This window comes from Liolophura sinensis, chromosome 8, assembly GCF_032854445.1.
Source record: "Liolophura sinensis isolate JHLJ2023 chromosome 8, CUHK_Ljap_v2, whole genome shotgun sequence".
Lineage (NCBI taxonomy): Eukaryota > Metazoa > Mollusca > Polyplacophora > Chitonida > Chitonidae > Liolophura > Liolophura sinensis.
The window spans coordinates 15,055,477-15,301,097 of NC_088302.1; the positions used below are offsets into that span (position 1 = coordinate 15,055,477).

Below are 245,621 nucleotides of genomic sequence, written 5' to 3' on the forward strand. Positions count from 1 at the left end.
GTCAGTACTCACTTCAGGCAAAGTACTGAAGCCTTTGATTATCAGCAGGCTGCTGTAAGACCTCCCTACGTTGGAATGGGGGAGGAGAGCAACATGAGCTAGACTTGAACTCACAGCGACCGAATTTGTGAGAGGGTCATTGCGCCGCGCTGGGACGCTAAAAGACTCGACCACGCAGACCCCCTGCCCCCTTCTACCTTTGTTCTTCTGTAGTGTTGTAGAGAGAAGCAAAGTAAGTGTTCCTTCATGCACTTGTGTAAATGTACATGTGCGGCACCAGCTCTATAGCGAAACATGGCCAAACTTCATTGACTATTATTGTCAGGTTTGCTTGATACGATGCCTCAAGGAAAATGACGAGAAATATTACGGCAGTGAGACTAGCTCATTAAAAGGATACACCATCATGATTATCGAACCAAGAGGAATACCTAAAATACGACCTACAGCAAAGAAACAAAGACAACTCGTTCAATACAACTGAAGTCTATGATCATATCGATGTATGTTTTTATATACACTAAAAAGCCTAATTTTTTTTATTTTTTCGTCTGATGAGAAGAATAATGACAATACTGGTGGGTGATATACCGTGAGGTATCATAATGGGTGTGTCAAAGTGCCCTTTCATAGCATGGGATAGAGTTTATTGAAGCAATAATAGGGATAAAGTGACAGATGACACATTTAACAACGAATGTGTATATTGGTACAATGCTATACTTGCACTCTTCGATTTTGTCTCGGTGAAAAAGACTGTGCCCGATTTCACATAACTTTTTAAGTGTTTTTGCTCAAGCAAAAATTTAAGCATAGTATTGGTTTATGAAGTGTTTGACTTGGATTTTGTCGAGAAACACTGTGTGTTGGACTTATGCAAAAATGTTGTGGACTTCAACCTACACATAAGCAGGGTTCTGGAACAGACGAAATGGGATAGACAAAACAATTGGGTTGAAATCCTACCTTTAACCCCTGATAATGTTGAGAAAATGGACTGTCCGGAAGAACTGATCAAACTGATTCAAATGGGGCTCTAGAAGGTAAATGGCGATTCTCAACCTCACAAACTTTTCCCTTTCTCAACGCCCCGTTTCAAGATTTGTTCTTATCGAGGCGTTGCTATATTGTAAATTACACTTGGGACTAAAGAAGAAATCTGTAGCTCTGTCGAGTGTGTCTGTATGCTTTCCGCACGTTTCATTCCACCACCCCAACGCTAAAGCCCTCCCACGGTCAACCCACTTTTTCCCGAGCTGTGCAACAGGTAGTTTCAGTTTAGCCCACATGTATTCCAGATCAGCTGAGCGACTACTCAGTTTGACAAGTGAAAGTAAGACTATTGTTTGACGCTGTGTATGAGCACGGATTTCAGCCTGAGGCACCTATAATACCTGCACGCCTTTGCCAGAATGGCTGGAGACAAACTAGCCAGGATTCTTCAGGTAGCTGACAGGGGTTATGTGGTAATATTTGGAACGTCATTGTCCGGTAAGGCACTAAACGCATCACATCCACGCCAGTCCGTCAGTCGTGGGCCGTGTGTTAGCGCCGGCCGTCATGTCCTGTCTTTCACTCTGTAACCTTAGCATGGAGGATAAAACTTTGGACGATTACAGACCGACGGAAACAGACGGACCTTACCCGGTTAAAGAAGAAATCTTCACATCGCCTCTGTCTTGTACAGACACGGCCGTTTGGGACGCGTCGTTTAATGAAACAGATTTTACAGATGATTCCATCAATGTCAGCTGGGATGAAGAGAAGAAAAGAAACATGGTAAGTGAGTGAAGTAAACTAAATTTACAAAATTCCAAATCAAAGGATTCCAAATTCCAAATCAAACTAACCAAGACAGCGATACTGAGTTTCCGTTCACATCCGGTTTTGATTATTGTGATTAAAATACGATTGATATCTAACTGAAACGCAGAAATTAGGTATATTGTTTTTGTGAAAACCGTTGGATATGACGAACTAATTTTCATCCGTTACATTAAATGATTCCAGATCGTTGAAATACACACCATAAAGTTTCAAAATTAAGTTTGATGATTAAAAGTTCCTTAATTGTTAATTGTTATCAGAAAAAAATTTCGAAATGTCAAGTAATAAATAAAACTTTGGAAACTAAAGTAAAACACTTTTCAGTTTACTTAATGCTTAATTTAAGCATATGTTTGTTTCTACAGGTACGTTTCGTTGCAATTTCATCTGTTTAGTCTAATCAACATTGTTATTTTATATTCAAAAGTTGGTTAAATCGAAAACAGGTTGTATTTCGGGGGAAATATAAAACGGAGCTCCGTCCGTCAGATGAGTTATCTAAGATCTGGCCCACATTCAGTCATACGATTTGTGAACTGAACCACCTTGGCCTTCATTCATGCTGATACTGAAAACAACTGCTTTCGTTGCCCCATGAGATGTGTTTCCCTAATTTGTAACCATAGCGTTTTCGACACGTGGTACCGAACCATTCCCAAATGCATGTCCGGCAAGTATTCTGCTACAAAAGGTTGATCAAGCCAAAGTCAAGATTGCGTAAGCGATGCAACCTGTGCAACTATAGCCAGAGTTAAGACGTATAGACGAAGCTAGCGTATACACGAGCTTCAGGGGGTTAGTTTTTCAGCTTGGGTTGGGTAGGGCTGAGTTAAGCTTGCCCCAGCTATTCTCCTCGCCAGCGCATGCAAAGCTCCGCAACATGCTCTCTGCACATCACTACCAGTGCTAGACTAGACTGACCTTTCAACCCCGTGTGACACGCTGAGTTTTGTTTAGGTTTAGCCGCACCACGAATGGTCTTTATGTCCTTACGCGTGTCCACAATCAACACTCATCAATTCTAAAAGTCTTCGTTGAGCAATGTGCATACTTTGGATTAAAAGAAAGGTATAAACAGAAAGAAATATCAAAACAGATCTTTTGGCTGACATCTCCTTCTGTCTCCTTTCCGTGACTTCTGTGACAAATGTGTTGTTCAAGATTGCTATACAAAAGCGTGATAGTGGTCAAAAAGGTGTAAAGTGAACAAGGAAACGTGCACATGCGCTTTGAGGAGTATGCTCGTGAGACCATTTCGCCTTGGTGTGCATGCATGGTACGTTGTCTTGTTGATGCAAGCGGTATATATTCCCGGCCACAGTTATAAGAAAAAGATAGACCAGTGCTGTAGGAAAAGACAGCCAGTTGCTGTATGATTGTTGGGAAGTTTTGTTCAAATCATTTTCCTGAAGACGTGAGTTGTGGCCTTTTAGTTCGGTGTTTCAATTTGTTGACATAAAATTTCAGTAGAAATGACCTCGTAATATGTCAATACAGCCGATATGTCTTTCAAACTTAATGATTTATTTATTTTGTCCAATCCATTTCTTCAGCGGGCAACAGTTTTGCGTTCCTTTGTTCTGTACGGAGACAGGGAAAGAAATGTTAATTCGTGTCACCATGCAGGAATTATGAATGTGTGTACATGTATTTTAATTCAGAAATCGCGCTCATATTTTCTTCTGATTTTTCTGAATTCCCCCGCGAAATACATGTAGTAAACACTGTTGATTATTACCATTCTAGAACATATAACTTAATACTTTGCAGCTCCAATGAGCCTCGCTGGCCCATTGGTGTAATGGCTTCTTAGCCCATGGCTAATTAGGTCGTGTGCTCGAATCCAGCTTGCGCCAGAGGTTTGTCAAATACTAGACGAGGCGCTGCGATACCCACGAGTCACGCCCATTAACATGGATGCCGTATTATATGCAAATAGGTCCAAACACCAATCAAGGAAATAAATTATTTTAAACGCAGCTTCTAAAGACAATTGGCCATTTGATATTCAAGCTGTAGTAGGTGGTCTTTCATAATGGAGCTTTTTCGAAAACAAAAACCAGATTGGCTAATAAAATCAGGCTAAAAATAACTCAAATTTTGCATTTCAGTAAATATCAGACTGGAGTACCAGCACTATTTTTTAGTGTTGAAACTATTGAAAAAAATTAGAAAGTTGAAACATTATAATATAAAACACAAATTTGTTACCCATTTTGAACAGTAAGACGTTCACAAAACAAGGCTGATATATGCTGACAGGTAATAATTTTGGTGTTTCTAAAATTTCGACTGCGTTTGATTATGGTCGATTATTTGCCCCAAATCCTCTATAAAGATTCTTTAATCGGGTGAACTCATGTCTAAATCGGACAAAAACTGTAGCGTGAACTTTCGGTAACACTAAATGGACGTTAAGCGGAGGCCAGGGTTCAATCCCGGGTTGGGTCATGTTTTACAATTTACAATATTGGTCATTTATTATGATACATTTAGCTTCCAGTTTTGATTTTCAACACGTTTTTTTGTGGTAGGAACTTTCCAACCCTTTTATAACTAAACAGATTGTAAGCCACAAACTCATAAAAATAAAATTTTGTATTAGCATGTTGTAGAAGTACATAAGTGTAGTGTAATAGAAACTAAATAAATATCAGGCAGTGACAACTGATCACACCACAGCATCAATATTTGATGAGCCAACAGAACGAATCCATCAAAAGAGCTATCCTGTGAAGTCTAGTTTGAAAGTAATTGATCCATTTATCACACTGACATTTTGGTTTAGACAAAGGAGCTCCGACCATAAATCAAGTTGCTAACTTACGAATACTGGTGGGGATCAGACAACAAATGCTTTTTTCTATTTGTAGAGAGAAAACGTACAAAAGACTTTGTTCAACCAATGCGTTTATATGTACGCAATGATAAAAATAAAACGTTTTCAAATCAGAACGCACCGCGCAGCGACAGCGTAGCGGCTAGCCAACACATGGCTCATAGCGTGAACAGTCCTTACGTCGTAAGATTTCCAAATGGGAAATCGTTCAAACCTTACTGTAACCCTGGTCTAAGCTGTATAGTGGATTGTTCATGCCTGTTTTGACGATCTGATTTTGTGGGCAAACTATTAACGTATAGTATTCGTGATTTAAAGAACAGTAGTCAAACCGGCGTGGATCAGGAATACATCGGGATGTGCACTACATCGCAGTGCATGCCACACAGAATATCGTGCAGGATACCGCTCTGCACATCGCACAGAATGTGGTACAGCACATCCCATAGGATATGGTACTGTACATCGCACAGAATATCCCATAGGATATGGTACTGCACATCGCACAGAATATCCCATAGGATATGGTACTGTACATCGCACAGGATATCGCACTGCACATCGCACAGGATGTAACACAGCATATCGCACAGGATATCGCACTGCACATCGCACAGGATATAACACAGCATATCGCACAGGATGTCGCACGGAATATCGCACTGCACATCGCACAGGATATCGCACAGCACATCGCACAGAATATCGCACAGGATATCGCACTGCACATCGCACAGGATATAACACAGCATGTCGCACAGGATGTCGCACTGCATATCGTACAGCACATCGTACAACACAGCACATCGCACAGGATATCGCACTGAATATCGCACAGGATATGGCACTGCACATCCTACAGAATATCGCACTGCACATCGCACAAGATTTTGCACTGCATATCACACAGAATATCGTACGGAATATCGCTCTGTCCGTCCTACAGAATATCACACTGCACATCACACAGAATATCGCAAGGATTATCGCACGGATCGCATCAGGCATGATATCTGATTTGTCATGCATGGATATCTTGTCTGACCGTTCCCAGTAGGGATAATAGCCCTAGAATACCTAGTATGCGGTACAACCCTGTTGCGTTGATTCATTCAAGATGCGTGTTCTATCAGAAGTGAACTTAATTCGTGTGTAAGAATTATGTCTTCGAAGAACACGCACCGTCTCTTGATTTCAAATTGTTTTCGCCACAATATGGGTGAAAAATTTCCGATGTGGCGTTAAGCCATAATCATTCATTCACTCAAAGAAAACGTTTTTATGATCTTTAGACTGTAGTATTCAGAAGCGAGAATTATGTTGAAAAAACACCCCAGTTCAGTTCCACATATTCGGGCAACAATTAGCATGTATTAAATCAAGAAAGTGAGGTCCGTGAGGTCTCGGGGTCGAAGTCAGCTTTGGTTGGTTCTGCTGCGGTTTTCATTTACAAGACTTGTCAACTATAGCTGCATGATGAAGGGTCCCGCCCATAAACCTGACCAACTTGGTATTAGAGAATTTTCCTTGACAGAAACCTATTCCTAAGAAACGTCATAAGCTACAGACATCGGGTTCAATCCCAGATCGTGCCTTACCGGCGACTTGTAAAATTACTACTTGATGGTAGTTCAATATAACGGGGAAAGTTGTCGACTACAGATCTAGTGGTATTCAGTGACTGAATGGGACACCGTGTATTTCAACTGGCACAGTACTGTAATATGCGGCAAATGATGAAAGGGTAATGCTGAAATGACGATAAACCCCAAGCAAATTACAATAAACTTTGTGCCAGCTCATACTGGCTTTTTCTCCGGCCGTACGTGTGAAAATCTGTCAGCAACCTGCGGATGGTCGTGGGTTTCCACCGGCTCTGTCTGGTTTCCTGCCACCATTAAACGGGCGCCATCGTACAAGTGAAATGTTCTTGAGTACGACGTAAAACACCAATCAAATAAATAAATAAATCAAACTTTCTCACAGTGATATGTGCTGCTTATATCTCAACTCCCTCGGTATAGCTCGCGTGCGATTTGTGTTCAGAGGTTTGTCAGTGGGTGACTGCTTACATGTAAAGAAGTATTGAATGAATGAAAGAATGGATGATTATACTCTCTCTACGACAAACCCTGTAACCTTTAGGTTGGTAGACTGTAAGGCCTCTGCCCAAGGAGAGTATAATAACAAAAGCTGAACGCCGCATTGGCAGTACTGCAGCCGTGGCGATCATTTATATGATCGATAGAGGGATTAGAGCAATAATCAAAACTCGCAATTTGTTGAATAAAATTATAAAATTTCAGCTGATTGCATTTTAAGGCTTTATTAGTTTAGATACGAGAAGAACTGGTGATTAATTGGTAAATTATTGTAAGCAAACTGAACATTTGGTTGTTTAGTACGTCAGTAGTCTATACGTAAACGATCACTGTGATGAAGTTATTAAATATGTCCATTCTGTTACTTACCTGAATATTATATTTTGCACAGTTCAGATATATTTACCTTTAGTTATTCTCCAACTTGTATTCTGTTATGTCTCTTTTTAAAAGCAGATGGCAAACAATACGAAGAAAGATTGTAGTAGAAATACAAGCTTCGGTTGGTCAGAGCACGTGCTGGGTGTAGATTTCCAAACAGTCTGACAGCTCATCGGGAGTTCTGCTCTACACACAGTATAGTCACAAATGCCTGCCCAGTCCTGTAACCGCAAACCAACCCATGTTCGTGGACTCTCATTGGGGACATGATCTCTATTGTCCCTCCCACCCCCAACCGTTTATGAATCCGCAAATCCCAAACACAGAGGAGTGTTCATCCAATCCTGTTTATATCGTGCTGTGTTTCCACAATCCGCTTGCGCAAACCTCTCATATCTTGATGTTAATTTTGTCCTACCCAACCACGTGGGCACGGCATACCTTTATTTCAGTACAAGTGAGCAATGCTGGACTTGTTTTAGCATGACGGTGATTATGTATATTTGGCATGTCTATATAAGGCAGCTATACCCTTAGATCTTGCATACCAGTCCCTTGTGGTGGTCCTGGACAAAACGGCCATGCAACTTCCTTCTCAAATCATGGTATATGACGTTACGTCGAACTCCACCGAACCTTGCTGGGTAAACCTACTTTTCTCACTTGGCATGTAAGTTGAACCTGCGAATAGCGAAAAGACGTGTACGCGTAGAATGAGCTTTTAGTCAATGTCATAACGTCCTTGATACAGGCTGGCTATCGATATTAAGAGGAATTATTTTTTCATATAGACCTCTTGCAAAACCTTTAAAAGTGGACACGTCTACAAAAAACTTATCCAATTCCTGAGAATGTCAAAAACATATTATAGTATACAAACGCACGGGCCATACCACCTGTAAGCCAGTTAAAAATATTAAAATATTTCTTGTTTTAATCATGGTAAGTTATAATATTGTCACTGACCTGAAATGTTTATATCTAGAGCGTGAACTGGTAACACAAATTCAGAATTGCTACAACGTTTCCAACGTACGTCTACGTGACAAGTTTGTAACAAAATGTAGTCGGTTGTAATATTTTTTTTTACATTATCTGTCTATCCTTCTGATTATTGTCGTTAGATACTGTCTGATGTCATCGCTGTTACATTATAGTACATGTATTTAGTTATTTCATTCATGATTAGCGCCGCACCCCAAAATATTTCATTTTGTCTAATTTGACCGCAGTCAGGTTTGTTGGCAAAGGAAACCTGAAAGCTATGCGGAAATTGACAAGGCCGTATTTCCGTAGACCATTTGGCATATATATATATATATATATATATATATATATATATATATATATATATATATATATATATATATATGGGTTTTTCGTTTGCATTTTGACATTGTCGTCGCTGCTCTAACTTTACTGAAATTAGAAGTTTCATTGGTAAAAATATTTATGTGTCGTAGGTATTACTTCTGGGTGTATGTAATCCTGTATTTCTTTTTCGTATCCAGTAGTTATTATGGATATATCTGGATTATTTCAAGACATTATTTAAACTGAACCTTCTGATGTTCATTTTAATTTTGTTTTGTCTATTTGTTAAAAACTCCCCTTCATTGATTGATATGGCTGAAATGCCAGTTTACCCCAATAAGGTTCTCGAGGGTGTGACTCACATTTCGCTCTATTAAACCAGTCAGTCATTATGTTCGATGACTGACAGCTTCGGCGAACCGTCACGAAACATGTGGCATGAGAGGAAGGCAGTGAAAGTTATGATAATTAAGAAGTCTTCCCTCTGTGAAAAAGCCAAATTCTGTGACATCTTAACACTTGAATATAATGTTTGCTAATCCGGGTTTTGTTTTTTATGTTTAACCTTTACGAATGCCGGATTTTCAACTACACTATTACTTTCCTGGTAGCATTAAAATAAGCCTACAGCAAACACGGCATTCTTTCCGATCATTTCATCAGTAAATCATGTCTTTGGATATATTGCATAGCCTGTTTGTTTTTTTCCCCTGTTGACGTACTGAATTAAGATTCTTATGTAAAGGGGGGGGGGGGGGAATCCAGTTTTTGTATAAGACAGTGGTCGACAGTTAACTAATTGTTGGCGGCGTTAATTGTCTTCACAGGTCTATGACGAAGACCAGAGGGATGAAGCTTTGCAGCCGGTTGACTCTGCCGCCGGATCAGCATCCTCTTGCACCGTGGACAGTTATGAATCCGGCTTCTGTTCCAGAAACAATCCGGATTTACGCTGCTCTGAGTCCTCCAGTTGTTGGTCAAACTCTCGCTCCGAGGGGGATCTGTCACCCTCTCCACTCCCGCGACCCCCCAATGACGGGTTTTGAACCTTACGGCTCTGATATTTACCGTCACCCGCAGGGAACTGGAAGAGAAAAGACATCCAAGGGATTGTCTGAAACACAGTGAGGTGAGTCGTCTACTCTACAGTGATCATCGCCTTCCTAGAATGGGGTCGGTCAAAACTCTGTACGCGTTCTGTTATGTAATAGTCACTGTTTCTATGTGCTGAATTGAAACTGGGCTGTTCGTCAGTATGTTACCCCCGGTTCCTTGCGGTGCCACAGGTGACCTCCACATAGTTGGTCGAGAGACAATCGCAAGGTATATAACAAGGGAGTCAACAACTGAAGACAGTCGCACGCCTTGGCGATCTTTGCCGACCTTTGCCTTGACGATCATGCCTCAGGGAGACAAAATCTGTAGTAACATGTGTTGTTTACAACCTATATAAACACGATTGCAGCTCCCAGCTAAATTGGCCGTGCGAGTGGGAAATATGGAGTAAGAACAATCAAATAATTGAAATGAAAACAGAACGTCTTTATTTTGCTGTAGCCAAACATGAACCAATCCCAAGGTCGTTCACAGAAAACAAAAAACGTCCAGATGACGTACGTGTTCTTGAGGTTTAGCAGAGGCTGTGCGTTTTTCAGTTCAGATTAAGTTTGTGGTTCTGTCTGAACAGCTTCACACAGCTGTGTTGGTGTCACAGTTACGGATGTAGTGTCAAATCTGGAACTTCATTGTAACACTGAGATCATCGCGGGCTCATTTGACTATAAAAGCTTTGTTCATCAGGTTATCAGGCTTTGAACTTGGCGCTTTTTTCGATGACGAACATCTTTTGGGACAATGACATTTCATCAGTGACATGCGAGAAATGGTCAAATTTATGCCTTATGCTTTGTGATTCCTTTAACCCGGGGCTAGGGGCTGTATATTCACCGTGTTGAATTAGATCACCCCGTTGGATGTACAGTTGCCATCAAAACGCAGCTGAGATACATATTTGTTATCGACAACTGATATTCTAGCATGGTACACGATTTGAATACTGCTTTCACTCAGTCTCCTAGAATATGCCTTGCGTATTTCCAACATCATTTGTGTGATTCCGTCCTATTTTTGTAGTTTGTATACTTTCTTAGTTCTTCGGTGGTTTGGGTCATTTGTGTCATTTTCGACTCATTGATTAAATGACGTTTCATTTTTTTATTCCAGTCTTTCTGCCAGTCTGTCTGTGCTTCTGTTAGCTTTTATTTTGAAATATCTGCTTCGAAAAATGTCCGATTTTGATAACACTATGCAGATTAATTTTGTGGACCCTTCAGATCAAGTTGAAACGCCGATTGGGTTCATACACAAGTTTTATGTATTTAGCACAAGATTTTGGTTCTCTGAGTTTGCTTGTAATTGCTACGTTTAAGAACTAAAAAAACAAGTGTACTATCTCAGCTTACAATTGATTTGTGTTTGTAGTGTTTGTCAGTTAAGAACAGTAACTTAAAATGTTGCCAAATGCTTATGAGTGTCATTGTTTTGGCGGAAATCTCGCGAATAATCGGTTCTAATGCATTGTCTTTTGTTACTCAGATCACAGCCCACTTCCGTGCGAACCTGGTCAGTTGGTTATCTACGGTCAACGGCTACTTCCAGTTCGCACAAGACACTCTTTTCCTAGCTGTCAACATTGTAGACCGCTGTCTACAGAGAATGGATGTTACGCGAGGATCGTTCCAGCTCCTAGGCGCGACGGCCTTTCTCATCGCCGGAAAACATGTAAGTTTTGACGCAGATACAAAACAGTCTGGAAAAGAAATGCCACTTTATTTTAATGGCTATTGCATGTCCCTTAACACTTTGAACAACTATTGACTGTCGTTTAATTTCTTTTACCCTCAGAATTAGGGAACATCCCAAATCGGTTCACGGTTGGTATACGAATGTTTCGACGATTGTCACTGTCCGATATTGGAGTTAGACAGTAGTAAAGTGTGTCAGCACTGGGACTGACCAGGCTTATGGAGACACCGTAGAGAAATTAAAATAATGTTTAATGCGACGTTATAAATACCAATAATAAAAATATAATAAAAGACTTACAGGATGGAGAGGTGTATTTATTTATTTGATTGGTGTTTACGATGTACTCAAGAATATTTGACTTAGGCCCTATACGACGGCGGAGAGCATTATGGCGGAAGGAAAACGGGATGAACCCGGGGGAAACCCACGACTATCTAGTAGTAAATTACACACCCTCTATCACCCTGGCTTAAGTAGAATTAGGTAAAAAATTGCAGTGATGTTAATTGTAATTTATTACAAGTCACTGGTCTAGAATAACTCAAAATTCTGTGTTGTCAGCATGTTTTGCACACAGTAACATTCGAACAATGCAGAGGTTACAGTTACATTTACATTGACTAGCCAGGGGTAGTCAGTGTATTGGGTGTCATTGGGATGATAATACAGTAGTATTAAGTATGGCCGCGGTTTCAGCATGTGAGACAATAGTGACATGGCGGTCAAGCTCCCAAGCAACACCAACGTCATAATTATTAGTTTGCCTTTACCGTTTCAGGAGGAGGTAACTCCGCCAGAGATCAATGACCTGCTTTGGCTGTGTGCGGAAGCCTACTCTCGGAATCAGATGGTTAAAATGGAGGAGCTCATTCTGGATGCCATACATTTTGAAATGTTTGTTCCTACTGGATCTTTTTTCCTAGAGTACTTTGCTTGTTGTGAAATGATGGACAGTGACACCAGAAATTTAGACGAATTTAGGTGAGTTCTTGATTAAGTTTTAAATCAATGTTTTTCTATTTTTCAGCACACGCGGTACAACGTACACTAGCCTTTTCTAAAATTATCAAGACTGAAGTCCAAAAGCCTTAGACAAACGAGGTCGCATGTTTGAATCTATGTACCGCTGGCTAATCTAAGAACTTATATGTCAGAGGGATTCTCTCCGCTTTCCACTACCCATAAAACAATCCGGTGTCTTTGCATGGATTGTTGTATGTTAAATGTAATGACACCGCCGCATTTGGAGTAATTCTAGAACAGTGACGTCTAATAAATTGCAAGTAATATCACTGGACTTTCGTTACCTAATTTTGCTTAAGCCAAGCCATGCTGCTAGGGGCGTGTAAATTGTAGCTTAGCTACAAAGTAGTTTAAGCATTTACATGAACAGTGAGAATAATACCCTTACTGAGGTAAATCGACATCCAGCTGTTTCTCACTGGAACGCACTCACTTCAGCGACCCCGTGAAGAATATAGGGGTGTATTTACTGGAGTACATATCTTTAGAAGGATCTGTACATGGGAAGGTCTGCAACAACGTGCGGATGGTCGTGGTTTACCCTTCGGTTCTGCCCGGTTACTTCCCACCATAATGCCGGTCGCCATCGTAGAGGGGAAATATTCTTAAGTACGGCAATCAAGGAAATAGATAAAAATATTTTAGAAAGATACTTTTTTTACACTGATAACTTTATTGAAAAAAAAAGGTTTCTTGTGTTCAAAACATGGCATTTTTAGGTTTGTGGTTGTTTTTGTACCTGTATTTTTTGCCAAACTTTTAATTCCACTGCTTAAATTCTTCCAGGAATGCACGACGCCATGCTCGTTACTTTATGGAGTTGTCCCTTCAGGATTATAAACTGTCTCAGTATCTGCCCTCTATGCTGGCCCTTTGTGCCTGGAAGTGGGCTGTGCAAGACTGCATGGCCGAATACAGGCTCTACTCCCCCTCCTGGGAAGTGGACTTCAATCCAGCAGCCTATAAAAACTGCTTTGAAGACTTTCTTGTGTTCGTGTCCAAGTTGAAGGGGACTGTCTCGGAAGCGAATGTTTTGACTGGTTGCTACGATCATGACGACGATTCAGACGTTGAGTGTTTGAATTCATATTGAAGATGGCGGAGAATGTCGTCATGGTAACAAGGAATATAGGGAGTGTGTTTCTTAGCAAAGGCGCGGTGCAACGGGAGACAAGAGGAGAGATCAGTATATTGTGCTTGAACTGTTCTTCGTGTATCACATCAGAACCTTGCTGATGGAAACAGAGGAAATAATTTTGTTTGGATAATATTTCAATGGCGAACTCAATGTGTGATTTGGTGCAAGAGACCTTATGAGAGTCTCTACATTCCTGGCAAGGAAAGGAAAGCGTTTTGTTAGAGAGATATCTCTGTTTTGAGTGAGATATGGTTGAAAACTTTGGTGGATTAAAAATTCACAAGACCAAAAATGAGTTTGCTCGTGGTGGGAACCGTGGTTTGAACAATTTAAGAGTTGAAAAGACGTTTTGATGACGGAGTGCGAAAAGTTTCAAGAAGGCGAATAAGAAGAAAAACGAAAACCTTTTGGCTGCAATTTCCATGGCAAAAGTCTGGGTAGTTGTATTGTTTTGAGCCATGGTAACCTGCAGCTACCTCGTGTTATAGGTTTTTTTTCATTTGAACAGTGGCATTTTGATTAGATGCTGTGAACATTGGGGTAATCCTTTTGTGAGCTCGTCTCAGAGGATTACACAAACTTATTGCGTGGCGTAGACGTGATGACGTCACAGTAGTGCTGTACATGCTGTACATATTGTTAATATAAATGTTAAAAGGGTTATAAAAATGAATAGATTTATGCAATGTGTTTTGGACAAAGTGAAACAATTTTGGTGCTAAGAGAAGATTGATATTATTTTTGTTACTTGATTATTGCTTCATTGTGTACGTCAAGGTATGGGTAATGGTTGCCGAACAACAGTTTCGGGGTGAAACCCTGTTTAATGTTGTTTTTTCTTCTGTTATAACAACTGTCATTTTCGTTGAAAATCCAATCTATGTCGTCTGGACTTATTTTAAATTGTTATTTGTATTTTTTTTGGTGCTTGTAACATGCAGTACCTCAATGCACCTTATAATTGGTACATTTTCTCTTACTAAACTCATAAGCAAATATAGCTTATTATATTTTTCTGCTTCAGATTACCAGTTTTTCGGTTGATGAAAGGTTCTATGAAATCGTGCAATAAAAAACATCTAGAAACTGTGTCTATAAACAGGTTTTATTTATTATGTTATACATATGACTTGTTCATTCGTTTTCTCTTTGCATACGGCTCCCTTGCAATTTCTTCCGTTGATATTGGTTTGTTTTTAAAATAAAAAGAAATGCCCAAAGATTACGTCAGGCGAAAATGAAACAGCTTGCAATGTCTTATACTTACAAAATTTGCAGTATTGAAGACGTGTTTGCATACACACTACAGGTGTAATTTCAATCTCTTTTCCGTGATAAGACATGGTGATCCCTCGAACAGGACTTTTCGCGAGAACCCTCCGATCATGCAACTTCCGGTTAAGTCAGTTTAAACAGCGATGTCACCAACTCGAATGGTTAAAGGTCGCTGCGGCTGTCAGGCCCAAGACCTTGAGGTCGCGTGTTCGAATTAATCTCTCGCTGTGCCTTCAAGTCAGGAGGTTTTTCAGGTAACAGGTGAAGGACGCTGGTTTACTTCGGCCACTTTCGATTCCAACGCCCGTAAATGTGACATCTGTGACAGTGAAAAATTCTTGAGCACGGTGTCAAACATCAATCATCGAATCCAGTGAATCTGGCCGCGTATCGTCACAAGCTGGCGACAACGGTGATAATTAAAAAAAAAAAAACCTCTACTTCTGACGTTCAGGGGAGGTAATTTGCGTATACATGCATCTTTGGCATATTAGTGCAAGAGTACTTTCCCTCTGTACGGTGTACACGTAACAGTCTTAGTACACATGACAACGGAGACGCCGTTGATTCCTCACAAATAAGCTATATTACTGCGTTACAGATGAGTTGCTGAATGCGAAAATACAATGCTTCATTGCTGGTGAGGAGTGCTGAATGCCTGGCGCTGGCAGACCGACAGAAAATCAACAAGCGATTTGAGGGCAACGATCCAGGCAGCAGATTCAGACCCAGTTCACGCCGGTTCGCTGGTGTTAGGAAATTTGTCTGGTAAATAATAATACTGTATTAATGTGTTACAGGTTAGCAAATGTTGAACACAGTGACATCAACTCTCAAGAATCAAATGTGTACCGCTTTGTACATATGTGTGTGTGTGTGTAGCCCGCGATGTAAACAAGATGTGTGTAACAGGTACACAGTTTGGTAAACATTAAATGCGTGGGTACATAAGGACGGTGTATGCCATGTACATATTAATGTTCCTGTGCAAATTTGCTACAATTAATGTGTGTCTGTGGTACACATCTTGTGTACAGAATAGTACACTAATAGGCCGATTGGGTAATTCAGTGTACTCTAGTGTACGGGATTCTGCAGGTAGGCAACCTATGACTGCGGTAAAAATGACAAGAGACCGGGTTTCACTGGTTATATGTGACCACTTCCCAATTATCGGACTGTAGTTCTGGTTTTATTTATCTGTTTGATTGGCGTTTTACGCCCTACTTAAGAATATTTCACTTATACGACGGCGGCAAGCACTGTGGTGGGAGGAGTTCGGGGAAAATCCACGACCATCCGCCGGTTGCTGGCAGACCAGCTCTGGTTTTACATTCTATGGTGTAAGTCTTGTATATTGTATTCCTGCATAAACCAGGAATCCACTGGTGGACTAAGCATCCACGAGATCTGTATTATTTTAATGTGATCGTATTCTTAAATGTGATGACAACACAGCATTTTGAGTAATTCTAGACCAGTGACACATAATGAATTGTATTTAATATCAGCGGTTTTGTTTTACCTCAATCTGCCTAAGCCTTTGTGCTATATTTGCAACTTTTAAAACATTTACATCACCAGTTAAAATAAAACCCTACCTGAAGTAAACTGACAAAAGGTTGTATTTCACCAGCTACTTGTGCAGATTTGCCAGCTATCACACAGACGTCGCTTCTCTGGTTTAATAAATTTCCTATCCTTTATAGTCTTTTCCACACTAGGTTTATATATCTAAAAAATTGCCAGAATCCTAATTGATTTGTCGTTAATTCGTTTTGAAGAGGAAATAATAAACATTACCTGTTTGGAATGTGGCAGGTGATATACGAGAACAAATTTAGTAACAAAGCCATAGTATTTCTCGGAAAGTGTTCATCACCTCTTAGTGTTTGATGTCCTGTAACACTCAAGAATTGATCTATTAATTTTAACAGAAAGCCTGTTGTCTGAGTGATGCTAGAATGTATTTCTGTTATTGCAGCAGAGTGTTCTGTTAAATATTAAACGCATATTATATTTATTCAACATAAGGATTCTATTAGACTAACAGGATATTCTGTTGAATACGACAGAATATCGTGTTATGATAGCAATATATTCTAGCCTCACTCAGACAACAGACGTTCTGTTAAAATTAACAGATTAATTTTTTGAGTGTACTACACGTAGTTTGAAGTTTTCACTGGTTTAACCAGAAAAAAATGGCAGCGGTCCCAATAGTATAGAAAGCTAGAGAGATTTCCATTGTTGTAGTTCCCAAGAAGCTGTATACACTTCATACACCCAACACTACCAGAACCGTCAAACCCAGAAACTATACGCCTCCACAAAGTATAAGAAACTACACCATCAAGCAATCCTCACAGAGCCATGCACAAACTATCAATCAAAATGTACAAACCATACTTTCAAGCGACAAACTCACTCATACAAGGCATAAGGATGTATACAATTTTGTAGGCTTGGGTTTTAAGTCGTTGGCCTACTTAGCAATTTTGCTATTACTGAATGACGAGGAGTCAGCAGACTTGTTAGGCAAGCGTGCAAACATATATATATTATACACTGTGTCTTCTTGTGACACGGAGAGTCTTTACCGCCTCTGGAAGGTATCATGACGAAGACATCAGACCTTTCACCCTACAGTTACATTATACTAACATTGGGCCAGTCAGTTCTGTTTCCGGGCTCTATGCTCTCGGTGCTTATCGTCAAGCCAGGCAGCAACAAGAGCCATTTTTGGTACTTTACGATGATTTTCCCGACTTCGAAGTGATCACGAGGCATAAGAAACATATACTCGCCCGTGCAGAACCACAAACTGTCCTCCCACCACAACGCTGGCCGCCGTTGTATAAGTGAAATATTCTTGAGTATGGCCTAAAACAAGAATGAAATAAATAAATACAACCACAAACTGTACACTCCCCCCCGCCACTCCGCGTGCCTTAATTCATGCGCTTCGGGAAACTGCAGCATTTAATCATTTACTTACATTAGCAAAGAGTCGTGTGTTAGTAAATTTTTAATCGTGAGTTTACTAGATATCGTTCAATATTCATTCCTGTCATAAACATATAAATGTGACTAGATCCTCGTTGAGTCTAAAGCGTAGGCGTGGACTTTGAATAGTTTTAGCTGTTATCCTCGGCTGAATACACAACGTAACTTATTCTAGTTAAGAGCCTTGTAAAAAAATAAAATTTTAAAGGTATAGACAATAAACGTTAGACTGGCACTATTCAAGTTTGAAGTAGTCATGTCTTAAAACGACAGACGCGATGTACTAAGGTATGGTACAGCGGCTGGCTGTACCACATATTTGCCATGCGCGGTCCCCTCAGGCGAACACATGTGGTACGTGTGTATAAGGGTGGTACATGCGCATAAGTTTGATACAGGGCTACAAGTTTGGTGCAAGCGAACAAGTTGGGTATAGACGCACAAGACTGGTACGTTTGATCACAACTGAAACAGTCTCACACGTTTGGTACAGTTCCACAAGTTTGATGCAGTCGCACGTATGTGGCACTTGCCTACAAGAATGGTACAGGCGTAAAAGTTTGGTACAGGTGCAAAAGTTTGGTACACGTGTACGAGTTAAGTATGGAAAGCAAAAGGGTGTCACAGATGCACAACGGTACAACGGCACGAGTGTGTGCTGGTGCAAAATTGTGACACAGATGCACAAGCGCATGCTAATACAAGCACGTAACGCAGAAATTGTCCTATTTATTGCCAATGCTAACGTAACCATGTTTTTGATGTCTCCCTGCACGCGACGTCTTTGTAAGCATGGGTGTGGATGACCTAGACTCAACCAATAAGATTTACAAACAAAGGGATTGCTTTTCGGAGATTTGCCTAGAATTTGGGTGAGAATGGTGGGGGGAGGGGGTTATTGAAAATCACACCGGATGTAACCTTTGTTGACGAAAATCTTCCACAGTTTGCAGCTTTAACAAAGAATGCGTTTTGGGGCAGTGTTTTCCGTATAACAGTCGCATTTGTCACCATAACATGCACAGATGTTCACTACCGTGTTCCCAGGCGCCCGCAGCGGCGAAATGTTGAGACACTCCCACTGCTGATCTTATTAAACTAAGGCCGCCAGGTTAAAACTGCCCCTCGTGGTGCCTGGTGGGGACGAGGTCCAGAGCACCTGAGCCCACGGCTCAGCCATTCGGATCACGTAATCATCATAAACCAATCCCAGCGGAAAAAAATCTAGTTTATGGTGATAAACGCTTTTATCCCCAATTTTTTTTAACAACACAATTTGTCAACAATGTCACGAGAGTTTTTCACTCGGATTAAAAATTCGTGCGCCACACGTGACAAAGTTTGTCAGTCACAAACCAATGACCCGTGGTTTACTCCTGGCACTCCGCTTCCTTACAGCCGTCATACCAGTGAAAACTTCACTACCATTGCAATAAGCACAAATCAAATAAATCAATATTGCATCTTTCTGTGGCATTCCTGTTGACGTTTCATTTCATGCAGGCATAATGGCAAAAAATCAACCATGCTTGGATGGCAATATGGGCTGTACATGAAGGATACATACATACGCCTGTATGCATCTTGTGCAAGCATGTAGCCTATATCTGTGGTACAGGAGCATACTGACGAAAACAATTGTAAACTATACTTGTTAAATTACGATACCTTTATTTTCGACCTGTGGGCATATATATACAGTACTTCGTGCTGAGTGACACGATAATGTTTATCTTAACACATAGACTTTTTTCTGGAGAAATGGATTCTATTTAGTTTGGCCAATAACGTTCCATTTAAAATGGGGAAATTTCAGTATGCATGCAGGTGCATGCCTAAATGTCAAAACGTTTCTTTAACTCGTCCGTAATCCTCGCAGGACAAACCATATAAAAGAAATCTCCTTTGGAGATGACCCATGCTGCATGACATGAATTCTAAGACAGTACCCGATGGTGTAATTTTATGTCAGGACGTTTGTCAAGTACCTGGCGCTGCGCGGTGGTTTCGTTCAGAGACGGCCACGGTTCCCTCTTCCCACAAATCTGACATCTAGACGCCGCGTATATGTGTCTGACTTGGCATATGAGGAACACTACAAAGCATGGAACTTGGACATTCTTTATCGTGCGGTTTTGTTCCTAAAGGTCCAATAACCGGATAATTATGCGCAACTGCTGCTCAGTGATATGTGACAGTTCCACGTTGGTGCCACGCAAACAGTCAATGACCGAACGGCACACTACAGAGACGTGAAATGGCGGTAGTATGCGATAGCCTAACGGTATCGTGCAACACCTGCACAGTGTACGTATACCGTGGCGCAGTTGTCATGTACAGTGCTGTATGTGCCTAAAGGTTTAAAGTTGTGTGGTACTGTGCGGGAAACCGTATCTGCTCAGTATGCCATACCGTAATCGTACCTTACGATGAAAGGTTTACTGTGTATATTAGTATAAAGCATGTCATTCGGGCTGCACAAGATTTGTTGTATAGCACCTTATTCATTTTCCGCTTTTCCAAGACCTGAATACTGAATGAATCAATGGTTATGGCTTAATGTCACATTGCTTTGAATACAGCGACCACGTGTTCACGATATGAGCCCGAACTATGCTGCGCGAATCTCGCCTTTCAATTGCTTAACTAATTACTGCATTTATGACACCGTTTTATTAATACCGAATTAGAGCTAATTGTTTAATTCTCCTGAACTTAACATGAAAGACTATTGATATTATTGTGACGATGACGTGGCTGTCCCGTGGGTTGTGACCATTGATTGTATAATGAACATATGTCCAGTGACCTTTACACCACTCTGAACACAATTCACTAATTGGTCAATGGATGTGACTATGAATTATGTCATATTCCCCTTAAACAATAATCCATTTTCCTCAGCCGCAATGGATCCATAATTCCAATGTCTGTTATTCCTGTATATAGACCTCTGTATAATTACTGTATTTTCACAATTTCATTCTTTAGGCTACTAATTATACACCATGATGCGTCGCCGTAATTTCCCCCCACTACTTTGATCCTAAAGCAGCTACTGGGAGAGGGCATTGGCCGAGTTGTTAAAGACGTCTGCCTTTCAATCGCTAGGGCACACGATGTGCTGGTTCAAACCCGAGCTGTCAGTGCTTTTATTTCAGTTTTTGTGCGTGCTATCCATTTTGAAATGACATTAAATCATTACAATGCAATTCGAAGCTGTATAAAGTTTTGATTTAATAATAACTGACTATTTGTTCTTCATTCAGACTTCCATACCTTTGTAAATTCAAAAGAATTTTAACATTAGCTGGAATCAAATTCATAACGTCAGTATCAGGGGCTCTACTTTACACTTCAAGAGTCGAGATTTTATACGAGTTATTATTGCTTATGCTATCTTATAGCCCGGGGGAATAATTATGGTCGAGATTACCCTTGAGTTATCTTTATAAAATTGAATCAGAATTTTCTTTCATCTAATTGGCTGTCTATCTCTCCAAACTAAACCTAGTTTTAGCCACACCTTAAGGGGTAAGCGTGCTGGCCGCTAAGACGGACGCAAAAATTCCGGCCTTTAACAAGATAAACGGTTTGAAATTTGCTGGCAAGCCAGGGGCGAACTCTGAAGCAGCCACGCTTTAACGCAATTTGACACGAGATAATGAGATCGCCTCGTCTAAGTGAGTGGTACGTCAGAAACCATCAGCGAGAACCGGCCCTCCGCGGCTGAGGAAAAACGGAACGGACTATGCGTAACAATCTTTTTCTGATTTCCTCAATCACACGCTCGATAAAGTGTCCAAGAGGTTTTGTGGTCGTTAACTGAATAATTAGGTCCGAAAAAAATCACAAATTAGCCATAAATTACTCTAAAGGTGATTCTCACGTACCCATAATAAGCATGCTGCCACGTTTGTATTTACGTCTTCGCCTTAATACGCACATCATGACGTTAATGCCCGCTTTTCTGTATCGACATGGGGAAATTTTGTTCTAAAGCTACAGAATTGTATTTTCCCGATCCTCATTCTACGACTGGTTGATATTCCTTGAGCTGATACTAACATTCGGGCGAAGTAAATGTACCTTTTAAACGGCTTTCACGCCTAGGTATTTGTCGTATGCTGACTGGCGGAATTCAATAAAATTGAAACGTCTTTCCTGAAAAAAAAAAACAAATTTGTTTCTCTTTCTATTGCATGGTAAATTCGATTGAACAGGTCGCACCGTGTAAGCGTGCAGTATATAATTTAAATATTTCGGTAGACAATATCTGCACATGGCATATGCTTCAAATCATATATACCAAAACGGAAAGAGAAATTGCACCTAGCAGTTCCACGGTAGGCTTATAACCTTACACGACAATTCGCGCTTGAACGCCTGCTATACATGGACATGACATGGCGTACAGTATATGTGTGCCACATTTTTTCTCGAAAATACATTCACATCTGTATACTTTGAGAACTCAGATCAGAAACAAAAAGAGTAGGGCCTATGTTAGAGCCCTTGATATAGGGGTATAACCAGAACCAGAAAATATGAAAAGATATGTCTCTCTTTAGATGACTCATCAATTGTTCCCAAATTATGCCTCAGTTTTGAATATAAATCGTAAACTCGACTTAATCCATTATATCTCTCTCTTCCCCCTTCTCCCACTCGCCGGAACTACGCCCTATAATATCGTTTCATACATTCTCGCTTTAAATATAATAATTCCGTTGTTAAAGTGCCCCGATATACAGCTGTAAGTCATCTAAGCAAATCAAAGTTAAATCACGTAATATATTCGTTTAAAGTTTTGAAATTTTAAACATGCAACATTTTCCTGATAAAAGTTCACTTATCAGCGACAGAGCTTCTCGAGTTATATAGTTAGAAATTAATGAAATTACTGTGTTCAAGCTGGCCAGAAAGATACGATTGTAGGTACTTATGACAGAGCTGACGTTCATAAAATGCTGGTATTGTTTTGGTCAATGGATACGTTTCGTGCGGAAAAAACATTAGGTTACGTTGCTAATTACAGACACTCTGTAAACGGCGCTCATTTCCTGATTTTAACCTTTTTCTCTTTATGCCCCATCATGTTAATATATGCTTTTTTTTTATAGATCAGGCGAGACAGCAATTTTGATCAAAATCGGCAACAACCGTCTCTAAAAAACAGTCAAAAAATGAACCCACCCTTTCTTCGAACAGATGTTTGAATCGGTATTTATGTCTAGCGTCCCGCCTAATAATAAAAATCAACACAAATCAAAATTTCGACATTTTAGGGTCGATTTCAAAAACAAGATTTTGAAAAAACAATCGTTGATTATAGTTATACGTTGAAGTGAATGTATCGCATGATAGGGTTAGCATAACAGCTATTGTTTTGGCCTTTATTAGTCAAATGCGCGCTTCGCGTGTTGCATTTTAACAATCATGCAAGGATGTCACGTGTTGTGTTTGAAGTGAACATATAACATGTAGAAAGAAACCAGAGCTGTGAGACGAAACATATGTCGCTAAATATTTACCAGGGTATTTAACAGGGATGTGTACTCATATAGCATACCCACTCCATGGGTGTTTAACGTTGCGAATATATATAGGGTTTATATAGTATATGGTAACATGTATTTGTGTTACATAATCCCCATGTACGTGCAGGATCCACGTTTTCTTTGCGACTAGTAGCTCTGTTATCGTTGTGTTCGTTTATCTTTTGGTCGGTCGCTTAAATTTTTGACAACCTGCCATTTAACACTGGCTATCTACTTAACCAGGGCAATACGTGCGACATATAAACTTTTTACGGAATGTCGCAGCTGTTGAGAATTTGCTCTGTTTGGTTTACATAATGCCTGATATATAATATGCTGACCAGTTCAAGGCATTGCTGAGCAACGCTCTCTACTTTGGCGCACTGCCCTTTGTGTGTGGTCTGAGTCCATCGAGCGAGAAATCTAGATCCATATAAAGAAACACAGCCCTCTACACATATAGACAAGATTTTCGTTAATGTAAAAAAAACGAATGAATAAAAATAAGTTATTTTAAAAATAAACATTACTACAAATTATGGAATTGTTTGAACTGTCAGGTTCTTCATACTTGACGAAGGTCAGTGGTTTCCTTGCGCAGCCTCTGTATACATGTACACGTTATCCCCAATCCGTAAAATAGTTCATCGTACAAATGAAACAATAAATAAGTAAATAAATAGAAAAGCATAATCACGTTTGGGGACATAGACTTATATCGCCATGTCTTTGTATACATATGTAGATTCACACAGATTCATTTAAAATGCAAATTGAGATAAACGAATAGGAACATCAAACAAGTTTGTCTATTATTACACAGACTTCAGATTCAAAGTCTTTCATCTGTTTAAGTTGAGGTGCCCACTCTCCCTTCTCTTGAATGGACTGGTCGGTTCAAATTAGCTTATTATATAGAAAAACAATATTTCAGTTCAGCACTTGCCACAACAGCTGGTATAAGTAAGCCTTTTTTCTCCGAACGTTCATCCAACTTCTTCGTATTTCTCCTGTATCTCTGGTCATCTTCGCCTTTGACATAATGCTCAAATTTGTTGAACATGAGCAGTTCGTGTTTTGTTCTTGTTTCATGTTTTCCACAAGATTAATCCACGTTCCTAATTCTAAAATCACGGGTTAAATTTCAAGTATCTTTTTTGCAATCACAACGTCTTTGTCAAGGTAATTAGTTTTTATTAATTGGATCAATCGCTACATTGAATTGTTAATATCCGGTGCATGGGGGCTTGTCAAACTGGTCTGAATGTATAGGCGACTTCCGATCGCGTGCGTGCTATGCTATCTCTGAACAAGTGGCTACACACACTCTCATAGACTCGGGACTGCGTGTTAAACGTCGACAGCTGTTCAGGAGAATGAGTTGTCTTTGTTAACCAAATTGTGAGCTGAACGCTCACTGATTCAAACCCTATATAATATCATCCGGTTGGAGGTTTTAATTTCATTAGCTTTTCTCATCAGACTTCCAGCATGTTAATATAGTATTAAGGACCGCTCACTGAGGCCAGCCGTAGTGGCCAATAACAATCCGAGCCAGGTGGGCTATTCTCTTACCTGGTAATCAGGGTACAGGTGAACATTGCCTGTGGTCATTTATAATTGGCCAATTTGGATTATTTCACGCAATTAGATCATTGGTCAGATGTGTGTATTGAACATCGCACCTGTACGTTTAAAATTAGGCATACATTAGTGCACACATTATTCGTAATACGCTGTTGTGGTAAATCATATATTAAAGAAATACCCAATACCCACTGGAGGGTTGAATAAGAATTGTTTTCTTCTTAATTAGCCATTTGGATCGCAAGGTCTTGTATTTTATTGTTTATCGTTGTCCAGCTGGGAAATTGCAACACAGTAAAAAAAAATTTAAAAGAAATCGGATATCTTTTAAAGACAAGCAAGCTATTGAAATTTCGAGATTTAAAGTGAACACGCCCTCACTAATGTGTGAATTAAGAGAGTAATCTCGTCCATTAAACACTAATGTTGTATAGTCATTGATTGTTTACACACTTGCGATGATACAGATATATTTATGTGATGGGCCTATTATTACGGAATAACCTCAAAATGCAAACGCAAAAGCCAAAATATGACTTTTCCGTTTGTATTTGGAATTTATTACTTAAAAATAAACCCATCAAGGTTTTTGGGTTGTATGTTAATTAAGTCAACTAGGCCTATATAACATTTTTGTTTAACCATTTAGGAAAAGCAGTAAATTTATAATCGTTTAATACGTCCTTGAGTTCCATAAAATCAGCCTCAGCAACAGTGAGCAGTAGAATAATGGCATACGTTTGTCTTCATAGTCCTTGGTGATATCTTGTGTATATTAAATTTATCTAAACGACCAAAATCAGTTTGGTTATCAGATAGGATATATGATTAACACCAGAAATGAGTCCCTTTCATGTCAGATTAAAGTTAAATCATAGAGTGTACTAAGGTAATTCGGAAATAAGAAGTTTTTTTTGTAAAGGATCTATAGCTATAATTTTCCCCGGGATGTTTTTATGACGTCGTAACGAGCTCCACGCCTATTTACGGAGTAAACTCATTCGCTGTTGGGGGTGGAAATTGGCTCAAATTGAGGGTTTGATAAAGATCTTGCTAATGACCACATTTGAGAGGTGTGTAATCGTTTGAGTCAGAGCGTCTGTCAGGTCGAAAAAAAAGGCCGCCCGGGTTAGTCTGCGCGGACACAGCAAGAGATCTTAGCACTTCTACTTACTCCCTACATAATATACTACTGACCAAAGGAGCAAACGTTTTGATTTGTCCAATATTATCACTTCTCGATAATTGGCCATCTCCCTGGGAAGCCATTATTATTTTTTCTGTGTGTGTGTGTGTGTGAAGATCGTGGCGAAATGATAGATTGTTCATCTGATTTGTGCAATTAGGAAATCTCCCCCTGTTTAGTGCATCAACACGCCAAAGGCTAATACGGTTGGAAAGGCTTTTGTAAGGCTTTCAGGGAAAGTCCATGCCGAGTATGGTCAGCTGGTCACACTGCGGGGATCGAGGGAGAACGTCATTGGCTGGAGCGATGCACACTTTATTAGCTATTAATTTACTTTACGCCCGCCTCTCTCTTTACACCAGCCATTTGACGCCGCATCATCGTTCTCGCTTCGACAACCGGCATTTCCGAAGGCTTCAAACACTACTCCGTTTTCTTCAATAGCTGTTTACGGCTCGGTGAGCGAAACAGGGCGCACGATTCGGCGATTGTGTGTGTTAGGCGAAGGACAGAGAGAGAGAGAGAGAGCAGGGAGAGATAACGTGGGTTTGCGATACTCCATTACCTGGGCAATCTCACAGTTTACCTGTCACTTTGATCATCCCACTGTACTGCGACACGAAAGCCCGATTGCCCACTGACTGACCCTTGTGTATGGGGCTGTCTCTCCATCACGTCACATACAAGGAGAGTGGGAGATATATCTCTATATGTATTCCAAAGTGAGCGGCTCACCCAGATATAACGTAATTTAGCTGTGGATAAAAGTTGTAATACTCCGTTACGAGTTTTCGGGAAACCTCTCTCTAGTCTTTGAGAAGATGGATTTCGCCCCTTGAACACCTCGTTACGTCACTGGAATAAAATCCTAAAACAGGAAGGACTTCTAGGCAGATTATAATCGCTCATCTGGCCAAAACAAATTGGTCTCACAATACCCTGGTCACAGCTATTCTGTGTTGCTCTTGAACAAGAATGAGCCAGTGTTTACGGTTTTGGGATAAGTGCTGTTCAGGAGTAGTATAATATAGTGGATATTAGCAAAGGCACGCCACAGGTTTTATTAAATGTCATCTGTAAACTGACAAAGTTTATGATTTCAAAGAAAACACCTGCATTTTTTTCGGTGGAGTTGACATCACTTTTTCACCGGTACAACGTTTTCCTTAGTGACCCGGGCATCCACTGCTTACCTTCTTCTTTTGATAATGAGCAATCCAATGGCTCTGCCCTACCTGCGTCTCAGCTCGACCGCTACCCGCCCGGCTTCACCCCCAGGACAGCTTAGTCATACCATTGACGCTATCTTGGGGATTCGGCGGGACTCTGAACTTTCCAGCCCGGAGCTTTCCCCGGACAGCGGGACATCTCCGGACGGTATGTCTTCAGACTCCGACATCGATATCAAAGGCTTGTCGCAAAGCGAAGAAGACAACCATAAATTCACAGGTAAGACTAAAAAACACACAATGTATTCTCATAAATGTATTCTCAGTTATCTAAATCTATGTATTTGTCTTCATTTTAATAAATGTAGTCCATGTTTTACCGAGTTACAAACTTATTAATCATTTGTAATAACGGCTGTTTAAATTTACAAAATTATAGGTATTTAACTTTCCTTTAAAGGGGTATGTCTTAATTTCCGCTGTGATACGTGATAACAAATTCCAGTCTTGTGGAGAAAGAAATAGAAGAACAAAAACTGTATTTAGTAAATCCGTTAACATTCTGTTTAATATTATTCGAGATATGGCTAAAAATCATCCCCGTCACTCCTTTGATCATGTCACGCTTCATAAAGAAAACATACTGGCATTCAGCGCTTCCGTTTAGCCTGTGTGTTTATGTTACTTATTGATACGTATGCCGCGTAAAACATACACAGTACCTAAAGGCCGATATTGGCCCGGCTTGTCTTCATAAGTTTAATTTATAATCACACTGTTCATAAATAGCAAGAAATCGTTAAACTTCTTCAGTATCAAAACAAAAGACCTGAATAATACTGCGGTCTACTTTAAAGAGAAAGAAAGAATAAAACGGTGCAGAAAACTGATCATTGATGATGAAGGTTTATTGACCGACAGTGCTTTTTAAGACAACGCCATGTATTTGGAGAAGTTGGATGTAGTAGTACTTGTTTAAACGTGGGGGTGTTATCTTTCCTGTAGGAACCATGAAGGTGCGATTAAAAACTAACATCTGTAGGCAATCTGTTCTAGTGTGGTGATATACTCAGGATGCGATATTATTACCTTGTTATCGCATAATCCGTGCTGCTGACACTCGTATGGCAATCTGTTATCGCAGAAATCTGGTGGAAAAGGCCTTCCGTATAATTGCCAGCGAGCCGCAATTGATGAAAACCTATAGGGGTTAATCGTCTGTGACAGATTAGGACAAAGTGCGTCAAAAACCCTCCATAAAAAAGTCTCCAAATGAATAACAGTGGTAATTCGATTAGAGAAAAGGGCTGTCGACCTGACAGAGAATAGAGGAAACTGGTCGCCGTAGCTTCCACCATTTAGAAGCTTTGTGTCAAGTTTCCCACCTCACCCTGTGCTCGTGTTCCGGGCCACGGGTTAACTCTACCTTCGTAGACAACCCCCGAGACCTGGCCCGGAAATTAAAAGATTGGTTCGAATCGAGAGTTGATCTTTGCACGCAGGCAAGCAATCAGATTTTGCCCGGGGTTTTAACACGTCGTCAAGACACGCGATTGGTAAAGATCAAGTAATGCTGCGTATGCCTTGATAATACATTCCAAGTCCCATTTTGTTGTCTGGCAAATCTCTGGAAGGATTCGAATCGCATAGACAGACAAAAAAACTGAAATACAACGTTTTACTAAATTAATTTTTCGTTTATCGGATTTTGTCAAACCACTTGTTTCGCCTGAAAGATAAATAGCACATTAGACGCTTTTAATTTCGCCATCGAATAGACACGTGAGTCGACTGACTCCGCGATTTCATACTTCATCTCATGTGCATCGTGTGCAAGGTAAGGAATCAGTGTTATATGCTAAAGACCTGCTTTTGCCCGAAGCAGTAGTTAAGGTTCTGAGCAAGGAAAGAGGAGGAAAAAACATATGGAAATGAATATTTTCAAAAACTAATTCATGGAAAGCAATGATTAAATGCAGGTTTATATAATATATGGAACATGTGTAAGGTTTACAAAATATACTTTGAATGATGACCAAGATGGGTTTGTAGACAGGTTTGTGTATAAAATTTCCACAATAAACTTCGAATGGCCTTAGGCAATTTATAGATAAGTGTAAAGTTTCAATGTAAACTTGTGTTTTTTTTGTAATGTGTGTGTTCATGAAATGTGTTATTGATAAGGAACTTAAGCCTGGAATTTGACTCAGGCATAACCCTATAACTATTATATATGTAAAATTATTTCAGAACTTTGTACATTTATGTTTTTTAACTTTTTATCTTTTTTGAGTTTAGCATAATGGACAGTTCAGTAGCTCTGAAATGATAAAAATATATCACAGCATATATCATGAAGTTAAATGAAAACAGTGTAAATATAGTCTGAGATGATATTTCGTCACACTTAAACTGGCGTAATACGGTCACTTTCGCACAGTACATAAAGTTTTGTCAGACGTAAATGGTAAAGCTACGTGTGATGTCATTCTACATACTTACCTCAGTAAAAATACCGTATTATAACAGTTTTTTTAATTACGGTTCTTGGATCTAGGCTTTCCCCTGTCAGTATATAGGTTACATTTGTTCTGGACAGTTTTGCACCATGAAACGAACTAACGAACTTCTTGTCTACAGGAAGTACGTGTACATGCACTTGTATATACATGCTACTCTAGTATGGCATTTCTGTGTTATATATACATGTACATCATTTGGTGCACCTTGGACGTCTATGCGTGTCAGACAACTATATATCTGCATGACCTCTGTATATATCCTCAGTTATATGCCACATATGTTGAGATATACTCCATACCCGCTGCAAGACAAGCCTTTGTATGTATGCACTTGACTGTTTTGGAAAAGAGAGTTAAAATGATCTCTGTTCACCTATAGAGTATTTGCAAAACTTAACAGAGCGTTCCACAAAGGTATCTCAATTTTCGTCTACAGTACTGTTTACTGTGTCCTCAAAGCAGGTATTCCACTATATGCACATGCACGGAGTAATCGATTGTTACAAGAATTGAACCCGGTACTTCCTGTGTGCATGTCATTCTTTAAAAGTGGTTGCTTTTCTAAATAATATCTGAATTAGAGCACCCCCTGCCCTAAATTTGCTTTTACATACATGGAAACTCAAACTTTTCTTAGGTATATAAGTAATGATTATTACATATGCTGTGGTTATTAGCTATAATCATGAGCTAAACGTTTCTCTATAAATCTGACTATCATCTATATTTGTAATTTAAGTATGGCGTAAATATTTAATAGGTTTGCCGAAAGATTTCTTGCCCTCTACGGTATAACACTATGTGTATATGAAAGAAATATATGAGGAAAATAATTCATTGATGTTTTTTTTTTAACAAACGCTATAATGTGAAATAATACAGGGGTTCAAATCCCAGTGATTGATGCTTGCCGTGAAGACTATACTGCATAATTGGAACAAATCAAGAGCAGCAACGACAGCGTGCTACTATGTTCAGCAGTGGCTTTGTCTATACACTGCTATAATTGACAAGTATATACAAGCACGTGCGTGCTGTTCGCGATGTCGTACCGGCCCTATATCCGATTATAAAATAATGCATTTCTGAACTAAATTAACTCACTATGCGCATATCTTTTAACAAAAGTCTAATGTATATTCTTCACAGCTAAATTTAAAATCAAATTAAAAAAAAACTAAAAATCTGTGATTTCGCTATTGAGGTGTTTAGGTAGCTTCTGCTTGTGGTGAAATGCATACAGCCTGAATGGTAAATATTAAAAGGTATATAAGTTTTGATCGGACAGTCGCATACATTGGAATGTATAACAAATAACATGAATTAATAACAAAATATTCACATCAAAGATTTTGTTTGCGTATATAAAAACACGATGTCTGAAAAACAAACCATTTATAAAGCTACACATCAAAAAGATTGCAAGCTTCGTTTTTCATGTCATCTTTTATTATATATGCTTATTTAAAAACAGAGAAAAGATCCGTTGTTGTTTGGTATGAGAAATGCTTATAAGAAACCAAAGATATTCATTTATATATTGCTATGAAAATAGCGTTCTATAACTTAATTGAATTCGTTTTATCTAACAATATAAAAGACGTATATTATTTCTGAAGAAAGAACTTTGGTAAAGAAGTAATAATGCTTTGTCTATAATTATGAACTGTTTGGATATGTCGTCCTAGAGAATATGAGTACATGGATTTGAATGCCTTTTAACACTGTGGTGTTTTGAATTTGTCGTTGTAAACATACATAAAAGAAATAGGAGGGCGCATATTTCATGTAAAAAAAGGACGTTTCATAACTCTGTCATATATACAAGGTATAATATGTGGGTAAACTAGTGTATACCTACAGCCGACACTCAGACCACGGAATTAAGCTGCAAAGGCAAAGCATTTTAAGGTATATATGGGAAACAGCGACAGACATAAAAAATATTTACCAAAAACAAGCTGACTATTTACGAGAAATTATCTAGAAGTTGTGAGATTTTTAATTTTTAGCACTAACTAGCCTCTGTCTATTTACAAAATTTCGCGCAGTTATTTTAGAACTTAATGCTTTTGTATTTACAGACAGCATGAGACACCAGTCCCCAGAGAAAGATATGAAAGGCGATTCTATGCACGCTACATACGAGGACGAGCCTTTGGAGGATGAATCAAACTCTGCCAAGAAGAAGCATCGGCGGAACAGGACTACTTTCACCACCTTCCAATTGCACGAGCTGGAGCGCGCCTTTGAGAAATCTCACTACCCCGATGTGTACAGCCGCGAGGAACTAGCTATGAAGGTCAATCTCCCCGAAGTCCGAGTACAGGTCAGTCAAGATCTATCTTTTAAGTGATTTCGCAGTCAGACTAAAAGCACCACGGCTGACTTCCACTGTGTCCTTGTGTTATATATAGATTCCGAGATCGAACCCAGCTTCAGACAATTTGGTAATTTCAACGTAAATATAATGTACCTAGAAAATTTCTGAGCCACTTCCCGCTCTAATATGGGGATAGAAGGACGATGAGCAAAAAATCTTTATGTCATCCCAATTTATTATTCTAAACGTATATTTTTTCCTATTGTAAGAATAAGTTTCAAGTGATTAAAAGTTGATACTGGAATTTGACTACAAATCTTTTCAGCCGCTAAAGCTCTTTTTTCGTTGAATCTATGTATACAGTTATTATGAGCACGACGCTAAAATGACCATTTTGTGCCATTAAAGATGCAAGCTTCATAAAACAGTGCAAATTATTTGTCTACAACCCATAGTTCTCTCAGAATGTTTCAGAATATTGGTTACATATGTGGTTGAAAAGGTTGAAGAATTGGGATATGTGTTTTACACCATTCATCAGGCGGCTATAGACTTGGTTTTGACAAGTCATCGACAATCATCAGGTGTGGAATGTTAATAGACAAAGTGTTAAAAGCCCTGGCATCTTAATTTGACCCTGTGCAATCATTATCACCTGAAGCCGTTACTATGTCTATCAGTTGTACAATGGTGTTTATACGTGAATGTCGCAACCCATGTCAACTCCATCTGCCTCATGTGGTACGGCTGCCATAATGGCAAATTTTGGCACGCTCTAATTTTCACAAGTTTCCCCTGTAAATTGCTTGTGCTTTATAGTTAATTAACCATATAGTACAATGTATTCATCTTAACCATATCAGAAATTAGCTTACGATCAGATATGGAACTCTTTACAGAAGGACACAAAACGCACGCGTTAAAATATGTGGTACATTACTTAAAGATTACTCTCAAATTACCTGGTAACTTCTAGACAACATGCGGTGTTACTCGCAAATCTAGATGTTTATAGCTTCATGATGTTTCCGTGCTGACTGTGTTAATGCACACTCATTTTAGACATACACCGGTAGGTAAAGTGTAGTGTTTATTACTAATTTCAATCGAAAGAAAATACATGTTGAATCAGAATTGTGGCACTCTCTGTATATTTTGTATTAGATACAAAATTTATTGCGTATGAAGATTATATCCGACCGCGATCATGTTAGTGAAGCGACTGTATGAAATATGCTGTGGAAAGTGATCTGTATGAACTCATGTACGAAATCTTCGTACACGAGAGATTGAAATGGTGTATCCTAAAGTATTACTTCAAGTGATTATATACACATGAAGAAGAATCGCTGCAAAATTTACTGTGTGATCTTATGTACGAAATCTTTATACAGAGATCTTCAAATGTTGTATCCAAAAATTATGGCATAAAATTTATATTTAAAAAATTTAATGTATGAACTTACGTACAAAATTTTCGTACAGAAAAATTCAAATGTGGTGTCCAAAATTATGGCTTCAAAGAACCAACTTGTGCGCAGTTCTTTATAACGTGAAACAGTAGACTATGGAGTTAAATCCGGGATTCTCCTTAACACCATATTCCTTTGAAGTAGCATTAGAAAGTTCCAGCCCTACAGCCGTTTTTGCTGCGCTCTGACAGCACTAGTCCGGATTGTCTCTAACCTCGTTTTCTTTGAAGAACACTTTAATCAGGCTGATATCTCAATAGCTGTCATCAGGACATATTGCATTGTCTGCGACAGAGGCTGTGATTAGCTCAGTCTGTCCTGTCCAGCTTGTCAGTTATCACCTCTGACCCCCGGAACAGAAAATGGGGATCAGAAGCAACATCTGTTAGTTTAACGGTATTCATCGCTTCTTGTCATATAGCCGGTGTGCCTCATGGCCTTGTCTCCACGGAGAACCGAACCCCGGAGTTGGCGTGAGGCGGATGATTGAGATCGATAAATTGGTTACTGGTCTAACAAGAAAAAATAAAGAAAATGTTTTAAGCACAGTAATATTCAGCTTTTTAAAAATATAACTAAGGACGTACAGCATAGAGAGTAAAACAAGAGCAGCGACGACAGTGTGATAGCTGAAAAATGGTTACATGCACGTAACCGTTGAAATATACAGCCTCCAGGCTATTTACCTCAGTTAGGTTTTTATTCTAACTGTTCATCTAAATTCTTAAGTTGAATTAGGTAACTTAAGAGAGATGTTAATTATAATAATGCACGAGGACCAGGCCGCGGGGATGCTTGGTCCACCCGCAAGAATCCTGGTTTATGCAGGAACACAATACAGCTTAAGATGTATGTGGCATAGAGTAAAACCAGAACAGCGACGACAATGACCGGTAAAATACCGCCCCTTTTCTATTTACGTTAGATAGAGTTTTATTCTAATGAGTCAGTTTGCACAAGACAGTAGTCTAGCAGTTATCGAAATATATCTTGTACGTGGACGATACTATTGATGCTTAAGAAGAAATTTTCTCAGAAACCGTGTTATCGTCATGTTGTTTGACACTCCAGTTTGAATAAATGGCAGTTTACCTGTGTCCAGTGTGGCGTTGATGTTTGCATGATCGTGTCAATGAGAAAGTTCTACCACGGAGTCCACCACGTGACACAGAGAAGGGTTATTAACACCTAATGATAAGGCCATTACAGTCCCTCAGCTGTCCATTCGACCCCAGGGAAAGCCGCTCCGTTCTCACTCCCCTTAAACACATTACGGTCTGGGTAGTGAGTTGTTTAATTGGTTTACTTTGGGCAAAGAGCTCGCGGCCTCAAGTTCATTACCAACAAAATTGATAGGATGAGTCTCTGACTTAATTCACTGTCAAAACTACCTCACTCTGCCCCCGGGGCAGGGAACAGGGCGTGAGCACTCGGGAGCGGGGATACTGTATGGGTACAATAATCTTTTCCATGCAATGATCGTATCTGATTTGCAGAAACAAATCCATTTCCACTATATAAACAGTTCAGTTTGTAGAATGTAAAACACGTCTTGTTGCTCCAAAAAAATAATGCACACTTTAGCTGAAATCAGCAAAATGTTACATGCACTGTCATTTACGGTTATAGTCAAAGTGTTCTCCTGTTATCATGATTGAGACAAAAGCATATCTGACTATCTCTCTATTTTGTTCGTTTCTTGGTTAATCAAAAACCAGAAATTCGGTGAAATATTTTAATGCAATAACCACTTTCAACTTTACGATAATTTTAGATGCTCGATGTATATCTGGGCGCTGTAACAGGCAGTCCTATTTATCAATTGTCAGCGATTAATGACGTTCCAGGTAAATATAATTACAAGAACAAGAACAATTTCTGAAACAATGTAATAAGGGTTAAGTCATACACATAGAAGAGTCAGCAGTTTTCAAATAATGCTTGAAATATTCAAGCTAGATTATAAGTACATAAATCAAAATTGCAGCGCAGCTGCGCTTTGATTATTACAGTTCATATGTCCAGTGTAACGGTTTTATTGACCATGCTGCAAAGATCTCCTGTAAGGAGTTACTTTCACGAGCAATGAATGGGCGCTTTTAAAAAGTCAGTGATCATTTTGTTCCTTAATTAATTATTGCCAGTCAAGTCTGAGTGAAAAATCTAGGCAACGAAACATGCATTCGTACACCAGCCGTCAACTAGCATGGATGTCCCAGGTCAGTAATGGCGAGGCCATTTAAAAAAATGATTAAGAATTTAAAAAGTGTATAAAGTATAAAAGAAATGAAGACTGATTCTTGCAAAGAGAATCAATCAACAGTTTTCGATGATGATGGAAAGGCACAAGAATCGTTTAGACCATTGAATCGCGCGATCCCGCATTTGATCGGTACAAATAGGTTAGAAAATAAAGGACTTCTTTCACTATTCATTTCTCCTGTTCTATAGAAAAAAAACACCTTTTGTACATTGTTAGTTATAAGTCATAATGGTTTTTAAACAGCTAGACATAGTTCATACTATCCAAAATAAAAAAAAAACCCTGAAGAAAACCCTTTCAAGGTGATGATGTACGTATAATGCTATACATTCCAAACACATACGTCTAGACTGGGAAGTTCAGCGTAAATGAAGTAAAAAAAAAAACAAAAAGCAATTGAATAACAAAACTATACTATAGAATGCCCAGTTTTTTTCTAAACATGATTCAACATACTAAAATGACGAATGCGTTGCTCGCTAACGGGTGGATTTTAATCATCTTCTCAAAGGCTAAAGTGCAAATGGGGGATTTAGCCACATGCAAGCTAATGGATCCTCGACTTTGCTCGGACATGGTTGATGAAATTTACATCTGCGGGCGATGCCTGAATTCTGTCCAACTGCCTGTTTACTTTACCTGCATGCGGTTGACGTTATGAGATACGAAAGACGACCGGACACCGGACAATCTCATTACGGAAGATCCGGGTCGGAAAAACTGTCTCCCTGTCGCGAAGAACAGTTGCACAAGTTAACGAAGTTACGACGAATTAAGGTTCGTGAAAGCGACCAAATGGCCGGCAAACAAGGGATGTTGTAAAGCGTGTAATCCGTATTACAACAAATTAATAAAACAATTTTCCCACCGGTTTATTGCATTAAGCGCACAGGCGAGCAATGAAAGCGGTAGCTAATACGGCCGTTGCTCGCTAACAAATGAGATTGCCGTAATGGAGTCCCCCACGGGGCTCAACATCGCCCCTCGTTACTCCGATCCTACCAACAGCCATCGGTGAGGTGAAAAGGGAAACGCTTTGAAGTTTATCGAACATGAGAGGAGGTAAAAACCGGAAAATGGCTTTATCATTTTTAGTCTGAGAGCTGTAATGCCATGCTAGGATAGGGAATTTTCATGACACGTTGCCTTTTGGAAGTCTGCAAGAACTGACTGTCTTTGAAATAAAATTTGGAGAAACTTGAACCGCAGTGTGTCGTTAAACAAATGGAAATATGAAGATGTACATATGCACAAAAAGCGAATTGTGAACTACTGAATCACTGGCCATTTATTCCCACGATCAAATTTAAATAATGTTTTCACAGATTTTGCTAACCATAAATTTTCTGGTTCTTTCCAACAGGTATGGTTCCAGAACCGACGGGCAAAATGGCGTCGACAGGAGAAGTTAGAAAGCAGCAGTATCAAAGTGAATGAGACGTATCCAATGGCGTCACTGTCTAGTCGGAAGATGTCCAGCCTTGGCAACACGCTCCCATTGGATCCGTGGATGTCCCCGCCCCTTATCGGCTCCACCAATAACATCCCAACGCTGTCTCCAGTTCTCTCACTGCAAACGTCATCTGGGCCTTTCCCAACACTTCTGACGTCACTTCCCTTTACTTCTAGTTCATCAACCCCATTTTCGCCGCTTAGCCCAGCGTTGACGTCTCTTGGTAGTGTTTTTGGAGTTGTGTCTTCGGGGAAAAGGAACATTTCTGATCCGAAAAGTACCAGCATTGTTTCATTGAGAATGAAAGCACGAGAACACATGGAAACGATAGATCGGCAGTTTCCTTGATTCGGGATCAAGGAAAAAAAACAATATACAAAACAAAATATACGGACACATGCATTCGAGATGCATTGCTTTCTGGCATTATTTATGAAATGTGTCTAGTGTTCAGAAAGTTGAACTGTAAACAAAAAGCCTGAGCTTTTTCGATTTAATTCATCAGTCGGTAGTATATACTGAAAGGCGATACATTTTAACACCGTGCACAGTTTTCTCCTCCTTAGCCTGTCATTGTATACCAAGCTGTGATGTTAACCCTCGTACCCAGTCAATCCTTACATTTTGTACCGGGCTAACAAGATCCTCAACCGCATTCGTTGTTTTTTGTTTATTTATTTTTTCAAAAAATGTCGGTTCATCCATATATTGTCATAAGTATTATTTTGAGTTGTGTAAATACAAAGTAACGCTGTGCCAACATGACTTTTTGTGGTATGTAATTTTGCTGGAATTAAACATCTTGGGTTTCTTCGGCATCATTTATTTTCCTCAGTGTGAAATTGCAGAAGATTACTTATCGATGATGACAGCTTGCGATTCTTCATTCAACACAATGCGAAGCATCACTTCTCCCGTTACTGTTTCCTGACTTGTTCTCTACAGCGAGCTAATAATCCATATTAGACATAATGTCCCATTTGTAAAAGTTAGTGAGAAACTAAAGCTCCCACAGGTTTGACACGTTTCACAACGGATGAAGAATAATGAAATATTTTGAACGTCAAAATTAGAATGTTTCGACATATGACTGCACTCGGTCTTATATATTGAAAACTTACGAAAAAACTACATAAAACCTTATTTGTATACTGTCAGCTTTTGTCCGTCCTACAACCGAACATAAACTAAACGTTTTATTTTTATGCCCCTGTTTTTCCACACGTGCGAGACCATCATGTACTATCAACTTGTTCAAAATATAAAAGAGCATAACGAGTATCACGCTAGCAGCGACAATTGTGCGATAGGAGGCAAACGACAGATGGTAAAACGGCAAACGGTAGTACATAAGTTAATAACCAAATGTTTGAGCGCCAAAAGACGCGAAAAAGCTGAATAAAGACATGTTAATAGAGCAAGTCTCTTCATTTAGTTTTAAAATGTTGCAAATCGGTAAAAAATATCGACCTGGATGATAGTCTGTCAAAAAGATCCTGGGATCTTATTAAAACTTGTTTCTTCCGCAACAATAAACGAATAGATAATGAGCAAAACAGAGACTTTGAGCGGGATGTCCGGAAAGGTGCTCTGTGAAATATTTGACTAGTTAAACATATACAATTGAAAGAACGATTTACACATGTATGTTAAAACACAATGTCAAAATATTTGCGTTTGCTGTCGAGTACCGGAAGATTAAAGCGTTTGCATTATTGTGTACACTCTTATCTGTGACAATCAATCGATGACTTATAACACAAATACCTAACGAATTTCTTTTGTACATGTTCAATACTTTCTGCGAAACAGATTTGATAAGGATTCCAGACCACACAGCCTTATTCTAAATCGCTTCGAACTAAACATATATATATATATATATATATATATATATATATATATATATATATATATATATATATATATATATATATATATATATATATATATATATGTATGTATATAATAACGTTTAGAATGAGATAGCTACAGCGGCACTTCGTTTAAATATAGTAAAAAAAGGGAAGGTTCCAAAATGGAGCGCTGTGGTACACCTGAAGGCACTTTTGTCCAATCTGAGCCTGCTCCGTTCACAACAACTCGCAGAATTAAGTAATAAAAAAACAATCAGAAATTTAGTAGATGTCACTCAAAGTGCGATGTTGTCAGAAAAAAGTATAGCATGAAAACAATGCAAAGGGTCTACTCCACCAGTAGCTTACTGATTTATAGCTGGTGTATAATGCAACACTACAGCATACAGAGCCCTAAGTGACCATCTAAATGGGCAAACGACTACCAACTTTCCAGTTCCCTGGTAGCCTTGTGACGAGATATCTTTTGTGCAGAACAGATCTCCCAGCAATGTATACTGACAAGGACAAGGGACGTTTGCTAAAGAGGAGTTTTCCGTCAAGCTAAATATAAGGGGCCAGAAGACGTTGGGTCATCTATTATTGGAGGGATGCATGCCCACTGTGACAGAACTAATGGGCAGTCCGCGTGAATGAAGCAAATTAGGAGCTCTATATTTCAGTTAGCACAGATTGATCGCTAGATATATTATTACAGCGAACAATTACTTTGTGCTGCCGTTCTGGTACCGTAATCACCACAATTACCCAGTTAGATTGAACGTATTTACTCAACAATCTGAGAGGCACAAAAGACGGACGGGCAACGAGCGAGAACGTGGGGTGTGAGCTAATCATAGGTTTCTACACACAAACCTAATCCCAGTGGTGGAGGAATCAACGCCTCACACCTACTAGCTGGCGCTATAGGCCCAGATTTCCGCCCCACCCCCTGCGGACGCGGCGAAGGCTTAATCAAAACTGCATGCCACAAGCCAGTAAAGCTGCATCGCGAACACATAAAAGTATGAAGAATACAGTTGTGAGCAATGACTTAAAATCTCTTTCATCGATGTTAAGCTGTTGTGGGTGTATATTTTTTAATATGGCTAGACCTTAGCGCTGTGCATCAGGATTATTTTACTTACGTGAATCTGACACGTGTGGGATACATGCGCATTGACTGTGGTGTATTCAACGGAAAACACACAACCGAATCACTGACTAATATAGAGTCAAATCTCACTTGCAAGTGAGATATGCTACTAGAATTCATTTTAGTGAAATTACTACAAAATTTTTTTTCTTGTATCGTTTATGGTAAGTCACATTAGATTCCGTGATTTAATGACAATCCACTAATACGAATGCATAGTGAAGATACTGGAGATTATTTATTTATTTATTTATTTATACGACATACTCAAGAATATTTCATTTATACGACGGCGGCCAGCAATATGGTTGAGGGAAACCAGGCAAAGCCCGGGGGAAACCCACGACCATCAGCAGGTTGATGAAAGACCTTCCCACGTACTGTATAGGATTGGCTTGAACTCAGAGCAACAGCATTGATTGGAGGCTTCGGGGCATGTGGCGTTAAAATGTTCAATGTTAAAACTTTGTAAGGGAATCAAAATCAATCTTTAATGTGAATCGTTAGTACATTACATTACTTTATTCACCAAGTTTCTGTTCATCATTTTCTATACAGCCGCAGTTTGATGGAACAGTCATATTCCTCTGGTGATAATATGAAGAGTAAATCTGTTTTAAAGATTATATATTCAGCTGGCAAAAGTGTTATTAAACCTGTCAGATTTTCAGGGATAAACGCACTAGATGGCCTGTCAAACTGAATGGGCTCCATATCATCTGCGAACAGACATTATTCCATTTCACAACCGGACGGTTAACCTTTGCCCCCTTCTATTTAAGCGAAATCTCATCCGTACTGGGTGACTCGAGTGCGGTCGTGTTTCGGTATATAGAAGCAGTTCGTTCGGAAAATTAGCTAATAAGTTATATTCAGGCCATAATGTTTCTTTTTCGGCTGGGATTAAAAATTACAGGGGAAATATGACACTAGATTATTATGGTTGAGTGAGGACCACGCAGCACCTGGATGCATGAAATAGAGGATCTGGGAAATATCAGCAGCCGAGGCCAACACACTGTCGTTGAATTCCCGCTGAGAACTTATTCTTTGGGGCAATCGCGTTCAAATCTTACCCAGGGCGAAATAAACGACGATGAAAGAAGTGGGACTGTATAAACTTACCGCGTAGATTGAAAGGAAAATTAAACCCTGTGACACAGCTTGGAAACAGCTGAGCCGTGAAGAGAGCAAGGCTGTCGGGATTCCATACAAAACCAACAAGGCGCCCTGAACAAAAGTGGCTTTTCTGGCCGTCAAAATCGGGATCGTCAAGCACCCTCATAGAAGTGTTAGCTGAAAGTAGCCATGTTTGTAGCGGGGTCTGTTTTGACGGTCCTCAAGTGTTTTGACCTCAAACCACCTGAGGAATATGTTGTTATTCGGTAAACCGCTTTGTGCGTTAATTGAGAAGGCGGGCGATACTAACGTATTTCTTTAATACACGCATAGACCGGCTGGCGCCAAAACCATCTATTAAATATTATATTTTCCTTTCGCCTTCTTGCCCTTAAATTTATTCGCTTCAGTGTTCCTAATGTTTCGTTTATTCCAATTGTGCCAGTAATAATACAGTCCATTACACATCGTTGTCCTGAGAGAAACCTACAAGAAAGGGAACAAAGTGGCATATAGAATGTCTTGGGAAATAATACTAGCTATCACTTCTAATAAATATGTATTGATAGGAAACTTGGATTAATATCCATCAAAAGGCTTGTGGTTATATTAGTTTGACAAGAATAGATGTATTTTTGTCCAAATATTAAAAGGATCATTTTTTTTATTCGTCGCGAAACGGATGCATCTGGGCTTTAATGAAGCAGACTAGAAATATCTTATTTGACCTCAACTTATGTGCGTACAACAGTCAAATTCATATATGAGGAATTGCAGTCTATATCAATGTATTTTTAATGATGCATCCGGATCTTTCAGCACGTGGGAATAAAAATACGATTTACCTCATTGCTGCTTAACACCGCCCTCTTGGACTGTTCATTTATACAAGGCGGAGGGATTAATGCTTGGGCGGGGCAAACAAAAGAGCCCAAACTACACAACCGGTCCTCATCAGAGACCTGACAAACCCACCTTACATAAATTTACAGCCGATGCAGCAAGAGCTGGATTCGAACCTGTGAGTTCACTGGCCTAAGTCTGATCGGATATAGCCAGATCAAGGGTCCAAGGGATAGTGTTACGTAGAGCCAGAACTCATGTACATGAGATATCCGTGATTTACAACGATGTAACATTCACTGACAAGTTAGACGGGACTCGTAGCTGGTGTTCTCGGAGTTCGGGCGACACAGCACCATAAAGTACATATGTCTGCTTGGGGAACGACCAGCGGCAATCAAGAAAAGACTGAAATAAGCTGTTTAAGACAAGCAAATTCACGTGGATATGTTTCAACGAGTATGCGCCGCCCATACGGGTTTAAATCCGGCCTAGGGCAAGGAATTCACACTATCGCTCCTCTGGTTTTACTCTCTATGCTGTACGTTTTTAATTATAATCATTTGGTTTTGAGAAATTTCGAGAATGATTTTGTGATGTTAGTAATAATAAGTTAATGGCAGTTATAATCCTGGGCGTGTCCCAATGACCGTCATTCGACAAGCCACAAAAAAAGTAACAAAACCTAACAAAACCTGTGTATATATACAGTACCGCGCCACATAGCAAATCCATAGCAGAGAGATTTTATGGCAATTTAATGCTGGTTTATACAATTCTTTGCATTGACAAAGACGCTGTGTTAAGAAAGAGATGGGATCAGCCACGGCTGTTGTTGCACAGTGAGTATTCTCCTTTCAGAGTCGTCAAGTGTCAGTTGTTGACATGAAGAGAAATCTTCACATCTGCTCCGGAGATCACCCCTAGTGATTAATAGGCTTGTGTTGCAGAAAATGGCGCACGTGGAAAGGCTTGGGCGACATAAGCCTTAGCCTATCGACACGGAGGCTGTATTTATACTAATCAATTATGATCGTTGGTAATTTCTTTAAATCAATCACATTTATGAGTCTCGCACACCTACAGTCCTTAACCATTCTCCTAAATCCGTTTTCGTTCCTTTTTATGCAGTTGGTCTATAATCCGGATTCCGAATTTTACACAACTGTCAATTCCTCTCGACATTTCGTTTTTGTCTCTCGTTATGGTTTTTCTGACACTTCTTAAAACGTCGCTCAAGATGGCGTGTGAGCAATTTGTTCCATTACCCGTTTAGACACACTCGACTTTCCAACAGCGTTCGTTTGGCTTTTCAATTCCAATAATGTGTTTATTTTTGTTTTCCAATCTTTTGCTCCTCTTCACATAACAGTGGTTCAATGGGAGGAATTATCACTATATTAAGCGGCTTCTACTGCTCGCTCCTTCCCAGCGGCGAGATAGTTACATGGCTACAGCCTGCCTCCCCACCCAGGAAAATAAATTTCCTTCAGGGGGAAGAACATTTCACTCAACATAACCACAATGACGAAATCCGATTTATAAGTTAATAGAATCAAGTGGGATGTGTTCTCGAGCACCTCGTGGTGACAAGCATTCCAAAACAACCAAGAAGCGGTCTCCACCCATTACTGTATAGTTCTCGGATTAAAACACGGGACATCCTTCTTTTAGATATAGATATATAATATACCAAAGAACAATTGGCATAAATCTATTTCTTTGCACCGAACCAGGCCCTACGGACAATAACGTCATTTCAATAAATATGTTTGAGCGGTTTTGTCAAAAATCAAAGCTTTTAGCAAATGAATTGTATAAAAATCACCACGGACACGACAAAAGTTTTTTTTTTCTTTTTTTTCGCGAAACTTTATGTGCAAGTACTTAGATACAAGCTATTACTACAAAAACTAGTGTGTCAACTTGGAATATGGTTTGTTCTTGCAAACGTTTTCACTTTAAAATTCTTAAATTTGTAATTCTCTTTTGCGTGAGAATGGACAGTGCCCAGAATTTCTTGAGCTGTGCTTCATTTAAATATGTCTAATGTTCAGATTAACTCAGGGTGAGAAAGAATCGCCGTGTTGGATCTATAAACAATTGCAATCAAAATGCAACTATACATACAAATTTTGGAGATACATATTTCTCATTATTGACAGCATATAAAGTAGCATGGTACACATTATTACGATATGGATTAAATTTATACGCGACTTGGAACATTTCTTGCGTCTTTCCAGCACCTAATTGCTGACTGCATCTCCTTATGTGACTGTGTTGGACAGAGAATTTGTAAAAGAATCCTTGCAACTAGATAGGAAATCGTCCCACTTCGGTGCAGCAGTGAGCAGAAAAACAAATAAAACTTACTTGAATATGAAATACAATTACTGAAAAACATGTATGTGAAAAATTGGAATGATGGGGTTTATACTTTTTGTTTTATCAAAGGGCAAATTAAGGGACAAAAGCAGATTTTAAGGCGTTTTTCTGCGGGAATTCCCTTCATAATAAAGTACGTACGTGGGAAGATCTTGCAGCAACCTGCGGATGGTCGTGGGTTTTCCCCGGGCTCGCCTGGTTTCCTCCCACCTTAATGCTGGCCGCCGTCGTATAAGTGAAATATTCTTGAGTACGGCGTAAACACCAATCAAATAAATAAATAAATAAATTCATAATAAAATATGATCACGTGAACCAAAATTATTTCCATATACTGACCACCCTGGTTTCCTTTTTTTGCGAATGTACTATAGGGTGGATAGGCCTTTATGCATGGTTGACGGTAAGTATACCGACGTAAGACCCAACGCGTACATTATTTGGATTACACAATGTAAATTATCTGTACTGTGTCGAGCACTCTAAGTTTTACCTGCATGAATACCGCATATTCGGTTTCTCGAGGTAAACAGCTAATTGCTGCAAGATCTTCACACGTGCGATCAGAAAGGAAGCCATTATGAGCTGGATTTGAACTCACAGTGGCATGTACCTGCATATATGTCTACAAATAGATTATACATTGCGTTTCGTAATCCTGTATATACATGGCGAAAAGTTATGTTCAATTTCCTGCACTCATAAACTTTGTGACCTCAAGGTCATAAGATCAGGAATGGAACCCCGATCGGGTGATACTAAAGACTAAAACTACTCAAAATGGACTTTAAACACTGAGTCTAATGCAAAGAAACATGACTGGTTGGCCCGGTCTCAGTATAATGTGAGTGTGGGTGGGGTGTCATGTCTTCAGCATGATACCTCAGTGGCGGCACCACTTGCATGAATGGACTTGCCTTGCCACAAGACACAGTATATATGTGTACACACACCAAATAACTCCTCGTCGTCATAAGACGTGAAAACCCAAGCATACACACGCATGCGCATACATACATACACACACACATACATATATTGCTGCGGAAATAAGTGAAATAATCTTGAGCATATACAGAAAAAATATCTGGATGGTGAACACAGATATATGGATAGCTAAATTTCCAATATAAACGGCCACTTCTTGGCTGATGGAAAATGGTTTATTTTCAGTTATGTACAGAAAATGATGTATTTGCTGCTGATTTAGTTGTAAAAATCAATAATTTTGTCATTGTCACGTTCATAATTCTTCGTAGATTTTAAAAAATTTCGTCCCTGACTCTATCGTCTGGACCGCCGACCACGAAACAAACCGTAGAATCTCCGTCGCAGGGGTTTTCTGGGTTTAGACTGCACCTTGTCTGGAATAAAAAAGATGTCAAACATTAAACAACACCGTTCAAGAGTTCTAGCAAAAAAAAAAAAAAAACTCCCACAGATTCACACCAAACATCACATTTACCAGAAGAAAAATGGAATAGTTTCAATTCTGGAATTCTGTCTTTGGATAATGAGACAAATCGTCTTGCCTATTTTTGCGTATTTATGACAACCACCCATGAGTATACCTGAACGCCTTCTTATAAGTGGGCAATTCTTGAGCACGGTGTTAGACATCAATCAGTCAATCAATTTATTTGTCGTATATAGCAACGAATTGGATGATGCAAAAGGTTTCAATATTCAATCACAATTTTTCATGCAAAAGTGAATTGGTGTGATAAATTACAAGCGTTAATTCAGAGGCCTACATAACACCCCTAACGGCAAATGTGAAACGTTCAGAATCTCAGGCCATATCCGTACAACCGTTCTCATTCCGGCTGTAACCTGGAGAACCGAAACATTTAACATTTTCTCAACCTAATGACTGCTTCCTCTCTCTTCGTACGTAGGAAGGTCTCACAGAAACTTGCAGATGGCCGTGGGTTTCCCGCGGGCTCTGCCCGGTTTCCCACCATAATGCTGGCCGCCGTTGTATAAGTGAAATATTCTTATGTATGGAGTAACAGAGCAATTAAATAAATAAATTAACCGTTTGGTTGATTAAATGACTGGAGTTTAACGTCGTACTCAGATTACTTAATTTAAGCTGTGTTTCCACGCGGACACGTCGTTGAGCAAGCGTGCGATTTCTTGTCCGTTATTGTTTTCGCGAATGGGAATTACAGAAATTCGCTGGAGTGTTTCATCGCGTTCATGTAAGATGTCTCATTTTACACGCATCAGACAAGGATTTATTGGTGCGATGAACTGAGGGAGAAGAACAATCATATATAGGTAAACGCAGGTGTGGAAAAACTTTTCCGAATGCGTGGCGCAAACACAAGGACTAACGCAAACGAAATCACGTGTCCACGGAAACACAGCTTTAACTTTTTAAACCATGTATATTTATTTATTTTATTGAATTGGTATTTTACGCCGTACTCAAGAGTATTTCACTTATACGATGGTGAAAGGAAACCTTAAACCATGGATATGATTGTATATATATAGTGATACTCTATACACATGCATATTAAGATAGAAAACTTACCAGTTACCAAATTTGGTCGGTCGGCTGTGTCATTCTCATCGTCCACGCCACAGTTTTCCCTGAAATACTTAGTCAAGGCCACGACTTCTGGGTCGTTCTCGTCCTAAAATGAAAGTTAATTTATATGTTTGATTGATGTTTTTACATGCCACAATCTTTTTCTCATACAGACTACGAAGATGCATGGTTAGGCTATAATAATTCTGGAAAAGCGAAACAATCTTGTACCTCGCTATAAAGCACCGAACATACCCACTGATGTACGCCTACAACTAATTAACATAGTTTGATATATTTACAGAACTTGGCACGCACCTATTCAACACTGTACATTGGAAAACGACTTTGTAAATAAGGCACAGTTTGATGAAGAGTATTTTGTGTAAAGTAGCCCTTAATTTAGTACATTTATCTTTCTACAAAATACGTTGTAAGGGTAGCTAAGGGCTTACTTAAAGGAGAAGAAAATCTAAAAGCATGACACTTTAGGCTGAAAAGAGCACATTTTTTTTTCTATCTGGTGGTGCCTGCTGCATAATTTTGCCATTTCCCTCGCCATGCACGTAAAGCCTGAAAACGGCAAAGCTGGCATAAATCCCTGAGTCCATCGCGTCCTCCATCTTTAACACCTTGTAATTTGTGAGGGGGTGTGTTGCCTCTCAGCCAGTGAGAATCATTAAAACTGCCGGCTTGTTCGTGTAAACTCGGAACCTACGTCCAACGTTCCGGTTTCTCGATCGTCAAGCGGAAAACGAACTGTACTGTTCGCTACCTCCCAGGAAGAAAAATTCTACGGGAAATGTATGAACTGCACTTCGGTGGTTTCCGACGGCAATTCTCCTCCTAACACAGAAGACTTCAGGACTAGTTCTTAAGCAAAATGCTCACAGCGGATTTTGGCGCTGACTTTATTTATAATTTATCAACTTGAGGTATATATTAGAATTTTTTTAAGGCATGCACCTGCGAGGAAAAGCATACTCTTTTCAATGGTATTTGATAGATATTTAAATTTTCTTCTCCTTTAACTAAGTATGCAGCATTAAACCGGACCCATATCATGTAAGGTTTGGAAGAATGTATCGCACTTACCACACCCACCCTTTGCCCGTATTTCTCCAGCAGTATTTCTATAGCTGAAATGAAAAACAGTAAAATTTCTTTAGATCGAAAGGAAACGAACATTTGTCGTGTGTATAATAATATGAAAATCTAATTTTGCAATTTAATAACTATATATATAGATATGTACATCAGGTGGTAACATATGAACATTCGTAACTAAAACAGCACTGTCACGTGGTTGATTATTATGAATGTTCGTGATGAAAACCAGACACTAACTCTTAGGTCACGTGGTGAATTATTTTGAATGTTCGTGAGGAAAACCGGGCACCAACAATCTGATCATGTGGTTAATGATTTATGAGGAAAATGAGGTTAATTGTCATGAACATTCGTGAGAAAAGACTCTATATACACTTACATGTTTCTCCAGACCTTTCCGCCTCTTCCTCCAACTCATCAAGTTTCTGCTGAACCGTCTTATCAAATATGTCCAAGAAACCTGTGGGCGTGAACAGTATCTTTTACATGTCATGTCTGTATTTTTTTTCTTTCTTTTCATGTCATGTCTTTTTTCCGCCTGCGCAAGAGATGACCATAGTGGTTTATATCATGGATTTAAAATTTAAGCTATTATTTGCATCGTTGGCTCCATACTTGTGCAAGGGTTTCTAGTGTAGTACAAGAATCTGGAAAAAAAATCTTCACCCGTTCGCAGAAGAAGTCAGAATACAGATTTTAAATCGATTAAATTTCCATGTTTTTAGACTGACCTTGAATTTCGTTCTTCGGTAACAACTTCCAGCCCAGTTCGTGTAATACTTCCATTGCGGGTCTGGTCAGCAATTTCTGTAAAAAACAGTTCATCAAAGTGTGTGATTTCCTCATGCCAAAATTAATACAGTAAAAGAGGAGCTATGTTATATTTCTCTCCCAACCCATAACAGCCAAAATAGGCTAACTGAAGATCTCAATTGCAATTGCTTCAGAACTGTGGAATGCATAATCCTTGACATATTTTGTCTCAGACAGCCCTGTCTATCGTTTAGTATCTACCCGTATATTATAGCACTCTTCCATCACCCTCCCTCTAGCCCTACAGACAAGGCCTCGCGTGTTCGAATCCAGCCCTCGCCGCATGGCTCGGCAGAGGCTTTCAGTCAGGAGGTTTGTCAGATACCTGGCGAAGGGCTGACTTTGTTTTCTCACAGTTATGTTCGGTCTCCTCTGTTCATAAAGCTGACTTACGTAGTATAAGTGAAATATTTTTCAGTTCGGTCTTACACCAATCAATACATCAATCAATACATACATAAATAAATAAATAAATAAATAAATAAATAAATAAATAAATAAATAAATAAATAAATAAATAAATAAATAAACCTTGATGTATATGTAGAGCTGTTCATAATGATGACTTCGTCAGTTAAGTTTAAAAATTCACCACAAACTCACTGTCAAAGAATCTGGGAGGCCCTGGCCTCCTCTGTCGATCCCTAGCTCTGTCTTCCATCTTGTCCATGGCGGACCATATGAACAGCCATTTTGAATACTCTGTCAAAAAGTTGAGATTTTGTTTAAATTATTTGACTCTCTGCTTGAACGTAAGGTCGCGTATAGACTGACGGGCAATGCAATAGAAGACTTAGGGCAGAGACAGCTATGCACGAAGGTGGGATAATTGAACAACATTTTCTTCGAAACAGTAGGCCTACATTGTTAGCTTATCCAGATCAAAGCTTTATGATTACAAAACATATATTCACAGAAATGTGCCACAAGAAATAAACTACGCAAGGTCTTACATATATGCATATATTACATAAGTACACATTTCTATAATGTATGAAGAAGACAAGTATATACTTGTTTCTACTCGCACAATATCAACGGGTATGCCTTTTTGTTTTAATAAACGCAAAGCATGATGAAGTATACCCGCCCTTGTAATAAGCGTTACATGTTCTACTCACAGCCTGGATTTCTTACCGTCAATCATCGTCATTCCCTCTGCAATTCTGTCCGCCATTGTTTACTGACAAAGATTGTTGTATATAAACCTATATATACAAGTGATCTGTAATATAAAGTTTAAATGGTTTACGTTACTGCGCATGTTGCACATCACGAGTATACGCATGAATTTACTTAATGTCAAAATTTTTAATCGTCGGGGGTGGGGGGGGGGGGGGGGCTCTTGATTAAATTAGTTGTGTGTTTGTAGCTTGTCATGCCAGGTATACCAAGTGAAAGACGTCGGGGTTTCCTGCAAGGTTTACACCTAATTTCCGTCACCTTCAGATAGATCAGCTAGTGAATAATGCTAATAATGCTTCCACATATTCAAATTAGCACCATTGCTGTGGTAGCCATGCATGTGGCACAACACAATTTCATTTTTTTTCACGATTAATAACAACGCAGGAAAATTAATAATGTGGTGGCAAAAGTTTGCATAAGATAGGTGCATATATACACTGTGATATAGAATTAGATCAACCAAATGCATGGCTATCTTCTATCAGATGTTGCAGATTAATATATATAATACAGATACAATGTATAAAACCTTATATAACTTACCAAATCAACTTTCCTGGCACAAGATAACTTACACCTCTGAGCACGCAAACCTTCTCTGTGCATGAACAATGGTATGACGTCATCCTTTGTTGACGTCATACTGTATGACATTACTTCCATCGTGTATTTCCAAAATCATGACGTCATAATTATTCTACGACGAGTACTGATGAACATATGTTGATGAGTAAATACTTCGACTGTTCTTGCTAAGGCATCAGCGAATGAGTATAATCATAATGAATATACTGGCATAGGTGCAGTGTGCAGTACTGGAACATCAGATACACAACTAAACGGACGTCACCTCTACATGTTACATGCCGGTTTGCCTACTGCTGTACCACTGCATGAGGGCTATAGGCCTAGTTCTATATATATATATATATATATATATATATATATATATATATATATATATATATATATATATATATATATATATATATATATATATATATATATATATATATTCAAAATGTGTTTTTCACAGTACACAATAATGTGCATGTACATGTATGCTTCATTTTGGAGACAGCTTTGTTTACCTAATTTGTGATGCTTAATTCTTTTAGAAAAACTGAAGTAGTGTCGACAAATAAGAATGCAGGAAACAAATTAGTCAAAAGAATCATAATCATTACAAATATCAGTAATCCCGTAGAGCGCTTTCATAATGGTCTGTAAACCCTACTCTAGAATTTGTACGCGTGATTCAGAGACAGGATTGTTCAAAAAGATCAGTACGATATATACATGTAGGGACTACATGCAGTAGACTAGGCTTAATTTTACCTCATAGTATCCGACTACCAGGCTTTCATTTCATGGGATAAATTAATGAAATCCGCGAAAACTCACCCACCCCTTCTCTTGTAAAAATCTGAATTCGGTATGGTGACATCTCCGCAAGTGCAATGTACAATATACCTGTCGTCTTCGCATGTGAATAGCGTTTTCTTCAATTACTAATGAAGTACTGGCAATTGATATGCAATTGCAAACGTCTTGGTCAATTTAAAAATATATACAAACATACGAGAATGAAAACATTACATTCTGGCCAAAAAACATGTTGAGATACGTACCGCAAAACTGTAAAACTTGTTCTTCTTGTCCGACAAACGTGCAGTGAAAACAGGCTGCCTTCGATGAACAATAAACTGACATCATCCATTGTTGACGTCACCATAAACGCCTTTATGATGTCATCAACTCTGGCTGATTTCCTCCTCTCTGACGTCAGATGGCGCTAATGGCTTCCGTCGAAGCCACTAGCACATGGTGTACTTTACTTAGCTATCGTCATTGTTTCAGACACAGCGACTTATGTAACTGTTTCTGTTCTATTTGTGCATAACGTTGTGACACCACGATGTTGTATGTGACATTGTGACGTCCAATCCCCCGCTACGAAAGTGTTACTATATATAAATAACCAATCGTAGGGCAAATAGCTTTGTAATGTACCTGACGTCCCATTCAAGGTACGCAAGGTACGTCAGAGAACCTGGGGCTGATTCCACAAAACGTTTCTGACTGAAGTCTAAATTTGAAGTACGTTGTTAAAGCTTATTTTGGTGTTTTGGAAATTGAAATTCTGTCCACCTCATTAATGTCATCTTGAAATAAATGTTTCCAAATTTCAACTTTCATTATAAAAAACTATGTATCGTAAAGAGTTTATAGATTTTTACTTAAATCTGAAACGGCTTAGTGGAATCGGCCCCAGACTAGTAATCCACTCAGCTCCGTCGTCACAATGTATTTGTTCATGAAGCAACGCATACTGTCTTTGAATCCAAGGCAAAAATTTAGCGTTGCTATCTGTATGTAGCAACGTATCCCCACATGGGTTCTAGGCGATTAGACTTTCATGACAAGTACCACGCATTGGTCATATTTATTTATATTTTTATTTCATTGGATTGTTTTTTAACGCCTGTATGCTTAAGAATCTTAAAGGCGGTCAATTCTAAACGTGGAGAAAAGCGGAGTTCCCGATATATACACATTACTGACTAACACGCTATGATACATAGAAATATGCACACTATATTCGTGAAAAAAGGACTTTTCACCTAACGCCAGAAGGCGAAAATGGCCACAGAATCGTTGTCGACCAGTTATTGACACCAAGGCTCCAGGACCAAGGAGAGCGCGGGATACAACAAATCCCCTGTCCAAGACAGGGTTGAGCCCATATATCACGGGTCCTAGCGACTGAAAGACAAGCGCGCATCCCGCTCCCACATATTGTGGTCTGTCCGCATGATGTTTATTTGCATGATGCCTGTCCAACTGTAGATTTTTTTATTTTTATTTTATTTTACGGGATAAGTTGAGTAGAACATGTGGGTGTAGTAAACCAGACAGCTGGGAGCAAATCACCGAAATTCGCCAGGTACCATGTCTAACAAAAGTTTAAACTTCGGTGACAAACTATTCCAACAACTAAGTGGCTTCTTGCTGTGTAAAACACACCATTTTCTGCTATTACGCTGCAGTGCTTGTGAACGACTAGTTGGCGTAACGGGCGCTGTTTTATGAAAGCAGTGACATACTATAGAGGACAACACTGTTTGGACCGACATGTTGGAGGCGGACACTGTTACTCATCATGGGCACTTACTGTTTCAGACGTATCAATTAGATCAAGGTCTATATTCACAATCAGCCAATCAGTGGCCTCTCTGTAGGCCTTAAACAGACTTCTCACTGTTCACCTGCGGTGCAAAACAACACTTCAGGGTGAAACGTCTGCATATTTCATAAGTTTACGCAATCTTCGTTAAATATGGTACACCAGCAACAATGAATATGTTAAAACAAAACAAAACCCACCTTGTGCCTGTACATCTTTTATTGCATTTGTAGGATTAATAAACCCTCGTATTTCACATTTCCTTGCACGATTATTTAAGTGTGGATTACATCATATAAATATTTTCTTTTGTTTCTTACAAAAAAGCAAAAAGTATTGAGCCATCTTTTTACCAATTTCCAAAAATTAAACCATTATCAATACATATTGTGTATGTACAAAAAGTATGTCACAGCTTCATTACCATGGTAACCAGACCACCACCAAACATTACACACAGAGGCGATAAACTTCACAGCACATGAGCCTATTGTCTTATTATCATTAGAAACAACTTCAAAATATAATTTCATGTCAAACATCACATGAAGGCAAAGGAGACTTGGGATCAGTTTCTAGTCTGTCAGCTGGTAGATACAGACTTAACAAGGCCTATAAAATTTCAAGAAAAATCACCCACTAATTCATGTTCATAGCCGATGATCATCATAGCCTGACAGGCGATAAAATTTAATGGGCATGGTTTTCTACATACATCACTTGAACTATCTTACAAACTGACTCAATATAAAGGCATTTTACGCCAATTCGCACAAATAGCGTATTTATATGGAGATGTATGCTATTTTAGATGCTTCTCCACAACAATAATATGCTTTATAGAGCTTTAACACTTATAGCCTATAGATTTACAACAACCACTGCTTTCAAATCTAGCATATATCAGGTAAGAATGATGTATTCTGTCCAAATTCATATTTTTAGGTATGCCTTTGGATACCTTATACTGTGAACTCAAAGAAGTTACATCTCCTTTACAATCGGCTAGCTACAGCATAAAATAAAAATGGGAAATTTCAAGATGAGCCCGCTAATGGGAAATCTTTTACAAACGCTGTATCATATGCATCTTGCTCGATGATTGTTATCGTCGGCTTTACACCAGGCGCATGTTGTGATTGATACCCAAATTAGTACAACTGACCTGAAAGCAATGTAACTCAGAAATGCCAGGTTTACCTGTTTTCTGTTTCGTTTTCACAAAAGTTTGTACATTACTTTTCATTTAATTATACTCTTATATACCGTCACATTATCATGTTATATCCCTGACAATGAAGTTCATAAGAAAACAGATTCATATAGATTTATGAAAAAAAATGGCCAAGAATGATAAATCCTCATCAGCTTAACATAGTAATTTCTTCTACGATGTAACACATGATGTGAAGTCACAAATACCATATTTCTGAAATACTGTTGGCCACATTCTGGCAGCTTGCAATAGTACTTTCGTTACCTTGGGTTTTCAGACTAAATGACAGCATCATGCCTGTCAAACAATACTTAGCTTGGACATGCCCAACTCTCATAATTATTTTATGCCACCTTAACTCGGACTATAAAATAACCACCACAAGAAAAATCACACCTCTCATTCAACAAGGCCTTTTATGACAGTAAAAAGCCAAGAACAAAAGTAGAAGACATATCAAAACAATCTTCCATATTTTTTTTTTTTCCCATCCATGTTCTGAATTATAGCCCAAATTTATATTGGGTATTATTTGCCTCTATCAAGGGGAATCAGTTGCATTATTGCAGTAACAAGGAATACTTTCACCTGTAAAGTTTAACATTTTTCAGGTGATACATTTTGATTGATTCTGACCGATTCATCCACCTTATGATTTAAGAGTTTTTCATGAAGTTTGATCAATTCCTTATGAGAAAAACTTAAGCAGTGGCATCAAAAGTATTACTTTAAGGCCTTTGTGTGCTTCTGAAAGAGAATGTTCACATACCAAACTTTAGATGAAATACAGTATCATGTTTTAACAGAGACAAACAGCCCAGCACCAGCCAATCTTTATTCTACTGCCTTGTTTTCACTATCTTTGCTGATGTAGTTTGTGTTAATGATAAAAGACAAAATGTTTTCACTGCATGTAGATTTTCATCACAATTCACTTTTCCCAGCATTTGCATAAACATTTACTCTTGACAGTTCAGCTCCAAAGCCTCCTTCCTTGCTCGCAACTGTGGAACAAAGAACACTGATATCAGCGAATGACTGCATATGTGATACAGGGGTTGTTAAATCAACAGTTAACAAAAAATGACTTCGTGTACGATTTAGTGCCAAGAAGGGTAACAAAGATCACAGAACAGATTATTTAGACTAGAGGCAATATAGCACAATTTAATACGTATCAATTAAGATAAATATTAGTAAACATATTTAAAGTAATGACAGTAGGCCAACAACAGTTTTATTATTAACATAGTTTTAAATAAATATGTAGGTAAGGAGAATACATAACAACATGTGTGTAAATTACAGAAAGACTAAGTAACATAAATGGAAAATACCCCCCCAAAAATGAACATATTAGCACTGACAGACCAAAAAATTTTAAATAATAACTTAGACATGGTAGTAGGTCTACTAAACAGCTCGCTTGTAGGAGGCCCATGAATGCCAAATTTCAGCTCATTACCTAAAGTACTTAATACTTTATCCTAATATCTATTCTGATACATGTAAGAGTGAAGTTCATGCATTCAGTAATTTACTATATTTAACACACATGCAGGGAAAAAACAATGGAACATCCTCATGGTTTAAATGTATGTAAACCTCAACTCAATACATGCAGTACTTTCTGGGGTATATACCCCTTACACTTACCTTAACACCGATTATAATACACAACACAATAAGTCGGGAATTTTGTAATTTATCGTATAAAATTAATTTGCATCATCCCCCTGATGTTACTGAGCTGTACATGTGTGCAAACCCTCAGCTGAATAACTGAGTATCTTTAAAAATATCACTTCTCACATTTACCTGAACGCTGCTTTCACTATTATTGGGTGCCGATGATCAGAGTATAACATTAGCTACACCTGTACTTTGTACAGATGAGCTAAAAATGAAGAATTACAACATACTTACCATGTAACACATAAGACATATTTAATCAAATATCAAGGCTGCATGTGCAACTTACTCATGTTTTTCTCCTGGTCCACTGTGAATTCATCAGGTTTAAGAGGTTTTTCTCTATTTCCCTGTGGATCCAAAAATAAATTGTAAAACAGTGATAAGTAAATAATAACAGTATCTCAAAAAAGAGTAAGCAATGAGTAACAAACACGACTGCTAAAAACAGGTTACAATGTCTAGTTCAATTTTTAAGGTCTTATATACTACCTATACTTATACCCGACATAATATGAAATCAGAAAGGGGATTAGTTAAATATATAGCCCCTAAACACAGTTCACAAACTGAACAATGGTTTAATTAAAATATGCCTGTCCTCATACATGCATTTCTACATTACATGAAAACAGTATGTGAAAATTCTGTGAAAATACAACATCAATAAATGGAAGACAATTTGGATAGAAATCACTTGTTATAACGTTTTAAAATATTGTTGCAAAATTTAACATAAAGCTATTGACATGATACATGCAGGATAACTCTCCTATGCATTTTCTTTTCTATATACCCTAACTCCTCAACCTTTTTGCACATAAAAGAATAACTTTCTGTGCAATTTATGCATATTTTTAATTTGATTTTGGAGACAAAATCACATTGGTCGGACTGCCCAGTTTCAGGGCTTCACAAAAAGTGTGATTTTATGGGTCATTATAGAATAATGGCTTCAGAATATGTTTGAATAAACACCTTGCAAACATGCAAAATGGTTGAAGAATTCCAGTAAAGGGCATCCTTCAAGGGGAGCTCATTCTCGTTGAGCCTTCACACCCAGGTTACCTCTCTTGAAAAGTGTTAAAAACAGACATGTAAAAAGGAATTAATCAGGCAATTTCTATCACTTACAAAAGCCTCTCCATCCCAAACAGTACCACCAATAACTTCTAGCTTGAAGTTAAGAAAGAACAAATAAGATGTTCCTCCTGGCCTCTCTACACTACAGGAGTACTGATTCAGATCACTGGATCGACTCATTCCAAAAGACCATTTCTGAAATAAAAATCATTTGTGAGGTGAATTAATGTGAAAATACCTGTTACATTCAAGACTAAAGTCTTGCTCTGATAAATGTCCCTTTTAAGCTGAAAATATATGAAATTGTATATTTGTGTTTGTGCCTTAAAATGTTTATTTATTTATTTTTTTTTTACTTTTGTAATTTTAAGGTATGCATGTTTAAAAGTTTGTAACTGTATGGAATGCCAATATTCAAGTTGTACAGAAGTTCTGTTGCATTCCTGTTGTATGGGCTTCATTATTAAGTAACTGTTGTTCAGGCCCAACATGCCTTACCTCCTTTGTGCCTCCTTGTGATGCATATGTAAACTTACAAGTGACCCCATCCTGAAAACAAAACCAGACAAGGACATCAGCATTAATATTTTAGTAGGAAGACAGTATTACTTATACATAATACCATGAATACACGAGGCTGCACAAAGGCTGCTATCACAAAAGCAACCATAATGGGTTTACAGAAATGAAAAGCATAATCAATACTGCCGTTTAAACAGCCAAGCAGTGCGGTAGTAATTGTGCAAATGTAACAGAAACCTAGCCCAAATATGTTATGTTTGGGCTATCTAAAGGCAGACTAAGAGTACCTCTGTCTGGGTATGATAAAAAGCTGATCTTAATAATAATACAGATTCTAGCAAGTATATTCCTTACAGGACATGTGCCGCTCTCTAAGCTTGCTTTACATCAATGCCATCACCAGACAAATTTGACCTTTGAAGCCTGCGTGATGGACTTTGTTTAGTCTTAACCTCATAACTGTTGTCCTTGCATAAACCTATGACTTGCACTCATCAATAAAACTGTTTCAGGTATGGGTAAGATTCATGTTGTGCATAATTGAGATACATCAAATGTAAGTGTATAAAGTATAGTCAGAAACAAAGGTTTTAGGGGTTTTTTTGACATCGCTTCCTGTCTCATCACTGTCATCACATGCGCTGTAACAAATAAGGAGAACAACATGTTTTCTCTCTTTGCCAAATTCCAGTTACTTATTTTAATTATTTCTTCCATCAATACTGGTTCAACATATATAAAACAAGCACACATTCAGAGAATTTATAACCCCGGCTTGTTATGCAGTGTTTACAAGTGTAATGCGTCGGGTCAAGTTACATGTAGTTTTCAAACTTGATCTGAAAGGCCATAAATGAATTTGCACTCAAAATTTTATTTCTAGCAGGAAAGGAATGACAAATTAGAATCAAAAAATTGATAAATATGCAAAACTTATGCGTGGATCCAGATGGCTTTCAAACGTATGGGGAATTGTAAATAATATCGGTGGATAACATGATGTTAGTTCACTGCAGAATCTGTGAAGCCACAAGTTCCAATAAATTAGACAACATTCACAGTAGTTGCTCTATGCAAATCAAGGTCTGACATGTAGACTGCTCAGTGTTATAAAGACTAGGTTGCCGTAACGTGATAGAGTGACTTCAATTCATTGAGGACTGATTCTTCTTCCCACACTGAACATCTGAGAAGTGGTTCAGCGACTTCGTAGTCTCGAGCAACACTTAGGCAATTAGGTGATGTGTCACTACTGTCACTAACCTTAGTAACTGCAACAACAACAAACAGACCCAACGAAAAAAAACTCACCCAAGATTCTTGGTATTCATGCTTTTCACCTCCCGGTTTCACATCGAATTCACTGACTTTTATTTCATCTTCGCGTATTTTGCTACCGGCTGACACCAGAACTGTTAAACAACACAACAACAGGACGATCATCCCTAAAAGCTCTACCACCGCAAAGTTTGCCATCTTCTTACCATGTGCACCAACAGCGGCACTAGCTTACGCGTGGACCAATCAAATTGCTCGAAATCCAACTGCACATCATAAAGCAGATTTAGCACACTAAATAGAAATTGACATTTTACGGAAAAGGTTATTACGTTTAACATAAAGTTTACGATTTAAGTCCTTCCTTAGAAATGAAAATCTCGAAAAAACAACGGAATATAACAGAATGTCAAAACACTAAAAAAAATTTACATATAGTTTAATATTAGCTTTAATATCATCATTGAGAGAAAAGATGATAAGGCCAGTCAGCAACTTCTAGCTCTTATTTTGTCTTTAATCTGACCTCCATTAAACACAATTGATCAAAATATGCTACATGATATTTTAAAAACTAAAACCATAATAACTGTGAACTCCTGCCAAGCACTTAAGTGTGCACAGGCTCTACTGGATGGGGTGGGCCGGTGTGAGTATAAGGTGCTTTATAAAAAAAACGTCACATTTTTATTACCGGTAGGCCTACCTGTACTGTACGTAACATAATTTGCATTAACATTTATTGTTCGCTCTACAATATTAATGAAATGTCACCATAATTAAATGTTTCAATTTAGATCTAATTGTTTGTTTATTTGAAAATTTAAACTTATTTTCTTTATCATTGCGATTTTGATGCCCATATACGGTAATTTAAGTAACACAATAACGACGAATTCACCCCAATGAACAGTCCTTCAGAAAAGTAAAGAAGTTTTTCGCTTTGACCAATGTACGTGAATATTCTGAATTATGCTGTGCCCAGCGATTAAGGATATCTCAGTACCTCTATTAAGCCGCTCAAGAGCATGACTTAATGACGTTCTAAAGAGAACTATGTAAAACATGTCTCGAGTGCCCGATTTCCTACTCTTTGAGTGGTAAATTTAAACAAATGAACTGAAGTGAACGCGAAATCATATGATTTGATTTTTTGTATCATTGGCAGAGATTTTATTTGAAAAATGAACGCTGGGAGGAGTTTGATTACACTCAAATAACGTCTGGCAGGAGTTTGTGGTCAAAGGTCAATTATCATTCAACATGGCAGCACCCATGCGGTTTGACGGTCGGGTTGTGCTGGTAACAGGCGCGGGTGGAGGTAAGTCAAATATCTACAAAGTATTTGTGGCTAGGCTAGTTGGTAGATAAACAGAGCCGCTACACACTTGAATACCTGATGACGGCGATTTTGTGCAACAGAAAAGCTCAGTCCAAAAGTTACTGCCAAAACTTACTCCAAATTTGAGTTTTCATGTTTTTTGACAAGTACGGTAGTACTATAATAATGTGATGTTTTTTCTTCTTTTGTTGTTTTTTTCATAGTTACTTACAAACTATCTCTGCCATACCAAGAAAAGTATTGGTAAAGATTTAGGCAGTTGTAAAGACAAGGTTAATGCTTTTGTTAGTCCGTGAGCCCCACCCCAGATGCTCATTCTGAAAATCTGGTCCCTCAATTTTACTCAACCAGGTGACACCAACATCATAGAATCTCCCAGTCATGTGGAATGAAATATTGGATGATAATTGGTTACATGGAGTAATGAATGATTGGGGTGACAGACGTCATGTGGAGTGAATGATTGAAATGACAGTCATGTGAAATGAATGATTGGAGTGATGATCATGTGCAGTGAATGATTAGGGTGACAGTCATGTGGAATGGATCATTGGAGTGTCAGTCTTGAGGAATGAATGATTGGGATGACACGTCCATGGAATGAATGATTGGGATGACATTCCTGTGGAATGAATGATTTGGGTGGCAATCATGTGTAATGAATGATTAGGGTGACAGTCATGTGGAATTGGTCATTGGAGTGTCAGTCATGAGGAATGAATGATTGGGCTGGCATTTCCATGGAATGAATGATTGGGATGACATTCAGGTAGAATGAATGAATGGAGTGACAGTTTTGTGGAATGACTGATTGGGTGACATCCACGTGGAATGATTGATTAAGGTGACAGTCATACGGAATCAGTGATTGGAGTGACTGTCATGAAGGATGGATGAATGGGATGACATTCTTGTGGAATGAATAGTTGGAGTGACAGTCATGAAGGATGAATGATTGGAGAAACAGTCATGTGAAATGAATGATTGGAGTGACAGTCATGAAGGATGAAAGAATGGGATGACATTCTTGTGGAATGAATGGTTGGAGTGACAGTCATGAAGGATGAATGATTGGATAAACAGTCATGTGGAATGAAGGATTGGAGTGACAGTCATGAAGGATGAAAGATTGGAGAAACAGCCATGTGGAATGAAGGATTGGAGTGACAGTCATGAAGGATGAATGATTGGATAAACAGTCATGTGGAATGAAGGATTGAAGTGACAGTTATGAAGGATGAATGATTGGGATGACATTCTTGTGGAATGAATGGTTGGAGTGACAGTCATGAAGGATGAATGATTGGAGAAACAGTCATGTGGAATGAAGGATTGAAGTGACAGTCATGAAGGATGGATGAATGGGATGACATTCTTGTGGAATGAATGGTTGGAGTGACAGTCATGAAGGATGAATGATTGGAGAAACAGTCATGTGGAATGAAGGATTGGAGTGACAGTTATGAAGGATGAATGATTGGGATGACATTCTTGTGGAATGAATGATTGGAGTGACAGTCATGAAGGATGAATGATTGGAGAAACAGTCATGTGGAATGAAGGATTGGAGTGACAGTTATGAAGGATGAATGATTGGGATGACATTCTTGTGGAATGAAGGATTGGAGTGACAGTCATGAAGGATGAATGATTGGAGAAACAGTCATGTGGAATGAAGGATTGGAGTGACAGTTATGAAGGATGAATGATTGGATAAACAGTCATGTGGAATGAAGGATTGGAGTGACAGTTATGAAGGATGAGTGATTGGATAAACAGTCATGTGGAATGAAGGATTGGAGTGACAGTCATGAAGGATGAATGATTGGAGAAACAGTCATGTGGAATGAAGGATTGAAGTGACAGTCATGAAGGATGAATGATTGGGATGACGTGAATGATTTATGATGCATAGATACAAAATATAGGATAAAACGTGCTGTAATAGTTCGGCTCTGTGTACAAATTTTGCATCAGGTACAGCATGTGTATTTAGGCCACACTGGTCTATTTCTTGACCTGTGAGTGCGTGTGGTATCAACCTTTGACATGCATATATATGTACATTTATGTCAGATCATACAGCCACATAGATGTGGAGTTAGTACATAGCCTAGATATGCTTCTACTCAGGAATTCCCTATTTTATCCTCTCAATTTGGTTAATAACGTGTTGAAGGTCAGCCCCTATCGTTTGCTGCTAAGCAAACCTGGTTGTAGTTTCAGTATATCTAGGTATGGACAGTTGTTCGATATCCTTACCCCTAGAATAGGTAAGTAAGCCAGGCGCTGGTGACCTTTGAACTCTCAGGTGGTAAACCTGAACAAAATGTGTATGTTAAAGTTGACTTTTATCTACTACATACAAGTGTAATTATTTTAGTGAGAATTTGTTTGTTGTAGGTAGTCCAATGAAATAATGTGAAATAAAGTTACTTGTACCATACATGAAACTCACTTCAAGGATATATGAAACTCACTTCAAGGTACTATAAAATGAAGAGTATCGGTTTAAGAAATACGAAAAAAGGTATGCCAAGAAATGAGAAAACATAATAATAATCCCTCAATTTTATCCACATTTTGTATGAATCATGTCAGAAAAATTCTGAAATCGATGAACATACTGGGAACGGGGGATCAGCTTAGTGTTCTCAATTCAGACCCCTCTCTTGACAGCTATCACCATTGACAGCACCACAACAGGCTATTTAATTTCTGCCCTGACCACTGGAACCTTACAAAAACTGTAGTTTATAGCCATTTTTATGCCCCAAGAAAACTGTTAAACTTTTTTGTACTTTTATGCCATATGGCCACATTATATACTATGTATTGAGAAATAAAAACAAAGCATATGATGTATCCAGTAAATTTTTGAGAGTACATTTACTTGATTTCCCCCCAACCATAATGCTGGCCGTCGTCATATAAATGAAATAGTTGTGAGTGCGGCCTAACATACCAATCAAATAAATCAGTAAAGAAATATTATTTAAGTCTACTTACTTGTAATATCATGGAGCATCAACTTCTTCTTGCATAGGGCTTGGCAGGGAATATGCCTTACAGTTTGCAGAGAGGGGAGCGGCTGTGATTGGTGAGTCAAAGGATAATTCCCATTCCTCATGCAGAGAATTAAATATCAAATATGAAACGTAAAGTAATATAATAACGTCTACCTGTAATGAATAAGTTTCTTTTAACAGAAATGTCAATAATATTGTATTCTCTTTTGGCTGAAACTTGCATATTAACCAGCATGTCTTTAGTATAGTCTGTAAAGGATCTATTTTTTTTTTCAAATACATACATTTGGCACTTCAGAATTAATTGTCATTGTCTGATGATCTGTGATCACAGTTAATGACCTTGGAGGTGGCATGTCAGGTGGAGGTGAAAGTTCAAGGCCAGCTGATTTGGTTGTCAAGGAGATTAGATCAAAAGGGGGCAAAGCAGTGGCCAATTACAGTAAGTAAATAGTACTAGACACATTTTTCCATGACATAAATTTATATGCACTAAAATGTTGACAAATACAAATTTTGCCATATTAAAAAAACATTTTATATGTTCAAATTCTCATCTCTAAAAATAAATCTATAATGCTTACATCTGTATTGTGTGTACAGTCATGTCACCAGTTCCGATGCGCTGCCAGTTCTGATGCGTTTTTGCGCACTTCCGGTATTTACGAAAACAGGAACGCGCTTTATTCGAAAGAAACCCAGGGTTCATCAACTACATATGTGTAAGTATTTAGACATAAGGGAAGAAATAGTCTGACCTTACACTTGGCAAAGCTGAACCATATTGTTGCTTGCGCAAGGGTTCACTATATTTTCAAATAATCTTTAAACACCAAATTTCTTAAAGATAGCTTTTTATGTCATTCTCCATCGTGGACGCTTCTCAGAGTCCACTGCTCCTAGAAGAGTCTTGATCCGTCGACCTTGCAAAATTAATCTTAGTAGCTAAAAGTTGATAACTTTCCATAAATTGGTGTCGGGTATCAGGGTGTCCAGTTCCGATGCGTCTTTACACCGCTATGTTGTCAATAAAAATGAGGGGGAAGCCCGCTCACAGTGATTACGTCATAGTACGTGCGACCTGTGATAGGTGGCTATAAATAGCGCTTACTGTAAATTATCTGAACATGCAAGATATTCAAAAACCAATTGTCATCGTTGATTAAATCCCATGGCATGGTCTTGTAATTAAATTATATTTTAAATAAAAAAATATTTGAAATACTGCTGGTTACATGGTTTGTTTCCTGTTTTATCCTCCAGGATTGACGTGCTCTTTATGCTGATATAGTGATGTCAAAACAAAACTATAGTGTTGTGGCCCTCACTAATTCTGTGATCAAGGGTTATCACAGTTTCCAGATAAAGCCTCCAATGACAGCTCTTCCCATAGCCCTTATTGTGGATCGGGAGTATGGAAAGATCCACGACAAGATGGCGTGTTTGGTGTAGATTCCCCCAATCACGGACATTCCCCAAATCTTCCACGATATGCGGACAGACGACGAAAGAAAGTTGTTTTTGTCAGATATTGAAGACCTACCTATTGGACATGTCCCACGGATTATTGCTGCAGCTTTTAGAGAAATATTAGACCATTCTCTAGGAACAATCACTGCAGTTCCGACTGGGTCCCCATCGCCTAGTTACCCCTCTTGGCCAGAACCTAATGAGACCGGGGGTGGGGTTGTCATTCCAGCTGATTATTTTGTTAAATGTAAACGCAATTCATTAGAAACAGTGCGGGTTATTGTTGAAAGGGAGTTGGTAGAAAATGCCGGAGGCACAGAACATGACTCTGAAATGAAAAAATTATTCAAGGTCATTATACATTAATCAAGCGTGTGTTACCTGTCATAAAATAAATAAATGAACAAACAATATTTTAAAATACTTTGTTATACACCTGAAAGAAAACTCTTTTGCGTAAAAAAATATTTTAAAAGTTGGCCCAACTGTTGTGTTCTCTTTATTCTACAATCATATTATACTGTGGGAAATATATATACCCTGACAATAGCGCGCGTTATTCAGCGACGAAAACAATGTGATTCATATTTTCCTATGTCATATATTCATCTTATATACAGCTTCACATTTGGACACTAATACAATCCGGCAAACAAATGCAATTTATAAAGGAGCAACATATCTTATTTACTGCATTTTTACTGCCACTTTGTTTTATACCCACCAAGCCTTAGCACCAGAGTTTGTATATATTTAAACTATAATTTCCCCTCCCTGCTGTTGAAAAATTTAGCTGTCCCTTTTTTATGGGGGAAAATATACCACTTCGTTTTATTTCATGCACCTGTAAATGCCGTCTACTAAATCTGTTTATTAAATGACATTTTGCAGGAATATATTTGCGCTGTGAGGCCATATAATATTATACTTGCAATCTACCAGGAGAAACCAATGACAATCCACATTCACTGTGTTTCACACGTTTGACGTGTGACGCATTGACATTGAAAATCATTTTCATGAAAAGAAGTCTCTTTGAGAAACTCATTTCACACAGTTGCAAAACCATATGTAGTATTGCCAGTAGAACAGTAGGCCTTACCGTGATGATGTCGTCTACCAGTACTACTAAGAGTTTGTGCTTAGAATATTTATGGTAAACATGGTCTAATCACTGACCCACTTTATTTATAGCGCCGGAACTAGCATCGCCGCGTCGAAACTGGATTCGCTGTGAATGTGCAGTTTATGCATATTTTACAAACATCTTACACCATTTAGTATATACTGATTTTGGTATATTTGTCCTGTATAAATTTCACGTTGACTGAGGTATAAAAACCATTCTGTAACCACCCTGGCTGCGTTAAAATGATTAAAGGCCAGTGAACGCACCGGAACTGGCTGTGTGGCAGTACTATTTTTCTGCTTTGCATTGCCTATTATTTTATATAATATTGCTCACAGATGATATGTCAACATATTTCTGCAATTGTATAATTGCTGAGAAATTTGTCTTTCAGTTGCTAGGACTGACAAAGGTGATCTGTTCACCGCTGACACTAGAGATTCCCCCACCCATAAACCTGACTGCCATTAAATAAATGGAAAATTCATGAGTATAGTGTTTAACACCATTCAGTCATTCAATCAAGCAATCAATCAATGAAAACATCTATCACCAGTACTTATTGTGTTTTGGTTTTATACTCCCTGCCTTTGTTTTATACAATAGGCAGTCAACAGCCTCTTATAGGGTCACTTTAATGGTTGAAGTTTGTTGGGGAGAACTTACCTTCCCTCAATCTCATCGCCATTTTTATAAGTGAAAATATTCCTGAGTATCTGTAAAAAATACATCTTTATTTTCTGCACTATTTTCAGATTCAGTAGAAGATGGTGAAAAGTTGGTTCAGACAGCGCTGGACAACTTTGGGAAAATTGGTATGTAATAGGACAGGTTTAAATAAAAAGATAGTTGTAGATATTAAAGTGTATTTTAAAAGAGACTCAGTCCACTCTAATTACAGTTACATAAACTTTAATTGTTTATCTGGCAGACATTGAGGCCCACACACACAGGCAATGGTGTTGAGGAATTCTGATTATGGAATCTCTTTTCTCAAATATCTTCTAATACAAAATCATCAAGAGTTATTTTGCAAGAAATGCATAAAAGAACTACGATGATTCCTTGAGTTTTAATCATGTGAAATACTATAAGATGAAAAAATTGAAGTTAGACACAAAAAAAAAATCTTAATTTTTAAAAGTATTCTTAGTTGATTTTTGAAAGTTTCTGACAGAAAATTGGTTAGGAAAGACCCTAATAAATGTATGATTAGTGAAGAACATGAAATCAATTTTTTTTTTATTGTTTTTCAGATATTGTGGTTAACAATGCTGGTATCCTTAGGGACAGATCTTTTGCCAGAATCAGTGATTTGGATTGGGGTGAGTCGTCACATACATCATTCAGCAGATTAATGGTCTGAAGACCTGGGATCAAACCTGCGTGGTGTCATACCAAAGACTTAAAAAATGGTACTTGCTGCTGCCTCTCTTGTCACTCAGTGCTGAGAGGTTAGAGCAAGGAAACATGACTGGTTGGCCCAGTGTGAGTACAATGTGACTGGGTGGGGTGTCCTGTCTGGTGTCTTTGGCATGATACTTCTGTAGTGGCAGCACTGTCTAGCCCTGCCACAAGAAGACAGAATGTACACACACCTATGACTCCTCCTTGTCATATACATACATAATTCACTGGGCACACTGAAGACTACCAGACTCTGTCGTTCATCACCAGGATCGTGTGATACCACGTCTCTTACAGACTTCAGAAGTGTGATTGGTGCCGCTTGGGACTTAACATTTTTGGACTTCATTGTCAGAAAGGAAGCACAAGAAACCTGCATTGCTTGGTGCTAAACAAAGAATAAAGTATTGGGGCCTCCGTAGCTCAGTTGTTTTAGCGCGCTAGCGCAGCGTAATGACCCAGGTGTCTCTCACCAATGCGGTCGCTGTGAGTTCAAGTTAAATTCCTCTCCGGCCATACGTGGAAAGATCTGCCAGCAACCTGCACTTGTTCGTGGGTTTCCCTCGGTCTCTGCCCAGTTTCCACCCACCATAATACTGGCCGCCGTCGTATAAGTGAAATATTCTTGAGTTTATTTATTCTTGAATAAATAAATAAATAAGAATAAAGTTACATTCATGGGCCGTAACAGCATACGTTTGAATAGTGTATATGTTTTGGGGCCCTGACAAAATACATTTGTATTGTACCACACAGGGTGAACTGAGTTGGAGGGGAGAGGGGAGTGATCTGTTCTAGACCTTAATAAGTTTGTTCCATGCTTGCTGCTCTGCTGTGTTAGCAGAAGGAGTAGTCCAGACTGAGCAGCCCAGTTTCAGCTTAGGTGTCATGTTAGGTGTCTTCATTGTGGTATAACAGTGTGGTAGTACATATATTTCAGCTCTGAGACTGGCTTGCTATAATGAAACACCAGTGTGATGCATTCCACATAAAGTTGACGGTGATATTTTGAGCTCTTGATAGTGATGAACTTTGAGGATATGTGATTTAAAGATGTGAAAGGAATTAGATTCCATTTAGAAACATGGTAACACAAGATGGTAGTGGATAAATTCTGACAATCTTTTTATTTGTCAGAATTTGTGAATATTTACATGATTCTAAATCATCTTTAGAAAGACTTCGGGTCGGTATTTTTTATTTTGAGCTCTTTGAGCAAAAATGATTGAAGGACATTTTGTAGATTATGACCTTGCAAGCTAGCAAACCAATTAACTTGTGAACTTGTTTAATTTTTCAAGCACTAACTTGCGCACAGAGTAATGTATGAAATCAACATAGCTTTTTTTAATGTCTGTGTATAGTTGTTAAATGTAGAAGCTTAATTTGTCATTCATTTTTAAATTATTCTTTTTCGATAATAATGACCTAAGGTTGTGCCCCAAAAAACTGCATTTTTAGAGGTGAACAGATGTCACATAGTATTATTTTTGGTGCTGAAACTTACTATTTTTCAGTGGCATGTCATCATACCACCCAAATAAATCTCAAAACACGTTTCTAAGATCAGTCAAGCCCTCAGAATCAAGCAAAATGTGCAAAGTTATCTTGGGTGAAATTTTAATTCATTTATTGTAGTTTTTTGTATTAAACAACATTAACTAATGAGTTTAGTAATGAACACCCAATTATCATAAATACATAATGGTTTTGTCGTTTTCAGACTTGATCCATCGTGTACATATGAGGGGATCATTTCTGGTTACCAGGGCGGCATGGCCTCATATGAAGAAACAGGGATACGGCAGGTTAGTCTGTCAAAGTTCAAATCTATCTGATGCTTATATATGATTAATATAGGTGGACAAATCGTTAGCATACGCCTCAAAGCCAGGTTCATCAGTTCATCAGACAGAAAAAAATGCCATGCATGGCAATGAGCACCGAGAGATTAGAACAATGCAACAGGACTGGTTGGCCTGGCGTCAGTATAATGTGAATGGGTGTTGTGTCACGTCTAGTGTCTTCAACATGATGCTTCAGTGGCGGCAGCATGGACCAGCCCTGCTACAAGAAGACACAGTATATTTGCACACACCTAATGACTAATGACACCTTGTTGCCATATGACTGAAAAAGTGTGATGTAAAACCTCAATCATACATACAACACATACAAATCCTTCTGCATTGAAAGCCAGAGGAATAGTTTTCTACAGGCTACCGGTGAGTGAGCCACTAGCTTACCAGTCATCTGCCTGTGGTTTGCTCGTAAAATGGTTATGGAGAACCGCTAGTTCTTTAGTCAACCTAACCACTAACTGCAACTGCGGCTGCAACAGCACTGAAGGGTAGTGATCTACTGAAAGTTGTGAGCTACATGTAGTACTAAACTAAATTATAGATATAAGGTGTCAGACATTTATTTATTTATTTATTTGATTGATGTTTTACACAGTACTCAAGAATATTTCACTGACGGGATGGTGGCCAGCATTATGGTAGGAGGAAACCAGGCAGAGCCATGGTGTAACCCACGACCATCCACAGATTGCTGGCAGACATTCCCACGTACGCCCGGAGGGGAATGTGTGGGACAGATTTTTATAAAGTTATAAATTATGGTTGAAAGTGAGGTTGTGTTGTATTATTTATTCATTTGATTGTTTTACACTGCACTGAAAAATACCATGTTATATTAAGTATCACTTATCCTTTGTTTGTAGAATCATTATGACCTCGTCTGCAAGTGGTCTCTATGGCAACTTTGGACAAGCAAATTACAGTGCAGGTGATAATTTTCTCACCTGTTTACAACATTTGTGCATGATTTTCAGCATTGTAACATTAATTAACACTACTCAAAACTTACTAATGTCATCCAATCGTTTGAAGTTTTAAATGACTACCCTACAGCTATTTCTGTTATTAAAATTTCTTATCTTATCTTAGAACTCTGTTTGAAGTTCATGGTTAACTGTTATTTTTGTCGTAAGGATTTTGATTGTTTTTGTAATTTGTTTATCTTATGAATGGTATGTTTGTTTGTAGCTAAACTAGGCCTGGTTGGTCTAAGCAACACCCTTGCGAAAGAAGGGGTTAAATATGACATCAAGTGTAACGCCATCGCTCCTATGGCTGGGTCACGTATGACCCAAACAATTCTACCAGAAGGTAAGGTCAACTTAAACATTCCCATGACTGGTGATTTTTATTCTACTTTTCATTTGGCCTTTGGGACGCCTTGTAAAGGGGACATTTTGACATCTTGCAATGGGGATATCCTGACATCTTGCATTGGGGACATCTGGCAATGGGGGCATCTTGCAATGGGGACATCTTGACATCTTGCTATGGGGATATATTGACATCTTGCAATGAGGGCATCTTGCAATAGGGACATCTTGACATCTTGCTATGGGGACATATTGACATCTTGCAATGGGGACATCTTAACATCTTGCAATGAGGACATTTTTACCTTTTCTAATGGGTACATCTTGACATCTTGTAATGGGGACATCCTGGCATGTTGCACTGGGGACATCTTGACACACATCTTGATTTTCTCGTCAGGGTGAATGTGTCTTCGTCTTCATGTGTGGTGAAATTCTAAAAAATAATTACCAGTTAGGTATACATGCACTTTATCTCACAATTGACAGATCTGATCATTTTTGAAGGACATTGCTTTATTTGTTTCATTTTTTACCGGATTTTACAGGTTTGACACTGATCAGTATGAAATTCTTATTGGGAGATAAATCAATGCCATAATCCACTAGTCTTCTTTTATAGTGGTACCTGGATAAAAAATTGAGGCCATAATCCACTAGTCTTCTTTTATAGTGGTACCTGGATAACAAATTGAGGCCATAATCCACTAGTCTTCTTTTATAGTGGTACCTGGATAACAAATTGATGCCATGATCCACTAGTCTTCTTTTATAGTGGTACCTGGATAAAAAATTGAGGCCATAATCCACTAGTCTTCTTTTATAGTGGTACCTGGATAAAAAATTGAGGCCATAATCCACTAGTCTTCTTTTATAGTGGTACCTGGATAACAAATTGAGGCCATAATCTACTAGTCTTCTTTTATAGTGGTACCTGGATAAAAAATTGAGGCCATAATCCACTAGTCTTCTTTTACAGTGGTACCTGGATAAAAAATTGAGGCCATAATCCACTAGTCTTCTTTTATAGTGGTACCTTGATAACAAATTGATGCCATAATCCACTAGTCTTCTTTTATAGTGGTACCTGGATAAAAAATTGAGGCCATAATCCACTAGTCTTCTTTTATAGTGGTACCTGGATAACAAATTGAGGCCATAATCCACTAGTCTTCTTTTATAGTGGTACCTGGATAACAAATTGATGCCATGATCCACTAGTCTTCTTTTATAGTGCTACCTGGATAAAAAATTGATGCCATAATCCGCTAGTCTTCTTTTATAGTGGTACCTGGATAACAAATTGAGGCCATAATCCACTAGTCTTCTTTTACAGTGGTACCTGGATAACAAATTGAGGCCATAATCCACTAGTCTTCTTTTATAGTGGTACCTGGATAACAAATTGATGCCATAATCCACTAGTCTTCTTTTATAGTGGTACCTGGATAACAAATTGATGCCATAATCTGCTACTCTTCTTTTATAGTACTACATGGTTAACAAATTGATGCCATAATCTACAAGTCTTCTTTTATAGTGGTACCTGGATAACAAATTGATGCCATGATCCACTAGTCTTCTTTTATAGTGGTACCTGGATAACAAATTGATGCCATGATCCACTAGTCTTCTTTTATAGTGGTACCCGGATAACAAATTGATGCCATAATCCACTAGTCTTCTTTTATAGTGGTACCTGGATAAAAAATTGAGGCCATAATCCACTAGTCTTCTTTTATAGTGGTACCTGGATAACAAATTGATGCCATAATCCACTAGTCTTCTTTTATAGTGGTACCCGGATAACAAATTGATGCCATAATCCACTAGTCTTCTTTTATAGTGGTACCTGGATAAAAAATTGAGGCCATAATCTACAAGTCTTCTTTTATAGTGGTACCAGGATAACAAATTGATGCTATAATCCACTAGTCTTCTTTTATAGTGGTACCTGGATAACAAATTGATGCTATAATCCACTAGTCTTCTTTTATAGTGGTACCTGAATAACAAATTGATGCCATAATCCACTAGTCTTCTTTTATAGTGGTACCTGGATAACAAATTGATGCCATGATCCACTAGTCTTCTTTTATAGTGGTACCTGGATAACAAATTGATGCCATGATCCACTAGTCTTCTTTTATAGTGGTACCTGGATAACAAATTGATGCTATAATCCACTAGTCTTCTTTTATAGTGGTACCCGGATAACAAATTGATGCCATAATCCACTAGTCTTCTTTTATAGTGGTACCTGGATAAAAAATTGATGCTATAATCCACTAGTCTTCTTTTATAGTGGTACCTGGATAACAAATTGATGCCATAATCCACTAGTCTTCTTTTATAGTGGTACCTGGATAACAAATTGAGGCCATAATCTACTAGTCTTCTTTTATAGTGCTACCTGGATAACAAATTGATGCCATAATCCACTAGTCTTCTTTTATAGTGCTACCTGGATAACAAATTGAGGCCATAATCCACTAGTCTTCTTTTATAGTGCTGCCTGGATAACAAATTGATGCTATAATCTACAAGTCTTCTTTTATAGTGGTACCTGAATAACAAATTGATGCCATAATCTGCTACTCTTCTTTTATAGTACTACATGGTTAACAAATTGAGGCCATAATCCACTAGTCTTCTTTTATAGTGGTACCTGGATAACAAATTGAGGCCATAATCTACAAGTCTTCTTTTATAGTGGTACCTGGATAACAAATTGAGGCCATAATCTACTAGTCTTCTTTTATAGTACTACCTGGATAACAAATTGATGCTATAATCGACAAGTCTTCTTTTATAGTGGTACCTGGATAACAAATTGATGCCATAATCCACTAGTCTTCTTTTATAGTGGTACCCGAATAACAAAATGATGACATAATCTACAAGTCTTCTTTTATAGTGGTACCTGGATAACAAATTGATGCCATAATCCACTAGTCTTCTTTTATAGTGGTACCTGGATAACAAATTGATGCCATAATCCACTAGTCTTCTTTTATAGTATCTTTTTCTATACCTGGATAACAACAGCGTGATCAACATTGTGATTATGTACACCATGCATTCATGTAGAGATTGAATTAAACAAATGTCAAGTTTTTAACTTTCCTGAGTATATTATTAAATGTGGTGAATAAGTGAAATTAAAGTCCTACTTAATACCCATTTTTAAATGTGATCATAATGTGTAGTTATCTCTTGAAGGCGCCCTACAACGTTTGGATCCCAAACATGTGGCCCCTGTTGTGTTGTACCTGTGTCATGAAGACTGCCCTGAAACCGGAGGCGTGTTTGAAACTGGCGCTGGATGGGTGTCGAAATGTGAGTGTGACATAGCAAAGCTTGATTGCTGGCTACCATTCTTTGACTGAACAGTACGTTGATTTACAACAAATTTTCTCCATGTACATGTAATACTGGATCCATTCAAAGGGTTCTGTTAAAAAGCTTATCAGGTGCAGTAACTCAGCATGGACTGTCCAGAGTTGCCTCCCCTAGTATGCATATGACGTGAACCTATCTTCTACATATTGACTCATCTGCTTTACATAAAAGTGACAATCAGTGTTTTTCAGGCATACAGTATGTGGATTTCTGTGATATTCAGGTAATATCTATATGTAACAGATATATTATTAGCTGTGAGGTGCAGATTTTTAAGTTGTTCTGTCTGTCTGTTTATCTGCTGGTCAATCGCATTGTTCACATCCTATCTTCTATCATGACTTCAAGTCTAGCTCATGTTGGTCTGCTCTTTGGTTGTACGTGGGAAGGGCTGCCAGCAACCTGCAGATAGTTATGAGTTTAGCCAGGATTCCTCCCCTGGCTGATGTGATATAAGGGAAAAGTTCTTGTGTATGGCGTAAAACACCAATCAAATCAATAAATAAACAAAGAAATGAAAAAAATGGAAAATATTCACAAGACACATACAAATTTTATGAAATTATAACACTCGGAAATTAAGTAGTTCAAATTACAGGGATATTCATTGCATACAAGTTTAGGTTCCAGTTAGATCTCATGCCAGATGTCAAAAAACATATCTGAGTTGTACAACACAGGTAACAGTAAGTTATCAGATATCTCTACTCGTCTTTTTAAACTGTATATAGACCCCTGTTTGGAGTTAAACATCAATCAAAGTTGTAATGTACATGTATGTATGTGTGTGTTTTCAGTGAGATGGCAGAGAACAAAGGGAACTGTGGTGAGACAGGATGATGCTATCATGACACCAGAACAAGGTAAAACCAACAGTCAAATTTTTTTCATCTAGTAGTTTAAACTAATTTTTAAATGCTTATGTTTACATCAGTTTTTAATGCCTAACTTCAGCTTGTATGACTGCTATATATTGATACTTTTCAATCCTGGCACTAGACAGGGAATTGGAGGATTGCTCTGCTCTCATTGTTTGTAGGGATTTGGTGATAGTATGTTGTGGAGAGTGCTTGTATGACTGCTATATGTTGATACTTTTCAATCCTGGCACTAGACAGGGAATTAGAGGATTGTTCTGCTATCATTGTTTGTAGGGATTTGATGATAGTATGTTGTCAAGGATGTGTGTATGACTGCATTATATTGATACTTTTTTTCGAATATAAACAGCGTGACTTCATACCTAGAATGTGTAGAAAATGAAGTGGGCTTTTTGATGTATATGTTTGATCTATGTTTCAGTGCGTGATAGCTGGTCAGAAATCACAGACTTCAGCGATGCTACTTATCCAAATTCTGGTGGAGGTAAAGAAGCTCACTGTGGCAGAGTATAAATAATAAAGCTTTGGTGATCAAATTGTAACTCTCTGTTACATTTGTTGAGATGTCTGTATAAACAGAGTCTTGAGTTGTCAGGCAGCTAACAACTCCAGAGCAAGGATTAAAGCCCCAAGGATTAAAGCCCCATTCTATTCGTGATAAACATAATATTTTTTCTAATCTGTTCACTTTCATTTGTACGTACACTTCTGAATGCTCTGGATAAAATCCCCACTCTGCCAAGATTTGCTTGATTGATTTCATGCACATATGATTGCTGTTTTCATTTCCAGTGCTATTAAACCATACACATTTATTGAAACGTTGTATTTTAATTCATATTTAAGTTGATCTGAGCACATGCCTCAGGTCTACATGTAATAGATATCAAGAAATTACTGTTATGTTTTTATTAGAAATTAGTATAAGTGTGCTAGTGTTTGAATTTCAGAATCAACAACTCAAGCTCTCGCAGCTGTGGAGGAAGCATTCCAAAACCAGTCATCTGTGCCAGCTCCCCCTGGTGGTGGTGGTGGTGGAAACAGTATAGTGAGTGTGCCCTCCTTTTAAAATCTCAAAATAGTGTCGCACCTACCCTGGTCATTATTACTGGGGAGTCTCTAATAACTCCACAACCCTCAACTCAGCTTTATAATAGACATAACAGTTTAAGGTACTCTATTAACCTATTGGCAAGGGTTCTAGTAAGGTGCTTAATGGAGACAGTAACTAAGGAATCAACAGACTCATAAACAACAGACAGTAGGAATTCAACTGAAGAGTTCTCCGTTTTATTACAACAAAATACAATAAACGGAAATGATTTAAATTCGACAAATTTAGTCCAAGGATTCAAATTGGTCTCATTAGGCCCTTATACCTCCCTGGCCAAAGTAAGGATCACCCATCATCTCGGAATAACAAGGTTGCTGTGGCTGAAGGGTAGGGCGCTCATCAACAGCAAAGAAACTGATTACACCAGGGTGAAATATATCACCATATTTGGTGGAATGTCCCATCCATGTTAAAATACAATTACCTCTCCGTTAAAGTCTCAGCTGTCTTTTCATCCTATTGTTGACTGATAGCATTTTGTACAGGAGCCCAGAGACTGTTTTACCGATATAGGGTAACTAGGTCACCTTTCAAAGGCTTCCAAAGATATGACGTAACCATCCTAATTATAGCTGCTGTAGTAGGGATTTCCACTTGGGTCAGTCCATCAACCACTAACCACCCAATTCGGTGGGGGTGACCAACACACAGGTTTAAATACGGGGAAGTCTGTATCCTTTGTTTGATTCAAGAATTATTCCACCAGCTGGATGCACTCGGGACTATAGTGTGATGAGTACTTTAAAACGTCCTTTCCAGGTGTTAAAACTGGATTTGGACCTAGAAACCCTCGTAATCACAGCTCTATGTTAGCCGTGAAATGTAGAAGGAGGAATCACCGGATTTGGCGGTGATGTAATGGGAGTGCCATTTCTGCAAACAAAATTAGCCATGTGCACAGCATATGTCTGCGTATCGATGTGACACCGATAACTACAGTAGTTTTAAGTAATGACTTACGGTAGGTTGATCAGCAGCACACAGCTGTTGTTGCGCCATGATTGGGAAATACTAATGATAATTTTGCTATGTTCGGAGAGAGAATTTTGAATAACCAACATATTTTATTTCGCGGACTCACTATTTATAGTACCCATCCGTGACCTGTGACCCCATAATTCAACCAATCACAACAACAGTATCAGTCACACACATTCTGCATGACGTCATTCCCTATGAAAACATGTACGCGCGTGAGGATTGACCCTGATGCTGATCTTCATCCGAACCAAGTTCTTTCACCGTAGTGAACGAAAATGGAAGAAATCTTGTGAAATAAACTCGCCTGATTGGTATCACATGACACCAACACTGACCCTTTCAGTCATATCAGTCAAAATCAGATATAGAAGGAGTAAGCCACGAACCTGAAGTGAAACTATAAATTGAGACTCTTCATCCTTCGTGTAAGAACAACAACAGCTAGTAGTTAAATAAGAAAGTTCCAGTCCAAGAATTTCAGGTAATCGAAATATATTTCAAGAACCATGAAAACAAAACATGTAACCATACCATGTCATTACAATAGATCCAAGCAAATGGGTGGTCTGAGTACAAACTGATGTGTTGGAAGACTGAAATGTATGTCATTTTTTGTTTTAATTTCATTTTTGTTTTACTCTTAGGTTACAATTATGTAGAAGGCTGGACAGAGTTTTCCATCAAAACCAAACACACTTTACAATATATTGTATATAGAGTGTTGAATGAATGGTCACATTCCAATACATAAGGATTTTGGTGACAAGAGTGACTGCGCGGGAAAGGTTTTTTTTTATATTTTTTTAATCGTCTGGCCTTATTTCATAATAGTGTAGTTACCATTAGTTGCATGTAAAGGAGTGGAACATTGTTATATGTCAGCTGAAGAACACCAGTATATAGTAGGCTGAAGATGGCTGTCAACAATTTTGATTGTTTTTGTCCTGTTAGCTGTGCATTGTGTGTATGACATTGTGATAAAAAAAAAGATAAAAAAAAAGACAAAAAACACTGTGCTAAGTTTATATTTGTAGAAGATCACATGACTGTGTCTTCTCTTGTCTGAAGTGTAATGAGAAGGAATGGACTGTTTTAGGAGAGAGCCATTGGTTACACTGCCCGCCCAACTGTCTTTACATACACAACTGATGATGCCATCCTGTACAACTTAGCAGGTAAGTAATGGGTTAAAGTGTGGCTGGTCTGCAGAGGTGTTACAGTAGATTTGTTAACATTGTCAGGGATCGTTCTGTCTTTGATGGTTAAAGCTCTGACTGACTGCGACGTTCCTGCAGGCCCATGAACAATAAGATTACGTATTCGTATCCAGCTCTGACAGCAAGTTTTAAGTAAGGAGGTTTGTGAGGTTCCTGTGAAAGATTGGTGGTTTAATTCAGACACTTTGATTTCCTCCAACTGTAAAAACCTGACCATCCTCAGGTAAATGAAAAAGTTTTACGCTGTACTCAGGAATATTTCACTTATACAATGGCAGCCAGCATTATGGTGGGAGGAAACCAGACAGAGCCTGGGGGAAACCCGCGCCCATCTGCAGGTTGCTGACAGACCTTCCCACATACGGCCGGGATTTAGTCTGTAAGCTAGAGAGGAACACCCCAGAGTGCAAGTTAAATTTATTCATTTATTTGATTGCCATACTCATGAATATTTCACCGACCACCAGTATAACATTATACCAACTTTGTCTTACAAACTCCTTGCAGTGCAAATTTCAGACACACTGCCAGACTTGTTGGCCATACATCCAAGCTCTGTCATACTTTCTTACTTTCAACATAACCATATCCACCCTTCTTGTTTGTTTCAGTTGGCATGTCCACCTCTGACCCAGATCACCTCAAGTTTCTGTTTGAGGGATCAGAAGATTTCCGGGTGATCCCGTCATTCTCTGTGATTCCTGCCGCGTCCTGTATACCTAACATTCTCTCTGGGGATATCCCAGGGCTTTCGATAGATCCCACAAAGGTATGAATAATTACCTGTAGCGTTTAAGCGACACCAAAATAAAAAAATGCAAAAATAAAATAAAAACAAATTTGAACAGTTTTTTGACATACCCTTGACCTGTATTCTGTCTGATATTTTTTTATGATTGTACTGTTTTTATCTAGTAAATAGTTTGCATTTTCCCCAAATCAGATAATTTTCAAGTTTTATTTTTATTCTTACACACTCTTACATCAATGAAAAAAGACTTATTCTGCCCATGGAACAACAGTTGATAATGGTGTGGCCTAACTTACAAGTACATGTATTTTCTGAAATGACAAAATTCCTGAGAATCTCCTTTGGACATTACAATCCATGTTAAGGTAAATGCTGACGGTGGTATCTCAAAAAGTGCTTTAATTGCTGAAGTTTTACTTTCATAGTCTCCTACAGATGAGCTCTTTGTTATTTTTGCTACCTAATTATTCTTTTTTTTCTTTCGGGTTGGCGATAAATTTCACATTGCATTATGAAGTAATATCTATAATGACATTGATGAGAATGTTGAACAATCATAGATCTGGGTTTGGGATTCCTTTAACTGTGTATATCTGTAATATTGAACACCAATGCACGTTCATGTATGCTTAGATTTTATTGTATATTTGTGACGTGTGGAAGTAATCTGTATAGTGTTGTCTATGTCAAGCGCTTTGAAGTCTCTTCAAAAATTTTCCAACCATGAGTACTAAATGAATAGATGTAACGTTAATGATATACCGTATGTATTTATCTTTGAACTCAAATTTGTCTGTGTATGAACATTGAAAACGGCGTTTGTTACCAACTCGCTGGGTACTTCATTGGTGGCAGCTCTTGTTACAAAAGGACACGCTATATGTACATATTCATCTCCGCCATATGACTGAAAAATTGATGTACAACTGAAAAAAGTCTGACGTAAAACTCAAAGAATGCATATACAGATAAACTATGATCTGACTTTTGTCACTTCTCAGGTCCTGCATGGAGAACAGTACATGGAAATCTACAAACCCATTTCACCCAGTGGTAAACTTATCTGCAAATTTACAGTGGCAGACATTTTGGATAAAGGCTCAGGAGCTGTCATTGTCCTAAATGGTACGCCGATTTTACATTGAATAAACAGATTCCTCTGTTATCTCTTTAGTAGGGGTTTACACATCAACAGTGTTATTGGGTGTTTTATGGGTGAGCCAACATCAAAAAATCCAAAAGTGGAACAAGAAATTAAAACATGAAATTCAAATAATTTTTCTTTGATCTTAATGTTTAGTAAGATTATTTGGTTATTCAAATTAGGCTTTCTGGTCATGTAAATATGTCTTTGACAGGAAGAATTTCTGGGACAGTCTACACAAACAGTTGTCAGTTTTATTTTTATTTCTATACCCTCCCTCAACATTGAAAAAAGATTAATTCTGCCTGTAAAAAAATAAACTCATAAACTGGTTAATGTGTTTCCCTGTGGAAACAAGTGTGGAAACAAATGTGGTTCCTTGTGAGACTGTAGACAGTGAAAGTGGCTGTGAGCATATTGAAAAAAAATTTATTTATTTGACTGTCATACTCAAGATTATTTAACCTGTTTACTTAGAGTTCAGCTTATGAGACTGAAATCCCAGAACTAAATGCTGAGTTTATCAAATTGACAGTATGTATTAGTCATTAAACTTTAGGAATGACAACAATCTTCCATAATTGCACAGATATTTTGATTTAAATCTCACAAATTGAGTATTGACTGTATAAAACAGATGTTTTACGCATTCAAATCAATATACATCTATCAAATGTAAAATACAGACAGAAATGTGATTGGTTTGTGTTACAGTTGACCTTGAGAGTGAGGAAGGAGAAAGGGTGGCGATGAATCAGTTTGCACTCTTCGTGGTTGGGGCAGGTAGATTTGGGGGTCACAGGAACACAGACAAGGCTTACGCCCCTGTGGACCCTCCGTCCCGCCCTCCAGACGCCACAGTGAGGGACAAGACAAGCATTGATCAAGCTGCTCTCTACAGGCTGACGGGCGATAGAAACCCACTTCACATTGACCCCAGTTTTGCTATTATGGGTGGTAAGACAGTATAGTGAGCCGTTTTATTTTTGAATCCAAATTTTTTGATATGTTAAACTAATTAAAGATATCTTGATTTCATTATTTAATGATATCATAAAATGGATTTATGATATGATCTATTCATTTCATGATATCAGAAATACTAACATTTCTTCATGTCTTGAATTCAATAATTGATATCATTAAATTATAAATGATATCTTGAATTCAATTGTTGATATCTTGAATTCTGTTGTTAATATCTTGAATTCATTTCACGATATCATGAAAGATGGTGAATCCATCCCAGACTTCTCTTTGTAGACTGCACATGCAACCTAACCAAAAACAGCGGACGTACATGCATACATAGCCCTAAAAAACTTTTTTGATAGTATTTTTTTTGCCTCCTGTCTTGAGAGTTAATTTTTACAGATTTTTCTGCACTTCCCAGTTTAACATTCTTATGCTTCAAAACTGTCTGCACCATGTTGCCAAAATATAGCATAAACTTAAGGTTTTATAGCAAAAAGATTTAGGAATCTTTTTTACTAGGAATTATAAAACGTTTATGTCCTTCTGTCCATCATATTTAATGATATCTTGCAATGAATTTGTGATATCATGAATTGAAATTGTGATATGTTGACTTGAATGTGTGATATCTGGAAATGAGAGAAGGTTTTGGAAATCATTGAAGACATCAAGAAACAGAGTACATCTACATTTGTTAATATCTTTAACTCTGTTCTTGATTTCTTTAATTCTTTTTCTAATATCTCTAAAGTATTTCATTATATCTTAAAAATGCACCAATATATCACTTAGTGATTTCAAAATATCAGAAATAATTCAAAGATATCAAGAATGAATTTATGATATCTTAAATCATTGTAAGATATCTTACATTTTTTTTACTGATATCATGAAATGATTTCAGAATAGCATAATTTTAAAATTATTTTAACATTTAAAATGTTTGGAATAAAAAGTGAAACGTCTTGCCATGAAACAGTGCGACAATATTGTCTAGAGAATCAATTCATTATTCTTCCTAATACATGGAGTAATAATTTAGATTGAAACGGCCATAACAAACCAGGATAAATTCATTTTTTCAAACTTTGCTTCATAAGTATAAAGATACTATGAGACACTGCCTAGATCAAACAAATGTTAAAATTTGTGAAACCAAACCAAATTAGAGTCAGGTCCCAAAAAGGCAGAAAATTTATTGACCGGTGTGTGCCAGAACAATTTACAAGGAAACAATGACTGTTGGTGACAGGTTTTTGGGAATATTCTTTTTTCCTGTGAACACTTTATCAAACTGTTGGCAGGATTTGACAAGCCAATTCTCCATGGGATGTGTACTTACGGATTTGCCACCAGAGCTGTACTCAAGCAGTTTGCCAATAACGATGTAACCTTAATCAAAGCCATAAAGGTACTGTGTATGTGTAGAAAACATGATGGATGATCTCTGAACAATTGCTCTCTGAATTAAGCAGTTGATGGTGACTTTAATTTAAACAAAATGTGGCTCTTTTATCTATAAGTATTTTTCATTGTGCTTGGGCATGCTGGGTGTGGTGTCATGTCCGGTGTCATTGAAATGGTGCCTTAATGAGGCAGCACTGTAAACACATGTAGTTAATAGTTCCATAGTCACATAGGAATGTGGGAACAGAAGTTAAGATGGAGATATCAGCTAAACATTGAAATTAATATTCAGTGATTGTATTTTACACTGAATGGTACATCAATCTGCATATCAGAAGATTTACTTTTTGTTCAAATTTCACTCATGTACATGCAAAATAAATATGGAACACTCCAGTATAAAATACCACAGCAGAGAGAGTGAAACCACAGCAGTGATGACAATGTGATGCATGTAGATGGCAAATTTTCATACATAAGCAGGAAAGTAGTCTGCTCTGAGTTTACCTCAATTTAGAGTTTTATTCTAATTGTTAACAATGCAAGTATTTAAAAACACTGCAAAGATGTTTGTAATTGAACACTGTACTCATTAATAAGAGTGTGAGATTAATTAGCTTTAGTTGTCATAAAATAATTAATAATTTGAAATAATCTGTTTGGTGAGATGCTGTTTAAGTTAAATGACGTGCAAAGTTTCAATAATTGTAAGTGTCAAAATTGTATTTTTCAGGCCAGAATGTCCAAAACTGTGTTACCGGGGCAAACTCTGCAAACTGACATGTGGAAAGAGGGCAGTAGAATTCATTTCCTGACCAAGGTTGGGTATTTGTTCTTTCATAACACATCATTGTTTTTTTTTTTTTTTTTTTGCTTTAAAATCTTTTTTAAAGTTTTAAAAACTGGATTTTATGTATGACAGGATATGTTTTACAAAGCTGTTGCAACAGCATGTCAAGTGTAGTTTCCATGGTGACATATCTTGTCACTATATGCTGTCATAAATGTTGCAACTGCTATGTAAAACAGCCCCCTGGTGACATGATGAAATTAGCACCTTGTTGGCTATAGTGTCCAGATACTTTGTGTCAGAATTCATTTTCCACTGATGCTTGGTGATGAAGCTTATGTTCAAATCAATCTGCTGCTGGCTTTTCTGTGACTCAACGACAGAAAGTTTGTTGTTTACTTAGCAAGGTTCATGATTCATAGAACTGGACTCTCAGTAAAATACAACTGTTCTAGGAATATAAAAGGCAGGAATATTAATCTCTATATTTAGTTAGTATTTTACACCGTACCAATACTCAGGAATCTTTCACTTAGATGATGCCAATCAGCAGAGCTGTTCCCTCATTCCCACTATGTAAATCGATGACCTCATTTCCAAATATTCCTGACCAACTATTGGAAATATGCATAAAATGGAAGTGGTATTTCATTTCTCATTTTTTGGGCACATCTTAGTTCACTTCCCTTAAAATCTTACTCTTCGTCTATAGTACCATTTCATGTATCTTTTAACGTAATAGTTTTTTTATGATGTTATTTGTTACCTGGCTTTGTATTTGTATCATTATATATCTAGGTTGTGGAGAATGGCAATGTGTGTTTATCAGGAGCATATGTGGACCTGACCAGAGCACCTGCCACTGTAACAACGACAACACAACCTACACAGGTACATGTATATATTTCCCCATTCTGTAAGACAACCCAGAAGCTAGAGGCCAATTGATCTCCTTAGTCAGTAACAGACGGAGTGGCTGAAATGTCCTGCTAATGGAATGGTGTAGGAAAATGCTCGGTTTTTAATCGCTTTCAGAGATGATGTTCATTGGAGTTATATAATTTTCAGCTTTCTAGATAGCGTGAGCATTTCTGTAGACCTTACGTGATGGTTTTTTTTTTTTTTTTCAAGCAGGGCTTAGCGGAGTTCTGGCAGAGTTGAAAACATGGCCTATTTCCCTATGCTTTAACATGGGGTGGCTAATTTGTTTTTGCTCTCAATATTGGGGAAAGTCTAACGTCACGTACATCTTTTAGCAGGAATATTTCATTTGTATGACGGCAGCCAGCATTATGGTGAGAGGAAAGCCAGGGGAGCCCGGGGGGAAAGACATGACCATCCGCAGGTTCTATACTGTGAATATGGATGGCACGATGCTTCAACACCATACTGTTGTTTACTTTGCGTGTTAGTTCAGGTAGCCAGGATTATGGTGAGAGGAAAGCCGGGGAGAGCCCGGGGGCCAACCCACGACCATCCGCAGGTTCTGTACTGTGAATATGGATGGCACGATGCTACAACACCATACTGTTGTTCACTTTGCGTGTTAGTTCAGGTAGCCAGGATTATGGTGAGAGGAAAGCCGGGGAGAGCCCGGGGGCCAACCCACGACCATCCGCAGGTTCTGTACTGTGAATATGGATGGCACGATGCTACAACACCATACTGTTGTTCACTTTGCGTGTTAGTTCAGGTAGCCAGGATTATGGTGAGAGGAAAGCCGGGGGAGCCCCGGGGGCCAACCCACGACCATCCACAGGTTCTGTACTGTGAATATGGATGGCACGATTCTACACCATTCCTTTGTTCACTTTGCGTGTTAGTTCAGGTAGCCAGGATTATGGTGAGAGGAAAGCCGGGGGAGCCCCGGGGGAAACACACGACCATCCGCAGGTTCCATACTGTGAATATGGATGGCATGATTCTACAACACCATACTGTTGTTCACTTTGCGTGTTAGTTCAGGTAGCCAGGATTATGGTGAGAGGAAAGCCGGGGAGAGCCCGGGGGCTGAGGTGCTCAGAATGTCAGCACAGTGACACAGGAGCCTCTCACCAATAAGGTCACTGCGAGTTCAAGTCCACCTCATGCGGGCCTCCTCTCTGGTCGTACTTGGGAGGATCTGTCAGCAACCTGTGAATGGTTCTAGCTAGAGCCTGTTTCCTCCCACCATAGTGTGGACCATCATCATATAAGTCAAATATGTTTGAGTATGGCATAAAACATGAATCAAATAAATAATAAATGAATGGACGTGTTCAACTTCTTTAAGGTTACCGGTATACAGCTTTTGAAGCCCTGAAAAGTGGCCATCATAACAAATGTCTTGTCTCCAATTAACATTGAAAAGGAGTATATTTCGCACTTTCATATGTGAAAAGGTTTAGGAATTAAGGCAGAGGTATACCTCTATCGAATAAATAACTTCACATAATGAAATGGCCTCTTCAGCCGGTACAGGTGCTTTTGACTTGAGCCTTATTCACAGTTGAAGAAGACAAGAGAACTCCAAAGTTTGATGATCAAGATAAAGCATCATCATCAAATATATTGATATCGAGGCAAAAATATCAAGGTCATCATACTTTTCTGATCAAGTACTTGCACCAAATACCATTCTGCTTAAAGGAATGCCTACCTTAGGTAGGCATCACTAAATAGATCACTTAAAACTATACATAAATATACTTTCATTTATTTTTATAGATTTTTGTGAAAAGAGTTTAAGGCGCTCAATTATTTGAATTCTGAGGTGGGGTTTATGGACTATACTATCAGAGGTTAGGAACTCTGACATCACAGGAAGTTTTTCCAACTCACAACACTGAATGTTGCGATAACTCTTTTTACCCATCAGTGAAAGATTACTGAAATAATGTTTCCAAACATTCCTCCCTTCTGGTGAACATCAGGAAATAAGGTGATTTGACATCAGAGTTCCTAGATATTGTCAGTATGGCTCATTCAGCCCACCATAGTTTTCAAATATTTAAATGCCTTTCAACACTCTTAGAAAAATCTGAAAAAATAAGTCAGAGTATTTTTATGCATAGTTTTCCGTTGCCTGTACTAAAGATGAGCATTACTTCATATTTTAGCTTTCTTTTACTTTAAGCTGACTCTAACATGCATTATTTGGATGTGTATCTCTTTGAAGAGCGTTTCCCTTGCCAGTGATGCAGTCTTTGCGGAGTTTTCCCGCCGTATAAAAGCCAGTCCAGCACTTGTGAAAAAGATCAACGCAGTTTACCTGTGGAATGTGACTAAAGATGGAAAGACCTGTGCACAGTGGAGTGAGTATACTGTGTACTGTTAGCAGATCTGGTTCAGGAAGCGCCTGAATAAAGCAATGTTTTTGCAACTGTTCAGAAACATTTCTCACTTCAATTTGCAACACCTGAAAATTAGCAGACATTGACAGTTGGGAACAGTACTGCTGTTACCAGTTACTGGAGCCATGGCTGTTGCCAGGTTCACAGCTGTATTCACCTGTGCCCAGTTACAAACCAACTATATGCTGCATGGAAACATTGAATTAAGGTCTATCTGATAAGCAGCTGAAAACTATACATACTAATGCTTTCCTGTGTTTCTTTTAGAATTTCGTAGGATACCGGTAGTTAAATGCAACAAATTTTCTAAATTTATGGTTTGCTTTAAGAACCGGTGTTTTCGTGAACCTGTGCCTGGGTATTCTGACAAGAAGATTTCCCAAGTCTTAAACAGAGTTTTTATATTGGAATAGCTCTTGTGACTTAAGGGTGAACTCTTCTTACTAAAATAAAAGTAAAAAATAAAATTTGCTTGTAGGTGAATACAAAGACAAAAAGATTGATGTTACACTGGCACTTAACTTACTCTCAGAGAAATTCAAATACAAAAGATTATGAAAATATTTCTCAGCATAGTCTTCAGTTGCCCATAAGATGAACCTTGGCACATTTTTTAGTTTTCTTGCTTACCGGGTAGTTACAAACCATAGAGGAGTACTGGTAATCAAAGATTTTTTCCTCAGAGATGTTCGTGAAAAATATTAGATGAAAAATACTCATATACTACCCTAATTGACCTCAAATTTTGCCAAGAAAAGTGCATTTTTAGAGGCAAATAAACGTCACAAAATATTATTTATGGTGCTGAAACTTAGTTTTCCAGTAGAATGTCATCCCATGTTCCAAGCAGTCCTCAAAACACCTTCTTAAAATAAAAAAAACTCTCAGAATTAGGAAATATGGGCAAGTTTGTTATGGACGAAATTTGTGGGCATTTAGGGTATGTATACAGTGTACAACAGTGATGTAATGGAGTGCAGTGTTTGCTGCAGGCAGTTGGTTTCTGATCAACTGACAGCTGGAGATATTGTTTTGCTCCACTTTTAAACCTTACTATCGTCATATAAGTGGAAAAGTATGGTGTTAAACAAATAAATACATCAACAAAAGAATGTTGTGGTTTTTAGCTGTAGACCTGAAGACAGGAAGCGGGTCTGTGTACAGAGGAGAGCCAAAACAGGGGAAAGCTGGGTGTACCCTGACGCTGGCAGATAGTGACCTGGTCGCCATGGTATCAGGAAAGCTTAATCCGCAGCAGGTAAACAAACTATTTTCCATTTGAATAACTTAACACTTTCCAAAACTGCCAGGCATTATACATACAGCTCAAGCTGGCTTTCTTTTGGTTGGCACATGGTATGGTCTTGCAGCAACCTGCGGATGGCCATGGGTTTTCCTTTGGCTCTGCCTGGCTCCTCCCACCACAGCACTGGCCGTCGTCATATAATAAATAACTTTCACAGTAATCTACAAGCTGAACTTGCCCACAAAATAGCTACACTGTCGCAGAAGCGAGGTTTAGCCATTATCATTCGACAGCCAGTTTCTAAATTGTGAATTTCTCAATTCTCAGTACTTGCATGAAATACTTTCTGAATTGTGAAAGGGTAAGACCTACAGTGGAGGGTTCCAGGGCTCTGTTCAGCTGGGTCATGCCCGATGCCCTAACATGTACAATCTTGGTACTGTCTGCTTTACTAAGGATTAATACTTGGTTTCAGTAGGTGTCGTTTGGTATTTCTGACACTATACTCCAGTAAAGAATCACTTTGAAGTACTATAATACCCTTAACCAATGACGTTAGGTGCTGATATACATGTTTCTGTATGAGGCTTTTAGTTGGCGTTTTTTTTTTTCATGTATCCACAAAAGTGCAGTGGTTAACACCTGGCACCCCAGTTTCCTCCACCCATGTACTGGACTGCCATGATATACTCTAATTCCTCTGCCTTTTTGCATGAGAGCGACTTTCAGTGCAATTTACGCCATTTTCTGATTTGATATGAAATAACTGTTTGAGTTGCACCAATTTCAGAGCTTCAGCAAAAACTTTAACATTTTATCAGTCTTCTCAGAATAATGCTCTCAGACTATGCTCTAAAATAACATCTTGAAGCAGTGAAAAAGTTGAAGAAGTAAACTAAGCAAAGTATTTCTTGAATATGGAATTGAAAATACAAATAATAGCAATGTCAATAATAGGTCAATGAAAAATGTTTATCCACCATCGCATACCAGCTGAGCAAACCTACCGTCTTGTTAATTTACTGGTTTTCATTTCTTTTTCAGGCTTTCATGCAGGGAAAGTTGAAAGTGTCGGGCAACATTATGCTTAGTCAGAAGTTGAGCCAGCTTTTCCAAGACCAAGCCAAGTTGTGAAATGCTCATAAAGTACATGTACCTTGGAGTAAGATGCATGTACCTTTGCTTACAAAATAAGAATGTTTGTTTTTGACATTTTTACATACATAAAATGTATGGTTTTGTAAATCTTCTGAATTTGATGTGGCTTTACATTTTTTTTTCCATCATAATGGACAATGCAGTTGCCAGAATTGTTCAATTCTATTGCATCCAGAGTAGCTGGTACATGCACATGGCTCCTAATATTTTTCACGCTTCATTGGCATAACCAGCTATTGTGTGTTACTGGGTAAAACATTAGTGCTATTTTATGTTCTTCATTATCCAAAACTCAATTTGTTATCACCAGTTCAGATGCATAAATAGTGTTTAATTTGCTTTTCCAATTTGGAATCAAACCTAATTGCATTTGAACTGTTTAAATACCATTAATTCCCACACAGAACTACTGATTAATGTTGTGCATTTAACAATCAGTATTAATTTGTTATATTGTGATCGGTGAGCTGTGCTCAAGAAATGCTGAATGGCCTGTTTCATAATGGGATTATCATTTTATGAAAATCAATCATAATAGTGAAATGATCTTCAAGGTCATATTGTAAATTTACTCACAGTATACATGCATATGTTGCACTTGTGTCCAAGATAATTTTCTGAAACGAATATTTGTCAGCATGTTTGTCAGGTAGTATTCTAGAAAATGTTCCCATATTGAACATGTTTGTCAGGTAGTATTCTAGAAAATGTTCCCATATTATACCCCAGATGCATGTGTGCCATTTTTTAATTAGGTAGAATCACTGATTAAAGATAATCTTTGATTTCACAGCAAGTTCATTTCAGATGGGCTTACGAATGACCTTTTATCCCAGGAAAAACTGGCCATTGTTTACTGCAATATTCCTCAAATCTGTAAAAATTCTTCTGATGGATAAACTTATCAAAGTACTGAGCAGACTTCAGAAGCAATCTGTATTGTTACATATACACAAAATGTACCTTGATGTCATGTACATAATCCTGTAAGAAAAATCTAATGAATACAACAAACAAAAACTAGTTTAAAAGTTTTTTGGTTTTTTATTTTTAAAAAAGATACTGGACCTAAATTTGTAAAACAAATTAATGTTGAGATGTTGTCAGTTTTTCTTGGGTTTTGGAGTATCGTACTTGGACTTGCTTCTGAACCAGAGAAGGAATGGAATTCCGAGAGAAGGGAGTGTCATGACTGCAAACACACCCCAGTCCAACTGAAAACAGAAACGATCATTTAGTCCTCGCAATTTACAGTTATCAGTTCAATACACGTGCACAAAGTTACAGTTGACTTCTCTGACCCAGTGTAAAGGCCGCAGGTGAATTCTGAATTACTAATGCCTCTCACCCACCAACGCTCTGCCAAACTAAATACACGCATGATTAATTGCTACAGATATGTATATGACGTATCAACACTTACTACATGCGGTGAAAATTTCCTGTCAAAATCGCCAAGGTTTACAATTCCGCCCTCTCCTGGAGCACTGGTGTAACCAATCTGAAAATACAATCATTACATGTACTTTTTTAAAAACATACAAATGTGAAAAGAAATTTCTAACTTATGGCTGGCAACATGTGTCCCATGGGCTCTGAAATATGAACATTCCTGTGACTTCATGGAAGACTATGTCCCAATGGACTCCATGTCAGCATATCTAAAAATTTGTTTTGTTTATCTGACTGATGTTTTACACAGTACTCAAGAATATTTCACTTGTACGACAGTGGCCAGCATTATGGTCAGTGGAAACCAGACAGAGCCCGGGGGGAAACCCATGACCATCTGCAAGTTGCTCCCAGACCTTCCCTTGTACAGCGAGAAAGAAAGCCTGTATGAGCCAGACTTGAACTCAGTGACCGCATCGATGAGAAGCTCCTAGTTCATCATTGCTTTTTGAAAAGAATACAAATGTGAAGAGAAATTTATAAGAGGTGTCCAATGGAATACAGCTTTGAAATATCAAATTATATGATAATTGTTCTATTCATAGAAGAGTTCTCTTCCAAGGACTCAGTTTCAGTATGTGGAAAAATTTTCCCCTCACTCGAAGTTGCTTAACACTTGGGGTCCTTTTTTTTTTTTTTTTTTTTGGGCTTGAGTCATAAAAAGTCATAATGGGTAACTTGTAAAAGTCCTTTCCACCAGTTACAAAACAGTTCAAAGCCATATGCTCTCCTTTAATATGTCACAATTATAATGTGTGCTCACAAAATACATATGTACACCAACACTGCAGTTTCACAGAAGAAAACGGTGTGTTATACTGTGATTTGGACCTTCTGTGTAGCTCACCATGAGTCTCCCATTCTCCACATGTGAAACACTCGTACGTATCTTACTGCATAGGTACCAATATATTCACCCAGATCAGAGAAGGCTGATACTACTAGAACTAGCACTAATTCTACAAAGCCATTTCTGACTTCTAAATCAAAATTAAGACCGCATTATAGTTTTTACTTTTATTCAGCGGAACTTGAAATTTTGACATTTGTCTTAAAGGAGGTCGACATTTAAATTTCTTAAGTCCAAAAATAAGTTCTAAAATTGTATGTCAACTTCCCACTGAAGTTAGTAATAGCTCTGTGGAATTTGCCCACGTGTAAGGACGCTCAACATATATGTCGTTCTAACTGGATGGTACAGGATTGTTGTAGCGAAAACTGTACACAACTGGACAAGTTTTGCTTTCCCAGATCCAGTCATCCAGATATATAGATAATTGCTTTATGACTATTTCATCTGTGCCCCTTCTGTAAACCAAGACTGGATAGTAATTATGACTATCAGCTTCAAGAACGCCTACTACATCTGGTCAAACTTATTAAAAGTTTCAAGACTCACCACTCTTTCTGAGCTATCTTCTGAGGGGAGGTAACTGATCTCGGCAGATGTGAAGTTGAAGTATCCAGACTTCAATGGGCGAAGGATGACGGCATGAGTGGTGTTAGTACCTCTGTACACACAGGTTAAGGGAAACTACATCACAATGTAAACACCTCTTCAAGAAGAAGTTTACAACATTGTATATCATCTTCTCTAAGGCACAAGGAAGAATGAGTGTACATGGACGTAGTTTAAGTTAACACAGTATAAATATATTTTGTGCATTTAGTCTTGATAAATTTGACAAATGAACCTACAGGACGCTGTACAATGTGAAAAATGCCAATTTGTTCGCTAGTCTTAACTGGGTACATGTGTATAACTTTGTTTGCACACAAGTGATTTAGATACACATGTACATGGACTCCAGTTCTGACTCCAAAGCATTAAGCCAAAAAAGAAATAATGGGTCCAACAATTTTATTAGTCTGACCAGTGCCAACCTGACCATGATACATTTAGGTGTACACAAATACACCTAATGTGCAGATGACAGGTGCTTCTTTCAGAGGCATTTAGGAATTGGGATGGTATAGATTGACAGAGGCATTACTTATGGATAACAATTCCTAACAAAACGAGCCCTACAGATATCCAGCATCAACCTCCAAGAAGAAATAAATCACCTCAAAACAGCCTTCACCACCCTAAACCGATACCCCCCACAATTAGTGGAGAGATCGATCTGCAAAACCCTGAATCCGACTAACAAGACCAGAAAAACGAGACCCAACCACCCCAATATATATATAACCATTCCGTATATAGGCACCCCGAGCTACCAGATAAGAAGACTCCTGCGTGACAAACTGAACATTACCTCCGCCTCTAACCTTAAAACCCTACTCAAATCCAATGGAAAAAAACAACCAACCGATAGGGAAGAACCCAAAGGATCTGTGTACTGCATTAATTGTGATTGTCAACAGCAATACATTGGAGAAACCGGTAGACCACTCAATATCAGAATTGCAGAGCACAAGGCCTCAGTAGAAAAATTAGATGGGAAATCAGCCCTCAGTGACCACATCAGAGCCCATCCAGAACACCAACTCCAGTGGAACACAGTTCATACCCTACAAAACAACCAGTCAGACTATAAAAGAAGGAAACTGCTGGAAGCCATCATGATCCGATGACACAATCCACAGCTTAACCGAGACAGCGGGTACCACCTACCGAGCGCCTACAATGACCTCATCAGATTAGACAGTGACCGCCTTAAACCCTGAAGCCATTACCCTGAAGTTACTATCTATGCTACATTGTTGCCTGTTGTTGACACCACTCACTCTCTTACTGTATATATGTTGTCTTGTATCTCTGTATGTTCATATGGTTTGATAACGATGTAAGATCCTACATCGAAACGTCACCAACACAAGAAATCCAGGAATTGTTATCCATAAGTAATGCCTCTGTCAATCTACAAGATGATAGGTGTTTAAGAATATTACATAACATAGACAACTCATGGTGTACAACATTCTCAGACAGGTTTAAATGCACAGAAAGGATACGGAGCAATGCGGTCCCACTGGACTTCCAAAAAACCTTTAACTCTCTCAAAATCATCTTTAGGGAAGCTATCATCCTTCAGCTTGACAGCCAGCGCAGCACTTGAAAGAAAATAACATGACAAAATGTTGATTCACATCCAATTTAACAAATGCAAGATACCAGGACATTTTGGTACTTTTTAGTTTAAAAGGGTGCATAATTTAAAGGCATGCCCATATTACAAAATATTATCAAAAACGCCCAAATAACTACTGCCTGATAAATTCAACTTTTATGTTTGAAAAATTTCCTTACATTCATTTGTAATGACTGTACGCATTTTTATAAGTAATTATGATGGTAAAATATGGTACATATTAAGGCTTTTATTTCTGGTTTCTTAATATCTAAAAATATATTGGCCCAAATTAGCCTACTAAAAGGATGCCAAAATTAGGAAGTGTATTTGGCCCTAAGCTACACATCCCTAGGTCTCTTAACGAAGGTGTAACTTTGCATCAAAGATAACTACTATGGTGACATATCTCTACAGTGTGCATTGTCATGAGAGTTAATTTGATATAAGCTGAACCCTTTTCGTAAAACAGACGTGTACTCGACATCTCAAAAGTCATGAAATTTGTGATACTAGTAAATAGCACGTCAACACTGTTGTGTCACTCCAAACTGACGAGCAAACATCAATGAAACTAAACTGTGTAATGGAAACACAGGCATTCAGAGGGTGTGATTATTGTTGCTCTTTAACTATATCTGAATATAAATATATCCAAAGTTATTTAGTACTGAACAGTGAACTGATCACGGTGATGCCTGAAGCATGTTACTAGATATCATGACCATTAAACCGAACAAAACTTCGTTATACTTCAGACACTTATTCTACTCTGTATGGTTACGTTAACCGCCCCCCCCCTAAACACCCCAAATAACATGTGCTTCTAATACTTACGTTCCCCCAACATTGTAAATTTTGTATTCTATTGTTAAATCTTTTCCCTCAACCAGATATTGGTTAAGGATATTCTTGGAGACCAGAAGTCGGGCATTAGTTTCTTCCTCAGCTCTGTAGCCAATAAGGCACATCAAGGTCATGCATAGTGTCAATGCAACAGTATTCATCTGCAAAGACAAAAACCATGAAAACGATTGAATTTATACTGTATTAAAATTTTCTTCACAATAAAATACAAATAATAATAAGAAATACAACTAACTTACCCTATGAATGCTCACATTAAATTCCCAAAATATAGATACTTTACTCGCTTTTTCAGTGAATAAAATGAAAAACATAAATATTGAGGTTCTGCCGTGGACTTTTTGAGGGCACAATTATTCTTCTTAAACATGCTCTGTTCTATTTTTCAATCCAGACAAGGATGACATCCCAGCACAAAAGGTGAGGGTTTAGGGGCCGCCTAGATTCCAGAAGCTCTGGGATGTTAGATGGCTGGAGATGCCCTGAAATCGTTTTACGGGGCATGTGTGTACTCTAGATCTTAAATTGGTTTGATGTAACTTTTGAGATAGAAAGAAAAAAAAAAAACCCTTTTTCTTTTTTCATGAAAAGTGTTATGGCCTTTGGAGTACCGGCCATACTGCTTCTGATGCCACTGTATATGTACATTCATGTTGAATGTAGAAATATTGCAATCAAGAGCAAGTTTAGCAACTACAAGAAATTGATCACACCACTGTGCTCCAGTTTGTTCTATTGGGTCCAAAAATTCCACCATATAACCTCAATTATAACTGCATTTTATTCGCTGTAGAAAGAAAAATCATGAAAACCATATCTGGAATCACCATAAATTAGTATTTTTGATGACACATATTACATATATATTTAAAGTTAGTGTGTTCTTCTTCTTGTAAACCTAGCAGTGGGCTGTACATGGCAAGGCGGAGCTAACGGCAACCTGCGGATGGTTGTGGAGGTCCTTCCACCATAATGCTGGCTGCTGTGCTGAACTTAATGTTTTTTTTTTTTTTTTAACTTTTGCTTAAGATATTAAAACTTCAGTAAGATGTGCCAGTCTATTCTGCTTAGATGCAAACTTACATGTAATCTATATTCATTGGACATATGAATTGCTGGGAATGTGTCTAATGGGAGCACTGTACAATTTCTTGTGAGAAAAAGTGACATGGACCTAAAAAGTTGTCTCCTGGCTTAGTCCCTCAAGGTAGCCTGCTCAGTGGCATTTCCAAAAACCAGGGGAAGTTCTGCTTGGTGTAAGACAGCACAGCGATTCAAATCAATTGAGTCAATTCACTGAAGAACCAGCCTTTTACAATGAACATCTGAGAAGGGGCTAAAGGACTACCTTAAGTCCCCAGCCTTTTCCCATATGAAAGGGTAACTTTAAAGTGCAATTTATCCAGGTTTTTAATTTGATTTTAAAGATAAAACTATATTAGCTGGATTGGCCAAATGTCACAAAAAGTATAATTTTATCAGTCTACACAGAATAATGCCCTCAGAATTTGCTTGAATGAATACCTTACAAACATGCCACAGGTTTGAAGAATTACATTAACAAAAGGATCGATCCAACTGTTTATCAAGTATCATAAGATACATGTGTAAGTCACGTATATTATTTTGTTTAAATCATAATTAACGACAGACTTTAAATTAATGTCTCTAATCTGTTCCACACGGAGCAGTTTTTGGCTTCAAAAACACACCCACAGAAACACCAGTGTCACAAAGATCATTTCACGTCCAAATTTCGTGAACAACTAAAGCCACGTCAACGCTTAAATGTTTAATGGAACATCACTCCAAATCACTTAAAATTAAAAATTTTGAGGCATTCAATTATTTCGTGCAAAGGGTGCGTTTCTGATTCACACAACATTTACACAGAGAAGACCTAAACACCTCAAATTACTCAAACAAGACCAATGTATCACTCACCGTGCCTGCCACGATACAACCTAACCCGGAAAAGAACGACTGCGTGGATTCTGGGATGCCAGGTGGTTTAGTAAGGGACCGTCTCCAGGGGGCGTCCATTGTTAACCGAAAGGACTTACCATATGTTACCAGATAACATGAGAATTTCTTTTCTCTAACCAGAAGGTGGAGAGATCAATAGCTTGTGCGGCAAATACAAAGGTCACAATAGAAAAATTTTCTTTTTGTGTTAAAATGGATCCATTCAATGCCCTGTTTAATTCTTTCTGTGAGCGACTTTGTTTAGTTTACATGATCATGATTAAATCTTTCATGCAGCTTTGATGTATATAGGCTTAACATTATTTGTCTCTCATCAGCATGATGTAATTGGCCCAGGTCTTAGTTTTCCACATTCTGAAGAAGCCTAGGAGAAACCACATATTCTGAATGTCATCAGCAGAACAGATCTGAAGATTAGAATGAGTGCTTGGGGTGTTGTACTTAACAATTTTTCAGTTATAGGACGACAAAGGAGTCCTTAGTGTGCATGTACGTGTAATGTACCTCCATGTTACAGGACAGATTTCCACCGCTCTTTTATCTTGTGCTGCTTCACTGAGACAACTTACCGAAGGCAAGTAAACCACCCCATCCGAGCCATTATTGTGATACGGGTCAACCAGTCATTGCACTATCCTCTTAATGCTGAACGCCAAGCGAGGAAGCTACTTCCACTTTTAACATCTTTAACCCAGGATTGACGCTAGATCTAATATCCTCCTCTATCAACAGCCATCCATGGGTGAAGAAGCCTAAGGGAAACCACAATTATACTGAATGTCATCAGTTACTTATGGCTTGAGAATATGGTTGGAGAAGCCCAGGGAAGACCACATATCAGGGTTTATGTTTCATTAAAACGGTAGCTGTCAGGTTGTCAAGGGAAACCACACAATTATGTCAAAGTCGACTATTTCACTAACATGCGCTATAGCTGTCAGGTTTATGGCCTGACACAATGGGAATTAAACAAAGAAGAAGCCACATGTTGAGTGTCTGAATTATTTCACTGGCTTATGGCTGTAGGAAATGACTGGAGAAACCCAGCAGGAAACCACAAACTGAATGTCTGAGTTACATGTATGTCATTCATGAAAAAGCTATCAGGTTTCCTATTGCAGGAAATGCCTGGAGGAGTAAGAAATAAATAAATGAGGCTTTCTTTAACTTATACTAAGAGAGGATATGCCCAAAGGATACCACAAATAATTCATAAATTTCTCCACAGCCAAGCGTACACAATAAACCTTCATACACATATACCACCTGTCTTCCATGTCAGTTGTTGAAAAATACATCTTGGTAAACGCAAACATGCAATATCAAACATCATTTGATATGCAAGAAATATTTAATATCATATCAGCATTTTGCAATACATGTCCCTGACCGCTATGAGCCACTGAAGTAGGTAAAGGCTATGTCACAGTCGAAATAAAGTGTAGGGGTGCTAAATTTTAACTCGATCTGCAACATGCTATGGTGGTGCCATGTGCCAAGTTCCACATCAATATGATGAACTGTTTAAAAAAGAACGGTAAAAAAAAAGTTTGAAATGTCCAAAACGGGCATAATTTTGACATAAATTGCACGTTGAGAGCTGAAATCTGAACTTGTTATGGTGAAGTGATGCACCACCGTTTCAATTCAACGGTCAAATTTTTCCAAAATAATTTCCGAACACTAGTATCACAGATGGAGAGCAATCTACTATATATGTAAATGTAGTTCCACTGCCCTCCCCAGAGACCGGGAGGAACTAATAATATAGTGTGAAAACTGTAATGCCCAATTACTTAGATTAGATAAAAGACTACTGACATATAAATAACTGGAATTGATTCCAAAAGTAATGAAATCATTAAATCTACATTATTTAAAGTCTTGTTTAAATTAGCCATTTGATTTTGATGCTTATAAATACACACCTGAGATCTGATTAAATAGCATATTCACCAAATTCTTCTTTCTACAGTTATACAGACATTGTATCTTTGGAAATTAACGCAAAAACCCTCAAAATTTTAGAACAATTATACAGACCATAATAAAGCTGAACATAAGCAATGTGTTCTATACATTTGCACATTAAAACTTCACAGTCATGCCAACTGAATAATTTACAAACACATACAATTAGGCAAATATATGCAAACAGAATAATTTTTACATACTATGTATACATGTACATTGTCAATGGTATGAAAACAACATAATCATTTTGCATATTGAGAGTCACATTAACTCTATATGTAGACTTTTTAAACTGGCTCCAAAAGTGATAACCTAGTGGACACAAATAGACAGATGTAATATATTAACACCCTGATTATTGTAGGCCCTATATCTGATAAAAAATTCCTCCATGACAATGGAACTCATTTTTCCGTATTCCAAGAGTTCTACTGGTCACAGAAATGTGTTTTGAGGTCTGTTTGGAAGGTAGAATGATATGCTACTATACAGAAAATATACGCACCAACAATACTTTATTACCTTTATATGCCTTCAAAAATACACTTATTTGAGTAAATTTTTAGGACAATACAGTTTCCAGTTATTAAACTGATGAATACTCAAGAATTTTTCACTCACATGGTGGTTAGTTTTATGGGTGGAGAAAACCTAAGTGGCTGGAGTACCCTGCTGACCTCTGGTAAGTTCAAAAGTATCACCACAACTGACGCAGACAGATACATCACGATGTATAGTAACACCCTGATTGAAACAACCGGATTCATCATATCCTGTATGCTGCATTTCTCATATATATACTGCTTTATGAAAAGATGTTTTGGTAAGAAGATTTCTAATCCACTGATTATTTACACTGAGTAAAAATACTTAATCAAAAATGAATATACTGGTACGTGTAAATCATCTAAAATTTCAGTCATATTTAAGTTTCACAGGCTGCCTGTTACTGAGAGCTCTATTAATCTTTAAAAAAGTTTGAGCTTTGTTTGGAAGGTAGGGTGACATCTACTGGAAAAAAGCTTTCAGCTCCAAAAGTAGTATTTTATGACATACACATGTACTTGTCTCTAAGAATGCAGTTTTTTGGTGAAATGTCAAGAGTGTCAGAAAAATCATTATTTAGGCCGAGATCTGATGGACAGATGGGGGTAATTACATATCCATTTTCATTAGTATGATAAAAAATAATCGCACTGGCAAAAGTATCAGAGGTTAGCAGTCATGTGAATCCAGGACCCGATCAGTTGATGAGCTATGGCCTGCTCGGGAGGGACAAACAGACCCTGTGGATGCTGATTGGTCAATAACTGGACAACCTCAGCTCGGCTGAACCAACGGGCATCCTCCAATTCATCCTTATCAACCTGTTTGAATCAGAGAGAAGAAAAAAGAATAGTTGCTTGTTTTTGGCAGCTTCGATTGAAAGCGATGTTTACAGATAGGGAAAAACAAAATATTTATTTGATTGATGTTTTACGCTGTGCTCAAGAATATTCAAAGCAAAATAAAGTCTCAGGAAAACAACTCATCCCATTGGACATTCAATACGCTTTCTGTGAATGGTACTATGTCCTTACATGCATTATGATTGATTGATTGACTGACATGTTCAATTTGTTTCATTGGTGTGGAAGAAATCCGAGTACTCCATACTGCAACATTATACACACAGGCCTTACCTTGACCTCTGGTGTGACACCCCACCCTGTAACACCACTGATAGGCCTTACCTTGACCTCTGGTGTGACATCCCACCCTGTAACACCAATGACAGGCCTTGCCTTGACCTCCAGTGTGACACCCCACCCTGTAACACCAATGACAGGCCTTACCTTGACCTCTGGTGTGACACCCCACCCTGTAACACCACTGACAGGCCTTACCTTGACCTCTGATGTGACACCTCACCCTGTAACACCACTGACAGGCCTTACCTTGACCTCTGATGAGACACCCAACCCTGTAACACCTCACTGACAACCCTTACCTTGACCTCTGATGAGACACCCCACCCGTAACACCACTGGCAGCCCTTGCTTTGACCTCGGATGTCACACCCCAACCCGTAACATCACACTGTCACACATTACCTTGTCCTCTGATGTCATACCCCACCCTGTAACACCCCTTACCTCTGCCACCCTTACCTTGACTTCCGATGTGACAGCCTGTGCTATACAGCCCAGCATAAGGACTGCAGGGAAGGGCCAGGGCTGACTAGAGTGGTAATCTACCCGTCCCACCTTCACCCCACTCTCCTCCTCCACCTCACGCCTGCATGTGTCCTCTAAACTCTCACCTGTAACCAAAACGCTTATTGAGATCTACAGGTAGCTCCCATTCTAGACATTCTTTCTTCTCATCCTTCTATAAATGAACATGTGTCATACATTTGCCAGTAGACTTGATTCTAGTGCCCGTGAAACAACAATTAAACACTGGAAAATAAATAAATACATCATTGCCAGTGGTTTCACATTCATATTCTATTGGAAGGGAAAATGTTTTTTTTTATTTATTAAATACTTATTCAAGAGGAGAGTTAAATTGTTATATGGATCAGTCAGCAAGGGCTTTTAGTACACCATGCTTGATGTTTGCTTTAACCGTGACTGGCTTACCAAATCACCTTTCCATATAAATTACGCATATAAAAGCAAATTTATTCCCACCTCCCACTTTAATTCTCCTACCTGGTTCCATATATCCTGCAAGGCAGGAGTACATTTTCGGAGGATGACGCGACCCTCTACCCAACAAGCAACTCTGTCCATCAGGGGAGACAACTAGCATTATCATAGAGGGATCCACACGTGGGTAACATGTATTATGGACACCTGCAAAAACACAAACCATGATGGACGTAATGTTATAAAAAACTGATGCAATTTATTGGTCAAGTAAGTTCAAATACATGAAAAACAATCATAAAAAAAACAATTACCAAAAATAAAACACACATGTATCATAAATGCCCCTTCAATTTATTCATGAACATAAATCACCATGAAAATACATATCTTGACTAATAAATTTATTATCATGTACACCAGATACAATCTGCTAGTAGTCTTAGTTTCATGTACCTTTCCTGCTGCGACAGTCAACATTATCACAGGTTCTTTTGTAGCCAGCCTCGTCTAAATGTGTCGTGCTGCCACAGGTTGGGCAAAATTTGTAGCGATCGTGCCACGCCAGGAGAGACCGCGCTTCACTGAAGATTCCTGCTTCAGATGGCTCAAGCTGCATGGCTCCTGGCATAGGAACAGACAACACATTAACACCTTCCACTTTCCCAGTTATCAAATCCTCCACACCCGATACGTCCATAGCAAAACATGTCGGCAAATCATCTTCAGGATGCTGTGAAACTCCAATGTCTACTGTCGGTGGACTTCTTTCCTGGCCCAAAAGGATTACTGCCGGATTCGATGGCAAATGGAATCTAATGTCCTCAAAAGTAAACCTGGCCAATCTGTAGCGTCCCCTCCTTCTTGATGACTTTGGAACCTCTATCACTAACGGTTTTAGGTCAGTGAACAAGATATATCTGGTGGATGTTTTCTGCATTGTGTCCTCAAGCCACGCCTTGTTTTTTCGCTTCTCCGCTGCTCTGTTGAGCAGATTTAGGGAGAAGTAGTTACGGCAGTTCTGATCCAGCCTCTGCTCTTTGGTCTGTGAGCGCAGAATGTCGGCTGCACCCTTGTGGTTCCAGAATGTCGCGATGTCCAGGGCAGTCTGACCTGAGGGGTTCAGAGCCTCCTTGTCACACCTGCATATTACAGTACTTCATTTACAAAGTTGAGCCATTATGCTCAGATTTTAACCAGCTGAACAAGAATAAATACATGTATACATGTCCCTCTGATGTACTTATCTACATTTGAGAAACAATGATTTTGTCTATTTTCTGAGGGCAGCTAGATGTTTAATGTTACCTTTAAGTGAGAATATTTCACTCATAAGACACTTGGGCACATAGGTGGAGAAAACCCTGATTTCCTGGAGTAAACAACCAGTCATTAGCAGGTAACTGGCAAATCTTCCGACATGTGATGCACAGATTTTCACAATGAGAGAAAACATGAAATATTCCAGTGTGTATTTCATTCTTTGTTCATACATTATTTTGTCAACAGAACAAATCGACAGATCACGTCAGTGATGAAAAGAATTTCAGATTTGGTGACAAGGCTACCAAAGAGCTTGCCTATACAGATATGTGCATGCAAAACTTGAGTTGATTCTAATTATACACAATACACTAGTTCAGGAATTCAGTAATTTATGGTACTTTATATGCACACACTGAACAAACAACAGAATATTCCCCTCATGCTACTGTACTCTACATGTGTGCAGACTCTGAGCTCAATACCTGCTGTACTTTTTACAGGTGAGCTAAAAAAGAAAACACAGTTAATGAAACACATCTATTACCCTTGTTCAAGTAAAGCTGAAATAACTGACATGTGTCCATTTCGTGCTGCAAGCATCAACCCCGTCCAGCCTCTGTCATTCTTAGCATTAATATCAACCATACCTGAAAAATATGTATTATTTAGCACATCAGAAAGAACTATTAACTTTCACATACATTTGGCACAATTTTAGCAGCACATGAGGGATCCCTCCAAATAAACTATATACTAATTCCATGAGTACAGTACATGTAGCCTAAGACAATAAAACATAACTCTACATTTTACTAAACATGCTAAAGCATTTAAAACATTTCTTAGCTGACTATCTCTATACTCTGGAGCATTATACATTAATTTGGCACAATCGGATAGAATTGATCAATCAATCAGGTCAAGGACTGCCAATTTTTTAATAGTTGACAGTGAATAGTTGGAAGTTAATTGCTAGTACCATCAGATTTACTGTGAATGTTATTTCAAAAAAACAAAAGCTGACCTTGTTTCCAGATATCAGTGTATTTACATGTAGTGGACAAACCTTTGATCAGGGTCCTGACTGTGTCTACGGTTCCGCTCGAAGCCGCATCAAAGTATCTTTCTAAAGTCTCACCCTCTGCATCACTTGCACCATCCCCAAAGTTCATCTTGACTGTTAGTAGTACCCTGTCAGAAATTAAATTTGACATTTAAATATCTCCAATACATTACATACCGTACCTGGTATTCTGGTGAGAGCCGTTCACATCGTCATGGTGATTGCAACATGACTTCAGATGAAGATTACGTAGTCAGTGTTCAGCCTGTAAGATCCATAAATGTTATGACAAGGCCTTTATGAATTTGCTTCATTCGGCTTATATAAAAAAAATCCGGCACATCATTACGGTACATGCTTTAGATAGGCCTAGATATACTAATACAGTACCGGTACAGTAAGCGAAAATTAACCTGGGAAAACTAATTTTTCTGAACTGACAATAGGCCTTTTACAAATTAAGCATGAGTGCTTGGTATGTATGACTGAACTAAATATCCTTTGCACATCCTTAGAACAATGGGTTTAGGCTGTACTTCAGCACATGTACCGGTAGGCCTACATTACGGCAAATGTTGCGGGCACTGTTATCACTATAAGCCTACTAGTCTAGGCTACTCATGATTACAGATTCGTGCGAGCACAGTTAAACTGTGGTACATGTAGTCTCAATATTGCTAAGGTAACTGTCTCGCCTTGTGGAGATTTTCTGGCTGATAGGTCTTCGCAAAACCCTAGACCATGACGAAGCAGCAATCATGTCATGACAACCAGGTTAAAGTCCAACTAGTTTAACCCATGAAGTTTGACATGTGCTACATTTCTACCAACACTCGTACCTTGACCGTTAACGTCGCTGGACATAGCCAAGGGGAATTTTTCAAATGAGATTATCATGATCAAAATATATTTATGTATTAGTCTTCTATAAGTAATAAGCAAGGTAGGCTGTTCTTTGGTGTATGTAGTTCAGGCAACAGTGCAAAACGTATCAAAACAACGACAAATTTATTTTTTCATTTTAAAAACAGTCCGTGTCGCTTACACATTTTAGTCAAATTTTTCAAGTCACCCGATACCTTCTCTTCCTCCATTTCTAGAGAGCTCACCGGTAGTTTCGGATTCACAAAAATCGCTAAAATGGGTAAGGTTTGGGACTTGAGTTTTATGCCAATCATTTTTGTATTTATCTTGGTTTTGTTGTACGATTTCATAAAAGATGCATCGCAGTCAATGTAGTGTGTAGTCAAATATTATCAGGCGGTCAGGTTCCTATTTTTCTGAATGCTATTGTGAAACGAGTTGACAGCCAGGTAGTGCAACGTGGCTCACCCAATAAATGAAGTGCAGATGTCAACAACAACACAAGTTTACTGTGTGACCTACAAATGAAATTGCAGACTTCTGAAATCCGTTCTTCAGTAAATTCGAGTTTCCTTAAAGCAACGTATGCATTTGATGCTGTTCTTTTAAAGTTACATTTTTGAGATCATGTAAAGAAATCACCGTGACCCGCCTGAAAGTGTGACGTGTAGGCCTATCAAGTATCATGATAACTAGGTAGTCCAGTGCAGTATGAATATGTGTTTTGTAATTCTGATTTGAGACGGAGTCCTATTATCTATCGCCATGTCTTCTATTTTACCTGTCTGCTCATCAGCAACATGAAGATATCGCCCAAAACACCATGAATTTGGTAACGGGGTAACCCCGAAAGACTCCAACTACTTTTCTTATACTGGCCAAGCATCGTTGGAGTCTTAATGCTAGCAGCAGTGTTAATTTCATACTCAATGGTGCAGTGGGTGCCGAAAGCAGGTCTTTAGGTTGGTGTCTTTCATTTGCATGAGACTTGTTCGATGACAAGGATAATCGGCCTGGACGTTTGTTTAGTACGAAATTAACACTGTTAGCATTGAGACTCCAGTAATGCTGGGGCAGTATAAGAAAAGGAGTTGGCGTCTTTAGGGGCTAGTTACAGGGGAAAACTAGCCCCAGGTGTCTGTTTCAACTTTTCACGATCAGGGCGTAATTTAGTCTGCATGACGGCACTTTCACTGTGATACTACACTAGAGTGCCGTCATGCATCCTTATATTTATTTGTGCTGAAGTGATGCCAGAGTTCTGCAACCTCAAACTTCAGGAACTTATAGTTTGTCTCCTGTCAAAATACAAACCTCCACAAATATGCACGCTACAAGTCAGGTAAATGAGTACATTTTGTTTACTTTCAGCATTGCCAAGTGGAATATCGGCTTTGATTTCATCGACTCTGACAATCCTGCTGTTTGCTGCGATGCAGATGTTCAGGCACCAGTTAGCTTCCACAGAGTATTTAACAGTGGCCGGTGGATTCATTGGCTCCCTCTTGTTTATTTTAATGCTGACTGTATCCTTATGGATGTGATTACATGTTTTCATTTCTCAAGTCTGTTTGTAAGGTAGAGCTGCGTAAATTTATGAAATACTCCACAGGGAATAACTACAAGAAGATTACAAGCCCAGTTCGCGAAAAGAGATCATATGTAAATCAAATGTAAAACATACAATTGAGTTTACAATTAATTGGCAAAATAAGTTACTTAATTTCCAATTAAATTGGCACATCTTTGCAAATATTGTTAAAAATTACTAACTAGTAGCAAAGTGTTTCACTTAGCATTAATTTTGAGCCAATTATAAGTACATGTATTTACAACTATCATATCTTACAGTCACAGTGCAAAAGGGTGTTGATTGTAAGTTAGGGCTGGGCTACAATTATGTCTCAGTAGCTTGCAATCCTTTCTGCGCTCGGCAGATAACAGATAAATAATAATTTACAGAATAAAACAGTTCTCAGTTCGTGCAATACCATCCCATTAGCATACTATTAGTTTGTCTGTGGGGCCTGTGAAATAGCAGCGGATGTATAAATTTTCTACACCTTACACATATATGGACATGGTAACTCAACACACTCTGTGGGTCGAAGACTACTTGAATTGTAGCAAAAGACATGCTACTTTGTTGAACTAGTGGCATGCCACTGAGAACATTTGTGTGACTGGCATCACACCTACTGAAGCTTAGTGATCGCTCAAGCAAAGGCCATTACGCCTCTGACCAATGCTTTACCTTAAATATCCAGATTTCATATATGGCATATCATATCAAATCAAGCATATCATATTTTAATATTAAATAAATATAAACATATTTCAATGTGGATGTGTTCAAGTACATGTATATCAAACATTTTGAATATGTTCAGATTATCAAGCAAACAGTATTTCCTTAATACAATACTAGGCTGTTGGAAACTTTGAATCTTCAGCATTTGGCAAAGGTTTCCAGACAAAACTTTTCCCAGAAGGTAAGGTGATTAGGGTTAATATTCACTTATTGGTACATATATATACTCCACAACATTAGTCATGATTATAGACATATTGTACACATATCTTTACTCCCTGTGTGCTTCAGATTGCAGGTATTGTATTAGTATTACAAAATTTGAATACAAGAGAAAAGCTGAAATAAATATTAAATCTATGTATTAATAACTATACCGGAGACTTTAGAAATTCTCTATTGGTCTGGAAAATAATGTAAAATTCTTTATCTATTTGATTGGTGTTTTATGGCGTACTCAAGAATACTTCACTTATGGTGCGGCGGCCAGCATTATGGTGTGAGGAAACCAGGTACAGCCTGGGGGAAACCCACGACCATCTGCAGGTTGCTGGCCGACCTAGAATTCCATAAGAAGTGTGACAACTATTGCAGCACGTATGTGAAGGTATATATTAAATTGTGAATTAATAGTGTAATGTTTTTGGGTATGTTGCAAATATTTATTATCTATACATCAGTTAAATCCCAGTTTCTCCTTCACTGATAAAAATGATATCTTCACTAGTTAGATATCACTTTTGTTATTACATTTTGCTATTACACTGCTGGAGACCTTGACCCTTGACCACTTCCGCGCAATATATAGTTGGCCAAAAAAAAAAAAGGAGTTAGAAATTCTTCATGTGCTTAATTTACGTAAATACCTATATTGCATTAGCATTAAGCACCTTTGTTGAATGTATAATTACTTGCAGACAGCGTTGAAAACTGTAAAAAGGGTTTGTAAGCGTGAACGAATGCAGCACGTATGAATAGAATCAGAAATACGACAAAGATGGCACATTGCTTATTTTTTCATGAATGCCACAGATAAATTGATACACATCTATTTACATGTAGAGAAAATGTCAGGATATAAATAATAAATAGCATATTGCACAGTGACGGTTGAATACCACACATATTGTTCTTATGAAAGGTAGAAATGATAACCAGCTTGACACTTCGAGGCTTGTGGGTTATCATTTCTCACTCAAACAATATTTATGGTATTCAACCTTCACTGTGCAATATCCTCTATATATTCCACATTTGTATTACAAGATTCTATAAAAGGCAATGTAGTGGTAGTGATATTTATGCTTCAAAGAACAGAGGGCCATTTCTTAAGACACATCAGAGGTAAAATAACGAGATGTATTCAGATTTCCAAGGCTTTTGCACTAGTAACATGCACAAGTAACACTAGTAACTGTTATGATGGCATAAATTGTTTGACTGAAAGTTATTATAAAGTAATATACTTGTACTTAATACCATTCTTGCATCTTTGATTTTGTTCTTTTCGTTTCAGTTATACTTTGTTTAGTTGCTGCAATGTTTGCATCTGGGCTGGTTCACAGGGTGTGTGCAACAACTTGGTACGTACTCACATGTACGCACAGACTGACAAATTAACACTGGCCAAAAGATAACCTTTCTGACAGCAGTAATCACATCCTAGTCTCTGTCAGCTGTTTAATGTATTTCACCTAGAGTGTGGTATTATGACCAGCTATATATGTTAGAGAACTGTGTAACTATTTTACTGAATAATAATGAGTACATTAACTGACAATAACCCTTTCATTTTCCAGTATGATCTTTTCCCTGGTGGCCCTCTATTATATGAACAGAATAGCACTGACAAAATACGCGCCAGTTGTAGCCACAGCTACGCCAGCCAAGAAGAAGAGGAACTAAAGCAGAGAGGAGACATCCTGTTGATACATCTTCATCGATCACATCTTGTTTATCTGTACACATTCTGTAATAAATGGTACTTTACTAGGTTACTACTAGTAGTCTTGATTTGTTTTTCATTTTGTGAACAGAAACATTGTGTTTGTTCTGCTTGTTACATCTGCAAGGGATTTGCTCAGTGGACAGCGGGTTATATTGGACATCTCTAAAGATAGGGTAAGATTTGTGATCCACTGGCATCTAACTGGAGTTCAGTATTACATATGCTTTTGATACAGTAAGCCTACAGTGTCAAGGCAGTAGACTATAAAATAAACTTCTTCGCTCACTGGTCCATATTCGGAAGAATCTTGCACTGATCAGATTGTTCATAGTAATTTCAAAATGATACAGAAGACAGCTACCATGGTTCACAGACTGGAGAGCCTGTCTTGTAAGCAAGAGACTGCACAATCCTGGGATGCTAAAGATGAAAATTTTTTAATTCTGCAATCTTGAAACAGGTACTCCCTCAGTGTTCAGCATAAAAGGACAGGCCAAGTAACAACCCAGTGTAACTATATCGCGACATGAATCGAGTCATATTTGTGTCTCTGGTGTGGTGTTTTAAAACGCAAAGTAAACATACCAACAAAAACAGGAGGCTTGTATCCATTAGTCTGTTCAGGTCAAAACCAGTCTGGTTCAATAAAGCTTGATGTGGAATTGCTGGACCATTCAAATGCAGTAGTACCAAGGAGGGTACACTGAAATTCCTCAACTTTTTCACATGATGGTAAGATGGTTATTGAAGTACATGGAAATTCTGAGGGCATTATTCTGTGCAGACTGATAAAATTAAACTCTGTTAAGCCCAGAAATTGGCCAGCATGAATGGTTCCGAAACGTCGCTCCTTGAAATGCGAAAAGGTTGAGGAAATATGGTAACTTATTTTCCGTTAACAGTTCAGTAAATTCATTGAATTGGACAAGGAATTCTCCAGGTCCTTTAAGACTTTTAAAAAAAGACGCCGGCGCCCAGGCAGTCAACGGCTTAAGCGACCGCTTCTTCTAATGTCCAACATGAACGTTCTTACAGACAAAGTTGGTGTGTTTTACCACCATACTGGGTGTACAGTTGAAGCTGACACCGGATTTGTTGATATACATGTACTGAACAGTACAGCTGGGGACATCCGTGTATCGTTAACTATCAGTTAAGCCACGTGTCCACAGCTATAGTTTTACTCCTTGGCTAGACAAGATGCCAGTGAATCACGTGCAAGTCCATGTGTAAAAAACGGGTTCGTCATTAACATGTGGACGGTTGGTGGTGTACATGCGGAACTCCAGTTTCCCCATCCTTTGGACTGTCATCGTTTAAGTTAGAAAGTCTTGCGAATGGTGTTAACATAACGAACAAATATTTGCACGATTTAGTACTTTCATCTGGTGTTGCAGGCCTATATATTGGGGACAAGTGGTGTCATTATAGATGGGCTTTGTATACTTCATAAATTCACGTTAACATGTTTCCTTCGTGAAAAAAGGGTATAGAGAATTGTACCGCAGCCAGCTAATATAAAGTGAAAAAAAAAATGCATGAAATTAATGATCGTAGACTACCATTGTTAATTTATTTTCACCTTCGTGAGGAAGAGATGGCTTCGGCGGCCTAATGGTTAGAGTGTCCGCCGCCGGAAGTCGGGAGATTCGGAATCAAACCAGTATCGGGTCATACCAAAGAATTTAAAATGGTACTTGTTGCTGCCTCGCTTGGCTGCTTAGCACTGAAAGGTTAGAGCAGGGATTGATTGGCCCAGTGTCAGTATGAGGTGACTGGGTGGGGCGCCATGTCTGGTGTCTCCGGCATGATACTTCGGTGACGGTAGCGGTTTCGCAGCATGGACTCACCCTGCGACAAAAAGACACAGTATATAGTACACACACACACACACACCTAATGACTCCTCGCGGTCACATGAGTGAAAACTTGTTAAGTACGACGTTAAACCCGAAGCATTTATGTCTGCATTCATGAGGAAGGAACTATAATAGTCATTTCCGTGTATAACGTGAGCGTACTCTTGCCAATGTAGGCATATTAATTATTCCAACATTAAATACGACGTTTGGGGTGGTGAAAAAAAAACCAAACCAAAAAAAAAACAAAAAAAAAAACAAAAAACAAACACACACATCATATCTAATTTTCCCTAACGGGATTATTAATAAATGATGAATGAAGTAATTACCAGATTGTTTTATTATATCACACACGGCACATCTCTACTGCAGCCTTGAGGTCAACAAGAAATGCGAAACTACTGAGGATCACGCCTGAAAGTGGGCTTCTTACATTAAGGCTTACTTTAGGGAATTTGGCAAAAAAAAAAAAAAAAAAAATCAAGTCATTCTATAAAGAAATAGGTTTACCTTCAATTAAGGCACCTTGTTACGATATTTACTACACAGAATATTCAGTTTATGACAACAGCACAACAACTTCAAGGACAGAAATAAGCCACATCCCACGCATTGGCTTTTGTTCTTATTTGGATTCACCGGTGAGGTTTCAGCAATTATGGCGTACGTAGGCCGACGTGGTTTTGCCAGAGTCACCCAGAAGTCTTAAATTTCAGTTCTTCATAAAAATGATGATAAAAAGGCTTGTAGAAACTGCGACCCATTGCCATGTTCCTGACGAACCTGCTGACGAAGCGGCCCGGAAATTAACGAAAATGTAAATTATTCAAAGGGATGATATAGGCTAGGCAATGCATTCGATTGTTGTTTTGGGTATATGTATTTGTAATATTAATTGTATTGATCTAGTTCCTGAACCACATTCTGTAATACACAACTATATTTAGTGCCCGGTTCTGAATGTAGAACTGTAAGCTGCATGTATGAGCGATGAGAACAATCTGGTGCAATTCGAAGCGGCAGGAAAAACTGGCCCCAAATCTACATTCATTATTTTAAACGTATTTCTGGACTATAACAAGCATTTCAAACAAGATAAAATATGGTGGCCTTTTTCAACCACATCTTAAGATCTTAATCTTACATGTTGTGACGTCACATTACTTTTGTCTTCCGAATTTTCCTTATTTTTCTATAAAGAGCATTTTGAAAATAGTTAATTTTTGTGAAATCATCTCTGATGAACTCTCTGAAAATAATTGATTCTGCGCCATTTTTGAGATGGAAAAATATTTAACACAGAATTTTAAGTATTTCTGAACACAGTTCCCTATTACCTTTCATTTGAGGAACTTTCATTTTTCTTCACTTCATGAACGCCTTAACGGGGCCTCCGTGGCTCAGTCGGTTAGCGCGCTAGCGCAGCGTAATGACCCAGAAGCCTCTCACCAATGCGGTCGCTGTGAGTTCAAGACCAGCTCATGCTGCCTTCCTCTCCGGTCGTACGTGGGAAGGTTTGCCAGCAACCTGCGGATGGTCGTGGGTTTCCCCCGGGCTCTGCCCGGTTTCCACCCACCATAATGCTGGCCGCCGTCGTATAAGTGAAATATTCTTGAGTACGGCGTAAAACACCAATCAAAAAAAAAAAAAAAAAAAAAAATGAACGCCTTAACAATGTAGCGGTAATGTATTCATTGGGCAGCAGTATCGACCTATACTAGGCTGTACAATCGAGGTCGCAATGTTTTCTGTGTACTGAAAGAAATGAAAAAAGGGACAAATTTCTGAAAGTCATGCATGCCACTTAGACGCAAAATACACCGTCGTTTCGTCACAAATGACAGTCCATTAGTTACAAGTTATGTGTACATTAATTGTTTACTCGCAGTTTCAAGTTGTCTTTGCAGGATCACAGATTGTATTCATTACCGGTACCGGTAGGCCCTAATCTGAATGTAGATTATAATGTGTGGCCTAATGTACGTATATATACATTGCACATTATAATCGAATTTCATTCTTTTCTTGCAAGTTTCAACATACAGTGTTCAGTCCACGTTTACGATGAATGTTTCAAAGGTGTATATTGAAGTCGCTATGTTCCATATCGGCCCTCTGTGGCCGAGGTGAGTGTAGCGTGCCAGCGCGGCGCAATGACTCAAGCAGGAACCTCTCACCACAGCTGCCGCTGTGAGTTCAAGTTCAGCTAGCTCACACGGTATTCAAGAATATTTCACTTATACGACGGCGGCCAGAATATGGTATATGGCGGGTGAAAACTTGGGCATAGCATGGGAGAAAAAACATCCCACCATCCGCAGGATTTTAGGACTATGAGACCGCTACACAAGCCTATAATTAGTGTATACATAGAGCAGTTTGTGAATATCCGTGTACGTATTTTAGCTTAAGTAATTTATTGAAATTGGATCTAATCACATTTCTGATCATATTTATGCATAAACTTATCCAAATTTTCCTCAACCCATAGTCATGCAGTGTACTCTCACTATTGTCCAAACTACTCACCGTACATTTAGCCGATCAGTTTAGCAGTAACAGAAAGCAGTTTTATTTTAAACGGGTATAAAGGCTACCATGGAGGTATCTGCACATTTGTAGTTCCATCGACTGTACTAAAATGACGGACAGCGTGGAGATTTATAGCTGTACAAGTCCGCTTCCGCTATTTATTCTAGTCGGCATTTTTAACGCGGTCTTACTTGCACCAATCACAACACAGGGCCGCCACTTTTAAAGAGTTTATTACTCATGCGGCGGCGCGGACGAACAGTTCAAAACAGAGGAACGTTTGGGTGAGAGGAAATGAATATCAGCTGAACATTTAGTTTACGTGAAGGAGCCCCAGTTGTTGGATTTCGGTAAGGAACATTTACCGCTGCTCACACGCATATTAACACTTCCCTAGCTTGAAATTATCAACGTCAAAACTCGCCGACTCAAAGGCGAGAAAAAGGTTTCCACAGCACACACTCCTCAGTCGCTGACACCATCTTGAGCAGCTACGAACGTGTCCCATAGTGGAGCATTGGGAAGAGACTTCAAGCTCCAGCTCTGCTGTGTCGTTATCATACACTGAACAATTTGAAAAGCCTAAATCAATCACATGATGAAAACAAACTCATAAAGATGGTGGATTCAGGAGGGTAGATCCAGAAAGTATCCTTTTTTGTCATTTTGTGTAATATTGCCATAGACAGTTTTTGGTAAGGTGAATTAAAGAACAGCGCTAAGTTTATTACAGAGACCACACAACTGATGTTGATTTATGGGAAGTTTTAATGTGCTGTGAACAGCTGTAAATGTTCTTTACTGTGGGGCTGTTTCACACCGAACTCATGCAACTGCATTTCTTGAAATGAGAGTTAACTCACTCCGCGACTACTGAATGTTTTACGCCAGTGTTAGCTGATTTACAATTATTTCTTGGTTCACAGAAAATGGAAAAAAATAGATTAGTGTATGTATGTCATGTGCTGACTTCTAGTGTCAAATCAAATTGTGCTACTGTAGGAAATCTTTCAACTGAATTCAAAACTACAACAACTGTTACTGTAATTCTTCAACTGTTTTGCATGATGGCAAGGTGATTATTCAGGCAAATTCTGAAGGCATTGTTCTGTGTTAAAATTATACTTTTTATGAAACCCTGAACCTGGTTAATCCAACCAATGTAATTTTGTCTCCAAAATCAAATAAAAAAACATAAAATGCACTTGAAGTTGCTCTTTCATCTGCGAAAAGGTTGAGGAATTAGGGTAACATAATGCTGGCATACACTGATACAGACAGAACTGACTAAAAGCAAACAACTGCACCGGCCATTACAAACACCATCCATTCAAACCTAGCTGTGTCTGCTGTTCAGTTTCCTTCCTTGCCCTTGGGCTTCAGAAAATGAATTGATAGGTCTAATCATCCGTTCTCATCCAAGTGGAGCTTTTTATAGCTCATGTAGTACATGACATTTGTAGTTTAATGTTACACTGCACAAGTGTCCTGCAAAATGACAAAAAGGTTTTGCAGGATTGAAAAGTAAGAGTTTTGTAGTAGAGGACTTACATTGTACATGTGTCATCATCATGTAACTTGGCTTGTTATTCATGAGCTTTCAGGAGATTTGTGATTTCCATTTACGATGCTTGTGTCAAAGCATATAATTTTCACAATCTACGTTGGCAGCTATAGGTTAAGCTTTAGTATGGTTTACAGACAACTTTCAGATACATTCATAGCTGTTTTAAGTAATGTTATCTTTCTCTTTTTTCCCCCCTTCAGATTCAGATTGGGTAGGTGTTTAAAATCACATTTTAATATTTGTGTTAATTTGCATGCATTGTTCCCTTGTTTGTGAGAGTTTGGCAACACCAGTTTGAGCTTTGTACATGCACTTTCAAACCATTCATGTGGTAAAACTGTGTGTAATAAAAAGTCTCGGGACTCTTCTCTGCAAAATACTGAAAGCTCAGAATCTTCCGAGGTACACATGGGCTAGTCATTTAGTTCACGGTCAGAGTGGGTACATGGGAGATACTGCTGCTTGTCAGTGTGGTTATGAATATAGTGGCAATAGTGCTGTGACACCAGCGTTCAGGTCCTTGTATGATTGTAAAGATCACAACCAGTTAACACCTTGCCGTGAAAAGTCATCAGTTACAGAGTGAGAATTAAAAGATGCCTATGAAAACTAAAACAAAGATCGTGTTTCTGTAAAGCCAAATGAAGAAAATTATGCCCAAGAATTTATTATTATTTTTTTTTATTTTCCTTTTTGGGGTATTTTTACTCACATTAATTAACCCTCTACATGTATGTTATGCATATTTTCTGTCAGTGGTTGGATTTTTTGGGGTAATTATGTCATCGTTGAACTTGCTTGGAGCATGAACACCCTGAAGTGCCCTGAGACCAGTGAACCTTGGTAGCTATCGTGATGAACCTGAGCGTATTTAACTACTCATTCGGAGCCATTTTGTTTTTCATTGAGATTTTCTTAAAGTAAACAATGGAATCATTCATAGATATTTCCATTATGTTCAGATATGGTTTGTTGTGTCAATTTAGCTGGTCCAAAAAGAGTGGGATGGTTTCAGGCTTGAGCATCTTCTGATTTCCATGTGACATTTTGAGAGGAATGAACAGGGAATGCTGTAAGCTGTATGCTGTCACTGTCAAACTCCTCCATTAAATGATTATAGATTTTTGGTTCAAACAGAAACCGTCATGTATTGAATGACATTTCTTCCATGTTGTGTGAATTTACATTGTTCTCTGTTCACTGATATACACTGGACCTGATTTGTTGTCGGTAGGCTGCCAGCCCTGTACACATGTTATATATATATAGTTTAGACAAGCTGACATAATCAGACACTGCATGGGTTTGCTCTGCCAGCTTAGCATCCCCTCTGCTCCCCGCCCCCTCTCCAATTCCGCAGCATGATTGTAAAAAAAGTCAAGCTTGAGATATTCCTGTAATTCTGTGACTATTTCACATGTTTGCAGGATGTTTATTCAAACATATGTAAGGGTGTTATTCTGTGTAAACTTGTAAAACTCCCCTGAAATTGTTTTTTTTTTCCTCCAAAAATTGAAATAAAAAGGCGCATAAATCACACTGAAAGTTGCTCTTTTACATGTTTATGTGAAAAAGTTGAGGAATTACATGTGCGAAAAAGTTGAGTGCATTTTTAATGCACTTACAGTGTGACCCAATCTGACTGGGTGACCTCCAGCTTTGGAATAATGGTATTGAGTAATCTGAGGGTTACTTTGCCAAAACTACAATGTATTACAAAACCCCATTCCATTGTTTTCACATTTACAGCTATTGTTACATCTACATCTATCATGGAAGGGGATGAGAACATTGGTGTTGTAAATTCTCCAAGGTTAAACAGAAAGGCAAATGTTCTCCAACCATCAACAGTCCACAATATTCAAGGAAGTCCCAAGGTTTGTCATTAAGTATATGTACTTGTATCTGACACTCACATGTACATGTGGTTTAGGGCCAAATATATACATTGCCATCTAGGCCCACATGGAAAAATTTGTAAGTGGAAAGGTCTTCCAGCAACCTGTGGATGGTCGTGGGTTTCTCCACGGGTTCTGCCCAGTTTCCTCCCACCATAATGCTGGCCGCTATCGTATAAGTGAAATATTCTTGAGTATGGCGTAAAACACCAATTAAATAAATAAATAAACACGGAAAAATTTGTTTGTTTCTTGTGAGTGTTTCTGGAAAATAAGGCTTTTCTTTTTACTTTCCATATCAATAAGTGAAAACAAAACGTAATGATAAAAAACAGGAAAAAATGATACAGAAAAAAAGATGTCACAGGGATCTGGAAGACGAGCAATTTTTTGGGAAGTTAAACCATCTGAAGTAACTCAGTTGGTGTTGCTGCTGTTGATGGGGAACATTTTGTGTTTAAAGGAGAAGAAAACTTGAAAACATGACACTTTAGGCTGAGAAGAGCACATTTTTTTCTATCTGGTGGTGCCTGCTGCATAATTTTGCCATTTTTCTTTGCCATACACGTAAAGCCTGAATACGGCAAAGCTGGAATAAATCGCCGAGTCTATCGCGTCCTCCATCATTAACACCCTGTAATTTATGCTGGGGGTGTGTTGCCTCTCAGCCAATGAGTCGTTAGAACTGCCGGCTTTTTTGTGTAAACTCGCAACCTATGTCCAACATTCCGGTTTCCCGATCGTCAAGCGGAAAACAAACTGTACTGTATGTTACCGCCTGGGAAGAATGGTCTTACTGGAAATGTGCGAACTGCACTTTGGCAGTTTCCGACAGCAGTTCTCTTGCTAACACAGAAGACTTCAGGATTTGTTCTTAAGCAAAATAGAGTCGCCCACACCGGATGTTGGCGCAGACTTTTGATTGATATTTAAATTTTCTTCACCTTAAAGCAAGTCAGCTGTAAGATGTGTAATGAACACACCATTCTCTTCTGTCGTGCTGACAACGTTTGTGAACTTACCGTTTGTTTATGAGGCTGAGCATGACTACACAGAAACACTGAAATGTCAGAGAAAAACAAAATAGTACACAGCTTGGACTGACTTGTTTTTATGCATGCTATGTTTCCCATTAGTTCAGTTCACAAATGTTAAATTTCCATGAACAGTTATTTTGCTGTTAATGGTATTGCTGAACAAACATTTTAAAGATAATGTGTTGATGTTGACATATTTCTGTGACAGTGTTCAATTGTTCTTTGTTTTATTTTTTGGTTATCGTTGCTGTATATATAGTATACAGGCATACATTGTATGTAGTAGTACCACATATATAACAAATAAAGTTTAAGGAACAACTGATATTGTTTACTTTGTTCTTAATGTTATTCCAGTGAGAATAATTATCAATTTATTTGTACGGTGAACTGTTGGTACATGTAGTACTGGTGTACACAGTGAGTATAAATATCAGTTTTAGTTTATTTAACACATTTTCGTAGAAAACTTTACTTTTAATCTACAAGATTTCCCAACTGAACTGGCTTAATCTGCACAGACTTGTGAGACAACTGAAATGCTGATTCGCCTTATTCTTAGGCCATTGTTCTATGTAAACTTATAAGATTAAAACTTTTTCGAAGCCCTTAATTTTGTCCTCCCAACTTCACCGAAATTTGGTCTCCAAATCAAAATTTGCTCTTCCTATGCAAAAAGGTTAGGGAATTAATGTACACAATTTGTGATTTGTTCCTTGTACCAAACTTTCTTTATCTCTAATTTATTTTTTCTGTTATATTTGATGTTTGTTGTGACAGAAGTTGAGTGAGAGTCTTAAGAAGACAGCCGACCCTTTCTCGGTGATCCGTCAGTTGGATGATGATGAGCGATGGGTAGAGAGGACCAGTATCATCACGAGACAAGATCATGAGGACAACATTGTATTTGCTGCACAGATCCTCCAGGACCTGCTAGATTATCTGCCACTGGACAGGTGGGTTTTGAGAGTAAAACCAAAGGAGAACGTACATTTGTTAACGTAATTTTGCCTTTGCAAGTCTCCAGTATGCGACTGTTAGGTTCTTTTCTTTTGAATCTCAGCAGAAAGTAGGTTACTGGTTTACTTGTTAAGCTTGGCATGTATACAAGAGCTTAAGACATGACTCGACTCAACTCAGGATCTCAGGCTATGTCTGGTTTACTCCCACAATTCTGGTCACCATCGTGTCAGTGAAATATTGTTGAGTATGGCACATAACGCCAATCAGATAAATAAATATATGAATGTTCTGTTCATGATTTATTGTAGAGATGGGTGTAGTGGTAGCCACGATAAGTCGCCGGATTCACGCTGTGAGAATGGTGGTGGATGTGAAAATGTAAAAGTTGTTGCCACTACATGTTTGCAATCAGCTGAAAATAAGACAGAGGAAGCAGTTGTCAACAGGGTGGAAGATGTGACAGATTCAACCTCTCAGAATCCCTCAACTAAAACAGCAACTTCGAAGGACTTAATCCGCGAGACATCGGATGACATCATGACGAATGCAGGCTATGAATTTGACTTTGACAATCTCGATGAAATTAACCCATTTCAGACGTCAAAGCAACTTATGAATTCCCCAGTCATGAAAACATCAGAGGAAAAACCTGTCAACTCGAATACTGAAGATGATAATTGTGAAAAGACAGCCGAAGACAACATCAACAAAATTGATATTTGCCTTAACTTAGATGAAGTAGATGAAAACTTGGATCCTTTTAAGTGTAAATCCAAGATTATGAATTCACCAGTTGGTCCTGCTCAAGTGGGCGCTAAGTGTTGTAACAACTTGGCCATTCATCCTGAGGATGTACTTACTGAGACAAAGTACCTAGATTGTTCTGCTTCTGAGCCAACGAAACAGGAAGTAGATCAACGGGGGGATTTTAACATAAACTCACACGAGTTCACGATTGATTTGGATGAAATAGATGAAACGTTAGGCACATTTAAGCCATCCAAGCAGATAGCTAATTTTCAAGGAAAAGACAACGAACCAGCCACCTATACTATAAATCTGGATGAAATTGATGAAAATGACCCGTTCAAGCCAAAGTTACAGTTATGTAATTCCCCAGTCAGTGGTGGGACGGCGCATATTGCAGGGAGCGATTCGTCACATGACCCGTTCAAACCAAAATCACAAATTGCCAACACCCCCGTGAAAGAGGCTGTGTGCAGTTTTGACGAGGTAGATGGTTTGATTGAATCCTTCAAGAGTAAAGCCGTAATTGTCAATTCTCCTGTCAGCTCTGTGAATGTTAACCAGGTTGAAGATCCGGGCAAGACCAAGTCGATGGTTGAAAATATGCCTGTTAGTGCTGTGAGATCAATGAACGCAGAGGAGATTGAAGATCCATTCAAGACCAAATCTATGATTGCAAATTCTCCTAGTAGTGCTGAGCATTCAGTGAATACTGAAGAGGCTGAAGATCCATTCAAGACTAAATCTATGGTTGCAAATTCTCCTCTTAGTGCTGCCAGATCAGTGAATACTGAAGATGATGAAGATCCATTCAAGACTAAATCCATGGTTGCAAATTCTCCTCTTAGTGCTGCCAGATCAGTGAATACTGAAGAGGTTGATGATCCATTCAAGACTAAATCCATGGTTGCAAATTCTCCTCTTAGTGCTGCCAGATCAGTGAATACTGAAGATGATGAAGATCCATTCAAGACTAAATCCATGGTTGCAAATTCTCCTCTTAGTGCTGCCAGATCAGTGGATACTGAAGATGTTGAAGATCCATTCAAGACTAAATCCATGGTTGCAAATTCTCCTCTTAGTGCTGCCAGATCAGTGAATACTGAAGATGTTGAAGATCCATTCAAGACTAAATCCATGGTTGCAAATTCTCCCCTTAGTGCTGCCAGATCAGTGAATACTGAAGATGTTGAAGATCCAGTCAAGACTAAATCCATGGTTGCAAATTCTCCTCTTAGTGCTGCCAGATCAGTGAATACTGAAGATGATGAAGATCCATTCAAGACGAAATCCATGGTTGCAAATTCTCCTAGTAGTGCTGCGAGATCAGTGAATACTGAAGAGGTTGAAGATCCATTCAAGACAAAATCTATGGTTGCAAATTCTCCTCTTAGTGCTGCGAGATCAGTGAATACTGAAGATGTTGAAGATCCATTCAAGACTAAATCCATGGTTGCAAATTCTCCTCTTAGTGCTGCCAGATCAGTGAATACTGAGGAGGTTGAAGATCCATTCAAGACCAGATCCATGGTTGCAAATTCTCTTAGCAAGCCTGAATGTCAAGACACTCTGAAAATAAGTGGAGACCCATTTAAAACTAAATCAAAGGTTGCCAATACGCCAACCAAATCCCCGAGAAAGGTTCATTTTCAGGATGGGGAGGGCTTTGAAGGGCTAGCAGAAGTAGATCCTTACAAAACCAAGAGTAAAGTTACAGACTCTCCGAAACAGTCCCCAAGTCGAAAGTCTACAGAGGGCAAGACTTTATCCCCCAAGAAAGCATCTGGTGATGTACAAGCTGATCCGTTCAAGTCTCACAACCAGATTGGCAATTCTCCAGCGAAGACTTCCCAGAAATCACAGAGTGCCACATCCACCTTGAAGGAGAACACACAACCTAGGTGGCAGAATGCCAACTCTATCAGTAAATCACCCATCAAGTCACCGAGTCAGTCCCCCAGACGTGTGGCTAGTGCTACCCAGTCACCCAGGGGTCTTCCCAAGGCCTTCCCAGCCAAGTCACCAAATCGATCTTCACCACTCCGGTCTCCATGTAAGAACTGTTCTCCTAATCGCAAACCTGTCTCACCGACAAAACTGCCTCCAAGCCAGTCTCCATTAAAGATGGGCACTCCTCACCAAACACGTGGTTCACCTACAAAACAGCCACCAATTCGAGCTCCAGCGAAGAATGGATTTCCCATTCAAAAACTTGCTTCACCTACGAAATCGCCACCAATCCGGCCTTCATCCAAAAATTGCTCTGCTGCTCAAGAACTTGCTTCTGCCGCTGTCGTGGCACCTGTTTCCGAGCCCACTCCGGGGTGCGACACAGCTTATCTCCCTGCCTTGGTATCAAGGGGTGAGGGATTACCATTGAGACCACATGACCCATTCTCAAGGACAAACTTTCACCTTTCAGACATTACTGAGGAAGAGTTTGGGGAAGAAGTGTTCCAACCTGCTTCAGAAGGTAACCTCTTTATAAAGCTGTAACACTTTCATCATTGTTCTAGCTGAATAGTTTGGGCATCCTTATCAATCACGAAACTTGTATTTTCACATTTTTATGTATACAAATAGCTCAAAATTTATGTCATTTGGGATCCCAAACCCCTGACCCTCCAAACCCTTTTGACAGGTTCAAAAAAGTGCTAAATCAGGTCCTGTTTAGGGAATTTTGAAGTCAAATTGAAAATATATATAATCTGCTTAATGTGCATTATTCAAGAAAAAGTTGGTCTTTCCAAGATAATTTTGAGGTAAATGTGCATGCCATATAATGGGATAAAGATTTATTTATTTATTTATTTGATTGGTGTTTTATGCCGTACTCAAGAATATTTCACTTATACGACGGCGGCCAGCATTATGGTGGGAGGAAACTGGGTAGGGGCCAGGGGAAACCACGACCATCCGCAGGTTGCTGGCAGACCTTCCCATGTACGGCCGGAGAGGAAGCCAGCATGAGCTGGACTCACAGTGACCGCATTGGTTAATGGGATAAAGAGGTGTATTCATAGATAAAATTTACAAGGCAACAGGAATGTTTTGATTGCAGACCGAGAAAGGGCTGCATTCTGTTGAATAGTGTTTGAGTGAATTTGTAAATGTATCTGTCACAAGAGGTGAATTGTGACTTATCAATATATTTATCGTGTATTAGGCCAGTTTAAATGGTTGTTTTTTAGGCAGCATTTAGGGTATAAAAAACAAACATTTAAGATCTAACTTGTGGAAAATGTGAACTATCCCAGCAATTTTTACTGTGGAAAAGTCTTGAAAAATGTGAAATACATCAGAATAAGATCAAACAAAATATAAAGATAAATTGTGAGTTTTATTTTTATTCCATTTTGGATTGTTTTACTGATGAGTTTGCCCACCCCGTAAGACACACAGTATAGTTGATGTTGCCTTACTGAATTAAAACATAATTATTTGTCGTCTTATTTGAAACTGAAAACGTGTCTTCTGTGAAACCGAAAACTAGTCTTTTGTGAAACTGAAAACTTGTCTTCTGTGAAATTGAAAACTTGTCTTCTGTGAAACTGAAAACTTGACTTCTGTGAAACTGAAAACTTGTCTTCTGTGAAACCGTAAACTTTTTTGGGGTTCCCAATTTATAATTTAGTTAAAAAAGATGTTGAAATCATGATTCATATCTTTCCCTGGTTGAATCAGACACTGATAAACACACCAAGTAGACTGTAACTACATTGTACCATGGTCCTAAAAGCTTGCAACTGTGGTTACATGTTTCCATGCTAGTTACAGTCGGCTTGGCCTACAGCAGCTTGGTGAAGCATCTTTTATTGTATATTGTAGTGCATGCAGGCTGCAGTGTATGTGTTCAGACTCCATTTGCATGTATATGTACATTGAAAAATCTTTGAAGGCATTATTTTAAATCTGTAGCAATGTGATGTTTTTTTAATTGCAGTGTTTGGAAATACTGCTTTTGATACATCTGCCTGGGACATGCTGGAGAAGGTGGGCAGTGGACAAGTGGTATGTTGTAGGAGTTATTTTATTAAGCCTCCTTTTGATCTTCAGACAATTATACATGTACATACATGCAAAATAAAAAATTCCTAAATCCTGAAGTGAACATAATTCTAGCTCAGGGTGAATCCACTTACAGAAAACAAACCTCAGCTATCACCATGGTGACCACTGAAACAGCCTTCTGTGAATCCAATTACGGGACACAACTCAATCTATCACCATGATGAACACTGAGTGTGCATCTGATGATTCCAGTTACAGAACACAACCCATGCTATCACCATGGTGACCACTGAATCTGCCTTTGGTGAAACAACCCAGTCTTTTACCATGGTGCACTATGTTTTGCTGGTTGTAGACCAGTTTCCATAACTCTATTAAAACTTGACATTGTATCAGTGAGAAAGTGGGAAAAAAATAGTAAATAACAAGCAAGAAGAAGTAAAATATGTACCTTAGTAAATTAATGATTTCACTATTTTCTGTTTTATTTAAGGCACCATACTTGACAAGGGATTCATTGTATTATAAATTTGATCCCCTGATTAAGCCCCGTCAGTCCATAGCCAGAGGTGCAGGTGAGTGTGACGTGACTGTGTTTGCACCTTTCTACATGTACCTGCTTATTCAGCACTTTTTTATGAAGCCACAGTGTGTCAGATGATCATCTTTCATATCAGTAATGTATGGGACCCTCACTCAGTACAGACGTTCTTGTAATGGTTTTTAACTTATTATTTTACATTGGATTCTTAGTTCGCATCATGTAGGAAATTTTCATGTGTTTTCAAAAGTGGTTTGCATTCCAATACATGTTGCATCCATTGATTTTTCAACATGTGTTAATCCTTTGTTGTAAAAAAGTTGACCAAAAGTAAATGTGAACTTGACTACTCCTTTGGATGCTTATACCCATGTTTTTTTCTTTTGTTTTTTTTTTTTTTTCATCAGATTTACAGAAGCGTATATCATGCATGATGGGCCAAGCAAAGAGACAGTCGACACAGTTGATGTTTTTAGGGTAGAGTGAACAAATACTTTTAATGTATATATATATGTGTGCATGATGTAGTGTTATTACTTAACAGTGAACAATTTAAATTGTGGTTTTAAATGAATAAATGTTTTTTTCATTGTCAAGAAGGAATATAAAAAATAACTTGAAATTGAGTGTGGGAAGTGTGGACTAGCCCCACAATTTTTTGCCATCCACATGTTAAAAAACAGGAAATGATTGGCCCAGTGTCAGTTTAATGTGACTGGGTCGGCTGTCATGTCTGGTGTTTTCAGCTTGGTATGGCGGCAGCACTGTGGTGGTATGGACTTGCCCTGCCACAGCTTGGTTTGGTGGCAGCATGGACTTGCCTTGCCCCAAGAAGACATAGTATATGTACACACACCTGATGACACCTCTTGAAAAATTGTTAAGTACGACATAAATACGTATGGATATATCCATGGAAAGTCGCGGATGGGTGCAGAATTTGTTGAGATGATAGCAGATTTGTGGAGAACTACTTCAGATGATACTAGTACTGTAGTTAATGTTTTTGTTTGCAGAGAGGAGAATCTGCTAGGGTCACCAGATCGTAACAAGGCTGACAGCGTAAAGCCAGACTCCGCTGAACGAGTCCGCAGCTCTGTGGATGACATCTTCGGTAGCAGCAGTCCAAGCATGGATAACAGGGTAAGTGTCACATGGAAATTTTCGGGAACCAATGTACTTTTGAACTTTTCAGGCCATCACAAAACTGTGAATTACTTTTTCATAATTTTTCCCTCAAAATCAGGTCCCTTTATGGCCCTATAACTCAGAAAATCCCTTTATTAAAAAAGCCAGAAAATATGATTTATACGTACAGTTTTATGAAGGGGGTCACTGATTCTCCTTGGGGGGTCCCACTCTGCTCAAGGACTTTTGTTCTAACCAGTAGCCTGCACCAAGGAGGTTTGGAATTTGCGACCAGTAGGGGAATTTTGAGATCAAACTCTTTTGTTGCCAAAGGTAAACAAAAGTCCTACTCTTCCAAAAATGTTATGGGGAACATTTGTTCATATTAATTTACTGGATACTCCCCTCATTGCTGCTGGCTTGTCTAGCCTTGCATTGTATCGTTTGATAGGTGCATATGCTTGAGGTTGTTGGTTTTCTCCTCTGGTCTACCTCTAACCGTAGACGGAAATGACCAAAACTATTCCTTTTACTAATGGTGGTGGTTGAAGAAATTTCAGCTGATTTTGATGGAAAATTTTCCTTTCTCTGTACAGAGTTATTAAGCACATCAGAAAATGACTGTGGCCATTTAGGTTGTTTCCACCACTTTTTCTAAATAATTCAGGGTGTGTTATTCGTTGTCTTTTCTGTTAAAACTGACATTTAAGTATCTGAGGCCGATTCCACAAAGACATTTCTGACTTAAGTCAAAATTTAAAAGGTTGTCACAATGTTTAATTTATCGGTGATACAAGTTAAAATTTTGACATATTTGTCTTAAGATAACATTGATGAGGTGGCAAAAATGTTAATTTACAGGGCTCAAAAGTAAACTCTTATACCATATTTCAAATTTTTGACCTAAGTCAAAATTGGCTTTGTGGAATTTTTCCCTGGACATGTAATATGCAATGTTGAGAGTTAAATTTGACATTCATTTTCTTTTTTTCACAGCCCCACAATCCTGTGAGCTTCTCAAATGCGGATCTAGTGGAGGTAAGGATTGGGATTCTGTGATTGTCTGAATACAGGCATGAGGGCTGAAGCACATTTATGACACAGTTAGTAACAACAATCCACTGAGACAGACACACAGTGAATGTCTCTAGCATCATTGTAAACTGTGATTGTCTGAATACAGGCATGAGGCCTGAAGCACATTTATGACACAGTTAGTAACAACAATCCACTGATAGACACACAGTGCAAGTCTCTAGCATCATTGTAAACTGTGATTGTCTGAATACAGGCATGAGGCCTGAAGCACATTTATGACACAGTTAGTAACAACAATCCACTGAGACAGACACACAGTGAACGTCTCTAGCATCATTGTAAACTGTGATTGTCTGAATACAGGCATGAGGCCTGAAGCACATTTATGACACAGTTAGTAACAACAATCCACTGACAGACAGTGGACGTCTCTAGCATCATTGTAAACTGTGATTGTCTGAATACAGGCATGAGGCCTGAAGCACATTTATGACACAGTTAGTAACAACAATCCACTGAGACAGACAGTGGACGTCTCTAGCATCATTGTAAACTGTGATTGTCTGAATACAGGCATGAGGCCTGAAGCACATTTATGACACAGTTAGTAACAACAATCCACTGAGACAGACAGTGGACGTCTCTAGCATCATTGTAAACCTTGAGTAAGTTTTCTTTCTCTTAAGATCCATAGCATCAATCATCAGAGTAGGCATGTACATGTATACTAGATCAAACCTGGGTAGGGTCATACCAAAGACTTTAAAAATGGTACTTGTTGCTGCCCTGCTTGGAACTCAGCATAGAGAGGTTAGAGCAAGGAAACAGGACTTGCTGGCCAGGGGTGCGTATAATGTGCTTGTGTGGGGTGTCATGTTGTGTCTTCGGCATAATGTTTTGTGGCAGCAGCACTTTGGCGGTGCCCTGCCGCAAGAGGACACAATATATGTACACACATCTAATGATTCCATATCCTCATATGACTGAAAAATTGACTGAAATTATTAAACGTAAAACCACGAGCATACATACTACAGTGCGGCGAAATGACCCAGGAGCCTGTCACTATTGCAGTTGCTGTGAGTTCAAGTCGAGCTCATGCTGGCTTCCTCTCCAGCCATGCATGGGAAGGTTGGCCTGCAACCTGCGGATGGTCTTGAGTTTTCCCCGGGCTCTGCTTGGTTTCCTCCCACCCTAATACTGGTCGTCGTTATATAAGTGAAATATTCTCGAGCACAGCGTAAAATAGCAATCAAGTAAATCAAATAAATTAAAAATGCTCTGTGTTACGAAAGTGACAAATTTTGTTTTGATGTACAATATGTATTAAAATTTTTTTGGGTGTTATTGCTTTTGACAGGTTCTTCAGTATTCTGAAAAAGAAATGAAAAAGATATGCAGTGAGTTGGAACTTAAGTTTCAATCCAATCTGCTGATTAAAGAAAAGTCATGGCATGAGAATTATCAGCAAATGGAAACAGAGATGAAAGAAAGACAGGCAGAAATGGAGCAAGAGTTAAAAGCCCAGCTGGCAGAAGCTAACCAAAAGTTGAAAGATGCACAGGCCAAAGAGGCTGAGCAGGAAAGCTTATTACAGGTCATGAAGTGAGTCTGTATGGCCGGGGTTTGACAGTGGCTTAACATTAAACGATACATGAAACGTTTGAAAGATTTGATATCTTAATATGTTAGAATTTAGACATGTGGCATCAGATATGGAAGTACAAAACAGTGTTTTTGTTTTCTTGGGGCATAAAAATGGCTTTAAACTACAGGTTTTCTAATGCCCCAGAGGTCAGTCCAGAAATTAAATAACCTGCAGTGATAACGTCCTCAATAATAGCTTCCAAAACAACCTTGTTATGGGGAGAGCCAGAATTGGGTTACGCTTAGCTGTTCTCATGTTCCCAGTATGTTCATCCATGATGTTATTTTTTAATATTCCTTACCACTAATGGAAACTATGCATGAAGGAGGGTTCATTAAGAAATAAACCTTAAATATGAATTTTTTTTTCTTGATTTTGTTGGCATATCTGTCTATCTTCATTTTCCACGCTCTTTGCTTCATAGCACCTTGTCATGTGTCCTTTTCTTGTCCTTTTCTAAACTTTTCTTGTTTATATAAGCATATATATTATTATATAAAAAATATTTTGTGACAAAATCACGATTCATCACTTTTCATTGAGCTGTGATTATTTCAGTGGTATGGTTGAGAAATGATTTGGGTCACCCAAGAATTCAGGTATTTCCATATTTCATGAGTAAGGTGACTTGTGGGAACTAAGGCTAGAATGTAAGATAACAAATACCTTTGTTGATTGTTTTTTGCGCAGGGTGGTAGTGAGCGACTATGCAAATACGTTGGCGGAAGTTATTGGTAAGTATGGCTGCTGACTTCAATTCCAGTGGCAATGACAAAGAAGTCTCTCACCAGTGCGGTCGCTGTGAGTTCAAGTCCAGCTCATGCTAGCTTCCTCTCCGGCCGTGCAGGGGAAGGTCTGGCAGCAACAAATGTGGACCCATAATTATAGGCTATTGAATGAAAATGTGCTGATGTGGATGAGTTCAATTTTTGTGTGGCGCTGTCATTTCCATCACGCAAAAGTAGAACAAGTATTGTGTACCAAACATCAATCAGTTCAACTAGGGCACAAAATTTAGTGGCCGAAAAATGAAATTTGACACAAATATAAAAGATACTAAAACTTGTCATATTTTTTATGAATGGCGCATAAATTTTCTATGTCCTAGAATGATGTCACAGTAAATTCCTGCGGCTAATACCGGCATGCAATATAAAATACATACAGCGCAGTCGCCACAATGTTAAAAGATAGGCAAACATGGAGGGTGTTTAATAAAGTGTGAATGCAGCATTTTTTCCGCTTGTGATGCTCATTGTGATGTGAGTGAAACATTGTTGGATGCAATACTGAACACCAGTCAAATCAATAAATTTAATTTATACTTGTCGTTTTAGCTCTTGGAGAGAAAGACAAAGCTGACTTCCAGAAGACCTTGTCTGATAGTGTTCTACAAAAGGAAAAGGTAAGCACTTGTGCTGAGAAGGTCAGCCAGCAAAGGTATTGGTGGTGTCCGGTTTTCACTGAGGCATTGAGTATAATTTTGGTCATGGCATTCATATATCCTGCCCACCATAATGCTGGTCGCTGTCGTAGAGGTGAAATATTGTAGAGTACGGTGTAAAACACCAATGAAATAAATAAACATGGAAAAATTTGTTTGTTTCTTGTGAGTCATTTTGGAAAATAAGGCTTTTCTTTTTACTTTCCATATCAATAAGTAAAAACAAAGTGCAATGATAAAATATATATTCTGTTTTTTTTTTTTTTTTCACGAAAATTTATCTTAAAATTGTACACAACATACCTGTAAATGTTCTGTAGCTGTCACCAAAACTGAGCTTCTGGTTGTTGTTGATTTTTCAAACGTGATCTCTTGTGTTGCAGGCTATAGAAGATGCAGAGGCGGCAGATAAGATGTTTAAGGACCTGCACGTTCGCTACGAGAAGCTCAGATCTGCAGTTGAACTACAGCAGAAGGTAAATCACCTAAACATTCGCCTGTGACTAAATTACTCAGTTTCTTGATTTTCACAGTTCTGCTGATTTTAGAAAGGGTGTTTTGTTTTAATGTTTGTTTAGTCAGGATGACATTTTTATGCTGGAAAGATGTAAGTTTCAGTATCAAAGACAATATTTTATGACTTTCATTTCCCCCTAATAATGGGCTTTGGTCAAATACAGTAATTATAGACATGACAATTTGTAGTATCTTCAATATGTAGTTGGTACTGGCCATTTGAACAATTATGGGTACGGCCAAAGGTGGTAGACCACATACAGGTTGACCAGTGTCCGTGTAGCTGGGGTACTGTGTGGGGTGTCCTGTGTGGTGTCTCCGACATGGCTTTCCATTCAGATAACGGTGCCTGGATGAGGGCAGTGATATCAATCTGCTATAATAGATACTCTAATGGTATGATCAAACCCTAGCTTGGTTCAATTAAACATTGAGGTCTATTTTCAACAATTTCTGATATTCACCTGCCTCAGTGTTTAGGTGTTGAATTAAAACACCCGGCAGGTTCGTTCTGCAGAGTGCCTTGCCGTTGAAGTTTGCTTTTACATCCTCTCCAAAATGGCGGCAGACACTGATCTCTTGTGTGGACTGAGTGGAGATGGGTCTTTTCGATCACTCCTGCAAGTTTCAATCAATTTGAGGCTAGCTATGTGCAGAAAACATCACAAAATGTTGCCTTTTCTCTCTGCCAAAAGGCGGTGTGCATGCGTGACGCATCGGATGCATCCAAAATCTGAATTATGTGTGAGCCAACAGACAGAAAACATGGATAAAAAAGCAGTTATGCACACGATAGCAGCAAGCTGTTAAAATTTATTTTTCTCACTCGACTGACTGAGCAAATTGTTCTTTCTATTCTACATCCATGATGACTGATGAAATCATCTTTAAAGTTGTTATTTGACTGATTGCGTGGTCTTGTCTTGTTAGGTTGATTTCCGTATCTTTAGCTGCAGGGTTCTGAAAATTTTGGTACAACCGATTTGCCATGACAACACAAAGTTATTGAGATGAGAAAAATGGAAATGTTTGTGTGGATTTCAACAACATTTCGACTGGGAATGGATTTACACTTGTAGGAATGGTAATAAAGGTGCTATTCTCTGTAATGCGCACAATAAATTGGCGCATGCCGCCGTTTTGGAGTGGATTTAATGGCCAGCTTCATTCTGCAGTGTCTTGCGGTATGGACTTACCTCGTTCTTGAACTCAACGGTTAAACGTTGAGGCAGGAAAATACCAGAAATTGTTGAAAATATAATTGATCTAACCCTAGCTCTGAGATCGATTGGCCATATTCCAGGCTTAGCTGCCACATGAACTACTGAGATCGATTGGCCATATTCCTGGCTTAGCTTCCACATGAACTCCTGAGATCGATTGGCCATATTCCTGGTTTAGCTGCCACATGAACTCCTGAGATCGATTGGCCATATTCCTGGCTTAGCTTCCACATGAACTCCAGAGATCGATTGGCCATATTCCTGGCTTAGCTGCCACATGAACTCCTGAGATTGATTGGCCATATTCCTGGCTTAGCTGCCACATGAACTCCTGAGATCGATTGGCCATATTCCTGGCTTAGCTGCCACATGAACTCCTGAGATCGATTGGCCATATTCCTGGCTTAGCTGCCAGATGAACTCCTGAGATCGATTGGCCATATTCCTGGCTTAGCTGCCACATGAACTCCTTGGAATCATTGTATTCATTAATTGTATTCACTATCCTGGAACTGGGTCCTGTCGTCTGCGCTGTCTCAAAGTGTCAGAGCAGGTGCATCAAGCAGGATATATAACAGGTGTTCCATGATCTTAAAATAATTCTGAATTCATGTCACCTCATTATGCGGGAATAATACCACAGACTATAATGTCGCAGTTAACACACACCAGAACTTCGCAAACTGCCATTTTTGAATAACGTAACTTTGTTAAATGGGTGCTATTTCCGAAATTAAGATCATCTTCAGTGTTCATGATAGATTTCTTCTGTTCAATAGTAGAGAAAAATTTAGGTTAAGATACTCACACAAGTTGTCATTTGTCCTCTTAATGGTCAACATGGTTTTATTTGAACCCCAAATCTTTTGCGTGTTTATCATTTTCTCAACGCTGCTGAGTGCAGCTGTCTTCAACTGAACATGGTAGTTAGCAAAGTTTGGCTTGCTGCAAATCCGCCAGGTACATATGTGATAATTTTGACGTTATGGTCTTTATTATTCACGAATAACTGATACGAAGACAGAATTACCGTAGCCTTAAAGAAAACAATGTTTCTGTAGCATGTCATACAGCTTTGACATATTGAGGACAGCACAGTTCCATATGGATAGTTTAAGAGGCATGTGTGTACTCTAACCAGTGACTGTGTGAAAAAAAAAACAAAAAAAAAAAAACGTTTTCCATATACATGTATGTAAATGAGATGTGTTTGTTTATGTTGTAGAATGAAGAAACTTTAAAAAAGGCTGTTACAGAACTTAAAGCCAAACTGGAGAAAGCTACACAGAGCTACAAGGCCCTCAAACAGCAGGCTGAAGAGAAGCTGGAAAAGTGAGCTAATTAGCCGTCAGGTTGAGGTGTAGTTAAGGTAGCTTGTGTAAAGTACAACGACACAAGAGAAATGTTCCGTCACGGATGTGCTGTATGCATAATAATTACTGCAAATTACAACATTCGTGACTTTGTATTGTGTATTAGAATCAGTGTTAAGGTAAGTCTTAGGGATGGCATCCTCAAAATTACTGGACAAAATTACTCAAAAATGTATTGGACTACCATATTCAGGACTTCATTGCCTGAAGTTTTACATTCATGTGCCACCTATCTATAGGCAGACTCTCTGGTCAACACATCTAAGTTTATTTCCTATTACTTGTTCTCGCAAAAGATGCTATCACTTGACAACCGTTGAAAAGGTAAATGTAGCGAGCTACCTGATTTTATTCTAACTTCAGCCAAACTTTTAAATTTCATTTTAGACAATATTTTTGGATCCTAGAAATTGAAATTTTGAGCCTCATAAATGTCACCTTTTAGGACTAATGTGATCATATTGGACTTCCAGAACCAAAAACTAATTATTGTGGGGAGACTTTAAATTTTGAACGTACATCAGACACATCGTCTCATGTGATTTTGCTTGCCGCCAAGCGAATGGTCCAGTTACTTTTGTGATCATATTAGACTTCCAGCACCAAGAACTAATTATTGTGGGGAGACTTTAAATTTTGAACGTACATCAGACACATCGTCTCATGTGATTTTGCTTGCCGCCAAGTGAATGGCCCAGTTACTTTTGTGATCATATTGTCTTCATTAGTTATGAACAATACAGCGATTAAGACTAAAACAAATGACCAGCACTTTAGGAGGCCCCATGATTCTGGTCACAGGTCTGTAAGACTGATTACAAGAACTTCGGACTGTTATCTTTTCATGTGAATCAAAAATTAATCAGTGCTCTTTTAACCTTAGATTAAATTTCTTTTTATTTTCATTAATTACTTTTCAGGGCAAGAATAAGAGAGGAGAAACAGGAACTGAAAACAAATGCCATTGTCACAAGGCTAGAGGCATCACTTAAAAAGAAAACGGGGGAACTCCAGGCTCTGGAAACCACCTTTCAACAAAAGGTATCGCTTGATTTTCATTGATTCATCCACCTAACAGAGCCAGATGTTTTTATAAAGTTTGATTTCTTCTTGGCATCATAAGTATCATTTTCAGACCTATATGTCTTATTGAAAGTCTATTTTTACATTCCAAATTCTAGTGAAATACAGCATGTGTTTTCCAGTATCTCAACTTGATCCTTTCAGTACCTTATGTATTAAGGCTTTTCATACTCTTAAGTATATGAAAATCCACAGTACAGTTTTAAAAAATAGTGCCATTTGGGATTGTTATCAAGTGATGTAAATGAGTTACAATTAGTCATGGCTAGGGCCCTCACAGCCCTCTCAGTAGTAAACTGGTGCTAAAGCATTTCGGTCAAGTGGTTCTGGGGAAGGGCTTGGCTTTACTGTAGCCACTCTGTTTTTCTCCAACCATAAACCTGTCCACCACTGTATATGGTAAACCTTAATGTTAGCCACCTGCTGGGGGGTTGGGGGTTGGGGGAGAGGATTGATCACAGCAGACATGTGGCAGATAGTTCAGGGAGCCTCCGCAGGTGACAGATGGCCAGAGGTGGCAAGAGACTGCATTGCCGACAGAACTCTTGAATAATTACAGCAACTTTTTGAAACATTCTGAGAGAACTAAAGTGAGTAGAGAAATAATTTGTACGTTTTTTTTCAATCTTGCATCTTTAGCCAAACAAACAAATCATTAAAGTGTCATTTTTATAATACATGTAATTGTGTGCACCAGAAAAATTGTATGCCCCAAATTCCACCCCCCAAAAAAGTGCTTCAGAGGTCAAAAACGTTGAAGATTTACAATATAAATCAAAAGTCACATATTTATACCTGTCAAGTATTCTTGAGTATACTGTTGCACACAAGTCAAATAATAAATAAATTGATGTTCAGTGCTTTAAACTGTACATAATAATATTTCACTTATCGATGATAAAGTTTGTGGGTGAATGAGCCAGAAGGCTGTCACATGTACCATGCCAGTTGACAAACATCTTGGACCATGATCAGTAGATCTACACCCAATTCAGACTGATCTTTATTCAAACACAAAAGCTTTTTTATCAATGACCATTGGTTCCACAATAAAGCCAACAGAATGTGGATTCAACCACATGATCTGATAGGGAAATGGGCAGTTCAGCTGGATCTGGACTCTAAACACATATCCTCAAGATGCTCAGTCAAGATGGTGTCCTGCACTCAGTCAGGAGATTTCAGAAATTTGAGGAACCAACCGAGACAGCAACTTGTAGAGCTGCTTTATGTTGCAGCTAATGAACTGAAAACAGTGTACTGGTGTTTTTTTCCCAAGCAACCTACTTGTATAATGATAATTTTCTTTCTGTTCCTCAACAGATGAAACAGAATGAAGAACTCGCTCAGCTCTGTGATGAACTGATCACGAAAGTTGGAGACTGATCATGAAGGTTGAAACTGATCATGAAAGTTGGAGACTGCTCCACTGGAAAGTTTCCTGCAGTATTTATGTAGTGTAGAAACCAGTAGGATGCAGTTATTTCTGTAAGTTTTATGATGATTTTATGCGAGTGCAAGGCCTCCAAAGTCGAAGCCGATAACAAAAAGCAACGACAACAAAAAGTAGAAAAGCATAGAAGTCAGACTGTTTTAAAACCGACAAAAAGATATTTTTATGTTCTCTAAAAGTGCTTTTGTCAGAACTTTTATTGTTTTGTCGTGTATTATCATGTTCGTTATACATGTACATAGTTGTAAAACTTAGTCCGAAAATCTCAGATGATTAAAATACAGGAAGTCTGCACAAACCAATTTGTAGCATTTTATTCAGACACCCGCAATTCATTGAGCCAGTCAAAAATGTTCTTAAAATAAAAAAAAAATATTTTATCGAGTTAATATTTCTGTCATTATTTTATGTGTGTTTGTGTTGATAGTTTGTAATAAAAAGTCTATTAAGGCCAAAGGTTTGAAACTAGAAGTCCCAAGAATGTATACAAAGAGATTAAATTTGAAGCATGAATGAGAAGCAGTACTTGGTTATGGCCCCTGACCGATATGGTGCCATGCCATCTGGCTATCCAAATTGTGGCATGCACATCTTGGTCATGGTACATGATTGGAATACTGATTTCACTCTGTGGCCTAAAACCCACCTTGCGTTTTTCCTACATCATTGAAAACTGTTGACCACTTCTCTTTTTATGATTCCGTCCTATTTTCATACTTCATACACTTTCTTAGTTCTTTGGTAAGTTGTGTTAAATGTCGTTTAGGGAATTGGCCTGGTGATTGATTATTGACCTGTAACGTGCTTATTGGTTGACGGCTGGTATACGAATGTCTGTTTCGACGCATAGATTTGAGAGTTGTTTCCCATTCATGTCTCGGTGTATTTGTGTACAGACTTTGGAGGTCCAGTTTGAAAGCATGTTCAAAGTGTACTCCAACCAGTTTCATGTGTCCTGCAAAATGCTTCCTTGGTGCTGGCCTGATGACATCAATTTTTTTTTTCTGTGAATAAAATACAAATTATTTTTTTTTTTTTATATGATTGGTGTTTTACGCCGCACTCAAGACTATTTCACTTATATGACGGCAGCCAGCATTATAGTGGGAGGAAACGGGGCAGAGCCCAGAGGAAACCCACGACCATCCGCAGGTTGGTAGCAGACATTCCCACGCAAGTCCAGAGAGGAAGACTTCCGGCTGGACTTGGACTCACAGCGACTGAATTGGTGAAAAAACAAATTAAGAATGAGATGAATGTTCTACAGTATGTATGTGGCAAGTAGGCGCATAGTGATGTCACTGCTTCTTTTTAGTTGTGGAGAATCTGGCTGCAATATGTTTTGCAAAGATTTTTGCAGTTTTCTAATGAAAAGCCACTTACTTTCATTTGAAACGGCCTCATCTCGGCGAAAGAACAACAACAACAGTTGTATGGCGATTACTTGACAGAAATCTACAAAAGGGGTTCAGCATTGTTGCAAGTTAACTTACATTAAATAACGCTTGAAATCATTTTTGTTAAATAACGAATGAGAATCATGGCATTTTGGGGGATGCCTTTCATCGCCAAATGTGAAAAAAAAAAAAATTATCAAGGGGAATAAGTCAAGGTAGAGTTACACCTGTAAATGAAGTTACCTCCCATGAAAAATTTAAACTTTTCCATTTAATTAACTATTTTTTTTTTGGATCCGAAATAAATTAAACGTTTCAGAATATGTGCCGTTACATAAATGTGTACGCCATCTGGTTTTCTCCTGTCAGACTGTGTTACTGCAATGTACTGATCATAATGTTGCATTTAAATAAAATGAATTTACAAATTAATTTCGTAACAAATTTTTCTGATAGAGGAAATTACATTTTACAGGAATCCTGCAAAAAGGTTGAAAAATAGGACTGATTTTTTTTTTCAAAAACAAAAACATGCTGACAAGCATTGGTCCATTATTTTGAGGGCAATTGTTCTAAATATAATGTTTGATAAACTCTAGATACAGCCGGAAGAGACCAAACTGATTCTAGCAGCTACACCAAGGCAGATAAAAAGAATTACGGAAGGAGACCAACAAGAGTCATGGCCGCTAAGGAAGATGGCTAAAGAAAAATAGTATTTACTACAAAATCTGATGAGTGGCTAAAGTGACTTGCTAAAAAAAAAATACTGACCCAGAGGAAGCCCTGCATAGTGATATATGACGTTAATTTTTTTAACGGAGCCAAGGCCGGGTAAAAAAATGTATTGCATTACAGAGGTGAACAGCAGTTATTTTCTGCAAAAGCAAGCGTACTATTCAAAATCCATGCATGCAAATTAAAGCATCTATAGTTCAGACTTGAAATATAGTCTGTAATTTGCACCATGGTATGGTTAAACTAACCTTGAAAATGACAAAAAAAAAAAACTCCTGGAAAATTCCTTGAATTTCATTTTCATATACCTGTACGAACTATGTCCTAACTACGGAACACATCTCTTGAATGCCATGACAAAATCACCAGTCCCACACTCTCACAGCATACTGTCATTGGGTGTTGACAAATACTTGGCCTATTCATTTTACATTCTAAACCATGTGATGAAGTTCCAATAGTGTCAGTATTTGAACACTTAGGCCTGATCCACTCATGTTCTGCTCATCTACCTCTTATGTCATCCTACACCTGGCACACATACCAAATACTGTTATTTTGAGCCTTTTGCATTACTGATATTCTTTTTGTCTATAGGTTACCACTCACTCACTCACTCATTCACTCATATATTCGTTCACTCACTCACTCACTTACTTATTCGTTCACTCACTCACTCACTCGTTCATTCAATCACTTCACTCACTCAATTGTTCACTTACTTATTCACTCACTTACTCACTCACTCACTCACTCACTCTTGCATGAATGGTCTGACTATTACATACAATATCCATTCACATCTGCATTTAAGAGTAATACCAACACGTAGCGAAACATCCCCAATTTGAATAACACCCCCATTGTCCTCCATGCGAAATAAGACTGACAGCTTTCACATTTAAATGAAATATTCTTCGCCAGGTATGCCAATAAAATAAATTAACAAATACATATTATTGCAAGTTCAAAATGGGTCTTCATCTATGGTCCTTCTAGAGTATTATGTCCTCTCTCTTGATGAGGCGAAAAGTTTTACTCAAATTTGGGCGGAGCGCACCTCACCGATTATTAAGCACAAAGTTCTCAGTCACACAAAGTGTGCAGAGTGACATGAAGTTGTACACTGTCAGGTTAGTTTTTCACGTTTTGATCTGTTTTAGGAGTTTGCAGTCTTTGCGGTATCTGATTGCTTTCTTGTTTTAAAATTCATCGTGGCAAGTGTTCATCCTATATATCTCTCAGAACAGTATCGCATGTTTCAAAATTCTAACCCGAAGGAAAAACATGCACCCGATGGGTTTTACGTCGTACTTAACAATGTTTCAAATATGAAATATACGACGAGTCATTAGGTATGTGTACATATATACTGTGTTTTTTTGTGACAGGTACCTGGCATATCCTATACCAAACTATATTCAACTTTCTGATTCACTATGGCAGTCAACAACTACTATAGCATGAAAACTTTTTATAAGCGCTGTATACCTATGCAGGGCAGCAGAAAGTGAAATCATGCATGCATTGGGGGCATACATAGTTAATTTTGGGCTTGAGTTTTTTTTCTACTTTGTAACAGTATGTAACTAGTCGAGTGGATGGCGAAAGCTGAACACAAAGCAATACGGGGGGTATATCCTCCTGTCTTTTCTTTTGTGACAGTCATACCTGTTGGAAGACACCGGTGTCTGAATTTATCTAATCCTATACCCATATGACTGTTGTAGCCATACTTGCTGGAAGACACCGGTGTCTGAATTTATCTAATCCTATACCCATATGACTGTTGTAGCCATACCTGCTGGAAGACATCGGTGTCTGAATTTATCTTATCCTATACCCATATGACTGTTGTAGTCATACCTGTTGGAAGACACCGGTGTCTGGATTTATCTTATCCTATACCCATGTGACTGCTGTAGTCATACCTTTTGGAAGACACCGGTGTCTGGATTTATCTTATCCTATACCCATGTGACTGTTGTAGTCATACCTTTTGGAAGACACCAGTGTCTGGATTTATCTTATCCTATACCCATATGCGTTTCAGATGTACTGGACATTGTTAAATAATTTCATTTTTCTTGAAATTAATATTTATAGAATATACGCTACATGTTAATACTACTTCATTTTTAAATGTTAGTATGAAATACATTCCCACATTCTGCGGTCTATATCCCTGAAATAAACTTACCTTACAACAAACCCATTTCAACAATCATGTAACAGTTCAGCAACTGTGCAATTAGTCCCGATATACTAAATTTCACTCGGCCTTGAAGGCAGCCGGTGTGTTCGTCGAACGATCATTGTTTTTTTGGCTTTGACGGGCAAGCCTGTATGATAATTACAGCATTTATATATATCTCCATACCATATCGTATCATATCATATCATATCACCTATGTTATTAAGGGAGACAATCAGAGTACTTTTAGATACAGGCTATCTCACGCTTGACTGGATGCAGTGGACCGCACCAGACCGCTCCCACGCTTGTACTGGCACTTGGAGCTAAGATAGTGAGGCATATATAACCTATATAACGCAGGACTAAGAGCCACCCAGTTGTGGCATGGAAAAATCGCCAGTGTTGTTCACCCATGTTATATGCCGTACACGGCAGCCGTTCTGAAAATCAGTATTGACCGCATTAAGTGTCATCTGTAATCCTATACATCTTTCTGTATGGACCGCGCCCTCGGCTGACGCGCACCACTGCCCTGGCAAGATTGAAGGTGTGGTCAGTGGTTGTCAGTGTGCAGGCCATGTGGTTAGGGGAGTAACGGGCAAGGGTGGGCAAAGTTGACCTTACAGTGTGTATCGGCACGAGTGGGCTTTATTACGGAGGTACGTATATGCATGCGCTGTAACCTGTTGATGGCGTGTAGAAATGTGTAGATCCATACAGACTCTTGTAACGAACAATGACTGACAGCTGTTTAAGGTACAGTCCATTGTAAAGGCCGTGCTCTAGGGGATACAGTGCATGTGTGACAGTCAGTGTATACTGTAGGCAGGGCCCGATGCGTGTACAAACATAGGCTTTATACACTACGGTGCACGAAGTGCGGTATCATAGAACACCCGCGATTTTAGGCTAATTATGGTACCTGTAAGGCCTATACGTGTGGTTATGGATAGGGTTTTTTTTTTTTAAATCTTCATGCGCAGTACATTGGGATGCCAGGCCTAAAGGGTATGCTGTATTACCGTTATATACATGTAGGTATTGTAACTGTTTCCACTAGCTGTTGTAGTATACATGTCAGCACTTATGTAAAGGGTACATTATGTTTATACAACCGTCACAATATGGCTGGTATAAGATGCAAAGACTGCGTTATCTAGGTTATGATTCGACCCCACCGAATGCTAGACATGCCTCTCAAAACCCGCCCCAGTTTGCTCTCTGTTGAGTACTATGCACGGATTTAAAAAGCAGGTTATTACAAGGGCTGCCTGACCTAATTCAAGTCGGTTTCTATGGCAACGCGTTATAGCGGCGCGGCGCGAATAACAAACTGCCGGAATACGCCTGAGACTGTTTCATTGCATGGCCTAATGCTTAGAGCGTGTTCCTCAAAGTCGGGAGACCACTGATCAAACTCTGGTCGCTCAGCACTGATAGGTTAGGACTAGGAAACAGGATTGATTGATCAGGTGTCAGTATAGTGTGACTGGATGGGATGTCATGTGTGGTGTCTCCCCGTTGTCATAAGACTGAAAAAGTACTAGGTAAAACCCAAAGCATACAATAGAATATATACGTAATATATATGTGAATGTCATAAGTTATGTTTTGTTTTGAATGAAAATATATATATTTCTGTACCTTTTTGATTGATGTTTGTTGCTCACTACAGAATACTTCATTGACCAATTAGCCATCAAGCTAATGACCTGTTCACATCTGAGGAAACCCATGTTCTCCATATTGAGAACGTAGTATAGGCCCTTATCACTGGCTGAATCGTAGAAAGCCCTGTATATATTCTTGTTGATCACTGTACTCCTGTACAAAATCAATTGCATACATTAACGTACAAAGAAATCTAAGTGCAGTATTAAGTATGCAACATTAACCTGATTTTCTTCAAGGATGGGAGCCAAGCGCGCCGGATATGCCCCCTGGTGTTGGTAACTCGGTATTTACTTTGTCAAGTAGCTTTCCTTTGTCTACCGGCAGGCCTATATTTCCCTTTTTAAGAGCGTAATAGTTTTCTTACTTCATGTTTTAACATGATCATACTGTGCACGGTGACGCAGGCCAGTCACAGTGTAAGTACATGTACACTATTGTTTCACAGGAAAGCCATGTTGAAGACACCTTACATGGCGTCCAACCAGTACATGGCCAATATACACGTATGCTAAACATATTTACAGCCTTAGACACGGCATGACTCGGGGTTGAAGCAAGGCCTTCTCAGTTACGAATTAAAAGGGCTGTTCTCGCTCGGTCGTCATTGTGGTGTCATGTAACAGTTTGTTAGAAATATGATATACGCATCCTTTGAAATATATCCCACCAGTATTGTAGTAAGGTTACAGATTTACAATATGTCGGTCTAAACCTTTGACAACAAAGCACGTCTCCCATATACTCAGTCTCACCACGTGCATAGTGTTATTTTTGTGACATGGAAAGTTTAATTCTTTATTTTATATATACACAATCAAGCTGGAAAAAAAGGATATTGTTTATTTTACTATGTAAATATTGGTGTATAGGCATACAACGGCTTGACTCGTCTGAACAGGTTGTCAGTGTATAGCATGTCTGTACACATATTTCTCTGAGCATTGCACTGTCATATCTAGTCTTGTTGCCCTATTTCTCAACGCCGATGTGCACAGTCTATTTCCGTTGGTTTGACCTGTTGACCTTTGAAAAGTTAGCGTCAAAAACATATAAAGCTGTGGAGAGTTTGTAATGGGTTTACACAATGCCATATATGGACTGAAGTTCAATACAATGCCAACGGGGCAACCTCAAATCACCCACACAGAGATTCGGGTCCTGCTATCCAGAGAAATTATTTACGTTGTGGAGATTTATTTAATCGACCTACTCAAGAATATTTCATTTCTATGACGGCGGCAAGGTGTACGGGCGTAGGCCTATAGGGATTAAGCCGTAATGTTCCGGCAGGAAGACTGATTAGGTCATATGTTCCAAGTGATCACCATTCTTCAGCCAATATTAATATTGTGACATTGCACCTTTTCCTGAAAATTATGTGTCGGGATTTTGTTGCTGTGCAGCAAACAGACGACCATGGCACAATGCTACATTCATCACGAAATTGAACATTTATTGGTTAGAAAGATTTCAAAACTTCCTGATTGTAAAATATTGCGGCGAATTCAAATATTTCATTTATGGCAACAAACTTAGATTGAAAGTTTAAATTTGTCTGTTTATATCTACATGAAGACTGAACGTACATGTTGTTAGCGCATCTCTTTAAATACTATGAATCCTGTATGGCAATAGAAGTAATTCTTTGACAGAAATGTACTTAATGTTCCAGATTTGTCTAATGGGATAACTGTGTATGGATAGACAGTTCCTGTGTTCAACTTCACGTCAGTTGTTCACCCTCCATCGAATTACAGGTTTAAAAAATGACTGGCGTAAAAGAGTCTTTGCCGCTGCCTGAACAGCTTTCCAAAGTTCTTGTATTTCGTTTTCATGTGTGGAACCCTGACAAAGGAAAATTTGTTTAAATGTCTGTCTTTATCTTTATCCCTAGATATCCCTTACTTGATCAGATATAAATCTACAGACTGGATACCGACGCAACTAAAGATTCGGTACCTGGATGATGTGTGTACATGTCTAACCTCTAGGAATCAGGATCACTCCAGTTGCTGATGATCAGAGATGTGAATTGTTTAGAACTTGGGACTTCGTAACTACGAATAGACAGCCATGTTCAGTCAGATAGTTTATACCCTGTTTGGCGCCGTGGGGGCAGGTGCCCTCGTGGTAAAGTTTTGCTTTCCCTGGGTGCTCTATGACATATCCTACCTGAGAACAATGAACAAAGCCATCAGCAAAATCACCAAACGGGCTAAGAAAAAGGAGATGTTAATCGACATATTCGAAGAAGTAACGAAGGCGAACCGAAACAAGACGTTCTTCGTGTTTGAAGAGGAGACGTTTTCTTACGAGGAGGTGGAGGAGAAATCTACCCGCGTGGCTAGAGGCGCCATGGCTCTGGGGGTGAGGTGTGGGGACGTCGTAGCCATGATGATTGCTAATGAACCCCGCTTCATCTGGACGTATCTCGGTAAGCACCAGTGGGGAACGCTCCTAGACAAAGGAAATCGGTTCCAAGCCGTAAAAAAGCACGCTATTATTGCGTGGTGTTGCGCTGCAGTGCTTTTGAAGTGCCTCTTTGCTTTAATAACAACACAACTGTGCAGAAACAGTGACGTGTTAAAGAATGGAACAGGTTAGGGATGCACAGCTTAGACCAACTTGTTTTAATAAATCTTTAATATTTCTGCTTGAAAAGGACATTTGGACATTTTCCGATTGTAGAATAGTAACTTCAAATGAACATGTTACTTCTGTATGTTAGGATAAGCAAGTTGTACCTCCATTCCATTTGATGTTTTGCATTGCGATCACTTTATTAACTTATGTTCTAGAAATTTTCTCGGTGTTCACGTGGAATATGGTTGCGTGTATACATTAGTCTGAGATTTAGAAATGAATTCAGTTATTTCAAAGGCCGCAGAAGGAACGAAACAACATTTGGATTCGAGTCTGCCACCTCATTGACCACGTGTCCATAGAGAATAACGTTTCAGACAAAAGAACAAGCGAGATACCTTTTTTCTTTGATGACGGATGAATATTTTAGTGTCAATATGTATTTGTTTTTTCCAGGATTTCTAAAGTTAGGAGTGCGCATGACGATGATCAACACGAGCCTCAAGGGGAAGCAACTCCTTTTTCAACTTCAGACGGGACAGCCTAAACTCCTGATCGTAGGCGAAGGTAAATTTTATGATTACCTACTTTCTCATGGGTTTTGAAAATATGCAGTTGAGCTGGTAAGTTTATTTCTGACAATTTTTCATTACATTTGTATTTTTTTTCAACAAACATGTTTCGAAGAGGAGATGTAGTTGTATATTTTGGATACGCGTTTGAAGTTTGTGACCAGTGCGTTTAGACCGTGGTTGCCCTAAGCATGTGTAGAGTTTTATATACACCTGTTCATTTCTTTGTATTCAAACAACAGTATTCACAACCAGTGTGTTTTAGGAAGCCAATAAAACGTTTAAAGTAGTGTAACAATTTCGTGCGATACGCTATCTTTTTGAATAAATCGACTAGTCCTATGCGGGATCGTCCGACTGGAAGTTTCAATTATGGACATGCCGGTGTTTCCCTTTAAGGGGATTGGTCTGCGAAGAAAACAAAATGTTAGATCTTGTGTGGAAAGATTCTGTTGAATCATTAAACATCAGGCGGTACAGCAATTCAGACATCGACATGAGGAAAAAATCAGTCACCTAGCAGATTTTGTGGGTTCTGTAAAGGCAATATCGTCAGGAATACAGGACAATGGCATTTATACATCTGTTCTGTTGTATACCATAGCATTCGTCATTTTTGCCTGCCCCCGGGATCACGAAGCCATCTTTGACTTAAGTCAAAATTTCTTTAAAATTGTTCTTTCTTATATCACAAAGTCAAAGTTTTGCTTGACAAGATAAATTCTGGGTAAGTTATTGGACAACAAATTTCAGCTAAAACAATGGGAAGGAACATACCAAATTTAATGACTGAACCTTTGACTTAAGTCTAAGATGGCAGCGTGATTCCGGGGCAAGAGGTCAAGAATTCAGACACTGACATCGCCACAGAATCAGTCACCTCAGTGATCTATACCAAACATACAGTCAGTAATGAAGTACTTTATTTTCATGACCCTTTTTTCCTCACAGATTTCGTGGACGCTGTAAAGGCTGTGTCGTCTGAAATAAAGGACACTGATGTGTACACATACGGAGACAACTGTCCGTCCACTCCCTTCCAGTCTTTTGATGATGTGTTGGCGTCAACGTCAGCGACGACTGTTGACCACAGTGTCCGTACCTCTGTGAATGTTTCTGACGTCGCCTGCTATATATTTACATCAGGAACTACAGGTTTGTAAGCCTCCCTGTTAAGGCTTAATTAAGTTTAAAGAGCTGTACAGTACGCGTTCAGGTTCACCAAACGTTGGTCAATGCACAAAAGTTTCAAGGTATATATGACTTCAGGTTAGGCGGAAAAGCAGTCACGATTCCGCATAACTAACGTATTTGTAACGATTCAAACATGAACATGCGTGCAGCAGCCTTCAAAAACAAACGAAATTGTAGTTATGCTTTGTAGGTATAATTTCGGCTATAGGCCTAAATTCTGTTGCAGTATTTTTATAACAAAACGACGAAACGGGGTCAACGTCATTAATATGTGTAAAGTCGCTCAATATTGCCTTTCGTCAGTGGCAGGTAACACCAAATGCTCAGCAAGTCGATTGGCTAAAGTCCATGTATTGTTGCAAAGGAAATGCTGTTAGAGTACTTTTTCTATTTTATACTTGTAAGCTTGTTTAAGAAAGCATGACTCCATTGCTGGGGGTGACTTATGATAATTATTAGAAAGCAAATGTTCAGTCATATATTATTTGACATCATTCCAGGACTTCCAAAAGCCGCCTTATGTACTCAGTACAAACTGCTTGCCGCCTGTCATATTCTTTCTGCCAGCGGTATGACGTCAGAGGACACTCTCTACCTCACATTACCGCTATATCATTCCTCAGCTTTAGCTCTTGGGCTCGGGGCTGTCATTCAATCAGGTAGGCTTTCGACAACGACAATACGAGTTAAATTCTAGATTATATCTCGTTGTGGAATGATATGTGTATTTGTGACGATTGATGAATTGTGCAGCCCATGACGACTTTAAGACAGTCGAAGGACTCATGGTTTTTGCCCACCAACCGCTCCTAAAGTACTGCACCGATTCCGTGAATATTTATGTGAATCTTGCAAAAGTGAACAGCTCTTGAGCATGCCGTTACAGGGCAATCGGTAAATCATAATGGGATCCATTTCTACTTTTCTTAATCAAATCCACGGCTCTCCTTGGCTGGTCTTTGTCTTTGGTCTGTTATTTCCTTAGATCAGTGACACTGCAGCTTCAAATCCAAATCCGTCAGCGTTGAAAGTCGAGAGGTTCGGTTGGTTTCTCCTGGCTCTGTCCGGATTCCTCTGACCGATTTTTGTACTTTATATACTTTCTTAAAATTGGTCTTGCGGTTATTGAAACGTCCATTTTGGCGGACCTCTGGTATGCGAATGTCTGTTTCGACGCACAGGGTTTTCTAACCAAGGTGTCTTCTTTAACTCGGGGTAAAATGCCAGTCAAATAAATAAATAAACAGATATAGCTACAGCATGCATAATAATATAATTCACAGGTGCTAAAATGGTGCTGAAGAAGAGGTTCTCGGCGTCTGCCTTCTGGGAGGACTGCCGGACCCATGATGTCACTGTGATTCTCTATATCGGCGAGCTGTGCCGGTACTTGGTATCAGCACCAAGGGTGAGCTTTTATATTATTATAGTTGTAGACAATCCCATCATATCTTGCATGTGTCAAGTTTGAAAAAAAATATCTGAATGTCGAAAAACTTTCTTTGTCTTTTGGTTCCGAACCAATGTCTCCAATGTTTAAACTAAAACTCACATTCAAATTTTGCAGTTTTACAAATAGCCAGCAGGCTTGATAACAGGCGAGATAAGTACACATAATGGAAAATTAAAATAGATGTTCAACTTTATATAGTGAAACCGACAAAAGATGAGCGATGACATTTTATTAAAGGTAATTGACAGTAAATCGTAAAGTACAATGTTATTCTCTGTTTATCTTGCAGAAAACCTCGGATAGATTGCATAAGGTTCGCCTTGCCTTCGGAAACGGGCTTCGGATGGATATTTGGAAGGAATTTAAGGAAAGATTCTGTATTCCAACCATTGCTGAGTTCTACGGTGCGACAGAAGGGTCGTCGTCTATGCTGAACGTGGCTAACAAGATTGGAGCTGTAGGGAGGCTCTCACCTGTGCTAGTGAGTAGACAATTTGGTTATTCTCTTGGACATGGTACACGTCGCGGATCATCTGCAGTTAGTTGAACAGTAATGTTTTTTCTTTGACGTCAGTAAGGTAAAAATAGATTTTGCGGCGAACATACATTACTCTTCTGGTGTTGAAAAACAGCAAGGCTGTTAAAGGTTTGAAATATTCTTTTTATTTATTTGATTGGTGTTTTACGCCATAGTTGTATATTCTTGAATATTGCACAAGACGTCAATCAACTAAAATGAACATAAATATTGCCTTGGTAATTTCATAAGCATTAATTTATTTACAGCTCATGCTGGTTTCCTCTCCGGTCGAGCAGAGCCAAGTTTCCTCCCAAAATAATGCAGGCCACAGTCATTTTAACTGAAATGTTTTTGTGTACGGCATAAAACACGAATCAAATAAAATAAACAAACATTTTCCTTGGTAATTTCAGAAGTATCAATTTATTTACAGCAAAAATTAATACCTCAGCGGTTAGTGGAGTATGTCACAGAAGATGCCACACCACTCAGAGATTCCTGTGGACGATGCATTCAAATCAAACCGGGTAAGGTGAAAGACATTTATATTTACTATTGGGTGCCCTCAGCTATTTCATTCTCGCCGCCTTGCTGAAAAGACACGGACTTTAGGTCAGTTAATGGCTGATCTGATATAGGGCCCAAGTTTCAGTTGGATTTCATTGTTTTTTTCTTATATCGGATTTTGCAAGGATTTTGCTTCATCCTGTGTCACTGAGACGTTTCACTCTGCAAGGTGTCGTGGTTGTTTTATCCTGTGTCACTGAGATGCTTCACCCTGCAAGATGACGTACTTGTTTCATCCTGTGTCACTGAGATGCTTCACCCTGCAAGGTGTCGTAGTTGTTTTATCCTGTGTCACTGAGATGCTTCACCCTGCAAGATGACGTACTTGTTTCATCCTGTGTCACTGAGATGCTTCACCCTGCAATGAGACTTCGTTGTTTTATCCTGCGTAACTGCATTGGTTTTTTCACCCTTCAATGTGACTAAGATCTTTCACTTGGTGTGACAAGATTGTTTCACCCTTTGTGACTGAGTTGTCATCATGTGTGACAAAGGTGGTGTGACTGAATTATTTTTAGCGTTTTCGTCTGATTTGACACTGTTTTACCTACTTATACTTTTCGCAATTGGACCAACTTATTTTTTGCGAGTGATTTTTTTCCCCCAACATTAAGATTACCTGGTTTCTTTGGGCTGTAGGTGCAACAGGCCTGTTGCTGTCGCCAGTGTCTAAAAAGTTTCCTTACGAGGGGTACTTAGGACCCAAAGCTGTGTCTGACAGGAAACTTGTTCGAGATGTCATCGTGCCGGGAGACGTGTACTTTAACACTGGAGATGTTTTTTTACCTGGACAATGACTATTTCGTCTACTTTAGAGACCGCCTTGGAGACACGTTTAGGTAAGCCTTGTGTTCATTTTACACGGCTCTTTTCCCCCAATGTATACATATATATTCATGTACCAGTCCTTCAACAATTTTACTGATATTGTATTTTTGTCCAGGTGGAAAGGTGAAAATGTGTCCACAACAGAAGTGGCCAACGTCTTGACGGAAACTAGACTTATCATGGATGCTAACGTATACGGCGTCAAGATTCCAGGTATTTGCTTTTGTGTGGAAAGCGAGAAAACATTCGACAAAACTAAACTGTTTCAGGGCAATTTATAAGCACATAATAAATTAGAATTCTTGTAGGTGACATCATCAGCATTCAGTGGCGCGTCGGCTATACTGGAACAATATTAATATGGGTTGTGTTAACATTAGGCCTACTTCTGTAAAGTTGTATATAGCATGACAGATCTGTAGGGATAAGGACGCGGTACACATATCTTTGATGCAGACCTACTCACTGTTTCTCTTGTTACCATTATGACTATTCAGTGGTATAGGCTAAGTTCTTGGGGCCGATTCCACAAACACGTTTTTGACTTAAGTCCAAATTTAAATTGTCGTTACGATGCTTAGTTTTTGTATGAGAAGTTGAAATTTGGACACGTTTGTCTCATGGTAACCTTGATGAGGAGTAATAACCTTTCAGATTGTATTTAGAATTTCGACTTTAGCCGGAGGTGGCTTTGTGGAATCAGCCCTGTTCACCTGTATTTCGTTGCCTTTTGACCACAAATGACACTAGGCCAAGAGCAGTGTGTAAATTAAAAATGATAAATGGTTATAATTATCTAAATGTGTGGTTGTTGAAATTCAGTTTGATAAGTAGCTCTACGTCGGCTTCCATTTTGCACGGATATTAGTAGTTACTTATATATTACCTAAATTGATAATAAAATGTACATGTTGATCTACATGAACTAAAACTAAATAGTTACATTGTCGTCCTATAAATATCGTTGGCAGGCCAAGAGGGCAGAGCGGGTATGGCGGCAATTTTAGCCAATGATGGACGACCTTTGACGGAAGGACAACGCCGCGCCATCTATCGGCTCAGCGAAGATTTACTAGCGTCATATGCAAGGCCACGTTTTTTACGTGTGGTCAAACATGGCCAGTTGACTGTTACGTTTAAGCAGAAGAAACAGGAACTGGTTAAGGAAGGCTTTGACATTTATGTCGTGAAGGACCCGCTGTACTTTTTGGATCAGGAAAACAAGGATTATGTCCCCTTAACTGAAGACTTATACTTGCGCGTGATCAACGGTGGCGTGAGAGTGTGACCTCACTTCCTGTTTCATCACTATGGTAACACTTGTCATTCCGATCTCTTGTAGTGGGCAGCATTTGTGCTATCTTATTCTTGAAATTCGAGACTGATATTTACGATCATCTTGCCGTGATTATTTCAACTGAAGCTTTTTAGATAAATTTTTGTGTAAGCAATATTGTGTTAATGTTTTAACTTGTGTAATTGAGTTATTCTTTTCTCAGTCTATGTCTGTTGTTAAATACGCGAAGCGTTGAAGATTTTTATTTTTGTTTCAAATATTCATTCACGTCCATTGAAAGCCATTTTTTATGCATTTATTCCACGAGGTTAATGAAGAACAAATAATGGTGAAATTGCATCATAGTTTTCTGTGAATGACCAACTACAGGGATAAGAATAATGAATACTGTCCATTTTTCTTTGAGAAATTACAAGAAAGAGTTTTTGGTCGAGGTAATGCGTGAGAATGTCCATGGCATGAAAATGCCGCGACACTCAAACACACTATGTAACGAGGCAAACATTGTATCCACCTGTATTTCTGTAGCACCTGTATTTCTGTAGCACCTGTATAGGTTATACCTTTATTTGATGAACTCAGCTTTTCATCGAAAAATGAAAGTTGTATTTGTTTTCCTTTAAAAGAAAAAAAAACAAACACCAGGAAAGTGACCACCACAGTTTGAATTTGAAAAAATAGTACATTCTGAGAGATATGTCAAGAAATATTCTGTCAGGCACCATCTAACAAATATTCAGGGATGAAAAATCGGGGAATTTTTCTCATGTGCTTCTCAATAATTTACAAGGAGTAAATAGAATATCAAATTGGTTATTCAGGCTCGTTTTCATGGAGGACTTTGAATAAATCAAAATTGATATCACTAAACATTTTAGACTATTATATGATGTCATAAAATTGGTTGTTCTTAGATATTACAATTTTCCACGGCCTCAAACTTTCATCAGACGATTGAGATGAGCTATTAAATTAATAGCTCTCTACAAATAACTGGTTAAGTGGTTAACAGCTCTCTACAAAAACTGGTTAACTGGTTAATAGCTCTCTACAAATAACTGGTTAATTTCTTCGCTTAGATCTTAGATTACTCGATGTTTAAAGATGGTGTTTAAGCATAAAACATGTTAAAATTCTATAGTTAACTTTCTGTTCTCCCAAAATAAACACTTCCACGAAAAATAATAGAAATTATCAACATTCTCCGCTAGATTGTCCTTCCTCACACGAAATGCTTTATGCAGTAATAAAACTGGTCTACATTTTTGCAAAACTTTTCATTAACTGCAGTTTGAATGCTTTCTGAAATAAAAATTTATGCTGGTCAACATTTTCCTCTAAATGATCCGTCCCCATTTGCATTTTCAATTCCTTCAGAAATCTTAATACAACTTGTCAATGTTTTCATCCAGATTTTCCCTCCTCACATGCCTATTTGAATGCGTTCGGAAGTACATGTAATTAAAAATAATTGTCGACTCACAGTCCGAATACAATTGAAACTGACGAATTCTACAGTTCATTGCCAAGAGGATATATATCCTTAACTACGTTGTAAAACACGTTTCCTAGTCTGTTTTGATTTGTTGTTTTAAATGTTTGTGTGAAGTGACTATATAGTTACGTAATATAGACCATATATTTGTATCCACCACATATATGTGGGAAAAGGTAGTGCACCTTTGGTTCACGTTGTATCGCGTTGTATCACCCAGCCCACACCCATGTCTCATCTTCCTCTTGCCATGTCTTACTGCACGATCGCAAAACAGAACTGTGTTTATTTTCAGCTTTGAATCTCAGTTGTATAGAGAGAAAATTGGTCTTCATTTTACTCCATTGTCAAAACAGTTTTACTGGGGCAGCGTAATGACCCAGGAGCCTCTCACCGATGCGGTCGCTGTGAGTTCAAATCGCCGTCGTATAAGTGAAATATCCTTGAGTATGGTGTAAAACACCAAGGTCCCTTTCCTATTATTGATTTCTCTGTTTGGTTGCATGGGTCGTGGTTTATTGTGCTTCCGGTCTGCTCATTGCAAGCTACAAATTTGAACAAAATGGAGGATCAATGAAGCATGATGCATGCTAACGGACAAACAAAGGAGACAGTAATATGCAAAACTTCCATATGCCACACTCTTAGAAGTGGTGTAAGTTGTTAAGATTTCACTTCTCAGTGATGATATTATTTTCTGTAAATAATTTTCATTTAAATAGCTTTCACAAAGTTATCATCTAAGCTTTTGCCAATCGATGGCGGCATGGATTACGTAGAATTGTCAGTTCGAATGTTTGGGCCACCTTGTATACAACGTACAGAGGAAGTCTAATAATTTAATATAATTACAAACCCTGTAGAAAATTCTTTGGGCCTTCTGGTCCGGACCCCTATGTGTGCCCTGACAACTAAGGTCTCGGGTTGAACTGTGGTTCGGATATACAGCCTTATATATAGTATCTCACTGTTGGCGGAGGTTTGGTGACAAGAAACGGTTGACGACGCTTGTGTGGCCTTTGACGCAGTCTGTATAACGTTCGTTGAAAACGACTTAAAGAGGCTGCACACCGCATGCGGGAAAATTTGACAATAACTTGCCAAACGTTGGTGGTATCCTTGGCACTTTGGTTTCCTCCGCCCATAAACAGACTACAATGGTATAAGTGAAAAATTCTTGAGTATGGCGTTAAACAAGAATCAAATAAATAAATACAGCCTCACTTCGTGTTGCTCATTCCTGATGATATCTATTTGTATAAGTCCAGTATTGTTGCCAGAAGGCTCATTTATACATATACTGCATGCTCAACGCGGGGCTCTTCGGGGAAAAGGGTAAATGCAATTGCTCAATCCCTAGCTCGATATACTGGCCTTTAATACTGTAATCAATGAAAATAATATATAATTTTGTGAATAAAGCATCATTTATACCCCAAATACCAACAGTTTTTGTTTTGTGTTCATTTGATACGAATGGCTATTTTTTGAAACTCTGCCTAAAAATAAGGTGACGTGGTAAGTGAGTGATTTGCCCCCATGTAGCCGATGCATCAAATCAGCTCCAGTTTTTTCGTTTTCTTCATGTCTACAATTTAAAATCATATAACACACGAATCTCCATGTGTTTGTAATAAAGTATCAGTTTTATTAATGTTAGTTGAAACTTTCAACTGAAACTGACCGAATATTCATTGGGATCAGTTTGATGCATGCAGTTTTGAATCCCTTCATCTCTTGACTTATGGATGACGGAATTTGCCCCCTAGTACATGATTGGCACAGGACGTAATATATGTGCTTCTAACCTTTCTACACAAGACCCATTTGGGGCACAGCTTTCTCCATGGCTAAAACAATTTAAATGTCATAATGCGATCCCCACTGTCAATTTGGGAGCGTCATTATTGCACAGACAAGGAAAATGTTTTTATTAATTAATTTGGGCTAATCTAAACTGTAGCAACAAAAATTCGATTGAATTTGCGATGATCGATTTTTTTACACCAAAAATCTCCGGTATAGCCATTTTACTTCACACATATTTAAAAAATAAATGAATACTTTGTAACACCGTTCTTGAAGAATTCCATGCATAATATATGTGATGTTTCTTCCATCTACAAATACAGGGAAGTCAGTAGTGCGGAGATCGTGACGCTCTGTGACAACGCATACCAGTAGGGTAGAGAACAGCACTTTTGATAGTTACGTGCCGGACGATAGTTTAGGATCTTTAAATCAATAGATTGATAAAATCGTCGATATCTGTATCTTTTCTGTCAAAATGTTTAATTAATGAATTAGTCGTTCAGTTAATGAGTCGTTTAATGAACGCATTCTGAGTGAACCTCTCCCACTGGAAATATTCCGCGAAACACCTGCGCATGGCAGGCAGAATCCGATAGCACAATCTTTTAATCTCAGATAATTCTGTTTAATAAGTCAATTAGCGTGTTTACACTATAGTAATTGACATCCCAGTATATATAGGTGTTTAACGTTTGCCATATTAGCACCTTTTAACACCTTTACTCGTGCGATCAACAGCGTGGATCGCGACTTGCCGTTGTTTTTAGATTGTGATGTAGGGAGGGGTGGGGGTGGAGGCCAAAGGGCCAGTTCTTTATACTAATTTCCACAGGTATTTACATACCTGAAGAGATTAACACGTTATCAAAGAGAACAGCGTTTGGGGGGTTCATAATCTGTTGAATCTCTGTAAAATATTTTACTTGCAGATGGCGTACTTGCTCTTTGATACACAGATTAAGCAGGTGTGAATTAAGGCCTTAATCGTCGCACCTGTGTTTGTCTTCCTTGATTTGAAGTGCGGGATTTTGCTGCAAGAACAATCGTGGGAACGTTTAAAGCATACTCTGACTGATTGCACAGAAAAGGTGTTGTATCACCCCAAGCTCATCCTCTTCCCTAAACTCGATCGGTATTACTGTATACATGTGTAAGATGTTTCTAGGTACCAAAGACAATTTTTACAAATGAATAAATGACCATGGCTTAACGCCAAAGACGACTTTTAAAAATGAATGAATTATTATGGCTTAACGCCAGTGACGAAAAACGTCGCTTAAATTAAGTGACTTGAAACGTTGACGTTCGAAATAGCTTTGTCTATTCTTCAAGCATTGCTTTAACATCTTAGCTTAGATTTGTTTCCCATGAAACTAGGCGTCAAAACACACATTCGTATATAGCAGCCGTCAACCAAAACGGACGTTACAGGTCAATAATCACAACTCCTATTCCACCAAAGAATCATGAAAGTATATAAATAAGTACCATATTAAGGCGGATTCACACAAAGATGTTGGAAAGAGGCAAAGTGTGCTTCTAGGTGAATGATTGAGATCAGCATTTAAATGATATACATAAACAATAACCATAACACTGGAAATATCGGATTAACAAATCTTCTATCGAGAAGCTGCTCTTGTATCTAGGTGTCGTATTCCGTTATACTGTCTCCCATATCAGACATGTAATCTGATGACTATCTCGTGAAATAATTGCAAAATGCAGTATATTTGGCCCTACACGAGAAAGTTGCTTCAGTTATATTGCTATCACAGCAATTCTTCAATTTATTTAACACAGTAACCTAGTTACATAGTGCCTATACATTTACTAGCTTTTGCACCTTCGTAAAGTTTGTTCAAAATAAGGACAGACGCTCAGGCTCAAAGAAAAGTACGACATTTTGGCAAAAGTACAGCTACATCTAAATAAAAATCATCAGAGCTGAGGCAGCTAAAGCAGCTAAGGCTGGATTCGAACGCGTGACAACTATGAGTGGCACTTGATGATGTCCACCGCACTCCGTCACACATTCAAGACAAACACGCAAGAAGTGTAAAACCCTTACCGTGGGTTTGTCTAAATTTATATTGAACAAAAAGAGTTACAACAATACCAAATGCTTGCTTTTGAATTTCATAAAAGCCTTACTAGATAAAAAAGAATTAGTAACAAAATACAAATCACCAGTTTGTAATGTTGTGACTATATAAACAAACGTTTCAGATAGAGTCCTTACAGGTTTTTCACAATAAGCCTGTATTATGAAACACGCAAGTCTTCTTTTCAAATTGTTTGATCAGGTTTCTAATGGCGCAGGTATTGCGCTGCATATGTTGGATGGACATGCGCACTATCTTCGCACAGAAGTATTATGCTCGGTTGTTAAATGACGTACCCAAGCCCGTTAATTGGCCGTTAATTAATGCTTCTTAAGCAAAGCGCCCTACGCTTTCGCCTGATAACGTATCTGACACGTTGCTTTAGTTTGCTGTATATATCTGAACATACAAACCTATGATTGGCACCTGTTGTTTCTGTGGATCTAAGTCGTTGTGTACCAGAGTATACTAACGGTTATCAAAAGGTATTCAATAGCGGAAATGATTGACACGTTGACACATCTGCGTGACATCAATAAAACAACCGTTAGACTCTGCAGGTGTGACTGTTCAAGCATTTCGGCTAAAGCGTAGGCGGGAACTGTAGGTAGAAAAGGTGGGCAACATGTTAAACGTGCGTAAGCCTGTTTTTAAAAATCGCACAGATATATAAAAGCAGAATAATACATTCAAATATAAAACATAATTCAGTTTCATGATTATTATTAAAATCTAAACAATGGTGGCTTAAAAGTCATATTTAGAATATGTAGTAGGCGTAATGGCGACTGGACCATGCAGCGTTCTGGCATATCCACCCCGTTTCATGCGTTATATCAGCAGATAATGCGATATGGAAATACGTTTTGCTTCTCACCAAAATCACATTTCGAAAACAACAGCGTATGTCCCCAAACTTGAGGGGTCAGTGTACACAAACATGACTAAAATGATCAGACTGTATAGATTCTTTAAATTATAACACTATGGAATAAATTACCTGTATCACTTTCTTATCTAACCGAACCCATTCTCACACCTCAAGAACCAAGAAATATAACACAAGACAGCATTGGTAGTCTAATATGAAAACATGGAAATTTAACATGTAAAAAATATCAATCTAATATTGGAAATCTAAGACTTTACATATTGTTTGAAAACTTATTCTCTGTAATGGGACAACAGATCTCTAACTTTTTGAAAGATGATTTTATATCATATTTTTATATCATATAGCAGAAGAAACTATACATCCCAGAACGTCCTAGGTTCTCCAGTATGCAAATGTCAAATGTAACAATAAAAGTATTTGTTTTTGAAGCGCCCGATGAATGTTTTTCTGTATATTGATTAACTTTCTTGGAGCTGCTTAACACTACATTCATCAATCAATTATTAAATAACTGTTAAAATCGTTTTTCTCACCACAACCAACACGTGAGTCAGAAAAACGCGCCATGTGGTCAATTTGACAGGCTGAGGATAAGTCAAGTGAAACCCAAATAGGAAAGAGGCTCTATCCAATTGCTGATAATTAGAAAGTCAACAGGACGGCCTCCCTTAATCGCTGTCGTCCTCGAGAGCTGGTCGAGGGCTCTAAAGGGGATTAACTCTGAGCTAAACAGCCGGTAAATCCGAAACCAGTTAGAAACCTGCTCGGCTACGTCAGGTTACCGTCCCCTAGTCGATACGAGCTCTATCTGCCATCTGGCGATCCCATTGAAATCGATTATCAATGTAAACCATAGCAGAAATTCGACACGAGAAATTTAAAACAAACGGTGTTCGCTGAATGGCTTAGCCAGAAACATTATCTTCTGTTTATCATTCCAAAGGGGGTACCAGCAGATTTTCCAGATTTTTTTGTTGAGCGACGCAAAACATGTTGCGTGCCGTGCTTTCATCTGCGACGTATTTGCTCTACCCACTGTGACGTCGCGCTCTTGACGCTGCAGCGGAATGTCCACCGTCACTGAAATGACGTAATACGTCCCACTTCCCACTTCTGCCAGTAACCCATTGCTTCATGGATTTGTCGTCGTCAGAGCACCAGTTGTATATAAATCCGTAAAGGTGGCCATCTCAGAAGTTTATGAATACGATTCCAGACGTTGCATCCATAATAGTTAATCATGTTTTCACTGCCAACAAGAATCTCTATAAATCGCTCAGAATGTCAGTTTATCTGTCAGACCATTCTGCACACGTATCTTCTAACCTGAGCCACGCATTCATTTAACAAGAGGCCTGTATAACGTGCCAGACGACAGAAGGGTTTAGGTCAATTTCGTAGTATTGGGACATGCTTTTCAATTGATGACAGGACGTTCAAAACAGACAGATAATAGAAATGCAATACATTTTCGGCACAGCCAAGTATGGACACCATTTCGCGTGCATCCCCTTTATCAAAAAATAAAAACATTACCGTTCATAAAAGAAACGATGGCACTATACAAAAGAATAACAAAATGATATTTCAAAACCGAACTGAAATGCACCCCTTCTCTTGGTATGGGGAGGTGGGAGGGGGGGGGGGGGGTAGATTACTCATTATGATATGTATTATAAGATATTTATATTAGCGCTATTTATATATATCGCTTGAAAATTTTCTCACTTACTTAATTCCCATAAAGGCATTCGCATTTATAATTAATTTTGTTGTTTCTGTAAATATTTGCTATTTTTGGTTATGATCTTAATGGCTACTGAATGATCATTTATCAATCAGTAGTTTATCTTCAATTCCTGGATGATGGACCTCTGCGGTCTAACTGGACTGACATTGAGTTTCTGGGCAAGTACTACACATACTGTGGCAAAATGTTTTTTGTGTTCCAGCAGTACACTAATTGTGTAATTTATACAACACATCCACAATGAGGTGTGTCAGTGACATTGATACATGTGCCATTTGTGATGTGCAAATTGGTAGACAGTCGTTTTAGAGAGCGGCCATACGTGAATTTGTATTTCATACGGTGTTATAGTTAGTCAATGACTATCATAGTGTTTCTTTTATATCAGTGATCAGTGTTTTTTTTATTATGAATAGAGCAAGCCGCTAAACCTTCCGAGAGTGAATAAATCCTAGATACAATAACTTTTTGCGACATTTCTCATTTTTCATTTAAACTGTTGTTAACCGTACGAAACTTATGATTTAACACGCGCAAAAAACCAAATCAAAGAATAAACCATCCATCTTACAGCTTTGGAATCAGCAGTCCCATTTGCCTCCCTCTGAGGAATCTGAATGAGGGCACTTTGAAGTGGGTGATGGTACATTTTCCTTGTTGCTGGACATAGATAAAAATTTAGATTTTAAAGCCTGCATCGGCTGGGTATATTTCAGTTTTCATACTATAAAAAACGATGAAGATATATGAACCGTTTATTCTCATTTTTTTTTTCTTTTTCCATTTTTGCCGTGTAAATGTCGTTGTCAATGCAAAATCTCACAATTAAGACGACATGATTTACGAGGAAATAATAAAGACAGCTGATTCAGGAATCTTTTGGTTAGCTGACCAAGAAAAAAATGGCATCTGATCCCCATATATGTAGATGCATACTGAATCTGTTGGATGTATAACGATACAACTATAGTGACTATTTTGATTTAATTCGGACAGGTCTATAAGCCCACTCACAAATGTTTTAGATGTATAAGCTATTGAAATTCATTAAAGCTACCGGGCAATTGAGAATTGGCTTAAACAGATTTGCTATTAGAGAAATGGTTGAGCGGAAATATTCCCAAATGCAAACAAATTAAATTTTTAGTTGTCATGCCAGTTCTGAAAAAGTCCGTGTGCCGAGCTGCAGGCTAATACCTGAAAGACTGACGATTTCTGAGGGTTTGAGAGGGCAGCAGTTGGGTGGACTAGGTGACTCGAGTCCAAGGCAAACAGACTGCGGATAGACCGTGCTTAACTTCCCTTCTTCAGCGATCCGCGCCAATTTACCATCGATTTATTGAAGAGCTTCGTCTGGAAATTCAATTGCCATTAAGGCATTATCTCTGCCCATAAAACCAGTAACAATTTACTCTGCTGTTGAAGACTGACTTTAGTAAGTTTTCAATCATGAAAATCTCTTAAAATTACATTTAACCTTATCTTTATCATTGGCTTGATGGGTTTTAATTGTTTAATTGGGATAATATAAGTTAGCTCAGGGGCCTAACAATAAAACCCGTGATATGTTGTGATAACAAAGAATAGGGTGCTGAGACCAATAATGTGCTGTGAGGAGGACATTTAGAGTATCAATATATCATTGTTAAGAGCCCCATCATTACGACAATTAATTGCGCAATGTTTCGGCTAATGTAAACAAAAGGTCGCAAAATTTGCCGGAAAATATTTTGTTGTCCAGTATAAACTCTTCTTGTCTTATGAGAAAATAATGTTTTTACATCTGTGCGTCGAAATGGACTTTCGTATACCAACCATTCATATACCATGACATATCTGTGTATGAAAATGCAGTTATAAGTAATTTCTTATCTCATTTACACTGAAACTATTACATGAATGTCGACTCTTTGGTATATTCTTTAGCGACGTTTTGTTCTATGTACCAGCATCGTCATCAGACATATACACGGAAACATCGCTAGAGAATAAACAAAAATTTGTTGCCCTTCTAGATTCATCATTTTTCCAACTTCTTAACGTCACTAAAACAATTCACTGAAACTAATTGGCCAATTTGTTAAAAATGCTATAACTACCTTTTCAATCTCGTGTCAAATGTGATAAGAAAATATAGCAATAAAGGTACACTAATTTCTAATTTATCTGTTATTGAGAAACAAAATGACACGCGGAATGACACAAAAAGCGAACACTGCAAGCATGTTGATTTCAATTGGATCTACCCCCTTGCAATTGTTAACATGTCAAGTTCATTTTAACGGCATGGTTTTAGTGGTTATTAATGCGGCTAATTATGACATCTAATAAACTCAGACTAGTTAGTCAGAGGAACAGAAACCCTGCGAGGATAGGTCATTACCCCTGGGTAAATCAGTGTGGGGACAGAGATTAAGGACGTATGTGCATTATGGCGACATTTCTAGTGGGATGGTCAGACCTCAGGGGGATCTCGTCACCCCCGGGGGTTTCAGGTCGGTGGTTTACACGAGAAACAAAGACAAAGCTGATTGCAACAATATTAACCAATTCCGAGGTGTCAAGTCGTTACCACCTGGGAAAAAACCATTTAAAGGCGGAGATGTTTTGTTTTAGATTGACATCCCATTCCCCCTCAATGCGCAAGCCAAGTCTGTGTAAGAATCGGAGTCGGGTATTGGTCAACAGCACTGGTCATCTAGCCAATCAGATCTGCTTGAGGTGATCAGCACCCGATAATTTCAACCTAATTGCTTTAACCCCTATTACAGAACGAAGGTTTAAAAAGCTGGATTCCTGCGTAGTTTTGAAAGCTAAACCGAACACTCCACGGAGAAGGAAGGCACACGCACCTAACGCAATTGTTAATTTGACAGCAGATTTAGAATACAGTGATCCAGATTTCTGCAACTCGATCATATGCTACTGCTTGAGTTAAAGGCTAAAGACGAGACTGATTAATCCAAGTAATTTTGGACTGTATTGCTCTTCTGGATTTTACTGCATCATCCAGCTATGGGAGAGCGTACGAATGATGTGATGACCACCAAGAAACCCAAAACAGCCTTCACTATCGAAAGTATTCTGGGGTTAACGGATACTCAGACGAAAGGTAAGATGTATATTTGATTTTTCTGCATTATAAGGTTTCTCTTGTCTTTGTAGTGATACAAATACCTGTGCGTACATACCTAATGAAGACGACTGGAAAATTGATTACTGGATAAAGCATTTCTTACTGAAAGTTACTAGTGTACAAAAATAGATTTGTATGCACAAATTAATTTAAGAAATCCAAAAAAAGTTTGGTTTGATGTATACAAAACGTGTATATCATTTATCATTTTTTTGGTGTAAACTTTACCACTAAATTATTAAGTGTAGATGACATGGAATGTTACTTGAATTTTCATTTTCTTCTTCAAGAACATGTCGATTTCACTTAAATTTTAGTAACAATGAACACAACGTTAAAAAAAGAGCTCACATGCTTTTGATATTGAAGCATTTTGAAAAAGAAAGGTTAAATGATGATATCTGCTGTAGTAGAGATTTTAAAAAGTATTTATTTATTTACTTAATTGGTGCTTTACGCCACACTCAAGAATATTTCACTTGTATTCTAAAAAGTAATTTGGCTGCCATCTGTAGTTTCAGCAAATCATATAACACAGACGCACTGGATAAGCAAAATTATCAAAATTAAATGTGTTTAAATTATTTAATTTTATTAATGCAGTTGAGTAAAATATATCGTATCATAATTTATTTTCAGTAAATCCGGTGGAAAAGAAGCCTGATATAAAAGTACAACACTGTCGTGACGATTATAGACTGATTGGATGGAATTTGGTGCAAGACAAATCTCTCACCAAAGTTACGCCGAAACGACAAACACTATCAATCGACAAGTTATACACCGGCATGAAGCAATCAAACACTCACAGGCCCAAAAGTCCACCATCTCAAAGACCACTGTCAGAGGATGAGAAATGTATGGACGTGGATAAGTTTTTAGAATCGACGCCATCTGGCGTTAAGTCCAGGAAGATTCGGCGCTGCAGGACGACGTTCACGACGTATCAGCTTCACCAATTGGAGAGAGCGTTTGAGAACACACAGTACCCAGATGTCTTCACCAGAGAGGAGCTAGCGTTGAGTTTAGACCTTAGCGAAGCCAGGATACAGGTAAGTCACCAAGGACAAATGTTTCTGGTGAATTTATTCATATACTGTTTGGGGTAACATTTTTATGGCAATGCTCTAGTAACGTATGAAAAGTTCCATTTACATATCTCTGTAACGCTTTTGTATAGCAGCCTGTACATAAGGATGGGGCTATATAACACGGAAATTCTGAAACACCCACAAGACTCAGGTTAAGGAGATGCTTATACATCTTCATTAAGGCTTCGCAAATCCAACTCTCCCATTCCAGAGTTAAAGAGATGCTTACAACATCCCCAGATCCGGGTTAAAGAAATGCTTATACATCCCCAGATTCGGGTTAAAGAAATGCTTATACATCCCCAGATTCGGGTTAAAGAAATGTTATACATCCCCAGATTCGGGTTAAAGAAATGCTTATACATCCCCAGATTCGTGCTAAAGAAACGCTTATACATCCCCAGATTCGTGCTAACGAATCCTTACACATCTCCAGATTCGAGTTAAAGAAATGCTTATACATCCCTAAATCGGGTTAATGCAAGTTTTATACTGATAGCAGAGTTCATACTGAAGGCGGTTGATGAATTATTAACAGTTTCTACTAACTAAAATCTTTAATTAACGTCATCACAGTTCAAGGTATGCCACAAAAATGTATATGTCATAAAAGGTCCTTCAATGTGGTACTAAGTTTAAAGTCAACCTGAAAAATAAAGACAACGAATTTGAGTGACAGTAACGACCTTTGTTTCGTCTTGCGAACATATGCAGGTGTTAAGCACACAGTTGCACCTTGTTTACGTTAATTTATTTGTTACGATTTTCTGACATCTGCCATTTCAATATCTGTTAATGAATTCTGTTTGTGCAGCTGTTAATATAGGAATTGATACAAAAAGTTAATTATCATGGTCTAATTACAACTGATACCAGTTAATTGTCCACGATTTGGGTTTCGGTTGGTCCCTGGTAGCCACAGAGGGTGGGGTGGAAGATTTTGTGATTAGGAATGGCTGGAGTAACCAGCCGGACACCCGAGGACAAACACTTCAGAGGCGGGGTGATGAGTACTCCTGGAGCGTTTTGTGCGTGGCCTGTTTGTTTTAAGATTTTTTATGAAATAGGCGATTATTGATAAACACTGGAGCGGGTGTGTGCTGTAGATTATGACACTTTGGCACGCCCCCTTTATGGACAGGGCGCCGAATGGGGTATTCACTTTAACACTGAAAATAGCAAAGTTATACTTTCACATATATACACGCAACGTTCAACGCTTTCCTTAAGCACAAGTCAAGTTTATAAAAAAAAAAATTAATAACAAATTATAGGTGATTATTTTAATGAAAGTTCATTAAGTCAGCTGAAGGATTTCAGTAAGATGGAAATGGATTAAACAACTAAATACCTGTTGCTTAGCACACTAAACACCACTTAATTCCTGTCAAATTGTGCAAAGGTTACCTGTCCAGATTATATCAGCTTCAGGCAGGTATGCCCCATTAAGGTGACAAGTGTACTTCAGACCAATTATCTCATCATATAGTTAACATTTTCATGAGTCGTCTAAATGATTTTATTTCCTATTGCCAATAATAATTTTAATTTTTACTTTCAGGTGTGGTTTCAGAACAGACGAGCCAAATGGAGAAAGCAAGATAAATTTGTCACTGAGCGTTCTCCTCACCTGCTGGAAGATCAGCCAATCACAGCCCCCGTTACATGTGCCTCGCCGTCTTCAAGTCACATGACCAGTCCAGAACAACTCACGCTGTGGATGGGTCAGTACCCACCAATGGCGGCCGCCTCCCCATTGTTTATATACCCGAGTCTCTTCCCTTCGTCTCCATCAGGCCCTTCACAGGGATCTTACACCCTCTGTCGTCTTTCCCCAAGAGGGCTTCTCTCCATGGATGTACGGTGATGACAGTATTTAACAGTTTGGAGAACCTTTAAAACGGCGCCTCTAGTGAGAGTAACTTGATACAGAAATCGTCCAACTACTGAAATCGTGAATTTCAAATATGGCGATTGTTTGAGGCGGCATTCATATGGATGCTCTCAGCCAATCCCTGACCGGAAGTTCCCAGAGAACACTAGGCAGCGGAAGTACCTGAAAGCCTCTCTGTAATCGGTCTAATTTCTATTTCGTGTATGTTTACGCAGGCCCACTAGTATACTTTTATATGCCTTACATCGGGTATGTTGTAAAAACATTTATGCATTCGACAGTGTTAACTCCATGTTAACTGACGTATCTTTCGTAAAGAATCGTCCATTGTCAGCGTGGTAGAACTGTGGGTCTGGAGAGCGTTACAGAGAATTGTGTCGTTGTGTCACTTCAAATTTCCCCAGATGTGACTCGAGTCTTTATTATTGGACAGGCGCTATGTTCGTGACAACCGTGCTGTCTGTTATTCACCAACCTTCGCGTATTTTGTTTATTTCTCACCTTTTCGGAGACTGGAAAGTTATTTTTGGCCCGTAAATCGTATTTATATTGCCTTAGTGAAAGGCAATCAAAATGGGTGACAAATTTGAACATAAGAACTTAAAGCAGTAGTATTTGTTGCCATTGCCCAATGCAGTTCTTGGTGTAAGTGTAAAATGGGTATATTTTATCTGTTATATAAGTTTACTCATGTTGAATGTAAAGTGCTATATTCTAAATGTTCTGATTACCATCTCGATATGTAGATATGTTCAAATGCCTAGAGGATGATGTGTAATACATATATCAGTAAGGGTTGAATCCAGCCAAACCACTTTAGTGCAAAGCAAACATCTAGAAACAGTTGCTGTTTGACCATCATTAAAATGGAACCCAAAGGAAAGCTTGGAACCCGAACATTATTATTATTATTGTGTATTCGGGTTGTACCTTGTTCTGCTAAAATTAACTACCGATGTGGACGTTATAATTAACAATAAATTGAATTTAAAAAGATCAGTTGAAATTTTTGCCTTAATCATCATTGTTACATTTTTTTTTATAATATCCTTCTAGTCATGCAAGGACTGCAACTTACTATTCACGACATAGTACACAAGTCGCCATATTTAGCCATATTGGAGCCATTCCCCACCCCCCACCCCCACCCCCACCTCCCGTGGCCTAGAAAGGTGCCAATGCGGCGCAATGATCCAGGAGCCTCATTTTTGCTTCCTCTCTGGTCGTACATGAGAAAGGCTGCCAGCAAAATGTGGATGACCATAAGTTTCCTCCGGACTCTGCCCAGCTTCCTCCCAGCATAATGCTGGGCGCCGTCGTATAAGTGCGGTATTCTTGAGGACGGCTTTAAACACCTATCAAATAAATAAGTAAATGTTTGGGATATTCATTCAAACTCAGTTAAGCGTTACATAACTTAGCCGTTTCCACGTCAGGCGGACCTTACATATCAAACGCCTTTTTTAAGTTTCTTAAATTTTACACGCAATATAGAATTCTCCAGGGTGTCCCACCTAAGAGCATTTGTCCTGTTTGCTGTGTGGCGATTTCAATCTGTGTCAGAAGTTATTTCATGTAATACGAAAGATAGTGTGCCTAGTAGGTTTCGCCAAGTGCTCCCACTGTTTTTTAAATTTTGCAATGAAAACAGTTCTCTTGTCAGTTAATGTGGAGGAAGTGTGCATTTTGCTTCATAATTGTGTCAAACTGTACATAACATGGGGTCTAGGAATGAATATGCCTAGCGTTGGTAAAATGACGGCGCTGGTCGATTGCCCCGAGGGATCTAAGCTCTTATGCGTTTTGATTAACGATAATTTGATGCTTGAGTGCATGATTTAAATTCTGATTAAATTCGACTTTTAGGTGTCATTAAAAACTGCTTCTCTTTGCATGAAATTCAATTCGTCCTAATTTCTTACATACTTTATATACGTTCTTAGTTCTTAGGTGGTTCTTTTCAGAACATTGTTTTCAAAATTGTTGTCGCGACTGAACGTACGTCTATGGTGGTTGACGATTAGTATAAGAATATCTGTTCTGACGCCTAGATTTATCAAATACTCTCTGCCAGGGAGTTTAATCCAGCTATGTACGGTATACTTTTTGCCGTTCATATCATTTTAACATTGTCGAGATCATGGTGCAGTGCGGGGGTTCACACTGACTCCACGTCAAAACCACGTGTCTTCTCACACTTTTGTGATAATTTGACGGTCAGATCTATCCTGCACGTGAAACGAAAATAAACATGAAAAGATATCTCTCAAATAACTAAGCCAACAAATAAATGGACTAGTCAACAGCATCAACAACAACGGCAGATCAACGTTGTTGAGTACCATTACATTGAACAAAAATCTGTGGTTTCAAGTTGTTTTATTCCAAAAAACAGAATTACAGGATCAAAATCTAAGCACCGTATTTAAGTAAAATTATTCAAATATCCGATTAAGCAATTTCAGTAACACTTCTTTGGCATTTAAACATGTTATGTTATGAGAATTATGAAAAATCCATAATGCTTTAGGTTAAAATTAAAACTACTACCAGTTTACCTGCACCAGGCAGGTAATTACCATATAATTAAAACACACACGAATAACCTGTTAGGGTTGGATTAAATTCTTACTCGTTATCTTGGTAACTCATAATCTTCTGTGTTATTCCTTTACTCTTACAGTGCGTTGGAACAAAACCCTACAGCATTTTGGTAAATTTAAATTCACTATATGATCATTGACGTGGATTTTACCGCGGCATGTTTGTGAATTTTATTCAGCAGTTCTTCTCGCCGGCAAGGAATCATTTGAACTCTTCATCGTAGTCCACTGGGCCATAGTCCGGCTGGGGCAGGGGACCGTAGTCTGGCGGCTGACCGCCTTCAGGCCCGGGAATAAGGGGGTCTTCCTCCAACAAGCCGGGCGGGATGAAATCTGGCAAGAAAAGGTGAATGAGTACAAAATGTGCGGTAGTAAATATACAAATAGGGTCCCCGCACATTCGGGACACACGACAAGGCCTGTTCTAAATTACCTCCCTTGTTGCACGACTTCGATTAAACATAACGCGAGGTTATTTTTTAAGGCGTGAAACTACGAGATGTGGGACCTCGTCTGCTAAAACATGCTGTATGTAGGTTATGAGACCACAACGACAAATATTTTCTAAGCAACAGAATGTGAAAAAACATGATGTCAGCTTTCGAAAGTCTCAGAAATGTCGATAGATCTTTAATAGAATAAATGATTTGCAGCGGCTTGAGAGTCCGAAACTCTTTAACCAGCCTACGCGACTTTGACTCCGAAACGTGTCATTACCCGTTCTATGAGGTCCCACATAACCACAGTTTACCTTTGACAACGCACCTTTGTAACGGGAGAGTAACTTACAATGAGGTAATTCGCTACTGTCCAATTATAGTATCTATCATATAGCATCAAATATTTTAGTTCATATAGCAACATGTGTAAATCAAATTATATAAGATGCTTTGGTTCATGTATCAGTCCACCTGTAGGCCTGCATATCGTTTCTTTCTCACTGTTACAAATGTAGTAATACTGACCAGTTGTTTTGTTTCTTACCGTTAATGAGATGTTTTATTCTTACAGTTAAACCTGTACACCAAATCAGATCAGATGTTTTTTTGTTTCTTCCCGTTACACCTGTACAACAAATTAGATCAGATGTTTTGTTTCGTACCGTTACATCTGTACACCAAATCAGACCAGATGACCATCTGTTGTGAGAAACAGAAGACCCCGAGTCGTCCACCTCTCAGCGAAGCGTCGTAGATATTTCCGGTGTCGGCCACAAGAGACGTCTCTTCAAATAACAGTACACTGTAAAAGGTAACAATGACAACACATTGACTGACTGCTGGTTGAACAACGATTACTACAATCTTACCTGTGATTTAGATCAAAGCCTTTTTAATCAAGGGCAGAGTTCAAGCTTGTTATAAATTGTTTACATCCTGTTGTCAACTGTGTTTTGTTTGTTTCCATACCGTGAACGCTGAACATTCTGGTGGAGAAAACATCACTGAGACTTGGTCACTATGCATTGTTTTAATATTAGTGTAAGTTAAATGTGATGATAACACAACAGTTTGAGTAATTCTAGACCGGGGAAGTCTAACCCCTGCATTTTAGCTACCTAATTCTACGTATGCCATGGTACTAGGGGGCGGGCAATGTGCTACTGTTAAAGCAATTACATAAGCAATTAGAATAAAACCGTAACTCAGCTGTATTTCACCAGTTACGTGTGAGAAAACTGTCAGAACATGACTCGTAGGAAATCCCCGGTAATAAAATTATTAATTAAATTTAAATGTTATAATGTTTGTACATAACACAATGACTAATACACCTTAAGTGAAAGGAAAATTTCAGTTGAACGATAGTTATTTACTTCACCATTCTTACAAAGGAAGGACTACGTAATCGGTAATGGCAGAAGCAGCCAGTGTACAATCTGCTTTGTTAAATTATTCTTTGCTTGTATGTTGAAACCCTGGTATAGATGTCACCAGAGTTATACCCCTTACCGTATTAAGCCTCTGGCTGGACGATGTATCAGCTCCCACCTGTATGCAGTCCTTTCTTTCCAACCAACGTTTCGGGGATCCTTCCACAGAAGTTTGACCTGTCGTCATCAACATGAAATTATCTTTGATAACTTAAAAGCCAAAAAGGTGATTTATATCTGACAGACCTACGTTATCGGGGCGCTCATTGTCTCTATCGTACCATATAGTGAAAGCTGTGCGATTACTTGCACAGCATCGGCTAATTTTAACATCACAATTGTATATATATATATATATATATATATATATATATATATATATATATATATATATATATATATATATAATTAAATGTAATCAGTCTCTTTCATGTATGTGCAAGTCGCAGAAAATACTTTTCAACTCAACCATGGGTTAACCACTCAAAACGAAGGCTTTAGTAAAATTTGCATAAATGGATTTACCTGACCCGCAGTGTCCCCAGTATGCCACATCGAGTTCCTCAACATCTCACCAGGACCAGTGTCCGAGTTGACCAGTTTTAGCTGAATACCCGGCTCGGCCACTGCCCTGAAGGGTGTCGGGTGCCAATATGTCTGGGTAGCTTTCTTCCACATGACCACGTAAAAATGGGAGCTGTCTTGGTAGCTGAAGATAAATCCCGCGTAGTCGTCATCCACCTCGGTGTTCACGAAGAAAGTACCGCTGAAGTCCACGCCACTGAAAGCGTTATAACCTGAATAAGAGACGGAACAAAAACCACTGACACGTACTCATATATTTGGTGTAACCAAACCTAAGTAAGAGCAAGAAGAAATGTCATCAATAAGTAAACATTTCTTTTCGGTTGATGCTGGAATGTTCAGGATTTGCTGATCCCTGTGCAACACAAGTGCATCAGTACGCAATAATTGCTTTTTGGTTGGTGATAGAATGCTCAAGATTTGCTGTGACCTATGCAAGAGATGTGGTGCGCTGGTTGTAGAAGCCCCTATAACAACCGATTGTTGAATAAAATTGTTTAACTATGACGAAGAAAAACCGAGCAGATGTTTTTTTTTAACTTACTGACGGCTATACCCGGATCGCTATTCATTGTCTGCACAATCTCGGCACCCTGCAAAAAAAGTACAAGTACAGTGCAAGTACAGTTATGTAAGTTATCCTTAATTTACATTCTGATCCGCTTCCTTGGAGTTTAACATAGCTGTAAAAATTGATGATGATGATGATGTTGATGACGATGATTCTACCGATCGTGTAGAAACTAAATTTCCAATAAATATTTTTAACCTCATACTTAAATAGAAAGACTGACTAGTTAGTCGTAGGTTAGTTGGCAATTTATTCCAATCCCATGGGAAAGATATATATAGGTCATCAGTTCGGAAATATCAGTATAATACTCCTGTTATCAGTCTCAATACAGCCATATTTTGTTGTGCTTCCTCACTGAATAACAATGTCGAAGTCAACAGACATAATTAACGGTGCTCGCGTTCATCATTATACTGATCCGGGTTATCCCTTTATACTAAGAATCTAGCGAGAAAATAGCAGGATTGTCAAATATGCAGTTATCAGTCTAACATCATTCAGCTCTGAAGAAGTATCTGTCGCTTATGAGGCTTTGGCACATAAACCATGAGTTAAGAGTGAAAGGCTGATGCCAAACTCATGTATGTGAAGTAGTAATACGCACATATAAAAACTCTTTAGTTCTAAACACTTAGGTAAGAAAATATTAGGCACCTGGTTGAGAATCACCCAATTGGGATCGATCTGTGAATCTCCTTCCGGGTCAAGCACAACTGTCTGGTAAGCTCGGAAGTCGGTAGAGTAAATTTCCCCATTATCCGGACAAACGTCCAAACCATCCGGATGTCCGTCACCGTCCGCGTCGTTCTCACACACATCGCCCTGTCCGTTACCTAAGGTGATAAGACCGACAAATAACTTAACCGAACCGAAACGATGTTTACCTTCGCTAAACTTTATTTATTTACTTATTTGATTGGTTTTTTGTGCCGTACTTAAGAATATTTCACTTACAAGACGGCTGCCCACAAAACTTCTTATCGTTGCCTCACAGTATACGATAGGAGTCCTCGCCGACCGACTATAGCGCTTGTCTAATGAGGTCTTTTGTTTTTCTTTTCAGTCAGGCAGTTTATGGCGAGGTGGGTTTCTCTCCAGATCTTCCCAAGTTTGCCCCCACCCAAAAACTTGACAGCCTTTATATAAGCTTAATAATATTTGAGTGAGTGAGTGCTTGGGGTTTAACGTCGTACTTAACAATTTTTCAGTCATATGACGATGAACTATTTTAGAGTGCATGTACGTGTAATGTGCCTCCTCGCTGAAGGGCGGATTTCCACGGCTCTTATATCTTGTGCTTCACTGAGACGACTTACCGAAGGCAAGTAAGCCGCCCCATCCGAGTCATTAGACTGGTACGGATCAACCAGTCGTTGCACCAACCCCTTAATGCTGAACACCAAGATACAACTTCCTCTTTTAAGGTCTTTGGTGTGATCCGACCCATGATTGACCCTGGATATACAGCCCCCGAAGCGTTGGCTCTACCAACTGGGGCCGGTTAATATCCTTGCATATACGGCATGAAAGACCCAATGAACCTATACAATAGATGGGACCATTGCCTTTCAATGATTTAATTTTTGTGTATAGTACAGAAATAGAAAAAGAATAAGAATTGTCTCCCTTACCGTCCAGATCCGCCTGATCAGGGTTGTACACCAGGGGGCAGTTATCATCTTGGTCCAGGATCAAGTCATTGTCATCATCGTCATCACACATGTTTCCTGCCACAGCAATGTGATATGGTAAGAGGAGCAGCCTTGGTAAGTGTTTTAGTATATAGACAAAAAAGGGGCAGATGTGAAACAGCAGTTAACTGCTTTTTACAAACTCACACACACATGTAGTCCATGCTCTACTCTTCTTATACATCTGGCACTGTCACAATTAGCTAACCACAGATTGAAATAACAAACAGCTTATGAGATTAAAGCAATGTCAATAAAGTAAACAGATAAAGATATGTACTCACTAACAATCAATAGAGGACGACATGGGGAAAACATTGTCGAATATCACAGAGAAATTTTTTCGATTACATTGATTATTTGACACGTGCAGGACGACATACTAGACACAGTATTTGATATGGTCCTTATTTCACGTGGCATAGATGTACTTACGATCTATATACTAACAACGGAAGCCTATATTTTCGACAGAATAAATTCGCCTGGAATTAATGTGACGTCTATTTTAGTTCATTTTGCATGGTATTTGTGGCGTATGGATAATTTAACTCACCTCTACCATCTTTATCGGTGTCAAGCTGGTCAGCATTGGCCACCGTAGGACAATTATCCTTGTCGTCCTGGATACCATCGTGATCTCTGCAATGAATTGCAGCGAAAGGGGATACAAAATCGCCAATCCGCCTTTAAACGGGCAGTAAGCCTTGACTTTGTCCATATCACCCACTTGTTATAAAAGCAAACAAAATAACCTTATAAAACCTTCGCAGTTTGACTTTCGCTTTCTCATTATGTGTTCTGTATACTTACCTATATAAAACACACAGCGAAACTGGCCGATGAATCAAATCGCTGATAACCGAATTACGTCCGAACATAAAGCCTCAGAATAGGGGCGAACTATTTTGCATGGCAAAAAAATTGAAGTGAAGGAGGGATTTTCTTAACAGAATGTGTACTCAGGTAATATATTAATGCCCAGTGAATCATCTCACTCGAACTATTGGTGGCGAACCCCAAAAAATGTTTTTTACATACGATGACATTTCATGTTTACGATGACATTTCATGTTTATGTTTATTTATTTACTTATTTATGTGATTCGTTGTTTATAACGCTGTGCGTGAGATTATTTCTCGGATATGACGACGGTCGAAATAATGGATTAAGGAAACTCGAACATGCTATGTCAATTTTATCATGGACGTAACCTCGACTATACAGCTTTGTTCTAACAAATATGGTGGAAAGTCGGCACACAATGAAATGTTGACCGATGGAGCAATACGGTTCCCCCGAACAACGTACCAGCGTGTTATAAGCCGGTATATATCCGGAGGGAAATCTGAGCCGACTTTCACCAGGGAACAATAGCAGTGGAAGAACAAGTGGTATCGCTTTGCCACCAACTACAAACAGTGTCGTTTCCAAGCGAAACCACCTCAGCCATTACGAGTATTCCAACAGCTGGGAGTTGTTATCCCGAGTCTGTTGTGTTAGCAAATTCAGGGTCAGCCGAGCTGTTTGTTCTGTTACAGAACAAAGAGTGGATACAATGGATAATAATGACTGTATATGTTACATTATACATTGTGTTTCGGGTCCAGAATGGACGATAACTGCCTATATTAGCCCAAATTTAAAGGTGTTGTGTAGCCCAAATTTAAGGGTGTTGACACATCCTATATCTTAACTCTGGATGTGAACAATGACATCTGTAGCATATACTGGGGACAATAAGTGCACTCAAAATTAATCTGTTAATTTTAACAGAAAATGTGTTTTATGAGTGACGCTAGAACTTATCCTGTTATTATAATATTGTGTCATATTCAACATAATATCCTGTTAATCTAATATTATCGCTATGTTAAATTAATAGAATATGTGTGTTATTTTGAACAGAATAATCTGCTGCAATAACAGAATACACTGTAGCATCACTCAAATAACAGACTTTCTGTTAAATTTTACAGATTATTTTTGAATGTGGAAGAAATTGTCATCTTCATTCTTTATTTCATTGGAATTAGGTTCCAATATAGAGGAAAAAGACCGTTTCCTTTACTTAACCACAATGACATGACATGGGCCCAGTTGTTCAAAGGTACATCAGAAGTTAATTCCCCTATTATCTTTAGTCTGGACAAAATCATATTAGTTTGGTACTAGTCCAAGACTGGTATTAAGATTTAAGCCTGGCTTAACTTACGATATACCGTACTTTCAAACATCCAAGCCCTGGGCCCAGTTGTTCAAAGGTGTATTGGCAGTTAAGCCATAGATTATATTTTTAGTCTGTATTTCTGCGTCCACGTGGGTTAAGAAAGTTAATAACGCAAACTACAATAATCGCAAACTTACTGATCATCATTCGTATCACAGAGGTCCCCTATCAGGTCGTTGTCCGAATCTTTCTGTCATAAAACACAAACATGGAAAACATTGGGGGTGGTGGAGTTTCAGTACATACAGAGGTTTATAATTGGCAGTAGATTATCCAATGGCTACACATTATTTAAACTAAAGCCGCATCCACACGATGTAATTGTCGAGTCTACCCATCGAATTCGACCATAGTCAAACGAAAATAAAAGATGCGCTGTTTCATGCGATTGTAGCATTCGACAAATCGCGTGGTGTCAACGCGGCTTAAGGGTACAGGTATTTTCCATCAGACCCGTTCCACTCGAGGAATTTTTCTAACACCACATGCTGTAATTCTTCAACCTTTTCAACCACTTAAACACTTTTTTCAGCGGATTTTTATGCATAGAATTATTATTTAAATAACCACAAAATTGATTTACTCGTGTCAATAAAGATGCAAGGTTCATAAATGTGTAAAAATTATTTCTGTACAGCTCAAAGTCATATCAGAATTTTTTAAAATATTCGTTGTTGGAGTTGGTTGGAAAGGTTGAATAATTAGGGTAACTTTAGGTAATATACTATTCTACATGCTGAGATATGTGAACAAATTAATGCCACATTTAATCAGCTTAAGTTGTTTCAAATTTTATGAAACAAATGAAATTCCTTGTCGAAAAAGATATTACAGGCCATCGTTGTCAAAGGGGCCTCAACTCTTCATCGGTGTCGGGATTTGTCTGTATTGTAATACTCACTTGTTCCGGGTTCCGGATCCTAGGGCAGTTATCACAGGCATCTCCAACCCCATCTCCATCAGAGTCTATCTGATCGTAATTCTTCACTTTGACACAGTTATCATCAGCGTTTAAAATACCTGGAACCCAGCATGCTATGTATTAGCGAGGGCATAACAAGAAATATGAAAATGATGGTTACCTTACAAATTATACCGAAATATGCCTGATCTAATTAGATCTTGTAACAAACTGTGCCTTGTTGCATTACTTTATTTGTAGCAAAATGTGCTCGATTATATTACATTTTGTAACAAAATGTACCGAGTTATTTTACATCTTGTAAGAAAATGTGCCTGGTTGCACCGCATCTTGTTACAGAATATATTTGACAACCTACTCAGTGTAATTCTTTCAGTAATTTTGTGATGAAAAGGAAGCAGAATCTAAGACGATCAAAAATACCTAATGTGCTGATTATGTACAGAAACCTGCGGAAGGTCAAATAAAAAAAATACATTAAGTACAGGAGTAGATTGTAATTTTTAATACTACATCATTAACTGAAATCAACAGCCCTGATCAATACTGGTGATCTATTTAGTTCCAAAGTCTGGCCCAAAACACTTTGTCGTCAATATAATTCTACTTTAAGGAATAAACGCATTATGGACAATTGTCAACCATCTCAACCCCCACCTCATTTCCTATAAATTAGGTCTCCTACTGTTTCCCACATACCGTCATTATCAATATCCGGGTCACAGTTATTCCCCAGCCCGTCCCCGTCCGTGTCCGTCTGATCCGGATTGGGCACGGTGGGACAGTTATCACAGGCGTCTCCGGTACTGTCCGGGTCTACTTCACTGTCTACCTGGGCCGGGTTGGGCACCAATGGACAGTTGTCCTGTCAATGAAACACGAATAAAAGGCGTAATTTGGACATGGTGCCATTGGCGGTATCATAACAGCCTGAGATCGATCTAGAGCTCGGCTTATGTTGTTTTGGAACCATTTCACTTAATTCGACATTCACTTAACCTGATGTAGAACTTTCAAATTCCATCATAAAAGTTAAACAAGAGGCTCGCCGTTTTCCTTTGACACGAAGGTTTCGCGCTCGAATCAACAAATCAAACACGGGGCAGACAAATTTGAATTTGAAACGTGTAATTTCTGACGTCACCATTTAGTGAGACTACTTATTCGTGTGAAAAGTGGGTTGTATTTTGGCGCTAAGTACAGATGCGCCATTGCAGTTTGGCTTTGTGACAACATAACATGTTAACACATGATTTTAAAACGTGACATGTACTACTTCACCGGCCTAGTAAGTGTAAAGCAACCATTAGTTCATTTATAATTTCACCACGATAAGGCGTTTTACCGAATTCTTGATAACTCCATCATCACATAGTATTTTACCGGATTGTAGGTAATTCATTATGATTTGTTTAGCATTTTTACCGGATTGTTGATAATTCCATCGTTATTAAGTATTTTACCGGATTGTTGATTATTCCATCGTTATCGGCGTCGTCATCACAGGCATCTCCTAGCCCGTCCAGGTCCGCATCTTCCTGCCCGCTGTTAGGGGTCAGCTTACAGTTATCCTAGATGAGAAAAGGTGGGTTGAAAAATTGAGAACAACCCAATATGAAAGCCATTCTCAATGCGGATGCTGAAATGTTTAAAGGTATTAACAAGATTTCTTGTACTTTAACAAAACGTACATTTAACACTGCAAACCTATGAGAAATTTGCCCCCTTCTACACACAGATTTTTTTGTCATAGCTCTTACAATCAACGATTAAAAGATAACTTAAATAATATTTACAAAATTTGATTGTAGGTGAGTATATAATGTGAAAAAACGCGACACCAGAGTACCCTGTCACTGGCACTATGACCCATAAAGCCCACCTTAAAATTTAAACACTTAAATGCATTAAATTCCAGTTTAAAATAGTCCAAAAAGATGTAAAAATGTACTATCTGGCCATGCTTAATTGTGAGCTATCTTTTTCTGTACACATTACATGATTAAAAGAATTCCTAAAATGAAATTGGAAAATGGAAAAAAAACTTTCTCAAAAGCACTTCTGATAATCTGGAATGAGCACAAATTTCAAGCTTTCAAACCTTCAGGAAATTTTGCATCAAAACAAGGTTTAACAATTATAGACATGACCAGCGTTGTTATTAAGATGCTAATCTTATCATGTCATCACCTTGCGACATCTCCTGTCGAGACAGTCTGGAATGGCGTCGTCTGGCAATCCGTCAAGATCCGTGTCTCGCACACAGTGGAACCCGTCCCCAGCAAAACCTATACTACACTGTAAAACATATAAAATGCTGAATCATCTTGCTCGTTTACGACATTTATAAATAGTTAATTCTCTGTAAAACGATACAGTAAATCAACCAAAACAATATGTGATCCCAACAACGCTGAAAGTGAATGAATCCCAAATTTTTTTCATCACAATCTATAACATTTTAAAGATTGGAGATTCAGGATGAATATTTGTAAGAAACCTCTGTCCCTGGAACTGCATGATGTACACAATTGTAGTCACAATGTTGCCACATGTATTATGTAAGGCAGAGAAGCAGGCCAAATTGTTTCATTTAAGATTAAAATTTTTCAAATTTTAAAGAATGGAGCAGATGTATGACGTCATTACTTACCTCACAAAGATAGCCGTCGTGACCCCGTCGTTGTAAACAGTTAGCGTTGACGTCACATTTTGTCCGTCCGTCTGGACACACATTGCCGGATTTTCGACAGCCTACGGTCTGGTTACCTATGAACCCTGGCAAGCAGTCCCCACACTGACGGGAGCCCTGGGAGAGACGAGCAGAATGTCAGCGGCGACAAGGGAGGCAAAGAAATGTAATCTGGGCATAACTTGTGTAGGCTATTATTCATTTTATACCCTTGCGATGGCGTTTGCAAAATTGCAAAAGAAAAATGTTCCATATAGAGCAGAATGTAGTCTGCATTACCCGGGAAAAGGTACCCACTGAAAGGAAAGTCAGAGTTATATCAGCAACATTATCATATTTCATATTGTTTTCTCATAAGAAAATGAGATGACCAGACAAACTGGCTATAAATTTTGATTTCAAATTAAGTGAAATATTTACAGAAAGATGAGTTTATTAAGCTGGAGGAAACTGGCGTTTCCATACTGTTTTATTGAATGAAACTATAAAGAAGGCTGCTGGACCTGAATTTGATCTCTCTTTGGAAGGACACCTTCCACAGATTCTATCAACGCAGATACTTCAAACCATTATCCTGGTTTTTTTCTCACAATCTGTTTCGATCATTAATAGTAAAACGTAATGGAGAAACCAGCGACTGAAATGTTTCACACAGTGGAGTGATGAGTACAATCAGAACTGTCAAATCAATGAGCCATCATCTAAAATAGCACAATCTATTCCTTCGCTATTAACTACAACCATCCATCAACAATTCAATGAACACAGCAAATCCACAGCTAATAAATCAGTCAACATCTGAATTAGCCTGTTCCATTTTTTACAACTTATTTCAGCCATCCACTGATTTATCAATTCAAGGCATCGCCGTACATACCGGGGTGTTGATACACTGTGAGTTTGGTACACATCCACCGTTGTTTCCGTCTTCACACTCGTTCAGATCTCTGCAAACCTTCGAAGATAACGCAGAAATATTGCCAATTAATGTTACATTGGTATAAGTTTGCTGCAGATACGTGTAATACACGCATAATGTAAATGGGAATTACAAATTGGCACTATATCCTGAGCAAAAATCAACACAGTTGCCTTATTACCAGAATTTTAGAGAAATTATTTTTTGTTTTTTTTCTTCTTTGTTACCTGTTTGTGCCGTTGGGCAAACTCAATGCCAATTCCTTCCAAGGGCGGAGCAGTGTATCCCAGAGGGCACGGGGTGCACGTGAACCCTGGCTGAAGATTCTCGCACGTGGCTAATCTGTCACATGGCCTACTGTAGAGACACTGGGAAAAACATCATTCTTTTTAAAAACGGGCTTCATTTGTTCATTTTTACGCGATCAAACATGATTAGTCTGGAGCTCACTCGCAAGAGATGACCCATTAGCGATGGATAGTCTTTTCGTTTACACTATTTTATTACATTCACATATTTCCTTCATTGGTGCTTGGCATCTTGTTGAAGAACATTTAATATAGCAGATTATGGGTAAAAGACTTGAATAACCAATAGAAAAAGCAAGTCTTTGGCACCTAGATTTACACAAAACCGTTGCTTTCACAATAAGATGAGTTTCATTTTATGTTATTGCATATCGAAATGTTCATAACTCACCTCGTTGATATCTGTGCAGTGCGTACCATTTCCGGTGTAACCAACAGGACACGGGCCGCACTGGTAACCAACGGGTGTGTCCTCGCACGCAACTCCAGGGAAACAAGGTCTGGAGGAACATGTGACTATAAATGGTTTACATCCGTGAAGAGTTCCATCCCCTGAATAGCCAGGTGGACAAGGCCCACACCGGAAACCACTGGCGGTATCATAGCAACGAACACCTATGAAATACGTGAACAGAATAGCACAAGGCCAATCGTATGAGTTAATCTAAGGACTTAAAAAAGTTATAACAAGTTCTAACATACTCGATGTTAGATATTCTAAATAAAGAATATTTTCATTGATACCAACTCTTCACATTCTTTGATAAGCTTAATGGTGGAACCTTTTTGTAATAGGGCCATTTTCATGACAGCATTGTAAGACTTGGCAGAATAACATTCAAACTTCCTTTATATACTTATAAAACCAAACATTAACTTTCATCCTGTTTTCATCAACAGGAAGGCTAGACGAAAGGTCCCATGGAAAAGTAAAACCTGTTCCGTCGTATGAGTCATTTGTATGTAAAGGGGCAACTCAAATACTCACTGTAAACTTTAAATCAAAAACAAGTATAACACAAGAAAAGAAAATGTTTAAAATGAATAATCCCAACATTCGGTAAAATATATAATATGAAAATCAAACGACAAGTACACCAAGCAATTTTCCATGATGTTAGGAAAGCATGTTACATTTCACAATTGTAAACGTTTCTGTTCATGTTATACAGGCCGACACATTACACGCCTGCCCCTTTAAATCTGTCCTCTTACCTGGATAGCAGGGCTTGTCGTTACAAGTCTCATAGGCTGTACAGGTCTCTCCATCCCCATAATATCCCGGGGGACAGGGCCCACAGCGGAACCCTAACTCCGTGTCGATACACCTTACCCCCGGGAAGCATGGCTCCGATGAGCATCGTCTTCGTACAGGAGCGGAGCGGTTGTCACCACCTAAGAAGGACAAGGTAATTGTGAGTTATTCATATTATACCCGGAAGAGGAGGATGGGGGTGGGGGTGTGTGTAGGGGGGTGGGTGGGTTGGGAGGGGGAGAGGTATAAACCGCCATACGTGGAAACAAAACTGATGATTTTAAATACTCGATGTGTTCTATTGATGTACTCTACAAACATGTAGTGTGTGCATCGAAGACAATTCAATGTTATCCACAGGCTGCGATGCCTTTTGAATGTAAGATCATTAATTTAGCTGGAGGCCTCCGAGGGCTAGTGGTTAGCGTGCTTGAGCAGAATAATGACCCAGGAGATTCTCAACAATGTGATCGCAGTTCAAGTCCAGCTCATCCTGGATTCCTCTTTTGTTGTACGTGAGAAGGTGTGCCAGCAATCTGTGGATGGTCGTCGGTATCCCCGGGCCATGTCCAGTTTCCTCACACCACAATGCTGGCCGCCTTCGCACAAGTGAAATATTCTTGAGTAAAAACTCAAAATAAATAAATAAATAAAGTTCTATTAATGTAGTTCACGTACCTCTGCACATGGCACAGTTTTCCAGAGTAAGTCTAAGCTCACGAGTTTCGCGCGTCTGCAAGAACAAAAGGAAGCATATCTTTTAGACCATTGTAAAACGGGATCTTGAAATACCAAAAAATTAACTAATACTTTTTGCGGAAATTTGCTACGGGTGACTGAGACCTTACATAAGGATGAAACTGATGTTACAAAGTTTCCTCTGACGTCAACATTAAAAGCGGGCTTACAAAATCCACGCAAATTTTAGACAACGATTTAACGAAGAATTTCTGTAAAACCATGACAAATAGTGACGTCATTACCTGCGACTGGAATTCCCTCTTCAACTCCTTTACTGTTGCGGTGAGTTGTTTCAAGGCCCCGAGCAAGCCATTTTGATCGCCATCTATTGTATACGGTAAGAAAGAAAAATATTCAGCAATGCGTAATAGTGTGTATTACCCGTTACATTAAGCCTGTCTGTAATAGTGTGTATTACATGTGACCATTTCACATGTAATAGAGTGAACATGTATGTGTGCAACGGTGATGCCGTCTACAAGAGTATTCACTGCTTGCACGAATGTGCATTATCTGTAACAGTGTTCATTATCTGTGTTCATTACCTGACCCTGTGTTCTTTACATATACCAGTATTCATTACAAGTACCCGTATTCATTAGATGTACCAGTGTTCATTACATGTACCAATGTTCACTACATGTAACAGTTTTCATTACATGTAACAGTGTACTGTATTTTGTATACCTGTGTTGATTACGTGTACCAGTGCTGATAAGGTGTACCAGTGCTGATTAGGTGTACCAGTGCTGATTACCAGTGTTTTTTACCTGCACAAATATTCACTCCCTTACCAATCCTGATTACCTGTTACAGTGTTATTTACCTGCACCAGTGTTTACTCCCTTTACCAATGCTGATTACCTGTAATAGTGTTGACAACGTGTACCAGTGTCCACTCCCTTACCAATCCTGATTACCTGTAAGTATTGATTACATGTACCAGCGTTGACTACCTGTAACAGTGATAATTGCCTGTACTGGTGTTCACTCCCTTTACCAACGCTGATTATCTGTAACAGTGTTATTACCTGTAACAGTAATGCTATCGGGAATAGTGTTGGTGTCCTCGTCGGGAAGCACTGGCCTCTGGAATGTCGGTCTCGTGTCTTCCGCGTCATTTTTGGTGGGAGAAAAGCTGCTGGACCAGGAGGGAATTTCCAGCACGGGCGATTCCTCTCCAGTCTGGGGAGGGGTAAGGATAGCGCCTTCACAACCCTGCCCCTTTAACACCGTCGGTAACGTGGTTTGCATGTAGACGTCAAAGTTCTTGTGGAGAGACTGACAATGTAAATTAAAGTATGTATATATAAAAACACTGTGGTAATCGTTAAAGAAGTAACAGCAAATTAAAATGAAAGACAGCACCTGACTAATGTTTATATCCACTGAAACACAACCATTCAAAGTATCTTAAACCGGCATTAAATGAGTTTTTTCAACCGAGTAAAAGTTTAGTGAATCTTTGTCTTGACATATTTTAGTACGTCTCCATTATCGAGGGCAAGGCGTAACGTTTTGCTCTAGCTCTCTAACGTCCAAGGCATTTTCCGTATAATTTTTCTGAGCAGTAGCCTATGACAGATAAAAGGTGTGGATGAAGGTCCAAGTGATAAATATAGTTTTCTCGGAATTGGGCACACTGGAAAAATATGTCTTCTACTGCTTGAACTACTGATACAGTAGGCCTACTATATGACTTATAAAGAACTCGAGCCACCCCATTTCAACAGCCTAGCTGCAGATGCGCGGCCGGAGTATTCCTGTTTCAGATAGTATCCTGAGGAGGGGTTATACTGGTGATTTTCACCCCTATTAAATGTTTACAAAATTACAGTACGACCGTTGCACAGCTAGACTCATGCTCAGTAAACCCAAGTACCACTGCGGGTCATCTAAGCATTCGACTGTCGCTGGATTTTATGCTTCAATTTTGTAGCGGTGGCTTCTAAGATGAAACCAGTGCTAATCTAGTTATCGCGGACGTCAGAGATAGCACCTCGGCTTGAACAACAATTTTACTGTATTTTATCAAATAAAACAGGAAAAAACACCCTTGTATGCAAGGAAGAGGAGGAAGCAAAATTTAAATCCTTCAGTTGTAATCGATTCAGAGAAAAAAATTACATAAGATTTTTAATTAATTTTAAGCGTTGTCCAGAGAGATGCCGTCTTCTAATTCCCACAAACGTTTGGCATCCCTATTGTAGTTTGCAGTGACTCTGATCTTTGTTATTTAGAAACTGCTGACTAAACGCTAAAAGGAACGACAAAAAATGTATTTGGGGAGATGAATGCGGTTTTAGCCTGGACAGTAAGCTACTGTCTGACATAATTTGTGATATTATCGTTGAATATTATGCGGCTTTTAAATCAACTAATTTTATGTCTGTGGTGGTCCGTAAATAATACAGACCTGCCCCACAACATTTTGGGAAATGGCCGTTCTGCGTCACTTAACTAAATGGTTGTAAACGATCTCAAAATGATGTCTTAGGCTGTGGTTTTGTGTTATCATATGTCACTTCACGTAGGGTAAAGGCTACGTCACAACTTAGGTTGAGTAGAACTCTCAAGATGGCTGCCTTGACTCACACCAGCCATTTGTGCACTATTGTCATTTTCTTCTACATGCTGTTCGGTGAAATCTCATTAAAATAATAAAACATCATACTTTTTAGAAAGTTTGAGTATCCTACTTTCGACTGAAATTTGTTTTAGCCAGATGCTGTCTTGTCCTTTAAGCAGTGAAGGCTAGTGAATGTAGAGGTCACTGTTAGATCTTACATTACATTACAGGTATATATTTTCAGTGTGCTTACACTAAAAAAAATTAATCTGTTAATTTTAACAGAAAGTCTTTTGTTTGAGTGATGCTAGAATGTATACTCTTATTGCAACAGACTATTCTGTTAAATATGACTATACATCTTCTACTCATTGTACATAAAGATAATAGGATGTTATTCTGAATATGACACAATATTGTTTTATGACAACAGAATACATTCTAGCATCACTCAGACAACAGATCTCTGTTAAAATTGACAGATTAATTTTTTGAGTGTAGATACAGTAACAATTTTGAATTTTGCAAAGTGTAAACCTCTTCTCATGGATGTAGGAAAGTCAATCACAGCATTCCGTATTATTCTGCAAAAACTGCCAGACAGTTGCACGCTGAAAAGGTGCATCCATTTTGAGGGAGAATGTAAGGTAAAGCATATGTGCCAAGAGACACTGATGCGAAAGAATTTAAAGGAAAAGAACACTTAAAATTAAGGTAATCTTCAAATATGTCATCAAAACCTGCAACGTCTAATAACTATCTTTGGCCCATGCTATAATATTTTCCACACCTTATTAAGTGCAATCAAATATATCAGCCCTTGTTGATTTTAATATATATATTTTTTTTTTTTGATTGGTGTTTTACGCCGTACTCAAGAATATTTCACTTATACGACGGCGGCCAGCATTTTGGTGGGTGGAAACCGGGCAGAGCCCGTGGGAAACCCACGACCATCCGCAGGTTGCTGGCAGACCTTCCCACGTACGGCCGGAGAGGAAGGCAGCATGAGCTGGTCTTGAACTCACAGCGACCGCATTGGTGAGAGGCTTCTGGGTCATTACGCCGCGCTAGCGTTGATTTTAATAGACGGTAGGTGTATTTGTAGTGTTATACTAAATGGCGTCACGTCTATTTTCTACAGATGTATTCACCTGTATATAAAAATCGTATTCATTAACTTTATTCATGTAAATACGTCACACAGTACAGCTGTTCTGACATCATATGTTCTGTTCAGTGGTGACAAAAAAATCAGTGTGACGTCATAATGCATGTTTGGTTCATATAGACCACGAAAGGTATTAAAAATATTTTGGTGCATTTAGTTTGATTCTGAATGGTTTATACATGCCTATATGGTAACCTCACAAACCTAACCAATGAAAAAGCAAAAACAAAATTATGTAAAATTACCGGTAAACTATAGACAAATAAATAAAAACTAATGGTAAGTTGTCTAACGTGGATCAAGTAAACAGCGAAACAATAATTGTAGCACGCAATTCAAGCATTTCCGTTGTGAGATATCCGGCCACGTGATATCAAGTGCGCAATTGCACTTACAGGGTGGAATACATGTTGTTGTAGTTTAGCCTAACACGACATTTCGCATGCCTTGATTTATGGCTTCCACGATTTTTGTCCTGTTTATTTTGTCTCCAGTGAAAGCGGGATCAGCTTTCGGTAAAAACTTCCTCATGTTCCACAAGTGTTCGCCATCAACAGTCTAATTGTTCACAAAACTATGACCTTGAGCTTCCAGTATAGAGTGGAAAAAATGAACTGCCAATTGTTTTTCTTGGCTGCAGAGATTTGATTTTTCTTATAAGTAACCTGTAGCTAAACACACATCCAAGAGTTAAAAGAACAATGTACTTATAGGGATGTTTGTGAAGGACTTTGTGGGTGCAGTTCAGCTCTATTAAAAATCAGCATCTGGATACTGTTTACACAACTTCACGCAACATGTTGTAGTTGTGAGTGGATACCTTAGGTTTGTATTGGTGGTTAAAATATATGTACAGAGGAATGACATTGAATCATGTCTTTTTCTCAACCATACATTGTATAAATTCATAGACTTTCTCAAACCACAGGAATTGGTAATTTTCCAATTTTGTGGAAATTGTTATTAGTTAATGTAAAACTATTTTAGAATAGGCTTAGTAATCTTAACTTACGATGGCCCTAAAACGAGACGAGAACACGGCAAAAAACAATTCTATGAAGCATCAGTTAGGTGGACATAATCGTGAATGGCTATCATTTAAATACTAGCTAAAATATACTTATTATTTAAAAGTTGAACTTGAGAAAAATTGGTTTGCTATTTTCTGTGGTGTAGCGGTATATTTCATATCTTGATATGATTTGAATCCCCATTTGATGCAACAAAATGACTAAGCGGTATAACGTGGTTATACTTGAAATCATGTATCAAACATTGACCAGTCGGTTATCTGCCGAGGTACAAGTCTGGCTGGAGAGAATGCGCTTTTGCGACTGGAAGGTAGTCAGATAAGTGACTAGGTGCGGTAGTTTTATTCATTGCCTGTTCCTCTACCTGAAAACTCCACCATATTCATACGTTAGAAAAATACGCATTAATACGGCGACAAATACGAATGAAATAAATAAGTACAACGACGAAACCTTTTCAATATAATTAAAGACGTACAGCATATAGAGCAAAGCCAGAGCAGCGACCACAGAGTGAAAGCTGGCAAACGGTCACACGTAACCCGGTGAAATACGGTCTCTTGTCAGTTTGCCTCAGTCGGGGCTTTATTCTAATTGTTCATGTAAAAATGCATAAATAGTAGCAATTTACAGGCCCCAGGCACTATGTCTTCAGCAGAATTTTAAAAAATGTAGTGATGTTAATTGGAATTTATTAGACATTGAGAATTACTCCAACGTTTAAGTCTGCAGTAATATACAAATGCCACAGGATTCATTGGTTGAAGGGCCTTATTATGCATTAGGATCTATAATACGATAAGTTGACGGGTTCCAATTCGATGATTTACTCCTTGCAATATTTAGCAACTAATAGTCAAACCTAGTCCCCACATTTCGGCGGAGTTCGGCGATAACAAGCTGTGGTTGAGGCAACCACTTGCTCTTTCCAAATTACTACAAAGGGCAACGAAGAATCTGTTATGGTAAAAAAAAATTTAGAACGAAAAAAATTCTGTTTATGTTATACAACGGGGAAAAAAGATTTGAACCACTGATGTCAAATTTTTGTAATCTGTCCATTTCTATGATCATGGGAAGCACTGCATTGTACCGTATTGTTATATGAATCCTGCCACCATATGGTAGTTATCATCCAACCAACAGGCTCTAGAAACATACCGCTAAGCACAATCTGGGCAGTTTACAGCTGCGTGGGCAACTGAGCGAGGACACTTGTCCTGCTCTGAGCTACTATAGGTTTTGACATTCCGTACAAATTACTTAACAAACTTCCACCATAATGCTGGCCGCCCCCGTATAAGTGAAATATTCTCGAGCACAGGGTAAAAAATGAATGAATGAATGAATGAATGAATGAATGAATGAATGAATGAATGAATAAATAAATAAATAGATAAATAGATAAATAAATAAATAAATTTAACAAACAAAAAACAAAATTTCGAAAAGAGGATAGTGCAACGATTGGTATAACCGTATCAGTATAATGGCTAGGACGGGGCAACTTACTTGCCTTCGGTAAGTCGTCTCAATGAAGCAGGACTAGATAAAAGAGCGGTAGAAATCCGTCCTGCAACACGGAAGTACATTATATGCACTCTAAGGATTCCTTCGTCGTCATATGACTGAAAAATTGTTGGCAGTTTAATAAAGCATTTCCACACTGACAAGGTGCTTCAGACTCCAGGACACTTGATTTTCTTGCAGAATGTCCTGTCCTTGAAAAAGTCAGCCTTCGTTATAAAATATCCATTAACTTGCACTAAACTTACATGTTGTCTTTGACTACAGTTTTGTCTTTGTCTACAGTTTTATCTCTGGGACGAGTACAATGCCCTGTGATATTCTACACTAATGTGGACATCAGACTTTTGGGACTAAATTAAAAAGCGACCTACATTGTTGCCGCGACTTATGTTGTTGGCGTTCTCACGACAGGCCAAGCACATAAGGACATATAACGAGTGCAATGTGTGGATGTATAAATGCTTGAACTGCGTTACGACGACACGAGTCTTGGAAGGAACGGAAATAAACGAACCAAAGACAAAAGCGATTCACGAATACAGGACAAGCCATATCTGGAAATTGAACAAGTCTAGCAGTTTACCCCTTGAGGTGATCTGTGTTTATCGGGGGGGGGGGGGGCAGGGTCGAGGGAAGGGGTGCAAACACAGAACAACGGTCAATTCAGCTTTGACCCAAGGCTCCATTTCTAGGGTAATACAACTGGAAGTAAATGTAGCCTGTAATGCAAAGTGTCTAAAGCACGTATTGGCATTGTGTAGTCTATACTACATGCTTGACATTGCTACAAGTGTATTTCGGATGAAGGAAGAAATTGGAGGATGTTAGGAAATGCTGTAAACCTCAAATTATTATCATTGGTGAATACCATATAAGTACGGAAATGGCTATCAATACAGCGATGGCATAGAATATAGGCCAATATGACCTCTAACTTATTTAATTATACTCACCACTGAATGGTTCCCAATAAGAAGATCTCTTATTGACAGTTCCGTGTTGTCTCGGCCAACCAACTCGCAATTAACAAACAGTTGAATACCATTAGATGGCGAATGAAGGTTGTTGAAGTAAATGATGATTCTCTTGCCGTAAGTATTTCTGATGAGAGGGGTGGGGAAGGTCAGTGTATATTCCCGACCGTCACTCGTCTTTAACCGAACCACCACTGTGGAGACAGAAACAAATACATAGTCGCGATGAGAAAAGCATTCTAGAGCATCCTCTTCCCACGCTAGAAACCTGCGTTCAATCCCGGGTGGGGTCAAATGCCCACGACTTTAAAATGGGTAATTTTTGTATCGGCTTGGCTTAGTAATAGCGGTAGACTAAGTAATGGTAGGTCCGGTATCAGTATAATGTGACACTATATAATGAGTCTGGACATCATGCCTGATGTACTCTTCATGGGCTTCCAATGCATCTTCATTTTATTAGGTCAGATGCATAATTTGTCTGCGGATAGATTTACTGCCTTGACCCAAACAAGCACAAATAACTAAATTAAAGTGCTTCAGTTCAACCATAATAAAAAAATGTTTCAACTCTCATAATTATTTATGTCTTGTTGACTTCATACTCAAGAATTTCACTTATTTACTTTATACACTACATACAGAAGGTCAGTTCTAAGGGTGGAGATTTCCTGAATACCTGGTATAAACCACCGATCGTTTACAAGTTTAGTGACAAATTTTCCCACGTTAGACATGACACAAACAGTGAAAGCGGTGCGGGGGAACCTCATAGCTGCATAGCTTCTCCACGCCAGAAATTGTACTTGTGATTCGGATTTGACCTACACCTTCAAGCATGCACACATAAGTCAACCACCCAACCAACGAATTGATCAAGTGGAAACACTAACAAACTGATCAACCTTCATGAAACCATGAAATAACAAGAAAAAAGCAACCAATGCCTTGAAGTCTACGACTAACCAGCAATAAGGCAGCTTCCTTCTTATAAAAAACAACAACATAAAAACCTATCGAGCTGGTGACCAAGAATTAAGGATCATTCAAGTTGCCAACAGACCTTGATATTTAAACAAACTATTCAGAAGAACAATTTGTACAATTCCAAACGTTAAATAATTGCCCCTGTAGCTACACTAAAGTATATACATGCCTACATAGTTTAGATTTGTGCCAGCTGCTCCGAATCTGTGCTCATTCTTCAACAATGACGCCAGCAAGCATGCACTACAGCAACTGCAGGTGCACTTCCGGTTTTGGCTAAATGTGTTTTCTCTTCCCCCGCGTGTAGAAGATGTCATCATTAAGTAATGGTTTTTCATAATATGTGTGACATTCAGAAACAATTAATTGACATTGATGGGTTCCTGTGGTGCCTACTTACATTAGACGCTAATGTATAGGTCTATATACATCCACTTCACGATGTCATCTTGTACAAGCTTTTTTGAAAATAGTTTAAACTGTACGTGCGATTCGGACTTGTCCTACACCTCCAAGCAGGCACAAACAAGTTAACCACTATGCAGCTGGTGGCCAACAATTGAGAAATCATCCAAGCAGCCACCAGGCCTTGATGTTTAAACTAACTAACCAGAAAAACAAAACAGGCATACACCTTAAATATGAGACACTGTAGCTGGCCTATATACAGGCCTACATAGCTTAAATTGGTGCTAAATTTGTTTTCTCTTTCCCCGCGTGTAGATAATGTCAGTATTCAGTAATGATTTTTCATAATATGTGTGACACACAGAAACAATTATTTCCACGTTGATTAGCCCCTGTGGCGCCTACTTACAATAGGCGATAATGTATGTATAAGCCTATATACATCCTTTTAACAATGTCATCTTTTACATGCTTTCTTGAAAATAATTCAAACGGGCATCAAAACTTGTACGGCGTCACCACATTAGCTGGAGTTGTAGCAGTGTTTTGTTGTGTGCATAATATCGGTAGGCATAACGTTGAAAGCTAATCACTTCTTAAGGTTTATATTACGAAAACGTTTCAAGCGAGATGTTGTTTTTTTACATGATTTGGTTTTACCTTTGCAATGAAAGAATGATTATGGTTCTGCGTTATATCGGCAATAAAATATAGACAATATTGGTCTAAAATTGTACAAGCCCATTTCAGGTACAGTGCATTTGTCGCTGTATAACGTGTTCTTGTAGCGTCTGGTCGACGCCATGGGTCTAGACAACGTTTAGAAACTTAAACCGAAACCGATAGGGTCAATAGGACTTGTTTTCAGGAGGTGAAGTCATGACAGCGTTTTCAGATTTCGTTGTTTCCATTCAAGCCGTGCCATTTTAATTAGGGCCAAAACATCTTATTTGCTTTCAGACTATTTTTGCAATGGATAAGGCAACGATGTAGACCAGTCCGTTTTTCGTGGAAATCTCGCCTTACTATGCACGCAGTCTTCCCGCTTGTGGTTAGCCACATTCATGCATGCGTACTTGCACACTTTCAGAAGGGACATTCTAAGCAGAGATTTTGCCTGGCAAGAATTCTCACATTCTAGAAAGAAAAAAAAAGAACTCTTTTTTTAATCCAATGCATCCGCTTTCTTGCTGCCAAGGGACATTTTCCCCACACCCACTGACATGGAGAATCTACGCAATACATTGTTTGGCACGCAATATACTTACTTAGACCTAGCTTGGACGAACTAGTAGGCAAAGGCATGTGGTGACCAGACCTGTAGCTAAAGCTCTTGCCTGACCCACACGTGTTTAGCGCCCCGGGGTGACCCCTGTCCCCAAACGTGCCTCTAAACTGTGCCGAATTAAGGGAGCTTTTCGCCTAACAGTTTTGGACGGCCGGCCACTCATTAGCGGACCTCGCAGAAAGCATCGGTGGAGGAAATACCAATAGACTAAACACACCGGGACGCCAAATCCAAACAACTGGCCTCCAAAGAGTGGGTGTAGTATTAAATAAAAGTATATTCAGTTGAAAATCCCGGAATGCATTGACACACAGAACCGTTCACATATGTATAGATTTATACAAACAGTTTATGCACACCCTCAATTTAATGCATATTAACAAGCCTTTCAAAACATTTTACTTAAAAAAAAAATATATAAAAAACGTTAACAGACATGTCTAGGCGTACAGTTAACCTTGTACAGTTAGCTGCAAGATACTACAAGTAGATAAACTTAACCCACACGTAGATATGCGACTCTACAAGTACATGCATATTTTCCATCCTGGCCGTATGTACCAAATGGTGAGCAACATTGGTAGACACAGACGCGGTATATTTATTTATTTATTTATTTATTTGGTGTTTTACGCCGTACTTAAGAATATTCCACTTAGACGACGACGGCCAGCATTATAATGGGATGCAACCAGGCACAGTCCGAGGGAAACTCACAACCATCCTCAGGTTGCTGTAAGACTTTCCCACGGAGACGTGGTATACAGAAACTGTACCTGTGAACCACAGAACAACAAAGAGAACTGAGAAAAGCCTCAACTGTAAAGTCTAGAAAACATATTGTATAACTAAAGATTATAACCATATACAAAGTGAATAAAACAAATAGCAACATTTGTTATACGTTACCTTGAGGTGTGGCGTAATCCATATAAACATCAAATAATGTACTTAGCGAAGGGTTTTCAATCCTGAGTAAAGACATTTTCCCCCGCTTTTCTGCTGTTCTTAACGCTTCCGGAAAGGAACACTTCTGGGCTCAGCATGAAGGCTGTGCCAATGTCATTTCTGGAACTACAAAGAAACAGTACACAGTTATTAGCATTTATAAATTTCACGCAATAGGCTTGAAGTAAGTTTCAAAAATTCAAAAATTTCATAAAATGTTTTGATTCGTATAATCGTGGTATAGTAGATTTCTAAAACTGATTTCCATGCAAAGCAGGGCGAATTTTTCTACGTGAGTTCCAGAATGTAATTACCAAATATTCGCGTGAATCAGTCACAGGAATCTATCTGGATTCCGAAAGAAAGATTAAGATCTGTACCTGTCTGAACAATTAGGTGTTTATCTCTGATACAGCTTGTATTTTATCAATAAATAACAACTGAAATATACAGCAGTCTAAAATTGGATTCATTCCAACGGAATCCGTTTGGATTCAGACCAAATTCGACGAAAAATGAGACTTGCAAAACATACTCCCAAACTATATGGAGGAAAGGCAAACTGAGGAAAAGGTGACGTGTATACCTAACGCAAAGCGGTAGGTAAACACGTCACCACACCTGTAATTGTGATTTGTAAAACAGACAAGACAGCGAACGTTTCCCTGACGGTCCAATGTGTATGGTCTGATGAAATTGTTAAGCCATGGTCTATCCACTGAGCTAGTAAATGAATGACACGAATCACTGATACTTAATTTCCACAAGCACTCAACAAACTGCATGTCTCAACCTAAGTGAAGGGTTGAAAACTGAGCATAGTAATAAAGTTTTCTAAACATAGAACTAAACAGGCATAAATGTGCATATCAGCTTAAAGATATCATTATTCAAAGTAAATAAGATTTAACTTTTTATGTCAAAATTTCATTTCAGTTCAAAAATTCGAAATTAAGAAGTGTCTTACCTGATCGAGCTGAGATTGCACAATCTGTAACAAGGGCAGGAGGAGTAAGACAAGAAGCAGAGAGATCCATGGTTCAACGGAGAATTCCGATGTTGACCGGTGGCTGGAAATATCGGACCGTTACCCCGGTCAACGACGTGTCCACGGTCACTAAGTTGACTGATGGCGGTGTCTATGTAGTGGTCGCGTTAAGTTTGATGTCTGGTACAGGCCCTGAGCATAGCCAGAGCTGGGTGGACGTCTGGGCGTAATGAAGACGGCTGTAGCTTACGAGCTAGCTCAGATGATTTATAAAGAAGGAATGAATTTCCCCCGACCAGCTGCGTGCATCATGGTGACATTCTTTCAGAAGGGACCGAAAAGGACGGAATGTGCTGGGACAATCCCTGGTATAGGCGTACGTACAGCCCACAAACTGCATCTTTAACATCATATATAGGAACGCCAAGTGCAGTTTTATTTTAAGGAGGAAATTTTATGAGGGAGAACAGTGTATCTCTGTTACTCATCACTACATCATGCTGTTTTCTCAAAACCCCATCCTTAGATCTGGAGAAAATAACGGCGACCCGTGGGGGAGGTCCCAAACAAGACCACATTCAGCTGGTGACGGTGCGTATAAACATCACGATACGCAAACGGACTCCAGGGAATATTAGAAATATTCAAATGTTAGACTGAATAATTTCGCTGTTCTTGTTATTATTTTCTGTCTGACGCCTGTTGGAATCGCAAGTTTATTAACTGCTGTTTGTTGTAGTCATTTGTGTCATTATCTACGTCAATTGGAACATTATTTCGACCATATCAAGCCGGTGTCTGTTTGTGACGACTTCTCAATGAATACCTCTTTTAAACGTCATACAGAAGGCGGAGAAACCAAAGGACATCCAGTCGATAGTAAGGACTGCTTATATTGAGATATTGTATAAGTAAAATATTCCTGAGTACGGCGTATAACACCAATGGCATAAATAAACAAACAAAAACAGAACAATCATCAAACCTTGTAAAACAAAACCAACACATGCTCTTCCTTGCATAGTTCGTAACAGCTTAACGCTAAAAGGAAACAACAAAGAATTCTGTTCAAATGTAGTTAATACTGGCTGCAAACTCTACATGATGCGACACTTTGTGTACACCTATAGGTCCACTTCCATGTACAGACTTTTTGTACATCTATAGGCCCCCTTCCAGAGACCTTGTGTTTCTCTGTAGGTCCACTTCCACATACACTTTTTGTGCTCATCTATAGGCCCACTCCCATGTATACAGGCTTTGTGATCATCTATAGGCCCACTCCCATGTATACAGGCTTTGTGTTCATCTGTAGGCCCACTCCCATGTATACAGGTTTTGTGATCATCTATAGGCCCACTCCCATGTATACAGGCTTTGTGATCATCTATAGGCCCACTCCCATGTATACAGGCTTGTGATCATCTATAGTCCCACTCCCACGTATACAGGCTTTGTGTTCATCTATAGTCCCACTCCTATTGTATACAGGCTTTGTGATCATCTATAGGCCCACTCCCATGTATACAGGCTTTGTGATCATCTATAGGCCCACTCCCATGTGTATAGGCTTTGTGATCATCTATAGGCCCACTCCCATGTATACAGGCTTTGTGATCATCTATACGCTCATTCCCATGTGTATAGGCTTTGTGATCATCTATAGGCCCACTCCCATGTATACAGGCTTTGTGATCATCTATAGTCCAACTCCCACGTATACAAGCTTTGTGTTCATCTATAGCCCCACTCCCATGTGTATAGGCTTTGTGATCATCTATAGGCCCACTCCCATGTATACAAGCTTTGTGATCATCTATAGGCCCACTCCCATGTATACAGGTTTTGTGTCATCTATAGGCCCACTCCCATGTGTATAGGCTTTGTGATCATCTATAGGCCCACTCCCATGTGTACAGGCTTTGTGATCATCTATAGGCCCACTCCCATTTATACAGGCTTTGTGTTCATCTATAGGCCCACTCCCATGTATACAGGCTTTGTGATCATCTATAGTCCCACTCCCATGTATACAGGCTTTGTGTTCATCTATAGTCCTACTCCCATGTATACAGGCTTTGTGATCATCTATAGTCCCACTCCCATGTATACAGGCTTTGTGATCATCTATAGGCCCACTCCCATGTATACAGGCTTTGTGATCATCTATAGGCCCACTCCTATGTATACAGGCTTTGTGATCATCTATAGGCCCACTCCCATGTGTATAGGCTTTGTGATCATGCTTTGTGTTCATCTATAGTCCCACTCCCATGTATACAGGCTTTGTGATCATCTATAGTCCCACTCCCATGTATACAGGCTTTGTGATCATCTATAGTCCCACTCCCATGTATACAGGCTTTGTGATCATCTATAGGCCCACTCCTATGTATACAGGCTTTGTGATCATCTATAGGCCCACTCCCATGTGTATAGGCTTTGTGATCATCTATAGGCCTACTCCCATGTGTATAGGCTTTGTGATCATCTATAGTCCCACTCCCATGTATACAAGCTTTGTGATCATCTATAGGCCCACTCCTACGTATACAGACATTGTGTTCATCTGTTGGTCCACTCTCATGTATACATTGTGCTCATCTGTTGGTCCACTTCCATATACAAATTTTGTATCTGATTTCCATATACAGACTGTGTTTATCTGTAAGCCCACTCTCATATATACAGATTCTATGTTCATCTGTTGTTCTTCTCCACTTCCATATAAAGACTTTGTATCTGTAGGTCTACTTCCATATACAGATTTTGTATTTGGAGGTCCACTTCCATATAAAGACTTTGCATGTGTAGGCTCACTTCCATATATAGACTGTATCTGTAGGTCTACTTCCATGTATACAGAATTTGTGTTCATGTGTTGGTTCACTTCCATATAAAAACTTTGTATTTGTGGTTCCACTTCCACATAAAATCTTTGTATGTGTAGACCCACTTCCATATACAGACTTTGTATTTGTGATTCCACTTCCACATAAAAACTTTGTATCTGTAGGTGCACTTCCATATAAAGATTTTGTATGTGTAGACTTTGTATGTATAGGTCCACTTCCATATACAGACTTTTGAGTATCTGTAGGTCCACTTCCGTGTACAGACTTTGTATATATACGCCCACTTCCATATACAGACATTGTATTTGTTGGTCTACTTCCATATACAGACTTTGTATCTGTAGGTCCACTTCCATATAAAGATTTTGTATGTGTAGGACTTTGTATGTATAGGTCCACTTCCATATACAGACTTTGTGTATCTGTAGGTCCACTTCCATGTACAGACTTTGTATATATACGCCCACTTCCATATACAGACTTTGTATTTGTTGGTCTACTTCCATATACAGTTTAAATGTGTAAACTTACTTTCCGTTGAAGTACCGATACGGGCTATGTGAGTTGTGAAATATTTTCTGTAATAGCGAATGCGGATAAACTGAACAATGTTTATTATGCACTGACCAGAGTAATCAGGCGTGCGGGCAGTGAGGTACATAGACAAGCGGAATGGCCATCCCAGTAAATCATAAGGGTTCAGGGGCCGCCCAGACCCCGGAAGCTCCCAGATTCCCGATTTCCGGAGACTTATTCTAAATGCATTTTCGAGCAATTAAAGGAAATTTTAAACCGACGTACGGAGCCGTTAAACCTGAAAATACTGAAAATTTGTGTGCTAATTTTGTGGGGAAGCTACAACCATCCACACAATCGCAGAAGGGAATTCCTGTTCAGCATTATGATAAAAACATAATATATATATATATATATATATATATATATATATATATATATATATATATATATATATATATATATATATATATATATATATATATATATATATATATATATATATATATATACTTTTTACAAAACATTTCATTGCTCAGAATGAGAATGGCATAAAGCACACAGCCCAGAAATATATATGTGTACAGGAATGAGTGTGGGCCTCCATAGAGGGCCTACTAAGTTTTCGTAAAATAAGCCCACACTAACAGTGACTAATTCATGTAAGAATGAATGAATGAATGAATTTGGGTGAAAGCCACATCGGCAATGTTTCAGTCATATTGTACCGAAATTTATGAAAAGATGCATGTTAAATATGCATACTTTGTGTCTTTCATACTGGCAAGCTTGCAGATATAGATCTATATAAACACGCACAAGTACATGTAGGCCTATCACTTAAAAGATTGACGAGTCCCTATATAGGTACATGTATAAAGACAAATTATGGTACACGTTTTCTTTTCATTTCTGTCACATACTTTTTTCAAGATTAAGAAAGCAATAATTTCAAAACTCGACATTTAAGATCTTGAAACATCTTTACATTAGCTTATATGTTTTCACTTGATGAAATGGTCTACTAACAAACATCAGAAGGGAGATAACTCTTGGGGTTTTACAAGGTAAGGTCATATCTGCTCGATAAAACATAAGGTTTGGGAGAAGCAAGAAAAGGCAGGAATTTTATAAACCGTGACACTGCGTTGCGGTGCGGTCTCAACGAACCATATTTTAATCTATGTGGAAGTGATTCATGTGCTGTTGTTGTTTGCTTACATTTGTAGGCAGAGTCCTCCCTGCCCAAGTCTTCGGACGACAATAGCGTTACCAGATCACAAAGACCCCAGATTTCGACACAACGGTACACGAAATATTCACGCCTCAGTTTCATGTCACGAGGTTTCTCAGTGCGTCTGATGAAAGGCGTTGGTATCCACAGTCTCTACCAAGACATTCCGGCACTCATATAAACCTGTCAATCGGTTGGACACATACCGGTATGCGAGGTGTGGGTTCAAACCCGGCCATGGACAGAGAATTTGTAGATTTCCCCAGTTCTTATCGTTCGAGGGGCCTTTGCGACAAAAAGCGGTCAATGACGCTCGTATGACCATTTATGTACTCTAACGTTTGTTGAATACCCTGAATACGATTAAGCTTCCTGTATGGTATGTATATCTGTAGGCCTAGATACATGTATACGTCACATGTGGAAAAGTTCGTCAGTAGCTAACCAAAGGTTGGTGGTTTACCCTTGGCACTCGTGTTTCATCCACTCATAAAACTTACTGCCACCCGATCGCATAGGCCCAAGTGAAAAACATGATGTGAAGCAACGATCAAAGAAGTAAGTAAGTAAGTAAGTAAATAAATAAACAATAAACAAACAAGTAAATAAATAAACGAAGCTGTTCATAGTAAAATTGAGTTGAAGAAGAGCGTTCAATTTTATACTACACCCAATTAATTAGAACGAAACGCTCAATCGTCATACCTCGATTAATCTTATTTCTCACAGGCCTATGTACGCCGATTGATGCGATGTTGGCCAGTAGAGCGTGCATTGTTCTGGCTGCTGGCCGTTTTGGAGTCCCGTTTCTACCACACCTTCGCCGAATCTCCGATCACAACCTACCTGTACTCACCTTGTTTACGAAAGAGGACTGTCCATTGTGTGACGAAGCATTGGAAGTCTTGAAACCTTATAGCAACATGGTAATTTTGTTTCTTTTAGGAAAATTTTAAAAGTGCATGATGAGGAATATAATTAGGCCTACATGTACTTCATACATTTCCCTCGTTTTTTCCGTATAGCCTGGTCTACAATTACACCTCGTTATATGTCTCAAGATTGTTTAAAGACGTGAAATGAAAAAAAAAAACGCTTTTATGTGTTTTTTAATAATACAGTCATGGTTTTCCACATTTCCCCCGTAGTTTTCTTGTAGCTCTAAACAAATAAACTTTGAATGGTTGGTATACAATTTCCAATTTGCCTCGGCTGGTCAACCTCAAACTGTATAAATATTTCTGTTACATATACATGTATATAAGTACATTATCACAGTATACGTGCGAAAACTTATTACATTTGTTTTACAGTACCATTTGGAGGCGGTTGACATCACCAAACCGGAAAATAAAGAATGGATGAAGATGTATAAATATGACATTCCAGTGTTCCATTTAGAGGGGAAATTCCTTATGAAACACCGAGCTGATGTGGACAAACTAAAGACGGCCTTGTCAGAAATCAGTGGTGGGAAAACTTGAAGGTATTGGCAAATCCCTGTGGATATTTGTTCCTTACCAGCATGCTGGAATCATATCATGTTCGTGTATGACAGTGGAAAGGGCCGCTTATTCGTGGGGGATATTTCAGCGTGTGTAATTGTAACAGAATGTGTAACGTTTACAGTGTATACATGTCAGGGAATTCTGGAATAGGTACTGTGTGGATTTGAATTTAATTCAATATCATAGTTTTGTCATAGTGATATCATAGCTCCTCGGAGTCGATCATGAGCACACTCTTTAATCACATGACTGTAGTACTGAAGGTGAAAGCAAACCGAATTAAACGCAGGCGAGATAGGTCATGAATAAGATTTAAGAATGAAAAATATAGCTTTTAGGTTAGAATTTTTTTCTGCAAAAAACAATCAGAATCTTGTAGTACTTTAACCTGTAGAACTTGGCAAAATCAGGATTTCACCCATCTGGCTGCATGTTAGTTATCATCTCCTGGTCATTGCGAGGAACCCAGATGCTCAAAGCTATATGTATGAAATAAAAATGATGAATTTTTCTCTCCTGGATCACGCCCATGAATCAAGTTTTGTTTCTGGTTCATACTTTGCTGTAATCAATTATAATGTTTGTTCAGTGAATTGTACCGGTAGGCCCCCAGATAATATATAATAATATACAATTTCAGTAATGTGTGTTTTGTCTCGTCCACAGATTTCCAAGTGAAGAAATTATATGTTCTTATTAAATTTTATTTATTTTTATAATGATTGTTTTTTTTACAAAAGTTTTCCACATAAACTTTTAGAACATATGCTACATGGACAGGTTATGTACTGCCGCGTTGACAAATGCGACATATGTCATTAATTCACGCTTATTCGTCACGCTTGAACACACTACCGATCACAGGTTTACTGTTAAGCATAAAAAACGAATAAATTAGTAACACACTTACTAATGTGAATGAGGACCATGTCGTCGTAAATAACCATGGACGGGACAATCCCACGATTGATGACGAACTGCTCAAGGAACCGCGTTATGTGAGGTCGGGCGAGGAACATGGGCGATCTCGGAAGCGCGTCTTATCCGAAGGCAGGCCCACTAAGTCCAGTGGTCATAATCAAGGATTTGATAGTCATTCCAGCATGTCTCAGTCTGTCGGTTCTGTGGATTCAAGCCTTGTTTCTGCCAGTGAGTAAGATTCTGATTCAGATTCTAGTGAGTCTCGTTCGTCCGATGACTGTCAGTTCAAACGCAAAAAGCGCAAATAGAACACCCGCAAAGCTACTAATGCTAATGGTCATTCAAAATGTGATACCTTTAAACCGCATGTATCCTGCTCCAGATTTGACCCCAAAAATGTACAAAAATCTGATTCGTCGGTGAGTTTACGTGAGGATTTGGACAAATATATTTCTGACGTTTTTTCAGATTTTGAAGAGGATTCGGTCCTCAAGAAAACTGTTCAGGAAAACACCCCAGTCCCAGATAATGCTACCCGCAAAACTCCTCAAATAGATGGGTATATCACTGATGTCTTCGGACACAATGGTAAATCCTTGGAAAAGTTTGTAGATAAGGAAATGTCTAAGGTCCAGTTTAGACTTGCTGTGGTCATGTTTGACAACAGCTTGATGCAATTAGAACTGGTAATATGGAGAACGAAGTCAATTTGATGGACATGCTAGACAAACTTGAAAAAACAGTCGTCTTGATGGGTCAGGTTAATGTGTAAGACAAAGACATTGATCAAAAAACATACTTCGGTACTCAATCATGCCGTCTTTGATCAATCCGGTCTATATCTCCTTGGAGAAAAGTTCTTTAAAGTCCGGTAGGCCCCTACATAATATATAACATGTTAGCAAACCAAGTCCTCAAAGAGGGTCCAACAACTAGCTGGGGATTTTAACCCACCAAAACGAAATCAAGGTCTAATCCATTCAATAATCAGCCCTTTTCAGGGAGATCTGCGTTTCTTTACCAGGGCCAGAGCAGACGGGTAGGAGGCCAGACCGTCCGTTTTACCAGAGGTGGGAGAGGCAAAGGTCGTGGTATTGGATGAGCAAGGTACGTTCAAAAGTCAGACTCACCAGGCCACAGATCCCAGATGATACGCAACCCTAATTCCTGCACCCACAAGAAACGATTACTGAAACAGGAAAACTCTGTACAAGTAAACTAGTCAGAGGCAAAATCCAAAAACTGTACTGTAGCTCACACCAAGGGAGACAACTCCAACATAATTCTAGAAATTCTAAAACTGGAGTTTCAGTGTCCCGTCTCATAACTCAGAACATCTATATACAGATGTAGAAATACATTGGTAGAAGTTTTACCAGAAAAGGAGGCTATGGAAAGAACAACGTCTCAAAATGTCTTTCAAAGCGGGATTTTCTGTGTAAACCAAAACGACGGGGGCACAGTGCCCCCAGAGTCTACAATCATTTCAAAATGGAGGGGCTATACATACTAAAAGATATTCTGGTAAAAGGGGATTTTATGTGCAAACTGGACTTTAAAGATACTTATCTCTGTGTGCCAGTAGCAACCTCAGACAGAAAATTCCTTACATTTGAATGGAAAAGGAAGTTTTACCAGTTCAAAACCCTTCCATTCGGCCTTTCATCGAGGCCCTTAGTCTTTACCAAGCTCCTAAAACCTGCTGTGTCAATAATCAGGAGATTAGGAGTCCGAATGATAATATATCGGAACGACATGCTTGTTGTAGCGGAAAATCAGTACAAATTAATCCAAGCATAAGCTTTCTTCGGGAGAGGCTGGGTTTTGTGATAAATTGGAAAAAAAATCTCCTCTAAATCCAACACATCAGGTAGAATTTTTGGGTTTTCTCATAGACTCAGTGAAGATGACTGTCTATCCCTACCTCATCAAAAGTTACAGAATGTAATAGACAAATGCCAGAAACTTCTATGAGCCAAGTCTGTAAAAGTGCGACACCTAGCCAGCTTGACAGGCCTTCTACCCTCGTCAATGAGAGCAGTCATACCAGGTTAGTTATATGCCAGACATCTTCAGATGGAACAAACGCATGCCCTCTTAAAAGACAAATGATAGGCCCAGATCTGTCTCTCCCGCGAGAGCCAGTTAGAATTTATTTCGTGGAGAGAGTATTAAAAACTGGAATGCAAAACGTCCAGACATGGTAATTTGGACAGACGCATCAAATATGGGATGGGAGGGGGTGGGGGCACTTGCAACTTAACTCGAAGGGGGGGTGGGGGTGGGGTGGGGGGTGGTTGGCCACATCAAGAGGGCAAGATACACATATTCAGGAGATGATGGCCATAGATCTAACAGTTCGGGTTTTCACCAAACACCTGTCAGATATATTACTCTTGATAAAATCAGACAACATGACAGCTGTAGCCCACATCAACAGAATGGGGGTGGGGGGGGGGGGGGGGGACGAAATCTGTGACTGTTCTTCAGGCATTCAAAAATGTCATGAGGTGTTGTCTGGCCAAGAATATAACAATGGTAGCAGAACATACCGGGCAAAAACAATTAAATGGCAGGCTGGGAGTCCAGGAATGTGAGCAACTTAACCTATTGGCAATTGAATTCAGTGATGTTCCAAACTCAGAAATTTGTGAGCTGGAGACCAGACCCGGAGGCGATAGCCACCGACGCCTTTCTTCAGGATTGGAACTCACTTAAAGCCTATGAACTCCCTCCATTCTCGATAATAGGGAGGTGCCTGTCGAAAATTCAGAAAGAAGGGGGGACATTGGTAATTGTAGCTCCAGTGTGGCAAGGACAACCGTGGTACCCTCTCCTTTTGAGACTACTGATAGAGATCCCAGTCCTGTTACCAATATCACTCGACCTTCTACAATCACCTACGTCGAGATTAGCGCATCCACTCCTCGTGAAAACACATTGCAGCTAGTGGTGTGGAGGGTTTCAAGCGAGGTGTCCTTGAGAAATGCATTTCAGAGTAAGTTGCCTCGCTGCTCACAGCTGCTTGGAAACCAGGTACAAAATAATTCTTACAACAGCACCTGGAGTAGGTCGTCTGCTGGTGTGCTGAACGATCGCTTTGTCCATTTCAGACCAATATGGTCAATATAATTGAATTTTTATCCCAGTTATATCAGAAGGGCAAAGAGTATCGGACTGTAAATCGGTATAGTTCAGCACTGTCAGCAATTCATCCCAATGTAAATGGGTGTAAATTACGTCTGCCCCCACTGGTGGTAACATTTATGAAAAGGCTATGTAACACACGCTTCTCACAACCACGATACATACAGACATGGGATGTTGACACTGTCCTGATGTACATAAAAGGGCTAGGACCTAACGTGGCACTGTCTTGCAAAAACCTATCAGAGACGTTAACAATCCTTTTGGCTCTAACAGCTGTCGCTAGATCTTTGAGTTGAATGCAATAGACGTCAGGTATATAACTGACATGGGGGACAGAATAGTCTGCAGATCCCAAAACCAACAAAAACATCTAAACCAGGTGGGGAAGCACAAAAACTTGTCCTTGATTCCTTTGAACCGGATGAAACGCTTTGTGCAGTAAAGTGCATTAAATTTTATGTTAAATATACAAAATCTTGGAGACAGACTGGGGATAACATTCCCAATAACAAACTTTCTCTCAGTAAGGTCAAACCACACAATGAAATTGTCTCCAGCACGACATCAGATTGGCAGAAAAGCTTAATGGGTAAAGCAGGTATAGATACAAACGTCTCTGCTGCTACATGTAGCCTACTTCTAAAGCTCTAGCTCAAGGGGCCTCGGTCAGAGACATCATGCAGTTATCAAATTGGTCAAAAACATCAAACCTCCGCAGGTTTTAATAGCGTGGCACAGATGGGCACTGTTGTTCAGAGTAAAATATTACAGCAGACACAAAATTGCTCACCACACCGCTATTACATCTTAGGAGAAATTCTGATTTCATGAACAGAACCGAGCAAGATGCAATAGTCCCTCCCACCCTAAAACCCACTGATATGCAGAACACAATTTTGGGTAGGTTGCTTTATACATGTACGTGTATTAGGTTCAGAATGCCATACACTAGAGGTTATGTTTGTTTTTTCTTGCATACAGTGATCCCTTAATTATGCTCACCTGTGGGAAGGACGAACTGAAACTCATTTATGTGGAGTTAACCGTTTTATTTGACAAACAAAACCAAAAAATTATGTATTTCATTGGGTTCAATACATGGTATTTAATCGATACATCTTGTTTGTTTTATTTGGAGCATATTTCTCTTCACCAGCTGATGGCACGAAGCCATTTTGGAGAAGGAAATTATGGGAAATTTTCATTTCCGGTTTACTTGAAAATAGGCATTGATAGTATTATTTGCAGAATATCACTTTTACCTGAATGGCTTAATTCCCTAATAATAAGACAAAATCATTCTCACATATTGTGAATGAACACTTAAAACGGAGCGTGTGTGGTGTCTATTGTGGAAAATCAAGGCGCCTCACACATGCCATTCTCCACACTTCGGAGCTTGCCGTTAAATACCGAATGCGGGAGAATGCGTGACGTCATGGTGTTTTGACAAGTAAGAGAAACCGGCAAGTGTGATGCGACTTTCCTCTCCAAATATCAAATGAACAGCACTGTCCTGGTTCGTGTCGAGACCCCAGGATTACATGTGGGTTATTTGTGAATACAGCTAGCCGTTTTTTCTTATTGACAAAGACAGAGACAAAGCCAACAAACTTCTCGAAGTGTTAACCAGGAATGGCGTTCGATGGGTTGGATACAACAACAACAGCCGGGTAAAACGACGGTAACTGGAACCACATGGGTTTCTTTCTTACGCCATTTCATGTTAATATGATGGATAACGATAAGTAAATTATAAGTGTGTGACCTTTTATCTGTCTTTTGCCGCTGTCACATGTACTATACTCACTAAACTGAAGAATGTGTTTGAATGAGTCATTATAAACACCAGGTCAAGGATTCATTACCTACTGTTCTGACGTTTGATTTTCCGACTATTAAATGTCAAACAGACCAGCCAGTAATAGCAGAAAGCGAGTTGGAATTTACTATACTATAAGTAGCTTTGAGGAATCGATTGAAAAAGTATAGTTGGAACTTTAAATCATAGTACTGGCACTGTATTTCACCAAGAGTTTGGTACTAGTATGTGCATTTTAACATACTAGTACCAAACTTTTCAGAAAGGTATTAAACTGATACTTTGAATGTCGACACTGAAGTTTTTTCTGATAAGAAATTAATCAAACTTTACCATCAGACTTCACAAACAGCCCTTTTAAGTGGTCCTATGAAGTAGATGAATCAATCAGAATCTAGCCAAATGTATCACTTGGAAAGTGCACTAGAGGTGAAATACAGTATTTTGGAAGACAGTAGGTATTCTGTTCATGAAATGCTTGCATAATAAACTTTGGAGGATGGCTGTTAAATCCAAGCCTCTATCTAATTATATCTCATTATAATTTACATATTGATGTATACTTATGACTGTTTTTTCTTAAAGTGTAAAATAAACAGATAAGCAAAATGAAATGTCAGTTTTATATTTTTCGCTATTTTTTTTTAGGGTAGCAATTAATGTGGAATATGAGGAAATAGTTGACTTGTTTGAAAATCCTCATGATGTCAGTGATGGATGTCTAACTTTTAATCCAGTGAAGTGTGAATTGGAGAAATAAACTACAGAGAGGATTTAGTTGGAAGATATTTTTTCTGTGTATCGCTGAAGTTTTACAGACCTATGGAGACAACAGGAGAACACGAGAAGGAAAATCTCCATGAAGCATTACTGCCTGAGATAAGTGGAGCAGAGACTGAGCTAAGTGGAGCAGAGGCTTTACCTTCGCATGCGTTACATACAGCATCAGGGGCCAGTGCTTCCAATTCACTGTTCAGTGATGGGAAAGACACCGAAGCTCCACCAGACCAAATTGCTATCGACTCACACTCTTCTATGGAGAATAAAATGATGTGCCAACCTTTGATCAGCAGTTTTACACGTGCTTCTCAAATCAATATTGAAATGGATACAATTGTTACAGTAGAAGTAAACCAACAAAACAGACCAGAAAGAGATTCTAGAAGTCTATCCACAAGTGTACTCAGGTCAGTGGGAATCTTCTTTCCTCTTTCCTTTGTCTATAGAGATAGGGGTCACATACATATTACATGCCATGTCTCTTTAACTTGACATCATATGCCTAAATATATTATATATATAAGTATGATTTTGTATGCTTGATTTCCATGTTTTTAATCAAGCATTTAACTTTGACAGAGGAATGTGCAAATGTATATATCGGTATGTGTATCTGAAAACAACGGTCATTTTAAGGCTGATAAACAAAGGTGAAAAAAGCTGTGTAAAAATATATCAAGTGAGCTTTCAGGAGCCTCTCATCAATGTGGTCGCTTTGAGTTCAAGGCCAGCTCATGCTGGCTTCCTCTTTGTAATATGTGTGGGTGGGAAATACTCTTGAGTACAGCATGAACACTAATCAGATAAATAAATAAATCAAAGCATTTGATTAACTGCATGGCTTCATTTGAAAGATCCATGTCCTTAGATTGAACATGCAGGGTATTGGTAGTAAATTAAATACTTCTTAGTGTTCTGATTTACATTATTACATACTATCTCATCTTAATGTGACCAAAACCTATGGAATTGTACATTGATGAGAAGTTAACCAAGTCTGTTTACTGTTCCTGGTGTAGCACCACAAGTGACGGTGCAATCTGTCGTATCTGTCACGATGGGGAAGAGAATGAAGACCTGCTGTCACCATGTCATTGCACCGGCACCGTGGGGCTGCTACACCTGAGCTGCCTGGAGAAGTGGCTGGGATCCTCTAGCAGGACACGCTGTGAGCTGTGTGGCTTTGAGTACACAGTGGACACCCAGCCTAAACCGTTTATTGAAGTAAAATTGCATTTCTTATATATACCTGTATGTGTTACACATAATATATATGACTGAAAAATTGTTAAAACGTTAAAACCAAAGCATACAAAATATATTGAAAAAAATGGGCATTAGCTGCAGTTGAGCTGAATTAACTTCTTTATTTATTTGAAATTGATTCCTGTTTTTAAAGCAAACTCAACAGTACTTTTTTGCTTTCACTTTTGGTTGTAAATATGGTAAAGTTCAGATGATTCATACCAACTACAGATTGTATAAGTTAGTTCTGAAATAATAGTTCTAGTGTAACTTTCAAAAACTTGATTTCCTACTCGTATAACCATCTCTTTGTTTTTGTGTCTCCAGTGGGTACGCCATCCGTCCTCTGTTAGTGACCGTCGAAATGTGATCTGTGATATGTGTTGCTTCTTCCTGCTCACACCACTGGCTACCATCAGCTCCTGGCTCTGTCTGGTCGGGGCCAAGTATTATTCCTACTGGACAGGTCGCTGGGAAGTGCCTGGGCTGATCTCACTCACAATCTTCCTTATCTTCATCTACCTCACCTGGTGTCTGGTAAGTTATCGCAACTCTCACGGTCCTCCTCATCTGTGTCTACCTCACCTGGTGTCTGGTAAGTCATCGCAACTCTGACTGTCTTTCTCATCTGTGTCTACCTCACCTGGTGTCTGGTAAGTCATTGCAACTCTCACTGTCCTCCTCATCTGTATCTACCTCACCTGATGTCTGGTAAGTTATCGCAACTCTCACGGTCTTCCTCATCTGTGTCTACCTCATCTGTGTCTACCTCACCTGGTGTCTGGTAAGTTATCACGACTCCCACTGTCTTCCTCATCTGTATCTACCTCACCTGATGTCTGGTCAGTTATCGTAACTCTCACGGTCCTCCTCATCTGTGTCTACCTCACCTGGTGTCTGGTAAGTTATCACAGCTCTCACTGTCTTCCTCATCTGTGTCTACCACACCTGGTGTCTGGTAAGTCATTGCAACTCTCACTGTCTTCCTCATCTGTGTCTACCTCACCTTCTGTCTGGTAAGTTATCGTAACTCTCACTGTCTTCCTCATCTGTATCTACCTCACCTGGTGTCTGGTAAGTTATCACAACTCTCACGGTCCTCCTCATCTGTGTCTACCTCACCTGGTGTCTGGTAAGTCATCGCAACTCTCACTGTCTTTCTCATCTGTGTCTACCTCACCTGGTGTCTGGTAAGTCATTGCAACTCTCACGGTCTTCCTCATCTGTGTCTACCTCATTTGTGTCTACCTCACCTGGTGTCTGGTAAGTTATCACAACTCCCACTGTCTTCCTCATCTGTATCTACCTCACCTGATGTCTGGTAAGTTATCGTAACTCTCACGGTCCTCCTCATCTGTGTCTACCTCACCTGGTGTCTGGTAAGTCATTGCAACTCTCACTGTCTCCCTCATCTGTGTCTACCTCACCTTCTGTCTGGTAAGTTATCGCAACTCTCACTGTCTTCCTCATCTGTGTCTACCACACCTGGTGTCTGGTAAGTTATCACAACTCTCACTGTCTTCCTCATCTGTATCTACCTCACCTGATGTCTGGTAAGTTATCGTAACTCTCACTGTCTTCCTCATCTGTATCTACCTCACCTGATGTCTGGTAAGTTATCACAACTCCCACTGTCTTCCTCATCTGTGTCTACCTCACCTGATGTCTGGTAAGTTATCGCAACTCTCACGGTCTTCCTCATCTGTGTCTACCTCATCTGTGTCTACCTCACCTGGTGTCTGGTAAGTTATCACGACTCCCACTGTCTTCCTCATCTGTATCTACCTCACCTGATGTCTGGTCAGTTATCGTAACTCTCACGGTCCTCCTCATCTGTGTCCACCTCACCTGGTGTCTGGTAAGTCATAGCAACTCTCACTGTCTTCCTCATCTGTGTCTACCTCACCTTCTGTCTGGTAAGTTATCGTAACTCTCACTGTCTTCCTCATCTGTATCTACCTCACCTGGTGTCTGGTAAGTTATCACAACTCTCACGGTCCTCCTCATCTGTGTCTACCTCACCTGGTGTCTGGTAAGTCATCGCAACTCTCACTGTCTTCCTCATCTGTGTCTACCTCACCTGGTGTCTGGTAAGTCATTGCAACTCTCACGGTCTTCCTCATCTGTGTCTACCTCATTTGTGTCTACCTCACCTGGTGTCTGGTAAGTTATCACAACTCCCACTGTCTTCCTCATCTGTATCTACCTCACCTGATGTCTGGTAAGTTATCGTAACTCTCACGGTCCTCCTCATCTGTGTCTACCTCACCTGGTGTCTGGTAAGTCATTGCAACTCTCACTGTCTCCCTCATCTGTGTCTACCTCACCTTCTGTCTGGTAAGTTATCGCAACTCTCACTGTCTTCCTCATCTGTGTCTACCACACCTGGTGTCTGGTAAGTTATCACAACTCTCACTGTCTTCCTCATCTGTATCTACCTCACCTGATGTCTGGTAAGTTATCGTAACTCTCACTGTCTTCCTCATCTGTATCTACCTCACCTGATGTCTGGTAAGTTATCACAACTCCCACTGTCTTCCTCATCTGTGTCTACCTCACCTGATGTCTGGTAAGTTATCGTAACTCTCACTGTCTTCCTCATCTGTATCTACCTCACCTGGTGTCTGGTAAGTTATCACAACTCCCACTGTCTTCCTCATCTGTGTCTACCTCACCTGATGTCTGGTAAGTTATTGTAACTCTCACTGTCTTCCTCATCTGTATCTACTTCACCTGATGTCTGGTAAGTTATCGTAACTCTCACGGTCCTCCTCATCTGTGTCTACCTCACCTGGTGTCTGGTAAGTTATCACAGCTCTCACTGTCTTCCTCATCTGTGTCTACCTCACCTGGTGTCTGGTAAGTCATTGCAACTCTCACTGTTCTCCTCATCTGTATCTACCTCACCTGATATCTGGTAAGTTATCGTAACTCTCACTGTCTTCCTCATCTGTATCTACTTCACCTGATGTCTGGTAAGTTATCACAACTCTCACTGTCTTTCTCATCTGTGTCTACCTCACCTGGTGTCTGGTAAGTCATTGCAACTCTCACTGTTCTCCTCATCTGTATCTACCTCACCTGATGTCTGGTAAGTTATCGCAACTCTCACTGTCTTCCTCATCTGTATCTACTTCACCTGATGTCTGGTAAGTTATCGTAACTCTCACGGTCCTCCTCATCTGTGTCTACCTCACCTGGTGTCTGGTAAGTTATCACAGCTCTCACTGTCTTCCTCATCTGTGTCTACCTCACCTGGTGTCTGGTAAGTTATCGTAACTCTCACTGTCTTCGTCGTCTGTGTCTACCTCACCTGGTGTCTGGTAAGTTATCACAACTCCCACTGTCTTCCTCATCTGTATCTACCTCACCTGGTGTCTGGTAAGTTATCACAGCTCTCACTGTCTTCCTCATCTGTGTCTACCTCACCTGCTGTCTGGTAAGTTATCGTAACTCTCACTGTCTTCCTCATCTGTGTCTACCTCACCTGATGTCTGGTAAGTTATCACAACTCCCACTGTCTTCCTCATCTGTATCTACCTCACCTGATGTCTGGTAAGTTATTGTAACTCTCACTGTCTTCCTCATCTGTGTCTACCTCACCTGCTGTCTGGTAAGTCATCGCAACTCTCACTGTCTTCCTCATCTGTGTCTACCTCACCTGATGTCTGGTAAGTTATCACAACTCTCACGGTCCTCCTCATTTGTGTCTACCTCACCTGGTGTCTGGTAAGTTATCGCAATACTCACTGTCTTCCTCATCTGTATCTACCTCACCTGGTGTCTGGTAAGTAATTGCAACTCTCACTGTCTTCCTCATCTGTGTCTACCTCACCTGGTGTCTGGTAAGTTATCACAACTCTCACTGTCTTCCTCATCTGTGTCTACCTCACCTGATGTCTGGTAAGTTATCGCAACTCTCACTGTCTTCCTCATCTGTGTCTACCTCACTTGGTGTCTGGTGAGTTATCGCAACTCTCACTGTCTTTCTCATCTGTGTCTACCTCACCTGGTGTCTGGTAAGTTATCGCAACTCTCACTGTCTTCCTCATCTGTGTCCAACTCACCTGGTGTCTGGTAAGTTATCACAACTCTCACGGTCCTCCTCATCTGTGTCTACCTCACCTTCTGTCTGGTAAGTTATCGCAACTCTCACTGTCTTCCTCATCTGTGTCTACCTCACCTGGTGTCTGGTAAGTTATCACAACTCTCACTGTCTCCCTCATCTGTATCTACCTCACCTTCTGTCTGGTAAGTTATCACAACTCTCACTGTCTTCCTCATCTGTGTCTACCTCACCTGATGTCTGGTAAGTTATCACAACTCACTAACCATGTTTACAGTTCTGTCATTGTCTCCCATATCTGTGTTTACCTCATCTTTTATCTGGTATAAAGTGATCAATTTTTAACAGACTCACTGTCTCTTCATCTGTATACAACTCACCTGTTGTCTCACATTAAGTTGATTTGTCAAGGCATGCAGTTTCACCTCTTATTGTCAATCCATCATACCAAATTGGCATCTTGACATTTTTATTTTATTTTCTTGCCTTTTATTAGCATATTTTAGGTATAAAGACACTTCTGTTATTCATATATTAACTCTGTTTTGATTGTCTGGGTTCATAGGTGGTGGTCAGATATCACTATCGTATCTGGCTGGAGTGGAAGCGTCACAACCAGATTGTGCGGATCCGTGCTGTCAGACGAGGGAATGTAGTTAGGCGGAATCTGACTTCATCCACAGGGAGTCAACTCCTCAATTGTGACAGCAGCCTGAGGAGCAGGACCAGCCCTGTCAGGGAGCCTCAGGCTGAAGACAACAATAACAATGCCTCTATATTGCTGGTGGACGAGGAGGAGGAAGAAGATGTCATTGTCGAGGTTACTGGAGGTGCTGGGCAGAGAGGATCCTACCGTCTCCTGTCTGACTCCAGTAACCTTGTCTGCAGCCCGAACAAACTGCCCCGACACCGACACAGCTCCTCATCCAGTCAAAGGTCTAAGTTACACTCCACCAGCTTCAGCCCAAGCCGACCCAACCCCCGGAATTCCAGTACGTCGTCAGCAGAAGGGGAGATAACTGCGCCCCTCCTGGGAGCTACCTCGGGTAGAGAGCCCTCCTGGGGCAGACAGTGTGTCAGTCGCTCTCTAATGCTTGACCCAGGGTTCTCAGAGCCACAGTCAATGTCTGTTCACTCCACCGTTGTCACCTACCAGCACATTACCGATGATGTTTTCACAACTCTGACAGACCCAGACAGGTTCACAAGAAAGACAGGCAGAGTCAAAGAGAGTTTTGTGTAACTTTCTCATGAGCATGTTTTAAAACCATGCATAAAATTGCAGTTAAAAAATTCATACATGCCCATCCAGACTTGTCCCTGATATGTATATACAAGTGGTTGGATTTTGAAACTGCACCAGGTCACATGGCTTGCTTATTGTAACCAAGTTTTTAAACATGACAGCATGTCCTGAACAACAGTGATATTTCTTGTTCTAATTTGCACACTTTCTTATTTGCATTTCTATCTTTTCTTTTTTTTTCTGTTTTATTTTTCTTTAGTTTTGGTTGAGTTTGTTGAATGTACATGTATATATATATATGTGTTGGTTTGAAACTAAGAGATTGAGTTGCATGGTGAAAAAAAAAATCAACAATATTGCCATACATATTTTGATTTCAATAATTTTGTGTACAGAATAGAGGATGATTTGTTTTTTTTTTCTTCTTTCTATTGCATTTGTTAAAAACAGAAAATTTATCAAAAAATAAGAAAAACTTGTGATGCAAATTTGTGAATTTCATGTTTAGGTTTTCGTCTGCTAATTTTAATACAAAATGAAACAAAGTTTAAGACTTTAAGCTGAAAGAGGAATGCCAAATATACCATTCAAAATCATATACACCTCTAACACAGGTAATGAATACTAGTCAACTTGTTTTTATATATTTATATGTCCTTAGTCCGTTATTTACTAAATTTCTTCTATTTTTTAAATCTTGGAGCTCATATTAAACAAAGTTTACATTAAATATGCTTTAAAGAGCTTTACCTGTGCCTTATGCTTTTGGTGCATGGTTGGGAAGTTGTATTTATAATAATTATCATATAATTTTCGTCTGTGATGCAAAATATTTTGAATCTGTGATAAAAAATTTCTGAATTTCAAAGTAAAGCTTGTTTTATCCTAAAAACGTGATGCCATTGTCCTGTGATTTTGTTGGTTTTAAAGTTAAAAAGATAAGGCTACAACTGCATTTGCTTTGCATTCAAGGGAGAATACTCTTGCGGTCAAATTTACCTCTTCTGACAACCGCTGCTGTTGAACACGCCCGAAGAATTGTTTTAAAACTGGGGCGTTTGAGAAATACGTACGAAGTATATGACGCACGTCGCTGTCGCTACTGATACTAATTGCTTGTTTGGATCCGACTCTTCCAGTTTTGGATACAGGAATATTTTATTATTGCAAAAATGCATAGTTGCGGTTTTTGAAGTCTGTGGACATACATGTAAAGCTAGATGTACTGGTACATAGCATAGCGAGCTGAAAGAAAGAATTTTTCTTTTTTCTTGCTGCAGTAGTATAAAAATAAATCTCCGAACGTTAGGTGTATGATTTTTACTAGTGTCTTGTCTTAATTGATCATAGTTGGACAATTAACACTTCAAGAAGCAGATAGTACCAAGCCGTGTACTTAGGAGTTGATAAAATTGTTTTCAGGCTGTTCTCTCTCTTTCAACACAGTATGTTGTCCGAAGTGTTCCAGAATATTCTAGATGATAATTAAACGCTAATGAAATACATCAAACGGCAGCGGAAATTATTACAAGGGTGAAAGAACTCTATTAAGGCGGAGGGATGAAACAGAGGGTAGTGATCCGTCCACGTACAAAACGCCATTCTTCCAGTCCCGAGTTTTGTGACTTGCTCAGTTGGCCGTTCGATCGAACCTCGCGTAATCTTGCCACCACGTGCGCAGCGGATTTCCATAAAAATTATCGGAGATATTCTTTCTCAAAAGCTGCTGCAAATGTAGCCCATTCAAGGCAGGCGATTATAATCGTCGATGGGATACTTGAGTCGCATTATCAGGCCGGTTTTCCCTGAAAAGTGGGTCCAGAAATTTATAGCTTCACAATAAAGTTCATTTCATAAGGCTTTTGAATACTCCTTCTATTCAAGAGGAGCAAGCTGGGCACCTTTTTTTGTAGCTGTTCACCGTTTCACTGGGGCACACGTGATTTGGTTAAAGGGATGCATTGTAGTCTGTTATATCTCTTCGTACATGGCCCTTTGAAGGCATTTACAACACACTCGCATATAAAGCACACATGATTAATGTTTGAAAAATCAATTATTACTTATACAAATGTTACACAAGAGCCCATTGGTGGTGTCGAATTGTTATATGAATGGAATCAAGGCTCTTTGACACTCAGGGTTATTGCACATAGGCCTATATACAAATTTGGTTTAATATTGTCTGTATCTCTAGATTGCACGTGTTTGGCGCTTGGACAAGAGGGCCTTAAGTCATGAGACAAAATAACTAACAGCATAAAACGTACGAGTTTCAGCTAATGATTAATGCAAACAGCGTATTGCCAGGCGACTGTGTCATCATCTGGAGTCTGTCTACATTTTTGTCTAGTGAATTAAAAGAGATCCCATATATATTATAGGTTATTTTGGTGTATTGAATAGGGTATTTTTCCTCACACTTTCTTCATACATTTGACCTGTTTTATTGCCAGTAATATATACATCAGTCACATTTTACCGGAATTTGAAACTGTGAACTATTCAGTGCATTGTTGTTGGTATCCTTATTATTTAACTCCTAAATTACTAGCTGCTTGCTAATTTGTTTAATGAGCTCCCCCGTCTTGCAAAGACTTTAAGCAAAAAAACACAAGGGCGATATTCCCTCGTTGATGTCTTATGAGCATATATTTTATTATTTACCGTATATTATTAAATTCACGACTTAACGTCTGGTTAACATTTATAGTGCTCAACACAATTCTTAATTATGTTCACTTGGCTTAAATAGTGTTTAGTAACAATATTTTCAAATTATGTTGTAAAGTATTAAACTTCTAACACTTAAGAAAGTGAGGCGGTTAGCTTTACAGCCCGGCGCAATGACCCAGGAGCCTTTCATCAGTGTTATCGCTGTGGGTTTAAGTTCAGCTCATGCTGGCTCCCTCTCCTCCCTACTTGGGAGGGTCTGTCAGCATCCTGCGAATTGTCGTGGATTTCCCTCAGGCTCTGCCCGATTTCCTTCCACCACAACGCTGGCCGTGGAAATATAAGTGAAATATTCTTCAGTATGGCGTAAAACACCAATGAAATAAATAAGAAAGTGAGGTTGTTCGCGTGCCAGTATGGCGCAACGACCAAGGGGCCTCTCACCGATGAGTTCAAGTCCAGCTCGACAATAAATAACTCCACAATAAATAACTTGATAGCCTAACATTATAAATGCTGCATTTCGCATTATTAATGTTATAACATTTCGGTTTGAAGAGAGTATCATTTGGTCTATACTACTACAGATATACATGATGAAAAACCGCTGAATCTTGATAGGAAAAATGTCATTTTCGGTGGTGGACACACTTCTTAATTCTACGTATGTACATGTAACTCTGATATATCTTTCATTTTTAAATCAAAAACTTTCGCTACTCACATTTAGTTAACACTTTAACTTCGATCAATGAAAATTTGCATTCATTTGCCAAGGTGTTTGGCTTGTATGCACCAAATGGCCTGTAGTTAACAAAGTATCTTGTCAAAAGACACATACAAGTTCTAAACTTAAAGGTTATTCATCACAAGGAATTAAATAAATTATTGCTTAATACCACAATGACACTATTTCAGCCATATCAGTGGCGACACCGGAAGCTCATGGAATTGATTTGACAGGTTGGTGAAGTGAGGTCAAATGTTAAAAGCCGCGTGTATTGTTCCATAGAATTGAACTTGACGTCCCTTGGTTATAATTTTCTTTTTGAAAAAAAAAAACAAAAAACCCCCCAAAACAGAAAAAAAAACGGGAAGCGTGTACAATTATTTTCATGCTGTCTTTTTAGGCGGGTCATAAAACATTCATTCTTCTATCCTGCAATGCTCTTGGAAGTATTAGGCCAACAGCTCTTCTGTCCAATTTTTCATTATTATTTTATTCACTGACAAAAGAGTCCATGAATGCTTGTCTAATTCTACAAAAGACATCTAATGGAAACGCCTAATTCATACTCCGATAAAATTTGCATTATCATTTCAAGACCCCTGGTAGAAACATTGATAACAATTCGTTCCACAAATCCGCGCGCCTCTGGGGTTTAGGGCATGAGTTTTCGTTCATAACATGGATTAGGCCGCTTGTAAGGCTAATCAGTGAATCAAGCTACCGGTACAGGCTATCAGACCTTCCGCGTCATCAAGAGCGATGTCTAATCAAGCTGGATTCTCACAATCGTTACATTTACATATGGGAGACAGAGTGGAAAATCATGGAATAAGTGTGGATAAATGTTGATAACCAACGTGTCAACAGCATGGCGATAAGAGGTTGAATAATTAGCACGTTTAGACCAGTACTATACATTTCCTCGAGTGATTTTCTATAATTGGACTTCCATTTACAGCCCTGCGTGCTGTCGTTTCCTTCCTCTCTGCCTTTGGCGATCATCTCGTTAAAATTCGGTTATCTCCGGATGTTCCCGGACACCTACTTCTGTTGACCGCTGCTTTTCTTGGCCGCCATTGGCACATTCGTAATTATGTCCGAGTTACCAAATGGATATATCCTTTCTGGCCAAGAGGCCATTTAACCATTTAACGTGACATATAAAATGATCAAGTCGAATGTATGAACAATTACAGATAAAGTGCAACGGAGATACGTATCTTATAAATTATCATGGTACACGATAAGAGCACATGGTTTAAATGTATACGCACCTAGAACATCTTGGGTGTTATGTAAAGCCGTTGACTGCTTCTTTTTGCAGGACCGTCCTAATTTCTTACTTTATTATACTATTCTGTAGACATTGTTTTGGAAATTGCTTTTGCAGTTATTCAAGAGGAATTGCATTTAACGAATGTGTAGGCTATTATGAAGTCTAGATTCTAACGGACATTTCTGTTGTTCGAACCTATCAGTGCTTGACTCTTTCTTGACATACAATCAGATCTGCCCCATATGGCTGTTTTACCTGTTTCATCATAAGTGAGTAAGTGAGTGCTTGGGGTTTAACGTCGTACTTGTAACGTGCCTCCTTGTTGCAGGACGGATTTCCACCGCTCTTTTATCTAGCTTTACTGAGACGTCTTACCGAAGGCAAGAAGGTTGCCCCGCACAAGCTATTATACTGATACGTCAACCAGCAGTTGCATTGTTCCTTTCTTACTGAACGCCATGTGAAACTCTTTTAAGGTCTTAGACCCAGGATTGACCCAGGATCTACCGCTCCCGAACCGGACGCTCTACCAACTGTGTTATCTGGACCGGTTTTTATCATAAGACATATGAGAGTGTACATGTATAAGAGGGTATAAGATACATCGTATAATGTCTATGTGTGAAATATTTCTTCTTTGCGAACAGAAATAAGAAAAAAAATGAGGACAACCTTCTCGCTCAACTATTGATTAGACATCTGTACAGATTGATATTTGTAAACCATTGGATTATGGACATAAAGTCTGAACTTTGATGTAAATATATTATTATTATTATTACATTTTATTATTTTTATTATTACATTTATTATTATAATAATAATAATAATAATAATAATAATAATAATAATAATATAGTGACGTGATTCAGCGATCGTACATATACTGGATCGATAACATAATCAGCTCCCCACTCATCGACCCTGTGGGAAGTTTCACGTCCCACCCTGTCCTATATTCATCAGTAGCCAGACATGTCGGCTTTACTGTGACATTCCCCGATTGACCATCTGCATGGCAGCTTGCCAGATTAAATACATGATGTACACCTATACCTCACACTTTCCCAGACCATTCCTATGATCGGCGGGAAGTCATTTATCAAGTTTCCCGTCCAAGATATCACAAAGGTTTCAGATAAACGCGAGGAAATCGACAGTACTCGACTACCTTCCCAATTTCACGCTAATTTCGTGCCCTTGCGTAAATTATCTTCCATGGCGAGGGAACTATTAACACGTTATGAGAGCGAATTAAGGTTGGAGATTAAAGACACGTCGCCTTTACAAATTGCGATAGATATCATGCATCAAGATGAAATTACCCTAAAATTTGTGGTCGTCATTTAAAATAGGCCATCACTGCATAGCGCGCATATATCAGTTTATTGTCAATATACACCAATATAATGTTATTTGATAGATTTATTACAAATTGTAGTAATCATTATCACTTCCACAAATTTGTTTTTGACCTGACAGAATTTATCACTCTTTGTTCTCACATAAGTTTAAATTATGATACACAAGTCTTAATGTCATGCGCATTATGTTTTCCAATTTTAACCCCTATATACAATCCAAAATGTGGGTAAAAATTCAGTTTCAGCGTGAAAGGGGTACAGAATCGATTTTGATTGTCTGGTGTGAGAGGTAGGCAAGTCTAGGCTATACCCAGCCTGGCTAAATTTTAAGTATGTTACATATTTATTCAAGCGTGACCAAGGTTGCAAGATTTAACCCAGAAAACCCATCTCCACGGTCAGCCAATCAGTGTCGAGCCTGTATGACTTTAAGACTTAAGCCAAAACTTGCTTTGTATAATCATTACCAGGTAAAATATATCGTAAGTCTTAGGTTAGAAATACTGACCCTGATGGCTCAGTTGGTAGTGCGTCGGCTTCGGTGGCGGTAGATCCAGGTTCAATCTTGGGTCCAGTCACCTTAAAGAGGAAGTTGTACCTTCCTCGCGTTCAGCATTAAGGGGAAGTGCAACGACTGGTCGACCCGTACCACTATAATGGAGGGTGGGGGCCACTTATTTTCCTTCTGTAAATAATCTCAGTGAAGAAAAGTGAAGTAAAAAAGCGGTGGAAATCTGTCCTGCAACAAACAGGCACATTGCATGCACTTCACCGACTCCTTCGTCATCATATGATTAAAAAATTGTTAAGTACAACGTTAAACCCCAAGCCCTCAGTCTTACAATACTAATGCAGAATAGCATTATAGCAAGGATGACCATTCCTTTCGCAGTAATGCCAAGTACTTGGTCTAATTACCTTCTTCCACTTTGATGCTTATCATTATTAATATTTTTTTAGGCTTAAAGCTAGAAACCAATTGCTTTTTCTCGATATTATAAACTTATTGTTTTCGGACAGTTTTTTGCCTTTTATCTGGGAAGGTCATGTTACGCTGACGTTCCTGTAATACATGATAATGACTCGCGCTTTGATATACCATTGTCATTTGGTATACAATTTCTGTAATTTCCTGCAACTTCTGTATGTTCAGAAATGGGTGAATTTATCTTTTGATTATCAACTTTCGCTTTCGTCGCGGCGTTTCGTATCTCATCGGTTTTTTTTTGCAATTGTGTACGGCGGAGTTCTTGCAAGCAGAGCTAAGGTATTGTGCAGTAAGTTATCATATATATGTGTAGCCTACTCGATACAGTTCCCGAGGGGCAGTTGGTCTACCCGACGGTTTTCCGGGGAATAAATTTAACAGTAAGTCTACTCGATGCAGCTCCCAAGAGACCTAGTTGTTCCACCTGATGTTTTTCCCGGGGGATAAGTTTATTCGTAAGTCTACTCGATGTAGTTTCCTAGAGACGTGTTCGTTCTACCCGATGATCTTCCCGAAGAGTCATTAAGAGAAATTGAACATTTTAGTCCATTTCTGCCCGCAGGGATTTCACTTTGTCAGTTCTGCCGTAAAGCCGCTGCCCAAAGTTATCCAAGCAATCTTTTTACGTCTTTACTTGCTCATTTTACTTAAGTGTTTGTGTTCCTAGTTAAGGGCATTATCATTCCAATAACTGGATAATTACATGCTCTTGAACAGTGGTCTTCTACCTCATGGTTGGTAACTTAACCCGGATAATGAAATCTCCAAAATAAAGGTTGCTTGTTCCTCACTATAATCAAGACTACGATGGCGGTTAGTTTCATGGAGGAAACCAGTGAGCAAAGACATAAACCGTCGATCTTTGGTAAGTTACACTAAAAAAATAATCAAATTAATCAGTTAATTTTAACAGAAAGTCTGAGTGATGCTTTACTAGAATGTATCTTGTTGTTAGAGCGCAATATTCTGTCATATATTCAACATTGTATCTTGTTTATGTCTTTATGTATCATGACGTACAGTTGGGCACACCAGTTTGGTCAGAGACAAGTGGTTTTCAACAAACCTTGGGCTGCTCTATCGGCAAACGTCGTCGACCGCTAATTATGACCAAGGAATACACAAATTCCATGTTCCTATCTGGGGAGAAATCCTCATCCTCCGTTGTCGTAGGAGTTGAAAGATGAGCATCTTAATTACTCTGCAAAAAAGAAAGAAAGAAAAACGTTTCATCTGCGTCGTCTTTCCAGCTGCTATATGAAGTTTCCATTTTATTTCCGATCTACTAGGGAACGTCATGTTGTGGGATCAACGCTCCTCTTGGAGATATGTCGCCAAAGTATATTATTATAAAACTCATACTCTTATTTGCTTATAGGGCGTTCGTAGTGTGAGATAACTGAGTTGTGATATAAACGATAAACATTTGCGTAATAAAAACATTATAAATGTTATGCAGTTTTACAATGCGTATGTAGATATGGTGATACGTTCAATGTGACAAGGCTGGTAACTATTTTACTCGCCATTGCGGCGTAGGATATTTAGAGAGATTATACAAATACATTCCGTTATTTACGACTGTCTCCTCTGATTCAATCTTACCCGCGTGGCCAAATAGTTCGGTTAATACAGCCCGTTTATGAAGTAGCCTATATTGATCTGATGTGCCCTCTGGACCTCAACATGTGTGCAAACGAAAAAAGGGAGAAAGAACAAAATTAGCTTTAAATTTGACTGTTGCCGAACCTAACGATTTGTTGAGAGGGTGTAAGTGGAGAGAACAACTGGCTTTCACCGTACATCAGTCTTTTGTGATATCCGACAACCTTCCAATCATCTTGTCACTCAGTTCCTGTCGACCGCTTCCCAGCGCATGCGCTGATTATGAGTTGCCGGAAGATGGCGTGCGTTTACGATTATTATCTCGTCGCGGAGGCACATTAGTCGAGTGAGTGGTGATCCGTCCAGCTATCACCCCCCGTCCACCAGAATTCGGTAACAATGCACAAGGGAAGGCATTTCTCATTACTCTTGTCTCCCTAGAGCCGTGTAAAGATTTATCCCGTGAGAGCAATCTTGCTGTCTAAACGACCCCCAGTTTTGTTCCTAGCACGACAGAACAACGCGCTCCCCGATGAAGAATGAAATGACGCCGGGTCGACTAGGATCATAACATCTGCCATGAAATCTCACACGTTAACTTCGTTACTCACCCTGCACATCAGTCACTTGGACCCATGATTAACAAATTAGCTGACTAATTACTGTGTTTCTTTTAACTGTGCTTATTTTGTTTACTTTGTTAAATATAGCCATGCATGAATTGCTAGTGGTTGGAAATGCATTCGTGCCAAATTCCCACAAACCCTTAGAGTCGGTAATGTATTTAGTGTCCTTCCAAATGGTTACAGAAATGCCATGATTTCTGAAATTCTTTCGTCATTTATAAAGAGTGCAGGTCTTCTCTCGGCTATATCGGAATACTGGGCTTTCGAGTTATGACATTACCACATCATGGTGACGTCTTCTAGATTTATCTTATTTATTTTTTTTTTACGCTGCACTCAAGAACAGGCCTATTTCACTTATACGATGGCGGTGAGAGGCTTCTTGGTTATTGCGCCGCGCTGGCGACGGCCTTTTGTACTGTAACGTCGTCTCTTTAATGTTCGATAGGGCAAATCAATGACCCATAGTTGATGATTTTTATTTTCTGAAATTTTTTATTTTATAAAGTATATAACAGGATATATAATGCAATCATTTACATTATTGCATACGCGATACAATAAACGGACCATGCCGTAACGTCGATACTCATTGTGCTTTGGAACAGCATTGATGAAATTATTCCCGTGTGTGCGTACATTCCTGTTTCATGCAAACCTATGTTATATATACATATATACACACGCGCACGCACTCAAAAACACACAATTCTATCTAAACCATCCCATTCACTCTTTAGTCATGTAATCTTCAAGAAATTTTGTTTTACGTGTTCACGTGGGGAGCCTGATGATCAAAGGTCCCTTTATCCCGTATGTTGTCAGTAATTTATCAATATCGTATCTGATAATTCAACAGCATGATTAGGTTAGATTACGCTTGTGTAGCAGCTGTTCTCTCTAAATCTCAGATCCAGACATGATAGTATAAAAAACCGAAATAAAAATGAATCCTTTCATCTGGATTGTTTTTTTATTTTCGGATTGTGTTTAGGTATTAATACAATGTAACAAATACAACATGCAATATAGATTTTGAGGGCAAGCGTTTATACTTGTAGTTAAAAGACATCCTTAAAAGACAAAACAAATATTCATTTGAATATGAATACATAATACTCCTATTTGAACGACAAAGGGTGGTGGTTTACAATGCATATTGGGGTTTTACTCCCACTTTCCTCCAAACTAGCCGCCATCATATATTAATTTATTTATTTCATTGGTGTTTTACGGCGTTCTCAAGAACGTTTCACTTGTTCAAAAGTGGCCAGCATTATGGTGGGAACTAAGAAGAGTCCCGGGGAAATCAACAACCATTCGCAGGTTGCTTGTAGACCTTCCCGTGTACGACGGGAGAGGAAGCCAACATGAGCTGGACATAAACTCAAAGAGACGATATTCGTGAGAGGCTCCTGGGCCATTGCGCATCGCATGCGTGCAAACCAAAACAAATATTAACTTGAATATGAATACATAATACTCCTTTTTTAGTGACCGATAAACGACAGCGGTTTACTCCGGGTATTTCGGGTTCTTCCAACTGTGAAACTGATGGCCGCCATGATATACATGTAGGCGACAAATGACTGAATGTTTTGCGTTAAAACAGTTAAATAAATAAACAAATAAACAAACAAACAAATAAATAAATAAATAAATAAATAATGAATGAATGTCAGATGTTTGTAGAATGAAGGTTTTAATCCAGAAGCATCGCACTATATAAGCTTCTGTCAAGGTCATTCATAAGGCTAGATGGTTGGATGAATTTATACAGCACATTACTCATGGATAGCACTGAGCCATAGGAAATCCCTATCTATAAAGGTACGAGTTTGTTATCCATAAGTAATCTAGCGTCCTAATTATTCAACAATGTTATCCATTAACGGACATCCTATTGTCGTAAGCAATTTCTACTCTGCTCCTTTATGTCAGTAATCGTTGCGTAAACAGAATCTTTTCGGTTCGCTGACGCTTCAGTGTGTTTCCTTACTGTATTATCCTTTAATGCATTAAATGCAATGAGTTGTGAAACATTAAATATTGTGTTGTGTTTTACTGTCCATCACGCTAGTATATATCTGTCCTCGTGCTTGAGTTTCGTGTGTTCGGCAGTGCTTTGTAACATACTGAAACAGATTTCATAGTACCCAGTATGCTAGTTTATCTGTTTTCGTCCTGTGAACCTCCTGAAGGCGGTAGTCCTTTGTTATATATTGAACCAGATTTCATTCACACATGTACACTTCATAAACCCTGGCGTGATGCTTTGAGAGCTTTATGGTACGTGTATTAGGCTGTACTGGTTCGTGGTGTATGAGAATGTAGCTGGTATGTAAAGGGGCCACTGTCTCTGTATGTGCATAGGCCGAGGTAGCGTCTCAGAGCCTGGTTGTGAGGAAACACAAACCAAACCATGGTAGGCTGTCTGGAGTTTCGCCGTGTTAGCTCACCAAAGACTCACTCCACCGCAAAAAAAGCCAGCCAATCGACGACACAAGGTCGTCATGTTCCATCTGAGCACGGGGTTCGATATGTCTGCCATACTCCATACAAATTACTCCTTAGAACGCGTCACGATCTGTCAAAATGGTCGAATTCACAGTGAAATGGTTTTATTGGTGACAGAGATTTGCGATCTGGAGCACTTTTGACCGGCTCTTGGCTCCGCAAACACACTCGTTGGAACGAGTTGACAGACGAGTGTTGCTGGAGTTAAACAATCAATAAAAACCTCAAAGTAGCCGTCTATTGGCCATATTATATCGACCAGTTTCTTCCCTTGCATTCAAAGATCGCATCTTTGGACCCGATTATGGTTATAACTTTGAATGTGGAACACAAGCGTACAATCCTGTTTACGAATTAATTTGAGATGCTGTTTAATCTTAGGTTATCTTGAATGTAAAGTAATGCTCAAACCAAATTCCAACCTTCTGGTTCTTATATATCATATCTGGTTGTTTTACTCGCGAATTATGTGCCTAACTTAAAAATGTGTTGAGGATTTTCACTCCGAGGCAGATTTTTGCATAATTTTTGAAACGTGTTTTTCTGATACCATTTAACCTTGTGAGTCTATAATTTATATGATAAAAAAGCTCCAATCGTTTGTCGTTTGCCTAACAGACAAAAACATCTTAACACTGTGAAAAAGTTTTATCCAATCGAAAGCAGAAAATCACACTCCGCTCAACTTCACGTTTCCATGTCATTGTGAGTGATGGCTCAGTAATCTAAAACGTTATTCTCGGTTCAACCGGTTGGCCCTAGACACAAACTCGAATCCAGTTGTCCTGTCTTGACTCCGACTTTAAGTTAGACGGTTTGTCACCTAGGCCACAATTAGGCCACATCTGCTATAAACAAACAAATAAATAAATAAATAAATAAATAAATAAATAAATAAATAAATAAATAAATAAATAAATAAATATAAATAAATAAATAAATAAATAAATAAATAAATAGTAAAATTCCTCTAGTTAGACGGTTATATCTAGACGTGTGTGTGCTACATGAGTATAAGTTTAAATCGCTTATATGCTTTATTGAGTACGTTTGCTTGGCTTTTTAGGTTCTCGCCCCATCCACGACTCATATGAAGCTTAGCTGTTTTGGTGTCTATGGTACTACGGGGACATGTGAGAAAATTTTCTTTTGTAAGCAAGGAAAGACAACCGCTCACCTTTGGCGATGTTTTTAAAATCGATAGGTTATCTCCATATTACGCAAACAAAACCATTATTGTTCATGTCGCACGCGTTGCACCGTGTATAGCTGTAAAGGTTATGCTCCTTCTGCACATATGAATAGAGAAATTCCCAATCACATCGGCATCCTTTAAAACGCGCCTAAATCATAATCTACAGAAAGCTGATCTCCCTCACACCTGGCCTGCAGGATTAACCAAAGATTTCCGACAGTTTCTTGATTGATATACGAAATGCACGATCTTTAAAATATGACTCGTACATATTCCTTTACGCCATCACGTGCAGGCGTGGACTCGGACAGATACTGTTACCTCTGTCTAAGAAAAATGATACTCTTTTGATTGGTTACAGCACGCTCAGGATCGCCGTTCTGTTTGATTTCAGATTATTTTTAGAATTAGTTTTGCGCGGCTACATATGTTGTTTGATCACAATCTCAAATGACAAAGTTGGGCTGTAACATCAGCAGCATTGCTTAAAAACAAACCCCACGCCATTTACTAAAATAGCCTCATGTAATATTATGTGGCGTAGGCACAGAATTTAGAATGTGAACCAAGAGAGTTTTTCTAAAAAAAAAAACCAGGAAAGTAAAAAAGTCCATAAGTGACGAATTTAACGTACCAATCAGCGGAGGCAAAAGTGCTGTTGTCGTTATTAAAATACCATAACATTATCGGGTAATTAGGAACTTGAATATGCCTACATCTAATTCGGCGCTATAAATCACCAAAGCCTAAAAAAAAGCACTCGCAGACGTTATCAGTGATTTATAATATTGTCTCCCCTCGAATAAAATTGTTGAAAGGGATTTCGGGTAGAGTGAGGGGGTGGAGGTGGGTGGGTAGGAGACGGAGGGGGGGGGGGGGCTGGTGAGGAGGAGATTACAGAGATTACAGAGATCTGACATAACGGTGATGATAATAATGACAAAGGCAACCATGATGTGGATATATATGATATATATGATGATGATGATGATGGTACCAGCGATACTGAATGATCATGAAGCCATACTGACAATATAGATAATGGCAACAACACTGTCTGTAATGATCGTGACGGTGGTTGGAATGACGATGGTGATGATGATGACGACGGCAGTTTTCTTGCTAATGATGGCACTGACATTAATGATGTTCATTTTCACAATTATGGTAATAAGTTTGGTCTGTGTACAGAAAATCATCTGCTACGCTTTGAATTTTGCAATAATGTATATATTCTTATCACTAACCCTACTTCCCTAGACAGTAATTTGCTATTAGACGACGAACTATTTCTATCGAGCGGGTATATGTGCACAGGGATAGAAAAGTACATGATCGTATGATATTGTACGGGTAGAAACACACATAAAATTCCCATCAGCCGAATGTTATATGAGATTTTACGTCATTGCCAGTCACACAAAATTTGATTTCATCTGATGGGCGGATATGTGATATTTGATATATATGGCTTTCTGTGCCTATTTGTAGTTCAAATCTGCCTTTTGCCTGGCGTGGTTTGCCTGGGTACTACTGGGGGATTGATCTCCCTTTGTCTTACTGCGATCTCCGCATTAGTGAATTCGGAGGGCAATTGCTCAATTCCCCTTCCGCCCTATTTGATATCCGGTCCATCATATGCGAGCCAAGACAGGGTATATAGATTCGACAATCTATACAAGTGTCCAGCTGAGTTCTAGTAACCCGAATTCTGACGGCAATTGAATTGATTGACATTCCGCAGTGTTAGTCACCAGTCAGTGGAACAAGCGCGACCCTGGGCCTGTTTCAATTACAGCATTAGCCAATCATGAAACAAAAGCCAGTTTAAACCCACTAGTCTGAGACTATCCAGTTGCGCTCCTCAATCTGATCTTATCCAGTCCCAATTACATGTCTGGTGCCAGATCCGGGAACCTTCCAAAATCTGCCAGAAGGCTAGATCCTTAACACACTGGGAAAGACAAGAAGAAAACTAGGAATAGACAATAGGCATTACCCCGGCTTCACGGTAAAGCACATTTCGTTGCCGACATCTCTACAATGATGCTTTTGATGCGGAAATCCAAAATCAGTGTTTAGTTCTTTTCATTGTCATGGTGCGCTCCGAATGTAATACCGGGTAAAATTTAGTAAGCTGCCTAAAAAGAGTAAAGACAAAGGCTGTTAAAATAGAATTAATTGAATTTTGTAATGGATTGAAATTATAATAATGAAATAAACACCAGCGATGTTTGGTGCTCTGGAGAAGTAAAACATACGAGAGGAAAACAAGATTATTATGAGTTCTGATACATTCTCCACATTCTAAATTATATACCTTTAAGCATCATTGTTTAAGGGCTACTTATGTTGTTGCGTATTTTGCAAAAAATATATCAACAGCAAATTTAATTGAGCCACAGCTCTTTGTCAAAAAGGAACTCACGAGGTCGAATTCAACATTTTTTCATTTGTCGAAACTGACTGAGATAGTAATTTTGTATGGTGCACACAGCTTTCTCACCCTGACTAATTTTCACCACATTTTTATATCGAGCCAGATTTTACAAATGTTGCTATTGTAGAATATTCGTAGCGTGTTTTTTTTCACACATGGACGAAAGTGTGGAAAAATGCGGCGTAGTTTTAAATGTATAGGCGTCTCAATGTCTCTTCTTACAGAGTCATATTCTGTGCTTAAAAAGTGACTTTGCGTTGCAAAACCCCCCAAAATACTTTCGCAGCATAACATTTCTACATATCTTTCATTGCTTGTATTTCACACAGCCATGCCCGTTGCAAATAAACCATTGGTCAGATTAACACTTAGAATTACTTGGGGCGAATCGTCGTGCTGGTGAGGAGCGCTATAGCGTCAACTAGGCTAATGTTTGACACAAATAGACTTTCTGCTGGACTGGCGTCCAATACGGCATCTGGGCAAACTCACACGCATGCTCAGCCCACCGCGAAACTACACGAACGAAGACGGCTTTTGAGGGGTTTCCAAGCGTGAACATTTCATCAGCAACCCGAAGTAAAAATCGATAGTCGCTGTGCCTTCTTTAGAAATCTTGGACTTGTTTGCAATTAGGCAGCGAGTACTCGTGGACGGTGAAGAGCAGTGAGGTAGGAAGGGGTTGAGGCGTTATTAACCCCGGGATGGGGCGAGGCATTGTCGAGAGTAAGTGAGATCAAATGTTTCTCGACATCCCGTAACGAAAACGTATGTCCACAATTTCTCAACATCAAGAAATAGTGTCCAAAGGTGATATTAAGCATCATTTTTTGTCACCTTATATACTCCAGTTTAAAGCCGATGCGGAGCTTACCTTGAGTGCGGAGCTACATGCGCCTTGCCTAACGACGATGACGTGAACATAATTCACTAGAGACGGGGTGACCTGGGTTCAAAACCGAGTTAGGCCAGTTCAGTTCAGACTGCCTACATCTTCTCCCTAATAAGGGTCCCCAATGACGGTCTAGTTGTGGCGCTTTACTGGACTTGTGAAAAACTGGAAAAAAGTATTCTTTTGTTCAGTGATGCTACCATGGTGATATCAATAAATTTCATTCAAACAGCCTTTAGACAAGGCTTTTTCTTGTTTCCAAGAGATTTCCAAAATGAGTTGACAAATCAGAACTGTTCTACATTCTTCCAGGAATGAGAATATGTGAGCTACACTAGGTCAGACATGCGTAAAGAGCATACGCATTAAAGATACATGAACTGTTTGGTCTTTGTTTCTTCCTGTGTAGATTAAGATGGGTATGAACATAGAAAATTACACAAAGACTTTCTTTGCAGGGCGTTAAAATGGCTTTAAACTACAAGTGTTCTAAGGTCTTAGCCGCCAGTCTGCAAATTAGGCACTCTACAGTCGTGACGTCAGCGGTGATAGCTGTCAAAACAATTCTGTGGAAGAGCCCTAATGAAGGGCTCTAAGTTGGTCCAGCGTACCCAATATTATTATAAAGTTCATTGATGACGCCATTTCCGACCATTGACCAAAAATGTACATAAAGTTGAGGGGTTATTAAGAGATAAAGTTTATCTTTTATTTTGGCATAACTTTTTTCATCAACCATAAAACCATACTCTTCGGTTCAGAGTCCCTTTCCATGCATCTTTTCAAACAGTTGATGGCATCAAAAGTCTTGCTACTTCAATAAGAGTAGCCTGGGACTAAACACAAGTCCAAGATCATTATTTCATTTTCCATAAGATGACCAAGATGCATACTCGACTTAATAAAGTCTTTTTTTCGCAAATCATAAACAAAAGGGTAAAGAGCAGAGTTTTCAACCATCCATGAATCAAAAAAAAATATTAATCAAGTAAGCACAGCCAGAGACAGCAAGGGATCAATTTTGTAATCCGAGTAAAGCGATCTGTACATATGTCACTGTCACGCCCGTGACAAACTATATTCAGGTGATTTCATGACTCCTTTGATCCGTTTATTATATGTTATATCAGGACGGTCGTTTGTCAGTGAACCAGAGACTGTGAGTTCATCCAGCCGGCAGATGTGCCTGATCCATTCATTACACGTGGAGGCAATCAGTCTTTATGCGCTGAAGACAAAACCCCACCGTTCCCTCGGTGTATCAGGTGTTAATTTCAACAGTGTCATAATTACCCCTCCTGCAGTAGGACTAAAACTGACAAAGTGTGTACAGCTGAATATCAATAATATGGTTACCGGGGTTCTTGCAAGAAAGCGAACAACAAAATGTTGTTGACCAAGGCTATACGTTTTTAATGATATTTTGTTCTTGTGTGCAAATTTTTTTATACACATCCGAGTTTATTTTCAATGCAAATAACTAGAAGCACATATCGTTAAATAAACTTCAATGTTATTCACTGCTTGTAGTATCTGACATATTCACACTTCCGCAAACTAAGTATTGTATGATTTTTTCTCTAATATATCCACCAGAACATCCCTGTATAGTTGCATACTACAGCTTATACATCTTTGGCTTACTGTTTAATTTATCAAGAAATTTACGTTTAAAACAATTTCAGTCAGGTCAACAAAGGTGCATATATTGAAAGGTCTGCAGGCATTCTGCAACATTCATTAGCCATCTATTTAAACAGATGTACACTTGGAAAAAAAAAACTTAGTCATTCTAGGTAACACATGACAAAAGAGGAAGAAACCTGAGTTTCCTATGGCTTCGTATACATAAAACGGGCAATAATGTTTCTCGGCAGTATTTCCTTTTAAATACCGATGCACTGAAAATCTGCTCAGGTCCTGTTACCAGTTTCACCTGCTATATATTCTTTAAGTATATGGAAATCGTGAAGAGAGAAGGCCATCGCTCCACTGACATACATGTATAGTTACAATCAATGACTTCCACAACAAGGTTTTCATGCTTAATTTCACCTAGTTTATCTGTCCATTCCCCACCCATGAACAGTTTGAGTGGTCGCATTGGCATTGGTAACACGGGCTGTACAAGTGACCAAACGGGGGAGTGGGGGGGGGGGGGTGTGTGAATGGAGAGACCTATCCTTAAAGACTAATCACATTAACGAAAAGCCATTGTAATCAATCTCTGCCAGAGCTAGTTAACTGACCCTAACGTTTTCTAACTAATGTAAGGCATCGCCGCATGAGTCAATTTGCCTAATTCAATTTGTGACCACTTGGCTCTGTAACTCTTAAGAGACAGTAAAAGAGTCTGGGGCTGATGGTCAGTTGAGCTGATTACAAGGGAAGAGACCTTAGATATTTCACATACAATACCCCGGGGCACTGGAAGAACAGCACTGGCGAGTTTAATTATTTCTATATAATGAATAAAACCGATACTTTCTTCATAAATATATTTACATTTTAAATCACTGGACATAACAGAAGCGCACAAGTACTGTTATCGTCGAGAAACGAAAGCTTTATTTTGATTCAATATTTCAGCATTTCGTTTAGGCATCGTCATGAGTATTACAGGAAAGTTGTCATCGGATCTACTGGATTTTCCAACTGACATCTTAATAAATCCTTTTTGTAAACAATATTTTATTAAAACAAATGAACAGGATTGACAAACATTGTCTCGCCACGTAAATTATTGTTCACATCAAGCGCTGAATACAAGTTGACTAAATGATGTTAAATTACTGATAATAGGAATAACAAAGCAACGGTGAAAACTGTGTTTCTGGCTTATATATGTTTATACATATACACATACGGACATACACGCACGCACACACTTACATGTACATTCAAATATATTTTAATACAACAGTGTACCTGGTCCAGCTTTGCGAGGCAATAAAGAGAGGTACGCTACAATAGAAGTGAATTAAATCACAACACTGTACCCAGCCCAGGTTTGCGGGGCAATGGAGGGGGCTACTTGACAGTGAAGGGGGCCAAGCTAAAATAAGAAGTAATCGTTAATTAAATCTTCTGGACGCAAGAATAAAGTCTTGTACCTTTTGAAATATTGCAAGGTTTTCATAAGTTGCTAATAAATGGTTACTGTAAATAATTCTATCTGGAATAGTCTCGGTAGGTCCGAAAATGTCTAATCTATATGCTGCATACATACGACAGTTATGAAGCATTCTAAGCATTCTTTAGTGTGATGTCCACAGGCGCAACATGCACATTCAGAAATGTGTCTTGCGAACGTGTGCTTTTAGGGAGGAACAACCCAGGTATGCTAAGCGTGGATAATTTCAGCTTTTCTGTTAGGCCTATAGTAATATTTTGGAACCTTTAAGTAAACACAAAATCTGCCACTATATATACATAGAAAAAAAAGATATAGGACATAATTATCACAGAAAAATATGTAAAACATGCCATATTGTGGATATGGCACTGATGGACAATTCACTCCGAGTAGCCATGTTGTAGAAGCCCTTATGAACCTTGCCATAAGCGTCACGTGATAATTGGCTGCCACGTCAGAAAACCTATTAGCCCTCGATTGTTATTGACGGGCCCAGTTAGCACAGTTGGTAGAGTGTCCGCTTCTGAAGAGGTAGATCCAGGGTCAACCCCTGATCGAGTCACACCTAAGGCTTTAACAGAGGGCGTTAATTTCTGGCTTGTCGTTCAGCATGAAGGGGATAGTGCAACTACTGGTGGACCCGTATCAGCATAATGGCTCGGGCGGTGCTGCTTACTTGCCCTCGGTAAGGCGTCTCAATGAAGCAGCACTAGATTAATATATTCTTATATTGGAGGGACAGATATCTATGCAATAAAATGGATTTTACGGTTAGCTTTAGTTTAGCTAAGAGAGCTCCTAGGTTTTCTGATATCACTCTAGATAGCTATAACATGGCAAAATGGGTGGCTAGGTACTGACGATTAATGAGTAACAATTTTACACATTTTGTAATTAACTGGCATTTTCTGTTATATTCATAGTCGTCAGATTGTTTGCTATGTACTTTGTTGACAAGCGGTGTACAATTTTTAAAAATATTTTATAACATTTGTGGAATATCACTTTATTAATTAATTCAGCTTTAGTGGCTGACTTTATGTTCACTTTAACGTCATCTTTAAATAGTGACCTATACAAAAATCACGAAATGTGGTTGTTCTAAGCCAGTCATCAGCACACTCTTAGGTCAAGTGACTAGAGTACTGGGGGTGAAAACAAAGCGAATTTAACCTAGGTGAGATAGGCAATGAAGAAGATTGGAGCATAAAAAATGAAAAATATACTTTAGGTAAGAAATTCTTTGTGGAAAAGTAATCAGAATGTATTTAGTCTTCAGATATGATAGTTTCAGTGTCCAGTGTTAAGCTCTAGGAAAAGGCAAAACCAGCATTTCGCCCATTTTACTCCATCTTATTTATCACCTCCTGCTCGCTGCGAGGAACCCGGGTTCTCTAAACTATGGATAAAGATGTTCGGCAGTGGAGGAATCGCAAGTCTGAATCAATATCAACACGGGAGCTGACAATTAACTAACCGGATCCAACTTGTTTGGGTAGAAAACATCACTTCATTAGTTTTGTACAATGTTACTTCAGACTTGTGGTCATTCCTCTAAGACTTTGGGATTTAGTCAAGAGAAAATAAGTCTGATGGTCGACGTTCGTCACAGGCTACGACCCATGCGCATATTAATCACGCACCCGACAATCACGAACTCGACGAACGCCTTCCGAAACTAGAAAAACAACAACGCCGTTCTCATAAAGAGCTGCTCGTCACAATTAAAAGGGAAAGACATTAATCGTCTGTACAGTGGCGCAAGGGTTTGAAAAAATATATTTTGATTTAAAATGTGAAACTTTCACTTTCTCAATCAATGACTGAAAAATATATTCGGTGAATGCTTTAGCATTGAATATTATTTCATCGAAGTTTGAAGGGGTTAAATATACAATTTAATTACAGAACAACTTTGAGAGTGATATGAAATAAAAAAAATTTAAAAGAATATTATTGGCAAGCAAATTTCCCTTCAGTTTCTTGAAGAGAATAAAAATAAAAAAAAATACTGCGGCAGGCAAAATCTCGATAATCGTGACTTGTTCGGACTCAGCACTACATCCCCTCACCCCAGCTCCGTTTTTGCACCCAAGTCAACCGAGTCAATTAACCCATTCACACCAATTCACTGAGGTTCACAAAAACCATCGAGAGAAAATTTCCTGAAAGCGAAATTACAATTAACCCATGGAAATTAATGAGTAACAATTTTACACATTTTGTAATTAACTGGCATTTTCTGTTATATTCATAGTAATTAAAACTGCTTCTAAATCCAAGTATCGATATTTCTGTCTGTACTTTCTAAACCGTGCAAAAAATCTTAACGAAATCACATTTTTGTTATACAGTAAAAGACGTAATTTTAAAAATCAGCATGTTGTGGATGAACCCAAATCTGATTTAGACATTTTATTTGCGTTACGTTGTCACACATTATATAACTAGTCCGTCTATAGAATAATCATATACAACACTAAATACACAGCTGATTCAGATAAATATTTAACACCTTTAATGGGTTCTACGCATGTTTCTGTACTAATGAATAAACTGAAGTAACTTTCATATTATTTCTTTTTCGTTACAAAAAAGATTGTATTGGCTATTCTATTAAATGAGAACAATACAGTGAGCATTGTTTCTCTAAAGCAAAACTAAGACCACCACACATGTCTCCACAGTAGAGTTCGTTTCAAAAGAGCTATTTTTTGGTTTGAAAAAAAAATCGAAATGTTACAACATAAACAATTTAGAAAATAAACTTAGTCCTTTTTAATGTAGCAATAACTTAATGGACTACAATTCAGATCTATATCTGGCTTATGACCATTGATATTGGGTACTGGCCCAACTTTGTCCTTAAGGCCAATTTCCACAGCACGCCGCTGTAAAATCCTCGCAGCACGCTGCAAGTTACGCCCCATACGTTAATTCCACTGCGCGCCGCGCCGCACGTCTGATGTTTCCCGAACGTCCCCGATGATAAACGAGCAAGTTGTTGAGACTAGTTGGCTGTTTCCTTCAACCACACCAACAAACAGGGAACTAAAGGCCAAACGATTGTTTTGGCAAATGACTGGTTTAAAATGACGCCGCACGTCTTGGAAACAGAAACAAAGCTATCGAAGTTCGCCGCACAAAAAGCCGCGCCGCGTATAGTGCAAATGGCAATGCATAACAAGAAGCGTTCTGTTTTAAGACGTTGTGACGTGCAGTGGGAATTGGCCTTAAGGAGTTTTGTCAAAGACCTGCGTGGTGTTCAGAATAAGCTGGGGGAACGGAACCAAACATTTCCAAATTGGAGAGGATTCAGGGGCCTGCCTATGAAATATAGTTGCTCACCAGTAAAAAATGGGGCAGATACTCCCCCCTCTGACCCCCCCCCCCCCCCCCCCCTGCACCTCCCAGTCCCCTGTTCCGGAATCCGTGATAAGTCTGTCAATTTCCTGAGGTGTGTATGTATGCTTACATATTCAAACTCAACCTCTTTCTCTTTTATGAACGACATTTTCAGGACTATATAGCAGACATGTGATCGGCTTTCCAAGCCACGATTTATTTTCACTATAAGAGGGCTGTTTCCAGGACTTTTTAGACAACTGTTTGTTGTTTAGGTTGTTATATGTAAACGAGCTTCACTTTTTTATGCTCCCGTTATGTTGTTTTTCGGACTGATGTCAAAATTTGGCTGTTACCTCGCGTTGCCAACACTATTCAAACATGCTTCGATTCAGAACAAATCGACAACTGGTCTTATCATGTATTTACGTACTTACGTTCATATAAATGTAAACTGATTGGAGAACTCTATATTACAGTGAACGCTGAATACGTGTATGTATAGGACATATATGGAACTTGGAAGTCAGTGATGTGAAATAGAGTTTTATGCGGTTTCATATCTATTAATACTGTTTCCGCATTATCTATACATTCATAGTCCTAAAATCCGACATTACATAAATGTTAGTGAATTGGTTGTGCCTCAATTAAATTATACTGGAATGTTATTTTTACTGTTTTTTTCGTTTTTGAAACACCATTTTTTAAAATATAGTTTAAATATTATCCAGGTCATATCGTATAGGTTTTGGCTGGTGACAGTGATCTTAGTATCTTGGCTTACTTTGCTCCCGAGGTGTCCGCTCAAAACTGAGCATCAAATTTATAATTAGCATTAATATAACCGATATAAGGAGAAAAATACCATTGCATCGAAACATTGCTGCGTAGCATCGTCAAGCAACACTATACGACCTTGTTATTTAGCAATGATGGTCATATACGGCTTCCATATGTCAACAGTGAATTTTGAAACCTTAGGCAAATATATATATATATATATATATATATATATATATATATATATATATATATATATATATATATATATATATATATATATATATATATATATATATATATATATATATATATATATATATATATAATTTAACTGTACATTTAACCCCTAGCTGTATAAAGGCAATACCAGATTCTGTACACGGAAGTACACACAAAGTAAACAACCACCCAATCATCTGGCATCTAAAACAATGGTTGACTTACTTAACTATGTAAGGTAAGGTAAGGCAGGCTGCACCCTGTGATGTTTGTGTGACCAGGTGGGGAGTACGTGACTCGTGGTGACAGGTGTTAGAGACAAGCGCCTGCCCACACAGCCCCCGGCCTTACGCTATTGTATGGCAAACCACCACCACTTAGTGGTATGACAACGTCATGCATGAAGGCATTGTCATCTACACCCTGTTTGGCCTGTCACTGAGAGTTTACATGTGAACTGTTGGTTAATGCTGATACTGGATCTGCAATTATTGGTTTACCGTTTACCTAACTGAGTATTCCTGTTTTAATACGAGTTTTACATGACTGCAGCTGTATCAAGGTAAGATTGTATCTTATATATTAAATGACTGATCAACTGCTAGCATATTGGCATATATGTGAATCATGTGTGTGGGCCCTGTGATGCCACATTTCCTCCGTTATTGCGAAATAAAAACGCGATGAAGGCAGAAATAGTACGTTCTTGAAAAATATTTAACAGTGTTTTATTAAGGCATTCATTAATGCGTTCCGGTAGTGTCCTAGCTCATAACGAATTCAGACTCTACCAATTTGTTACGCCCTCTCTTAATAACCTTTCAAGTTATACTGACAGGTGTATTAATCAACTCTTCCTAATGTGGTCGCATAACCAAATAACTATACGTCTTCTCGCGTCGGAAATATTCACACCTTGTGGATCTGACGTAATATATATTCCACAATGTTTTTTTACCCAGGGAAATGTTTCCATTGTTACATGTATTCACCAGCCGTTGTCTTTGCAAGCGTTGAGCATATACAGCTAAAGTGAACAGAAAATGTAGGTTCCTTACATCTGAACAGGAAAGTGATACTAAGTACTGAATTTTACTTTCTTTCTTAAAATACATATTCGTGGTACGATGTGAGTAAAGCCATAGCGTAAACTGCGGTTATATTTCATGGATGTTGGCAGATGTTTCCTTCAGTGGCGAAGCACTGTGATTTCTCCTGGTTTCTTTTCGATTTTCTTCCAAAAGCCTGGCCCCAAATGACCATCATTCACTTCTGAACGAAGCACCATCAAAGCATGAATATCACACAGTGAGTCATGCAGTATATAGATGTCTGTATCAGACATTGTGGTTAGCCAAGACAAATGCTATACATGGCGTTTGTATATAGTATATATATATATATATAGTAGATATATAGACGTGCATACATATGAACATGACGAAAATATTTACACACATCTGAAATATTCATGGAATAACGAAATATCCAATGCTATATATTACAAATTTATACAGTAAGATGTAGCATGTGTGTAATTATGTTAATTTAATATTTATATATGTAACTGGAAGTAAGGCTATGTGTTACCGCTGAAATCAATCTCCATCTTGTGTTTTTTTTCTAAACAAAACAATCGATCTATAAAAAATGCTATATTGAAGAAATTAGTGAGGATTAAAATGAGAACAAAATAAAAGTAAACAGTTTTAAAAGACACACCATGCTGAAGTATTCAGCAGCTATGTTATACACACATAGCCACTTCCCGATAACACACATTACACGATGTAACATCTTTTATTGATTGATAAAGCTTACTCATGAATGTATAGTAAAGCGCAATTTAACTCAACTTCTGAAAATCGATTATAAATAACACGTACATTTAAAGAAATGCTCATAGATCTATATTTAATAACACTGGATGATTGGCTTCCACGTCAAACTCAGTCAAACGTTTTCATATTACAACTCACATTAACGTGTGTAAGCTATGTTAAAGAGTTTACCGTTGAAGAGCGATTAATGTTTTGGCCGCTTATGAGTTAAAATTGTAAAGATTTCACGTCTTCAGGCAAATATATTTAAATTTGATCTTGTGCATGCAGGCGAGATATACATGTATGCATGTACATTCCCCCCGGGCTCTGTCCATTTGCCTCCCACCATATTGCTGGGCCGCCGTTGTATTAGCGAAAAATATTCTTGACGGCGTAAAACACCAATCAAATAAATAAATAAATAAATTTAAGTCAAAACTTGTTTCGTGGAATTGGCACAAGCATCTTATTCGTCTTGTGCCCCGATCAATTCAGTTCTGTTGCGTGTAAATCTGGTTAAAGCGACAAACACCGTATGTCTATCTTAAAACGAACTGTTTCAATAATATCTATTAAATGCTCAAGATGGTGAACCACTGAAATGGCATATCGCATTTCAGAATCCGCGATCTGTCTACTTCCCATATCACAGCTGTGAGGGACATGCAATGTCTATTTACATCGAAATGCTCCAAATAATTATCCGTTTTCTGTCATGTGTAATAATATATAGGGTATTCATGCGCTGTTGTTGTTGGGTTCACCCGGTCAGGTTATCTACTTCTAGCAGCCGGCGCCCTTTTCGACATCTGTGTCACACCTCACAGAAAGCACCCTAAGACTCCTTATTGAGAATTATGCAAATTTCATATTGTGGATGTAAAACGCTGTCTTAGGTCAATACCGCTTGGTATTGAAACCAATATAGAGACATTGTCAATATGAATTACTATAGTACCATACAGCGTATAAAGAGTAACATTGGTGTAGCAACACTTTCTTGGCCCTATGAGTCTATGCAGAGTGTGTTGCATTATAATAGAACTGCAATAAAGATAACAAAGCTGATCGGATATATCTTATTAGCAGTTTGCAGCATTTGCTTTTGTTTTTTTTTTTCTTCTTTTTTTTTCTTAGGCTTACACTTCTTTAAGCAGAGGGCTACAGATGAGGACATATCGTACTACTCGCTGTAGACGCTGTTCACATCATCGCCCACACTACATTTTACCACATATACAAAGCAATAAGTGACGGACATTTAAAGCAAGTAAAGCGGGTGCCACATGGGTGATCAATCAACACCCAAGGTGCAAATTTGTCCAACATTAGCAACACTTTACTTTATCGAATTGGGAACACAAATGGTAGCTAACACCTCCTCTCTGTGGATTATTCCACCAATACTAAAAAAATAATATTCTGTTAATTTTAACAGAAAGTGTGTTGTTTGAATGATGCTAGAATGTATTCTGTTATTATAACATACTACAGTGTTATATTCAACCTAATATCTTGTTAGGACCTTGTTTCGTTCGGAATTAATTTCGTGTTTTTATTTAATATGATCCATCGTTACTCTTCTTGTAATATAAAATGGGAATTTTATATGTCTATTTTGGTTTCACATTTTTCATCTGATAATGCATATTGAACAGCTACTACATATAAAGAGAGCGAAAGTTATAACTATAAATATTATTGTCATGCAACCCTCTCTGCATGATAGTGGAACACGACCCTGTGACAGCTGGTCGGCCATTAGCGCGCGTGTGTCTGACTATGTATTGATTAGCTCGCCCGACCACCTGACATGAGCCAAGAATTGGCGCTAATCACCAGTTTGTCTTCCCGCAGGCACTACACGAGCGTTGTTGGCGTGCATATGCCATTATAATCAGAGTTATGAATCGAGCTCCGGATCAACCGCTCCTGTGTCGCATATTCAGATACTATTATGGATATATTGTTATATAACTGTCCCAGATGCATTCTGGTTCTCTGCATAAGATCTGTCCAAACCAATACAGCAGCTTGTATTATAATAATCAATTTATGTCCAGCGACTTGAAATAAACGCGCTTTTATATATAATAAGGACGCGCGTTCGCACCCAGTTCCTGCAACAGCTAACACTTGTGTTACCAACTTTTTTTGTCGGGAGGCTTGTCAGAGCAATTAAGGCCTATTGTCTATGTACTGTGGTCTACTTAGTTCTATGTTCTTTTACTCCAAGCACAATATGTATAGGGATTTGTGTACACGTATGATTTTGAGCATGGAGAGAAATATAAGCCTAAAAAATAAAATATCTAAAATATAAAATATTAAATCTAAATATCTAAATATAAAATAAACATCTGGATGTATAATTTGTAACTATTTTCAGTGATCCAATACAAAATTTGGAAGGCATATATATGTGCATGTATATTTATTTATTTATTTGATTGGTCTTTTACGCTGTAGTCAAGAATATTTCACTTAAACGACGACGGCCATAATCAGTATCAGCTTATTAGTGACACTAATGGCGGGAGGACACCGGGCCAAATGTATATGTTAGCCTCGATTATAACCAATGCGTTCCCAATACATAATGTAATATATATAGGATAATATAATACAAATGTGAATTAGTAAACACCATAAAATAGTATCAGCTGTACGAGATGGTACTTCCTTACTACAATACATACGATTACTTTCCAATAATTTTAAGGTTGGATACAAATATACACTCAAAAAGTTAATCTGTTAATTTTAACAGAAAGTCTTTTGTCTGAGTGATGCTAGGATGTGTTGTGCTATTGCAGCAGATTGTTTTGCTAAATATAACACACATATTGTATTAATTCAGCACAAACACTCTATTAGACTAACGGGATACTAAGTTGAATATGACAGAGTATTGTTTTATAATAACAGAATACAGGTAGGTCTATGTTAGTCGCGCTTTGATCATAACAAAGCACAATTTAATGTAATAAGGACGAATGGCTACGCTCCCCGAGACTAATACTCTTCATAAAACAGATTTTTTCAAGAAATATATCTACAGATATAAGTAAAATTAAATGTATTGATAGGTTGAGAAAAACATCGTGTCAGTTAGTCTACCATGCAATCCATTACGTCTAATCGTAAACAGCATGTATGCATTATATATGACTGACCCATTGGCGACCCTAGCTGACCATTTAGTAGCGTATATTACCTAACGCATGTAGTGGAAGTCGGCTTATTGATCGAACATTATATCTATTGTTCTGGTTGTATTACGTAACTCTGGAATCAGTGCTTATTGTACACAAGCAACAATCTACTCATGTATTGACTGAGTGTACAGTCTTGGACCATACGGCTAACGGGCTTATATTTGGTGAACATTCCATGTATGAGATAACCGTATTTTGTTCAAAGGATGATATAAATAATTAAATTTAAATTTGGGTGGCGCAGCGACTGGTATTAATACGGCTTTGCCGAGATCAGTTATTTTGATTCCCATTAACTGCCTTGAATCGTTTAAGATTAGCTTTAGGAAGACGTGGAATTTATGTAAGGCAAACTCACGGTTCAGAGCGAGATTCGCATGTTGTCACACAGGCATACCGTCTGCGGCCAAACCGGCTTTTTCATTATACATACCAGCTTATTAGTGACACTCGTACCTTGCGCATGTTATAGGACACGTACAAAGTGTGATGGACACCGGAAATAAACTCGGCGAACAACATCTGCCCGCGTTCGACATTTCCACGCGATGACGTCACCGCATCAGAGGAAGTGCCCGGATGTAGATGTCGTCTGCCGACAGATAATTTCCTTTGCCAATCTTCGAACTGACACAAATAAGCGAAAAACAAATCTCTTGCCCTATTGTCTGACAAGTGAGTGGGTAATCGTACTAGGGTTTTGTGTTTCGTATTTTACTGAGGTAACTGAAACCTCTCAGTTCACATGCTTCTGTAGACAGCTATTATTAGAAACCCTTGAGATTGCGAGGAACAAAACCAGTAGTGCAGCCACTGAAAGAATGAACGGACATCATTCTATTTCTCATTGAATAAAACTGTCAGTCATACAAAGGGATAGAAAAAAGACATGATATGACATTAATTAAGTTACATACACGTAAGGTTATTCAAGGAACACACATTGCCTCAATCTGTCCGTAACGCTAGTTGACAGTTAATACAAAATAGTACATAAGTTATCGACATTGAATGGATAAATTAATCAATCAATCACGCCATTCAAACAAATGGCCAGAAAATGCAGATAAAAATCGAGTCTGCATCGATCTCGAACTAGCATCCAAGAGACAAGACATGAGGTAAACCAGTGGTCTCTCAAACTCAGATAAATCTTCAAACTTCGGACTCTTTTGAAATAGGGGTAGAAAAGGCCGGTTAACACTTTGTAGTACGTCTTTGCAACCACGCGCTGTAGGCCCAATATATAATATCAGTTCAGTCATCTGGAAAGTATTTACCAATGGGTCTCAGTAGAGATTAGACACGCCTATTCCTATTAATACGCATGTCGGATTGACAACAGGCGGAGAAAAACATGTAGTTTTGTTTATACATGGCGAATAAATATAGGCCCTACATGAAATAGGTAAATTTGAATGAAATTTGGAGGAGTGATTTGAAATTTATATATCCTGAGTAAATGACTATTATTATACATTCGCTTAAGACGATATGGATCTCTTCCATCCACGTAATTACTTTTTGGACCTACTAGGTTATATGCCCCCCTCCTCCCTCAACAAAAGCCTATATGGGCTGTGTAATTGTCTTTAAGATAAACATACGAACATATGGTCTATTTTAAGGAGTATACTTCACGCTAGTTAAATCACAAACTGGAATCTTAAAAAAGTTCTGTTCCGCAAATTTTCGTTCCGACGTATGCTTAAGTAATGATTGGCTTAACAGCCATACGCAGGCTATTGCCCTCATGCAGTTTGCTGTAGTCTGGAACACAGGCTGTGTCACAAAATCCCTCTACAGAAACGCGCATTTAAAGGAGAAGAAAACTTAAATATCAAACAAATACCATTGAAAAGAGTATGCATTTTCTCGCAGGTGCATGCCATAAAAATTCTAATATGTACCTCAAGTTGATAAATAATACCTCAAGTTGATAAGTCAGCGCCAAAATCCGCTGTGGGCGGCTCCATTTTGTCTAAGGACTAGTCCTGAAGTCTTCTGTGTTAGGAGGAGAATTGTCATCGGAAACCGCTGAAGTGCAGTTCGTACATTTCCGATAGAATTCTTCCCAGAAAGTATCGAGCAGTACAGTTCGTTTTTTGCCTGACGATCGGGAAACCGGAATGTTGGACGAAGGTTCCGAGTTTACACGAACAAGCCGACAGTTTTAACGACTTTCACAGGCTGAAAGACAACACACCCCCGGCATAAATTACTGAGTGATAAAGATGGAGGACGCGTGGACTCAGCGATTTATGCCAGCTTTGCGGTTTTCATGCTTTATGTATATGGTGAGGAAAAATCGCAAAATTATGCAGCAGGCACCACCAGATAGACAAAAATGTGCCCTTTTCAACCTATAGTTTCATTTTTAAACTTTTCTTCTCCTTTAAGTCCAAAATGGATGGCGTGTGGCGCAGGTGTTGGTCCATGTAAGTTACCCTATTGTCATTACAGAAAAGCCATCCAGTTAGAAATGAAAACAGCGCCTTTGACATGAAAGTTATAAATGGCCTACTTAATCTATTTAAGTTGTCGTCTCTAACAGGCAGAAGCATAAGGATAATATTAAATGGGTGCCACTATTAATCTATGACCGTACGAGCACATCTTTCGCCGGTATTCGTTTTGATAACTTGATACAGGCTCATTAGGCTCACCCGAGAAATCCAAAAAGTCTTTTACATGTCCAACACAGAATACATATACATTGACATCTATATTTAAAGCAGAACCTTGATTATGTGACCCGGATCAGGTTCAGAATCGGATTTTGGAAACAGAAAAGAATCTTCTTTTATACATAATATATCGATATAAACATGTATGTCTATGACGTTAGTATCATAGCGGACATTTTGTTTGTAAAATTTATGTGTGTGTAACACACCAATTCACCGCTATGGATAAAACAAACAAGTGTTTTGATTTATGTAAATGTCAGTATTATATTATAGACTTGGTCAAAGCCTCTCATTATGATATCTGTAACCTATACTTCAAAAAACGCCACGATATAGATGACATACTACCAATCATTCTTTAGTTCAGACACCGATGAGTAATTTATTTCATTGTTAGTTAACACCAAATTCATGAAATTTTCACCTATATACGATGGCGGTCGGTTTTTAGGGTGGAAGAAACCAGAGTTTCCGGCGTAAACCACCGACATGTGGCAAGTTACTGAAGAACTTTCCTGCATGCGAAGTACGGATTGCACGTCATACATGTATTTGTGGAAGACAGGTGGTCAAGAAAGCCTCGCGTTTTCTCTGGTACAGCGTGTGTTCACAGACATCGCGGAATTTTCAGACAGGATATGTTAAAAAAAAACACCACGTAATTTTGTATATAGGATAGGATATGTTCGTAGACACCACGTGTTCCCTGTATACACACACTTTCAAAAACACCAAAAAGATTTAAGTATCAAAACACTGATACAATAACCAAATGGATCAAATAGTCAGTTTATTCCGTTAGGCTTCAGGTGAAAATTACAACATTATTAAAAATGCGTAGAATGGGAAAGTTGACATATAATTTCCCCTGAGATACAACAAATCGAAAACTGAAATATTGATGACACAGAGATGTAACAGTGAATTCTTGACCAGATACTATACATTACTTTACGAGCAGTAGAGGTTTCCGTTTGTCCGAATGTTCACCAGAAATATTTGATTCTTTTTTCGTGTCGCCCAACCCAATCTCTGAATACATTGTTGTCAATATGAAGGTCTCGCGGTAATTATTGGGGTTATGCGAGAGCTTCACTCATTGACCGATCGCTAATCGTTAATGGGATATGCATACTTAGATGACGTCAGTGGATCCCCAGCTGACCGCCTCTGTGGTCAGATACGCGAATGGCGATTCCAAAGGGTCAAGCCATCACTGTAACTGTGTAGTCTTCATCGACCGCTCTACACACCCAACATGAAGAGAAATGTGTTTTTTAGGCAGGGCGAGATAAAAAAGCCGGGGTTCTGAGAATCAGCCAAAACACTGAGGCTCTTATTCATGGAGGGAGAAAAAAGCTGGGCAAAAGATATCGTTGTGATACAAGGCGATGATACATTACCCGTAACGTCAACTTGCGGAGGCTGCGTATGATCCAAGGCGTGTATGGGGTATTCGCCTTTCTATGCCTATCAAGCCATTCGAGTCCCAAGTGCTTTGTTTGGCAACTGGCTCGTGGAAACGAGGCGCGCGCGTGAGGCTGAAATCGATGACTCCTGAGAATATACGGTGTCGACTTCTCCCACTCTATTTGCTTAAAGCCATCATGCCGGGTGTCGACGACAAAAGTTATTTATTGCAACCTGGTATTTAAACGATTAATTTATTTAACAAATTGTTACCAGACATGTACGAGTGTTCAATACGGTGGGGTTATTTCTGTGATAATAATAGTCAGTGTTGTGGGCGAAGCGGTTTGATATTTCTGTGTCTCTGTGTACGGCAAACTGTCAAGGGTACAAAGTACCACGTACTAAGCTTAGAGCTCAGCGGCGAAGCCCCTGTTCCGAATCACAGCTCGAGGCTAATACACAGCCACAGTTGTGTTGTCCTAAATGTTAACATTTGACTAGCAGCTAAAATTAGGTCCAAAGCAATTATGATAATTCTGGTGACTGGGATTGGAGTTTGACAACATCTGCCACTGTTCTTTAGCCGGTTTTTGCTCTGTATCAAATATACACTCATGCTGGAGGGCCGAGTGTAACACGACCATGGCGATTCCAAACGCACTGACCATGCGTCTTCTGTATGCACAGACCGCTGGCTAAAGGTCTAATTGATCCGAATTACTAGCGTATACAATAAGGTAACTGACTCCCATCACTGCCAGTCTGTGTTCACATTCGGAACCACTGGCCACTCTGCGTTAGCCTGTAATGGTCTCCAATACATCTGACTGATGAAACTCAGGTTTTTTACTTTTCTTTCTAATTAAAGGTATTAAGGAAACGGCCCGGGGTCGGCATACGTCTGAAGGGAGCCTGAGGGATGCGGGACGACGGACGCTAACTCACAGGCCCCACCGATAGGGTATCCGGAGAACAAAGTGGGGGCAACAACAAAGGGCTAACAATGGAAATGCAGACGTTCGGGAGACGGCCCGTCCCAGAGCGCTCTGGGCGGCTGATGAGGCAAGACGAGAGAGACGACGGTCTGACTGGCGCTAACTTTATGAGAATAGGACACAGGCCTAACTATGAGCTAGCCCGTGGGGTTCCAGACAGGTCTCACATAGGTGGGGACATGGGGTTA

The 245,621-nt window shown here is 38.8% G+C and overlaps 12 protein-coding genes across 15 annotated transcripts; 8 read left to right on the forward strand and 4 right to left on the reverse strand.

Moving 5' to 3' along the window:
* Nucleotides 1–1,590: 1,590 nt before the first annotated feature.
* LOC135473231 (uncharacterized) lies at nucleotides 1,591–13,387 on the forward strand. The gene is made up of 4 exons (XM_064753076.1): nucleotides 1,591–1,779; nucleotides 11,059–11,244; nucleotides 12,050–12,252; nucleotides 13,081–13,387. The coding sequence occupies exons 1-4, from the start codon at nucleotides 1,591–1,593 to the stop codon at nucleotides 13,385–13,387; spliced, it is 885 nt and encodes a 294-aa protein (XP_064609146.1).
* A 13,847-nt stretch (nucleotides 13,388–27,234) lies between these two features.
* On the forward strand, nucleotides 27,235–37,576 carry LOC135473232 (retinal homeobox protein Rx1-like). Its single transcript, XM_064753077.1, has 3 exons — nucleotides 27,235–27,475; nucleotides 31,802–32,046; nucleotides 37,139–37,576. Exons 1-3 carry the CDS (start codon nucleotides 27,235–27,237, stop codon nucleotides 37,574–37,576), a joined length of 924 nt encoding a protein of 307 aa, XP_064609147.1.
* Nucleotides 37,577–53,636: 16,060 nt separating this feature from the next.
* Nucleotides 53,637–59,422, reverse strand: LOC135472962 (myeloid-derived growth factor-like). The gene is made up of 5 exons (XM_064752710.1): nucleotides 59,252–59,422; nucleotides 57,917–57,967; nucleotides 57,470–57,613; nucleotides 56,625–56,685; nucleotides 53,637–55,647 (listed from the first exon to the last, which is right to left on the reverse strand). Exons 1-5 carry the CDS (start codon nucleotides 59,414–59,416, stop codon nucleotides 55,568–55,570), a joined length of 501 nt encoding a protein of 166 aa, XP_064608780.1. The 5' UTR covers nucleotides 59,417–59,422; the 3' UTR covers nucleotides 53,637–55,567.
* A 1,059-nt stretch (nucleotides 59,423–60,481) lies between these two features.
* LOC135472330 (peroxisomal multifunctional enzyme type 2-like) lies at nucleotides 60,482–89,256 on the forward strand. The gene is made up of 22 exons (XM_064751792.1): nucleotides 60,482–60,539; nucleotides 63,607–63,660; nucleotides 63,924–64,031; nucleotides 66,944–67,003; nucleotides 67,445–67,513; nucleotides 69,319–69,403; nucleotides 70,321–70,385; nucleotides 70,646–70,768; nucleotides 73,993–74,109; nucleotides 74,970–75,035; nucleotides 75,475–75,537; nucleotides 76,004–76,101; nucleotides 78,245–78,323; nucleotides 78,977–79,134; nucleotides 80,118–80,241; nucleotides 80,975–81,217; nucleotides 82,540–82,646; nucleotides 83,376–83,462; nucleotides 84,231–84,323; nucleotides 86,590–86,725; nucleotides 87,892–88,022; nucleotides 89,055–89,256. Exons 1-22 carry the CDS (start codon nucleotides 60,482–60,484, stop codon nucleotides 89,142–89,144), a joined length of 2,214 nt encoding a protein of 737 aa, XP_064607862.1. The 3' UTR covers nucleotides 89,145–89,256.
* Nucleotides 89,257–90,198: 942 nt separating this feature from the next.
* On the reverse strand, nucleotides 90,199–96,607 carry LOC135473233 (translocon-associated protein subunit beta-like). The gene is made up of 6 exons (XM_064753078.1): nucleotides 96,509–96,607; nucleotides 94,535–94,704; nucleotides 93,582–93,680; nucleotides 92,020–92,131; nucleotides 90,592–90,669; nucleotides 90,199–90,382 (listed from the first exon to the last, which is right to left on the reverse strand). The coding sequence occupies exons 1-6, from the start codon at nucleotides 96,605–96,607 to the stop codon at nucleotides 90,272–90,274; spliced, it is 669 nt and encodes a 222-aa protein (XP_064609148.1). The 3' UTR covers nucleotides 90,199–90,271.
* Nucleotides 96,608–99,677: 3,070 nt separating this feature from the next.
* On the reverse strand, nucleotides 99,678–104,244 carry LOC135473867 (NAD-capped RNA hydrolase NUDT12-like). Of its 2 annotated transcripts, XM_064753788.1 has the most exons (7): nucleotides 104,049–104,244; nucleotides 103,490–103,614; nucleotides 102,968–103,070; nucleotides 101,614–102,299; nucleotides 101,221–101,364; nucleotides 100,675–100,826; nucleotides 99,678–99,891 (listed from the first exon to the last, which is right to left on the reverse strand). In XM_064753788.1, coding segments are annotated over exons 1-7 (1,371 nt in total). In that variant the 5' UTR covers nucleotides 104,051–104,244; the 3' UTR covers nucleotides 99,678–99,732. The 2 variants fall into 2 exon arrangements, with proteins under 2 accessions (XP_064609858.1, XP_064609857.1); XM_064753787.1 differs by lacking the exon at nucleotides 104,049–104,244 and having other exon boundaries at nucleotides 103,490–103,699.
* A 354-nt stretch (nucleotides 104,245–104,598) lies between these two features.
* On the forward strand, nucleotides 104,599–108,651 carry LOC135473854 (keratinocyte-associated protein 2-like). Its single transcript, XM_064753774.1, has 5 exons — nucleotides 104,599–104,630; nucleotides 105,722–105,876; nucleotides 106,779–106,842; nucleotides 108,178–108,244; nucleotides 108,461–108,651. Exons 1-5 carry the CDS (start codon nucleotides 104,627–104,629, stop codon nucleotides 108,564–108,566), a joined length of 396 nt encoding a protein of 131 aa, XP_064609844.1. The 5' UTR covers nucleotides 104,599–104,626; the 3' UTR covers nucleotides 108,567–108,651.
* Nucleotides 108,652–113,270: 4,619 nt separating this feature from the next.
* On the forward strand, nucleotides 113,271–135,040 carry LOC135473234 (transforming acidic coiled-coil-containing protein 3-like). The gene is made up of 16 exons (XM_064753079.1): nucleotides 113,271–113,287; nucleotides 116,320–116,447; nucleotides 118,286–118,461; nucleotides 118,777–121,688; nucleotides 123,159–123,226; nucleotides 123,720–123,801; nucleotides 124,175–124,244; nucleotides 124,784–124,910; nucleotides 125,892–125,933; nucleotides 127,294–127,538; nucleotides 128,272–128,315; nucleotides 128,919–128,986; nucleotides 129,409–129,501; nucleotides 131,990–132,096; nucleotides 133,058–133,178; nucleotides 134,544–135,040. Exons 2-16 carry the CDS (start codon nucleotides 116,343–116,345, stop codon nucleotides 134,604–134,606), a joined length of 4,323 nt encoding a protein of 1,440 aa, XP_064609149.1. The 5' UTR covers nucleotides 113,271–113,287; nucleotides 116,320–116,342; the 3' UTR covers nucleotides 134,607–135,040.
* A 4,315-nt stretch (nucleotides 135,041–139,355) lies between these two features.
* On the forward strand, nucleotides 139,356–151,602 carry LOC135472814 (long-chain fatty acid transport protein 2-like). Its single transcript, XM_064752497.1, is given in 12 exon segments — nucleotides 139,356–139,664; nucleotides 142,574–143,113; nucleotides 143,719–143,829; nucleotides 144,786–144,989; nucleotides 145,529–145,687; nucleotides 146,312–146,436; nucleotides 146,771–146,962; nucleotides 147,435–147,528; nucleotides 148,208–148,347; nucleotides 148,349–148,407; nucleotides 148,512–148,609; nucleotides 149,368–151,602. Coding segments are annotated over 11 exon segments (1,860 nt in total). The 5' UTR covers nucleotides 139,356–139,664; nucleotides 142,574–142,752; the 3' UTR covers nucleotides 149,685–151,602.
* Nucleotides 151,603–160,765: 9,163 nt separating this feature from the next.
* LOC135473235 (homeobox protein ARX-like) lies at nucleotides 160,766–163,844 on the forward strand. Its single transcript, XM_064753080.1, has 3 exons — nucleotides 160,766–160,862; nucleotides 161,526–161,938; nucleotides 163,539–163,844. The coding sequence occupies exons 1-3, from the start codon at nucleotides 160,766–160,768 to the stop codon at nucleotides 163,842–163,844; spliced, it is 816 nt and encodes a 271-aa protein (XP_064609150.1).
* Nucleotides 163,845–166,233: 2,389 nt separating this feature from the next.
* Nucleotides 166,234–191,289, reverse strand: LOC135472783 (cartilage oligomeric matrix protein-like). The gene is made up of 23 exons (XM_064752451.1): nucleotides 191,133–191,289; nucleotides 187,520–187,734; nucleotides 181,297–181,546; nucleotides 180,508–180,590; nucleotides 180,203–180,257; nucleotides 179,485–179,664; nucleotides 178,661–178,884; nucleotides 178,189–178,329; nucleotides 177,920–177,997; nucleotides 177,004–177,159; nucleotides 176,541–176,648; nucleotides 175,814–175,921; nucleotides 175,050–175,215; nucleotides 174,330–174,448; nucleotides 173,566–173,618; nucleotides 171,754–171,839; nucleotides 171,138–171,233; nucleotides 170,161–170,339; nucleotides 169,477–169,525; nucleotides 168,873–169,144; nucleotides 168,427–168,524; nucleotides 167,577–167,716; nucleotides 166,234–166,807 (listed from the first exon to the last, which is right to left on the reverse strand). The coding sequence occupies exons 1-23, from the start codon at nucleotides 191,206–191,208 to the stop codon at nucleotides 166,677–166,679; spliced, it is 3,063 nt and encodes a 1,020-aa protein (XP_064608521.1). The 5' UTR covers nucleotides 191,209–191,289; the 3' UTR covers nucleotides 166,234–166,676.
* An 8,608-nt stretch (nucleotides 191,290–199,897) lies between these two features.
* Nucleotides 199,898–212,399, forward strand: LOC135473114 (uncharacterized). 3 transcript variants are annotated; one of them, XM_064752939.1, is made up of 6 exons: nucleotides 199,898–200,300; nucleotides 203,941–204,027; nucleotides 204,814–205,352; nucleotides 205,965–206,169; nucleotides 206,518–206,727; nucleotides 210,822–212,399. In XM_064752939.1, the coding sequence occupies exons 3-6, from the start codon at nucleotides 204,988–204,990 to the stop codon at nucleotides 211,497–211,499; spliced, it is 1,458 nt and encodes a 485-aa protein (XP_064609009.1). In that variant the 5' UTR covers nucleotides 199,898–200,300; nucleotides 203,941–204,027; nucleotides 204,814–204,987; the 3' UTR covers nucleotides 211,500–212,399. The 3 variants fall into 3 exon arrangements, with proteins under 3 accessions (XP_064609009.1, XP_064609008.1, XP_064609010.1); XM_064752938.1 differs by lacking the exon at nucleotides 199,898–200,300 and having other exon boundaries at nucleotides 201,651–204,027; XM_064752940.1 differs by lacking the exon at nucleotides 199,898–200,300 and having other exon boundaries at nucleotides 201,651–204,016.
* The last annotated feature ends 33,222 nt before the right edge of the window (nucleotides 212,400–245,621 follow it).

Bases quoted from the DNA above. Each gene is read 5' to 3' on its own strand.
- LOC135473231 (XM_064753076.1), top strand. From the start codon at position 1,591: ATGGAGGATAAAACTTTGGACGATTACAGACCGACGGAAACAGACGGA. The intron at 11,245-12,049 runs GTAAGTTTTGAC...TTACCGTTTCAG, and splicing joins TTCTCATCGCCGGAAAACAT to GAGGAGGTAACTCCGCCAGA. The intron at 12,253-13,080 runs GTGAGTTCTTGA...AAATTCTTCCAG, and splicing joins AGAAATTTAGACGAATTTAG to GAATGCACGACGCCATGCTC.
- LOC135473232 (XM_064753077.1), top strand. From the start codon at position 27,235: ATGAGCAATCCAATGGCTCTGCCCTACCTGCGTCTCAGCTCGACCGCT. The intron at 27,476-31,801 runs GTAAGACTAAAA...TTGTATTTACAG, and splicing joins AGACAACCATAAATTCACAG to ACAGCATGAGACACCAGTCC. The intron at 32,047-37,138 runs GTCAGTCAAGAT...TCTTTCCAACAG, and splicing joins TCCCCGAAGTCCGAGTACAG to GTATGGTTCCAGAACCGACG.
- LOC135472962 (XM_064752710.1), bottom strand. From the start codon at position 59,416: ATGGCAAACTTTGCGGTGGTAGAGCTTTTAGGGATGATCGTCCTGTTG. The intron at 57,968-59,251 runs GTGAGTTTTTTT...TTTTGTTTTCAG, and splicing joins ATGAATACCAAGAATCTTGG to GATGGGGTCACTTGTAAGTT. The intron at 56,686-57,469 runs GTAAGTGATAGA...TTGGATCCACAG, and splicing joins TTTGGGATGGAGAGGCTTTT to GGAAATAGAGAAAAACCTCT.
- LOC135472330 (XM_064751792.1), top strand. From the start codon at position 60,482: ATGGCAGCACCCATGCGGTTTGACGGTCGGGTTGTGCTGGTAACAGGC. The intron at 63,661-63,923 runs GTGAGTCAAAGG...CTGTGATCACAG, and splicing joins GAGGGGAGCGGCTGTGATTG to TTAATGACCTTGGAGGTGGC. The intron at 81,218-82,539 runs GTAAGACAGTAT...AACTGTTGGCAG, and splicing joins CAGTTTTGCTATTATGGGTG to GATTTGACAAGCCAATTCTC.
- LOC135473233 (XM_064753078.1), bottom strand. From the start codon at position 96,607: ATGGACGCCCCCTGGAGACGGTCCCTTACTAAACCACCTGGCATCCCA. The intron at 94,705-96,508 runs GTGAGTGATACA...TTGTCTTTGCAG, and splicing joins GTTGTATCGTGGCAGGCACG to ATGAATACTGTTGCATTGAC. The intron at 93,681-94,534 runs GTAAGTATTAGA...TTTTCTTTCAAG, and splicing joins ATTTACAATGTTGGGGGAAC to TGCTGCGCTGGCTGTCAAGC.
- LOC135473867 (XM_064753787.1), bottom strand. From the start codon at position 103,637: ATGTCAAATTTAATTTCTGACAGGGTACTACTAACAGTCAAGATGAAC. The intron at 103,071-103,489 runs GTTTGTCCACTA...CATATTTTTCAG, and splicing joins AGTCAGGACCCTGATCAAAG to GTATGGTTGATATTAATGCT. The intron at 101,365-101,613 runs GTACATGAAACT...GTGTTTTTGCAG, and splicing joins TGACTGTCGCAGCAGGAAAG to GTGTCCATAATACATGTTAC.
- LOC135473854 (XM_064753774.1), top strand. The intron at 105,877-106,778 runs GTATCCTTATGG...ATACAATACTAG, and splicing joins TGTTTATTTTAATGCTGACT to GCTGTTGGAAACTTTGAATC. The intron at 108,245-108,460 runs GTACGTACTCAC...TTCATTTTCCAG, and splicing joins AGGGTGTGTGCAACAACTTG to TATGATCTTTTCCCTGGTGG.
- LOC135473234 (XM_064753079.1), top strand. From the start codon at position 116,343: ATGGAAGGGGATGAGAACATTGGTGTTGTAAATTCTCCAAGGTTAAAC. The intron at 125,934-127,293 runs GTAAGGATTGGG...TGCTTTTGACAG, and splicing joins CAAATGCGGATCTAGTGGAG to GTTCTTCAGTATTCTGAAAA. The intron at 127,539-128,271 runs GTGAGTCTGTAT...TTTTTTGCGCAG, and splicing joins AGCTTATTACAGGTCATGAA to GGTGGTAGTGAGCGACTATG.
- LOC135473235 (XM_064753080.1), top strand. From the start codon at position 160,766: ATGGGAGAGCGTACGAATGATGTGATGACCACCAAGAAACCCAAAACA. The intron at 160,863-161,525 runs GTAAGATGTATA...ATTTATTTTCAG, and splicing joins AACGGATACTCAGACGAAAG to TAAATCCGGTGGAAAAGAAG. The intron at 161,939-163,538 runs GTAAGTCACCAA...TTTTACTTTCAG, and splicing joins TTAGCGAAGCCAGGATACAG to GTGTGGTTTCAGAACAGACG.
- LOC135472783 (XM_064752451.1), bottom strand. From the start codon at position 191,208: ATGTCTTTACTCAGGATTGAAAACCCTTCGCTAAGTACATTATTTGAT. The intron at 171,234-171,753 runs GTGAGTTAAATT...TTGCTGTGGCAG, and splicing joins CACCGATAAAGATGGTAGAG to GAAACATGTGTGATGACGAT. The intron at 170,340-171,137 runs GTAAGGGAGACA...TTATCACCTTAG, and splicing joins TGATCAGGCGGATCTGGACG to GTAACGGACAGGGCGATGTG.
- LOC135473114 (XM_064752939.1), top strand. From the start codon at position 204,988: ATGGAGACAACAGGAGAACACGAGAAGGAAAATCTCCATGAAGCATTA. The intron at 205,353-205,964 runs GTCAGTGGGAAT...TTCCTGGTGTAG, and splicing joins CTATCCACAAGTGTACTCAG to CACCACAAGTGACGGTGCAA. The intron at 206,728-210,821 runs GTAAGTTATCGC...CTGGGTTCATAG, and splicing joins TCTACCTCACCTGGTGTCTG to GTGGTGGTCAGATATCACTA.